Consider the following 288,358-nt stretch of genomic DNA (forward strand, 5'->3'; position numbering starts at 1 on the left):
TCAGCCCTGTCAGTCACCCATTCAGTATGTTGGCAAAGTATCATCTGATCTGTATGTGTAAGGAGTCATCATGAAAGTAAAAGTGTGTCAGAAAGATGCTTCCAAATGGTTAGAGGCATGTGATTTTTAGTACTGTGTGTTACAGAAATGTCAGGAACAGTATAGTTTATTTTTTTATTTCTAAAAATTTTATTATGTTTATTTATTTATTTTTGGCAACTGGACAGGGACTCAAACCCTAGATCCCCAGATTAAAAGTCTGATGCTCCACCAGCTGAGCTACCCAGGCAGGTATGGTATATTTTATCTATGTGCAAGATAATGTCAGTGTCCACAGAGGGTCTTTTTTTTTGAGTAGTGCTGCTGGTGTTAAAAGAATAAAAATGGTTGTTTTGCAGTTTAGATTCCAGGATAGGAAAAACTGATTTTTCAACCATGACTGACATGAGAGAAGCAACGTAGGAAGTGTTAGATCATACTTCTGAGGTCTTTTTAAAATTTATTTTTAATTGAAGGATAATGGCTTTACAATATTGTGTTGGTTTTTGCCATACTTCTGAGTTCTTAACTTTTACATGATTTTTTTTTATACTTTAAAATTTTTGTGAACTGGTAAAAATTGTTAATGCATATTAGCTTGGGTATTTTTGCAAATAGTTTGTGATTTACTTCTTGATCTGTATGAAAATATTTAGAGTCCTTTTCTTCAAAGCCTATTTGAAGCCAAGTTGTGGGTTTGAGGTTTGTTTGTTTTGGTTGGGGGTGGGGTGGAGAGAAAGGATTTTGTACTCTGATAATTCAGATGGTGATACCTTAAGTTTAAAGCAAATGTCCCACTGAAAGCAATTCAAATATCAACAAAATTATTAAAACAAGAAAATAAAATCTGAGTTCATTGAATGATATACCATATTTATGGACAGGAAGGTTTAATATTATTAAGATGGAAATTCTCTCCAAATTTATCTTTAGATCTAATTCAATCCCAGTCAAAATTCCACCAGGCCTTTTTGTAGAATTTGACAAGCTGTTGCTAAAATTTGTTTGGAAATGTAAAAGATCTTGAATAGGCAAAGCAATTTTGGCAAAAAAGAACAAAGTTTCAGACTTACACTACCTGATTTCAGCACAATATTTGGCTATAGAAATCAAAACAGTGTGGTATTGGTAGGAGGATAGTCACATAGATCAATAGATCAGAGTAGAAAATTCAGAATTAGGCCCCCATGTTAGTACCCTAACAACTCAAGAATCAGAAAACAAATAGCCCTATTTTTTTTAAAGGGACAAACATCAACAGATTCTTTAGAAACAAAGGTATATGAATGTTCAATAAACTCATGAAAATATACTCAACATCACTAATAATTAGGGAAATATAAATGAAATCATGAAGAACACCACTTTGTAAGCATCAGAATGGCTAAAATAAAAAAGTTTTATAATATCAAGTGCTGTTGAGAATGTGGAGTAACTGGAACCCCTGACTTTGTGGTTAGAGATGTACAATGGCACAACCACTATGAAAAGTAGTTTAGTAATTTCTTAAAAAATTAAACATACATTTGCCACAAAACCCAGAGAAGACATATCTACAAAAGAGCTGTATCTGAGTATTCATAGCTATTTTATTCACAATTCATAATTGCCACAAACTGAAAATTACCCAAGCTTCGTCTATAGGTAAATGCATAAACAAACTGTTGTATATTCATTCATGCAATGACTACCACTCAGTAATTAAAAGGAACAAATTGCTGATACTTGCAATAGCATAGTTCAATCTAAAATTATGTTGAGTGAAAAATAGGCTAGATTCATGCTATATGATTCCATTTACATTAAGGTATAGATCTATTTTATGATGATAGAAAAAAGATTAGTGATTGCTACACAAGGTGATGGTGAGGGGTGACTTACTGCAAAGAGACATGAACAAAATTTATATTTTGATGCAAGGTAGTTACATAGGAGTATACGTTTTTCAAAACTCATTCCATCATACACTTAAAATGCATGAATTTTTCGTATGTAAATTTTACCTTGATATAAACTAGGTTAAGAACACAATGAGGCACATAACACTGTGTGTGTCCTTAATGCCACTTAACTGTACAACTAAATATGGTTAAAGTAATCAGTTTTATGCTATGCATATTTTACCACAATAAAAACATGAAAGGAGGTACCTTTTAAAAAATTAGAAATTTTAAACACACAGTAAAAATGGAAGGGCTTCCCAGGTGGTGCTAGTGGTAAAGAATCTGCCTGCCAATGCAGGACATGCAAGAGAAGTGGGTTCAATCCATAGGCTGGGAAGATTGCTAGGAGTAGGGAATGACAAATCACTCCAGTATTTTTGCCTGGAAAATTCCATGAGCAAAAGAGCCTGAGAGCCTGGCAGGCTACAGCCTATGAGGCTGCAAAGAATTGGAGCACAAGAATGGAAAGAATAGTACAGTTACTCCCTCTATGTCCTCTATGCATTATATAGATATAACCACTCTTCAAGCAAATGGCAAAATTTTAGCCATGTTTGTGTTTATATAAGCACACTAGAATAAACTATTAAATTAGAAATCACACTATGATGATTAAATTTATTAATATTTATTATACTTAACAATAATTCATTAATATTGGTGTTTATCCAATGTTTAAAATTTCTCAATCATTCCCAAATTTCTCTTTTACATTCTTTTATTCCAACTAGGATTTAATCAAGATGTGTATCTTATTATATCCTTTAAGTTTCATTTAATCAAAAACAGTTATCTTCCTCCCCCCACCCCCATGACACTGACTTGCTAAGGCAAGAAGCCAATGTGGAGAGTCTCATATTCTGAATTTGTCTATTTCCTCATAGCATCATTTTCCAGTTACTCAGTCCCTGAATAACTGTTATTCAGCACAGAAATGCCATGCTGGAGAGGCCAGGTGTAGGCACTCTGGTAGACAGTGCCAGCTGCGTCCAGCTTTCCAGCCATCTCAGCCAAGAGGCCAGACACATGAGAAATCATCCTGCAAGTGAATTCTCCAGCCCAGCTTGTCACAGCCCTCAGCCATTTGAGTCATTCTTAGACATTCGAGTCATCCCAGCTAAGGCCCCAGACGTCACAGAGCAGAGCAGAGCTTTCTGGCTGTGCCCCCTTTTGAACTCATAGCTCACAGAATCTGAGAATAAAAAAATGTTTTATGCCCCTAAGTTTGGGGGTGATATATTATGCAGCATTAGCTAACTGAAACAACCATCAGGCTTATCAGGGACATGATACAACCTGCCAACAAATGACAGCCTCTGTTTCAGGGTGAGACTACATGCAATGTTAGTGGGGACTAGGTCCAATGAGAGAGGTGGGTAGCGAAAGCAAATAGAAGAGTCTGAAGAAACAGGTAAATCAAGCCCTAGCAGAGTTCATCTTTTGTTCCTTGCAAGTCAGAACTGACTTTTAGTCTCATTGAGGTGATTGACACTTTGAGAAGGGTTGTATATAAAATCTTGAGAATAAGAATGCTTGACAATCAGAATTCTGTAACCTAAGCATTCCTTCCTGAAGCTTTTATTTCTGAGAATACTCTATGGTTTTTATTAAAGGAGATCAGTCCTGGGTATTCATTGGAAGGATTGATGTTGAAGCTGAAACTCCAATACTTTGGCCACCTGATGCAAAGAGTTGACTCATTTGAAAACACCCTGATACTGGGAAAGATTGAGGGCAGGAGGAGAAGGGGACGACAGAGGATGAGATGGTTGGATGGCATCACCAACTCGATGGACATGGGTTTGGGTGGACTCTGGGAGTTGGTGATGGACAGGGAGGCCTGGCGTGCTGTGGTTCATGGGGTCGCAAAGAGTCAGACATGACTGAGTGGCTGAATTGAACTGATAGTTGGGAGTTCCCTGGTGGCAATAAAAACAAATTTATAAATGGAAAAAAAATATAAAGTGTGGTAGCATCAATATAAACATCCACCATCATGCTATCTCTCCCACAGGACTGTGCCAGTGCCTACAGAACCCCATCAGATCCTTATCTCTACCAGTTGGGCCCTGCCATTGCTAGGTTCCTCTGTGAAACTGTTCACATTTCTATTCACACCTGCACGGTAAGTGAATGTGAATTCTAGCCCCATCACACAGGGAATAGGGGGAGAGGCTGGAAATTGACAATTCAAATACCACCAGGGTGATCTGGGGACAGAGGGCTGAAGCAGTGTCTAGGGAAACTGAAACCTTGCAGATGTAACCAGAGACAGGATTCAGGGTAACATTTCATCTTTTTAAGCAGGTTTAGACCTACCTTCGCTTGCCACCTCTGACCTCTTCAATACCCACCTCCTCAGACCTTCAACTGAACTTACTGCAATAATCACTCAAGATATCCTTGGGACACTCCTCTCACTGTCATCCTGAGCTGTTACTGAGGTAACAGATTGTTGAACTCTTGGGCTTCCCTGGTAGTTCAGTTGGTGAAGTATCTGCTTGCAATGCAGGAGATCCCATTCAGTTCCTGGGTCAGGAAGATCCGCTGGAGAAGAGATAGGCTACCCACTCCAATATTCTTGGGCTTCCCTTGTGGTTCAGCTGGTAAAGAATCCACCTGCAATGTGGGAGACCTGGGTTTGATCCTTGGGTTCGATAGATCCCCTGGAGGAGGGAAAGGCTACCCACTCCAGTATTCTGGCCTAGAGAATTCCATGGACTGTATGGGGTCGCAAAGAGCTGGACACAATTGAGCAACTTCCACTTCACTTCACTTCACCAATTTACAGCTTGGATTCCAATCAAACCACACAAAGTTTGTCCTCAAGTAACATGCTCATTCATTCTTTTAGCTAAGTCCATTCATCATTACAGCCTTAAGTGTAGTAGGGACTTCAGAAATCTTCTGGTCCAAACTTTTTATCATACAAATGAGGAAACTGAGGCTCAGATTAGAAAAGTGATTGATAGTGACTTACAATAGGATCTACAGGGCTAGATCTTGGTATCCAGAAAAATGCCGATCAATTTCTGATGACATTGAATGAACTTGACACTTGTAGTGACTAGATAACACATTCAGTGTTGCCTTCTTCAATGACAAGAATCTGCAGTACAACATAGCAACCTCAATATATATTTGCAGTGGAGTAGATAAAAGAGACTATACCTTGACAGACATACGTATACAAAGTTATTCATTGTAGCAATGTTTGCATAATAGCCTAAGTACCCCTAATAGAGAATTAGTCCATGGTTTCTAGCAGCTCCGACAGAACTGAATACCACGTAGGCAATAACCAGTATGGGTGCGTGCATGCTGTCACTTCAGTCATGTGTGACTCTGCAACCCTACGGACTGTAGCCCACGAGGCTCCTCTGTCCATGGGATTCTCCAAGCAAGAATACTGGAGTGGTTTGCCATGTCCTCCTCCAGGGGATCTTCCCAACCCAGGGACTGAACCCATGTCTCTTATGTCTCCTGCTTTGGCAGGCAGGTTCGTTACCACTAGCACCACCTGGGAAACCCCAATAACCAGGATAATATGGTTCTATTTACATTGGCATGAAAAATTTCTGTATTTTTAGTTAAAAAATTATTTAAGCTACATGAACTATGTAGATATTACATATATTACATAGAGTATATGCATAGTTTCTCTCTCTGTATATACACATATATATGTAAAATCAGCATTATATATGTGTGTTTATGGAGACTTCTGTAAAGATCTCCAGCAAAATATTAGCAGTGGTTGCTTCTGGGGATTAGTATTAATATTTTGTTCTTTTTAATTTTTTCCTGGTATTCTGCACGCCTTGAATTTTCTCCATAATTTCCTACTATAGTCAGATAAATTAGTAAAGGTATTTAGAAGCCATTTTTGTTTAATTTTATCAGTCTTTATGAGAGCAACTTGCTCAGAGAGAGGAAAGTCAGGAGAGGAATTGGGGGCGGGTCATACCTGTGGGTGCCAGAGAGAAGTCTTAGCTTATAAACCAGAATTAGATATTATTATCCCCATTTACAGGCCTGAACAAGGAAGCTGAGACTTTCCAACCACATTTTTTTCCAACTTTCCTTAAGATGTCCTGCATGCATGCATGGTTAGCTGTGTCCAATTCTTTGGGACCCCATGGACTGTAGCCCACCAGGCTCCTCTGTCCATGGAATTTCCCAGGCAAGAATACTGGAGCAAGTTGCCATTTTCTTCTCCAGGATATCTTCCTGAGCCAGGGATTGAACCCATGTTTCCTGCATTGGCAGGCAGATTTTTTACCAGTTGAGCCACCAGGGAAGCCTTAAGATGTCCTACAGACTACTTGATGTTCAAGTTTGCAGTGTTTTAAATTTTGTGCCTTTTTACCTGTCTAGAATGGTTTACTTATCTGGCTAAATTCCGTAAGTACTTCAAATATCACTTCTTTGAAAAATTCCTGGGCTCCTCCAGGTAGATATGAAATTGCAAATGTGTTTATATGTCAGCTAACCAAGCTAGGTTGTGGATGCCAATGACAACCATGATGAGCATCCTCTGTGATCCTAACCATGGAGGAGTCAGAAAAAGTCCCCTGTGGTATAAAGAATAGAAACTGCTTTGGATGGTGGGAAGACAGGATATGAAATGCTGCAGGGTAACAAACATATGGGTTCAGATTAATGGTAATGCTGCTCAGACCACTGTGCAGGGTAGGAGAAGAAATATTAATCCTGAAGTTAAATAAAATATTTAGATATGGGAAAGTCACCCAATCTTGTTTATAATAAATGCAAGATACTATTGATTACCCATCACATTGGCAACAAATAGCTCTATTACATAACATATTGGTGATAGAATGGAGAAAGAGGAACTTTTGCTGATTGGTGTGTATGCTGGTACTTTGAAAAGACAGTTCAGCAGTATCTGTCAAAATTTTAAATTCATTTATTTTCAGCTGAACATTTATTTTCGGTTCTGCTTCTAAGAATCTATTCTTCTTACATTCATGCACATGTATGAAATGACATGTATACAAAGTTACTCACTGTAATCTTCTTTATAATAAAAAAGTTTTGAAACAATTTGAAGATACATTGCTTAAAGAATGGGTAAATCAATTATTAAACATCCATGCAGTGTAGACTGCTGTGTAGTCTTTAAAAAGAATGCAGCAGCTCCATGTGTAATGGCCTGGAATGACCTCTAAGATGCAATTTTAAAAGAGAAAAGCAAAGTTCATAGGAGTACATATGGAGATATATATATATATCTCCATATATACAGAATGTTGGTTGGTTTTTTTCTGAAGCCTGTCTTGGTGGGTTGTAGATGGCCATCTTCTCCCCATGTCTTCACCTAGTCTTTCCTCTGTGTTTGTGTCCTCATTTCCTTTTCTTAAAATGATCCCAGCCATATTGTATTAGAGCCCATCCTAATTATTTCATTTACCTTAATTACCTCTTAAAGATGCTATCTTCAAATGCAACCCCTTCTGCGACTAGAACTTCAACCTATGGATTTGGAGGTAGGGGATGACACAGGCCAGTTCACATCCCTAAGGTGCATATGTACTCTTGTATACGCTTCCAGGAGGCTACACAAGCCAAGGTGACTGCGTCTGCTTCTATGGGGGAAACTGTTGGACCAGGAAACAGGTAAGGAGAAAGATACTCTTTTCATCTTTTTGTACCTTTTGAGGTGTCCAATGCAGGTAATACCTATTTAAAAACTTAATTAGGTAAAAAAAAGGGGATAAACTTGTCTTCCAATTTTTTTTTTGTCAGCTTTTAAACATTCCTTCTTTTCTTTGCTGAAGAAGACTAGTTTATGCATTAAAATAAGCCAGAAAGGTCTGAATCTGCATCCCTGTAAGTTACCTAACGTTGGGAAACATTTGTTGTGTGCAATCTCCAGCAACAACCTGCTGAGATTGTCCCACATAAAACTAAGTGATCTATCTTGGAACAGATTCCATCAATGATATTGAATGATGACACCAATTCCTCTTATGGATCTCCCACTGTAGCCAGTATAACCTTTTTAGAGTCAGATCCCGTCACTCTGTTCAAAATCCTGCAAAGGCCCCTGTTTCACTCGGAACAAAAGCAAAGTCTTGAATAAATCCAGTGTGATTTCTCCTTGTCATTCAAAATGACTCCTCTGTTTCTCTGCCCTTAGCTCACTTGTCCAGTCACCCTGGCCTCCTGCCAACACTGCGGAGATTGCACCGGAAGGCTTCCATCTAAAGGGTCTGCTGTAGCTATGGGGTTGCTCCCCGCCTAGCTTTCCAGAGGTCTTCATCTCTCTTTCTCAAGGACATCTACCTACCTTGGCTTACACTCGTGAACTGCCTCCCTCCCTTTACCTCACTTGACTCACTCAGTTATGATCCCCCTTAATTTTTGTTGTTGTTGGTATTTTTCTGTAACACTCATCTCCTCACATACCGAATATTTCTTCTCATCTGTCTTCTTCAATAGAGTGCAAGCCCCGTAAGAGCAAGGATCTTTGCCTGTCTTGTTCACAGATGAACCCTCAGCACCTAGAATCCTACCTGGCCTATAGCTGGCACTCAGTAAATATTTTCAGGGAATGACTGAACACGTGAGTGACGAGCACCATGTGTCTCTCTCTGTGCCTGAGGAAAGGACCGTTGTGTCCTTTCTCTTGTGTTGTGTCATTGTCCCTTCTCTCCTGCCATTTCCCTCTGTTGCAAAACACAAGCCTCTGTTTATTATGATGAACAACTGCAGGAGAGGACAAAGAACAGAATGGTTTGCTTCAGTCGTGTCCAACTCTTTGTGACCCCATGGACTGTAGCCCTCCAGGCTCCTCTGTCCATGGGCTTCTCCAGGTAAGAATACTGGAATAGGTTACCATTTCCTACTTCAGGAGATCTTGACCCAGGGATCGAACCCACATCTCTCTTGGCTCCTGCATTGGCAGGCGGGCTCTTTACCACTTGCGCCACCTGGGAAGCCCCACAAGTGCCGTCACCTCACCTTAAGTGTCAGGCTTCCTGCTAGGCGACACTTAAGCTGTTATCTCATTAATGCATACAACACCTTGTAATTTAGGTATTAGGAATATGGTCATTTTACAAAGGCTTATAAATGATAAATTTCTGACTAAGGATTATCAACAATTAAGCAAGAGCCCTGGCCTTTTACACAACACTTTCTGTCATAAATTGAGATCAGAAACTCCTTTTCTGGAAGTCCATCTACCCTTCCCTCATCTTCTCTCTTTCATTAACTGCCTTTCCCCTTTAACAGAAACTTAATGAGTGAGGTTTTAACTGAATGCTGTGCTCATCTCAGAGAAATCTTACTAGATTCATGAAGAAGTTTCATTCAACAAACATTTAGGGAGTTTCATTTAACAAGCAAACCTGCTACATACCTGGCAAATGGTGGTCTCTGGATTCTTAAGATGACCCTTAAAGAAACTTGAAAATAAGCCTATAAACTATTTCTCAAACTCCAACTCTAATTTAATTCAAGTTTTCCTGGGCAAGGGCAAAGCTGGTCAGGGTCAGTCCAAAGTCTGGATGAGCAAGGGGATGTCCAGGGCTCAGGAAGCCGCCTATCCTCTTGATGGTCAGTGCTCTCAATTTTAGATTATTTCAGGTAGGGATGGGAGTCAGACAGAAAATCTCCAAAATATCTCTTACTGGGGAAGGTGTTATGCAATTTCTTGAGAACTAAATTCATCTTCCTAATTATGGTTGCCTGGAGCTACAATTACAGATAAATAGCATTTCCAAAGTCTAAAGTTCTTCCTGCTTCCTTCTCCAAAGCCCTGCTGGCAAACTTCCTGGGCTGTCAAAGTTCTGCAGAAGTGCAAGAGGCAGGCTGGCAGGAGCAAGCCTGATCACAAAGTCCCAGAGCGGAAATGAGGAGGGTGCTGGAGGGGAGTGCGGAACAGAAGTCATGGAGATGCATCGGCTAGATCCCCCTCCAAGAGAAGGTTTGCTGCCTGGCTGCAGGACTGCTCAGCAGACAGGCTGCAGTGTTCAGTGCTGTCAGCCTCAGTGGCAGCTGTAAAGCAGCCTCATGGATGGCCTTACCCTTCCCAGGGAAGCCTATGTCCAGGGATGGAGTAAAGCGGTGGTACAAAGCTCCGGACCTCTGTGTGCGACCTGAGACACCAACAGATGTCCTGAGTCCAGAGCTCCCCATTAGGCCTGAGTCACAGTTCATCTGCTCCCTGCGCCTGATCCTGCTTCTCCCCTCTTCCTTATATAGGTGTTGGTCCCTAATAAACATAGTGCATCGCCAAATTCCATTTCAGTGTCTACTTCTAGAGGCTTCCCTTGTAGTTCAGTTGGTAAAGGATCTGCCTGCAATGGCAGGAGACCCTGGAGAAGGTTCAATCCCTGGGTGGGGAAGATCCCCTGGAGAAGGAAGTGGCAACCCACTCCAGTGTTCTTGCCTGTAGAATCCATGGACAGAGGAGCCTGGAGGGCTACAGTCCATGGGGTCTCAAGAGTCGGACACAACTTAGCAACCAAACTACCTCCACTACCAAACATAGTACACTCCCAAATCCCATTTTAGTGTCTACTTCTAGAAAACCCAGCCTGTGATAACAGGTCAAGCGATGGGGAGCACCTTCAGATCTGGCTCCTTTGCCTGTCTAAAGCTCATCTCTTGCCACTCTGAGCTAGGCTAATACCTCCCTGACTTCTTACCAGCTACCTCACCAGCTGAGGGGAACATCTCCCATTGCTTCAGGCACAGAACCCACAACTGAAAACGACAGGCAGCAGTACTCCCCCACATCTAAAGAGAGCTGATAATCCAGGCACAGCTTTTTAAGAGGTGGAATACCAGCCCTGCGGCCCTAGGAACCATCACTGTCACAAATACCTCCTCCCCCAACCAAACCTGAGGAGGAGAGAGGGTGGGAGATGGGAATACCAGACCACCTGACCTGCCTCCTGAGAAATCTGTATGCAGGTCAAGAAACAACAATTAGAACTGGACATGGAACAACCGACTGGCTCCAAATTGGGAAAGGAGTACGTCAAGGCTGTATATTGTCACCCTGCTTATTTAACTTATATGCAGAGTACATCATGAGAAACGCTGGGCTGGAAGAAGCACAAGCTGGAATAAAGATTGCCGGCAGAAATATCAATAACCTCAGATATGCAGATGACACCACCCTTTTGGAAAAAAGTGAAGAGGAACTAAAAAGCGTCTTGATGAAAGTGAAAGAGGAGAGTGAAAAAGTTGGCTTAAAGCTCAACATTCAGAAAACGAAGATCATGGCATGTGGTCCCATTACTTCATGGCAAATAGATGGGGAAACAGTGGAAACAGTGGCAGACTTTATTTTTTTGGGCTCCAAAATCACTGCAGATGGTGATTGCAGCCATGAAATTAAAAGACACTTGCTCCTTGGAACAAAAGCTATGACGAACCTAGACAGCATATTCAAAAGCAGAGACATTACTTTACTGACAAGGGTCCATATAGTCAAAGCTATGGTTTTTCCAGCAGTCATGTATGGATGTGAGAGTTGGACTGTAAAGAAAGCTGAGCACCGAAGAATTGATGCTTTTGAACTGTGGTGTTGGAGAAGACTCTTGAGAGTCCCTTGGACTGCAAGGAGATCCAACTGGTCCATCCTGAAGGAAATCAGTCCTGAATGTTTATTGGAAAGACTGAGGCTGAAGCTGAAGCTCCAATACTTTGGCCACTTGATGTGAAGAGCTGACTCATTGGAAAAGACCCTCATGCTGGGCAAGAATGAAGGCAGGAGGAGAAGGGGATGATAGAAGATAAGATGGTTATATGGCATCACCAACTCAATGGACATGTGTTTGAGCAAGCTCCAGGAGTTGGTGACGGACAGACAGGGAAGCCTAGCGTGCTGCAGTCCATGGGGTTGCAAAGAGCCGGACATGACTGAGCGACTGAACTGAACTGAACTGATACCTCTCTTCTTGAAAATTCTACCTTGTTTCATTTCTCTGACATCCCTCCATGTGAGGTTTCTCTTCCCCCTGATACTTTTTCTGACTCGGCTTGGTTTATAGTCCAGCTTTCTCCATGTGCCTTAACTCTCCAGTGTAAACCTAGACTCCATCCTGAAGGAAAGTTACATGGCTCAAAATAACCTGGAGTTAAAACTCCCCTCCAGGTCCTCCCCACCATTCTATGCAAAACAAAGAACTCTCACCAGAAGAAAAAAAAAAGGACATTAAGGTTGATTACACCCAGCTCCCAGCCAGTCCCAGCCTCTGGCCAATCTCCAGAATTCCTTGCCCTAGCCTTTTAAGAAATAACTAACCCAAACAACCTTGGAGAAGAACAGGCCCCCTTAAGACAGTAGACTTCCACAGATATGCCTAGATATACTTACTCTTTTCTTGGGTTAGTGCAGCAGCTCACTAATCTGACTGCTGCCCCTTCTCGCTTCATTAAAGGTGATCTGTTCCTGTAAAGTGCCGGTCTCATTCTTTTTCAGAACCTCGCCTTCTCTAACTCCCTTACCCTACATTTTTTGGTGCCCAAACCCAGGAGGTTGAGGTTCCTTATTGTTCTTTACAGCCAGCTCTTCAGAGTGTGGAAGCCTGACAAGCTCATCTTTCCCCCCGGGTTATGGAGCTGATCAGTTCCATAACCAAGATAGGATTAATCCGGTGGCTGATGATGCAGTCCCTTTAACTGAGCCGCGGTGGACATATCAAGCAGGTGATGCCGGCATCCGGTACCTACATCATATGATTACCTGTTTATTAGAAGGAATGATAAAAAGCTCTCACATTCATGTTAACTACGATAAGATTAGGGAAGTGACTCAAGAAAAAGATGAAAATCCTGCCCTTTTTCTTGCATGGCTTACTGAGGCAGTCCAAAAATACACTAATCTAGATATCTCCACCCCCGCCAGACTTCTGTACCCACACATCCAGTTCATAAGCCAGTAAGCCCGTGATATTTGCCGAAAACTACACCAGTTAGAGAAGGGCCCCGAAACCCCTCAGCGAGATCTCCTAGAAATAGTCTTTAAAGTTTTCAGCAATAGGGAGGAAGAAGCAAAAAAGGAAAAAGAAAAGGAAAGAAAGGCCAAATATACTTTATTCGCTGCAGCTATCCAAGAAAAAAATTAAACCCCTTTGGCCCATCAACCTTGGCCCACCCGTACGGGACCTAACCCTCCAGGCCCCTGCTTCAGATGTAACCAAGTGAGACACTGGGCTAAGTCCTGCCCCGGCCACACTCCAAACCCTGCCCCACCTGCAAACAATGGGGCCACTGGAAAATGGATTGTCCTCAGACACTACCCACCAAATCTCGGAGTCCACCCCAGGCCCAACAGCAATGGGCCAGGAACCAGACTCAGGGGGACCCTGGCACCCCAGACCATGGTTCCTTGGATGAGGTGAGAGATGATCCAATTGTGCCTGAATTATTCCAGTGACAGAGCCCAAGCTCTACACCCCAAGTCCACCCCATACGGACAGACTCGGAGCTTCAGGTAATTGGCACAGTGGCTGGACACAAAGTCTCATTCCTGTTGACACAGGAGCGGCCTTTTCACTTTTAACTTCCTTTAAGGGCCCTCTCCAACCTTCAGAAGTGGCCATCAAAGGGGTCTCAGATATCCCTTTTCATCCCAAAATAACCCCTCATCTCCTTTGTTCCTTTGGTAAGGCAACACTAACACATTCTTTTATAGTAGTTTCTCAATGCCCAATGACATTGTTGGGATGTGATCTTCTGGCTAAGCTACAAACTTCTATAAACCTCCCATTCTTAGATCCCATATCAATTCTTTGCATCCAAATGGCACCCGAACCCTTGGCCAGCCCTCACTCCCAAAACCCGCCCCCTGACCTTCCCCTGATATTCAGGTCTGGGACACTGAAGCCCTGTCGGTAGCCTGACACCATTCCCTTATAGAGGTTTTTCTTAAAAATCTCTCTCAGGTAATAACCCAAACCCAGTATTCCCTGACCACAGAATCCTGACAAGGACTTAAACCGATAATCTCCCGACTGCTCAAAGCTGGCCTTTTGAGGCCTGTTTTCCTCATAGTACTCCTATACTGGCAGTCGAAAAGGGACCTCACTCCTGGCGTCTAGTTCAAGATCTTCGCAAGATCAGTGAGTCCATAATACCCGTACACCCCATGGTCACTGATCCCTACACCCTTCTCTCACATATTCCCCCTGACACGCTCTATTTCAAGGTATTGGACCTCAAAGATGCTTTCTTTACTAGACTTGTACACCACCCTTCACAGTCCCTATTTGCCTTCACCTGGATGGACCCAGACACATATCAATCTCAACAATTAACTTGGACTGTTTTACCACAAGGGTTTAGAGATAGCCCTCATTTTTTCTATCAAGCCCTCCAAAGAGACCTACAAACTTTATACTTAGGCTCTACTACCTCACTCCAATACGTAGACGATTTATTGCTATGTAGTTCCTCTCGTCACAACTGCCTAGTCCACACTGCGAGAGTATTAAATGTTCTAGGCACCTGGGGCAACAGAGTCTTGCTCTCCAAAGCACAAATTGCTTCAGCCACTGTCAATTACATGGGATAGCTTCTCACTTCCACATCCAAAATAATCCCAGCTCAGAGACTTCGAGCCTTGACACAGACCCCCAGGCCCCAAACCAAGAGGGAACTTCTTTCACTATTAGGTCTATTAAACCTCTTCTGAATACGGGTCCCAAATTTTGCCCTCCTAGCAAAATCTCTCTACCAAGCTATCCGAGGAAACTTAGATGAATCCTTATTGGCCCCCACCTCTCTCCACACCCCAGTACAGACTCTTATCAAACATTTACTACAGGCCCCTTCTCTATACTTAAATGATTATGCCAAGCTTTTTTTCCTTTTTGTACGTTCTTGACAAGGACATGCCTTAGGGATTCTGTGCCAAAAAAAGGGGGACATATGGGCACCTCTAGCCTACCTATCTAAACAACTTGATCTCGTCAAGCTTGGATAGCCACCTTGTCTTCAGGCCTTAGCTGCAACTACCCTCTTAATACCTGAAGCCCAAAAACTAACCCCAAATGCTCCTCTAAATGTATGCTCATTTCATTCCTTCAAAGATTTACTCTCTCTTTGGGCTTTCCTTTCTCTGCCCCCTGCTCGACTACAGATTCTCCACGCACAGCTCCTCAACCCATCCCTTTCTTTTATGCCTTGTAAACCTCTTAATCCTGCTAGCTTACTCCCTACACCAGATCCAGAAGCAGAATACCTATCTCATGACTATGTTCAGACCTTAGATATGACACTTAATCCCGTTGAACATATAACCGATCAGCCCCTTACTGACCCCAAAGTCTTAACCTGGTTCACAGATGGCAGTGCCCAGAAACAAGCCCCATTTGGGGCTGGATAAGCTGTAACCTATGGAGAGCCCGACAAAGTTATCCCGCCTCGCCTCATCGAGTCAGCCACACTCCTAGCTCACACATACTCACAACAGGCTGAACTGATAACTCTTACACAAGCTTTGACCCTAGCCAAAGACCAAAAGATAAACATTTACACTGACTCCGAATATGTCTATACCATATTACATTCTAACATAATCTGGAGGGAGAGGGGATTCCTGACTCAGAAGGGCACACCTATTCTCAATGCTTCTTTTATTTCTGAACTCCTCCATGAGGCTCAGCTCCCCAGACAAGCTACTGTAATACATTGCCGGGGACATCAGCGACATAGTTCTATCTCCTTTTATAACAATATAGCAGATCATGAAGCAAAGTGGCAGGCCGCCTCTGTTAGTCCTGTCTTTACTATGGCCCAAATTTATGAGCCTAACATCCACACATTACTTTCATATTTACATTCCCTTTTCCACCCCTCTGCAAAAGTACTTAAGGCTTTCCTTCAGAACTGTATTGAACTGACTAAGGATAATGTGACTTGTTTAAATAATCTGACCCAAATTTGTACTGTCAGTGGACACATTCTAATTCTAATATTCGCCCCCCCCTCTCCTTTCCCCACCCACCAAATTCACGGACATCTTCCCGCACAAGACTGGCAGGTAGATTTCACCCACATGCCACCGGTAAAAAGGGTTAAATTTCTCCTAGTCTTCATAGATATATTTTCTGGATGGATTGAAGCTTTCCCGACTACTAACAAACGAGCCCCTACTGTGGCTCAGCTTATTCTTACTGAAATCCTGCCCAGGTTTGGAATGCCTTCCTCCCTCTCTGATAATGGGCCTGAGTTCACATCCCAAATCACCAAAAATATTACACAAGCCCTTCAAGTTCCTTGGAGGTTTCACGTTCCTTATCATCCCAAGTCGTCCTGTAAGGTTGAGAGAGCCGACTCCTAAAAGAAACTCTGACCAAATTAACAATCGAACTTCATCAAGACTGGACTAAACTCCTCCCTTTAGCCCTCTTAAAGGTCCTCCTGCTAAGTCACTTCAGTCGTGTCCGAATCTGTGCGACCCCATAGACGGCAGCCCACCAGGCTCCCCCATCCCTGGGATTCTCCAGGCAAGAACACTGGAGTGGGTCGCCATTTCCTTCTCCAATGCATGAAAGTGAAAAGTGAAAGTGAAGTCGCTCAGTCGTGTCCGACTCCCAGCGACCCCATGGACTGCAGCCTACCAGGCTCCTCCGTCCATGGGATTTTCCAGGCAAGAGTACTGGAGTGGGTTGCCATTGCCTTCTCCACTTAAAGGTCCAGGCATTACCAAAAAACCCCTTAAATATCAGTCCATTCAAGGCCATGTATGGGACCTTTGGGTCTTCCCCCTCCCAGGACGGTCCCAAACTGCCATCCCACCTTCCTTTTCCTTTACTTGGCCAGATACAAGATGCCCTTTGGCAACATATGGATGACTTACTCCCTCGACCACATCACAATCTTCCATACCCATCCCTTCAAATAGGAGGCAAAGGTTATATGACAACTCAGTCCCACTCAGATCTAACCCCAAAATGGCAAGGTCCCTGCAAGGTAATTCTGCTGACCTCTACTGCTGCAAAATTAAAAGAAATCACCCCTTGGGTACACATCACTTGGTTGAAAAAGATTATGCAGCTCAATGATGAAAATGCTTGCCAGACTAATACTTATCAAGTTTCTCACAAACGCCCTACAACTCTAAAGTTCTCACGGCTTCCACTGGCCCCAAATGGCGAAGGATGAGCCGTGAGAGTTTCACGGCTGCAATTATTCCTGGAACAACTTCTGGTAGATATCTGGTAGATATTTCCAGTCCTCAAGAATCCACATTCGAACACGTTGAAGATTACATCTCCACCCTGTGGCTACAGGGAACCTTTTATAACTTTTACCCCTTTGAAATCCAATTCTTTTCCATAGTAATCTATCTTATACTCACTTCCCCAAATGTTGTTTAACATCTTCTTATCCTCCTTTCTTCCTCTGAGGCACTAACTCCTTCAAAATCCTAACCTCAACTATCTATTCCGGACCCTTAATTTAACCCATACCCTTCTCAATGCTTCTAACCCACAATTGGCTAAAGAGTGCTGGATATGTTTATCCATAACTCCTCTGGGAGATTCAGCCCTCCCCACATCCATCCTCGACTGGACCACAGGTAACATGTCCCTACACTATTCATACCGTGGAGAGCCTTTATTCATCTCATATCTTAAATATCTTCACACTAGTGACCAAATCGGAAATTCAGACATACTCTTAAGAATCTTTACTCACCAAACTTCCCTCCTTCAACGAAAAACCTCCAATAGAGGCCCTATTGTCTAGAGAGTAACACTGTTACAACCAGCTTCTTTTTGCATATACAGAAATTCCCAAAACAGTTCATATGACCAACCCATGGACACAGTCCCTAACTCCATGTGCAACCATACCTCCACCTTACTCTTTGCCACTGGAAAGGCTATATAGAATGTTTCTGGTCCTACAGGACACTCTTTAACCTTTACAGGGCAGTTTCCCTCAGCATACTCCTCCACTTCTCCCATCCTTGGGGCCATCTTAGTGGGGTCTCTGAGTGCCCTTGAGCGAACAATCAAACCCCCCCCTTGACTCCTCTTCACCATTGACTTCAGCTTTTGTATTACGACACCTGGCCTATTTTTCCTGTGTGGGACGTCTACATACCTCTGTCTACCTACTAATTGGACCAGAACCTGCACCCTGCTATACTCCAGTCCAAACATTTTAATAACCCCCAATGATCAACCCTTGCCTATTCCTCTCATCCACAAATGAATAAAACAAGCCATTCATTTCATTCCCCTCTTAGTAGGACTAGGAGTAGCAGCTGGAATTGGAATAGGAACCACCGGCTTAACCATCTCCATCCAAAACTACTGGACACTATCTAAAGACCTATCAGACAGTCTCCAGGAAATAGTTCAAGGCCTATTAACTATCTAAAATCAACTCGATTCCTTGGTGGCCGTAGTATTACGAAATAGAAGGGGATTAGATTACTCACTGCAGAGAAGGGAGGTCTGTGCCTTTTTCTAGACGAATCCTGCTGTCTCTATGCCACCTGGTCCAGTATTGCCCAAGGAGCTGCAAACAACCTTACAGATCGAGCCTCACGAATCTGCCAGTGATTAAGCAACTCCTGGCAGTCATGGTTAACAGATTGGAACTGGATGCCTTGTTTTACTCAGACCATTCATTTTTATCATCCTCCTACTCACCTTTGGGTCTTGTTTGTTTAATCTTTTCCAGGGATTCCTCCAAGACCAAATCCAAGCCATTTCCCAAGACCAAATCAAGACTGTTCTTTTGCTTGAGACCCTGATGGCTAGAATAGAAAATCAACACTACAGGTCTTAGACTTTCTTCCTCCCAGACCACAAACCCCTGACCCTCATTTATCAGCATGAACAAGCCCTGAACATTAAGGACGCCCATCTCTCTTTTTCTTTTTATATATATTCCTTAGGGTCTAGAATGAAGGAAACTTACAAGTCTCAAAATAGCCTGGAGTTAAAACTCCCTTCCAGGTCCTCCCCACCATTCTATGCAAAACAAAGAACTCTCTCACCCGAAGAAAAAAATGGACACTAAGGTTGATTATGCCCGGCTCCCAGCCAGTCCCAGCCTCTGGCTGATCTCCAGAATTCCTTGCCCCAGCCTTTTATGAGATAAGTAACCCAAACAACCTTGGAGAAGAACAGGCCCCCTTAAGACAGTAGACTTCCGCAGATATGCCTAGATATACTTACTCTTTCCTTGGGTTAGTGCAGCAGCTCACTAATCTGACTGCTGCCCCTTCTCGTTTCATTAAAGGTGATCTGTTCCTGTAAAGTGCCGGTCTCCTTCTTTTTCAGAACCTCACCTTCTCTAAATCCCTTATCCTACACATCCTGAGCACTCTTCTAGGGCAATTTTCTTCCCTCATAGTATTGTTCTTTCCTGGGCCTTCAATTACTGCAGCTACATGGACTCTGTATTCAGACAGCTGCACTCAAACCCATATCTTTGTCTAACGTCTATTACATCACAGCATCCCTCAGGCAATCTAAATTTAGTGTTTCCAAGTCTGAACCCATCATCTGTCCTTAAAAGCCTGTTCTTGACATACTCCCCATCAGAGAAAACCGTCCTCTCTCTCAACCCCATTAATCACTTCCCAAATCCTATTGTCTTCACCTCTCAAACTAGTGAAACTGTGGGGTCTCCAAATCCTTTTACCCTCTTAAAAATCATCGAGGAGCCCCAAAGCTTCTATATATATATGAGCTGTATTTAGAGATATTTACTGTGTTAAAAATGAAAATTAAGAAATTTCAAAATATTTATTCAAAATAATAGTAGACCCATAACATTTTAACATGAGTAAAATATTTTTATGAAAATAACTCCATTTTCTGAAACAATAAAACAATGAGAAGAGTTATATTGTTTTAAATTCTTGCAAAACTCTTTAACGTCTGGCTTAACAGAAGACAGCTGGAATCTCATATCTGTTTCTATTTTTGATCTGTTGCAATATGTTATTTTGGCTGAAGTATGTGGGGAAAATCTAGCTTCACACTGATAGGTAGTTGGAAAAACAAGGGGTGTTTTAACAGCTTTTTTCAGATAATTGTAAATAATTTTCTTTGATACTATGCCAAAGCATAAGTATTATTTCTTTTTTAAAAATTAAAAAGATTTAAAAAATTTGTTAATTTGACTGTACCACATGGCATGTGGGATCTTAGTTTCTCAACCAGGGATTGAACTCACAGTACCTGCATTGGAAGCTTGGAAATCAACTACTGGACCACCAGGCAAGTCCCAGTATTAGTTCCTTAAAGGTTAGCTGCAATGTGGATTCTGAAACCTTATAATGAACTTTTTGCTTTGTTTTATATGAAAATCTATTGGTTATTTTATACTTTGTGTGGATCTTCTGCCCATCCATGATTTTGTGACACTATACATCAGACTTCAGGAAATATTCCTTCACTGAGTTATGCACATCTTTCAAATGTTGATACTTTTCTTCCACAATATCAAATAATCACATGTGATGTTATCACCATTGTGTTAGTTTCCTAGGGCTGCTGTAACAAAGTATGGCAAACTGGCAGCGTAGCAGATTTCTCAGTTGGTTGTTGCATCATTTTAATCTCTACTTCCATCTTAACATATCCTGTTTTCATGTGTGTATCTGTCTATTTACCCAAATCTCTATTAACTTAAGGATGCGAGTCATTGGATTTAGGGCTCATCTTAATCCAGTATGACTTCTTAACTTGATGACATGTGCAAAGCCCCTCTTTCCAAATAAGCTCATGTTCACAGTTACCAGGAGTTAGAACTTTAACGTGTATTATTTGGGCAGAAACACAATTCAACCCAGAGCAACCACCTCATCAGAAAAATCTTTAAGGGCTTCTTTGGTGTCTCAGTGGTAAAGAGTCAGTCTGCCAGGGTAGAAGACATGGGTTTGATCCCTGATCTGGGAAGATTCTACCTGCTGCGGAGCAACTAAGTCTGTGTGCCACGTACTGAGCCTGTGCTCTAGAGCTCGGGAGCTGCAGCTGCTGAAACCCCCATGCCCTAGAGCCCATGCTTGGCAACAAGAGAAGCCACACAATGAGAAGCTACTCCGCAACTAGAGAGTAGCCCCTGCTTGCCACTACTAAAGGAAAAAAAAAAAAATGCAACAATGAAGACTCAGCACAGCCAAAAATAGATAAATAAATACATGTTTTTTAAAAAAAGAAAAAAATCTTTAAGAATTGGGAGCTGTGACTTTTGCAGATGTGGAAGCAAGTTTTCCAAAATTCTAATTTTTGTTCAAAAACTCAAATTTCACCATCAGTGACAAGTGCCCATAGTAATGAAAACCACAACAAAACAAGGAAAAGTTGTTTTCCCTGAAGTGGTAGGTTCATTTTGTTCATTTTTAAGAAAATGTCTCCCAAATTCTCAAGTCTGAATAACCTGAAGTTTGTCGGTCTTTTTTTTTTTTTTTTTCAGGTGAAACTGGCGTCCCAGGAAAAAAGTGATCAATTTGCCTCCCAACTCATTTGCCAGAGTATTTTTCTTTGAGAAAATTATTGTATTTCTCTCTGCAACTGAAGTGCTTTATGTGTCTTTCCTCTCGCATCATATGGAGTATTAGTTAAAAAGGGGTACACTGAAAGAGCAAGAGTTAATGAAACTGATCATTTTTATTGCTTCATCAAGGATACTGAAAAGAGAAATTGACTCGTTTTTCTCTGTGACTGCATGGTGGTGAAGAATGCAGGACTCTTACTGGACTTTAGTGCCCTCTTGATGGTGCGAAGACACCAGCAATTTTACCCATAATCGTTATATCAGTGCAAACGTAAACAGAGAGCAAGGCAAATATTGCCTTAATATTGTGAAAATAGTTTTGACCTTACAGCTCCCCATCTGAAAGGATTTCAGGGACTCCTACAGGTCTGCGGATCACATTCAAGAAGCACTGTCCTGGATAGCTCTCTTTGACTCTGCCTCTTCCTTAGGGCCCATTAGTTCTTATGGGGACTATTGCCATAACCACAACTATTTTCCATCTCCAGTGTTGTCTCTTGTCTCCACATGGAAGCCAGTAAACTCTTAGAAAGGTGTGTGTCATTGGGACATTCTTCTCTTTCGAGCTTTTCAGTGGGTTTCCGTGCATTTTAAGTTCAAATTCCTTAGCATAGCATGGCCTAGAAGGTCATCTCTGGTCTAACAATGACTTACCTTTCTCACGTCTTCTCCAGCTGCATTTCCACACGCTGTTCAACCTAGTCCCAATGGTTATTTTAAGCTATCATGCTGTTTCCCTGCCTGGAATGCCCTAGTCTCCTCACTTCTTACCTGGCTAAGTCTTACTCTTTAAAAGTCATCTTCTGGGGACTTCCCTGGTAGCCCAGTGATTAAGAATCTGCCTTGTAATGCAGAGGACGTGGGTTTGATCCCTGGATTGGGGAACTAAGATCCCACATGCCTCAGAACAACTAAGCCTGTGAGCTGCAACTACTTCAGGCTGTACACCATAGCTGGAGAGTCAGTGTACCACAACTAAAGATCCCACGTGCCACAGCTAAGACCCAATGTAGCAAATTTTAAAAAAGTCACCTTCTGTAACCTTTTCTAGGAAGCATTCCTTGACTACCTTTTTGGATTAGCAGGTTTTTCTCCTCTGTTTACATGCTATCACATACTCATTCGATTACAGCATTTGTAATAAAGTACTTGACTGAGTGACTTAGCATGTGCATCAGTGAATAATAATATGATAGTTTACATTATCATAACCATGAACACTTAATTACTACTTATTATTTGCTGGACATGTAATCAAGCACTTCAAAAACGTACCATCATTTCTAGCATATTTATCTGTTACTTGCATTAAGACTTCAAGTTCCACAGCAGAAAATAACACAACATTATAAAGCAATTAGGCGAGCGTGTGTATGTGTGCTCTGTCGCTTCAGCTGTGTCCAATTATGTGTGACCCTGTGCATTGTAGCCCACCAGGCTCCTCTGTCCTTGGGATTCTCCAGGCAAGAATACTGGAATATGTTGGCAAGCCTTCCTCTAGGGGATCTTCCCAACTGAGGGACCAAACCTACAACTCTTATGTATCCTGCATTGGCAGGCTGATTCTTTACCACTAGCGTCACCTGGGAAGCCCAAGGCAATTATACTCCCAGTTTAAAAAAAATTATGTAAAGGATTCAAAAAAGAAACACTTCAAGTTCCTTAACTCCAGGGTGCAGGAGGTAGGATAAAATGGTTAAGTGCATGGTTCTTAAAGTCTAGGAGATATGAGTCAATCACTGGACCACCAGTGATCTCGTAAACCATTGTATTTTAATTTTGGATATCACCAACTGATGGCCTACTAGAAAATATGAGACCATCACTATTATACATCTTACCACTTCTTCCTCCCCTCCTGCTGTGTTTCACTGGTCAGTATTATTTCTTTGTAAAAATCATGACAATTTTAATTCCTTCTGTCCCATGACTTCCCTGTTACTCAAATTTACTTTGATATGTACATGGATTTGATGCTTGCTGTTATGATTTTTGCCCCAGCGTTTCTATTTCTGGGTGTTTTATTCTGATTCAACTCTTGATCAGGTACAGCTTATGTTTTCAAGAAGGGTTCATGCATGCATGCTCTTTCTTACATATTTGAAAAGCTGTGCCTTTTGATTTATACTTGAATGACATTGTGATAGGATGTAATATTTTGGGGTCACTTTTTCTTACTCTTGGAACTTTGTGGACATTGCTCCACTGTCCTCTGCACTGAACATTGTAATAGAAAACCTGATTTTCTTCATCTTTACAGGTGACTGGACTTTTCTTCCTGAATACCTAAATAAATCTTTTTTAAAAAATCCCCTAATATAATGTCCCTTTTTTCCTACTAATGTTATTGGAAAACAGTATTTTTTTTGCATTAAAAATTTGAATTCCTACACTTTAGAGAAATTTTCCTCTATTACATTTCTACACAGTTTCTCAACTTAATTACTGTAGTGCTTCACTTCCAGAATATCAAAAATTCTTATGTTAGATAGTCTTTGTCATCTCTTCTTTATTGTTTTAAATTTCATGTCTTTTCCTCCAATATGCATCATGATTAACTCAAGTCTTAACTCCATGAAAGTCATCTGATGTTCAGCTGCATTTATTGTTACCTGTTTACTTTTCTAAGTTATTTGTCAAATCCAAAGTAAGATTTTGCTACACTTTGTCCCTTTGACATTTTAATCTCCCTCTTTATTGTGTGCTATTTGATTATTTTGTCTTTGAGATCTCATCTTATTGAAGTCATATTTCTTATTTGAATATGTATGTCCGAAGAATGATGTATTCATGATGAATATTCTTCTCTTCTCCTGGTTTGGGTATATTTTCTGCATTGATTTTTTTTTCCCTCTATACAGAGCACTTAGTTTTTACTCATAATTAACATGGATTACTTGGTTTGATATAGAATCTAGGTGACTTCTTGAAACTCATCCTGTCTTATCTAAAACTCAATTGTCTTCCCATCAGAACTATACCTTGAGAATGTGAGTAGCTTACTGTCCACTTTTCTGTAGTTTTAGGGCATGAGAAAGGCTAGGGCTGCATGCAATCTTCATTATATGACCTGGAACCTGTACTTTTCTGAGATCCTATTAAAATGCGTAGTTCTGGGCCGCATGCCACCCAGCTGGGTGTGTATACCACTCCTGTGGGCTTCCCCACCCACCACAGTGTAGAAACTGTCAAACCCTCCTTCACCATGGTCCTTGGTGTTCAATGCTGCTGCTTCCAGGAGATTTCTCTTAACTTCCTACAACTTGCCTTTTCACCTTCTCAGTCATATTCTTTCCCATTTGGAACAGTGAAAGTGAAAGTGAAGTTGTTCAGTCGTGTCCGACTCTTTGTGACCCTGTGGACTGTAGCCCACCAAGCTCCTCCGTCCATCGGATTCTGCAGGCAAGAATACTGGAGTGGGGTGCCATTTCCTTCTCGAATCCAGGTCTCCCGCATTGCAGGCAGATGCTTTAACCTCTGAGCTACCAGGAATTGGAACAGGGAGTGTTGCAATTCCTGAAAATTATCAAGCCTTTTCCATTTCACCTATTTTCTTCCACACTGCTTTTCAGAAAGGTAAGTACGAGATTATGAAGTATGGCTTTTCCACTGTGTGATATGTCATTTTCCCCATCTCTGGCTGCTTTCAAAACTTTTCCTTATTATAGTTTCTAACAGTTTTACTGTGATACATCAATGTGTGTCTTTATACTTATGCTGCTTTGGTTCACTAAACTTCTTGAATCTATAAATTTATGCCGTGCTGTGCTAAGTTGCTTCAGTTGTGTCCAGCTCTTTGTGACCTTATGGACTGTAGCCCTCCAGGCTCCTCTGTCCATAGGATTCTCTAGGCAAGAATACTGGAGTGGGTTATTGTGTCCTCCTCTAGGGGATCTTCCTGATCTAGAGATTGAATCCAGGTCTCTTAGGTCTCCTGTGTTGGCAGGTGGGTTCTTCACCACTAGCACCATCTGATAAGCCCCTATACATTTATATCTTGCAATAAATTGGGAAAAATTAAGCCATTATTTCTTCAAAAATAATTTTGGGCTTCATTTTCTTTTTTTCCACTGTTAGCATTCAAATTACATGCATGTAGGGACTGTGTGGATCACAATAAACTGTGGAAAATTCTGAAAGAGATGGGAATACCAGACCACCTGATCTGCCTCTTGAGAAATTTGTTTGCAGGTCAGGAAGCAACAGTTAGAACTGGACATGGAACAACAGACTGGTTCCAAATAGGAAAAGGAGTTTGTCAAGGCTGTATATTGTCACCCTGGTTTTTTAACTTATATGCAGAGTACATCATGAGAAACACTGGACTGGAAGAAACACAAGCTGGAATCAAGATTGCTGGGAGAAATATCAATAACCTCAGATATGCAGATGACACCACCCTTATGGCAGAAAGTGAAGAGGAACTCAAAAGCCTCTTGATGAAAGTGAAAGAGGAGAGTGAAAAAGTTGGCTTAAAGCTCAACATTCAGAAAACGAAGATCATGGCATCCGGTCCCATCACTTCATGGGAAATAGGTGGGGAAACAGTGGAAACAGTGTCAGACTTTATTTTTCTGGGCTCCAAAATCACCTCAGATGGTGACTGCAGCCATGAAATTAAAAGACGCTTACTCCTTGGAAGGAAAGTTATGACCAACCTAGATAGCATATTCAAAAGCTACTTTGCCAACAAAGGTTCATCTAGTCAAGGCTATGGTTTCTCCTGTGGTCATGTATGGATGTGAGAGTTGGACTGTGAAGAAGGCTGAGTGCTAAAGAATTGATGCTTTTGAACTGTGGTGTTGGAGAAGACTCTTGAGAGCCCCTTGGACTGCAAGGAGATCCAACCAGTCCATTCTGAAGGAGATCAGCCCTGGGATTTCTTTGGAAGGAATGATGTGAAAGCTGAAACTCCAGTACTTTGGCCACCTCATGCAAAGAGTTGACTCATTGGAAAAGACTCTGATGCTGGGAGGGATTGGGGGCAGTAGGAGAAGGGGACGACAGAGGATGAGATGGCTGGATGGCATCACTGACTCAATGGACGTGAGTCTGAGTGAACTCCGGGAGTTGATGATGGACAGGGAGGCCTGGCATGCTGCGATTCATGGGGTTGCAAAGGGTCAGACACGACTGAGCGACTGAACTGAACTGAACTGAGGCATTTTTATATTGTCCCACAGTTTCCTGAGATTCCATTCATAGTTTCAATGTGTCTTTTTCATTCTGTTTTTCAGGTAGAAAAATCTCTCTTCAGGTTGTTTGACATTTAAAAAATTTTTTTTTGGTCAGGTCCATCCAGATAATTTTAAATATCAGTTTATTTTCCTATTCTAGAATTTCCGGTTATTCTTTTAAAAAAATAATTTATAGTTCTTGTTTGAGATTTCCTGCCTTTCATTCATTTAAAGTATTTTTTCCTTTGTCTTCCTTGAACATAATTGTAACAGCCACTTGGCAGTCCTTGGATTAATTCCAACATCTGGATTATCTTGGGCTTGGTCTCCTGATAGTCTTTTCTCTTAAGCCTGGCTCATATCCTCTGATTGTTTGTAGGTTGAGTAGTTACGAATTACATTTTAGACCTTAAGCATTTGATGTTATGGAGATTTTCCATCCTATTACAGTCCTTTGCAGTGTTTGGCTTTAGCAAGTAAATGCACTTGGGCTGGCTTCAGACACAACACTGCCCTTTGGGGAGCAGCTCGGGTCCCTGGTCATTTCCTCTATCTTCAGCTCTGCTGTTTTGAGTCTGCCTAATGGTTCAGAATCCAAAAGAACCTCAGTCAGTTTATATGCAAAACTTGTGGGCTTTCTCTTTAATTATTTAAATTTACTTTTTTCTTTTTAAATTTTTGTTTCTTTTGCTTTTTTTTTTTTCTTTCAGTCATTCTTTCTTTTCCCCCTCTGTTTTTATTTTGGGCTTTCTCTTTAGATCATTCCTTTCCAATATCTTCCCTCTTCCCCTACTTTTCAGCATACTCTGTTCGAAGGACTACGAATCTTTTATCAGAGTTTTAGCTGCCACACATGGTGCTGACCTCAGCCAGTTTCTAGGCTAAAAACTACAAAAGTAGGTAAATCCCTACTTGTCATTACCTTCTTTCAAGATGTAACTGCCCTCCAGATTCTGTCTGCTTCTACTTACTCTCAGCAAGCCTGCAGGTTGCTGGTTTTTGGTTTTTGTCTAGAGTTTATAGCTATATTCTGCTGGCAGAGCAGGATCTGGTAGACGTTCATTTGTTCATGCCAAGAGTGGAAATTGATGGTAATGGTAAGTTTTTTTTTTTTTTTTTTACTGTTTGGTTGTTTTTTCTTTTGCCATTTATTGTGTAAAGTCTTGGGTGTTGAGTGAGACAGACTGTCTGATCTAGAGACACTTTGCCATTTTTACCCAGAAGCTGTCTTCTGAGAATGTCTTATCCCTCTTGAACCTGAGCTTTGTAATCTATAAAACGAAGGAGACAGTTCCTTCTTTGTAGAGTTTTGGGTTAAGTGAGACAGTGTAGAGAGAGCTTTTTAGCACAGTGCTGGCAGTTAACAGATTATTTCTATTATTTTTGGTATCTATATCACATTCCTAACATACTGCTTGGGGTATAAATGAAAGTCACTCAGTTGTGTCTGATTCTTTGCAACCCCATGGACTGTATAGTCCATGGAATTCTCCAGGCCAGAATACTGGAGTGGGTAGCCTTTCTCTTCTCCAGGGGATCTTCCCAACCCAGGGATCGAACCCAGGTCTTCTGCATTGCAGGTGGATTCTTTACCAGCCCAGCCACAAGGGAAGCCCAAGAATACTGGAGTGGGTAGCCTATCCCTTCTCCAGGGGATCTTCCTGACCCAGGAATAGAACCAGGATCTCCTGCATTGGAGGCGGATTCTTTACCAACTGAGCTATGAGGGAAGCCTGCCTGGGTATAGTAAGAGGTAAATAATGATTGTTAAATAAGTGAATCATAATGTAAAAATGGAGAAGGAAGAGAATGGATATAAGAAATGGTGGAATCACAGGAAAACTGAGGAGGCACTGCAAGGCTGGCATTTTCCCCTTGGATCTGGGCATGTAGCAGACACACAGGCCTGTGCTAGGTGGCTCTTCCCTCTGGCCAGCCTTCTGTTACACAAAGTGTTCTCTCAATCTTATGTGCTGATTCATTATGCAAGCTGCAGCACGAGGCCAAGCTGCCAGACTAGGTAAAGAGTTTCCACAGTCCTGCTTTTTACACTTTCAACAGGTACAAGGGAATTCTGGAGCCAGAGGGGGAGGCCCCCCAACCCCAGATTGGTGAGCATTGGAGGCAATACCTGAAAATCACATTTGTGTAGAGCATTATCAGAGACAAAATGAAAAAGCTTTAATGATGGGGGAGGCCCGGCATTGCCCAGACACGACAAGCCTGTTAACACCCTGACTTTAGGGAGGAATTATCCCCCACACTGGAAGGCTGAAGTGCCAACTCTAAGCAGGCAGTTACATGCTCCAAAATCATATGGTGTTCAGCCGGGCAGAGGGGTAGGGGCATTTGGGTACTAGCAGTGGCCATGCTTCCTTTCAGAGAGTAGCTTGGGCCACCCTGAAAGTATGGCATTGTCAACCCTGTTCTGACTCTAGGAACCTTTATCTGAGAAAAACACAAAAAAACTTTAAAGAATATTATTAATTGAACTGTATACCTGAAAAAAACAAAAAAATAGGGCTTCCGAAGTGGCTCAGTGGTAAACAGTCCATCTGCCAATGCAGGAGACAAAGGAGATGAAGGTTCGATCCCTGGGTTGGGAAGATCCCCTGAAGGAAGAAATGGCAACCCACTCCAGTATTCTAGACTGAAAAATTCTGTGGACAGAGAAGCCTGGCAGGCTACAGTCTATGGGATCCCAAACAGTTGGACATGACTGAGCAACTGAGCACAGCTAAAAATGGTCAAAATGGCAGATTTTATGTTATATATTACCACAATTAAAAACAAACAAAATTATTAAAATAATATATGCCCATTATAGATAATTTGAAAAATTAAGAAAGATTGAAAGAAACAAAATGATCCCTAGTCCTTCATTCTAACATTTTGGTAATTTCCTTTTCTTCTTTTTACATGCAAATTGTCTATAATGAGTGCATTTTTTGGGTAATTTATTATAATCTGAGCATATTTGTCATTAAGTATTGCTTGAAAATATCACTTTAATTGATTTAAAGTAATTCATTGTATAAATTCATCAAACTATTTGATTGTCTCAGTTCTATTTAGGCTATTAACAGTATTTGCAGAAAAAATAATAAACACTACAGTTGTCATCTTTCAACATAAGTCTGTAGTAGATCCTTTGAAAGTGTAAAAAATTTTCTTTTCTCCCTCTTTCACCTACTCACATTCTACAATTCCTTAAATGCCTAGCTCAGGTCTGGCCTCTATAAGCAAACTTTCCCTGAGCACTTCAGCCTACAAAACTTCCTTCCTTCTCTGACTCCAATTGCATTAATTAATTCCTCAAATATCATTTGATGGCATACAAATGTTCATCAAATACTTAATTTTTCCTCTAATAATGTGATAAGTTATGTAATAATTATGGCTAATGTCCATTGGGTTTTCCTTGTGGCTCAGACAGTGAAGAATCCACCTGCAATGCAGGAAACCCAGGTTTGATCCCTGGGTCAGGAAGATCCCCTAGAGGAGGGAATGACTGCCCACTCCAGTATTCTTGCCTGGAGAATCCCATGGACAGAGGAGCCTGGGGGGCTACAGTCCATGGGGTAGCAAAGAGTTGGATACGACTGAACACGCATGAACACTAATGTTCATTGAGTACTTACTTGGTGCAGATATTTAAAAAAATCACTTTCCATTGGATTATCTCATGTCATCTTTACAATACTATCTATGCTTTACCTATGGGAAAGTTGAGGCACAGAGAGACTAACTTGCCCAAGGTTGTTCAGCTCTTCCTTGGTGATGTGGAATTCAACTTCAGTCACTCTGGCACCAGAGTCCATAACTGCATTAATATTTACATGTGCTGCTGCAGCTGGACTGCTTTAGGGACCATCAGTGAACAAAGCAAGTATACCCCCTGCAGTGTGGACATGCTTAGAGCTTGGGTGACCCACTGAGCTCTTGGAGCTGTTCCTTCATGGCTGTCTGTGGGTAACTCTTGCTTCTGCAACCTGTGAAGTCTTGCGGGACTGGTGCTCTGTTTCCTCCTGCCTTCCACCTGCAAGAAGCCCACAGCTAGTGCCCAAGTGTGGCCTCAGTAATGTCTTTAGACCAATGGATGGGAGGCGGCAGACAGAGATCTAAGCACCTGTAGTCCAGGTTTTGCTTTGGGCTCCATCATTGTGCAGGCAGCATTTCTCTACCTCAGTTCAGTTCAGTTCAGTAGCTTAGTCATGTCCGACTCTTTGCAACCCCATGAATCGCAGCACGCCAGGCCTCCCTGTCCATCACCAACTCCCAGAGTTCACCCAGACTCACGTCCATCGAGTCAGTGATGCCATCCAGCCATCTCATCCTCTGTCGTTCCCTTCTCCTCCTGCCCCCAATCCCTCCCAGCATCAGAGTCTTTTCCAGTGAGTCAACTCTTTGCATGAGGTGGCCAAAGTACTGGAGTTTCAGCTTTCGCATCATTCCTTCCAAAGAAATCCCAGGGCTGATCTCCTTCAGAATGGACTGGTTGGATCTCCTTGCAGTCCAAGGGACTCTCAAGAGTCTTCTCCAACACCACAGTTCAAAAGCATCAATTCTTCAGCGCTCAGCCTTCTTCACAGTCCAACTCTCACATCCATACATGACCACAGGAAAAACCATAGCCTTGACTAGACGAACCTTTGTTGGTAAAGTAATGTCTCTGCTTTTGAATATGCTATCTAGGTTGGTCATAACTTTCCTTCCAAGGAGTAAGCGTCTAAAAGACGCTTTCATGGCTGCAGTCATCATCTGCAGTGATTTTGGAGCCCCCCAAAATAAAGTCTGACACTGTTTCCGCTGTTTCCCCATCTATTTCCCATGAAGTGATGGGACTAGATGCCATGATCTTCGTTTTCTGAATGTTGAGCTTTAAGCCAACTTTTTCACTCTCCACTTTCACTTTCATCAAGATATTTCCTCATGAGGGACATGAGATAATCTTTGACATCATATGAGTGTAGAAAAGTCTCCCAGGAATGCCTTGTGTTTTTTCTCACATGGTGATGAGCAACTACTAGCAAAAGACCTGCGTGTGGTCTCCAGCTCTCTGATTTAGTCCTAGGCTTATAATTTCAGAGTTAAACATGAGGAAGTTGTCTCCATGTTGCTTCTTTTTCAATATGCCTCAATATGAATAGGCATCTTTGGAAGCCAAAAAGCAGTGCTAATTTTTTCATGGACATTTGTTTATTTCATGAAGTAGACATCTTAGTCTGTTTGGGTTCCTTAACAAAATGCCATAGATTCGGCGACTTATTAAGAGCAAAAGCTTATTTTTCTAGTTCTGTGGGCTAAGTCCACAATGAAAACACTGGCAGATTTAGTGTCTGGTGGAGGGCCTGCTTCCTGCTCATTTTTTCTCTGTGTCCTCATGTAGTGGAAAGGGGTAAGGGGATTTTCTCAGGCAGTTTTTATAAGGGCACTAATCCCTTTCATGAGGTCTCTACCTTCATGACCTAATCACCTCCCAAAGACCCCACTTCCTAATACCATTGCCTTGGGTGTTAGTTTTATTTCTCCTTTTTTTTTTTTTTTGGCCACACTGTGCAACATGCAGGATCTTAGTTCCTCAGCCTAGGGATCGAAACTGTGCCCCCTGCCCTGAAAGAGTAGACTCTTAACCACTGGGCCACCAGGGGATTTCCTAGGTTTTTTCTCAACATAAGAATTTTAGGGGGGCATAAGCATTAAGTCTACAATAGTGGATGACCATAATTACAATGTTTACTTTTTAATGGGATTAAAAGAAGAAAGAAAAAAAAATGAAAAGGAGTAGAAGGCTTCTTACACAAGAGCATTTACATTTGTGTGTGTGTGTGTGTAATTGGCCAGTTAGTTTTTCACTTTTTTTTTTTTTTTTTAATTGGATTCACATCTGATAGTTATAATAACTTCCACTTCTGAGTACCTGTTAGATGCCTGGTACAGCACATAATAGCATTATTGTGGATACCTACTGTGGACCTTCAAGGACTATGGTACCCCTGTTTCATAGGCTCAGAGGGTTTAATGGCCTTTCTCAAAGGCACCTCCCTAGAAAAAACTGAGGCAGCAATCAAATTCTGTTTTGCTGGATCTTAAAGCCTATCAGTCAGCCGCTACAACAGAGTTAGCTCCCATCTCGTTAGTTATTTAGCTGTGTTATCAACATGATGGAGAGGCACACCGCAGAGGTATGATCTTTTTGGAATTTTATTGAAGACCTTGGAAGGCATCAGAGAGGAAACTGTCAGCTAAGAGGAACAAGTCTGTTCCCTGGCCATGGATAGAGTCATGAGGGACTCCCACTTTTTTGCCCCGGGGATCCAAGGTTGTGGAATGGCTGAATGAGGAGACAAAATCCTGAACTGATTTGAATCACCTCTCTGAATCTGTTACAGAAAAATCTGTTGCAATTTGTGGATTTATTCATATAAGACAAAGAGTGTGTCTGTGAAATATCTGATGCATTTTATTTGAAAGTACTAAGTTATACATTTAATGAATAAAAAAAAATGGCCTCAGGAAATTCTGCAGATGTTAATAAGACTTTGGAGAATGAATATTCCCTTTTGGATTCAAGGCTTCTGGGAGAAGCTGTAAGGTTGAACTAGACCTCAGAGGACAGGTTGTATTCATGCAGGCAGGGTGAGATGAAGGGGGGCATGTCAGAGGAATGAAAAGTAGAAGCAAGTCCTAGTGGAAAGATAATGGGGAGACGTGTCGGGTCATCCTCACAACACTTTGCCTCCAAGGAAAAACTGACGAGCAGAGTGCTTCAAGAGCGGCTTGAAGTCATACACATGTTGGCTCAGTCCCCAGCTCTGCCAATTACAAGATGGGGCCTCTAGCCAATTACTTAAACTCCTGAAGCCTCAGTGATCTTGTTTCCAAATGTAGTTAATGACACACCGTGCTCAGGGGCTTTGTGAGGCTTCACTACCCAGAGTTTAGTTCCTGGTTCAGTAATTGGAGGAAGCTATTATCTCTCAGATCATGCTGGAATATCCAGATCCTTATCTTAACATGCTCTATTTCACCTCAGTAATCAATAACTACGAATTACAATTTTGTCTGTCCCCTGAGGTCTAAGAAGCAGTAAAGCCGTCTCCCTCTCTGTGCCAAAATCCTGCATGAAGAAAATGTATTGTCAGAGGTTCAGCTTCATACAAAGCTAGCTTAGCCGAGGGACTTACTTCTTCCCAGCAACGACAACAGCATTCCACCAGGCTTCTGGTCATTTCCTACAATCTCTGCTTATCACTTTCTATGTTTTTCTTAGCCCTTTGAAGAGACAGGTTGAAAAGCTAGCCTGATGATCTCTGACCACTAAGAAAAGTCAGAAGAAAATGAGCAGGTTTTCAGTTCCTCTCAGGGGCCTCATTGAAGGAGGGTGGCCCACAGTGATTTCTGCTTTTTCTCAAGTCTTTGATTTTGTCTCTATTTCCTGGGCTGCCCAGTGACCCCTTATTAGCATCTACAAAGAGTCAGATATGACCCTAGTCCAGCCTCTGCCTTTTTTATTAGCTAGGTGTTCTTTGACAAGTGATCTGAGTCTTGTGACCTCAGTTAATTTATCTATAAAACAGAGATCAACTGAAAGGTGTACGGGAATGTTATTGCACATCAACTGTTTTGGGGGGAGAGACATGTAAAATACATACGGGTGAAGTGCAATAAACCATGGCATCATCCTTTGAATGTCGAAGTCACCAGAACCTAACATTGGCTATTAACTTACTGTAAGGAATCAAATACCTCGATTAAGAATACGGCTTCACCACTTATTGCTTAAGTGACTTGGTTAAGTCACTTAACCTCTTAGTTTTCTCATCTACAAATACGAATAATTAAGTCAATAGTATCTACTTAATTGGGTTGCCACGAGGGTTCAATGACAGAATGTCTGAAAAGTGCTTGATGTCAGGCACGTGGGAAGTGCTCAGTAGCTGTTAGCTTTATTTTTTAGAGCTTCCCTGATGGCACAGAGGGTAAAGCGTCTGCTTGCAATGCGGGAGACTTGGGTTCAATCCCTGGGTCGGGAAGATCCCCTGGAGAAGGAAATAGCAACCCACTCCAATACTCTTGCCTGGAAAATCCCATGGACAGAGAAGCCTGGTAGTCTACAGTCCATGGGGTCGCAAAGAGTCAGACACGACTGAGAGACTTCACTTTATTTTTTAGTGTTTACTATGTGCCAATACCCCTCATCCAAGTTAAGGAGCAATGGCTGTGCTTTGCTGGAGCAGCCGTGAAGAGATAGCCCACGCCCAAGGTAAGAGAAACCCAAGTAAGACGGTAGGTGTTGCAAGAGGGCATCAGAGGGCAAACACACTGAAACCATACTCACAGAAAACTAGTCAATCTAATCACACTAGGACCACAGCCTTGACTAACTCAATGAAACTAAGCCATGCCCGTGGGGCAACCCAAGATGGGCGGGTCATGGTGGAGACATCTGACAGAATGTGGTCCACTGGAGAAGGGAATGGCAAGCCACTTCAGTATTCTTGCCTTGAGAACCCCATGAACAGTATGAAAAGGCAAAATGATAGGATACTAAAAGAGAAACTCCCCAGGTCAGTAGGTGCCCAATATGCCACTGGAGATCAATGGAGAAATAACTCCAGAAAGAATGAAGGGATGGAGCCAAAGCAAAAAGAATACCCAGCTGTGGATGTAACCGGTGATAGAAGCAAGGTCCAATGCTGTAAAGAGCAATATTGCATAGGAACCTGGAATGTCAGGTCCATGAATCAAGGCAAATTGGAAGTGGTCAAACAAGAGATGGCGAGAGTGAATGTTGACATTCTAGGAATCAGCGAACTGAAATGGACTGGAATGGGTGAATTTAACTCAGATGACCATTATATCTACTACTGCGGGCAGGAATCCCTCAGAAGAAATGGAGTGGCCATCATGGTCAACAAAAGAGTCCGAAATGCAGTACTTGGATGCAATCTCAAAAACAACAGAATGATCTCTGTTTGTTTCCAAGGCAAACCACTCAGTATCACAGTAGTCCAAGTCTATGCCCCAACCAGTAACGCTGAAGAAGCTGAAGTTGAACGGTTCTATGAAGACCTACAAGACCTTTTAGAACTAACACCCAAAAAGATGTCCTTTTCATTATAGGGGACTGGGATGCAAAAGTAGGAAGTCAAGAAACACCTGGAGTAACAGGCAAATTTGGCCTTGGAATACAGAATGAAGCAGGGCAAAGACTAAGAGTTTTGCCAAGAAAATGCACTGGTCATAACAAACACCCTCTTCCAACAACACAAGAGAAGACTCTATACATGGACATCACCAGATGGTCAACACCAAAATCAGATTGATTATATTCTTTGCAGCCAAAGATGGAGAAGCTCTATACAGTCAGCAAAAGCAAGACCAGGAGCTGACTGTGGCTCAGACCATGAACTCCTTATTGCCAAATTCAGACTTAAATTGAAGAAAGTAGGGAAAACCACTAGACCATTCAGGTATGACCGAAATCAAATCCCTATGATTATACGGTGGAAGTGAGAAATAGATTTAAGGGCCTAGATCTGATAGACAGAGTGCCTGATGAACTATGGAATGAGGTTCGTGACATTGTACAGGAGACAGGGATCAAGACCATCCCCATGGAAAAGAAATGCAAAAAAGCAAAATGGCTGTCTGGGGAGGCCTTACAAATAGCTGTGAAAAGAAGAGAAGCGAAAAGCAAAGAAGAAAAGGAAAGATATAAACATCTGAATACAGAGTTCCAAAGAATAGCAAGAAGAGATAAGAAAGCCTTCTTCAGCAATCAATGCAAAGAAATAGAGGAAAACAACAGAATGGGAAAGACTAGGGATATCTTCAAGAAAATCAGAGATACCAAAGGAACATTTCATGCAAAGACGGGCTCAATAAAGGACAGAAATGGTATGGACCTAACAGAAGCAGAAGATATTAAGAAGAGATGGCAAGAATACACAGAAGAACTGTACAAAAAAGATCTTCACGACCCAGATAATCACGATGGTGTGATCACTGACCTAGAGCCAGACATCCTGGAATGTGAAGTCAAGTGGGCCTTAGAAAGCATCACTACAAACAAAGCTAGTGGAGGTGATGGAGTTCCAGTTGAGCTATTCCAAATCCTGAAAGATGATGCTGTGAAAGTGCTGCACTCAATATGCCAGCAAATTTGGAAAACTCAGCAGTGGCCACAGTTCTGGAAAAGGTCATTCCAATCCCAAAGAAAGGCAATGCCAAAGAATGCTCAAAGTACCGCACAATTGCACTCGTCTCACATGCTAGTAAAGTAATGCTCAAAATTCTCCAAGCCAGGCTTCAGCAATATGTGAACCGTGAACTTCCTGATGTTCAAGCTGGTTTTAGAAAAGGCAGAGAAACCAGAGATCAAATTGCCAACATCCGCTGGATCATGGAAAAAGCAAGAGAGTTCCAGAAAAACATCTATTTCTGCTTTATTGACTATGCCAAAGCCTTTGACTGTGTGGATCACAATAAACTGTGGACAAGTCTGAAAGAGATGGGAATACCAGACCACCTGATCTACCTCTTGAGAAATTTGTATGCAGGTCAGGAAGCAACAGTTAGAACTGGACATGAAACAACAGACTGGTTCCAAATAGGAAAAGGAGTTCGTCAAGGCTGTATATTGTCACCCTGTTTATTTAACTTATATGCAGAGTTTATTTAACTTATATGTTTATTTAACTTATATAACTTATTTAACTTACATGATGAGAAACGCTGGACTGGAAGAAACACAAGCTGGAATCAAGATTGCTGGGAGAAATATCAATGACCTCAGATATGTAGATGACACCACCCTTATGGCAGAAAGTGAAGAGGAACTCAAAAGCCTCTTGATGAAAGTGAAAGTGGAGAGTGAAAAAGTTGGCTTAAAGCTCAACATTCAGAAAACGAAGATCATGGCATCCGGTCCCATCACTTCATGGGAAATAGGTGGGGAAACAGTGGAAACAGTGTCAGACTTTATTTTTTGGGGCTCCAAAATCACCTCAGATGATGACTGCAGCCATGAAATTAAAAGACGCTTACTCCTTGGAAGGAAAGTTATGACCAACCTAGATAGCATATTCAAAAGCAGAGACATTACTTTGCCAACAAAGGTTCATCTAGTCAAGGCTATGGTTTTTCCTGTGGTCATGTATGGACATGAGAGTTGGACTGTGAAGAAGGCTGAGCACCGAAGAATTGATGCTTTTGACCTGTGGTGTTGGAGAAGACTCTTGAGAGTCCTTTGGACTGCAAGAAGATCCAACCAGTCCATTCTGAAGGAGATCAACCCTGGGATTTCTTTGGAAGGAATGATGCGAAAGCTGAAACTCCAGTACTTTGGCCACCTCATGCGAAGAGTTGATCATTGGAAAAGACTCTGATACTGGGAGGGATCGGGGGCAGGAGGAGAAGGGGACGACAGAGGATGAGATGGCTGGATGGCATCACTGACTCAATGGACGTGAGTCTGAGTGAACTCCCGGAGTTGGTGATGGACAGGGAGGCCTGGTGTGCTGCGATTCATGGGGTCACAAAGAGTCGGACACGACTGAGCGTCTGATCTGATCTGATCTGATCTGATGCACCACACTGGACTAAGAGCTTGATGGCTGCTGCCATTCCCAAGTTCCAACCCTTTTGTGAAACTGGCATTCTCCATCAAGCCTTTCTTTATCATCCGAGTCACCTGGGAAGCTCCCCAGCAAGTCTTCCTGGTGAGCAGATGGTGCAGTGGGGGACTGATTGAGCTTGTACCTTCAGCTGCATTGGTCATTTGAAATCTGGCATTCTTAATCTCTGCCCACGTAAGTGATACATAGAAATACGTCATGGTGAAAATATCCTCTTGGGGGTAACAGCTGTGAAATTTTTGTAACTCGGACTAAAGCTCCTTGAGGATGGAGCCTGTCCTTTGTTCACTTTGGTATCTTCTATTCCTCTTTTCTTTAAAAAATACTTTATTTATTTTTGGCTCTGCTGAGTCTTGGTTGGTGCACAAGTTTTGTCTAGTTGCAGTGAGTGGGGGCTACTCTCCAGTTGGAGTGTGCAGGCTTCTTATTGTGGTGGTTTCTCTTGTTAGGGAGCGTGGGCTCTTGAGCACCTGGGCTTCCGTAGTTGTGGCTCTTGGGCTCTAGAGCGCAGGCTCAGTAGTTGCGGTGCATGGGCTTGGTTGTTCTAGGGCATTTGGGATCCTCTGGGACCAGGGATCAAACCCACACCTCCTGCATTGACAGGTAGATTCTTCACCACTGAGCCACCAGGGAAATCCCTCTTCTATTCATCTTAATGTTCCCTGACCTAGTCTATACCCTTTGTTGGCCATAGTGCTCAATAAATATTTGTCAAGTAGAACTAAATATCATCTCTTCAAGTTAATCAGATGCCACCTCCCAAGAAGTATTCTTCTCCTGGGTCATTTATTCTGACTTTAATTCCCATGCCTTATCTTGGCATGCGTTCACAATGGACTTTCAATCCACTTTTCTTCCTGTCATGCATGCTGTAAATGGTTTGTTGCAGAACTATTTATAATAGTGGGAAAATTGAAAATGACCTAATGTCCAACTGCAGTAAAATGGCTGAATAATTTATGATGCACTCATAGATTGATAATAGCCATCACTTACCCGTGCTTATGATGCCATGTATTGTTCTAAGTGCTTTTCATATAATTAACTCTTTTAATCTTTAGAACCACTTTGTGAGGTAGATATTATTATTCTCATTTTAGAGATAAGGAAATAGAGCTAGAGAGGTTAATTAATTTGTCCAAAGTCACACAGTTAGGAAGTAGTAGTCAGGATTCAAACTCAGGCAGCCTGACTTCAGAGTCAGTATTCTCAGCCACTAAACTAAACTGTCCCTCATACAGACAACAAACAGAGCAATAAACCACTAATAACTTGCCTAAGAATATTTGCCTTTCATCTACTAAGGGCTGAAATGAATGAATACATTTATTGTTCAATATAAATGGGAAATATATTCTAAGTGGGGTAGAAAAGCAGCATATTCCTTATATGCATTATGATCTCAACTATGGAAAGAACACTGTACAGGAATTACCTGGGAGAAAATAGTCCTAAAGTTTCATTCATTCTGCTTGTGGTTGATGGGATTACGATTTTCCCCACTTGCTTCATATATATATATATACACGCACACATATATATATACATATGTGTATATATATATACATACATATACTTTTATTTATTTTTTTATGGCTGTGTTGGGTTGTCATTGCTGTGCATGGGCCTTCTCTAGCTGCAGTGAGCGGTGACTACTCTCCAGTTGCAGTACATGGGATTCTCATTTTGGGGGCTTCTCTTGTTGCTGAACATCAGTTCTAGGGTTCAGTAGTTGCATCTCCTGGGCTCTCGAGCACAGGCTCAATAGTTGTGGTGCATGGACTTAGTTGCTCCCGGCATGAGGGATCTTCCTGATCCAGGGATCGACCCATGTCTCCTGCATTGGCAGGCAGATTCTTTACCACTGAGCTGCCAGGGAAGCCCCCTTCCTGCTTGCTTCTTTACACTTGTCTCACTTTTCTAAATTTCCTAAAGCAAGCTTTATCTGTAAAATGAGGGGGAAAATACTACTAAAAATCAGTGTTTAAAAACGTGAGGCCATATAGAGGCAGCTTTGGGATGGATCACCAATAGGTATCAAACACTTGTTTTTTTCTCCAAAACCATTTGTTAATTTCAAAAAGTTTCATTAGCCCACAAACAAGCTCTCTTCTTCAAAACCTGCCCATTCCTGCAGGCTATTCTGACAGTCATCCTCGAGTCATAAATACACAGGAGGCAGCTTCCACTTTGGGTCTGGAAGAAGTCTCTCAGGAAAAGCCAATTTCCTGGATCTCTTTGAGGGAATTTATTACAAGCATCTGTGATTCTTTTACTGCTCCTTTGACCCTGTATTTCCTGCCGTTGCTGGTGCATCTAGTCTCCTGGGCATAGCTTTTGTATCTTGCCCCCAGGGCAGCAGTGCAACAGTGTGGGCTGCTGCAGCCAGTGACATGTCAGTAGTGGTTTGCTGGGTTTGTCTGGTCTTTGGTCTTTTGCAGCTCTGGGGACAGATGCAATATGAGGGACAGAGGCTTTAGTTTCAAGGCACAGCTCAGTACTCACTAGTGGGCTTTAAGCAACTCACTTTACCCCAGAGCCTCAGTGTTCTCATCTCTAAATGGGGTGATAAAGAGGCAAGTCTCTCTCACAGGTTACTGTGAATCTGAAGAGGGCTCAAGTGGGAGAATGTATATGAAAGCCATTTGCAAATATAGTGGTCCATAGTCATGTGAATTTTTCTTTTTTCCTTCCTTCCTTCCCTGCCTCCTAAGATCATGCAGCCACTAAGCCACTGCTGGCTCTACCAGCCATTTCCCTGTCTTGTGGCTGCAGTCTTCCCATGAGGCTTGTCTCTGGTGTTCAGCCTTTGCTCTCTAGTGTTCTTCTCCCCTGGCCCACTCCATGCTCCACTAATCCTTTCCTGTAGGGACAGTAGGAAGTCCCTGGGATATTAGAGTGCTGTTACTCTATTTCTGATTGGGTTTCAGAGACTTAGCTGTGTCTGGGTATTTTCATCTTTGAAGCTGGTAGCACCGAGACTCAAGGTAGGGGGTGCAGACAGACCACAGAGCAGTTCTTTGACCTTGAGCCTACCTTTATAATGGACAATAGGTGCTGAAAGCATTGAGGAGGGAGGGCTATTTAAGAGTCTTGATGAGCATCTACAGCGGGGCGAGGAAGAAGGGTTTAGAAGGGCATTTTGAGGTGCCCGTGTCTCCTCCCCTCACAAGTCTTTGTAATAACATCAACCTCCAGTTGAAGAATGCTATGAGAATACTTTGTGTGAGTGGATCATTGCAGATGAATGTTAAAAGCAGGGGACGCATTATTTGCATTAGCCAGTAAGTTGCCTAAACTAATGACTGAGAAAGGCATGACTTAAAATATTATTCATGGGCAAAGGCTGACATCAGTAGGGGGCAGGAAGCTGAGATGGTGTCCAAATGGAAAGTAGGTATCTATACTTCTAAGGAATACACTTTCAAGAAAAAAGAAGGCAGAATGCCAAAGAATTGATGCCATTGAACTGTGGTACTGGAGAAGACTCCTGAAAGTCCCTTGGACAGCAAGGAGATCAATCTTAAGAGAGATCAATCCTGAATATTCATTGGAAGGACTGATGCTGAAGCTGAAGTTCCAGTATTTTGGTCATCTGATGCACACAGATGACTCACTGGAAAAGTCCCTGATGCTGGGAAAGATTGAGGGCAGAAGGAGAAGACGGTGTCAGAGGATGAGATGGCTGGATGGCATCACCAATGCAATAAGCATGAACTTGGGCAAACTCTGGGAGATGGTGAGGGACAGGGAGGCCTGGCATGCTGCAGTCCCTGGAGTTGCAAAGAGTTGGACACGACTGGGTGACTGAACGACAACAACAAAGGAAAACACGCTGTCAAAGCAGGAGCCCCAGAGACAATGAGTAGGAAAGCCTCATAAATAGACTGGGGAGGATAGGATCACCTCCCATCCAATGGTCCAGCCTCTTGCCTCTCACTTCTTGATGAGAAGGCCCCAAGTGAAGACACAGCAACCTTGAGAGAGCAGTTCCCAAAGGAAATAACTGACTGCTCCCAGTCTAGAAATTCGTCAGAGTACTCCTTCTTGCCTGCTCATCTGCTCAGAGTCCCAGGATCTTCTTGGGCTTATGTCATCTGTGGTCATCCCAGTCCTGCAAACCAAGAAACCAGAGTGAGTCTGTCCCTTGATTTTTTGATAACTTGGCTAGAGTTCTGGTGAAGAGAACCTTCTGGAAAAGCCTCTCACCTGTTTCTTGTTCTTGGTTTCTAAATAGTACTGACAAAAAAGTGATGCCGAGGACAGAAATGGTGAAGGCTTTCAATGTGTTCAGAAGTGGGTTCAAATTCCGGCTCTGCCATTTTCTTTCTTTTCTTTTTTTTTTTGATATGTTGGAGTTTATTACCTTTTAAAATTGTACAAATAGTGCATGTGCATGAGTTAAAAAACATAAGGGAAATGTAGGGAGTTAAAAAAGAAATACAAAAGAAATTCAAAACATGAGACAAAAAAATTCCATTCTGCAAATCAAAATAAAAAGATATTTTACATACTAAAAAAGTGTTATTCCAATATATTCAGAAGTCTTTTTGATTAGGAACACAGCACAAGACTTTCTGCAACTATTCATTGACAGGTCAGATCCCGTCTCACTGAATATAGGGTGGACCACGACATTTCTTACCAGCCACAGGCAGGTGACATAAATGGATGCGGGTATGGTACCGTGTCTGTGAGGTATTACAATAAATAAATGCTTTACTAGCCGTTCAATAATGTCAGCAGTGGACGTCACCATTTCAACCTTCAATAGGGAGACCCCATCTCCAGTTCCTTTTTCTTTCTGGTGACTTTCAATGAAGGTTTTTCACACTTAGAAGAAGAGAGAACACAACAATATTTGAGATGCAGTGTAAAAAGGCAAAATGCTACACTTGAAAAACCATGGGTGGGGCGACACAAGATCTTAAAGCCTTTTCGAAAAGGATCTACTATTCACATGCCCACGATTTTGTCTTATGTCTGAACACTGTTGTAGGAAAAGGGCCCGAAGCACAGTGGATACCACTGATGCAGGGCCTTCAATACCAGGACTCCGGCTGCCTCTGCCAGCATATCTGACTCTATGCCAACTGCCCACCTTCTATGAATCAGTGCACTACTTTTCCCTGCTTTAAAATTTTATTTCATTATTTTTTATTGAGATATAATTGATAAATAACATTTTATTAGTTTAAGTTATATCACATAATGACTCTATATTTGTATGTATTTTGAAATGGTCACCACAATAAGTCTACATAAGTTAACATCCTTCACTATACATAGTTAACAGATTATTTTTTTATCAGATGAAGTTTTAAGGTCTATTCTTCTCCTTCTGTGGTTAAATAATTAAGCAGAAATACAGCTTTTACAATTGACTGTTTATTCGCTCATATTTGTGAGGTTGAAATGTTTCCTTTGATGATTTGAAGGGACTGAACAATGTGCCCTGACCTGGAGGCACGTGGAGCCCGACTGCTGTGACTGGACCACACCTGTCATCTCAGAAGCTCCAACACACTCCAGAGACGACCATCCTGTGCGGACCAGGGTGGATGCTGGTACAGACGGGGCGCCTGAGTCCTGGCTCTGCCCCTGCCAGCTGTGGGACTCTGGACCAGTCACTCACCCTCAGTCTTCCCTGCCAGTGGGGACAAGGGCAGTACCACCTCCCTGGACTGCTGCCCTTGCCGCCCTCAGAAGTTAGGGTTTGTCATTAAATCATGCCTGACATGGAGACACTCTGGCTACAATAAACAAAAATGAACTAAGTCACCCTTATTCAGAAATGTGGAACTCTTACGTAGTTTTCATCCTCTGCCAATTTATACCTAGAAAATGTTAACAGATTTTACATAATAAAATGTGCCTGACAAATTCACGTAATTAGGAGAAATAAAACTATAATCACTCTCATATTTTCTGAATTTAACTTTGTATCTACTTGAAGGAAGGCTCCATATTTAACTACTTCACTATTAACAGTTTCATTTTCAAAGACTTACTTTAACAAAAGTCTTACTCATAGTCCTAAAAGTGGTTTTTCACTGTCCTGCTTTTCTTCAGCTTCATTTTCAGATCCTGCTTCAGATTCAGGAGGAGAATAAAACTGACCATCAGAAAGACCCCCAGGTATCAGCACCGTCCTCTCCGAGGCATCCTGAACTATCAAGAGTCTGTTTTCTTCTTCTGCCTCTTGAGGTAACACTTTGAAGTTCAGGAACCATGTCTCGATCCAGGCAAGGATGAAGGAAATGATGGGCAGCACATAGCCAAAAGCCCCTTGTGAGAAAAGCTTTGAGAGGATCACTTTTGCTAATAAAAAGGCACTGGTCACTGCTGTTGTCAACGCTATGTCCCACCAATGGCGCAGTCTGCACACTGCATATGCAAGTATTAACACTTTAAATTGAAAAACTGCCAAAAGAAATATATCAAAATAAGAAGAGTAGTAATCATACTGCACCACCTCTTTCTCTAACCTCTCTAATGGAGGTGTTCTCAATACCTCCATTCACATTTAACTCTATTATCCACAGTAATGTTACAAATAAGAGGTCAAAGGTGACAAACAAACAGAAAGTCCTCCTGACATCAGATATGCCCTTCTTCTCCCTTCCTTCATAGGACTCGATCCTGGCCATGAGCTGCGTGGGGTTGATGGAGTGGACATCACGCACAGAAGTGTGTGCGCTCTGACTCCCTATGAGCGTATTCACCATGTCTTCTGGCAGGGGGTTCATCCTGCAGGAGGGTTAAAGGAGCCTCTCTTCAACTTCACCATCCCTCGAGGGGAGAGATCTGTGAGTGTCCTGGAGTCTCCAGCAGAGGCCGGGGTTGGCAGTGGCCTGCGGCAGGGTCTGGGGCACTCTGGCTCTGCCATTTTCAAGTGACTTCAATTTCCTCATCCATAAAATAGGGCTAAGGCCACCACATATCTTATGATGAGGAGAGATAATATAGTAAGCAAAGTGCTTTTGCTCCCCAAATGGTAGCTATTGTTTGCATGTCTTTTTCTCATTCTCTCTGTCATTGCCCTTATGGCAGAAAGCAAAGAGAACTAAAAAGCTTTTTGATGAAAGTGAAAGAGGAGAGTGAAAAAGCTGGCTTAAAACTCAGCATTCAAAAAACGATCATGGCATCTTGTCCTGTCACTTCACGGCAAATAGATGGGGAAACAATGGAAACAGTGAGAGACATTATTTCCGTGGGCTCCAAAATCACTGCAGATGGTGATTGCAGCCATGAAATTAACAGACACTTGCTCCTTGGAAGAAAAGCTATGACAAACCTAGTTGTTGTTGTTCAGTTGCCCAGTTGTGTCCAACTCTTTGCAATCCCATGAATTGTAGCACACCAGGTCTCTCTGTCCCTCACCATCTCTTGAAGTTTGCCCAAGTTCACATCCATTGTATCAGTGATGCCATCCAGCCATCTCATCCTGACTCCCTCTTCTCCTTCTGCCCTCAATCTTAGATAGCGTATTAAACCTAGACACCATATTAAATACCTACACAGTGTATTAAAGAGCAGAGACATTACCTTGCTGACAAAGGTCCATATAGTCAAAGCTATGGTTTTTCCAGTAGAGATTGATGGATGTGAGTTGGACCATAAAGAAGGCTGAGTGCTGAAGAATGCTCAAATGCTTTCGAACGTATTGGAGAAGACCCTTGGACTGCAGGGAGATCAACCAGTCAATCCTAAAGGAAATTAGTCCTGAATATTCATGGGAAGGAGTAATACTGAAGCTCTAATACTTTGGCCACCTGATTCGAAGAGCCGACTCCTTGGAAAAGACCCCGATGCTGGGAAAGATAGAAGGCAGGAGGAGAAGGGGACAATTAAGGACGAGATGATTGAATGGAATCACTGACTCAATGGAGATGAGTTTGAGCAAGCTTTGGGAATTGTGGAAGGACAGGGAAGCCTGGCACACTGCAGTCCATGCACTCTCAAAGAGTCGGACACAACTGAGCAACTGAACAACTGTCATTGCCACAGCTCCTATTATATCTCCAGCGTCCAAGCTGGTCTCCATGCTCCACACTTTAGTCTCTGATCCTGCCATCCATTTTCCAGGATGTTCACTGGGAGAGAAATAAGTGTAAAATACAAAGAGGTATGTCATCCTCCTGCACAAAAATTTTAGGTTTCCATTTTTTTCAGAATAAAGACAATTGTAGCAGCCTCCCAGATACAGGTTTAAGAGTTTCTCTGTTTCTACTCATTAACTCATATTATGATGAGTATCTTCTCAATGCCAGATGAAAACAGACTGAGGTGCTTACACAAGAGTGCTGGCTAGTTGGTCTGGAGATTTGAATTCACTCTGCTTGTCACCCCCTCCAACTGGAGCTCTTTGTACTGAGCAATAATGCATCCTTGGCAGATGGGAAGGGACGGCAGTGACAACAGAAGGGGTCCAGTGGGCTGGGGAAAGCAGTGTTTGGAAGGATGTTGGGGATGAGATGACCACCCCCTCTTTCCCAGGATGGTGGTGGGGAGAGGACCACCGATTTGGAGAGAAAGTTCTGGGCCTGGGCTTCAAGCACTCTAGTGTGTACCTGACTTCTTTTCCCCAGAGGACAAGGACTACCTTCCACACTCCTTCCCTCCCCATACAAAGTCTGGCGCCAAGTGGGACCTCCATAGACCCTGGGGAGATATTTAAAAAATATTATTTTATATTGGAGTAAGTGTCTGCACATAACTAAGCAACTAATACTTTCACTATAGCCGATTAACAATGTTGTGATAGTTTCAGGCAGACAGCAAGGGACAGCATCCATACACACCCATGTATCCATTCGATGGGGAGAAGATTATGGCCTCTGGTAGTCACATCTTTTCTACGGGGACTGCAGTGGTGGCCGCAGGCCGCTTATGCCCTCCTACAGGGCAGAGTTCTGTTTTAGGCAAGTGGGCCCCTGGGATGGTCAGGGTGGGGCGACGACGTTTGCTCAACAAGTGGTCTCCTCTCGCCTTCTCCCAGCAGCCCTAGCTCAGCTTCAGTGGAGGAAGGATCCTCACTCCCTTTTCCACTCTACTGGAGTCCTCCTGCCCACCAGCCTGCAGACGGCTTGAGGTGGATATGGCCATGGGCAGGGACTCACCGACCCTCCTGTTCTGTACCTGCAGTGAGTGGGAGGTTCTTGCCATACCCTGTGAAATAGATTTTGTTGTTTCATATTTTGCATAAGGCTTCAGAGCAGTTGAGGGACTTGCTCAGGGTAACACAACCGGTCAGTAGCAGAGGCGAGATTTATCGTCTCTGCCTGCTAGGACAGTGCTGGCTTCAACTCTGCAGGATCAGACGTTTAGGGACCTTGCCCCTCCGCGTTGCCCCTCCCCCTCGGCCCGCCCTCGCCGTGGGAGGGGGAGGGGAGCAGGATCCCAGCATCACTCCGGGGTTAGGTACACCACGTAACCAAGCACCCCTAATCCCGCAGCCCCCTCGCTAGCGACCTCTGAAGGGCTTGGCGGATTTGGGGCGCGGTGTGGCGAAGGGACCCACCCCGTCTTCCCGACTATTTGCATAACGGAGACTGCTCGTTTCCCCCGCCCCTTCGCCGCACTCTTCCCGCGTACCCGCCACCCCTCATCTCCCGGCCCCTCTACTCCTCCCCAACAGACCCTCCTTCAGGGACTCCCAGCTCCCGGGCTGTCAGGCCGCCGCCGGGGGCGGCGTCCGGAGGCATCCCAGGGAGGGGAGTCCTAGGCAAGGCCGGGCTGGGGAAGACGCCTGAGGCACTACCCGGTGCTAACAAAGGGAACCGGCAGCCTACCGGCTGGGGCGCAGAGCGGGCGGAGCAACCGCAGCTTCCGCGGCTGAGAGCGCAGCGAGTGAGTAAGACTGCTGCGGGGCGGTGGCGGGACCCAAGCCCCCAGGGAGGAGTGGAGCGAAGGGGCGCAGGAGGGCAGCGGAGCGGCGGGGCCCGTGGCGAGCCGAGGGCGCAGGGAATCGATGTTCAGCACTCCTCAGCACTCTTCACTGCGCGGACCCGCCGCCTTTTGCTGGGGTGTCTGTGGATTAATCAGGGCCGAGGGGGCATCCCTGGCTTCCCGCCGGCTCCGCGAGACTGCGGACCCACAACAAACCCACGTGCACGCGGCCCCAAGGAGCCCCGTTTTCTCCACTGCACGGGCAACATGGAAGGGAGACGTAAAGTCCAGGTTCCTTTGGATCTCGCCTGCCGGATGTACAGGAGGAGAAACCCGGGCTCTCTGCAGGGGTGGGGGCGCAGGTACCATAACAAACGCACGTGCGTCCTGCCCAGGGTGCGGGGTGCACCGCCAGTCCTCCGGAGCCGCCCTGCGGAACCCGGCCTTTGTCTCAGCTATCGGGAGGGAACGGCGCTGGGGGCGCCACTTGCTGGAGGAGAAAGACTGACACATTTAAAAGGTACCGCTTGGGTATCAGACCAAACCACCAAATTCAAAAATATTCGGAAACACGAAGGTAGAAAGTAGCAAAAAAAAGATTACTCCAGGCCGAGAGTCTGTTCCGGCGGTGGTGCAGACTTGAGATGACCCGGGCCACCCCTCACTGTCACCTCACGGTGGTTTCTTAGAGACAGGGGTTGAATTAAGGGTCTGCGAGTCCCCCATCCCCCAGAAAAGACTGTGCCTAGCGCACCATCGTCCTTGCACTGTCCCTGTAGGGGACGGCGAGCGCCTCCTCAGTCCGGTTTAAACTACGCCCAGCACTGTCTTGGCTTTCGCTTGCGCTTTGCCGTGTAGGTCCCTGCGTCTAGCCAGCCCCATTGTCATTGGCCCCTTTTGGCTTGTCGTGTCTCTTTATAAGGAAGGCTAGCCGAGGTCTCTTGTCTTAGCGGGGGACGCCCTTATTTTCAGTTCTATCGAGTTTATTTGCGAGAAATGCCGAGGTCCGGAAGGAGAGGCCTCTTGTTTTGCTTTTTCTTTGCCTACGAATGCTTTGAAGATTTTAGTTCAATAGTCCTGTTCTGGCAGCAGGGGGATGGTTTAGGGGATGCCCTGGCCCCTTAGGTAATGGTGTGGGTGCAGAAGGCAGCCAGACAGGTTGTGGAGTGGGTGGGGTGTGCGCCAGCCTTGTGCTTGCTGAGGGGTCGGGCAGCGGCTTCACCTGGGCCAGCAGAGCTGGAGATTAACCTGTCCCTCGGGGACCGGCGGGCCTCCAGCCCTGCGCCACGGTCTCGGGGAGTCTAGAGAGCATCCAGCGAACCCTCCTATTTTACAGGAGGGGAAACGGAGGCCGGGAGAGTTCAGTTCCTTGTACCAAGTTTCAACCCATGTGAAGTTGGCCACCTAGAGAGGGCAAGAGCCTGAGTCTCCGACTCCCCCATGGCGCATTGCCGAGCAGCGACTGAAGACAGAACCCGGAATCTGTGGTTGGCTGGAAAGGCAGTGGCCTTAGGCAGAACAGTTAAACAAATAATATAATTCAGATTGAAAGCTGCACCCTTCCATTATGCCTTTCAAGAGTTCTATCCATTTGAGAGAAGATAGATTTAGTAATTCCTCACTCTCCTTCTAGCCTTTCATAAGCCTAGTTAGTTTTCTCTTCTGGCTGCCCCTTCTCCTCAAGCTGGAGTCCAGCCAGCTGTGGAGACTTAGATGTTTTGCCTCTCATCCTTGTGCCAGGAGGCCTTTGTTTGGGCATAAGCACACAGGGTAGAAAGTGTCTCCTAGGGCAGTACTCCTGAGTCACTTGTGGGAGAACAAAGCATTGTTTTCACTGATTTTATTTAATTAAGTTTTTAGAGATGAGAGTCTCACGGAAGTAGCTTTTTAATTTTGTATTTGTCAGGGGAAACATTGGAAAACCAAAGACATCACTTTGAGTCTGGGTTTCCCCAAAGTGCTGTTTCACCCTGTTCCTCTTACCTCCTAACTACACTGGTTTCTCTTAAGGTTTCTAGGGTGTTTCATTTTTGTGGTAATTCCACTTAACACTTGAATATGGTTCTCATCAGAGCGCTCACCCTGTAAGGAACTTAGAAATCAGCTGGCCTGTTTTTCTAAATGAAAAAACTGAAGCTCAGTGAGAAATCACTTGCCCAGGGACACACAACAAGGTGTCTGCTGTTAGTGCCCTTTCTGCGCTTTAGCGAAACTTATGTCAAATGAGTTTTTTGTTGGTACCCCAGTGTACAGTCAAAGTTATGATGGTTGTTACAACAACACATTTTTAAGTCAGAGAGTGAATTCCTTAAGGACTTACACAGGTTTTGGTTATTAAACAAAACCATGGATCCCAGTGGTAGATTCAGTGAGGAGTATTATATTAATAGTTTTCATTGGGGATTGGTTTTCTTTAGTGTTTACTAAGTGGTTCTCTTTACTCTTGCCCTGGGTTTCCCCACATTCCTCTGCCTCCTGCTCCTCCAGTAGGGAAGTGCTTTAAAGTATGATCACAGAATGAAAGGCAGCGGGAAGTCAGAAGAGAGACCCTCCTTAGCTCTTCATGCTATTTAACTTCTTGGGTTCCAGTGTTCCTTGTGCAGTGAGAGTCCTTCCTGCCCAGTCTCTGCACAGGCTGTTTGGATGGAGTGGAAGTTGCTCAGCCTTTAGAGGTAGAGAGTCCGGTTGGGTCAACCCTCCTCTCCTGTGTTCCTTGTGGACTGCATCCACACAGTGTCAAGGGAAGAACATGTATGCATCTCCCAGGGGTGTGGTGGGTAGTAAATCATGTGATGCATGCTTATTCAGACCTCCCAGCAGGGTTGAGTGCTCATCAGCTTTTTAGTGGGAGAGAATGATGATGGGAAGATAACCCCATTGGGTGAGCCCTGTGCTCAAAGGAAGAGGCCCAGCCTGGTCACAAACAAGGCGGAATGTCTGCCAGACTGTTAAAAGGGCCTTTGGGTGGTTGTGCAGTGTGTGTGACTTTAAGGTAAATAAACCTAGTTTGAAAAAAAAAAATCCAGAAATTTCATGCCCAGGTGAGTGCAATCTAGTCTTTCCATCCATTTACTCCATACTTACTGACAAGCACGCAGGTAGGGGCAGGGGTGGTTCCTATGCTGGGCCTGGAGTTACAAAGAACCAGATCCACTTGTTGGCCCCCCACCATCCTTGCTTGGAATGCATTTGGAAAACTGCCCTCAGGAACCCACAGAAAATAGATCTAATTTATCTCAAAATTGACCTCTGCAGGAGTAGGATTGTCTCTTCGTCAAGTCAAATCAAGAGCAGGTGGTAAATGAGAGAGTGGAAAAGGGAAGGCTTCCAAGAGAAGGTGGATCTCCACAAGTATGGGGACGTGGTTGCATTACAGAGTGTCGGAAATAATTCATTAGTGAAATTTGCAGTAATCTTCTGGAACATAGACTCTTGAGAATTTGCTTAGATTTGGTGTCAGTGACTTACTCAGTAAGAACCAAACTGGGGAAAAACATATATTTTTCTTGCTTGTCTGCATTGTATACTGACTTGAATAGATGTGCTTTCTATAGTTGTACATGAAACAGTAACATAGTAAGCAACAAAGTGTCAGCACATTGAAATACTGGGGTGATTTTCTGAGTCATGACTAGAAGAATCAGGTTAGCCTTTAGAATCAGTTTAGTGATTAAATTTTGTTTATCATTCTGATTATAAAAATACAGCATGCCCATTGAGGACAATTTGGAAAGTACAAATAAGGATAGAGAAATAGAAAAAAAATCTATTATTCAAAGGCAACCACGGTTAATGTTTGCAACTTTCCTTCTTGTCTGTTTTTTTTTTTTTTTTTTTTTTAGTGGATTTGTTTTCTCTAAATGGTAGAGAACTTACTGCTTGTGCAGTTACTCTTGGCTTTTTTGCTTAGTCTTTTCATGTACCGATGTCACAGTTTATATTCACATTAAACCTGTACCTTTTCATTCATCAACATATCAGCATCTCCAAGGTCACATGGTCCCATGGGATCCAATCACTCCAGTGATCATTTCAGTGAAGGCCTGCAGAGGAAAGAGTCTCCAGCTTCTTCTCCTTTTCCTAGCTGTGCCTCAAGCATCCAGATACCAGCCGTTTAAAATATATATATATATATATTTCATGTAAGAAGACAGCTAAAGTCTAGTGGAGAGAGAAGGACCCTGGTATGGCCTTGAGTTCTAGTCCTGCCCTTGTGACAACTTACTTTAACAGCTTGGTTTTCTGTTTCTGTATGTATTAAAATAAGGAACCCCAGGGTCATTTGTTAGCTCATTTCTTGCATTTTCCAGTGCCCATTCTAAACCAAAGCTGTATAAGAAGAGCTCATGATCCAGCAGAGGAGTTGGAGTAGCAAGAGACCAGTGCAAGGTACCCTGGGAATGCAGAGGAGGGGCAGCCACCCCAGACTGGGACAGTGGGGAAGGCTTCCTGGATAAGGGCTGTCATGGGCTTGTTCAACTACTTCAGATCCTTTATTGAATTACCCCTGAGATTAGCATGTTTGTGATAAATCTCTTTCCACATTCCAGATAATTCCCATAGGATACAATCCTAAACTTGGAATTACTGGGTCATACTTCAAAGACTATCATCATTTTTAAAAAGTTTGTAGATTCAGTCCCGGTTGCCTATGAAGTTTTAAAGTACCTAAGTATTTTGTATTGTGGAAAAGGTAGAAATTGAGAGCAAGTAATTCAGGATTTGAATTACTTGTGTACCAGTTATCACCAATATAGACGTCTACAAGCTACTTAAGCTCATGAAGCTTCAATTTCCTTCTCTGTAAAATGGACATAACTGCCTCACCTCACTGGATCATTGTAAGGATTTTTAGAAAGAATTTTATTTTTAAAAAATATTTTAATTTTTCTTCGCTTATTTTTTAAATGTTTATTTATTTATTTGTGGCCGTGCTGAGTCTTTGTTGCTGCGTGGACTTTTTTCCAGTTGCGGCGGGTGTGGGCTGCTCTCTAGTTGCAGCGCACGGGCTTCTCACTGCGGTGGCTTCCTCTTGCTGAGCAGGCTTAGGCTTCTCACTGCGGTGGCTCCCTCTTGCTGAGCGGGCTTAGGTGTGTGGGCTGCAGTAGTTGTGGCTTCCAGGCTCAAGGGCACAGTAGTTGAGGTTCACAGCCTTAGTTATCCCAAAGCATGTGGGCTCTTCCTAGATCAGGGATCAAACCTATGTCCCTTGCATTGGCAGGTGGATTCGTTACCTCTGAGCCACTACGGAAGCCTCCATTATAAATCCTAGATAAAGGGTCCAGTATAGTGCCAGGTTTACAGGAAGCACTCCATAAGTGATGTCTATTGTTGTTATAATTGAAATTTTCACAAGCTGCAGAGACTGTGGTCCTAATATTTTTTCTTACCATGATAGCAGGTAGGAAATTAATTAAGGTGGCGTCTCCTACCAGCTGACAAATTGAGAGAAATGATCACTGGTGTGATGCATTACAAGTCTTCTTACGGAAAGTTTCAAACACACAAACGTAGAAAGAATGGTGTAATTACCCCCCTTTCCCCATTTATAATCACTTATCTTCAATAATTATCAAAACTCATAGGGTCTTCAACCTCACATTTGACCCTACATGACTTTGAAATAAGTCCCAGACATTTTTTTCAGCTCAGCCATAAATATTTCACTGAGTTAGTTGCATGAAGCATATTTGAGGCATTGGGTGAAATGCCATATTTGAGGCTCTTGGAGCCTGTGTCTGCTGTCAGTGTTACAGATGGAACCCTGTGTGTGTGTGTGTGTGTGAGAGAGAGAGTGACAGAGAGAGAGAAAGTTTTAGTGCTCAAGTGAATTTTCCTGCCATGACCTGTGTCTGTCTCAAAGTGAAAGTCGCTCAGCCGCTCAGTGTCTGACTCTTTGTGACCCCATGGACTATACAGTCCGTGGAATTCCCCAGATCAGAATACTGGCAGACTTTCTCTTCTCCAGGGGAACAAAGACACAGGGTAAAAGGAACGCTGAATTTAGTCAGGAGACCTGATTTGCAATAGGGCACCAACATTTACCAGTTGTATATTTTGTCAAGTGACTTCTGAGTTTCTTTGAATATATTTCTAAAAATTTGATGAGTAGCAAATGAGGTAATCCACGTACAGCTCTAGCAACTCAATATTAGTTGACTCTGCATCACACCTGAACCCAGCCTTACAGTTCCCGAGAGGCAGAGTTTTCATATGGAATGAAGGTCAGAGCCTGATGGCCTGAGAGTACTGGGGTTTCTTCAAGTAGAGTTGCTTCCTGTCTAATTCTGAAGATATGGTTGTCACTCAGATGAGCACGTGGCACACTATGCTTGTGAATCTCCTGTCTAGCACTCAACCCCTTCCCTCTGATTTGTGAATGAGGTCAGCAAGCCTAGGGGAGGTAGGGCCCTGCCACTGTGCCTGAGAAACAGGTCTTCTCTGATGCCTCCTTTTCTCCATGGGAAGACACTCGGCTCCCCTATTCCCTCCAATTTTGTTGAGAGTCTTGGTCTCTCCTAAGTCACTGTTGCTCCCAAGTAGGAATTTTTGACTCAGCTAAAAGGAGAAAATTGATTTGACGTCATCATTCAAGTCCTGTCTTTAATCCACTGGGACTCCCATTATGTTCGGGCCTGCCCTGTGACTTGTAGTCTCTGGCTGTCTTGAGCTTGCTGTGTGGCCTTGGGTGAGATAAATGCCACCTTTGGCATGCCACCACGGGATTCAACTCCCAGGTCTCTAGGCCCCTTCCAGCTCTGAGATCATCAATTGGGGAACAGGTATAAAAATGGGGAAACTACACATAGAGTTAGGGGCTTCTTCACACAAATAATAAATGTAATCTGTTTTCTTTTCAAATGGGGTAAGCAATTAACCCCCTTACCTTTGCTCACTTACCCCAATTCCACTTTTCTGCAAAGTGACTACTGTTTGCAGTTTGTTTTGGGTCCTTCAGCTCCCTTTGGATCTATATATGTATGTATTTATGGGTATATGCAGGTATATTTTAAAAGCTCTGTAAATAGATTACATTATAACTACAACTTTACAGGCTTGCCCTTTTGGCGGTCTTTCCGTATCAGCATATACAGATTATTTTTTCATGGCTGCATCACATCCTATATTATGGATGTGTTTATTTAACCAGTCTTCTGTTGATGGATATTTATTTCCATTAAAATATATTTCTAAGTGTATTTGGAGAATCCCCAGTGTCACAGTGATAGAGAATCCACCTGCCAGTGCAAGAGTTTCGGGTTCAATGTCGGGGATGATCCCCTTGAGGAGGAAATGGCAACCCACTCCAGTATCTTTGCCTGGGAAATCCAATGGACAGAGGAGCCTTGCAGGCTTTACAATTCTTGGGGTCAGTAACAACACAACAAAATATGGAATGTTGGTTGTAAATGTCTTGGTTAAATGAGGTCAGTCTATCGAGCTCTGGAAAGGGTGGCTAGAGAATGGGCACAGGGACACTGAGAACCACGCCCTAGAAAGCTGGAATGAAGGGCTCCCTGGAAGTTACAAGGAGCTGACTGTTTGGAGGGAAGGTTATTTTGGGAGATGGCCTGCCTGGTTGGGTGCTGTAGGCTGCAAGTGCAAGAAACTGAGCTGCGTCATCATCTTCTCTTCCTCATTCCACCATCACTGGCTCTTCCAAATTTACTTCTGTTTTCAGGGTCAGTGGCATCTGATGGGAGGACTGCAACTTGAGTGATGGGAGGGAGGAGAAAGAAGTGAAGAAGAGGAGGAATTGATATCAGTCTCTGGAGGAGGGAACGTGCCAGTTCTGTCTACTCTTCTTTGTTGTTCAGACCCATCGGAATGCTGTATTCCCCTGGGTTCTGTACAAATCAGGATAAAATGAAGCAAGCCCAGAGTTGCACTTACTTGGAAGATGGAGGTTTAGGACGCTGTCTTGGAGGGAGAATAAATGTGGAAACTGAGGTGTTCTAACCTGCAGAAGCTAAAGTAAAAAGCACTTTCTTCATGTGGAAGAATGATTAGAATTATACTGTGTGGATGCTGGGGAGAGGCAAACCAATACAGAGTTGCATAATGGGAGATAAGGAAGAACTTACTTAGCAGATCTTCCCAACCACGAGAGAGGCTGCTGGGTCACATGGTAAAGAACTGCCTGCCATGGGAGTCTCTAAGCAAAAGACCCAAGCGAACGTGCTTGCCATCAAAGGATTTCTGCTTGCCAGAGAGGTTGATTTAAGTGCCTGGTAAGGCCCTTTCCAACTCTAAAAGTCTGTGATTGTGGGGCAAGAAGCAGAAAGATGCAAAGTAGGACTCAGGGGATGGGGCAAGTTACAGACAACATGCCTGGAGCTGTTTTCACCTGCTCTCAAAAGATGGAGTAAAATGGAAGCCTTCAAGATGTGACTTAGACGGTTGTTTCCCCCTGGATCTTGGCAACCCTCCTCCTGTTCTGTCCTTGGCTCCAGCTCTGCTTGACTTTATATTCATAAATTATTTCTACAGGAATAAATATATCACATACACTTTAGATGACCAGGAAATCTGGCAACCAGAAAAGAACTACATGTCCCAGGAGGATGATTGTAATTTTTTTTTTTTATTACAGTCTTTCTAAACTTGCATCCATCTCCTGGTTTCCCTAGCACAGGACTGAAACACCATTCAGCTTTAATTTTAGAACATTCTACCCTTGGCAACCTCTCAAAGGTCCTCTGAGCTGGAGTTAACAGCACCCTCCAGGTTTCATGCTTGTTCCTTTCCTGCAGTTGAGGAAGAACCTCTTGAACTTAAGTCTTAGCCGAGTTCTTAGTGAGGGAAACATGGCAAGTTTACCATCATCTGGGCTCTTGCTCTGCTCCTGACCTTGATGCGGCACTATTTATTCTCTTATCTAGTCCCCATAGCCTTGGTGTCTTGGTGTCACAAGCTCCATTTTGCAGGGGAGAAAGCTGACCTCAGAGAGGGCTAGAGAACCACCCCAAGATTCACTGCTATTAAGTAGTGATGCTGGCGTTGGTTGTAGTTGTTTCCCTACATCACGTTACAGGTTTTTCCACTGCTAATCACTCCCAGTCCTTTGGGGCTGAGAAGTGCTTCGTCCTTGTGTTTCACTGGGAGCCTGGCTGAGTTTATCCCTATGGGGCTATTGAAAGCTTTCTGCCATTCCCCTAAGAACAGATGAATGAAAGAACTCACGGGACAGTTATGTGCGAATAGCTTGACATTTGGACTCAACATATGTTTGCTTTTTCTCCTTTTTGGTAAGAGTTGTTTTCATCAAGCCTGGTTTGCCTTCCCCTGCTTCTTGCCTGCCTTTTAAAGTACCTGTCCTCATTTTCTGGTTATAACTGGAATAAACACACTTATGGTGGAGCATGGCTATAGATTAATGGGTACTATTACTTGGGCAACTTTGATATCTTTAGGTGGTAAAAAGAACTCATTATTGGCATTGTTAAGGGCTGGTTTTGCAGCTGTGCTTGTAGGCTCTTGAATAATTTCTTCTCTTGTAAAGTTCATTCAATATTATTTTTGTTCACCAAATATTTGAGTGCCTATTGTGTGGTAGCCATTGTGGGAGGCATTGGGAGTTTCTACCTAAAGAACATGCATTGTAGATAGGCACACATAAATTTGGTATAACTAGTGGGGCCTTAGCAGAGAAGGCAATGGCACCCCACTCCAGTACTCTTGCCTGGAAAATCCCATGGACAGAGGAGCCTGGTGGGCTGCAGTCCATGGGGTCACTAAGAGTCGAACACGACTGAGCGACTTCACTTTCACTTTTCACTTTCATGCACTGAGGAAGGAAATGGCAACCCAATCCAGTGTTCTTGCCTGGAGAATCCCAGGGACTGGGGAGCCTGGTGGGCTGCCATCTACGGGGTCGCAGAGAGTCAGACACAACTGAAGCGACTTAGCAGCAGCAGCAGCAGCAGTGGGGCCTTAGAAGTTGGTGGCAGACAAACTTTCTGTATCACCCTCTTCCTCTTTTCTCAGAGTCTTTGCTTTGTCCATTCATTCATTAGGTGCCTGCTGTAGCCCATGCACAATGCTCATTTTGAGAACAGAGACCCAAATGGTCCCATAGTTCTCTTCCTTTAAAAGCTTAGTTGGAGGTGAACATGCAGATATTAATAACAATATAATGTGATATATGGCTTCCCTGGTGGCTCAGTGGTAAAAAAGCTGCCTGCATTGCAGGCAATGGAACAGATGGGTTGGGAAGATCTTTGGGTTGAGAAGATCCCCTGGAGGAGAGCACAGCAACCCATTCCAATATTCTTGCCTGGAGAATTCCATGGACAGAGAAGCCTGCAGGCTACAGTCCATAGGGTTGCAAAAGAATCAGACATGACTGAAGTGACTGGGCACACGTCATGTGATAAATATTATGATTTTCAAGTATATCAGTTCAGTTCAGTTCAGTTCAGTCACTCAGTTGTGTCTGACTCTTTGTAACCCCATGAACTGCAGCATGCCAGGCCTCCCTGTCCATCATCAACTCCTGGAGTTTACCCAAACTTATGTCCATTGAGTCGGTGATGCCATCCAATCATCTCATCCTGTGTCGTCCCCTTCTCCCCCTGCCCTCAATCTTTTACAGCATCAGGGTCTTTTCCAGTGAGTCAGTTCTTCGCATCAGGTGGCCGAAGTATTGGAGTTTCGGCTTCAACATCAGTCCTTCCAATGAATACTCAGGACTGATTTCCTTTAGGATGGACTGGTTAGATCTCCTTGCAATCCAAGGCACTCTCAAGAGTCTTCTCCAACACCACAGTTCAAAAGCATCAATTCTTCAGTTCTCAGCTTTCTTTATGGTCCAACTCTCACATCCATACATGACTACTGGAAAAACCATAGCTTTAACTAGACAGACCTTTGTTGGCAAAGTAATGTCTCTGCTTTTTAATATGCTGTCTAGGTTGGCCATAACTTTCCTTCCAAGGAGTAAACGTCTTTTAATTTCATGGCTGCAGTCACCATCTGAGGTGATTTTGGAGCCCCCCAAAATAAAGTCAGCCACTGTTTCCCCATCTATTTGCCATGAAGTGATGGGACCGGATGCCATGATCTTGGTTTTCTGAATGTTGAACTTTAAGCCAACTTTTTCACTCTCCTCTTTCACTTTCCTCAAGAGGCTTTTTAGTTCTTCTTTGCTTTCTACCATAACGGTGGTGTCGTCTGCATAGCTGAGGTTATTGATATTTCTCCTGGCAATCTTGATTCCAGCTTGTGCTTCATCCAGCCCACCATTTCTCATAATGTACTCTGGATATAAGTTAAATAAGCAGGGTGACAATATACAGCCTTGACGTATTCCTTTCCTGATTTGGAACCAGTCTGTTGTTCCGTGTCCAGTTTTAACTGTTGGTTCCTGACCTGCATACAGATTTCTCAAGAGGCAGGTCAGGTGGTCTGGTATTCCCATCTCTTTCAGAATTTTCCACAGTTTATTGTGATCCACACAGTCAAAGGCTTTGGTATAGTCAATAAAGCAGAAATAGATGTTTTTCTGGAACTCTCTTGCTTTTTCCATGATCCAGTGGATGTTGGCAATTTGGTCTCTGGTTCCTCTGCCTTTTCTAAAACCAGCTTGAACATCTGGAAGTTCATGGTTCATGTATTGTTGAAGCCTGGCTTGGAGAATTTTGAGCATTACTTTACTAGCGTGTGAGATGAGGGCAATTGTGTGGTAGTTTGAGCATTCTTTGGCATTGCCTTTCTTTGGGACTGGAATGAAAACTGACCTTTTTCAGTCCTTTGGCCACTGCTGAGTTTTCCGAATTTTCTGGCATATTGAATGCAGCACTTTTACAGCATCATCTTTTAGGATTTGAAATAGCTCAACTGGAGTTGAGTTGGTGATGCTAGTGGAGCATCACCTCCACTAGCTTTGTTTGTAGTGATGCTTCCTAAGGCCCACTTGACTTCACATTTCAGGATGTCTGGCTCTAGGTGAGTGATCACAGCATTATGATTATCTGGGTTGTGAAGATCTTTTTTGTACAGTTCTTCTGTGTATTCTTGCCACCTCTTTTTAATATCTTCTGTTTCTGTTAGGTCCATACCATTTCTGTCCTTTATTGAGCCCATCTTTGCATGAAATGTTCCCTTGGTATCTTGGTATCTTGAAGAGATCTCTAGTCTTTCCCATTATATTGTTTTCCTCTGTTTCTTTGCACTGATCACTGAGGAAGCCTTTCTTATCTCTCCTTGCTGTTCTCTGGAACTCTGCATTCAAATGGGTATATCTTATAGAGGTTGGAAAAATGGTATAGTGAGTTTGGGAAAGCTTTCTGGAGGACCTGTGACTTACCAATGCCGGACTGTAGAGGGGAGTAGCTCTGAGCCTCTGGGAAAAGAGCATTTGAAGAAGAAAAGGGAGTGCAGGAGCAAAGGTGTGGGGTGAAGGATGGTTTGTTGCTGGGTGTGGGGGAGCCGCTAGTAGGTTGATGTTCCCACAAGGGAACCTCTGAGGCAGGAAGTGTGGGTAGATGAAGCTTGAACCTTCACACCCATTATCAAACATAATTTTCATAACTTCCTTATTGTGACATATACTATTATCATCTCTACTTAATAGATGAGAAAACAAAGGCTGAAGGAGATTTGGTGACTTCTTCAAAGTCAGAAGTGAGTGAGTTGAAGTGCTTGAACTTGAATGAAGGCCTGCTCGGCCCTCATAGCATTGCCTGCACAGGCAGGCTGAGAAGATCTGCCTCGAAAACTAAGGTGCTTATTTCCTCTCTGTTAAGCTTTCAAAGGTCACACCCTTGGTGAATCCTCTTCCTCCACGTGCCTCATGACGTTCCCAACTTGTAATTAAGTGGGGACTAGTGAATCTGATGTTGAGGCCTCTTCTGAGTCTTGGTTATAATTTTGTCTTCCCTTTCATTCAGAGAATCAGTAGCCCAGAAATCTTCAAAGAAAATCTCTATTTGCCCAACCAGGTGTTACAAGAGAGAAGGAGAAGCTTTATCCCTTTTCTCAAAAGGTCCAAGTTCATTAAGTAGCCCAGGTATTACCTTTAATTCAGAGAAGCCCTCTGGGTCTGGAGAGGGAGCAATCTGTGTGGGCTGGAAAAGTCTGGAGCAGATGGGCTTTGAGCTGTCCCTTGAGGATGGGTAGGATCAGGAAGGTGGAAGATATGGTGTGTGAGTAATATTATTCTGTCTTACTCAGTGATAAATGGATTATTCCTCCCATCCACCAAGACAATTTCTGGGTTGGAGTTGGCTCTTGGGCTGAAAAGGCAGTTATTCATTCAAAATAAAGTTTATTGAAAACTAATCAATTGAGAGTTCAAAGACAAGATGATGAAACTACAGAATGAAATAAAAAAGCACAATTACAGAGCTAAGGAAAAAATTGATGCTACAAACAACATCATTAGAGGGAAGGTTAATAAAGGAGCAAAGTAGAATCCACTGAAAACTAAATTACTAACAGAGAGGGAAGGGTTAGGAAAACCACAGTATGTGCTTAGAAAAGAGAAACAAATCAGAGAAATTCAGAGATCTAAAGTTTGTAAAAAGATGATCTCTCAGAAGGGTAATTGGACTATCTGGAGTCACAGCTCACTTTTCATGCTGCATTGACCAAAACATAGTCACGTGGACATGCCTGGCTGCAAAGGAGCCCGGGAAAACATCTCCATCTGGGTGGCCGTGTACCCTCTGCAAACTCAGATTTGGGGGAAGGCCTTTTATTACCCAAAGTGGGATGAGGAAAATGGATATTGGGAGCAATTCATCTCTGCCTCAGGGAAGAAGTCATGTTAGTCTCAGACTTGATTTGCAGCAGAAGGAAAACTTGAGAACATGGAAAGGAAATATTTACAGAGTTCTGAGGGAAAGGTCATAAAACTGAAGACTTATACCCTCAAATCACTCCTGAAGGATAAGACAGGTAGGCATTATCTCCTGTGTGCAAGGACTCAGGGAATATGAGCCCTTCTTGGGAAAACCTGCTTATGATGAAAATGATTAGTTAAAAGCACCCTTTGTAAGAAGTGGTGAAAGGCCATTTGGTGAGCCCCTCATCCACTCAAATAGAGAAAACCTTGGCAAGGATGGGCTGTAAGGATAAGGAAGGAAGTGGGAGGAAGTAAAAAGAAAGAATGTAATGGAAATGGAGAGCTGGGGGAGAGGGTGAAGGACGTTAAGTGCTAACCTTCCCTCTCTTGCACTGTCTTTGGAGGGTATTAGTGTCATGGCTCCAACCTTTCAATTAATTTTTTTAACCCATTATTAAAAAAATTTTTTTTATTTTATTGGAGAAAAGAGTGTAAAATAGAATGACTATATGTACATGTATAACTGAATCACTTTGTTATATACCCGAAATTAATACAACATTATAAGTCAATTAATGTTTTTCTCTTAAACTTGGAGGGATTTTTAAGGAAATAATATCTATTTTGATGTAGAAACATTTGTTAAAATTTCATCTTTTTTTCTGTTTTACTTTCATGTAGAATTAAAATTAAATCTAAAAAGTTGAAAATAAGTATTTTATTAAGCAATCCTATCAATTATTCTTTCATGTATTCTTCCATCCTCCACACTCTGTCCAAATATAAATGTAGAGAAATGTGATGAAGGGTGTTAATTTATTAACTTATCTTTTTTTTCTTAGGTGGAGGGATCTTGGATGACTTTTAGCTCTATAAATTCATACATTGATTTAAAGAATAATGAGCTGGTATATTTTGTTTTTGTTTTCAGTTTTTTACTTCTTTAATTTTTTTCTTTTCTTAATACAAGTATAGTTGATTTACAATGTTTCAGGTATACAGCAAAGTGATTCAGTCATATAGATATATACATATATATATTTACATATATTCTTTTTCAGATTCTTTTCCACTGTAGGTTATTATAAGGTACTGAATATAGTTCCCTATTTTATACAGGCGGAGAAGGCAATGGCACCCCACTCCAGTACTCTTGCCTGGAAAATCCCATGGGCGGAGGAGACTGGTAGGCTGCAGTCCATGGGGTCACAAAGAGTCTGACACGATTGAGCGACTTCACTTTCACTTTGCACTTTCATGCATTGGAGAAGGAAATGGCAACCCACTCCAGTGTTCTTGCCTGGAGAATCCCAGGGACAGGGGAGCTTGGTGGGCTGCCGTCTATGGGGTCGCACAGAGTCGGACACGACTGAAGTGACTTAGCAGCAGCAGCATGTTATACAGGAGGACCTTGTTCATCTGTTTTCTGTATAGTAATGTGTATCTGTTAATCCCAAAGTTCTAATTTATCCCTCCCTCTGAGCTGGTCTTATTTGAATCAAACCACTAAAGCTAATTTAAGAGGCATCGTTAAATACTAATGCTTAAGGTGTGGGGAGTGGGATGGGAGATACAAAGAGATGAACAAGACCTTGTCTTTTCATGGAGAAGTTGGTGAATCAGTTATGTGAACACCAGGCTCTAGGCAGAACAAAACCCTTTGTAAATCAGGCAGACTATTGGGGTGTTGAGGCCCGAGGACAATGGGGAAGGTTTCATAAAGGAGATAGCATTTGAACTGGATGTTGAGGGATGAGCAGAGTCCTGATGGGTGGAGAATGGGAGGCAGGGCATTCCCAGCCTGGAGGCAGCAGGAGAACCAGGAGGAGTGAGAGTCCAAGGTGTGCCTGGATAACCCTGAGTAATCTGTTGTGGCTAGAGAACAAAGGATGAATGAACAATGCTGTTCATTAAGTGCCCAGGTGTGACACACAGATCTCTATAGGCTGCCCGACAGCCCATACAGAATGGCTTTAATTATCCCTACTGTGCAGATGGGGGCTTCCCTGGTGGCTCAGTGGTAAAGAATCTGCCCGCCAATGCAGGAGACATGAGTCTGATCCCTGGGTTGGGAAGATCCCCTGGAGAAGGAAACTTAGGCTTTTCAGTTCAGTTCAGTTCAGTTCAGTCACTCAGTCATGTCCGACTCTTTGCGACCCCATGAATTGCAGCACGCCAGGCCTCCCTGTCCATCACCAACTCCCGGAGTTCACTTAAACTCACGTCCATCGAGTCAGTGATGCCATCCAGCCATCTCATCCTCTGTTGTCCCCTTCTCCTCCTGCCCCCAATCCCTCCCAGCATCAGAGTCTTTTCCAGTGAGTCTACTCTTCGCATGAGGTGGCCAAAGTACTGGAGTTTCAACTTTAGCATCATTCCTTCCAAGGAAATCCCAGGGCTGATCTCCTTCAGAATGGACTGGTTGGATCTCCTTGCAGTCCAAGGGACTCTCAAGAGTCTTCTCCAATAACACAGTTCAAAAGCATCAATTCTTCGGCGCTCAGCCTTCTTCACAGTCCAACTCTCACGTCCATACATGACCACAGGAAAAACCATAGCCTTGACTAGACGAACCTTTGTTGGCAAAGTAATGTCTCTGCTTTTGAATATGCTATCTAGGTTGGTCATAACTTTCCTTCCAAGGAGTAAGCGTCTAAAAGACGCTTTCATGGCTGCAGTCACCATCTGCAGTGATTTTGGAGCCCAAAAAAATAAAGTCTGACACTGTTTCCACTGTTTCCCCATCTGTTTCCCATGAAGTGATGGGACCAGATGCCATGATCTTAGTTTTCTGAATGTAGAGCTTTAAGCCAACTTTTTCATTCTCCACTTTCACTTTCATCAGGAGGCTTTTTAGTTCCTCTTCACTTTCTGCATAAGGGGGGTATTATCTGCATATCTGAGATTATTGATATTTCTCCCAGCAGTCTTGATTCCAGCTTGTGTTTCTTCCAGTCCAGCATTTCTCATGATGTACTCTGCATATAAGTTAAATAAGCAGGGTGACAATATACAGCCTTGATGTACTCCTTTTCCTATTTGGAACCAGTCTGTTGTTCCATGTCCAGTTCTAACTGTTGCTTCCTGACCTGCATGCAAATTTCTCAAGAGGCAGGTCAGGTGGTCTGGTATTCCCATCTCTTTCAGAATTTTCCACAGTTTATTGTGATCCACACAGTCAAAGGCTTTGGCATAGTGAATAAAGCAGAAATAGATGTTTTTCTCGAACTCTCTTGCTTTTTCCATGATCCAGTGGATGTTGGCAATTTGATCTCTGGTTCCTCTGCCTTTTCTAATAGGCTTTTATACTTACCTAAAAACTTACATGCAAAATATATGAATGTGTCATTGGTCTATGTATATATAAATATATAAAATATATTTACCTGCACACATTTTTTGATATTTATTTATACCTGTATATTATGTTTCACAAACCTGGCTACTTCAGGCCTTCTGAGTGCTGCAGATCACAGCACAGGAGAGAGAGAGTGGGCTTTGAGGTACAGACACTCCAGTATTCTTGCCTGGGAAAGCCCATGGACAGAGGAACCTGGTGGGCTACAGTCCCTAGGGTCACAAAAGAGTCACACATGCCTTAGCGACTAAATAACTGTGCAGATGAAGAAACTGAAGCTGAGAGACACTTATCTGCCAAGTCGTTTAGTGGTGAAACTGGTTGAATCCCCTGGGCTGTCTGTACCTCAGCGCTCAATATCTCTCTCCTGTGCTGTGATCTGCAGTGCTCAGAAGGCCTGAATTAGCCACCTTTGTGAAACATAACATATACAGGTACAAATAAATATCAAAATATTTTTACAGGTAAATGTATTTTATATATTTATATACACACAGACTTTATATATTTATATACACACAGACTCATGACATATCCATATATTTTGCATGTAAATTTTTAGGTAAGTATAAAAGCCTCAATTATGCTTTGGACTGTGCTGTCCAGCGGCCGTGTGGCCCTGTGCAACTCAGTTTGAACTCTAATTTCCTTATCCATAAAAGGAGATGATTCTGATGCTGCCTGCCTGCAGATTTGTTTTTGTGTTCCAATTAGCTCATAGATGTGAAAAGATGAGAAAGTATAAAAGAGCTACACAGAAGGGCTTGTTATTGCTGACACACCCCTTACTCTTCTGAGAGCTTACAGACATCTGTTAGAGCACCTACAGGTGTCTATAAAAACTCCCACAATCACGGACACGGCCCCTCAGGCTTGCAACGACCGGTCAGAGGCTGTGCTCTCCTGGCTCAGATAACCAACTGGGGGCTGTGGTGGGAGATTTGGGGGTGTTGAGGGGGAGGGATGTCAGGGAGGGACGCACACAGTTAGTCTGGCTGTCCCACTGCAGGGCAGGGGAAGACTTTGGCATCCCTTCCTGTTTGCTGAGAAAGTCTGGGCCAGAGAGTGGAGTCGGGATGGCTGTTGACAGCTTGGTGATTTATACAGGGCAGAGGAGGGTGTTTCAGACATGCCAGGCTGCAGGAAGGCATATCGGAGCTGCCAGGTGAGCAGGCCTCTGCCATGTCTGTCTGGTAGAGGCTCGTGGTCTGGACAAGGGACTCTGGAGCAGTCTGTAGGAGTTGCAGGAGTACTGATGAGGATGAAGCAGGGCCCTGGCCCCAGAGAAATTGGGCCCTGATGCAGCACATCAGAGTGGACGGGCAGCTTCCCCTGACATGGGAGCGGAGGGGCCCAAGGCAGCTTACACCTGCTCCAGGAAGGATTGGGAGTGTTCCTGGGTCTACACTGGGGCCTGGCATGCCCCTAGGGGTCCAAAAGTCCTATTGTGTGTTATGTGTGGGACGGTGATCATGGTGGTTTCAGAGAGATAGCCAAGCTGTTCCTTACTGACGAAGAGATCGGTTCCTTGCTCACACCACTGGTCTCTGCTCTGCCCAGACAGGTGTTTTAGCTCAGCCTTAGCTCTGGGTGAGTCCTTCAAATTTAGGGCACCCAAAACAAAGAGAAGACCTTTCATTTCCTACATGTGAAGTTAGTTATGTTAGTCAGTGTCTTCCAGAGGGCAGGGACACTGAGGGGATTCTCTGCATAGCACCCTGCCCTCAGGAGGCCTGGTGGACTGAGCTCAGCCCTCCCAAAGCTCCCCGCCTCCACCCCCTTGCTGAAGCCAGGATGTGTCTGTCCCCAATGGGCATGCGCAGGTGCTCTCTAGGTAAGGCCAATGTATGAGAGCACATAGCAGCTGCAGGAGCCTGTGTTGGGGAGCATCCTGGGGCTCTGGAGGGCCCTCTTGCCCCACTGAACAACCCTTTTTCTGCCTGTCACCCCTGGTCATGGGAATGAGAGACAAGCAACAAGATAAAATGGGGAATGCTCTCTGGGCTGATCCTTGGAGCTGAGCCCTGATGGGGAATCAGGTGTGGGACCTTGCTTTTCTTTTTCTTATGCTGTTGGGAACCAGGGTCATAGGAGTGTATCCCCGGGGAGAGAGGGAGGAAGGCGGCAAGGGAGCTCCGACAAAGGCACCGAGGTGAATCTTCCTGTATTTGAGCAGCCAGCAGGATTGCCTTTGTCAGTTGTGTGCTGTTGGGAGGACGCTGGCCCAGGGCCGGAGCCGGGGGTGGTTAATGATGGTGTCAGGAATAAATCCTCAGAAGATGCTTCCTGCTGGAGGGCTTGTGGCGGTTCCTTTTTTTTTTTTCTCTACACAATGAACAGCTTATTCTGGCCTGGAGATTTGGAAAAGGGGAAATAACAGGTAGGAGAGAGACAGATGAAAGCTGCCTCCCAGGGAAATGTTCCTGGGCTTGGAGAGTCCCACCCTTGTCTCCCAGCCAGTCCAGGGGACTCATAGTGGGAGGGCTGGGAGGCCACTCCATCACCATCTGTAGGGTCATCTTTCCTGGAAAACCCTGATATTGGGAAAAAATCTTAGGCTCTGCAGCCACACAGACTTGGGTTTAACTCCAGATGTGCCACTTTCAGCTGTGTAAACTTGGGAATTTAACTTCTCCGACCCTCAGTTTCTCATCGTTATCTGTGTTCATCATTCCTGCTATATAGCATTGATGTGAGTACTGTGTAGTGCCTAACCTAGGGCAGCATGTGATTAGTGATAAATACATGGTGTGCTCAGCCGCTCAGTCATGACTGACTGTGCAGCCCCATGGACTGTAGACCACCAGGCTCCTCTCCCCATGGAACTTTCCAGGCAAGAATACTGGAGTTGGATGCCATTTCCTACTCCAGAGGATCTTCCTGACCAAGGGATTGAACCCACATCTCTTGCGTCTTCTGCACTGGGAGGCAGGTTTTTTTTTTTTTTTTTTTTACCACCAGTGCCACCTGGAAAGCCATGAATACACAGTAGCTCTTTTTAATATTGTGGCACTTGTTAATAGTTAGTCTCAGTTATTGATCACTTAATAGACAGTTAAATGATCAGGCACTCTGCTAGGCCCTGTGGATATGGGGATACATGAGACCCAGTCTCTCCCTGGAGGAGCCTCCAGGTAGGAGGAAAGAGCACATGGGATCAGGGATTAGATGAATGGGAATTGCATGATTCTATGTATGTATGAGCAGGAGGCAGGATGGGGAAAAGGAAGAAGAGGTGAGACCCCAGCACGAGGAGTTTGCTGGGCAATTAGAATGTTCTCCTCAGAACAGCAGCAGCAGACAGAGGGAGGTTTACAACTGGGATTTGGTGGTTGATCCACCCATAAGTGGGCTTCCCTGGTGGCTCAGACAGTAAAGAATCTGCCTGAAATTCAGGAGACCCAGGGATCGTTGAATTGGGAATATTCAATTGATCGTTGCGTTGGGAATATTCCCTGGAGAAAGGAATGGCAACTCACTCCAGTATTCTTGCCTGGAAAATCCCAAGGACAGAGGAGCCTGGCGGGCTACAGTGCATGGGGTCACAAAGAATCAGACACGACTGAGTGACTAACAATTTCACTTTCACTTTTTCACCAATATGTGGGGGACAGGAGCCCACAGTATGGTCTCCCTTAGCCCACAGTAGGGTCTCCTCACAGGGCTTCTGCCCTCGGTTGGCATTCAAGACCATGCAGTTTGACTCAGGATAGAGTCTGAAGTCTTTTTTTCAGGTGGTGGGGTGAACATGGACAGGGACCCAGCCAGGTTGGACTGGGACAGTGTTGAGTGACAGTTGTCATCACAGAGATCTCTCCAGGCTCAAAGCTAGGATCCCTGGAGGGAGCAGAGCAGCTTACCAGACGGAAAATTGCAAATGTGGACCCTCTAAAATATAGGCTCCAGGTGGTGTGGACTGGAGGGGTTTCATGAAATTGTTGTCATCAAGAGTGGGACATTGGAGTGTGGGGAGGAGGGGTGGCCTGGAATTTTTGTAGTTGTTGGAAAGCCTAGTGACCCCATGTGCAATGCTCAATGTCACATAGAAAGAACCAGAGGACACCTCCTTGAACTTCAATGGTGTACATTTGTGGTTTTAGTTATTTACAAATGACTTCAAAACCCTATGATGTACACCAGTTGGGTGAATCATTTGGATGAGATAAAAGCTAAATTATACTTGCTATGAGGATGGTTTATATCACTTGGCTGGTGATATAATAAACATAGCAGCTTTCATTTACTGAACTCATACCACCATCCCGACTGGTCCCACTCTAATTCACAACTATGACCCTTAAGTAGACTTCGGTGTTGTCAGGTCATCTCACTCTGTCCAGTGGTTCTCCACTCTGGCTGCCATTAGCACTACCTGGGGAAGGTTATAAAGAGTACTGCTGCCTGACTTCTACCCCAAACTAATAAAATCTAATTTTTTTATGGGGTGGATCTGGGCATGAATATCCCGTTTTAAAGCTCTGCATTTATTCCAGTGGGCACCCTTGGATGCAACCCACTGCCGTTCTCTCCAATCTCCATGACTCTTTTATGCTTTTCTCCCTCTCTTTAAACCTTTAACACCTCCTCTCCATTGCCTATTTTCAGTCGATAACCTTACTTCTCACTTACCTGAGAAAATAATGGCAAAGGAGCACTTTCACACTTTTCCATCACCAGATTGATGCCTGTATATTGTACTTTCTGCCTGTTGCTATGGATGATGAAGTGTTTCTCTTCCTTTTTAAGACCAGCCCCTACACTTGTGTATTGCACCCTGTTCCCTTCCTTAGGTACTGGACAGGACTTCAGCAGTTCTCCCTTCTCTCTCCATTGTTCCTCTATTGATAGACCACCCACACCTGCCCCATCTGTCTGTCTGTGGCTGTTTCTCCCATTGAAAACCACCTCCCCCACCAACCCCACCACCTAAGCACATACATGTCTTCTGACCACACCTACTCCTCTAGCTATTGCCTCATTTCTCTGCTCCTTGAAAGTCATCTGTACTCACTCCCTGAAGTTTCTCTTTTCTCATTTTCATTCAGACCCAGTCCAGCCAGTGTTTTGCCTCCATTAGTCCATAAAAACGACACCTGTCAGGTTCTCCAGTAACCTCTGGAGCCGTCAGTTCGGTCAATTCAGTATCGAATCCAATGGTCAAGTCTCAGTCCTTATCTGGATTTGTCAGTAGCATTTTGTATAGTTCACTCTGCCCCCTGGAGTTTCTTATCTTAGTTCTGGAACACCACTCTCAGGTTCTCCTTTTTTTTCACTGGCTTCTCCTTCTCAGTTCCTTGTGTTGGCTTATCTTTGCTTGTTCACTTTGGAGCACTTCAGGGAGCAGCCCTTGAACTTGGCCTCTTCTCTGTCCCCTCAATCCCTGGGAATCTCTTAGCATCCAAATGCAGACCACTCTCGATGTATAGCTTCATCCCAGACTTTCGCCTGAAATTCCACACTCACATTTAACTGTTTACTCAACAAGGCCTTCCTCTGATGTCGGCGATGACAAGTCCATAGCCCAACTGCTGCCATTCTCTTCCCCACTTCAGTAAATGACAGCTCCATCTTTGCAGTTGCTACTGCTTAAAACTTTGAAGTTACCCTTGACTCTGATACTCTCATGCTATACCCAGTCTGTCAGTAAACCATATAACCATACTTGCAAAATACATCAAGAAACTAACTGCTTATTTGAGCCACCAAATTCATGTTGGTTCAAGATAGATCAATCTCTACTTCTAAATTTTAGAATGGTTTCATAACTGGGCTGCAAGAGGCAGTGTCATTTTCCATTTAAAACCAGCAAAGGCTTCCCATTGCACTTTGCAAGCCAGAGTTCCTAGAAGGGCCTCCAGGGTTCTGCACGAGCCAGTGCTCAAGTCCTCCCAGACTTCATTTCCTGCTCTTTTCCACCTCTTCATTCCGCTTCAGTTCGCTGACCTGGCTCTTTAAACATAAAGCACATTTTTACCTCAGAGCCTATTCCCTCCAGTTGCAACACCATTCCTTCATATAGGGCTTCACTGGTGGCTTAGGCAAAGAATCCATCTGCAATCCAGGAGACCCAGGTTCGATCCCTGGTTTGGGAAGATCCTCTGAAGAAGGGAATGGCAACCCACTCCAGTATTCTTGCCTGGAGAATCCCATGGAGAGAGGAGCCTGGTGGGCTACAGTCATGGGGTTGCAGAGAGTCAGACACGACTAAGTGACTAACACTTTCACTTTTTCCCCCCCATTTATTCCCATTGTTTTCTCCATCTCTTTCTTTAGGTTCTCTTTAAATGTCATCTCACTAGAAAAGTCATTCTGATCACCTTACATAAGATAGTAATCTGGAGGGGAGGAGACATACCTGGTTCTCTTTTTCCCTTTTATCTTGCTTTGTGGTTCTTCTATGGTACAGATGGTCATCTGACTTATTTATTCTGTGTCTCTTCTCACTCAGTTCAGTTCAGTTCAGTCACTCAGTCGTGTCTGACTCTTTGTGACCCCATGAATTACAGCACACCAGGCCTCTCTGTCTATCACCAACTCCCGGAGTTCACTCAAACTCATGTCCATTGAGTCGGTGATGCCATCCAGCCATCTCATCCTCTATTGTCCCCTTCTCCTCCTTCCCCCAATCCCTCCCAGCATCAGAGTCTTTTCCAATGAGTCAACTCTTCACACGAGGTAGCCAAAGAATTGGAGTTTCAGCTTCAGCATCAGTCCCTCCAATGAACACCCAGGACTGATCTCCTTTAGGATGGACTGGTTGGATCTCCTTGCAGTCCAAGGGGCTCTCAAGAGTCTTCTCCAACACCACAGTTCAAAAGCATCAATTTTTTGGTGCTCAGCTTTCTTCACAGTCCAACTTTCACATCCATACATGACCACTGGAAAAACCATAGCCTTGACTAGATGGACCTTTGTTGGCAAAGTGATGTCTCTGCTTTTGAATATGCTATCTAGGTTGGTCATAACTTTCCTTCCAAGGAGTAAGCATCTTTTAATTTCATGGCTGCAGTCACCATCTGCAGTGATTTTGGAGCCCAAAAAAATAAAGTCTGACACTGTTTCCCCATCTATTTCCCATGAAGTGATGGGACCAGATGCCATGATCTTAGCTTTCTGAATGTTGAGCTTTAAGCCAACTTTTTCTCTTTTGTTCATGGTTATTCCCCTAGGACCCAGAGCAAATGCCTCAGAAATTATAGACACAATAGATAACTGTTGTCTGAATTTGACTAAATCCACACAACAGCACTTCAAAATTAGTTGGAATAACCCACAACTTATAAATGAGGGAAATTGAAGCTCAGACAGGTTAAGTAACTTTTTCAAAATAACACAGTTTGCTAACATGTTTTGAGTTAAGACTCAGAACCTTCCAAGTGTTTTTGTCATCAGACTGTGTCCCAGCATCCACATCTCAGCTTGCCTTATTTTTTCCACATCTCACTGCAAGCAGGCAGCCCTGCAGAGTGACAGAATCCCTGTGAAAATGCCCCTAATGTGTCTGGAGGTGTAGGAGGTGTATAGGAAATGCATACACAATCCCTTATTTGCAAATCCCAAATCCCCAAATCTGTGAAAAACCACAGTTGGTGGCAAAACCTGATCCAGAGTAATGTGAGGCTATTTATAAATTCTTATTTATCCTACTTGGTTAAAATATTTATTTGTTTTGTTGCAGAAATATTAATCCATATAATTATGGAGAGTTGCCCTGCCCCTACTGCTGGTGTTGTGTAATACATGGGTTAGGCAACATATTGCTTTTTTGAAATATGAAGAATTCTGAATTCTGATGCTTATTCAGTTCAGTGCAGTTCAGTCGCTCAGTCATGTCCGACTCTTTGCAACCCCATGAATTGCAGCACACCAGGCCTCCCTGTCCATCACCAACTCCCGGAGTTCACTCAAACTCACGTCCATCAAGTCAGTGATACCATCCAGCCATCTCATCCTCTGTCGTCCCCTTCTCCTCCTGCCCCCAATCCCTCCCAGCATCAGAGTCTTTTCCAATGAGTCAACTCTTCACATGAGGTGGCCAAAGTACTGGAGTTTCAGCTTTCGCATCATTCCTTCCAAAGAAATCCCAGGGCTGATCTCCTTCAGAATGGACTGGTTGGATCTCCGTGCAGTCCAAGGGACTCTCAAGAGTCTTCTCCAACATCACAGTTCAAAAGCATCAATTCTTCAGCACTCAGCCTTCTTCACAGTCCAACTTTCACATCCATACGTGATCACAGGAAAAACCATAGCCTTGAGTAGACAAACCTTTGTTGGCAAAGTAATGTCTCTGCTTTTGAACATGCTATCTAGGTTGGTCATAACTTTCCTTCCAAGGAGTAAGCGTCTTTTACTTTCATGGCTGCAGTCACCATCTGCAATGATTTTGGAGCCCAGAAAAATAAAATCTGACACTGTTTCCACTGTTTCCCCATCTATTTGCCATGAAGAGATGGGACCGGATGCCATGATCTTAGTTTTCTGAATGTTGAGCTTTAAGCCAACTTTTTCACTCTCCACTTTCACTTTCATCAAGAGGCTTTTGAGTTCCTCTTCACTTTCTGCCATAAGGGTGGTGTCATCTGCATATCTGAGGTTATTGATATTTCTCCTGGCAATCTTGATTCCAGCTTGTGTTTCTTCCAGTCCACCGTTTCTCATCATGTACTCTGCATATGAGTTAAATAAACAAGGTGACAATATACAGCCTTGATGTACTCCTTTTCCTATTTGGAACCAGTCTGTTGTTCCATGTCCAGTTCTAACTGTTGCTTCCTGACCTGCATACAAATTTCTCAAGAGGCAGGTCAGGTGGTCTGGTATTCCCATCTCTTTCAGAATTTTCTATAGTTTATTGTGATCCACACAGTCAAAGGCTTTGGCATAGTCAATAAGGCAGAAGTAGATGTTTTTCTGGAACTCTCTTGCTTTTTCCATGATCCAGCGGATGTTGGCAATTTGATCTCTGGTTCCTCTGCCTTTTCTAAAACCAGCTTGAACATCAGGAAGTTCATGGTTCACATATTGCTGAAGCCTGGCTTGGAGAATTTTGAGCGTTACTTTACTAGCATGTGAGATGAGTGCAATTGTGTGGTTATTATGCCCCCTGAATTCCTGATATGTTGTTGTGAACCTGTGTTCATGGTTTCCTAAATGTCTGGCATTTGAAATTATGTCTTAAAATTTTTCTTTTTTTCTTAATAACCACAGTTTCTTTTAAAGATTTTACCAAGAACAGACTCAATTTTATGATCTGATTAAGATCAAGCACAGCAGGCCAAGCTGAGTGAGGGCATGCATGGGATGCCATTCTAAAACTGGGTATAAATAAAAGTCTAAATACTGAATAGTGAGACCATCTCTTCCCCAGCCTTCTGTTTTTATTTTATTTTTTTTGTTTGTTTCCAGCAGTGCTGGCAATTTCCAGTTTAGTTGTGAGATTAGTTTCTCTGATTAAATTTAACAGCTTAAGATGAAATATTGATATTTATGTTTCTTTAGATAAGATGGACAGATTATTTTCAGTCTCCCTTTGGTAAGACCCACCAGTTTAGTAGCCTTGCCCACGTACACAGAGCTTCTCGACAACTTTTTAGTGTTTCACTTTTCTTTCTCTTTTGGCCACATGGCTTGTGGGATCTTAGTTCTCTGACCGGGGATCAAACCCAGTGCTCTTGGCCAGTGAAAGTGTGGAATCCTAATCACTGGACTGCCAGGGAGTTCCCAGTGTCTCACTGTTAAATTTAAGCTAAAAGATCACCCAGATATTTGAAAAAGTTTGACACATGAAAGAAACGAAAAGAGACAAATAAAAACAAGAAGAACATAAAAAGAGACTTACAAGAAACAGAGACAGTGTAGGAAGTAGAAGAAAACTTCACAAAAATAATTGAGTATCACAGAGGCAGGTGAAGCTATTGAGAGAGTCATTTCCTAGACAGGTTGATAAGAAGTCTAGGGGTCCCCAAGGAGAGAGGGGTCTGGAATTCTCAAGGAGGAAGAAAGGACAAACCTTTTTTTCCCCTCTACATTCCTTAAGATTATATAACAATAATATATCCTACCTGAGGACAGTCTCTGGATTAAACCTTCTGGCTAAATTATGGGAGTAGGTCTGGTCTTTACAAGGATCATATAACAGTAATGTATCCTGCCTGAGGACTGCTAAGTTGCTGCTAAGTTGCTTCAGTCGTGTCCGACTCTGTGCGACCCCATAGACGGCAGCCCACCAGGCTCCGCTGTCCCTGGGATTCTCCAGGCAAGAACACTGGAGTGGGTCGCCATTTCCTTCTCCAATGCATGAAAGTGAGAAGGGAAAGTGAAGTCGCTCAGTCGTGTCCGACTCTTCGGGATCCTATGGACTGCAGCCTATCAGGCTCCTCCGTCCATGGGATTTTCCAGGCAAGAGTACTGGAGTGGTCTCTGAATTAAACCTTTTGGCTAATTCTATTATCTTAAAATGTAAATTATGGGAGTAGGTCTGGTGAGGTCTTTACAACCTCCAGACATTCTTTGGATTCACTGGAGAGTATATAACTCCATTGCTAACACTAGCAAGCGGGTACTCTTTCTGCCCTCTTCTGATGCCTATGTAATGAAGCTTTCTCTATCTCCTTTATACTTTAATAAAACTTTATTACACAAAAGCTCTTAGCAATTAAGCCTCGTCTCTGGCCCCGGATTGAGTTCTCCTCCGGAGGCCAAGAATCCCAGCATTTTTGCGTGGTTCAGCAACAACCTTTCATCTTGGTGGCTTGTCCGGGATTCTTGAGGACAAGGTAAGGATGCCTGGAGCTCTAGTTCTTTGTTCTCCTAGTGAACACATTTTCTGCTATACTTTACTAACTTTACGGTGTACTTGCGTGAATGAATGAAATGTCCTGCATGAAGCAAGGGAGGAACCGTGCTCTGCGGTTCTGCAGTGACCTCATACAGCTTATGGCAGAAACCTGTCAGGGGTTTATACCGACCTGCCAATGCCAAGAGGCACCCAGTGTCCCAAGCATTTGGCCCGAGCAGAAGTGGGCAAAGCGTGTGGACCGAACTCTGCTTTCTCGGTCAAACTTTTTGGTCTTTTTGACCATTTCATAACTCCTTGGAAATTAGAAGTACTAACTTAATCTATCAGATCATAGACTTTCAAGGGACTTGTGATCTATGCTGTTACTGTGTCCTGTGACTTAGGTCCCAAACTTGGATTGGTAGTCAGGAAGCACCTAGCCTCGCTAGGAATCGAAAGTTCGGAAGTTAAATGGAGCTTTAGCTACAAGAGCATCTCTGAGGTTAAAAGGTACTCACATTGGAACTACAATGGGTTTTTTTCCCCCCTTTGGTAACGCTGGCTCTTAGTGGACCAGAGGAGGCTCTTGTACTGGTGTGGTGACGCTTGGAAGAAACATCTCAGTTTTATGTTCGTATTGATCTTACTGTGGTCAGGAATATACTCTGGGTCATGCACAGGCACTCAGGTGACGAATGTTTCCCCCAGCGGCTTACCCTAGGAGGCATTCAAGAAGGTTATTCTGATTGCACCCCGGGTGGCATCAGAGGCAAGCAAGGTTTTAATGGTGAGGAGCTGGACGTCAGTCAGGGATGCCATCAGGTCTACCCCTGGTGCATCTCCACCCCATCTCGGTGGTAGAACCGGGAGGGATGAGTAGGTCGCCTCCGTCGGTAAGGGACAGACTAAGTCCGACCAGGGAAGGGAAGCTTTGGTGTAAAGTCTGTCTACACCCCCGTGTAGAGCAGGGAGGGACGCCTCTGGTAGAAGGATGGCGCTGGTCGGTTTTTTTTCTCTTACAGATGGGGGCTAACAATTTCAGCCTCACTCCTTTGAACTGTATCCTGAAAAACTGGGATAGATTTGATCCCCAGGGTTTAAAGAAGACACACCTGGTCTTCCTATGTGATACTGCATGGCCATGGTATCCATTGGAGGATGGCGAACGGTGGCCTGTTGGAGGGTCTCTTAAGTATAATACTGTTTTACAATTAGACTGGTTCTGTAGAAAACAAGGGAAATGGGTAGAAGTAGCATACGTGTTGCCCTTTTTCTCTCTGTGAAATATGCCAGACTTATGTCCTATGGGTATAGATTTGGGTGTGACTCCTTCAGCTCCCTCCTGTCCTACTTTGCTAGATGAGATGGAGGACAGGAGACAAAGAGATAAAGAAAAGCAGGTTTCTCCAATCTATCCCTGGGATCATATGTGCAGAGCAGCCAGAGAGACTGAAGAACAGCCACACAAGCTGTTGCCTCTTTAAGAAGCACCCACCGGGAGAAATAATCAGTCTACGAGAGTTAATGAACCTTTTTCTTATGAAGAAATACAAAGAATCAAGGAGGATCTGGGAGGCTATTTAGAGGACCCAGAAAAATATATTAGAGCTTTTAAAGGTGTTACTCTGCTTTATGACCTTACTTGGAAGGATGTGATGTATATCTTGGGACAAACGCTGACTCCAGACTCAAAAACTTGAGTTTTGGGAAAAGCGGTTGCTTATGGAGATGAATGGTTTGGTAATGAATCAGTAGGGAAGAGGGAGGGTGAGATAATCACCCTCCCCACTGGGAATCAGGTGGTCCCAATTACAGAACCAGACTGGGACTACAACACAGCTAAAGGAAGATGGGATCAGAGTCATTTTGTCAGATGTATTCTTCTTTTTTTTTTTTTTCCCCATCCTGAACCCCCTTCCCTCTTCCCTCCCCATACCATCCCTCTGGGTCATCCCAGTGCACCAGCCCTGAGCATCCTGTATCATGCTTCGAACCTGGACTGGCGATTCGTTTCACATATGATAATATACATGTTTCAATGCCATTCTCCCAAATCATCCAACCCTTGCCCTCTCCCACAGAGTCCAAAAGACTGTTCTATACATCTGTGTCTCCTTTGCTGTCTCATGTACAGGGTTATCGTTACCATCTTTCTAAATTCCATATATATGTGTTAGTATACTGTATTAGTGTTTTTCTTTCTGGCTTACTTCACTCTGTATAATACGCTCCAGTTTCATCCACCTCATTAGAACTGATTCAAATGTATTCTTTTTAATGACTGAGTAATACTCCATTGTGTATATGTACCACAGCTTTCTTGTTCATTCGTCTGCTGATGGACATCTAGGTTGCTTTCATGTCAGATGTATTCTTGAAGGACTCAGGCAGGTGCGTTCTAAGCCTCTAAAATATAGCAAATTGGCAAACATAGAACAGGAGGAGAAGGAAGCTCCTGGTAAACTCCTACATAGACTGAGAGAAGCCCTTCGCAGATTCACTGAGATTGATCCCAAAAGTGAAGAGGGAAAAGTGATCTTAAAGGATAGATTTCTCACTCAGTGGGCTCCAGATATCCGCCGTAAGCCATTACAACAGGCGTATGGACCAAATCAGTCTTGAGATACTCTGTTACAACTGGCTCACACAGTCTATTATGGTAGGGAATATGAGGAAAAGAAAGAAAGGCAGAAAAAGACGAACAGGCGGAAGCCCTTGCAATGGCTATGAGAACAGCCTGAGAAAAATGCCCACAGGGACCCAGGTGAAAAGGGATGGGCTTGCTATTACCGTGGAAAGGAGGGGCATCTCAAGCGAAATTGCCCTCAGGCATCTAAGCCACCCCCGGCTCCATGTCCAGTCTGCAAAGGACCACACTGGAAGAGAGACTGCCCTCAGAGGTGTAGGTTTCAGAGGTCGGACTCTCAAGACCATCAGGACTGAAGGTGCCTGGGGGTCCCCACACAAGCTCCTGTCCTAATTTCACCTGAGGAACCCCAGGTATCAATAACTGTGGGGGGCCAATCTGTTGATTTCCTTTTAGATATTGGGGCAACTTACTCCATGCTTACTGAAGCCCCTGGCCCACTTTCTTCCCAATCCACTTCTGTAATGGGACTGTCTGGATGAGCCAAAAGATGGGCCTGATAATCTATGTGAGCCTACTTCTGCTGACTCCAAAAATCCTGAGTCTGCCATTTGATCCTCAAGACAATGCCCTCCTGTCCTGGACTCACTCCTACACTGAATTCCACAATCAGTCTAACTGCTGGGTCTGTGGAGTGCTCCCCTCTTCGTCAGTGGAAGGCTTCCCATGGTGGACATCACCACTTCAAGGAAAAGACTTTCTCCAAGTCTGCAAATACCTTCAACAACAATCACATGTGATGCCTCTTCTTAAACTGATGACATCTAACAATCTTAAGATGGACTGATGTAACTATGGACATAATGTGACTTTTCATTTTGATTTTAACTTGGTTTAATGACTATTTTGCCTTACGTCTGTAACTATAATGGGGTTTTCTAACCGTCTAAAAGCTTTTAAGTTACAAATGGTTGTCCAAGCTCCTATGAGTGCCACAGCCTCCTCCAACTATTACTTGGGGCCCCTGGATCAGAGACCCTCAAAATGAGGGTTAGGAGATATTTTGCCTCAACAATTTAGGGACTGTGCCCCTAAACAGCAGGAAGTAGTTATGGAATGAAAACGATGCCCCTTTCCCTTGGCAACGTAATTTTCCTAAAAGAAAAGGGGAATGAGAGAGTCATTTCCTAGGCAGGTTGATAAGAAGTCTAGGGGTCCCTAAGGAGAGAGGGGTCTGGAATTCTCAAGAAGGAAGGAAGGACAAACCATTTTTTCCCCCTCTACATTCCTTAGGATTATATAACAATAATACATCCTGCCTGAGGACAGTCTCTGGATTAAACCTTCTGGCTAATTCTGTTATCTTAAAATGTAAATTATGGGAGTTAAGTTCAGTTCAGTTCAGTCACTCAGTCGTGTCTGACTTTTTGTGACCCTATGAATCGCAGCACACCAGGCCTCCCTGTCCATCACCAACTCCTGGAGTTCATTCAGACTCATGTCCATCGAGTCAGTGATGCCATCCAGCCATCTCATCCTCTGTTGTCCCCTTCTCCTCCTGCCCCCAATCCCTCCCAGCATCAGAGTCTTTTCCAAAGAGTCAACTCTTCGCATGAGGTGGCCAAAGTACTGGAGTTTCAGCTTTCGCATCATTCCTTCCAAAGAAATCCCAGGGCTGATCTCCTTCAGAATGGACTGGTTGGATCTCCTTGCAGTCCAAGGGACTCTCAAGAGTCTTCTCCAACACAACAGTTCAAAAGCATCAATTTTTTGGTGCTCAGCCTTCTTCACAGTCCAACTCTTACATCCATACATGACCACTGGAAAAACCATAGCCTTGACTAGACGGACCTTTGTTGGCAAAGTAATGTCTGCTTTTCAGTATGCTATTGAGGTTGGACGTAACTTTCCTTCCAAGGAGTAAGCGTCTTTTAATTTCATGGCTGCAGTCACCATCTGCAGTGATTTTGGAGCCCAGAAAAATAAAGTCTGACACTGTTTCCACTGTTTCCCCATCTATTTCCCATGAAGTGATGGGACCAGATGCCATGATCTTCGTTTTCTGAACGTTGAACTTTAAGCCAACTTTTTCACTCTCCTCTTTCACCTTCATCAAGAGGCTTTTGAGTTCCTTTTCACTTTCGGCCATAAGGGTAGTGTCATCTGCATATCTGAGTTTATTGATATTTCTCCCAGCAATCTTGATTCCAGCTTGTGCTTCTTCCAGCCCAGCGTTTCTCATGATGTACTCTGCATATAAGTTAAATAAGCAGGGTGACAATATACAGCCTTGACGTACTCCTTTTCCTATTTGGAACCAGTCTGTTGTTCCATGTCCAGTTCTAACTGTTGCTTCCTGACCTGCATGCAAATTTCTCAAGAGGCAGGTCAGGTGGTCTGGTATTCCCATCTCTTTCAGAGTTTTCCACAGTTTATTGTGATCCACACAGTCAAAGGCTTTAGCATAGTCAATAAAGCAGAAATAGATGTTTTTCTGGAACTCTCTTGCTTTTTCCATGATCCAGCGGATGTTGGCAATTTGATCTCTGGTTCCTCTGCCTTTTCTAAAACCAGCTTGAACATCAGGAAGTTCATGGTTCACATATTGCTGAAGCCTGGCTTGGAGAATTTTGAGCATTACTTTATTAGCGTGTGAGACGAGTGCAGTTGTGTGGTAGTTTGAGCATTTTTTGGCATTGCCTTTCTTTGGGACTGGAATGAAAACTGACCTTTTCCAGTCCTGTGGCCACTGCTTAGTTTTCCAAATTTGCTGGCCTATTGAGTGCAGCACTTTTACAGCATCATCTTTCAGGATTTGAAATAGCTCAACTGGAATTCCATCACCTCCACTAGCTTTGTTTGTAGTGATGCTTTCTAAGGCCCACTTGACTTCACATTCCAGGATATCTGGCTTTAGGTGAGTGATAACACCATCGTGATTATCTGGGTCGTGAAGATCTTTTTTGTATAGTTCTTCTGTGTATTCTTGCTACGTCTTCTTAATATCTTCTGCTTCTGTTAGGTCCCTACCATTTCTGTCCTTTATTGAGCCCATCTTTGCATGAAATGTTCCCTTGGTATCTCTAATTTTCTTGAAGAGATCTCTAGTCTTTCCCATTCTGTTGTTTTCCTCTATTTCTTTGCATTGATCGCTGAGGAAGGCTTTCTTATCTCTTCTTGCTATTCTTTGGAACTCTGCATTCAGACGCTTATATCTTTCCTTTTCTCCTTTGCTTTTCGCTTCTCTTCTTTTCACAGCTATTTGTAAGGCCTCCCCAGACAGCCATTTTACTTTTTTGCATTTCTTTTCCATGGGGATGGTCTTGATCCCTGTCTCCTGTACAATGTCATGAACCTCCGTCTACAGTTCATCAGGCACTCTATCTATCAGATCTAGTCCCTTAAATCTATTTCTCACTTCCACTGTATAATCATAAGGGATTTGATTTAGGTCATACCTGAATGGTCTAGTGGTTTTTCCTACTTTCTTCAATTTAAGTCTGAATTTGGCAATAAGGAGATCATGATCTGAGCCACAGTCAGCTCCTGGTCTTGTTTTTGCTGACTGTATAGAGGTTCTCCATCTTTGGCTGCAAAGAATATAATCAATCTGAGTATAATATAATCAAACATAATATAATATAATCAAATTATGGGAGTAGGTCTGATCTTTACAAGGATTATGTAACAATAATTTATCCTGCCTGAGGACAGTCTCTGGATTAAACCTTTTGGCTAATTCTGTTATCTTAAAATGTAAATTATGGGAGTAGGTCTGGTGAGGTCATTACAACCTCCAGACATTCTTTGGATTCACTGGAGAGTATATAACTCCATTGCTAACACTAGCAAGTGGGTACTCTTTCTGCCCCCTTCTGATGCCTATGTCAGAAGCTTTCTCTATCTCCTTTATACTTTAATAAAACTTTATTACACAAAAGCTCTGAGTGATCAAGCCTTGTCTCTGGCCCCAGATTGAATTCTTCTCCTCCAGAGGCCAAGAATCCCAGCGTCTTTGTGTGGTTCAGCAATAACCGTTCACTATCCCATTAATAAAAATAAAGACTAAAAAAAAAAAACGAGTATTCAGGGAATAAGAAGGAACTCTTGGAAATTAAAAGTATGATAGCAGAAATAAATGAATTGAGAGAGGGTTTGGAATATAAAGTTGAAGAAACCTTGTAAGAAGTAAAAAAAAAAAGGCTGTGATGTGAAAAATAAGAAAGGATCATTCTAAGAAGTTCAACATCTGAATAGTAGGACTTATACAAAAAGAGAATAGAGCTAATAGAAGGGAAGAGTCATCAAAGAAACAATGGGAAAAAAAAATTCCCAGAACTGAAGGACATGGCTTCTTGATTAAAAAACTCATTTGAGTATCCAGAGTTAAGAATGAGAAAGGACAGATACCAAAGCATATCATTCTTGGGGGGATAGGGGAAAGAAGAAAAGCCTGTTGGCACAGGAAAACAAAAACAAAACCAACCTCAAACTGATTATATGTAAGATCTAAGATAAGAATTATATATAAGATTATATACAAGATCTAAGATAAGAATCTTAGTCTATGCTAGAAGCCAGAAGAGAATGAAGCCACACCTTTAAAATTCTGAGATAATTTGTTTCCAACTGAGGATTTATACTGAGAAAAATTATTAATCAAATGTAAGGGTGGGACAATGGCATTTTCATGTATGAGAAGTCTCAATTATTTTACTTCCCTTTCTGAAGGAAGCTATTATGGATATGTTCCTTCACATTTAGAGAGTAAATTAAGACGGAAATAAATGAATTCTTCCTTTCAGCTCCAAGAGTAACCAGCTCAGGTTGGAGTAGAACAGAAGTTTCCAGAGGGGAGAGCTCCAAGAAACTGAAAACAGCAAAAAAAGAATTGTTGAAAAGTTGAGGCCTAAATTAGTGATAGCTATCTAGAAAATTCAGCAAATTAACAGAAGAGACAATAGTGGCCTCCAGAAATGACAACTAAGAAATGTACACAAAGTGGATTAATCATAACATGGCTCCATGGCTCAGCTGTGAACAATCATTTATCTGGTCATAACGATGAAGCTTCTAGTGTTGACTTAATTAAAAAAAAATGGCATAAAGCTTTTAGGAGAATGTGGGAAGGAGAAGAGGTCTGTAGGATGTGGTTAAAAAAAGAGCTAAATCCTCATTTTCTGTAGTAGGAAGTCAGTGGAGAATATTTAACACTGGAAAAAAAAATACACCCATATAAGCAGGCTATTTAGATAGATGGATATAACCAAAAGTAAATAAAAGGGTTGAGAGTCATTGCATTTGAGCAGCAGAAATTAGGGGTGTGGAGGAGTGGGGCAAGGCCTGAAATCATGTATTTGGAGGGCTTAGCATCTCATCATGTATCCAGATTGGCACCTGAAATAAGCAGGGTAAAAATGGAGTGACCGCTGCAGAGAACATGGTAACAACACAGTCCAAGTTCTGAGCAGGAGCACCCTGCTTTGGATAGTGTGCATATGGCAGTGGCAAAAGAACTTCCCTTTTCTGGTTCTTGGAAAATCACTTTTTACTCCATTTTCTTTTTGTCGGAACCTGTATACGCTGTGCTCAACTCAATTTTAATTTCAGCTCTTTTACTGAAAGAGCTTGGCCTAGCTCTCCCCAAACGCTGGAGGGGAAGGCAGGCTAGTGTATGGAATTCTGGTTTAGTCACTCACCAGCTTTTGCCTGGGCTAGATCCTTAAGCTCTGATTCCTCATTTGAAAATAGAGAAATTCCTTGTCTCATAGGAGGGTGTGAGGAATAAATAAATAATTTACTACATAAAGTGTCTGGTACATAGTCATTACTGATATATTTAAACAAAAGAAGAGGTACACTGGATAACCCTTAGTCTAGGGCGGGCACCCCATAATGTAGGGGCCAGCCCCCACAGATGAACCATTCAGTAGGGGCAAGAGCTCTGGGAGGGGGGAATTTGGGGGGTGGTGGTGCAAATAATCCATGAAGTTTGCTGATTGTAGCAAAAGTTCTTACTGTATTTTTTTGAGTGTAGTGTCTTTTGATTAGACTGCAGGGTTCAGCAAACTTGTGGAGACCCAGATCCTGGAATGTTTTAGGCCTAAGGATCGATAAAGTGCTTAGCTTGCTGAGCTTCCAAGTCTAAACACAGAACAATTGCTCCCATCCCAGATAATGTGGAATAATGGATCCAGGGTTAATAGGATTATCTTTTACCCCAAGGCTCCTGTGTGCCTTGTGGTGATTGTTCATTTAAGCCAGGGACCTGGGATCAGGGCTCTAACTCTAGCTCTCTCATTCTCTGACTCAAAACTGAGCTCTTTACTAATGTCTTGCCAGGAGGAGGCTCACCTGCGGGTATGCTGGGCTGTGAATTTCTTAGGCTGTATTCTTGGCTCATTTTATGAACTTCTTTAGTTCTGGGTGGGATCTTTAAATCCTGGAGTTGGTCTGGAGTCAGGGCCTCACACAGTGAGGGTTACATTTGCCTCACACTTACTGGGAGCATGTGGGAGTTCATGAGGTCTAGGCAGACTCTCATTTGGTCTCTTTGTTAGAGTTTGGTTTGAGTGCTTCTGTGTCTGACTTCACACAGAGGAGGAGGGGGATTAGTTGCCAGAGGCTATAAGGTATAGGGCCGGGGCGGGCAGGAATGATGGCAGAAAGAGATCATGTGGAGAATAGACCCTGAGGAAGAGGAAGGAGGTGGGTTGGCTCTGGGAGAGAAGTGAAACTACGTCTTGATGTCAAGCCAATGATCCTTGTGGGGTGGGAGGGGGTTCCGGGAGCAGAAGATGCAGATCACAGGGGTGTCCTGCTTTAAATGGGCACTGTACTGAAACTACAAGGAAGTGCATAAGTATATAGGGGGCTCAGGGACAAGGGGGCTGCAAGGAGACCCTGGGACCAGCTGAATGTATGATCCCCATAGGGTGATAGGAAGAGTTGGTTTAAGCCACTTAATAGAAAATTCTTATAAAGAAAAACCCGAAGTCTCTATTGTTGGTTATAAATAACAAGCTCTGTTATTTATTTCTCATGTTTCTGCAAAGTACACTTGCAATCCAGAACTGTTCTTTCCCATTGCCTCATCTGTCAAAGGCCCAGTCACAGTGTTTGGAAGGAAGTGAAAAAAAGGAAGTGGAAAAAAAAAAAAACACAAACGCTTCTGAGCAGCCGCAGTGGATGGCTACAGCCCTATCACACAACTGAGGCCCTCCCGTCTCACAGCCTTGTAGGGCTGTAGTGGGTCAGAGGCAGCTGGGATCCCTAGGGCTGGTCTAAACCGAGCTTTTCAGGGGTCCATTGAAGGGATTACAGGAAGGAACATACAAAGTACAGACGAGCCTTGCAGCCACTAGAAAGTTTCCAAGCATCTACCTTCTCTGGGGATGCAGGGTTTCCTGTCTGTCTCTCTGCAGGCCTCTGCCCTGTTCTCTTTGTTGACCAGCTTCCTTTCCCTCTGCAGGGCCCCACCGGCCTGTCACCTGATCTCACGTGTGGCATTTGCTTCTCATCTTGTGCTCACTACCTTTCCTTTAAGCTCTGAGTCTACCGCCAACTGACTGTGGTCTTTTTTTTCATAGTTGCAATGTTGAAAGCATCTGACTGATCCAACTCCCTTATTTATGGGAGAGTTGCTTTTGTTTATTAATTAATTAATTTATATTGGCGTATAGTTGATTTACGATTTTGTGTTGTTTCTGGTGTATTGCAAAGTGATTCATATATATATATTTTTTTTCCTTTTTCATATTCTTTTCCATTATGGTTTCTTAGAGGATACTGAATATAGTCTTCTATGCTACACAGTAGGACCTTGTTATCTATCCATTTTATTTATAGTAATTTGTCTGCCAATCCCTAACTCCTAATTTATCCCTCCCTCCCTTACACCTTTTTCCTCTTTGTTAACAGTAAGTTTGCCTTTGTGTCTGTGAGTCTTTTTCTATTTTGTAAATAAGTTCATTTGTATCATGTTTTTAAATTCCACATATAAGTGATATTATGTGATATTTGTCTTTCTCTGACTTACTTTACTTGGTATGATAACCTCTGGGTCTATCCATGTCGCTACAGATGGCATTATTTCATTCTTTTTGATGGCTGACTAACATAGTGTTGTTTTGAACACTGGGGTGCATATATTTTTTCAAATTAGATATATGACTAGGAATGGGATTGCTGGATTATATGGTAAATCTACTTTTAGTTTTTCAAGGAACCTTCATACTGCTTTCCATAGTGGCTCCACCAGTTTACATTCCTGTAACAGGGAAGAACCTTTGTATTCTAATATAAGTTAGTTATTAAAGGGATGTTGCCTATAAGCTTAAATTATGCATAATGGCTCATCTCAGGGAAACTTGCCTCCCAGATAATGAGTCTTAGGCTAAAATACTTTTGTCTAGCTCATAGGAAATATTCTGACAAGGCCCATCTGTGAATGACTTCAGGAAGGAAGGAAAGAACACATTCTCTCTGGAGGCTGACTGGGATCCAGAAGTGACCAGGAAATGATTGACTTTACTCTCTCCCCTTTTAGTGTAAAAGAAGCCTAAATTCTAACTCAGGCAAGATGGTTCTTTGGGACATGAGTCTACCATCTTCTCTGTCTGCTGGCTTTCTGAATGAAGTTGTTATTCTTTGCCACAACAACTCATCTCTTGATTGATCGGCCTGTCCTGTGGTGAGCAGCATGAGCTTGGACTCAGTAACATTCCCACCCACCCACAGTGTAGGAGGGCTCCCTTTTCTCCACAGCCTCTCCAGCATTCATTATTTGCGGACTTTCTGATGATGGCCATTTTGACTGGTGTGAGGTGACACCTCATTGTAGTTTTGAGTTGCATTTCTCTAATAATTAGCAATGTTGAACATCTTTTCATGTGCCCATTGGCCACCTGTATGTCTTCTTTACAGAAATGTCTATTTAGGTCTTCTGCCTTTTCAACTGGGTTGTGTTTTTTTTTTTTATTTGTTTGTTTTGTTATTGAGTTGTATGAACTGTTAGTATATTTTGGAAATTAAGCCCTTGTTGGTTACATCATTAGCAAATATTTTCTCCCAGTCTGAAGGTGGTTTTTTCCTTTCATTTATGGTTTTCTTTGCTGTACAAAAGTATATAAGTTTGATTAGGTCCCATATGTTTATCTTTGCTTTTTTTTCCTATTGCTTAGGAAGACCGACCTCAGAAAACACTGGTACTATGTATATCAGAGACTGTTTTGCCTGTGTTCTCTTCTAGGAGTTTTATGGTGTCATGTCTTGCATTTAAGTCTTTAAGCCATTTTGAGTTTATTTTTATGTATGGTGTGAGGGTGTGTCTAACTTCATTGATTTATATCAATATGGCTGTCCAACATTCCCAGTGCCGCTTGTCGAAGAGACTTATCTTTGCTCCATAGTATAGTGAGTTGCTTTAAAATCAAAGTTCTACCCTTTGTCCATAAGCAGAGGCCCAAGTATTGTAAGTGGGTAGCAGTAGGGTAGGCAGATAGAATGACTTGCCTATTTGAGTAATATGGGAGGTCTGCAAGCCATCTTCCAAAGGATTTAGAAAACAATAAAGGGACCTCACATTTCCTCACTAGTCTGCAGAATACTGTGGCCAGAGTGCACGGTGCACGGGGAGGAAAGACAGCAGGGTTGGTCTTTGCCTGGGTCACGGGGACACAGAAATCCATTCAGTCTCTTCAGACAGATTACAAGGTGTATTAACCATTTATCACTGAAGGTTTGGTCTAGAGCAAAAGACAAGTTATGAGAGGCTGGCCAGAGAGAGATGGAGAGTAGGGGCCTCCTTCATGTAAATGAGGCAGGCAGGTAAGCAGTTTCATTGTTCTCTGGCCCTGGGGGCACTTTGCTCCTGTTTCCTGGAGGAGGTTCCTTATTGGCAGGCTCCCAGATAGCCACAAGCTCAGCTGTGTTTGCAGGCAGTAATTCTTCCTGGCCTGGTTCACTTTCCCCACAGTGACTCTGGCTCTTGGTTGTTTTGTTGGTATTAATTACAGACAGCAGCAAAGTGCACAGGTGCCACAAATGATTTTTTGTTTTTCTATCTCGCTTGATTCCTTTGTTGTTTGCTCTGTTCTGCCATGAATCTTTGTGAGATTTTGACATTTGCACCCCTCAAATGGCTCACTTCAACTTCAGTTTCATCTGATGTCAGTTCCCAGCATCTGTGCTTCCTCTTATTTCTCTTAGCATCTCCGGGTCTCTTTCTTCTGGACAATATCCTTGTGTAACACCATTCCTCTCTTCATTGGATTTTTCACTTTTTCCCTCTGTACCAATTCTTACTCATGCATCCCCCCTCCCCAAAGCTTGATTAGGGGAACTCATTTTCTCATCCTGGTTCTTGTTTAAGCCTTGGCCTAAGCTGAGTGTGCGGAGAAGGCAATGGCACCCCACTCCAGAACTCTTGCCTGGAGAATCCCATGGATGGAGGAGCCTGGTGGGCTGCAGTCCATGGGGTCGCTAGGAGTCAGACACGACTGAGGACTTCACTTTCACTTTTCACTTTCATGCATTGGAGAAGGAAATGGTAACCCACTCCAGTGTTCTTGCCTGAAGAGTCCCAGGGACGGGGGAGCCTGGTGGGCTGCCGTCTATGGGGTCGCACAGAGTCGGACACAACTGAAGCGACTTAGCAGCAGCAGCAGCAAGCTGAGTGTGAGTATGAAATATGAAAAACCTGGGTGCCCCAAACTCTACACTTGTTTCCACTAGAAATGTTACATGTGGTGAGCAAGGGTGTGGGTGAGGGAGGGGCTGGGGTAGGAGAGGAGTGTTAGAGGAATGGGCAGAGTTCTCCACTCCTGGGAGTTTGTGTGGTATGATAGTTCTGCAGAGAGCCTGCCAAGACTGTTCAAAAGCCCGAGAAATTTGGAAACTCTTTGACTCTGCAATTTGACTTCTTAAGACTGTGTCTTAAGGAAATAACTATGGATTTCCCCCATAGTTTTAAGGAGATGGGAATACCAGCCCACCTACGTGCCTCCTGAGAAATCTATATGCAGATCAAGAAGCAACAGTTAGAACTTGACATGGAACAACAGACTGGTTCAAAATTGGGAAAGGAGTATGTCAAAGCTGTATATTGTCACCCTGCTTATTTAACTTCTATGCCGAGTACATCATGTGAAATGCTGGACTGGATGAAGCACAAGCTGGAAACAAGATTGTAAGGAGAAATATCAATAACCTCAGATATGCAGATACCACCACCCTTATGGCTGAAAGGGAAGAGAACTAAAGAGCCTGTTGGTGAAGGTGAAAGAGGAGACTGAAAAAGGTGGCTTAAAAGTCAAAAAATTAAAAAAATGAGGATCATGGCATCTGGTCCCATCACTTCATGGCAAATAGATGGGAAACAATGGAAACAGTGACAGACTTTATTTTCCTGGGCTTCAAAATCACTGCAGATGGTGACTGCAGCCATGAAATTAAAAGACGCTTGCTCCTTGGAAGAAAAGCTATGACAAAACTAGACAGTGTATTAAAAAGCAGAGACATTACTTTGCTGACAAAGGTCCATATAGTCAAAGCTATGGTTTTTCCAGTGCTCATGTATGGATGTAAGAGTTGGACCATAAAGAAGGATGAATGCTGAAGAATTGATGCTTTTGAGTTGTGGTGTTGAAGAAGACTCTTGAGAGTCCCTTGGACTGCAAGGAGATCAAACCAGTTAATCCTAAAGGAAATCAACCCTGAATATTCATTGGCAGGACTGATGCTGAAACTCCAATACTTTGGCTACCTAATGTGAAGAGCTGACTCATTGGAAAAGACCCTGATGCTGGGAAAGATTGAAGGCAGGAGGAGAAGGGGACGATAGAGGATGAAGTGGTTGAATGGCATCACTGACTCAATAGATATGAGTTTGAGCATACTCTGGGAGTTGGTGAAGGACAGGAAAGCCTGGTGTGCTGCAGTCCGTGGTGTCGCAAAGAGTTGGACATGACTGAGCGACTGAACAGCAACAACAAATCTGTAATTTGAAAAAAAAAAAAAAGAGTTGAAGATGACTTAATTGTTCAGCTTTTGGGTTCAGAGGCATATACTTTTAATATGATTATTAAACCATGACTTTATTGGATCTTTGTAAGAAGTCCAGATAACAAAATAAAACCAGGAAGGGTGTGTTATCTATAGTTATCTTGGCTGGACAAGAGAGGGTAACTTTTTTCCCTCCTTTTGACAGCTACATTTTCTAAAATTTCAAGATTAAACATACATTTCTTTGGCACTAAGAAAAACAAAGTATGGGGAGGGAGGAGGGAGGAGGGTTCAGGATGGGGAACACATGTATACCTGTGGCGGATTCCTTTTGATATTTGGCAAAACTAATACAATTATGTAAAATTTAAAAATAAAATAAAATTAAAAAAAAATAAAACTATCACTCAATGAAAAAAAAAAAAAAAGAAAAACAACAATTACTTTAAAAACAAACACTAGCCACCCAGACACAATAATAACATACAGGTTGAAACTTTAGATTCAGTTAAAAATGTTCCCCAATAAGTTTAGGAATTGAATTCACATTTGTAACATTATAAAGAATTTACTATAGGTCAGAGGGAGACTGTGAGCCAGTTGGATGTATTTGTTGATGGAAATCGGTTGTCCACAAACCTTAGCTAAACATTAGACTCAGGGTCAGAACTAATGCTTTCTTACTCTTGCTTTTCTTACCAATAATAGCAAGTAGCATGAGGATTAAGTGATTGTAGAAGAGTTTGCTTTGCTTAATCTGCAGCTCACTCTGAAATTGCTCAGCTCCAGAAGGGGTAGGTCTGGGTGAACAGATGGCCAAGTTGAACCCTGGGAAGGAGGCTGGAGTTCTGGAAGGGGCTCTGAAGTGGCCGGAGTGACCACGGATGGGAGGAGCAAGGGTGTTTTTCCTCCAGTGTGTATTAACATGTGTGCCTCTGATGCTTAGCCGATAACTTGGCTTTGCTTTTTTTTTTTTCCCCTTCCTGCAGGCAGTGTAGAGTGAATTGTGCTGAGATCTGCAGAGAGCAGCCCAGGGAGAAGCAGTGAAGTTGTAGACTGCAGCTGAAATGAACTGGCCCACGTGAGCCTGCCCAAGCCCTGGGGCAAGGCCTGTGTCCTATCGCTGAGGTAAGAGCCCTCAAATCCTAGCCTGGGGACCAAGAAGGTAAAAAGCCTCCTGGGGTGCTGGATGGGGTGTTGGACACTTCATCCTCTCAAGAGCAGGAGATAAAGGCCACTTGTTTCTGGTTCAAACCATCAGCTTCTATTTCAGCCCAACCAGGGGCAAGGTCATTTGGTGGCCTAAGAGGTTTTGATTTTTTAGGGCAGGTCTTCTGGACTCTTAACAGAAAGTTGTGTTTTCTCAATTGCGGGTGAAATTTGAACTCCCAAGGGAATGAATTTATCCTTCAGATAAGACTGCACCAAGCTCAGGGAATGCTTAACATTGGTGCACCAGCTCTGTTCTGCTGGGGAAGTTGAGTTTTTAGGAAACACTACCTCACCCCCACCCCCCAAGGAATATAGTGACAGAAATTACCTGGAGAGGTTATTGCAAAATAGTCCACTAAGCTTCCTAAAAAATTACTTAAATTACTTAGATATGTTCTGATTATAAAAGTAAAATGGAGAAATAATGACGAGGAAGCAAAGAAGACACGGAAGAAAAGAAAACACGCCTGAAACCCTAACAGAGCTTCAGGTAGTTTCCATTAAAATTACTCTTTAGGCCTCCAGGGCATGTTGGCTCTTCCTGCGTGGAGGCAGAGGGGGGAGGCGGAGGGAATACTCAAAAGCTAGGAGAACTCACCTCCCCTCTGGAGGCTATCCTGAGCTGATTTTAAATATTCCGGAATTTTGCAAATTGGTTGTTAAAAATTGGCGACTTGAAATTGGCTACAGTGGGAAAACTGACACCACTGAAATTAGCCAAGGCTGCAAACGAGGGACGTTTTGCTTTGGAGATTCTGATGGACCTCCCCCGCCCCCACTCCTGCCCCCCACGCTGGGAGGCACAGGACAGGTCACTTCACTTGTGTATCCCTCCGCTTCCTCCCCTGTGAACTCTAAGTGCTTCATAATCATTAATTGAATAAATGACTGAGTTTCTGTTCTTACTATCCCATAAAGTGAGTCCCATAAGAGTGAAAATGAAATGTTTTGCATGTTGTAAATTTTCCTGCCCGTGGAGGGGAGGGGCTTTAATTGATTGGTAAGCCTTTGGTTTATTGATGGAGACAAACTGGCTGGAACTTCTCCTTTTGGCTCTTGCTTCTGGGGAAATCTGTGAATTACTAACACCCTTTCATCCGGGCTGATGAAAGCTCTCCATTTATGGACCGACATCTGGGGCAAATTTCCTTCCTGGAAAAATCAAGAAATCAAGAGAAGTGTGAAAAGGAAGCCCGGGCGCTGCTGGACCTGAGAGCCAGGGTTGAAATCAGAGCTTTAGACTCACAGGCTCTGATGCGGGGAGGAGGGGGCGTTGGGGTTAGAGAGGAGCAGGGGCACTTCCTGCCAAATGTGAAACTTAAACAAAGGCTCTTTCTTCCAGGCCCTGCTGTCAGCAGATTAGAACTAATTAAATTAGCATAATGGAACCCCAACCTCTGCCCTCTCCCTCGCTTTCTGAACCTTCTGGCTCCTTTTGGCCACCTCCTTTAAGTAGCCTGCAAGAGGGGATGGGGAGAAGGCAGGGCACCAGGGTACTGTGTAGAACTGTAGTTTGGAAAATTACAAAAGTAGAAAGGACTGTAGAGGCCATCTGGTCCCACACTTTCATTTTAAGAAGCCTGGTCCCACAGCTGTGGTTAGCAGTTGTAGTTGCTGAGGAGAAGGTGTGTGCTCCAGGGGAGGGAGGGATACCGGTTGTGAGAGGGTGCTGCTCCCGAGGCCATGTGCTCACTGAGCCTTGTCTGCACCTGGCAAGGGCACAGGTGGGTGTCCTCCAGGTGCCAGCCCTGCCTCCCCCCGCCCCCAGACCCTCATCTGTATCTGACAAGCCCTTCTGGTACGCTTAGAGTTAAGTCCTCTTCCTTCATCAGGAGCTTGGCTTTCTAGGTCAGTGAAACAAGCTGAGAAGATGTTATCTGAGGACCTTTTAAGGTATATATATATACACTTGGAAGGGTAGAGAAGGGCGTTGATTGAGCTCATCGTGGCGTCAGGTGCCCTGCTTCTGTTTTGGAGATACTTGATATAGGTTTGAGCCAGGCTTCACAGTAGCTGCATGATTACCTTGTCTTTCTGACTCAGTTTCCTCGTTTGTAAACTGGGCTGAATAACACCTACCTTGAGTGAAGGTTAATAATTATATTTTTTTTTTTTCCTTTTGCTTGCTTAGTCTCTATGTCACATCCTATTCCTCTGAGACCCCATTGACTGTAGCCCGCCAAGCTCCTCTGTCCATGGGTTTTCCCAGGCAAGAAGACTGGAGGGGGTTGCCATTTCCTTCTCCAGGGGATCTTCCCAACCCAGGGATTGAACCTGGGTCTCCTGTATTGCAATCAGATTCTTTACCACTGAGCCACCAGGGAAACCCAGATTAATGATTATTTTTATAATGTTCTGCCCACAAGGTAGCTGCTTATTAGATGACAACCATCACGTTTTTCCCATGCAACTTTATTGAGATATAATTGAGAGAAAAAAACCTGCATATATTTAAGTCGTGAAACTTAGTGAGTTTTGACATATGCATAAACTTATGAAATTTTCCACACAAATCAGTGAACATAACCATTATCCTCCCGTTTCTTCCTTCACCTAATCCTTCCCTTCTGCCCCCTCTGTGTCCTGCCTCCCATCCCTGCTGCTGCTGCTGCTAAGTCGCTTCAGTCGTGTCCGACTCTGTGCGACCCCATAGAAGGCAGCCCACCAGGCTCCACCGTCCCTGGGATTCTCCAGGCAAGAACACTGGAGTGGGCTGCCATTTCCTTCTCCAATGCATGAAAGTGCAAAGTGAAAGTGAAGTCGCTCAGTCATGTCTGACTCTTAGTGACCCCATTGACTGCAACCTACCACGCTTCTCCATCCATGAGATTTTCTAGGCAAGAGTATTGGAGTGGGGTGGCATTGCCTTCTCCAGCCTCCCATCCCTAGACAACCATTAATCTGCTTTATTGCTGTAAATTGGTTTGCATTTTTTAGAACTTTACATAAATTGCATAATACAGCATATTTTCATCTTACACTCACCATAAGTATTTTGATACTTATCTGTGCTTGTGCATCAGTAGTTCTTTCCTTAGGAGAAGGCAATGGCAACCCACTCCAGTACTCTTGCCTGGAAAATCCCATGGACGGAGGAGCTTGGTAGGCTGCAGTCCATGGGGTCGTGAAGAGTCGGACACGACTGAGCGACTTCACTTTCACTTTGCACTTTCATGTATTGGAGAAGGAAATGGCAACAGACTCCAGTGTTCTTGCCTGGAGAATCCCAGGGACGGGGGAGCCTGGTGGGCTACCGACTATGGGGTCGCACAGAGTTGGACACGACTGAAGCGACTTAGCAGCAGCAGCAGCTATTCAGATCTTTTGTTCATTAAATGAAATTGGACTGTCTTCTTGTGATTGGATCGTAAAAGTTCTTTATATATTCTACAGACCAGTGTTTTTAATTGGAGACTTTGCAAATATATTTTCTAATTCTGTGACTTGCTTTTGGTGGGAAGCAGTAACACATTAGCAATTACAATTCAGTTGAATAGTGCTGTGCTCAGGGAGTACAAAGGAAGATCAGTAATCTTAGGATGCGAAGTCAGGGAATCTTTCAGGAGGTAAAGGTATGTGAATTGGGGCTTAAAGGAAATTATACGTTAGCTGGGCAGGAGAAGGGCAGTGTAGGTAGGAATTTGTATGTGCAAAGGCACGGATATGTGCAACATCATGGTGCAGGCCCAATTGTAAGCCATTTGATTGGAGCCCTGGGATTTGGCGAGTGGAAGAATGTGGTGTGGGCTGGAATCCCAGATGCCCTCCTACTGGCTGTGCACCTCTTTTACTTATTTATAACTTTTAATTTTGAAACAATTATAGGTTCAGTTGTAGTTGCAAAGATAGTACAGAGAGGTCTAGTGTATCCTTCAGTTTCTTCCCCTGGTTTCATCTTACACAATTATAGTACAGTATCAAAACCAGGAATCTGAGTTTGGGTACAGCTGTGCGTGGAACAATGTCTCATTTTCTCACATGTTTAGATTAGTGGAGCCACCTCTGCTATCAAGGTACAGAACTATTCCACACAGAGGTCTCCCTCATGCCACCCATTCATTGTTATGCTGGGTTGGCCCTTTCTCGCTTTTCTCATCCCTATAATTTTGTCATTTTCAGAGTGTTCTGTAAATAGAGTCATGTAATATGCAATCTTCTGAGACTGGCTTGTTTTCATTCATCAGAATGTACTTCAGGTCCCTCCAGGTTGTTGAGAGTACCAATAGTTAGCTCTTTTTTTTTTAATGATGGGTGTTATTCCATTGTATGAATGTGTCAGTTTCACTATTGACCCATTGAAGGACATTTGGGTTGTTTCTAGTTTTTGACTATAACAGATTCAACTGCTGTAAGCAGTTTTGCACAAGTTTTTATATGAACATCAAATTTTATTTTTCCAAAAAAAAGAAACTCCCCAATTTGTGTGTGTGTGTATTTTTCCAGGATAAATGCTCAGGAGGGCAGTTGCTGAGTTGTATGGCAAGTGTGTTTTTAATTTTTTAAGGAACTGCCTAACTATTTTCTAGAGTGACTGTATGGTTTTCTGTCCCCACCGGCAATGTAGGAAAGATGTACTTTTCCACCTCATCAGCATTTGCAGCATCCTTTTTTATTTATTTTATTTTTCATTGGAAAAAAGCACTCTAGTTCATCAATTTCAACACAAACATTTCTTCAAAAATTAAGAAAAAAAAAGCTTTTTATTTTACATTGGAGTATAGCCAATTAACAATGTGACAGTTTCAGGTGAACAGCAAAGGGACTCAGTCATACATACACATGTATGCATTCTCTCTCCAAGTCCCCTCCCATCCAGGCTGCCATGTAATATTGAGCAGAGTTCCGTGTACTATACAGTAAGTCCTTGTTGATTATCTATTTTAAATATAGCAGTGTGTACTTGTCCATCCCGAACTCCCTACTGAATGAAGTAAATCAGACAGAGAAAGAGCAGTATTTTATGACAGCCCTTATATGTGGAATCTAAAAAGAAATGATACAAATGAACTTACAAAACAGAAAGAGACTCTCAGGCTTTGAGAATGAACTTATGATTGCCAAGGGAGGGAGTGGCAGGGCAGGATGGGAGAATAGTTAGGGGGTGTCTTCTTTTTAATATCAGTTGTTCTAATAGGTATGCAGTGGTAGCTCATTGTGGTCTTCATCTGTGTTTCTCTAGTGGCTGGTTGTGTAACTCTTTCCCTTTCTGCTCTCGGGTTGGCTGTGATAATCTCGACCCCAGCCTGTACTTTTTAAATGTGAGAAGCAAAAGGAAGCTGACAGCCCCCTCCCACCGTTTGTCTTGGAAGTCTGGCTTCCTTGGAAGCTGCCTTGGAAGTCTGGCTTCACTTGTTTTCTGATCCAGTTACCTGGCTATAGGATCTTTCTTCATTGTCCTGAGTGGCTCTAGGAAAGTGATAGTTTATAGACTTGTGTGTTTTTTTCAGGAGAGGGTTTTTTGTTTTTTTTTTTCTTTTCTATTGTTTTCCCACAGATGAGCAAACAACCTGTGCTGATATTTTACTAGCCTCTGGGGTAAGTTCTCCTCCATTCCTTCCTTCCTTGGTCCCCATGTGCCAAAATACGTACTTCTTGGCAGCTGAGATGAAGAAACGTCTGGATCTGACTCCGGATGAGTTTTCTCAGTGTTTGGAGGTCTGAGGTGCCAAGGGAGGCTGCCACGGCCTCAGGCCCTCTCTGTGCTTGGGATCGTCTCTTCTTTTTACTTATAGGTGGAGAGGCGGCTTCAGTGTGCTGGGAAAAATAATAATGGTAGCTAAGAATTACACAGCAATCATACTGGATAACAAGTGCTTTGTGCTTTTTCCGATTTAATTCCCATGACAAACTGACAGATGCAGAGCCTCAGATTCCTTACCTGTAAACAGGGCAGTAACCATACCTAGTGGGTAGATTGGGAAGGATAAGTAGGGGTGGTATAGTGACTTACCCTAGAGAATGCTGGTTCCTTCTCCTCTACAGAGGCCCTTAAGAATTATGAATACTCAGCTGCACGGCAGTACTGCACTGAAAGAAAACGAGGTGTCTGTATACCTTGTCCCACTTTAATCAAAGATGAGTGTCCATTCACTTAATCAGCATTCAGTCAACTTTAAGAATGTAAGGTGTGCTTGCTTCTGTACTAGGCACCGTGAGCCCTAGAGCTACAGTCCTTGACCTCATACAGCATGTGGTCTACAGAGAGAAATATGAATTGATTAATAACACAACCAAGTGTATACTCATGGACTGTGGATTTCTATAAAGGAAATTCTGTGGTGCTGGGTGAGTTAACCAGTCTGAGGTCGGAGGATGCCTCCTTGGGAAAGTGATTCTGTTTAAGGCTAATAATAAGGCTTAGGAGTCTTATTCCTTAGCCTTGATCTACTGCAGAGGACCTTGTGGAACATTCTACAGGATCATTTCACTTTCTGCTGTGTCCTGACTATAGACTGACCCAATGCACGGTCATCCTAGCGCTCTCCCCACCCCAACAACCCAGGCTGTTTTGTGAGGTTACTCATCCCTCATTTATAGCTGCTGCTGATCCCATGGGGATGGAGACTAAGCTCAGGGTCACACCTCACAGGGTTGGGTCATCATTTTTTGTTGTTTCTTTGTTTTTGAATGTTCTCATGACTCAGCCAACTTATTACTCAACCAAACACAGTGAGCCACCATGGTAGAGTTATTCATCACATAGAGTTAATAATAAAAACCATCTTTATTGAGATAGGATTTGTATTCCATGAAATTAACTTGCTTTAAGAATAAATTCAGTGATTTGTAGTAAATTTACTGGGTTGCACAACCATCACTAAAATCCACTTTTAGAACATTTCCATCATCGGTTGGGTCATCTTCAACTGGAAAAATCAAGAAATTATTTTTCATGGTAATAGATCCGTAATTATTTTTTATGGAATTAGTTCTGTGCTCCCTGTAGAAGGATCTCATTAATTAATTCAGTTAGTATTTACTGAGAGCCTGCTGGAGACCATAGCTGCGCTAGGTGCAAAAGGCAATAAAGAGAAACAAACAGAGATGGAGGCTGACAAGCTTCCTGTTGAAGATACATTGTTAGATGTGATCTACCTGCAGGTTGGGCTTCCTTGGCAACTGACAGTAAAGAATCTGCCTGCCAGTGCAGGAGATGTAGGTTTGATTCCTGGTTCAGGAAGACCCCCTGGAGAAGGAAATGGCAACCTACTCCAGTATTCTTGTCTGGGAAATCCTGTAGCCAGGGGAGCCTGGTGGGCTACAGTCCATGGGGTCGCACAGAGTTGGACAGGACTTAGCAACTAAATAACAGCCTGCAGGTTATAGGTTACCTGTGGCTGCTGCAGGGCAGGTGATAGTTTTCTATCTGTGGCTCCTAATTGATGAGGCAAGGGCCATGCTTTTGCAATACCTGCTGATTGCACTGAAATTACTGGCCAAGCTGGAGGGAAGCATACTCTCCAATATCCGCACACAGCTGTAAGCTTTGGCAAGAGTGGTTGCAGGATCTGGGAAGAGAGGAGATTGCGGGTGCTGTTTGCAGTGTGAAGATTCCACAGGTGGACTTGGGGTGAGTGGTGAGGTGTACTGAAGGAGGAAGAGTGCCAGGAAAGTCAGGGATGGTTGGCTGTTCAGGTGGCCTAGGGGTGCATCTGCATACAGTGGGGTGGTGATTGGGGCAAGGTGGGAGGTTTGGATACTAGACTGAGGAATTTGGACTGGCTGGAGCAAACAGGGAAGATGCTGTTTCAAGTCTCCAAGGAGGGGAGCGTGACTATTCAGAGCTGGGCTTGGGTGAGTAATCTCGTGTTATCAGAGGGATGAGAAGTGGGCATGGGTTAGGAGGTTCGTAAGTATCCTAATGTTAGGTGATGTGGACTTGGTGTGAACAGGGGAAGTGGGGCAAGGAAAGAAGAAGTGGATGGGAGAGAAGATTCTGCCAGGTAGGGGAGAAAACCTCTCTGTCCCAGCTTCTTCTCTTAAGGTCCATACCTGCTTTACCCATCTGCCTGTGGTACTTCAACCAGCCCCTCAGATTCAGCCTGTCCAAAGCCAGGCTCCACAGCCTCCTCCCTGTCATGCTTTACCCTTGCCTGGTGTGCTTTTCTCTCCCCTCCATGCCTCTCCTTGTTCTACTCCTCTTGCCCAGGAGGAAGGAGAGGAACCAGAAAGAAGTGGAACACTTATCCTGGTGGAAGGTAGCGCCATTGAAGGTAGTAGTGAGAGATTTCCAGGGAGGGAAGTGCCAGAAGTCAACAAGGTGCGTGAGTGCAGACACTGAAGAAGGGCTGGGGACTCAGGGCTGGTACTCAAGGTGAGTGAGGTCCCTTGGCCGCAAAGTTTAAGGAGGCCCTGGCTGTGAACCCTGTGTTGCATAACCCTGAAACGAGAGTCCTAGACCAGGTTCCTGCAGAAAACTGGTGGTTGGGAGGATGCCGGCAACTTTGGAGAAACCATTAGCTTTCAGAAAGTTAAGGACCGAGGGTGGAACTGTTTCTTCAGAAGATCGCCTTCAGTAGGAAGCTTCCTGAAGCTGCCTGGGGGCCTACCTGTCTACTTCTTCCTTACTGCAGGATGGCTCCTTAGGGTCTCTACAGATTCCCTAGGCTTCCTGGACCACAACGTGAAGACCACTGCTTAGATCTAGCTCCACTTCTTATCAGAGAATTCTGAGACCCAGAGAAATATGTGACTTGTCTAGGGCCACACATGGAGAGGTGACCATAGGAGTCTTCTTTATCTTCCTTTGATGTGTGACCTTTAGTTACTTTATCTTCTCTTTTCACTGTTCCTCGCAATCTCCTTCTCCCTCCTCTACCAATGAGAATTGCCAACAGCTGATACTCAAGGACTTTGTTGGAAGACTGAGGGCTAATTCTGAGAAGTTTATTTCTAAAGTGCCTGCTATTTAGCATTCTTTTAGGGGCTATTCCATTTATTATTCCTATAAGAACCGTTCTAAGTAGTTGTCATTGTCCCATTTTCTTGATGAGAAGACTGAGGTTCAGGAGGATAAGGGGCTGGCTTAGATTTGCATAGTTACTAACTCATGCTGCCTGATACCCACTACGTATTTCTTTATTCATACAACTGAGTGCCTGGAAGCCAGGCACTGGTTTGGTGCTGATATGGTACAACCAAGGGCTTCCCTGGTGGCTCAGTGGTAAAGAATCTCCCTGTGATGTGGGAGACAAAGGTTTGATCCCTGAGTCAGAAAGATCTCCTGGAGAAGGAAATGGCATGCTGCTTCAGTATTCTTGCCTGGAAATTTCCATGGACAAAGGAGCCTGGTGGGCTACAGTCCATGGGGTCACAAAAGAGTCAGACGCAACTTAATGACTGAACTATAACAACAGCAAAACAATGGTACAAACAAGGAGACAAAAATCCTACTGAAACCTACTCTATTTGTCTTCCTGCTCCTGCAGGGGATCAGCCTGTGCTTCCTCAGGTCCCCTACCTCAGGGTCTCTGGGCCGCCTGTGGTAGCTGCTGTGTTTTGGGCTGTTGCTGAGATGCTGTCCACAGCTAAATTCGTTCCTCAACCAGTATGTCTTACGGCCTCCTTTCTCTGTGCCTCTGGATTGAGGAAACTTTCCACTTGAATCATTCAGAGGCTATACGGGCAGTTTATTCCTCAAGGAACATGGTTTTGCTTCAGTTCTTAGCTTTATCATCAGCCATTTCATTTGGCCACAACCCCTGAGCAGAACTGTGACTCAGCCCCATGATTTAGCCCTGATAGGCAAGTTATTTTGGCCTCCTCAGCCCCAGTGAGAATTTGGACTCAATGTTTTCACTTGTCACTTTAGACTGTTTGCCAGAGTTTGTGGAAAAAGGAGTGTATTATTAATGCCTTTGCTGGGAATGGCTGTGCCTTGCCAGGTTGTCATGTGAGCCCTCTGAAAAGTCCTGGGCTGCAAGGCCCCCAGCGCTCCTAGGCCCAGGGGCTTAGGTGGGAAATGTGATCCTGTCCTACAGAAACTGCAAACAGCCACGGAGGGCAGAGAGAAACTTGGAAGGGGTGGATCAGGGTCTCACCTAGGAGTTCACAACTGCTTAGTGAGTGTCTCATGGGGCTGACTCCATCCTGGTGCTTCAGGGGCACCCGCCTTTCTTTGAACGTCCTTTAGTCTGGTGGCCTCCTCCCCTCTAAGACAAAATGAACATATTAAAATCAGTTTAGTAATATTTAGAGAACCATTTTACATTGGACGCTATGCTGGCCACTTGAAATAAGTGATGTAGTTTTAATCTTTAGAACAAATCTTTGAGGTAAAGCTTGTTAGCTCTGTGTAAAGGATGAGAAAACAGCCTCTGAGAGGTGGAATGAATTACACAAGGTCGTGTAAGTAGTAAAGAATGGAGATGGGATTCTAATCCAGAGTCATCTGGCTTTGAGGATGCCTTTGAGGACACCATGAGCCACCAGACATAAAATAATTCCTCCTCTTTCCTTTGGTTTGTTCCTGCAGTTGGTCTCAGCTCCTCCGTCTCTCATTTTGTGGTTCTCATCACCCTGTAAGTGGGGACTTGACTAGAGTTCAGTGTCAGTTGGGTCAAGGTTTGGTGGAGTAGATGGTGGGGTTCCAGGCCAGCATAAGGGTGAGGATAAATGGCTCTGGCTCCTTCCCCTCTGTCAGCCGAAATGACTCCTCTTCATGCTCTACCAAAGCTCCTTTTTAGTGCCAGGAGCTCAACTCTGAGTTTAGGGAAGATTATATAGCAACATCACTTGCTTGCTTGGAAAACCTCCTTAATGTCTGAGCAGATAATCCTGTTGAACCCCGTTTCTCATCTCTGCAGCTCTCATACCTTTACCCTTCACAGCTTAATATTTCTTAAGTAAAACAGGCCCACTTTCATGACTCAGTCTTTGCACTGTTTTTTCCCCCTGCTGTTGGGCATACCTTTTTCTGCCTGGTAAACTCCTATTCATCCTTCAAAACTCAGAGTGAACATTACCTTTTCTGACTTCTGAGTTGGCACCACCCCCAGCCCTTAGTTCTTGATACCTTGCATGATCTTTCCGCCTTTCAGTTTATGGATCTTCCCCTTTCTCTAAGGCCTCAGGAATAGGGACTGGACCCTATTTATTTCTATATCACCTGTACTTGGGTGATATATTTGTGTGAATAAATGAATGAAGGCTTATCAATTAAACTATTAAATATGAGTTACAGGTGGCCGCACTAACTGAAAATCCCAGGGACTTTAGAGAAAGAGAAGTGATAGGCTAAAGCTGTGGGGCTCTTGATTCATTGACAGGTGAACCAGATTGTGTGCTAGGAGCATTCCTGAAAATGAGCCCCACTGCAGAAAGAGAGGGTCCCAGAGGAAAGAAGTGAAGCCTCACAGTTGGGGAGCGAAGCACCCAGCCTGCAGTCTCAAACTCTCCCCAGCCTGCCTCCCAGGAAACCTGGGTGCTCACCGGGAGAAAAATTGGGCATTCTGAATATTCCCAAAAGGAAGGGGAGGTGGGTGGCATGTAGGGGAAGAACAGAAGCAGAGGCAGGAGGAAATCCAGGGTAACCTTTCTTTCCTTAACTGTGGTACTGGGGGCATCTTGTTGGCCAGGGCTTCTGCCCCATGGTGGCTCCTGAGGATGCAATATGAGCTGAGTCTGAGTGAATTTGGAGCTAGGACCTGGATATGTAGGCCATTCTGTGCCACTGGGCCTCATGCCCATTTAATTCTGCCTTCTCTAATTGCTGCGTGTAGGCACTTAGACTTTAGACATGGTCAGATCTGAGTTTAAATAAATCCTTGTCTTCAGTTCAGTCATTCAGTCGTGTCCGATTCTTTGTGACCTCATGAACCGCAGCACGCCAGGCCTCCCTGTCCATCACCAACTCCCAGAGTCCACCCAAACCCATGTCCATCGAGTAGATGATGCCATTCAACCATCTCATCCTCTGTTGTCCCCTTCTCATCCTGCCCTCAATCTTTCCCAGCATCAGGGTCTTTTCCAATGAGTCAGCTCTTCGCATCAGGTGGCCAAAGTATTGTAGTTTCAGCTTCAACATCAGTCCTTCCAGTGAACACCCAGGACCAGTCTCCTTTAGGATGGACTGGTTGGATCTCCTTGCAGTTCAAGGGACTCTCAGGAGTCTTCTCCAATACCACAGTTGAAAAGCATCAATTCTTCAGCACTCAGCCTTCTTCACAGTCCAACTCTCACATCCATACATGACCACTGGGAAAACCATAGCTTTGACTAGACAGACCTTTGTTGGCAAAGTAATGTCTCTGCTTTTGAATATGCTGTCTAGGTTGGTGATAACTTTCCTTCCAAGGAGTAAGCGTCTTTTAATTTCATGGCTACAGTCACCATCTGCAGTGATTTTGGAGCCCAAAAAATAAAGTCTGACACTATTTCCACTGTTTCCCCATTTTTATGCCATGAAGTGATGGGACCAGATGCCATGATCTTAGTTTTCTGAATGTTGAGCTTTAAGCCAACTTTTTCACTCTCCTCTTTCACTTTCATCAAGAGGCTTTTTAGTTCCTCTTCACTTTCTGCCGTAAGGGTGGTGTCATCTGCATGTCTGAGGTTATTGATATTTCTCCCGGCAATCTTGATTCCAGTTTGTGCTTCTTCCAGCCCAGCGTTTCTCATGATGTACTCTGCATATAAGTTAAATAAGCAAGGTGACAATATACAGCCTTGACGTATTCCTTTTCCTATTTGGAACCAGTCTGTTGTTCCATGTCCAGTTCTAACTGTTGCTTCCTGACCTGCATACAGGTTTCTCAAGAGGCAGGTCAGTTGGTCTGGTATCTCCATCTCTTTCAGAATTTCCCACAGTTTATTGTGACCCACACAGTCAAAGACTTTGGCATAGTCAATAAAGCAGAAATGGATGTTTTTCTGGAAACTCTGTTGCTTTTTCGATGATCCAGAGGATGTTGGCAATTTGATTTCTGGTTCCTCTGCCTTTTCTAAAACCGGCTTGAACATCTGGAAGTTCACAGTTCACGTATTGTTGAAGCCTGGCTTGGAGAATTTTGAGCATTACTTTATTAGCGTGTGAGATGAGTGCAATTGTGTGGTAGTCTGAGCATTCTTTGGTATTGCCTTTCTTTGGGACTGGAATGAAAACTGACCTTTTCCAGTCCTGTGGCCACTGCTGAGTTTTCCAAATTTGCTGGCATATTGAGTGAAGCACTTTCACAGCATCATATTTCAAGATTTGAAATAGCTCAACTGGAATTCCATCACCTCCACTGGCTTTATTCACAGTGATGCTTTCTAAGGCCCACTTGACTTCACATTCCAGGATGTCTGGCTCTAGGTCAGTGATCACACCATCGTGATTATCTGCGCCGTGAAGATTTTTTTGTACAGTTCTTCTGTGTATTCTTGCCACCTTTTCTTAATAACTTCTGCTTCTGTTAGGTCCATATCATTTCTGTCCTTTATTGAGCCCATCTTTGCATGAAATGTTCCCTTGTCTTGGGCACTTTAATTTTGAATTGTGTAGCACTGAGCAAAAATAAGAGAGTTGTTATGGATCAATGAGCCATATCAGGATCAGTGATCACTATCTACAGGCTTTCTGCTAAGTGGTTTATGGCATACCCTAAAGATAGGTGTCATCGTTCTGAAGTCACAGATACATGACTAAGGTTCAGATAGGCTAAATACATTGCCTAAAGTCACACAGTGAGTAAATGATACAATCGTGTAGTGGACCCAGGTTTGCACACTTGATCCACTAGGCCTCCAGCCTCCAGGTTGTGTGATCTTAGTCGCCTGGGGCTCACTGATTCAGTCTGGTTGGGGTGGGGTCTGGGGAGCAATGTATATAGCAGGTACTCGAGATGGTATTAAGGTCTAGCAAGTTCAGGAAATACTATGTGGTACTTTCCTGCCTGTAAGGTGTGGGTCATGGCTGGCCTGCAATAACTATTAGCTGTGACTATTGTGACATGAATTAACTGAGATGATATTTTATCATAGGAGCTTCCTGGGTGGCTCAGTGGTAAAGAATCTGTCTGCCATGCAGGAGATGCAGGTTCGATCCCTGAGTTGGGAAGATGCCCTGGAGGAGGGCATGGCAACACACTCCAGTATTCTTGCCTGGAGAATTCCATGGATAGAGGAGTCTGACAGGCTATTGTCCATAGGGTCTCAAAGAGTTGGGCACAACTGAAGCAACTTAGCATGCAGTGTATTTTATCGTGCAAAGACTTTCATCTTTTAAAAATTCATTAGTCTTAGAACTAAAACTTAGAAGTTAAGAGAAGTAGATTCTGAATTGTGAATCTACAATCTAAAACTGTATACTCAGAACTATCTGTACATGAAATGAGCTGCCTTCAGAGATACCTGTTCCTCCCGTTAAAGAAATAGGCTATACCACAAAGCCGGTGTGCTTTAAGGACCTAGGGCCAGGTTAGTGACTGCCCTCTGCACGCACATGCTGCAGAGGATTTGGGTGTGTGAAGGTTCAACAGAGGTGAAGTTGAGGAGCTATGCAAAGTCAGAACGGATTCTAACCCTGGAAGGGAAAGCAGGAAGGAGGAGTGGCAGAAGCCAAAGCGAGTAGATATTCAGGGGCCATTGCTTCCAGCAATGTGTCCTGGGCAACCTGCACTCTCTTCCATAGCTTCTGAGTCACCAGAACCCCAGTCCTGCCATCAGGGCTCTGAGAACTTTATGTTTCGCAGGGAATGCTGGTGGGCACATGTCTTTCTATCTCTTCCCAGGATTCCCAGGTCTTCCTGTCTTTAAGTTCTCAAAGCCTATCCTGTGAGCACATACATTACAGATCATAGTCTGGAAATCTTGTCTCATCAGAGACTGGAGGAAGGCTCAACCCCTTACCTTGGGCCATTGACCTTTTGTTTCCAACCTCAACCTTTGATGATAAAACTCAGCATAGGGATTCCTCTGGTAGACCAGTGGTTAAGACTTCACCTTCCAATGCAGGGGGTGCAGGTTCGATCCTGCTAAGGATCCCTTAGCATCCAGGGAGCTAAGATCCCACATGCCTCGTGGCCAGGAAACCAAAATATAAAGCAGAAGCAGTTAAAAAAAAAAAACACAAAACACCTCAGCATAAGCTTTCTTACAGACTAAGAGCAGTCATTAAGACCCTGCTAGAAGGAAACCAGCTGAATGATTGCCTACGCTAGATTCTAAGATCCATGACGTTATTAATAGCTGCCACCTTGAACACTGATTGTGTGCTGGGTGTTTCTTTTGTCATTTAATTCTCCCCACAACCCAGTGATAGAGGTAGCGCTATCCCTGTTGTATCAATGAATAAACTGAGGCCCCAAAATTCAGCTAAGTTGCCCTAGGTAACAGAGCTAGGAAACAATGGACTTGGACTTCAAACCTATCTCTCTGTGAATCACAAGTTAGAACTCATTAGGCATATACAATTTTGCCTTATTGGAGTAATAGGAAGTTTTGCTTCTCTTGATGAGGAAGCTTAAGGATTGGTTACCCTGACAACTGATGAGAGCAAAGCTGTGTAAAGAGTGTATCACAGGGATGGCAGATCCTTGTACTCACATTTGAACTCCTCTCTAACCTTTATTAATATGGATAGCCATGACCTTCCCAAAGACATCTTTTGATGACTTTGGCAGAGAGAGATTTCTGGTTGCTAGTGACTCTCAGTGAGGTACCATTAATGCTAAGGATGGTGGCTGACTATGTTGGGGACTGTTGGGCTCTGAGGCAACTATGTTGAGGGCCAGGAATTTGTTCATGAGGAATGAAAACAGGTGGGAAGATTCAGTGAGAGGAACGGAGTGTGAGATGTGCATCATTTCATCAACCTTGAGATAAAAGGGCACCTGTGTGTATTAACTTTGAAAAGGAGACCATCTGGCCCCATCTTGGTTGGCCAACACAAAGAGATTGTCTTCTGATACATAGGTCTGTTCTGTTAGAAGAACAAAAATCATCCAAGAGAGGTAAAGAAATTTGAGGGCTTTCTCCAACTCAAGCTTTATCTTCTGTAACTGTGAACAGATCTTGTTTGGGGTTTAACATCATTTGAGTACTCAAGATGGCAGGTCCTCACCATCCCCTCCTTTCTGATTGCCTGTCTGCCATCTTCTAGAAGCTCCTTTGGGCTGCAGTTTGAGCTGGGTGCTCTTACACACTACCATTTCTCCTTTCCAGGGGAAAGGAGAGAAGCAGGGAAAGGAAAGAAGTGGGTAGCAGCACCTTTCTTCATTTCTAACTCTAGCCACAGTATCTTTTCTTGGGACTCTTTGTGTAAATATGGCCAATATTATAAACTTTACTCTGTCGTTAATTTCATTACATTTGTTCAGCTATTTTGTTTTCTGCCTTAGGTGCTAAGTTTGTCTCAAGACTCTTTGAGGGCAGGAAATGTAGTTTATGTGGAGGTGGTGATGACTGTATTTTAATTTCAGTGTCTAGCAGGTAGCCAATAAAAACTTTTTTTAAATTTGTTTAACTGATGTTTATTGGATGCTTTTCTTGGTCTGGGCACTGGACACAAAGGCACTAGGGTTACGGAGCTAATTGTTACTTGATCGAGATGCTTAATTTTAAGGGAAGACAGACATGTAAGCAAATTAAAATTTTAATTTTATTTGAGCTATAATTGAGGTTTGAGTAAAATTTATTGGGTGCTCAGATGAGAAATGATGAGACAAGAGAGATGGAGACAGGTGTAAGAATGTTTTGAGAGCAGTAATAATAGAACTTTGTTTCCTGTTGCGTTTGATTCAATACCTTTATGGGCTTGTGTTAGGGACAGTGAGGTACCAGGATGAATATGCAATCCAGGAGCACCCTGAGTGAAGGGAGAGTTGAATATGGGATAAGAAAGAAGGAAAAATGCTTAACAAGATATTAAGTGATGGAGAGACTGAGGGAGAGGATTATAATTCCTAACACATATTGAATGCTTATTACCATGTGCAAGGTAATTAACATGAATTGCCTCCTTTCCCCCTCATTATAATCTTATGAGGTAGATACTGTTTTCTCCATTTTTACAGATGAGGACACATCTTGAGAGTGGTCAAGTAGCCTGTTAAGATCACATAGTTGAGAAATGGTAAAGTCAGGTTTAAATCCAGGAACTCTTGTTCCAAAGTAAACACCCATGTGATTGGGTAGAGAAAAACTCAACCAGCTGATCAGGAATCCCCAAAGGGCCCTCAGTGCTGATACATGCTGTGTGCTATACCTAGTTGCTCAGTGGTGTCTGACTTTTTGTGATCCCATAGACTATAACCCACTAGGCTCCTCTGTCTGTGGAGATTCTCCAGGCAAGAATACTGGAGTGCTGATAACCCCCACATTTATACCTCTGGCCCAGACCTTCCTACCGTCCTCTGTAATCTTCTATCAGACTGCCAGGTCACACTCCACTTGAGAGTCTAATCTCAAACTCAGGATACCCAGAGCTGAACTGATGTGCTCTTCCCCAAGCTTCTCTTCCCTCATCTTCTTCTTTTCTGTTGAAAGCAGCACCATCCCCAGATACTAAGTTATTCACTCATTACACTTATGGTTTTCTATGTCTTTCTCTGCTAGAATGTAAAGCTCCAAGGGCAGTGATCTTCATCTGGTTAAGCATCTTAAGCCCTCAGAATTATGCTGAGCACATAGTTAGTGGTTAATACATTTAAAAATGAGTAAATGTAGGTGTCAATTTTCTGTACAGGTGTCTGGTTTAAATTTTGTTCTTAAATGTGGTCTGGAGTCTAGGGGAGGTGCCCATGGGTGTGTGTAAGGGGGTACAGAGGGGAGCCCATGAGGTTGAGGCTGGACTTCTAGGGATGTGGACACTTCAGTGCCAGCAGGAATCTGGTCACCAGAGGAAGTTGGCATGGGGAGGGAAGAGGAAAGCTGGGAGGATGCCTGTTAGAGGGAGGGAGTTTGAAGAAAAGGAACCAGAGAGGCCTCACTGAGGTAGGTGCTGAGAGGAGATTTTGCAATTAGAGACGCAATTTCAGTGGAATGATGTGGGCTGACTCCAGTTACTTGGGAAACAAGTGGAAAGTGGAGAAGTGTAAGCATCTCAAGAGGCTCTGCTGTGAGGAAGGAGAGGTTAGGTTGTTCTTTGAGGAAGTGTTTTGTTTGAGGATTTAAAAAAATTATTTATTTTTAAATTGAAGAATAATTGCTTTACAGAATTTTGTTTTCTGTTAAACATCAACAAAAATCAGCTGTAGGTATACATATGTCCCCTCTGAGGGTTTTTTTTTTTTTTTAATCTGTTAAAAAAGAAACCCCAACCTTTTGGGTATGGGCGGGTGAAGAGTGAGGAAGTGACACAAGAGGGGGTTGGGAGGTGACAAATAAGCTAATTTCATCCAGATTGGCAAGGAGACATTGAGCAAATTCTGTCTGGTCCTTGCCCAAGAATTGCTGCTGAGTTCAAGCCCATAGCTCAATGCCTGGCACATAGTGGGTCCACAGTATTTATTGAGTATACTGTTAAATACTATGGGATTGAGTGACAGGTCACTATCAACTACAATGCAGTAAAAGATGTCTGATACAGGGAGTTGGCTTTTCAAGCCACTGACTGTAGGCGAGTGGCATTTATCTCCCCTTAGCAGCATATTCGTGAGTGTTATGAGCAGTTGTATGTGGTTATATTTTGGTTTCCTCTTTTCTGCACCATGGTTATGCTTTTAGAAGATAAATTTGCAGGTGACTCACTTGGGTGACTAGAATGACTTGTTACCCAAGAGTTCTGTGTGCATATAATGGTGACTTAGTCAGTCTGGGCTGCTTATAAACAACAGACATTTATTTCTCACTGTTTAGGAGGCTGGAAAGTCTTAGATCAAGAAGCCAGTGTGCTGGCATTCTGGTGACGGTCCACTTCCTAGTTCATACCTGGCACCTTTTGCTGTGTCCTCACACAGTGGAAGCAGTGATGGGGCTTTCTTTTTTATAAGAGTGCTAATCCCATTCATGAGGACTCCATCCTCATGACCTAATCATGTCCCAAAGGTTCCACCTCATACCTTCACGTCTGGGGATTAGGATGTCAATACATGAATTTGCAGGGGACACAAACATTCAGCCCATAGCAAATGCTAAGTCCAAGGAAACAAAAGAGTTGGCCAAGGGTGGCAGAAAGACCATTTGACTCTCAGTTAGAGCCTGGCACCGAACCAGTTCCATTTCACACCAAGTGGTACCACCTCTGGGAGTTGGATTTAAATTATCTAAGTTTGTTTCCTTTGGATTTTATAAATAGAATAGTGTCAGGAAAGGAAGAAATAAAAGGAACTATGATTTATGAAATGTATTAAGAACTACAGTCTGTTTCCTTCTTTAAAAAATGACACGCGAAGAATGCAGGTTTAATTCCCTGATGGTGGCAAATGACAAAGTTTATAGATGTCCAGGGAGAAGGCTAAAGATTAGACTCCTATTTTAATCCCACCCTCTCTGGGAAGACATTGGCAGACTGCATAGGAAAGAATGAAAGAAAAAAACCCTTACTATTTATTAAATATCTTGTGTGCCTGAAATAATGCAAATGCACATGACACTCATCCACACTAGGGAAAGGGCAGTTCATCAGTGTAACCTACCCAAGGCCACACAGCCAGCAAAGGGGAGGGGGCTTGACCCTCTTGGCTAAAGAGGGATGCATCTAGGAAATGCAGCTGCTTGAAGTCAGCCAGAGTCCCGAGCACTAGCGCAGTGCCTTATAATCAGGAAAATCTTGAGAAATATTTATCAAAGGGATAGTGTGTTAATTGAATGAATTACCAGAGCCCTGGGAAAACTTGCAAATAGGTTTGCTAAAGTGCTGTTAGAGGTCTTCAGCACTTTCTAGAGAGTGAGAGAAACCCAGGGAGAGAAACATTTAAATTTTCAAAAGGAGTAATTACAAAGCATCAGCATCAGGTCATCACTAAGATGACTTGTGTAAAATGCCTGCATATGGTAGCTCTCAGTAAGTAATAATTAATGCATAAGGTAATTATTAAATCAATACATCCCCATTGTTTCACCTCACTCTGGGACACAAGATACAGGGTTCCCTGACCTGACACTTTTGGGGTTCATGTTAGAAAGCACTGTAGCTTTTCTTTATCCCTGATGTCTTATTATATAATATATCTTTCCCTGTTGGCAGTCCTAGCCTCTTGCCCCTCAGTTTAGCAACTCTTTGTGGTTTCTGCACAAGGAAACTTGTGTGTTATCTCAGACCCTATATTTAAAGACCATCCCAAGTATTCCCTCAATGGCCAGACATTTTTGTGTGATACCAAAGCATAAAGACACTTTATGTTGATTATGATAATAGTGAATTTAGAACGCTTCTATCAGTCAATGAACATATTTGTATCCTTAATAACTGAGGCCTCAGTTGGTAAAGAATCTGCCTGCTGTGTGGGAGACCTGGGTTCGATCCCTGGGTCAGGAAGATCCCCTGGAGAAGGGAATGGCAACCTGTTCCAGTATTCTTGCCTGGAAAAGTCCATGGACAGAGGAGCCTGGCAGGCTACAGTCTGTGGGATCACAAAGAGTCGGACACAACTGAGTGCTTAACACTTTCACTTTCAAATAAGTTGGAAAATGTGGACTAGATGGTGGTTGGTTCACTACTTCAACGTAGTGCTTTTATAACTGTCACTAAAGGATACTAATTTGTGTGTGTGGGGAAGATAGCACTTATTTAACCCGTGATTTTGAGCAGTACATAGACAGGGCTTGCTGATCTCATTTATGGATGATTTAAAGATAGGAAGGATAGTGAGTGTTGTGTGTGCCAGGGTCAAAATTCTCTGTAAGCTTCACAGGCTAGAAGAGGAACAGAGTGTAGAAAGATAAAGTGTAGCACCAGGATAAATAGAGGATAAAAGGTGAGCTCCAAATACCAATGGCACACTCAGACAGCCCAGCCGGAGGTGTAGTTAGGGACAAAGGCTTATAAGAAAGGCTGGTAAACTTGAGTTCAGTTAACGCTTGACTGAGGGTCATTAGCATGAGGCTGCTAAAAACTAACCAGAAACTGTCCACATTTGCATGGTAGGAGTATAGTTGGTCTCCTGTTCCCTACTAGTGAGGCCACACCTAAACACTGTGGAGTTCAGAAAACGTGTTACTTAAGGAATGGCTCAAACAATGAGAATGTTTAGCTTGAAAAAGAGAAGGGTTGAGGCGGGATGTGTGTGTAATAGTTTTGGGCTTCCCAGGGGGTGCTTCCCAGTGATAAAGAACACACCTGCAAACACAGGAGACATAAGAGACATGGGTTTGATTCCTGGGTTGGAAAGATCCCCTGGAGGAGAGCATGGCAACCCACTCCAGTATTCTTGCCTGGAGAATCCCATGGACAGAGGAGCCTGGTGGGCTACAGTCCATGGGGTTGACTGAAACAACTTAGCATGCCCATAATAGTTTTAAAGGATTGTTTCATGGAAAAAAGAACAGATGTTTGTTTTTCCTCTAGAGGATGGTCTTAGAACCAGCAGGTACAAGCTAAAGAGTTTGGGAGGAGATGAGTCCAATGTTTTGGGTTGACCTAAAAGTTCATTTGGGTTTTTCTATAACATCTTGCAGAAAAACCGGAATGAACTTTTTGGCCTACCCAATAAATAAAAGGCTTTTCAGAACTAATATTTAGCTGTCTGCAGATGGGGTGCCTTGGAAGGAGAGTTATCATTATTACAGGTATGAAAGCAGATGCTGGCAGGGTGGCCATTTTTTTGTTGCTGTTGAATGGGAAGTTCATTCATCAGGTGGTAGGTTGACCACCTGACTGTCCCCTGAAGTCATTTCTAACTGTGATGGGGCTCCTAGGCCTCAGAGAGCACCCAGGCCCCCGACTTGACGTACAAGGGGACCCAGTAGCCAGATACCTGATGAAGAGGCCAATGTGGAAGGCTTGGGCTTTGGACAAAGAGCTAATGATGGAAATCTTCCTCTGTTTGACTTTTTCTGCAATTAATGAACAATTTGAATTCTAAAGAACCCATAGGTAGCGTTTGTTATTTAAAAAACAGTGGTATAACAATAGAGCACTGGGATTTGAGTCTCCCGTAGGATTCCATAGGACCTCAGGGACCTTTAGGACCTCAGGGACCTCATGTTCTTCCAGCCCTGTTCAGCTTCCCGCATCCTACACAGCCTCCTTGGTCTAGGACCTGGCCCAGGTCAAATCCTCTTTCTTCACGGGAAGCCTCCCTTACCCACCCTTATCTGTAAGGCTGGTCTTGTCTCTGGGTGTAGACATGGTAGACATGGGCCTTGGAGAGTTAGTTAAACTGCGTTTGAATCCTGGCACTGTCCTAACTGTGACCTTGAACAAGGGACTTCACTCTCCATGTAAAGCATCCTCATCGTTATCTATAAAATGCAGGTGAGTTGTATCTACCTTGCAATGTTATTAAGATAACTGAGGAGAGGTAAAATGCTTAGCATAGCACCTGTCCCGTGTTTCATGTTCAGCCAATAGGATTCATCTTTATGATGCTAACTGATAGGCATTATTCTTGACATCTGTATTCAACCTACCCCAAGGATGGTTACCTGCCAAGAAGAATTCCCTGGCTGGAAACTGCTGCCTCTCGGGTGAGGTTTTCCAGTATCACTCTCTCTAGTCCCTCTCTCATAGACCATTGCAGTCCTTTTCTACAGCTTGGTCTTTTTTGATTTCCTCTGAAAAATTTCAGTAGATAATATAAACCAGATGCTGGTTTTATCCAGATTCAGTTAACTCAGATACTAGTTTCAGTCAGTTCCTCCGTCATTGGTTGTCATGGTTGCCTGCCTCCCACCTCCTCCATCCATTTCCAGGTCACCTGGAAATAGTTACACAGAGTTTCTAGTAGAGGCATCATCTTGCTAAATTCCTACCCTGTGTGCCCAGCAGTGACTAACGAACTGGTTCTTTTTTATTTTTTATTGAAGTATGGGTTGACTTGCAGTGTGGTATTAGTTTCAGACGTATAGCAAAGTAGTACATATGCATATATCTACTCTTTTTGATTATTCTCCCATATAGGTCATTGCAGAGTATTGAGTAGAGTTCCCTGCGTTATACAGGATGTTCTTATTAGTTTCCTATTTTATATACAGTGGTGTGTGTGTGAGTCCCAGTCTTCCAGTTTATCCCTCCCCTCCCCTTATACTCTGGTAACCATAAGCTTGTTTTCTAAATCTGTAGCCCTATTTCTGTTTTGTGGATAAGTTCATTTGTACCCTTTTTTAGATTCCACATATAACAATATATGATGTTTGTTTTTATCTGACTTACTTCACTCAGCTGACTGATTCTCGTTTTTCCTTTTGTGGGAAGGATCTTTCCACTGAAGCTTTTAGTTTATACTATGGGGGAGGCAGGTAGGACTTAGCCAGTTGCTTTCTTGTGGACTTTTGATGACTCTAAAGTCAGGCCAGGCGTTTCTTTTCTCTTGGGTGGAGTGTGATTCTCCTACAGGCATCTCATTCTTGACTCTTTCATTCAGGGCATGCAGAAGTCTTTGCTGAGGACCCAGTTGAGACAGACCTAGCAGGCCTCAGAGAGACTGGAATGCTTTCTGCAGTCTGGAAGGTCACACCCTCACAGAGATACAGACATAGGCACTGTGAGAGGGTGCTGTGGGAGCACAGCTGAGGGGCTCCTAGCTCAGACTGGGGCAGCAGAGAGACTTTGGCTCTGATACTGAATTACCTCTAAGTCAACACACTGTTAAGACCAGCCAGATGCACTGGTTCCCTCCACATGTTCAGTCAAAGGATGCCTGTGGCCCCTCCCTGGATGGCCCCATGTAGACCTTTCACAGTCGTCCCAAGTGAGGACTCTCTCCTCCAGCCTCCCCGGGCTTCCCTAGTGAAGCCTGTGCTCTTATGACCTGAGTTCATTGGAAGCCTGGGTTAGTCGCCTGTTGGTCTCATTCCAAACTGGGGGTGGGAGGAGGTATGAGCTGCCGTGGTGCCCTCTGTGATCATCCTTATTCATTTTGCTTTCTTTGTTCTTATAAATCCACTGTTGAGGGTGAGGAGGGCCTTAAGCACATGGGCAGAGGTGGGTTCCACTGAGTACAGAGGTTGGCCTCTGCTCACCTTCCCACAGGAGTCAGCATGGGCTTTTGTTCCCCAGCCACCTCCCTCCCTTCTGAGGACAAAGGGTCATCTGCCTAAAATCTTTTGGGCTATCAATGGATCTCACCATTTGAGAGGCTTCTCTGTACCATTGTACCATCTCTTTCCTCTCCATCTGACCTCCCATTTGGCCAAATGGGGTCTGAGGATAGGAATCCAGTTCCTGAAACTGAGCCACTCCTGTGGCACCTGAGAGTGGTTTCGGTATTCAACCATAAATATCTTTTAAAAGTGTAAACTTAGTACATGACCACAACCAAAAATACCCACAACAAATATCTCAGGCCTACTGTTCTGGGAATAGAAAAACAAATTAGATATGGTCTTTGCTCTCAAGGCATTCACAGCCCACTGTCCTATCCAGATCAGATGGGTCCCATTGCTGGTCAGCACTGAGGAGGAGAACTGTTTAATAACCCCGCCACCACCACCTTTGTCCTCCAATCCTTCTGGGGATAGTATGATTTGAGGAAATGGGCTCGTGTGACAGAAGGTGGCTGTTTTCCCCCATACCCCTCCTGTGATGCCTGGAGCTACCTATGGACTGGGATTCTGACTTGAGTGTCCTTGTCCCGACAGCACCCAGCTTAGAATGCGGGCTTCTTCTGCAGGCACTTGATAAACACTTGAGTGAAGAGTTGAAGCATCAAGTTCATAAAGGAATCTTTTTCAAGATCATTCTCCCTGTGGGGTCCCTGTGGTTACTGCTTGGCTGGCTCTTACCTGAACACATCCTTTGTCCGTTCTCTTTCATGAATGACCAGTTTGAGTCAGTTATTAAGTTGCCATAAATAATTCAGTGCACTTGAGATTTAAAGGAAAAAAAATGTCTTACAGGACCTGTTTTATTTTTTGAGGGGTGTTATGAGGTCACCACGACTTCTGTCATTCCAAACAAAAAAAAGGTCATTTCCTGTTCTGTTCTTTCAAATATGTCAGATGGAGCCAAGAGGTGCTGAAATAGCAAAAGGAATGCCAGGGGAACTGGAAGTAAAGCTCAACAAGCTGCAGACTTGCAGAAGTCACCCTGTGGAATCATAGAGTGGGGTTTTTGTCTGCTTTTCAGTTAGGCAACTCATCATTTTTTTTTTCTTTCATTTTTTAGATTTATTATTAAAAAAAATTTTTTTTAAGAAAATCAAGGGGACTTATTAAATAACTGTGCCTTAAAGACCTCATTTGTAGGCAGGGATAGCTGTGTGCTAGACTTGGGGAGTGAGATCTGAATCTTGGTTTTGTCCCTTTCTAGCTGGGTGGCCTTTGGAAAATCACTCAGTTACTCTGAACTTCAGCTTTCTCACCTGTAAAATAACCCACTGAATTATTCAGAAGACTTAAAAATAGAGAGTGCCTAAGAACAGGGACTCAGGAAGTGAACCTTATAATAATGGTAATGTGTATAGGCAGACATAGCGATGCTTCCTCATCAAAGACGGTCTCTGTGACCTAAACCACTCTGCAGGCTTATCACCCATATATTCCTATGTGTTAAGATGCGATTATCTTCTTCTCCTAAATATCAACTCTAATACTAGAAGCTTGGTATAGCTTCCTCTAAGGCAGCAAATGAGCACACAATGGCATGTTAGTTCTACTTGTCACATTTTTAAAAAAGGAGGCCTTGGGAAAGAAAGAGTAATGGAAATAGTGCACACAGTTCTGACAGCCAGTCAGCTTAATTTAAGGCTTGCACGAGTACAGATGGGGGACATGAACCAGGGGTCCCCCAGTCTCTGTAGGCTGAGCATCTTGTGCCGGATATGATCCCAGTGTCAAAATAGTTGTTTTTTTCATGCTGCTGCTGCTAAGTCACTGAAGTCGTGTCCGACTCTGTGAGCCCCCAAAGATGGTAGCCCACCAGGCTCCCCCATCCCTGGGATTCTCCAGGCAAGAACACTGGAGTGGGTTGCCATTTCCTTCTCCAATGCATAAAAGTGAAAGTAAAGTCACTCAGTCATCTCCGACTCTTAGCGACCCCATGGACTGCAACCTACCAGGCTCCTCCGCCCATGGGATTTTCCAGGCAAAAGTACTGGAGTGGGTTGGCATTGCCTTCTCCTCAAGATAATTATTTCTTCAGGTCCGCAGAAGAAGAAATCATAATCTCCTCTTGGTTTGGAGGATAGCCCATCCACGCTGGATTTACTGAGTGAACTTATTTATTTGAGTGTTCCAGGATTGTATAAACAGACTATGTATTCTGTATTTTATGGATGATTTAAGGTAGGACTTTTTTGTGTGTTTCTTTACTGCACATGAACATCCTTACGAAATAAGGATTTATTTTAATTGACTTCAGATTTATTCAAATTTATTTTTTCATTTTATCTATAACTATTTCAATATGTACTCTTAAAAGATAAAGCTACTTAATAGGCTCTTATTGCATTTAAATAATGAACAAATTCCTTTGTATGATCAGATATGGAGTCAATGTTCAAATTTCTCCAACTGTTGTTATGTATGTGGATGTGTGTGTACTCATACAGATGTATGTATCAGTATGTTTGTATGTGTGTATATGTACGTATATGTAATTTTAAAAACTGTGTTAATTCAAATCAGGATCCTAATAAATTTATGACATTGCAATAGGTTAATATGAATTTTAAAATTCCTAAAATGCTTTTAATCAGAAGTTTCCCGGGAGAGAGGAATTTTCGAACCCAGCACTGATTTTGCAGCTAACTGTTGGGTGAGGTGTGGCTCCATGTCTGTGGGACAAGGGCCCACAGACGATCTCTCTGCTTAGCTGCCTATTTACTTGTACTGTTCAACTGTCCCTTTCAGAGACACCTACTTCCTGATCTTTTATTCATACTCAAAAGATCTTCCTGATCTTTTATTCATACTTAAAAGAGAATCTTCTTCTCTAAATATTTGAATACTAATCCAAAGGACAAGTTTAGCTGCCAAAATCGCAGCTTCCAGATCTTCACCCAGAAAGCTTTGTGTATTTGCTTTTCCTGGCCATGCAGGTAGAACACTGAGTTTTTGATGAAATGAAATTTTGCAACTTAACTAGAAATAATCTGGATCTCACCTTGGAATTGGGAAGAAGCATGTTATGACGTAGGGAAGCCAGCCTGACCTCCCAAACAATGGTGTATCTTTGTGCTTTTGACACTTGACCTTGGGAGGAGGTATAGACAGTAAGGAGGTATTTTCTGGGTTAAAAATAAGAACAAAATGTTTTGAAATAGGGCTCCTGTGCAAGTAGCTGAGGTTTATGCAGTTGCCACGGGTGGAACTTAAGTTCCTAAGATCATGGCACACCTTCCTGAGTGGCCTGTGGGGTGAGCTGGGTGAGCCTGAAGTAGCTGAGTCAGGAGGGCAATCGTGTTTCCGCCGTAGGCAGGACCTCTCAGCCTCATGTGGTTAGGAGGCCCATTGTACACTCTGTGCTGACCTTTCCTTTGGATTAAATGCTGTAGCATTCCATGCTCATTCATATCTTTATGCCCTTCTGTTTTGCGAAATGCCTCTAAGAGTCCTTCCTATTGGCCATTTCATACAACTTTCCCACCCCCACTCTTCTCTGCTTCTCTCCAGTAAGGTGCGCCCCACTCTTGGTACCTGGTGCGCTTACTCTTACTCGATTCCCCCGTTTCATGCACGTCCCATGTTGTGTTGCCAGTTTCTTTTTCTGCCAGGCCATCTGCACTGTTGTGCTCTGAGTGCCCTAAGCTTATTGCCTGGTACACAGGATGTGCTCAGCTTTCGTGGGGTTTTGAGGTGGGAGGGGGGTTGTCTGCCTGTAGCACTCGCTTGTGTTGTGTTGGGGGCGTGTAAGAAGGAGTTGTGTTCTTAGGGAAATTGGTTTGCAGAGATATGAGACAAAAGAAGTTAAATAATTGTACAGAATGAAAGGCAGAGAATATGAGTGGCCAGACAGGACTGCCCAACTTCCTTCCTGTGTGAATTATCCTACTTATTCCTGGAGATTGTTGCCATTTGTTTTGTGATTACAAAACCTGTGGCTCAGAGGAGTGAGATGATGTGCTGAGGGCCACCCAGTTAGTAAAGGTAGAACCAGAACTGGGGCCCAGTCTTCTGATTCTAAATCAGGTATCCTTTCTACTCCTGGTCTCTGGTAACCTGGAGCCTAGAAAGGAGAAGGGACTCACCTGGTACTGCAGTTGTGACGCAAGACTTTAGACAGTGAGATGCCAAGCACTGTATGTGGTCAATGAATGGGGAGGGAGAAGGAGAGAAGGAACATTGAGCAGTTGCCGTGTTCAGTGAAAATCAAGTCACGGATGTGGGCCACATAGGTAGTTTTAACTTTTATAATAATCACAACAAAAATACACAGATGAAATTAATTTTAATAGTGCATTATATGTAACCCAGTATACACCCAAAATATGTACTTTATCATGTAATCTATATAAAAATGATTAATCCAACATTTGCATTCTTTTTTCCCCATGTGAGGCCTTCAGATTACATTTATCGCTCGTCTCCACTGGGATTAGCCATACTTCCAGGGCTCAGTAGACACATGAGGCTTGTGACTACTATGTTGGGCAGGTCGGTATTTTTTACGTATTTCAAGCATTTCAGGAATCACATGAAGAGTTTATTGTAGTCCTGTGTAAGAACTGAGGAAATGAAAACAGGAGAGATTAGGGAGCTTTCCTGGAGTAACAAAGCTGCAGAGTGATAAAGCTGACCCAGGTCTGTCCCTTGGCTTTCAGCTGTGGCTGGTGGCCTGCCAGTCCTCAGGCAAGGAGGAAAGGAGGGATTCTTGACCCCTGGTCTGGAAGGATGCTGGAATTGAATAGGTGGAAGTGAGCAGTGTTTTCCATGTCCTGAAGTTACCCCCAAGTGTCTGAGCTGCTGCTGGTGTGGATGGTTGAGTGTGGGGGGAAGGGGCGTCAGGTGCAGAGGCAGAAGTAGCCCATTTCCAAACCATTGTTAAATAAGCTGCCATGGAGCTGGCTGAGAGAGCCCAGGGAAGTGAAGGGAACCATTGTCTTCAAGCGCATTTGCTGGAGTTAAGGGAGTCCTTTCAGTAGGTGGAGTGTCTCTCTCCCAGGACAAGGACACTTACCTTTCAGAAGTTATGTGAAGAGTCTGTTATAACACACAGAGAGAGCTCAGCTAGCCAGGGCTGGGTCATCAGGTGCTAAGTGAATGTATTTGCCCTGCTCTGTGCTAAGGCAGGTGTTTCTGTAAAATCCCAGTTTTATCTTTTTTTCACGAAGACTGTGATATCCCAATGTGGGAGAAACTGAATTGGGAGGGTCATGTGCCTCTCCTGTGGGCAACCAAGTTGGTTCTAAGCTTTTCTTGTTTTATTCACAAAGATTACAACAGCAGTGAAGATACACTTTGAAAACCCTGGCATCCTGATGTATTACTATTCATTTTGCACTATTCCCTTGCAATCATCGTCCTTTGGTGGAAAAATGTTTTTAATATAATTTTAATGTCGACAAAGTTTATTTCTCCTGTTATCATAAACATTTTCCCTATCTTTATAATGCATGTAGTATGTTAATGGCTTCAAAGAATATCACTCAATTCTACATCACAGTGTGCTTGTTCCTTTGGTTAGATATTTGGGTTGTTTCAAAATTTCTTGACATTGTATTTGATGCTACTGCCTGCAGCCTCATGCTTATTTTCTTTTATATCTTTTATAATTAATTATAAAATTATAAATTTATAGTTGTCATTATATCTTATTTGTAAATATAATTATAAATTTACAACTATTTGTAAGAAATTAATCAGCTTTTGAATTCCAAGCCAGAAGAGTTATAAACATCTTAAAATGTATTGGTTGTTCTGGCACAACACTTCTGTTTTCTTGAAGTGTTGCTTCTGTCCCCACCTCCATTTTATTGAAGTGTAATTGACATATAGCACTGGGTAAGTTTTAATATGTACATCATAAGCTTTGTTTTCTCAGCAGTGGGTGACATGTGAGCTCACCAGTTTTGCCACAAAACAACCAAGACTGGATGCTAAAAACCAAAGTTTTGCTAAATTTCACAAAGGTCAAAATGCGTCAAGTGTTTGTGTGTCCTTCCCCACGTGCCTCTTAGAACACCTCTGATGTAACTGACCAGAGGAACAGGTGACCACTGTTTCCGGGGTGCTTCCCTGGGGAAGCTGTTTGCAGACAGATGGTGAAGGCTAAGCCGAAACACCCACAGCCTTTAAGTCTGACACTTCCCCAGAGCTCGGCCTCAGCCTCTCACAGGAGCACAGATGAATGGAGTACAGAGCCTGCAGTAAAGGGATGACCTTCCAGTTTCCTTCCACATCCTAATTGCACTTGGATCTGTCACAGGCTTTGGAGCAGGAAGATGTGTACAGCTGGGAATGTTATTTAATCCCTCTTTCATCTAAAGGGGATGACAGTGATAGTTCCCTATAAGTTTTCTGGGAGGATCAAGTACCAAGAACATAATTAGTACTCAATAAAATGTTGTAAATGTGGGTTTGAGTCTTAGTTTCAATATATTCTACATGCCTTCTTCAGGCAAATTACTTAACTTTTCTGGCCTTGTGCATTCTCATCTGTAAAATGGGATTATAGCATCAGCCTCACAAAGACATGAAGGGATTTTAATGAGATAAAGTATAGAGAACATTTAGCTGAGTCCTGCACATAAACACTCTCCATAAGTGTAATGAAAAGAAAAACTGCTTTTTAGTTTTATTTTCTGCTCTTATATTGATCTGATTCCCTGGTGGCTCAGATGATAAAGCGTCTGACCGCAACACGGGAGACCCGGGTTCGATCCCTAGGTTGGGAAGATCCCCTGGAGAAGGAAATGGCAACCCACTCAGGTATGCTTGCCTAGAAAATTCCATGGATGGAGGAGCCTGGTGGGCTATAGTCCATGGGGTCGCAAAGAGTCGGACGCGACTGAGCAACTTCACTTTCTTTCTTTCACTATATTGATCTAAGCAGCAGTTCTATTGTAATTAGCTCAGATTTTGATATATATGCCCTCACTGTGTGTTTTTACTGTCCACATTTGCATCCTGAAACAAATGGGAGGCAAATCGACGTTGTCATGTCCCTGAAGCTTTTAACAGGTTTTAATGAAATCGTGTTTTTACGGTTAGAGCATAGTTTCACAGAGAAAGGATGATACTTCATATACTTATTAATTTTGTGGCTTTACCCTATGGTTGGCATCAAAGCAAACTGTCAGGTTTGTGGAAGGTATCCAGTGCTTCTTTATGCTCAGCAACACAAATCAAGTCTGTCTGAATGATAAGGTAAAAACCAAGTCTTAGGGAATGCAAAAAATGGCCATTGAAGTGCTTGAACATAGCTCATCTCACACCCCCTCCTCTCATCTGTTCTGACTCCTCTTCCTCTTCGTGTTTCAGTTCAGTCAGTTCAGTTGCTCAGTCATGTCCGACTCTTTGTGACCCCGTGGACTGCAGCACACCAGGCTTCTCTGTCTGGCACCAGCTCCCGGAGCTTGCTCAAACTCATGTCCCTCATCTCATCCTCTGTCGTTCCCTTCTCCTCCTGCCTTCAATCTTTCCCAGCATCAGAGTCAGCTCTTCACATTAAGTGGCCAAAGTATTGGAGCTTCAGTGTCAGTCCTTTCAGTGAATATTCAGGACTGATTTCCTTTATGATTGACTGGTTTGATCTCCTTGCAGTCCACCTGCAGTGATTTTGGAGCCCAAGAAAATAAAGTCTTTCACTTTCCCACCTATTTGCCATGAAGTGATGAAACCAGATGCCATGACCTTAGTTTTTTGAACGTTGAGTTTTAAGCCAGCTTTTTCATTCTCCTCTTTGTCTTTCATCAGGAATCTCTTTAGTTCATGTCTGAGTTACTCAAATGTGAAGTTGATCCTCAGGCTCCTCAAAGCACACACACTGTGTGGTGACTTCTCCACATGGCACATGCTCTGTGGCTGTTATTCTTACTTACCCGTTTCTCTCCCTCCGGAGTCAGAGTCCTCCACAGTCACCCTCATGTTCTCATTGCCTAGCTCTGGTCCTGAGCAACATTAGCACTCCATCAGTATATATTGGCTGAATGGAGAAACTTGCAAAAACCTGCATGTGAAGTTAGAAGGTGTGTGTCAAGTAGTGAGAGGTGCATCTGCAAAGTGAAGCAAGTGGGCTGAGGAAAAGAAAAACAATAATATTTACATTTGGAAAACGCAAAGATTTCCCTTTGTGTGTACTTCCTTGTGCCCTGTGAGGCATCGGTATTCCCTCATCCCAGCTGTTTCTTGCCTCTAAGCCGTGTTTCTCTATCAACATCTTGCCAGCTCCCGTCTGTTCCATTCACCCTTGCTGAGGGTTTGAAGTGAGGATAGTTCTGTTGTGTGTTCATGTCCAATTTGTAGCCTTCTGATTTTGGGGGTAAAACCTGGAACCTGGGCATATCAGCAGAAAGGAGAAGTGTTTTCTTCTTTAATCCTCATGCCCTATAGGTTTGAGAAGGACCAGGGTCTCTCTGGCTTTCCTTGGATGGTAGTCACTGGTGGCATGGGGTGCCTGGCAGGTGGAGGAATAATCTTGGTATGAAATGAGTCTTTGCTATTCAAATGTTGGCTTCGGGGCCTTCTGCATTATCACTGCTCATCTGGGAAGTTGAATCCAACTCAGTAATAGAATTCTTTACTGAGCACCTCCTGTATGTTGGACAATATACTGAGAGCTTCACAAATGCTGGCTTAGGTACTTACATCTGTAGGACGATTGTGAGACATCTTCTGAGAAACCTGGCCAGACCCTGAAGCCGGGAGCATAATAACAACTTGGTGATAGAAGGAGAATTTGTCAGGGAGCCAAGAAATCTGAGTTCCACTTTGGCTCTGTCATAAAGTGATCATGTAGCTCTCTCGGTGGCAGTGGACGTCAGTTTTTCCGTCTATGAAAATGGGATGAGGACAGTTTGCCCAGATGCTTTTAGATTTTCTTCTGTTTCATGCCATCATGGTGTTGAATACGGTCCAGCCTGCTCTCTTCTTTGCCTGCGTGACTTTTTGGATTGCAGGTTGGAACTGTGTATTATGAGTAGACTGAGTGAATCTATCTCCTAGTGATACTCTGACCTCCTGGTGACAAAAAACTTGTTTTCTTAGATGTTTCCTAACCGTGGGCCTACCACATTGGCGAGATATGAGGCAACATTGTGTAAAAGGTCCTGAAACATCTTGGCTGTATGTGTTTATTCTGGGACAGTGGCTTCCAAGCCTGAATGTAGTGTTTCTCACACTAAAAACTGAAACTAATCATTAGGACTGCTTTTAAATAACTTGGCCTTTAAATGTGTTGAAGTTCTTGTCATTTTCTCTTTTATTATTAGTGCCTTTTGTGTCTGGTCTAAGAATCTTCTCCTACCCCAAGATCATGAAGATACTCTAATATGTTTTCTCCTAGAAAGTCTGTATCTTGATTTTTCACATATAGGTCTAGGATCTGCTTCACATTAATTATTTAGATAGATTGTGAAGAACAATTCAAGATTCATTTTTTCCCTATATAGATGTCCAGATACTCCAGAGCAATTTATTAAGAAGACCTTTCTTTCTCTACTGAATTTCACTGATAGCACTGTAAAAAAAAGAAAAATGTTACTGTTAAAAAAAAAAAATTAAGTTACTGTTACTTTTGGATTCTGTTCTTTTTCATTGATCTATTTGTCCTTACTTAATCACTGTCTTGATTACTGTGGTTTTATAACAAGTCTGGTAATTTTCCTTTTTAAAAACCTTTTTATTTTGTATTGGGGTGAAGCCTATTAACAGTGTTGTGATAGTTTCAGGTGAACAGTGAAGGGACTCAGCCACATATAGTAATTTATGTGTTTTTTTTTTTTTTAATTCTGTTTTTTAAGTTCTCTGTATTTTTTTTTAAATAAATTTTTAGTTATCTTGTTAATTTCTACAAATTGCCTGTTGGGATTTTGATTGAGAATGCACTGAAGCTATAGATCAATGCAATAGTCGAGCCTTCAGAGAAACAAAACTAATAGAACTTTTGCGTGTTTATCTTATCAATACTCTTACAGACTTACCTGGAGTAACGTTTGACCAAATATCTGGGCACCTGCGGTCCAACTGACACATTAAATTTATCATCACGGTCTATTTGGGGGAAAACAAACATTTAAACAAAACTAAACCTTTCAATTCATAAACATGATATATGTTCCCGTTTCTTTAAGTCTTCCTTAACTTCTCTCAGTAAGAACAATTTTATAGTTTTTCAGTGAGAAGTCTTGGCTATCTTTAATTTGCTTCTTGGCATTTGATGTTTTGTTATTATAAATTGTGTATAAGATATATTTTCCAATTATTTGTGTATTCATACTTTTAAAGAATGCATAGTGTTTTGCAAGAAATGTAATTCCCGATTTGTCAGACAGCAGTGATGTTTAGGAACTGTTGTTCTGGAGGTAACCATAAATCATCACTAAAACATCCTTTTCATCTGTGTGCTGCTTTACCATTGCTAAAGCATTTCCTTCCTTTGGACCCGACAAGGGCTCTCAGAGACAGCAGAGCTATTATTATTCCTAATATCATATAAGGAAATTTGGCCTCAGGGATATTATCTGAGAGTCCTGTGACTGGCAGGTGACCATGGCAGTCCCAGGCTGTCAGAACTCAGGGCTTTCCTAAGAGAGAGGGTCTGCTCCTGATACCACAGTCTATGTTTATCAACGTGGACTTTTATTGAGAACGCACGGCAAAGGCGTCTGGCTTTATGGTGAGTCTTCGGCCTCTGGCCTCTGTGGACAGCGTAGAAGGCAGGGGAGAACGCAGCAGAGGGGGAAAGGTGGACCAAGGTAACTGTAAGTCGCCGGAGCGCAGAGGAAGGACAGGCTCGCCATCGGCCCATTAAGCGCGTTGTCTTTTGTGAAAGATCCCGGTGCCCCACCACAGCTAGAATGTGAGCACTGTACGCAGTGCATACCTTGCCCAATCATGTGCTGCACCCCAGAGGGAAACAGCAAGCACAGAAGCCTTAATTACCCAAGAATCATTTAAAGTCGAGGAACTTAATCTACTGAATGTTTTGTTTCTTTTTCTTTTGAGAACTTCAGTAGAAGTTGATTCAAATCTAAAAGACTTGACTCTCTTCCTTTAAGTTTCCTTTTCCAGCCTTTTCAGTTTCTGTCCTTTCTCTCTTCTCCTCCTCTTCCCTCCGTTACTGAGTGCCAGGTCCTGCAAATGTAGAGATAAATGAGGGAGCTTCTCCCCTGGGGAACTTAAAGTTGTACAAACTTTTTGGACTGTCACCAACAAGAAGGAATGTAGTTTATGGTATTATAGTTGTGTTTTAAAAAAGTTTTTATTTTTTAGAAATACATACTGAAATATTTACAAATGAATGTCATGCTATTTGGGATTTGTTTAAAAATTAGCTAGGGGGTACAGGAGTAGGTAGAAATATAAACAAAATAAGATTGGACATCGTTAATAATTATTGAATCTGAGTCATGGGTCCATGAGAGTTCATTATTTGTCATCCATCTATAGCCACGTTGCTAATGATCTATTTCAGATAAAAGTTTCATGAAGCACGGTTATTACATGCAGTGAATTTTGATACTTTCAAATCTAGTTTGCTCTATTTTATAAGCCGAGTGATGTTTTAAATTGTTTTTGACTCATTAATGTAAAATAATATGTATTTTGAAAAACACTGGTATAGTGTGGGAGAGAAGGACCTGTAAAATAAGTGATTACCAGCCATCCCAAAGTGCTGCTAGAGTGTGAGCTGAGGGACACAAAGGAGAGAGAGGGACTGAGCAAACAGAGTCCCAGAGAGTCTGGGAGACCCTCACAGATGTCTTTGAGCAGTTTGGATGAAAGAAGAAACATTTACATGTTGACAAGATGGTAAGGAGGGATGTTTGAGCTCAAACATCAGGAGGGCCCTGGTATAGCTGGGAATCAGTAAGGTGGACTAGGTGAGCCTTAGTTAGGTTAGTGCAGCTAGAATCTCAGAGATGAGATTATAGATAGCAGCAAAAAAAAACACAAAAGGTCTACAAGACAGCTTAAGAAATTGGGAAATTTTTCTCTGTGTTTCAGGAACGCATTTTGATGGTAAACCTAGAAATGACCCTATAACATTTGCTTTTTCTCAAGATTGCTATCAGCTACAAGGAGGTAGACCAGCTTATTCTATGCAGCGATGGTTTACAACAGAAAACACAGACCCAGAGGAGACCTGATCTTGGAACCCAGATCTCCCAACCCATCTCATGCATCTCATCTCCCACCCTGTCACATGCTTCTCTGAAGATCCACATAAATACACAAATTGAGCTCCTACAGTTTTTACTAAAGCAAAAATTATAGTCATTTCAGGACATAGTAAGAGCAGGGAATAGAGTAAGCCCTGTCCTTTCTTATTCCCACTGCAGTGTTCTCTCATCTGCAGAGTGAAGATATGGTAACTGTGAGAAATTGATAATAATCACTTACACTTACAACATGGTATTTTTTTAGGTGCTTTACAACTATTATCTCACTTAATGTTCACAACAATTCTATGCGGTAATTATTTTTTCCATTTCACAGATGAGAAAACTGATGTATATACATAAAAGTAAGTGATGTGCCTAAGGTCCCATAGCTAGCAGTTAGCAGAGCTTGAATTTAAGTGAAGTCCAATCTCTTAACCACTATGATGCTTCTTAGTTAGGTTTGATTTCATTGAATCCAGATGTTTGAACAAAGATAGTCAGTGAAAAGATTTGGCTTTCAGCTTGATTCTCAATATTGCTGAATCTGAATCTTCCCTAATTCAGAGGAAGGAGAATGTTTTTCCAGGTAAGAGAAGAAGGATGACTTCTTGCATGGGAGTGATATTTTAATGGAGCTTTGAGAGATGGGTGAAATTTTGAGAAATAAAAAATTCTGAGAACAAAGGGCAGAATACCAGCCAAGATGAAATAATCCAGCTATAACTTCTCCTCACCACTATTTATAACAAAAAATTGGATAGAATGCAAGAACCAACTACATGAAAACTTGGAAAAGGCAGATAGGATACTGTAATCAAAACCTAAATAATGACCCTTGCTATGTGGAATTGTGTAGTTTGGGAGGCTAGAACTCTGAGATAACCCCATCTTTCCAGCCAGAGGAACCAGGAAAATGAGCCAATGAAAGCCAGAGACTCCAGGGAAATTCCTGAGAAGAAAGAGCTGAAAGGGGGACCCACTCTGTGTATGGTTTGGCACAAGTCCTGGGCATTCTACAAGGTGCACTACAAGATGTGGGATGGATCGTATGAAGCGTAGCAAAAGTTTTGAGAACTTAATCTGTGGTATTAACCACTATCTGAGTCCCAGATAAACCCTTGAGTTGCCTATGTGACTGGCATACTCATTTGGCACAGGAAAGGCTTTGAAAATTAAATTGACGTCAGAGATACCGGTCATTAAAGATGAGGGAGAATGTTCTATTTGAACCAAAGTGGGCTAAACGCCTGCTAAAACAAATAAACGGAAATATCAACGTTTTTTTCAGAAGAATTTAACAGAGTTTAGAGTCTCATGACCTAACATTCAAAAGTCCAGGATACAATCCAAATTTACTCACTATGAAAAGGACCAGGAAAAGCTGAACAAAGAGGGAAAGATTTTCAACAGGTGTTGACCCTATGATATCTCAGATGGTAGAATTCTCAAAGATTTAAAGTAGCTGTTAAAACCATACTCCACTCTTGAAAGACATGAAAGGAGAGGTTTTCAGCAGAAAAATGGAAACTATGCAAAATAACCAGATGGAAATTGTAGAACTGTTGAAGAGACAACATCTGAGGGAATGAATCCACTAGATGGGCTCAGTGACAAAATAGAGATGACAGAGAAAGAAGTCAGTGATCTTGAATATAGAGCAATAGAAATTATACAACACTTAAAATATATTTGTAAATATATTTTTTATTGGAAACAAATGGATAGAGTGTTATGGTACTGTGTGTGTGTGTGTATGTGCTCAGTTGCTCAGTCATGTCTGACTCTTTGCAATCAATCCCATGAATTGTAGCTCATCAGATTCCTCTGTCCATAGGATTCTCCAGGCCAGAATACTGGAGTGGGTTGCCATTTCCTCCTCCAGCAGATATTCCTGACCCAGGGATTGAACCTGTGTCTCCTGCATAGGCAAATGGATTCTTTACCACTGAGCCACCAGGGAATTATCTAGCCACGAATGTCAGTGGTGCCAAGTTTGAGAAACCCTGCTCCAGACTAATCTAAGTTTTCTCTCTAATGATATTTCCAGCATTTTCTTTATGTTCTAATTCTGGACATATACTTATCTTGCATCTGGTTTTGTATTGTTCTCTTTTTTGTATCCATCGTTGAGTGAATGTGAATTTTGATACCAGCTTTTTCATTTATCCAGTTGTGTAATTTTGGTCAGGTCACTAAACTATGCCATGCTTCAACATCTGTATCTGTAACATGAGATCAAAGTCAATATGCATAGATAATGCACTGATTGACATTTTCTCAGTATTTGCCGTGGGCCAAGGACTGTGCTAAATGCTGTAGGTTTGTTACGTTTCACTTCTTCAAAACAGCTCTGTATGGTTAGCATAGGGGCTTCCCTGGTGGCTCAGTGGTAAGGACTCTGCCTGCAAAAACCTGCAGGAGACACAGGTGTGATTCCTGGGTGGGGAAGATCCCCTGGAGAAGGAAATGGCAACACACAAGTATTCTTGCCTAGAAAATCCTATGGACAGAGGAGCCTGGCTGACTACAGTTCATGGGGTTGCAAAGAGTCGGATGTAACAGAGCACACAGCACACACAGAATCACAGTGAGTCCCAAACAGAGTAAACGCAAATGATAACTACTCAGTCACATCATAATTAAACTGCTGAAAACAAAATTAAAAAAAAAATATTGAGAGCAGCCAGAGAAAGATGATACATCATATGAAAGGGAAACCTATTCAAGTACTGCAGAGTTCTCATCTAAATCCATGTAGATCAAAGACAGTGGAACAACATCTTTGAAGCAGTGGAAAAACAAAGCTGTCAACTCAGAATTTTATATGTAGAAAAAAATCCTTCATGTTTGAAGACAAAATATTCTCAGATGTAGGAGATCTAGGAAACTCATTTTAAATCATATTGGAGAGAAAATTTGAATGTGAGCAATAAAAGAAGAGCAGGAGAAATAATAAATATCCAACATGGTAGACTCTCCAGCAGTGAAAATACACTCAAAAATATGAAATAAAAAATTGAGCAAAAATAATCTACTCCCATGACACAAGGGTAATTATAGATTACTGGCAATATTTTGAATTTATTTCCTGCAAGTCATTTTCCTTTGTGAATAATTTCTCCCTTTCCTTTTCTTCTTCTCCCGCTTTTTCTCTCTTTCAACTAAGATTTTAGAGTTTTATAATATTCTTTATCAGTTTGCATTATATTATGAATCCATTACTATTTTGTTGAGAGAACTAATCTAAATTTTTTTGTTTGATAATGATGATTTGGTTATATTTATAAAAAGAGTGCTTTTTAGAGATCCATAGTGACATAATGGATGCAATGATACAATGTCTGAGATTTTCTTAAAATAGTCAAGATGGAGGATTGGCTTCTTATGTCAAAGAAATGAAACTTGCATTAAATCAGTAATTGTTGATGTTGGGTAAGGAGTACATGGTGGCTCATTATATTACATTCTCAGCCGTGTCTGACTCTTTGTGACCCCATGGATTGTAGACCACCATCCTCCTCTGCCCATAGGGTTTTCCAGGCAAGAATACTGGAGTGGGTAGCCATTCCCTCCTCCAGGGAATCTTCTCCACCCAGGGGTTGAACCACAGGTCTTTTGCATTGTTGGATTCTTTACTATCTGAGCCACCAGGGAAGCCCATGCTACTTTCTAGTTTTCTAAATGTGTTTTGTAAATTAGAAAGCTTTAAGAAGTCTTCATAAATGTGATTTTAATTGTTTAATCACTCCCTGTCCTGCAGACATTCCATAAAAGTAGATTCTCCTATTATTGTTGTGAATTGAGGCTGTTTCAGGTTGTGTGTGGGCTGAGATTGGATCAGACAGCTTTTCTGATTATTTCCTTTTCAGAGATGTAATTACTGAGTTAAAAGAGAATGGGCATTTTTAATGCTTTGATACATTTTGCCAAATTGCCCTTCAGAAGAGATGTTCCATGTTATTTTTGTTCAAGAGACACATGAGAGTGCTCTTTCAGCTCTATATTATATATATTTTTAACTGCTAGTAATTTTTTTTTACAACAACTGGACTTTATTTGGACCTTAATTCAAACAAACTCTTAAAAAAAATCAGCTTTGTAAACAAACACACGTATTTGAACTTCTGGCTAGATATTTGATGGTATTAAAGTTTTATCATTTATTTATGTTTGTGTTTATTTGTTTATATTTACTGGGTTTGGGGGTTATTTTTTGTGTTTCTGTGGTTACTTTTTTTTTTAATTAATTTTTATTGCAGGATAATTGTTTTAAAACTGCTATTAATTTGATAGGGAGAAGGTGGCATCTTGTTATTTTAATGTATATTTCTTTGAATTTTCAATAACACTGAACCCTCAACCTGCCACTGGATTGGTCCCCATCCTTGTAGGGAGAAAGCAAGGGAGACAAGTAGAAGGAAAAAGATTTACAGCCCCTCCTCATTCCTCCCTTTGGGGATGAGAAGCAAATGCAGACAAAGAGCCCTGGGTTCAAATCCTTTCTGCAACTTCTAGCTACAGACTTTGTACAGCCTTCAGCTCTCGAAGCCTCAGATTTTTCCACTGAAGAAATAGAGCAGTGTCACTGGCCTCTGTAAGGGTGAGGTGATAGAGATTTAAAGGGAAATAACCTGGTGTGCAGCGGTCAGTCTGAAGCTTTATGAGGCTGCAGTTCAGGATACAAAAGCACTACCTGGTGTGCAGAGGCAGCAGGAATCCAGAGCCAGCTCTCCTGCCTGGGACGGCCCTGTGGGGACTGCTGCTCGTGTTTGCTGTTTACCATTCGTTCTTTACAACTTCCTCACACAGCACTCTTCCAGTCATTGCTCAGTGACAGAGGCAGCTATCCCGAGCCAGGAAATTAATCCTGGGGAGTGAATGCCAACACCTGATGTATTTATCTGATTCTGTGGGAATGCACCTTTCAAACCTCAGCTCCGGATCATGTTGAACTTCAGGTGGGTTTCTTTGGCAGTGTCTCCCCTTCTTCTTTGGAGCCAAACTCAGAGTAGGACTCTGCTCTTTTCAGGGCAGCCCAGCCAAGCCGGGGTCTCAGACTAAATTCACTGTCCCTCCCTGACCGCTCACCTTCCTACTGCTCCCTCTCTGCCCAGGCCCAGAATTTCCAAATTGGACATATTCTTGCTCCACACCTAGAGGTTAAGAGCGGCTGAGACAGAGTTGGGGCCTGGGACTCTGAATAACCTGTCTCACAGCTCAAGAGACAACCTGACATATTCTTCTATTTACTGCTTTGGAATGGTGGCGGAGGGTGGGGGTTACTCTTTAGGTCTTTTGAATACCAAATGAGAAATGTGTGTGCATGCATGCTAAGCTGCTTCAGTTGTGTCTGACTCTGTGCGACCTTATGGACTGTAGCTTGCTGGGCTTCTCTGTCCCTGGATTCTCCAGGCAAGAATACTGGAGTGGATTGTCATGCTGTCCTTCAGGGGAATCTTCCTAACCTAAGGATTGAACCTGTGTCTCTTATGTCTCCTGCATTAACAGGTGGGTTCTTTACCACTGGTGCCACCTGGAAAGCCCCCAAATGAGAAATACTTCTCCTGAAATCAAAGCTGGGTGCCCAGGCCCTGGTGCTATCAGCCTAGCCCAGTTTTGCTCTGGAATCACCTCATTGATTTCCCATTTTCTTCCCTGGACACAGTCTACTTGCAAAAGACCAAAGGGTGGAGCTGGGAGATGGAGTAAGTTTGGCTTATTTTCTAAGTTGAAGGAAAATTCAGAGGCAAAGTCAGCAGGCTTTCTTGTGAGAATTTGGGTCTACTGACTTCTCCTGTCTTGGGCAGTGAGCCAGCCAACTCCTGTGGGGCTGTTTGGGCAGAGCTTCTCTAGTTGTTTGTCTGCAGAAGACTCTCAGGTATGTCCATGCTCTGAGATAATTGAGTGATTTTGTGTTTGCATTTTGATGATCATTGAAAAATGATTCTTATACCAGTTATTCACCCCAATTCATAGCTAGACGATCCTTTAGTAGAATAAACTATTGGTGTCTTCAGTAAACATTTGTCAAATAGCAAGCATTTCTTTTTCCTCTTTCAAATGGAAGGGTGCTTGATGAAGCAAAAACTTTATTTCCTATTGCTTTATAGAGGTGGAGAACTCATGCCATTGTCTTGGAGCCTTAAGGTTCCTTCTCCTCTATTATTTCCCTAGTGTTTCCACCACAACCCTGTGAAGTAAGGATTATTAAGCCCCTTTGAGCATAAGGAAACAGAGGGTCAGAGAGGATGAGTGACTTTCAAGGATACACAGAGATTTGATCTGAGGACTGGGGGTCCTCATATGTATACCATGATATCAGGCTTTTTCATGAGTTTGGCCCTCCCAGTAACAGCTCCTTGTCTCTAACTCCTTTGAGAGTTCCAGATTCTGGTTCTCATTGCTTTGGATCAGTGTTTGAAATGGTTAACACTGAAAGTGGCTATGTTGATTTTGTTGAGATGGTCATCTAGGTCCCAGATTTAACCAGGCAAATATTGAGTCATGTACTCCTGGAACATTCATCTCTTCTCAGAAATGAAGACTTGCTCCATCCTCAGTAGATAAGCCTTCTGCTCCTGGCAGGCTCAGGTTCACAAGGTGCCATTTATTAAGCACCTGCCATGTTCCAAGGCATGGTAGGATCCTTTCTTCTAACCTTATAGCAACTCTGTGAGGTAGGTGGTTTTGTACACATTTTACAGATAAGGAAGCTGACACCCAGCACATTCATGTAATTTGCCAGGGTCATGCTGATAGCCGATGAAGCTAGGATCCAGATTCGTCTGACTCCAAGGCTGGATTTGCAGGAAATTTGGCTCTACTCTTCCAAGTGGCGCCTTGTGTGTGGGCCTTCACCATCTTAGTCCTGATCCTCATCTCATGAGTGTGGGGGTGGGTAGGGAGTGGGGTGCACCTGGGTTGGCTTGACCTCTGGACCCTGAATCAAACCTGAGTTGGGATTCTGGCTCTGTCTCTTTATAGCAGAGTGATTGTGGAGAAATCCACAGCCTCATTTGTAAAATAAATTAGACAATTATAGTATTGTTTTGATCGTTAATCAAGTACTTGTCACAGTGCCTGGCCTGTAATAGTTGCCCAAGAAGCAGTGACTACTATTTGTTTATTGGTCACGTACTCTCAGGGAGTGGAGAAGAGGGTTTTAGGGATGGGCAGGTCTGCCCCCGCCACCTGCTCCCCCACACGGCTGAACTGGCACAGCACCATGTCAGCTCGGTAGCTCCCTTCCCTGCTCTGAAGCTCTTGATCTGCTGTCCACTGCACCTCTGGTGAAAGCCAGACTCTCCTACCTGTTGCTGTGCCTCACTGTGAGGCTTGAAGCTCCCTTTCAGCTTCACCTCCCGACGCTCAGCTTTGTCTCCCTGCCTAGGCAGACTTGAGCCTCTCTGTGCCCAGCACCCTGCCCTTGCCCACCTCCAGGCCATTTCCCTCCCATCCCACGGGTCTTTCCCATCCGCCTAGGCTTCTTTGATCCCAGGCTGGATTTGAATCCCTCCTCCCGGGCTAAGATCCTTGAACACCTTCTTTTCCAGAAGAAAACACTCACTTATTTGGTAAAGGAAGATGACCCACAGGCCCTGACCCAGAGGTAACTGGGCCACAGGCTTTGGCAACACAGAGGTAACTAGATGGTTCAGGTGCTCACTCTCTAGTGAGAGGAGCAAAGTAGACAGTGCATTAAATATTTTGTCTTTGACTTCTCATGGCATTTAGGATGATTAGCATCTTGAGGGCAAAAAGAGTAAGTACCAGTTACCTCTGGGCTACTGTTCTGAGCTCACAGTTACCAGTGTTTTGGTTGAATTGATTGATCTGAACAGATGTGATCAAAGGTAAACTCACAGTTCTGGCACCCCCAGGCAAGCACTGGTGGGGGGCGGGGTTAGAGGGAGAGTGGGAAGCCCAAGAGCACCCCTCTCCCTTCTGTGACCTTCTCTTCTACCCCTCCATCTTCCTAAGTCACATTCTATGACCGAGTCAGCATGCAGGGTTTGGCACTTTTTTGATGACTTGCTATTGGCTTCTAGGGAGGGAAGCACCCTGGGCTTAGAGCCAGACATTCTTGGGCCAATCATATGATCTCCTCCAGCCTTGGTTTCCTCTTGTATAAAATGTTCAAACAGTAGACTTGACATTCATATGAGAGTTCTCTGGAGATCTTTGGAAATGCTCCACATCATCTTCATCTTTCTTACCAAGTTCTCATTTATTGATAGTAGTCCTAAGGTGAGGTGTTCTGCTCTCATTTGATGGATAAGGACGTCAGGCACCAGAGCTACCAGAGCACAGAGTTCCCCCAATTTATGCAGTCAGGCTTAAGCGATCTGTGTCCTGAGCAACTTAAGTGATCTGTGTGCTCTGTTGATCTCATGAATATGGAGCTGTAGGCATTTGTAAGTCTATTAAAAGAAATTCATCATTGGGTATAAATTTTCCTTAACACAGACTAGCAGTCTGGTTTCTTTGGGAGCCATAGCTCACAAAGTGAAAGTCACTCAGTTGTGTCAGACTCTTTGTGACCCCATGGACTATACAGTCCATGGAATTCTCCAGGCCAGAATACTGGAGTGGGTAGCCTTTCCCTTCTCCAGGGGATCTTCCCAACCCAGGGATCAAACCCAGGTCTCCCACATTGCAGGCGGATTCTTTACCAGCTGAGCCACAAGGGAAGCCCAACAATACTGGAGGGGGTAGCCTATCCCTTCTCCAGCAGATCTTCCCAACCCAGGAATTGAACTGGGGTCTCCTGCATCACAGGCAGATTCTTTACAAACTGAGCTATCAGGGAAGCACTACAAACAAGCAGTTATTTCTATCATGACCTGAGGAGTATGGAACCCCTCTGCACCGAGTTGTGGTCTGGAGGCGACTTCTCTTGCAGACTAAGGGACTCAGATAGTCAAAATCCCAAATGTTGACTCTGTAAATGCCAAAGGTCAAGTGTCAGGACAAGAACCATCTGGGGCTGCTGATGGATTCAGTGAGATGATAAGTGTCCAGCCCCTGAGTGTGCCCTGGGCTCAGAACTATGGCACAGTTACTTTCCTTTTTCACTAAGATCATTTGCTTCTGGGGTTAGTGGGCTCTGCTGTGGCTGAGAGAGTGTAAGTCAAACAAGATGAACATCTGAGTACAGGAATTAGGAGCATGGTCAGACAATTCTGGATTTACATCTTGGCACTGCCACTCGCTACCAGAAGCCCTCTAACTTCTTTAAGATTCAGCTTCCTTATCTGTGAAATGCAAATGATAGCAGTGCCAGCCCCAGAGTACAGTGAAAGGAGGAAGATCTGGGGGTGGGATTAAGCAGTGAGTGCTGATATCTGATCTCTAAAGTAAAAGATCCAAACCTTCCATCTGCCAACACAGGCGCAGATAATCAAGTGATCTGTGTGTACGTGAGGTGGGCAGGGAGGCAGATGTGAAAACCCCCAGAAAACCAGCTCTTGCCATCTAGAAGGGACTGACCATGAGCCAACAGCAGAGTGGAGTGTGAGTCTTCCTCTGGGACCACTCTTTGTCCAGGAGATGACTTTTCACACCACTGCTGCCTGTGTCATCTGGCGATCACGCTCAAGGTCACAGATGGGAGGAGAGAAAGTTGAAAGGTCCACTTTGATGTAAGGGTTAGTAACAGATAAGAGTTGTTCACATCTTCACTTTGGTCAGGGAGCCCAGAGTTAATGACATTTGACCTGAAAGTCTTGGAGATTTGGATCGAAGCTGAGGCCCTGTCACCCCACCTCCTCAGTAACTCAGGCCCATCACAGGCAGTGAGTTCCCTGGACTATGGAAAAGCCTGTGTAAGTAGGGACCTAAAATGTCTGAGCTCCTGTGTTGATCCATCAACCATGTCCACCTTCACTGAACTGGCATTACCCCTGCCCCATCCCAAAAGCCTGGAGCTTGTCCTGTCCACCTAAGGACCCACCCCTGTGAATGTCACATTCTTCAAGGCCTAAGTCAATGTTTATTGGTTCAGGCCAGTTAAATCAGAATCTATCTAGGAGAATTTTAAGCATCTAGCTGTATTTTTACTGAAGTATAGTTAATTTACAATATTGTGTTACTTTAAGGTGTATAGTAAAGCAATTTGGTTAGACATATATATCTATATATGTATATACATTTTTTCCATTATAGGTTATTATAAGATATTGAATATAGTTTCCTATGTTATGTAGTAAGTTCTTATGGCTTATCTGTTTTATAAACAGTAGTGTACATCGGTTAATCACATCCTCTCAATTTATCTCTCTCCACATCTTCCCCTTTGGTAACCATTAGTTTGTTTTCTATGTCTGTGAGCCTGTTTTGTAAATAAGTTCATTTGTACTATTTTTTAGGTTCCACATATAAGTGGTATTATATATTTGTCTTTCTCTGACTTTCTTCACTTAACATGACAATCTCTAGGTCCATGCGATGCATGTTGCTACAAATGGTAATATTTTATTCTTTTTTATGGCTGAGTAATCTTCCTTTGTGTGTGTGTACACACATACACACCATATCTTTATCGATTCATCTGTTGATGGATACTTAGGTTATTTCCATGTCTTGGCTATTGTAAATAGTGCCACTCTGAACATTAGAGTACATATATCTTTTTGAATTATAGTTTTCTTTGGATATATGCCCAAGAATGGGATTGTTGGTTCATATGATAACTATTTTTATTGTAGTTTTTACCATTTTCAATAGTGGCTGCATCAAGTTACATTCCTACCAACAGTGTTACCTTCTTTCCACAACCTTTTCAACATTTATTATATGTAGGCTTCATGGTGATGGCCATTCTGACTGGTATGAGGTAACATCTCATTTTAGTTTTAAGTTGCATTTCTCTAATAATTAGCTATGTTGAACAGTTTTTCATGTGCCTTTTGGCCATCTGTATGTCTTCTTTGGAGAAATGCTTATCTTCTGCCCATTTTTTTTTTTTTTTTTTGGATTGGATCATTTGTTACTGAGTTGTATGAGTTATTTGTATATTTTTGAAATTAAACCTTTGTTGGTTGCATTGTTTGCAAATATTCTCTCCTATAAGTTGTCTTTTTTTCTTTTTTTTTTTTTTATGGTTTCCTTTCTATTTAGTCCTCCTTTGCTCTGTAGTATGTGAGAATTCTGGGCAGCTAATTACCCTGCCCATGTTTCACAGCACTGGTGTTCTGTCCCCAGGGTGCAAATCTTATCAGTTTGATTAGGTCCCATTTGTTTATTTTTGCTTTTATTTATATTTGTCTTAGGATACTGACCTGGGAAAACATTGCTATGATTTATGTCAGAGACTATTTTGCCTATGTTCTCTTCTAAAAGTTTTATGGTATCATGTCTTATATTTAGGTCTTTAAGCCATTTTAAGTATGGCATAGAGGTGTGTTCTAACTTCATTGATTTACATGAGGCCATCCAACTTTCCCAATATTACTTTCTGAAGAGATTGTCTTTTCCCCATTATATATTTTTGTCTTCTTTGTTGAAGATTACTTGACCGTAGGTGTGTGAGTTTTTTTCTGAACTCTCTATTCTGTTCCGTTGATCCATATGTCTGTTTTTGTGCCAGTACCATACTATTTTGATTACTATAGCTTTGTAGTATTGTCTGAAGTCTGGAAAGGTTATGCCTCCACTTCAGTTCTTTTTCCTCAGTATTGCTTTGGCAATTCTGGATCTTTGGTGTTCCCATATAAATTTTATTTGTTCTAGTAGTTCTGTGAAAAATGTCATGGGTAAGGCATCTGTACTTTTAAAATGCTTCCTAAGTGCTGTTAATGCTCAGGCAAGAGCAGCAGTCTTCTAAGGAGTTCCCTTCACCCATTTTGAACTTCATGGCTATGGGATTTAGAAGTGGGGAGCACTTCTGAGGACAGACTTGATCAAACTCTTTCTCTTCTATATTCTCTTTGCTTTTCTCTTTGCATGGTGCCCCATTTGGCCTTGAGATCAATTTGCTAAGATGAGAGGGGTAAACAGCCATCACCTTGGTGATGTTAAAGAGAGGCCGATCACTTCACTGATTCTGGTATTTAGGAAGTGCTAAAGAACTCTAGGCCTGAATTCCTCCTGTCCAACAGGTAAAACTACATGGGGGGAAATTGGAAATGGCCCCTGACACAATCCCCAGCGGTGGGGTTTCTGGAGGAAATTATGTTTAAGACAACTATCAGACATCATTGTTCTCACTAAAGATAAACTTAAACTGGGGTTTGAAGAGTGAGATGTAGGTCATCACACCTTGTTACCAAGATTTAAGACGATATTCTTAAACTTTGTAATGTAGGTCATCACACCTTGTTTCCAAGATTTAAGACAAAATTCTTAAGCTTTGTTTTTTCAGTAGCACTCTTTCCCTCCTGTGTTGTTGCCATTTAGTCCTCCTTTGCTCTTTAGTATGCGAGAATTCTGGGCAGCTAATTACCCTGCCCATCTTTCACAGCACTGGTGTTCTGTCCCCAGGGTGCATCTTTCTGATATAACTGCTGCTCAACTGCTGAGAGCTGAGGTGATGAGGAGGGAGGCTTGTGTCTGTTTGATCTGTGAGTAAGTGAAGTCACTCAGTTGTGTCCAACTCTTTGTGACCCCATGGACTGTACCCTGCCAGGCTCCTCCGTCCGTGGGATTTTCCAGGCAAGAATACTGGAGTGGGTTGCCATTTTCTTCTCCAGGGGATCTTCCCCACCCAGGGATTGAACCCTGGTCTCCCGCATTGCAGGCAGACCCTTTACCGTCTGAGCCACCAGGGAAGAACAAAGTGAAAGTCGCTCAGTTGTGTCCGACTCTTTGCGACCCCAGGGACTATACAGTCCATGGAATTCTCCAGGCCAGAGTTCTGGGGTGGGGTAGCCTTTCCCTTCTCCAGCAGATCTTCCTAACCCAGGAATCAAACTGCGGTCTCCTGTATTACAGGTGGATTCTTTACCAACTGAGCTATCAGGGAAGCCCTGTTTGATCTGGCAGTCACTAAAATTCTGGTTTTACATTGCTATTTTCCTTATTTTTAAGCACTTAGGAGCCAGATTCTTCCAGATAAACTTGGAGTGCCTAAATTTTGCCCAGTTGGGTACAGATGGGGGTAGTTTTTTAAAAAGCACTCTTCCATAAATAGTCAACAGGCAGAACCTGTTTTTTTAGGAGGCCAGCTGAGATCAGAAAGTTATGATTTTATTGGGGTCAGTTTCAGGTCATGGACAAACCAGAATTCCTTGCCCAGGGTTTCCTGAGACCCATCAGACACTTCAGGGTTTCAAAAAGTCAAATGGGAGAAGCACATTTGTCCCAAAAAACCTGCTCAGACCAAGGAAATCATCAAGTTTCTTTGTTTCAAGCTCAGCTTGTGTCATCTGATTGTGATAACAATGACAGTCTTATGCTGGTCAGAACCTCTTTTTTAAAAAAAATATTTATTTTTAATTGAAGGATAATTGGTTTACAATATTGCTTTGGCTTTTCCCATACATCAATATGAATTAGCCATAGGTATATTCCTCTCCCTCTTGAATATCCCTCCCACCTTGTCCCACCCCTCTAGGTTGGAACATCCTTGTCCATTTGATGAATGTTTCGTGAAAGTGAAAGTCACTCAGTTGTGTCTGACTCTTTACAACCCCATGAACTATACAGTCCATGGAATTCTCCAGGCCAGGATACTGGAGTGGGTAGCCTTTCCCTTCTCCAGGGATTCTTTCCAACCCAGGGATTGAACCCACGTCTTCTGCATTACAGGCAGATTCTTTACCAACTGAGCCATAAGGGAAGCCCTGTCCATTTGATAACAAACAAGAACACAAATTATTAGCTAAATTTGGCTGTCAACAGTTTTCAAAATTTGGGGGTCATGGCAGGGGTAAACAAATAAAAAGGCACTGGATGTAAAAGAATTTAGAAACTGGTGGCTTTGGCTAAACTAAGAACTGTTATTTTACTGTGCTAATGAAATGCTGGGATGAAGAGAGAATTGTGTGGACAATGAAAAATCTATAGGTAAGAATTCTAATGAATTCTCAGAAGTCTACTTAGACCAGTAGAAATAAATATATGAAGTCTGGTGTGTTACAGTCTATGGGGTCACAAAGAGTCGGAAACTACTACACAACTAAGCAGGCACGCATGCACACACACTCTACTCAGTAGCTCATTTAGTTACAGTAAACGAATAGAACAAATAGATTCAATTCTTACTCACCTTGCCCAGAAGTGACACGTGTTATTTTTGGTCACATTTTATTGCTGATAACTAGTCAAACAGTCTCAGTTCCACCTAGATGCAGGATGTGTATGTATGTGCACGCATACACACTTCCTGAAAAATATCAATATAATCCCTGGTTGGGCCACCACTTTAAGCAGCAACTCTATATGGCAGAAAAAGCACGTCTTTGGTAGGGTGGCAGCTATCACTGACATGAAGAAACAAGAAAATGAGTCATTGCAGAGTTGAGTTGTAACTCAAGTGACTCAAGAGTTTGAGGAGACTTCCCTGGTGGTTCAGTGGTTAAGACTTCATGCTTCCAATGCAGAGGCTGTGGGTTCCATCCCTGGTCTGGGAAGTTAGATCCCACGTGCTGTGTGGCACAACCAAAAAGTGGAAAAAAAAAAAAAAAGGAGTTCCTGATCTGAAAGAAATGGAAGCCCATTACAGGGAGGTTTCTGGAGTCCAGGACATAGAGACTACTTCTTGAAGGTGGTTAGCTGAAGGCAATATGATATCAAGGAGTCTAGTCTGGGGACAGAAAGTTTGGGTCCTGAAGTACAGACGAGGGTGAAGTTTGCACACTGAGAAATTAAAGAGGTGGAGATCAGCACAGAGCATAAAGAAGTGTCAACAGAAGTTTCCAAAATGGTCACTGGCAACTCTAGTTGACCTGGTAAAGCAGAGGCGCGACAGTAAACAAACAGACTGAGTAGAGGGATATATATTGGATGGCAGAACCAGGCTTACAAGTTAGAACAGTCTGGCTTACACCCCATTTACAATATCTTGAGCTTGACCATTTACAGTATCTTAAGCAAATGGCTTAAACTCTTTGAGCCTCAGTTTCTTCACTCATAAAAGAGAATTGTTAATACCCGCCCCACTGGATGGTTACAAGAATTAAATTTGGTAACGCAAAATGCAAGTGCCTGGGAAGAACTCTAGTTAACAGGATCCTGGGTTTTCCTCCCTTGGCTTGTTGCAGTAGCCTCTTAAAAGGTCTTTCTTTTTTTTAACTTTTCCCAACCTGCCACCCACACAGTTGATTCTCAATGTAGCAGCCAGAATGATCCCTTTCAAACCTAAGTCAACCAAGACTTACGTAGAGTGAGTTCGAGTTCTTAGCTAGAGTTCTTACACCAGTGGAAACCCCTCTGTGATCTGTAGCCACCACTTCCCTGCCCCGTCCTGCGCTGTTCTCCTCCTCACCCTCTCTCCCCAGGCCCCATGCTGGTCTTCAAGCAGGTCAAGCGTGTCTCTGCTTAATCATTTGTTGGTCCTTCATCTGGAACCCTTCTCTCTCAAAAGTCTGCCTGAGCCCTCCTTCGCTCCCTCCAATATTTGCTCAAATGCTTTTCAGTGAGGCTATCTCTGAATATCTAATTTACAAGGGATCCTCTGCCCCCTAGCCCCTACTGTCCCTCTCCATCTTCCCTGCTTTAATTTTCTATCTACTTACAAAGCACACTGTATGTTCTTATTTTGTCTTACTCTCTACATACCCTCTCACTGTGAGGCATATTCTGGGGCGTGAGATTTCTGGCTGGTTTCTGCACTGTCATATCTCCACTTTGGCTCACAGTAGAAAATGAGTACTTGCTGAATGAATGAACCTATTATGAGTATTGGAGTATGTTGTTCTTTAAGCTCTGGGACCACTGCAACGTGGAGACCTCCCTGTTCATTTCCCCACCCCAAACTCCCTTAGATTATCAGGATTTAGCCCCCCTTAGAATATCAAATAGAATGATCCACAGTGGGAGGATCATTGGACTTGAAACCACTGCATCTTAAGAAGCCTTGGGATCTAACTCTAAGTTTACAGGAAACACAGAGCAAAGGGGAGTAAGTTGATACCACAAGGAAGTCTCAACCAGATTCAGTATGTGGCATATTCCACAGGACAAATGACAGTTTTTTCAACAAATGTATATCATGAAAAAGAAAAAAAAAAAAATAAAACAGTAGGGAACTGTTATAGATTAGAAGAGAGTTCATCCAAACAAAATGTGCCCACCTTGATGGGATCCTCATTCAAGGAATTTAGTGTAAAAGACATTTTTGGGAGAATTGGCAAAAATTTGAAAGTGAAATGGCTATTGGATGATAATGACATCATGGTCATGTATGTACATACACAGAACCTAACACATAGGGGGTGGGTAATATTATACAGAATTCAGCTCCACAGAAAATGATGTTGAGGGCCTATGTTCTCAGTTCTCCTGAGGAGGGTAATAGCAAATACTATTCTAGATGCCAAAGTGTGCTGTGCTAAGTTGCTTCAGTCATGTCCAGCTCTTTGAGGCCCTATGGACTATAACCCACCAGGCTTCTCTGTCCTAGGGATTTTCCAGGCAAAAATACTGGAGTGGGTTGCCATTTCTTTCTCCAGAGATGCCAAGGAGGTAAGTTAATTCATTACATAAATGGATATCTTAGGCTATTAAGACTTAGTTTTCTCATGGCACCCCAGTTAAGAAGACCTGGTATGGGGAACTGACACGAAGCCTGGCATTTGCTTTAAATTACTGGAGTGTGAGATGGATAAAACAAGGTTGGCAAAATACTAATAATCTTTGGATCTGGGTTATGAAAACATGGAGGTTCTTTATGGTGTTTTCTGTCCATTTTTGTATGTGTAAAAGCTTCCGTAATAGTCACTACAAACTTGGTTTTTCAAGATGAGGAGGAGGTGAAACAGTTCTTTCTCAGGAGGAAAGAGGCCTATTTTTTATTTTTTTTCCTCTCTGTGTCTCTGTGGGGTGTGAGTTGGGGTGTAAAGGAAGAGAGGCGGGTCTCTTGCTTGGGAGGAGCGTTGTGTCTGTTCAGCCCTCCTTGCAGGCTCTTTTGTTCCTTCCTCCTCGGCTCACCCCTGACTGATGGAGGGGAGCAGACTTGTCTTAGCTGGTAAGAGTGGGCAGATGGCTTTTGGGGCTGGGGCTTCTACTGCTGGTACTGGGAGGTGGGCGTCATACAGAAGGAGAGCTGATGGGCTGTGAAGTGCTTACTTTCCACCAGGCACCTATTGAATTGGAAGGCAAAAATTTCTACAAATATGTGTCCACTAAAGACACAAGACTGAAGACAAATCACAAGCAAATGGCCTGTGATTTTTGTCCCCTTTGTCCTCTCTCTTAGTCCTGAGTTCAGAGCTCCCCTCACCTGTTCTGAGAGGCGGGCTCTGGCCTGGCACCATGGAGTAGCTACCCTCTCTGTGGTGGGGACTCAACACCTCTCATAGATAAAGTTCTGATCTCCATGTTTTAGGAAACCTCAGGGAAATGTACTCAGCCATTTCACAGCTTCTCCATTAGTGCCTGCCTGGCTGGGAAAAGATCTAATCTCCGGTAAGAGATCATTTTGTTTGTTTGTTTGTTTGTAGTCTGGGTCTGGAACAGGCAGGAACAAAGGCCCATTTGTCTCTAGGGCTCTGATCTGGCAAGATTCCCCCCTCCCCACCAGGCAAACACTTGTCAGTGCAGCCACTCAGTTACTTGGTGAGTCTCTCATGGTTTCCTCTCACTCCCCACTCAGAGTCACCAGCTACAGGTTGGTTTCCATTGCTTATCACGTTTCTGATTTTTTTCTGTCCTTTTGAGTAAAACTGGACTTGTCAGAAGTGTTTTGACACGACGACTAAGGTTCTGACCTCTGCTGGCTCCATACAGTGGAGCTCAGTTGTTGGGACCTGAACGCTGTGTCTGACAGCAGCCTGGACCAGCTCTGCTGGGGACCCTGGGAGGTGAACCAGCTGCACACACCTCGAGCACTATTGGTGCTGCTGGGGTTAAATGACCTTCACTCAATTGCAGGAATTTTACCTTTTGTATTGATGAAGTATTTAGCACATGGTAAAAGTACAGTAATTGTTAGCCAGAACAGAGTGATGAAGTCTATCAGTAGAATGTCCGCACAGCCCTGGGGAGGCAAATTTTAAAGTATTATTATCCATACTTCACAGATGAAGACACAAGGCTTACAGATGATGGCAAAACTTGTCTAACATCCGGCAACATCTGACAGATAGAAAAGCCAGGATTTGAATCTGGGATTTTGAGATGCCAGAGCCTGAGCTCTTTCTCCAAAGTTGGGGCTTCTCAAACTAGTGGTGGTGAAGGACAGGATTTCTGCCCTAACCTCTCCCACATCCATAGTTTTTAAAATACAATAAAATGGAGTTACTAGAATAATGAAAAGACATTTACAATAACAAGCTGTATTTTTAAAGTTACTATTAGACTCAACAGGCATAAAATTATTCTTTCAATTACACTCAGTTTCTATGCTTTTCCCATCCTGGATCTTGATAAAGCTTTCTCAGATTAGCACTTTTGTTGGCATCAGAATCACTTGGGGTGCTTGCTAAATGCAGTTTTCCTAGCTCCATCTCTACTTGGATCAGAATGACTGAGGGTAGAATTCAGGAATCTACATTTTAACAACTCATTTCAATAATGTGCTCTAAATCTGATCATCATTGTTCTCTGCAGTGCTGCCTCCTCTCTGCAGATTATAGAGAGTACACTAACAAGTGAAGTGAATATTATGTTTTTTTAGTCTCCCAACCTGAGCCCTACTCTTCTTTTTAGTTTGTTTTTAAGTATTAGAGACTCCTTTCTGCAGAAGCTCACCAACAGAACCTGTTTCTGAACTCATTTAGTGCATGTCAGTGTCAACAAAAAAGTATAGTCACAGCCTGAAAGTAGAGAGTTATTTTATGTAGTGGGAATGTTTAAGACTCTGAGTCTGGGAGACAGCATCTCAGTAGCTTTGAGAAAACTGCTCCAAGGAGGCAGGAGTGACATCAGGCTATATAAGTTTGCAACAAAGGGAGCAGGCAGTCTGAACATCAAAGATGAGGAATCAAGTTAAGGAATTTAGCCTTCTCCCTACAGGGAGATGTAAGCCTCTGGGCTCACTGAGTTCATTCCTTTCGTGTACACCTCAGCTATCTGGGGCCAATCCTGTCTCCTTGCTCACCTTGCTGCTTGAACTCCCCCAGCTGCTCAGCAGTCACTATGAGGGGTGGCAGCATCCCCTGGATGGTGGTTTGGGGACCCCTCATTCACATTTGGAGGCCAGAAATCGCTGATGGCTGTGACATTTCTTGTTGATTAATATGGCAGGAAATATAATCATTTCACATCAGCAAAGGTGTTTTGGGTGCAAACTACAGACTGAGTAGACGGGGACCAGGTCACAAGGTGCCCACATCCAGGAGAGAGGGAGTATCACTAGAACAAAGTCCAGAAGTTGGGGCACTTCTGTGTGTAGAGGTGGGGGAGAGGAGCGGAAACCAGTGTCAGAGACAACTGAGGAGTGAACAGTAAGGGGAGAAAAAAAATGTGGGTTTTGGGAGCCAGAAAGGGGATGTGACCAACTGTGTGAAGTACGGCTGATGGGCTGAATAAGACAAAGACAGCCCTGAGCATCCGATTGGTAGCATGGAGTCATGGAGGTTTTTGGGATGTGGCAAGAGCAGTCTTACAGAGATGAGGGAGGCTTCATGGAGGGGCTTCAGGTGAGAAGGGGAAGAGGGAAATTGGAAACAATGACTCCAGAGAGTTCTTTCAAGCAGTTTTACTGTAAAGGGAAGGAAAGGTGTAGAGCTTTCATTGGGGGGACAGGGAAAAGGAGCTGATTTAGACCTCACGTAGTGGCTAAAGAGGCAACTTCTGTAATGTCCTGTATCTTTTTTCAGTTAATTCCTCCAGTAAAACAGAAACACTATTGACCATAACTTTTTTGTTTTCAAGCTCTTTGAAACTCTCCTTAATCTCAAATGATGTTGTCTAAGAAGAGTCTGCAAATCACCCTTATTCCTTACATAGCTTAATTTGAATATATTTGAACAAAACAACATTGCATTTTTTTTATATTTGCTTTATTTTTGGCTGAATTACTTTAAATTTCATTTCTACTTCAAATACATAGTTCTTTTCTAACATAATCACATATATAATCATGATAATCCTATTATTATACCTAGCAAAATTAACAGTGATATCTTAATATTGATACCTAATCTATATTCAGATAACCCAGTTTGTCGCCGGTGTTGCTCTGTTCAAACCAAAGGCCTACAGACTGCATGTGATTGTTGTCTTTTTTTAAGCTATTTGTTTGTTTGTTTTTTTTTTTTTGTGCCCATTGACTTGATGAAACTAGTTCAGTTGTTCTATGGAGTGTCCCACTTTCTGGATATATCTGATAAATTAGGGTGTCTTTTGACTTGTTCTTCTTTCTCTTGTATTTCCTAAAAAACTAGAATTGCATATACAGATTAAACATCTTGGATAAGAATTTTCCATAGGTGGTGCTGTGTGCTTCACATGTCTCACTTCAGAAAGCACAAACTATTGAGGTGTCCCATTGTTAGTGATGCTAAGACTGATCTGGGTCAGGCGGTGGTTGCTTCAATTAGAGTTTGTTTTTTTTAGATAGGAGAAATAATAGCATGCCTATATGCTGATGATCTTTGACAGAAGGCTATCTATTGATGCAGAAGAAAAAAAGAGGGATTTTTAAGAACGTCCTTAAGTAGACAAGAGTGTGTAGAATCTATGGAAAAAGTTGGATGTTGCAAGTATTGAATGCAGCCAATTTATTCGTAGTAATGAGATCATTTGGGCATAAGTGTAGGTAAGGTGAATAGCTGTTGTACAAAGGCATGTGTGTGACAGTTCTGTTCTGTTAGCTTCCTTTTTTTTTGTTCTGTGAATAAGTAGCAAGTTCATCAGGTGAGGGTAAGATGAATTTCTAGGGGGAGGAAGTCATACAGTCCTCTAGGAGAGTGGCAGATGAATTGACTGGACACGTACCATATCATTGCTATGAAACATTAAGGAACTACTTGCAGTTAGTAGTCATGAACGTGAAGTGAAATTGGTAAGCGTCATTGTGTGATTTTCTTTAACCATGTTCAGCTGCATACTTGCAGGTTGCAGTAGCACAGAGAGTTGAATTTAACCAGACTTGGGGGTTATGCAGCCATGCATGATGAGAGAGGTCAGTTGAATGACTGACCAGGGAATCTGAGGTGGATAGAAAGGAAAGGGAGGGCAGGGAGGAAGTGAGAGGCAGTGAGAAGGTGGTAGGATCAAACACAGAAGACTGTTGGAGTTGGGTACTGGTTGGACTAAGCTGCAGAGATGAGAGTGATGATGAGAGAGGGGATACCTGAAATCGAGACTATGAAGGGAGTATATTTTTTGGAAATGACAAGATCAAAGATATAACCTTGGAGTGCGTTGCTGCAGTCACAGTCTTTGGAATTGAAGAGATCAAAAAACTGAGAGCCCAGTTGTTGTTGTTCAGTCATGCACTTGTGTCCAGCTCTTGCAACCCCATGGACTGCAGCATGGCAGGCTTCCCTGTCCTTCACTGTCTCCCAGAGTTTGCTCAAACCCATGTCCGTTGAGTTTATGAAGCCATCCAACCATCTCATCATTTGTTGTCCCCTTCTTCTGCCCTCAATCTTCTCAGCATCAGGGTCTTTTTCAATGAGTTGGCTTTTCACATCAGGTGGCCAAAGTACTGGAGCTTCAGCTTCAGCACCAGTCCTTCCAATGATTTCCAACCCAAATCAATTCAGGGTTGATTTCCTTTAGGATTGACTGGTTTAATCTCCTTGCTGTCCAAGGGACTCTCAAGAGTCTTCTCCAGCACTGCAGTTCAAAAGCATCAATTCTTTGGTGCTCAGCCTTCTTTATGGTCCAACTCTCACATCCGTACATGACTCCTGGAAAGACCATAGCTTTGACTGTATGGACCTTTGTTGGCAAAGTAATGTCTCTGCTGTTTAATACACTGCATAGATTTTCATTGCTTTTTTTCCAAGGATCAAGTATCTTTTAATTTCATGACTGTAGTCACTCTCCACGGTGATTTTGAAGCCCAAGAAAATAAAGAGACCAGAGGACTAGAATAATTCTGTAAGTGGATATTAATGCTATGAACAGTTATGATGGAAATAGTGTTGGAAAGAATTATAGTAAGCCAGGAGCTAGCATATTCAGGGAATGAGGAAGAGTGTCCTGGGTGGAGGAGAAGGTGGGCAGCAAGGTGGGCGGTAGGCAGTGTGGCCTTCACAAGGTTGTCATGAGGATGAAATGAGTGGGTGCATGTGGTGGAGTTCCCAGCACTGAGCATAGGCTCAGCAAGCATTACTGGTTTTCATTTTGAGTCTGTATGAATCTAGAGATCAAAGCTTAAAACACTGAGTTTATTTTTGCAAGTAGGTTGATTGCTCTTCATTTTAAGACCTTTATAACAGGCAGAGCTGCTCACACAGCCACATTTGACCTGGGGAAGTGGTGAATTTCCTGTCACTCAGCACGTTCAGCAGGCAGAATGAACATCTTTCAGTAACAGTGCTGTAAAGGGGACTCCAGCAATTGAAGGTGATGGGTAGGGAGATGGTGGGGGTGATTCTAAAAATTGAAGGGCATGGGGACAGGGGAGGAGAGGTGTCAGAGCTAGATTCTTTCTTTCATTCAAACATGACTGAGCACTTCTCAGTTATGGTGCAGAGCCTGGCTAGGTGCAGGGGGCCAGAGATGGATCTTACAGGCTGGGACAGACCTGCAAACATGTGATCTGGTGAGAGCCAGCACAGGCACAGCAGAGCTGTGACGATCTCTGTGGTGTCAAGAAAGGCTTCAAAGTCCAGGGGCACTTGAGCTAGTAGAGGAGGTTCAGGGGGGAGGTTGTGGTCCCATGAGAACAGGGTAGGAAAGGACATTTCAAGCAGAAGGAGCTCTCTGGGCAGGACTGCAAACGCATGGAAGAGCATGAGGCATTTGGAGTGCTACAACTGAGTTACTCTGGGCAAATCACTCTTCTTTCTTGTCTCAGTCTCCCTGTTTGTAAAATGGGGATAGCAGTGGTATCCTCTCAACCATGGGATGGTGAGGAGGGCAGGATGGTGAGGACTAAATGAAGTGATGTGGATAATTTTTGTCACAGTTCCTATTGCAATCCCTTTGGGTGTTTTATCTAACTCGATTCTTTAAATAATCCCATGAGATGGGCTCTGTTATTATTATTACCATTTTACAGATTAAAAAAACTGATTCCTAGGGGGTTGAACAGCTTGTCCAAGGTCATGTAAACTGGTGAGAGGCAGTTTGAACTCTTTCCCAGCTCAGTCTAATTCGAGTCCTTACTCTTAACTCTTAAGCTATGGTCAGTGCTTCACATGTAACTAGTATTACACACTTGGTAACTATTATTGTCATGAGTGCTAAAGTGTCTCTCCCAGAGAGTTGAGGATTCTATTACTGTTTCTGTAGCTGGTTGAAGATCACCACTGCTGGTATCTCATGACCAGCAGTGACTATTTTTGGAAGGCCCTCACCACCTACAGTACATATAGATCAATGATTATACCACTTGTTTCAATTGGTTGATTTTTAGAAATCAAGAGTGATTTTTAATCTCCTTAGAGGGCAAGTTGTTCTGAGTAAATGTGGTGTGAGGGAGGAAGAACTGGGTTTGCTGCACTCCTCTGATGTCTGTGCAATGAACCCAAACACAGGTCTCATGGGCCAGCATTGAGGGGGTGGCAGTGAAGTGGCAAATACAGGTGAGAGTGGCATCCTAAGTGCCATGACTGCCCAGAGTGTTGTCTGTGAGGCCGCTGAGCAGGAACCCTGTCCATCAGTGGTGCCTGAGGTAAGCATAGACCTCTAAAGGATGGGCAACACTTCCCTCACTCACTCATTCAACAGATAATCCTTGTTTGTTGTCTCTTTGCGATCCCATGGACCACAGCCTGCCAGGTTCCTCTATTCATGGTGTCGGGAGAGTTTGAAGTTTCCTTGGTTCTGTCTTGTCCAACAAAAATTTGAAGCCACAAACGGCCCAGTGTTACAGCCCCTTGTAATTTCCTCGGACGGACCAGTGTTACAGTTCCGTGTTACAGCTCAGTTTTATTTCTAAAGCAAAGGAAAAGGCGTGAGGGCAGGTCGACCCAAAACACACAAAGAGAAGCCCCCAGCCCAATTTTGGCTCCTCTTTTTGTATGTTTTTTCTTCTCCCCCTGGGCCTGCCCTATGTAAATTGGGCTAGCCAGGAATGCTGTTTGTTTTACCTGAGGTCCTCATTTGGTCCTGGACCTTCCTTTGTTCTATTTTTGCGGGCTTTCCCCTTGTCTTTTAGCCACTGCCATTCTGGACTCCTTTTTCCTATTCTAACTACCTAAACAATAGGATTTCCCAGGCAAGAATATTGGAGTGTGTTGCCATTTCCTCCTCCAGGGGATCTTCCAGACCCAGGGATCAAAACCATGTCTCATTGAGTATCTCCCATATGCCAGACATGCATCTGGGCACTGAGGGTAGTAGTGAAGAACCAGCACTTACAGGGTTCACATTTTTAGTAGGAGGAGACAAATGGTAATCCAATAATAATATGAATGCTTGCATAATCACAAACCCCCCTCCCTCACCTCAGAGGAAACTTGTATGACATGAAAAGAAGGCTAGCTATCAGAGGCAATTTTTGGACTGTACCAGGAGGCTGCTAGGGAGCCAGTGCTTCTCTAAATGGATAAGGGGAGCCCTGACTGTTTTTTGACAAAGAGCAGAATGGCACCTCTCACTTCTGTCCTGTCCATCATGCCCAGGATCTGCCTGCCTGCCTCCTGGTCATGAAAAGCTCAGACACCCCAGCCTAGATATTTAGATACGTAGAACTTTTAGTCACAGTGATGTATGTACAGGTAACATTTTGTTTCACTTTCTTTGTTATAATATTTTAAGCATTTTATTTCGTGTTGCTACTTAAAATTCATATACCATTATATATATATTCTATCTGAATGTAAGTACCATAGTTTAATTATTTCACTATTGTTGTAAGCTTAATTATTAATTTTAGATTTTTTTCACCATAATAAATCTCTTTGAAACTGAAAGCTGTTTTTTCTTTTTGCACATGCAAATTGCTTCATAAAACTCATTCTTTGTCTCATGAATCTTCTTCCAATTCTCACCAAAGCTGTGTAAGGTAGGGAATTGTCTTATATGTGAGGAAATAGAAATATACAACTTTTTCCCCTTGGAATTATTTATTCAATCTTATTTCCTGGAAGTATAATAACTTGGTTCATAGTCATAAGCTCTTAATTCTTTGGTGTGATTACTTTCTAAAAAAGTTAAGTTAATTTCTACTGCTCTCTTGAAATATACCAATTTCATTATAATCTGCCTGTCAATGAGTATTATCATTTTGAAAACTACTGGTTAAAGTTAATTTTATAAACTAGTATCTTAATATTCCAGTTACCTCTTTTGGGTTTCTCTCAAGAGTAATCATAATTTCATATGTTTATTAATGGTATTTTCTGTTTTGTGATTTGTTTGCTCATGTTGATTGCCTGTTCATTTTTAAAGGCTTTTACTGTGAAACTTTTGCACACCTTGAGTCTTATTTTCCTTTTTATTACAATATTTTTATTGTATAGAAGTTGGAATTTTCATGCAACTATTAAATTTCCTTTGTTATTTTTCTACATTCCATCAGACGAAAGAAAGCTTACAAGTATAGAGTTCTATTTTTAGCTTCTAAAACACATTTTTATAATTTCTTGTAACTCTAAGAGTAATGCATGTACACTTAAAATTTTTTTCAATATACAAAAATTTATAAAAAAATGAAAATGCTCATTACTCCTTATTCTACCTTCCAGGTATGTGTGTGTGTGTATATATATATTGGTATAGTCTTTCCTCTTTCTCACATTTGAATTTAAAATTTTTTTTCTGAATTTCAGTTAACATTATACTCATAAAACTTTCATATATCATTAAATATTCTTTGATAATAAATAACTTTTAAAAGATCTGTTTAGAGTTCATTTCGGATGAACTGAATCCTGTCTTCTTAAAATTGCTATTTATGTATGCCCAAACCAGAGACTAAACAATTCTTTCTTCCCAGGTTGGTGTATGGTGCTTGCTTCATCTTTCTGTCATGTTCTTATTAGTATTGGACTATTTTTAGGATTTCTGTGCTGTTTATGAGCCCAGAACATTGCACCTGTAATTGACTTTTGTCTCTTTTTTTTTTCTGAGCCCCTGGGGCTTCCTGGATTGAGCCATACCAGGGCCCACATTGGAGTTTGGCAGAGGTCCCCGTCTATCTTTTTAATCTTTAACCTTTCTCCTCTTGGAAACTGGTGCTTCACTCTGTTTTACTGTCCTCTTTGTAGATGGTTTTTGATCATCCTGAGAAGAATGAGCCTTGGCCTCCAGACCCAGTAAAACAGACATCCATGGAGAACAGTGTTCGTTCCTGAGGACCTGGAGGGCTTGCAGCCCAGGAGGATTAGCTAGAAGCAGGTAAGGAACACCTGGAGGAGTGGGATGTGGAAGCAGCATGGGGGTCCATACTCTGTTTAGGAGAGGCACAGTGGAGTGCGCTGGTAAGAAGCCATAGGGGCTCAATGTATGGCTACAGCTTTGCTGTTTTCTTTGTGTTTTTTATTTATTTATTTTTCAGTCCCTAGTGTTGATAGGTGATTTGCCTATTTCTATAAACTATAAGATTTAAATTTATTCTGTAATTCAATCTACCTTTTTAAAGCACCTATTCTGGCCAAACCCTGCATTTGATACCCAGCAGGTAGTGATATAGTGATATAGATGGGGAGCCCTCCTTTGGGATTTTCTTTCTGTTGGTTCAGTGTTGGCTTATTCTCTGTAAGTGATAATGTGAGTTGTTACTTATTCCTCTAGAAGCCAGGAGGGGGTTGTTAGCATTCATTGATAAGTCCAATCAATTCAAGAATCCTTTATTGAATACCCACTGTGTTCCAGGTGTGAGGGGGCACTGGAATTTCAGAAATGAGCCAGGAGGAGTCTCCCTCTAGCAGGGGGTCAGTATGAAAAGCAAACATTACTGGGACTTCTCTGGTGGTCCAGTGGCTAAGACTTCATGCTCCCAGTGCAGGGGGCAGGGGTTTAATTCCTGGTCTGGGAAGTAAGATCCCACGTTGTAGAGCATGGCCTAAAGACGAAAATCAAAAGCAAGCATTACTAAACACTAGAGATGAATAGCAGGGAGCAAGAACAGTAGGGAAGGGGAGATGGCCTCCACAGGAGCCCAGAAACGGAAAGGCTGTTTGGTTGCCAGGCAAATGGACAAGAGGAGAGATTCCAGCAGTGCAAAATTGTAGAGAAGTAAGAAGGCAATCAGAGAAATGATTGAGAAATTAAAAACTTGGACTATTTTCCCAAAGAATTTGGGGAAAAATATTGACTATTCCTTTCCTTCAGTCTGGGCTGTTTAGATGAAACTTATTCAGTCTGTGTCTTTCTGTAGCAGCTTGAGAGATGAGATTGACTCTCTAAGTCCCTCTGACTAGAGGGTCTAGCCAGTGGTGGACTTGGAGCCTCAACAGAGGATGGTGTTCAGAGAACTGGGAGCCCTGACACGAGGTTTCAGATGAGTGCCCATGGCACTCATGACAGTTCAGTTCAGTTCAGTCACTCAGTCGTGTCTGACTCTTTGTGACCCCATGAATCGCAGCACGCCAGGCCTCCCTGTCCATCACCAACTCCCGGAGTTAACTCAAACTCACGTCCATCGAGTCAGTGATGCCACCCAGCCATCTCATCCTCTGTCGTCCCCTTTTCCTCCTGCCTCCAGTCCCTCCCAGCATCAGGGTCTTTTCCAATGAGTCAACTCTTCGCATGAGTACTGGAGTTTCAGCTTTAGCATCATTCCTTCCAAAGAAATCCCAGGGCTGATCTCCTTCAGAATGGACTGGTTGGATCTCCTTGAAGTCCAAGGGACTCTCAAGAGTCTTCTCCAGAGCACTGACCTTAAAGGCTGAGGTGCTCTTGAAGTTGTAAGACTGTGTATGGTTGAAGGTTTGGAGAACTCTTCTTTCCCGGGAAACCTGACCTTTGAGGGCAGGGTTTGGCAGGAAGCTGAACACAAGCCCTTCTGAGCCTTGGCCCAGTGAGATAGTGAACCAGGTTCCACATCCCTACCTCCTGTCTTATTTCACTTATACACATAAAAGTTAAGTCCAAACTCCATCATTACCAAATCACTCACGCAACTTTGAAAATTATTTATGTTTACAAAATCATAGTTTCTTTAGTTATAAATGAAACTAATAAAATTTCCTCTGCTTATCTCACAGGGTTGTACTGGGTCTCATAAATCCAATTGCTGGGTCACCTAAATGGTAAAATAGTGCACAGTAGCAGTGTCAGCACAGATAGTGAGGGTGTTTATTTTGTGATTGTCCAGCAGTTATCTCATTAGAGACCCTGAATTCTGAGTCTTAAGTCAACACTGACTTTTCACTGTACTTTTTCACAATGCCTGTCCATTAATGCAAAAACCATGGACTTTTAGTCAGACAAATCTGGGTTGGAATTCTGGATTATAAGTATGCTCACCAAACTCAGGAGAAGAATAGAGGAAATAAGTACTGGCAAGGGTGTGGAGAAAAGGAACCCTCATACACTGTTGGTGGGGGTGTAAATTTGTGTATCCACTGTGGAAAACAGTATGGAGTTAGCTTAAAAAATTAAATATAGGACTACTGTATAATCAAGGCAGTTCCACTCCTGGGTATTTATCCTGGAAAACAAAAAGCTAATTCAAAAGATTTATGCATGCCAATGTTCATTGCAGAATTACCTATAATTTATAATTGCCAAGATATGGAAGCATCCTAAGTATCCATCAACAGATGACTGAATAAAGAGTATGTGATATATACATGTATATTCACAAACACAATGGAATATCACTCGGCCATTAAAAAGAATAAAGCCATACCATAAAACCTTGCATTTTGTGATATGGATGGACCCAAGGAATATTATGCTAAGTGAAATAAGTCAGAGAGAGAGAGACCCACAAATACTGTACATTTTCACTTACATGTGGAATCTACAAAAACAAAAAACAGAAACAGACTTAGAGTTACAGAGAACAAACTAATGGTTGCCAGAGGGAACGGTGATAGGGGGAAGTGTGAGAGAGGTAAAGGGGGTTTGAGGTATAAACTACTAGTTATACTTAAGTGTGCTGGTGTGGCTGGCTGGCTAGAGTATCAGTTATAAATAAGTCAGAGGGATGTAATGTACCGCATAGAGACTATAGTAAAAAATGTTATAATGGTACATAAGAAACACAAGCTGGAATCAAGATTGCCGGGAGAAATATCAATCACCTCAGATATGCAGATGACACTGCCCTTATGGCAGAAAGTGAAGTGGAACTAAAAAGCCTCTTGATGAAAGTGAAAGAGGAGAGTGAAAAAGTTGGCTTAAAGCTCAACATTCAGAAAGCGAAGATCATGGCATCCAGTCCCATCACTTCATGGGAAATAGATGGGGAAACAGTGTCAGACATTTTTTTTTCTGGGCTCCAAAATCACTACAGATGGTGACTGCAGCCATGAAATTAAAAGACACTTATTCCTTGGAAGGAAAGTTATGACCAACCTAGATAGCATATTCAAAAGCAGAGACATTACTTTGCCAACAAAGGTTCGTCTAGTCAAGGCTATGGTTTTTCCTGTGGTCATGTATGGATGTGAGAGTTGGACTGTGAAGAAGGCTGAGCGCTGAAGAATTGATGCTTTTGAACTGTGGTGTTGGAGAAGACTCTTGAGAGTCCCTTGGACTGCAAGGAGATCCAATCAGTCCATTCTGAAGGAGATCAGCCCTAAAATTTCTTTGGAAGGAATGATGCTAAAGCTGAAACTCCAGTACTTTGGCCACCTCATGCGAAGAGTTGACTCATTGGAAAAGACTCTGATGCTGGGAGGGATTGGGGGCAGGAGGAGAAAGGGACGACAGAGGATGAGATGGCTGGATGGCATCACTGACTCGATGGACGTGAGTCTGAGTGAACTCCGGGAGTTGGCGATGGTCAGGGAGGCCTGGCGTGCTGTGATTCATGGGGTCGCGAAGAGTCGGACACGACTGAGCGACTGAACTGAACTGAATCTATAAAAATATCAAATCACTGTTTTAGACCTGTAACTAACATTATAAGTGACCTGTACTTCAGTTATACTTGATGAAGGACCTGAAGTTCAGGTTGATGAGTCATGGCCAGTGCTCCACTCTGCCACTGTTTGCCATTCCTCATTGCCTCCATGTGGCTCTCATGCCCGTGGGCGCTGGCGGGGGTGGGCTCTAACCTTCTGTGCCTTATATTTACCTAGTTCAAAGTCCATGAATGTCATTCTCCTTTGGTGTTCCCAGGACCAGTGAATGAGACATGGCAGAGATGATTACTCCACAGAAACAGGTGCAGAGAGGTTAAGAGACTTGCCTAAGGCCACCAAGAGTGGGGACAAGAAGCCAGGTTCTGTGATACCCATTTCAGTACTCCTACCGCCTTATCTCTGATAACCTTAGGAGCAGGCTTCCTGGAAGTCGACTATAGATCTGTTTCTTTTTTTTTTTTTTTGAATTTTTAAAAATTATGGTTGATTACAATGTTGTGTTAATTACCACTGTATAGATTCTTAATCAGTTAGCAAAATCCTAGGGGTAGTTGCTTTAACTCATTATGGTAAATAAACCTAGTTACTTAGGGAATAAGTTAATGTTTTCCAGAAGATTACAGACATTATTTGAATTCAAAGTTCTTCCATTTTCCGTTCAGTTTGACAATAAATTCTGGGAAAGCAAAGTAGGTCTTTACTCAGATATAAAGGAGCCTATTCAGGCTCTATTTAATTTGTGAAGTCCATTTTCTAGAACTTTCAGCATCCTGGACATGATGCAGTGAAAGGGTCACGGGTTAGGAAAGCAAGTGCGCTTGGATTTGAATCTCAATCTACTATTCACGCAGTTCTGTGATCCTAGGCATTTCTCTTAATTTCTCAGCACCTCAGGTGGTTAATCTATAAAAATGGAGATTATGGCACCATCATGGTTGGTGATGGTTAGGGCTTTTCTGCACAGCTCTGGAGATGCCCTTCATGTTAGGTTATTATTAACATGGTGCTCACTGATATTGTTTATCATGATGCCCCCTGGTTTATGATGAAATTAAATGAAATAACCTCCTATGTGCTTAATGCATTTTTGTTTTCATTTCCTTAACTGGTCACATATCTGCTATCTTATTAGGAGATCCCATCTTCTGCTATGAGGAGAGTCAGTTTCCTGCCACATGTAGAACTCCATAAACCTGAATGTTCTATTGTGAAGCTAACCCTTGGCTTTCTTCTCGCACAGGAATCTAGCACCAGAGCCTTTAGAGAAATGCACTGTGCACCTACCACACCGTCTATGGTGAGAGGTCTCTTCCTGGCAATTTTAAAAGGAGGCCAGGCCTTTTTATGGAGTTTGGCTTCCTGTGACATAGACACGTCAGCCTGCTCTGCTGTTCTCTTTTAGTTTTTCAAGCATGTATGCCTTCCTTGAACAAATAGTGTGAGGCCCTACGAACTGAGTGTGTAAGTTGTGGTTCTTGACCTCAGGGAGCTCAGAGAGTACTCAGGAAGCCAGACTGAGACAACAGGAAACTAAGATTCAGGGAGTACAAAGGTGTGGTGGGCAAGTCCATAGAGTGCTCATGGTTCAGAGAGGAAGATGAGAGTGTCTGAGGATGACTTTCTACATTTCAAGCCCAAACTGAGGGTGATTTTTTTTTATTTTGGAGACTTGCTGAAAATGGGAGATAGGCATGGGCTGGAATTCAGTTCTCGTCACTCTAAAGCCATTGCTTAGCTCGTCATTACTTTTGGCTGTTCTTTACATCACTTTCTGCCTTGTCTCACTTTTTTTTAGGCATATTTTCCTGCTCAGAACAGCGTGGTTTCCTTGAACACGTCCTTCATTATGACTCGCACCAGCTTGAAGAAAAAAGTCTTCAGCTGCTGTGTGCTCATCTTTCTCCTGTTTGCCATCATCTGTGTGTGGAAAGAAAAGAAGAAAGGGAATTACTATGAGTTCCTTAAACTGCAAAACAAGGAATACCAGGTGTTGCAGGGCCTGGAGAAACTGGCCGTGAGCTCTAGTTCCCAACCTGTGTCCTCCAGCAGCACCCACAACCCCCAGAGGAACATCCAGGCACTCGGTGGTCCCAAGGCCAAGTTGAAGGCTACCTTCCAGGTGTGGGACAAGGACAGCTCCTCCAAAAACCTTGCCCCCAGGCTGCAAACTATCCGGAAGAATTATCTGAACATGAACAAGTACAAAGTGACGTACAAGGGGCCAGGGCCCGGGGTCAAGTTCAGCGCAGAGGCCCTGCTTTGCCACCTCCGGGACCATGTCAACATTTCAATGATAGAGGCCACAGATTTTCCCTTCAACACCTCTGACTGGGAGGGCTACCTGCCTCAGGAGGACATTAGGACCAAGGCTGGGCCGTGGGGCAGGTGTGCTGTGGTCTCTTCAGCAGGATCTCTGAAGTCCTCCCGGCTGGGCCGAGAAATAGGTGGGTTCTGCCGTGTAGAGACTGTTATCTGAGTGGCCAGTGCTCATTTGGACCATCTGGGCACGTGGACAGGGGTGGGGACTAGTAGTCCCAGTATGGCTCGTGGACTGGTGGAGCAGCCCAGTCGGTGTTTCTCAGATGTGCTTCACGAGTCAGAGGTGGCAAGGGGGCAGTGGAGAGAATGGGGATCCAGTCTTCCAGCAGCTTTATTAATTTGAATAGCTCTATTTTGATCCATTTTAAATACTGGTGTCCTACAGAAAATTTTGTTTGAAAAGAAAGTTCCTTTGCTACCAAGAAGGAAAACACTGCATTAACATTTAAAAATATTTAAAGCATAGATCTCTACTTTATCTTCAGGTCCTGAAATTCTATAATTTACTGATTAATTAGCAACTAATTATCTCTTTTGGCCTCAATGACCTAACTAATTTTTAGTTTTGCTCTTTGAAAGGAGTTAATTGGGGATTCTGGACCAATTCAGGAGGTTCACAAATCCCTACAATCATATGAAAACTATGTGCTGTTTATGTGTGTTTAACATGCGTATCTGTATAATTCAGCCTGCGTTGTTCCAAAGAGAGAGTCCATAGCTTTCTGTTGTATCTCAAAGGGGTCTGTGACCCCCAAAATCGTTAAAAATCACTGATGAGAATATATAAATTTGCTTTCCCCAAAATTTGTCATAGTTCATTAAGATAGACAAACTAGGGTTAACATATACACTATATGAAAGAGATAAACCAACAAGAACCTGCTGTATAACATAGGGAACTAGTCTCAATATTTTATAATAACCTATGAGGGAAAAGAATCTGAAAAAAATTATATATATGTATTTCATGGGCTTCCCAGGAGGGGAAAGAACTGGCCTGCCAGTACAGGAGGAATAAGAGACTGGGGTTTCATCCCTGGGTTGGGAAGATCACCTGGAGGAGGAAATGGCAACCTACTTCAGTATTCTTGCCTAGACAATCCCTTGGACAGAGGAGCCTGGTGGGCTACGGTCCATAGGGTCACACAGAGTTGGACACAGCTGAAGTGATGTAGCATGCATATATATGTATATGGGGTGTGTGTGTATGTATATGATTCACTGTGCAATACCCATGAAGCTGATGCAACATCGTAAATCAGCTATATTTCAGAGGCTCAAGAGGGAGGGGAGATATATAGATATATATAGATATCTATGTATCTATAGATATATAGTCATAATGTAAAATTACGACTGATTTGTGCTGTTGCACGGCAGAGATCAACACAACATTGTAAAGCAATTATCTTCTAATAAAAAAATAAAAAAACTATACTTCAATAGAAATAAACTTAAAAAAGTAGAAAGTTGATCCAGATTTGTAAACATAGATATAGCACAGTGCTATGGATTTGCTTAATGTGCCTTAGTTCGATTGTTCTGAGAGAATGTGTTTTCCATGATTGTGAAATGAATTAGGCTAAAGAAAGCAAAGCACAGGAAGCCTAGCTCTTCTGTCAGGCCCTGGAAGGTACTGGAGCAGGTGAGGTCATATGTCTCCTTTTTTATTTCCTTCATATGACTGCCAGGAAAAATGGTCTGAAACCGAGCATAGGCTCTCAAAAGAAGTAAAGTAGACCCAAATTAGATTCTCTAGAGCAGAAAGAAGTGATGAGATCATATTTTATACTTCCCCAAATGGGCAGCACTTAGGAATAAAAGCTGCCAAGATAACCAACCCCACCCCAACTTTTGCTTTTGCTTTTTTGGTTTCTTTTGGACTTCGTTTTCTAGAAGCTAAATGTAATTGGTTTTTATTTCATCTATAATGGAACTAGATTTCTTTCTTCCTTCCCCAATTTTTCTTTTAATGGTAATGTTTAGAATATTCCAGGTGTTAGCTGATCCTCTTCTTCAAGTCACCATTGCCTGCCTGGCTGGAATTGTGTTGAAGTTTCAGGTAGAACCTAATACTTCCATGAATTGGAACTATAATCTTTATTTTTATGTACTTCATAAAACATTGGAGGGGTTTAACTAAACTTTAAAATAACCTTTTTCTATAGACTGCAGTTATCATTTCAAATATGTGATTTCATGGAAGGACTTTGATCCTGAGATCTAACAAAAATCATTAGAGTCAATCGAAGAGTTGACTCGTTGGAAAAAGACTCTGATGCTGGGAGGGATTGGGGGCAGGAGGAGAAGGGGATGACAGAGGATGAGATGGCTGGGTGGCATCACTGACTCGATGGACGTGAGTCTGAGTGAACTCCGGGAGTTGGTGATGGACAGGGAGGCCTGGCGTGCTGTGATTCATGGGGTCGCAAAGAGTCGGACACAACTGAGCGACTGAACTGAACTGAACAAAAATCGTGTGCTAGACTTCAAATGTTCTGCCTTTTATTGGGTATTTCCCTTGGGCATTTAGTCTTACAAATACGTTAAGAAATTAATTCATGTATTCTTTTATTCCCTCATGGATTCATCAACAGTATCAAGTAGGAACTTAGAATACAAAGAGGAAAGAGAGAGGAAAGGCCTTCTGTTAAAGGCCTCTGAGCTTGCCAGGCCCACAGCCTTCCCATCACATCTGGAATTTGTCCAGCTTATTCCCAACTGTTGAATATATCAAATAGTTTCAAATTGTTTGCTCTTAAACGTAGTACTGCTAATGAGTTTTGTGAAGATAACTTAAGTGACTGCTGCTGCTGCTGCTGCTAAGTCGCTTCAGTCGTGTCTGACTCTGTGTGACCCCATAGATGGCAGCCCACCAGGCTCCCCCGTCCCTGGGATTCTCCAGGCAAGAACACTGGAGGGGGTTGCCATTTCCTTCTCCAATGCATGAAAGTGAAAAGTGAAAGTGAAGTCGCTTAGTTGTGTCCGACTCCTAGTGACCCCATGGACTGCAGCCCACCAGGCTCCTCCATCCATGGGATTTGCCAGGCAAGAGTACTGGAGTGGGGTGCCATTGCCTTCTCCGTAAGTGACTACTACTGCCCTCCAAAGGGGAAATACCCTCAGGAGCAGGGCTAGAAGACCAAGTAACATATGTTTTAGGGCTCTTTTTCTGGGGCATTACAAAACTGTTTATCAGAGGAACTGTAACAATGTGTTGTGTCTCTGGCAGTCCCACAAACCAGCCAACAGTGGGCATAGTAATTTTTAATTGTTTTTGATACATACACATGTAAAGTATCTTAGATTTTTTTGAATATTCATTTCAAGCAGTAGCACACTTAACAAATATTATAACTAATAGGAGTAACACGTATGGTGCAACTGCTGTGTGAGTAACAAGCCTTGCTCTTTTAATCCTCCCAGTAATCCCACGAGGTAGGTACAATTATTGTCCCCGTTTTACTGATGAGCCAAGTATTAACACCCAGAAAGCTTACACAGCTGGTTGATAGTAGACTGGGACTTGAAACTGGGGTGTTTGACTCCAAGGCCCCCACACTTAGCCTAAACTCTTCTTTTGTGCCCCATGGTGATTGTAGTTTTATAATAATGAATGAATCCCTTGTCAGGTTAAAATAATAACTTCATATTCTTCCTGATTTTCTCTCCTAGAAGAGAGGAGAAGAGCATTCTGAGACAAAAGTAAGAAGCGAAGGCTGCATGGAAAAAAAAAAGTGCAGAGCATGTTTAAGCATCACAAATAACCCTGTTTGGCTGGGAGGTAGGGTCTCACAGGGTGAAGAGGGCTGAGAAATGAGATCGGAAGGGTAGTCAGGGTTCAGTTCTTAGAGGGAGTTGACCATCATAATAAGGACTTTGAATTTGGTTCTTTAAGCCATGGAGAGGCCTAGAAGATTTTGAGCAAGCAAGTGTTGGGATCATGTGTGTTTCAGAGAGGTTTCATATGTCTCTGGGTCTCCTTGTCTCAGGGGATTGCAATCTAATCTCTCTGCTGTTAGGGAATATTGCCACATCCAATGGGAAGTGCCAGGTCTGTTGAGCAGTGGTGGTGGTGGTGGGAAGAAAAGGTTTGACTTGAGAGGCTTCGTGAGGTGGAAGAGACAGAACTTGGTTCTAATTAGACATGATCTTGAGTCTAATTGGTAGGGGTAGAAGCCAGGGTCTCTGGCCAGGGAGCAGGCTATATTATATCAGCAGGGAGCATTCTTCTGGAGGAAGACAGGTTCCATTTTGGATGTTCTAAGTCTGAAGTGTTTGTGGGTAGATACCCACTATGCAGTTGGGTATTTGCTTTCAGGGAAGTGTAAGGGTGGGAGATTAAGAGTCATTTGTTTCAAGGTGATAGTTGTAATCCAGAAAAGAAGATTGATGAGAAAATCTAAAGCAAAGTTTACATTTGAAGGGCAAGGAAATAACAGGGACAAACAAAAAAAAGAAAAAAAGAAAAAATCAGAAGGACCAGTAGGAAAGGCTGAAGTGAAGCAGGTGTACCACATGATGGAAAGCAAAAGTGGGTAGAGTTTGGGCATATTTTTGGGCAGATGGAGTTCCTGGGCAGAGTGATGACTGGGAAGACACCCTTGGATATTGAGTAGCTCAGACAGCATGATTGTTTATATCAGGGTTCTGCAAACTTTCCCTATAAAGGGCCAGATGGCAAATATTTTTGGTTTTGAAGACATACAGTGTCTCTTAAAATGACTGCTATTTTAGTGCAAAATCAACCACCTGCGTGCATGCATGCTCATTTGCTCAGTCATGATTGATTCTTTGTGACCCCATGGACTGTAGATGGCCAGGCTCCTCTATCCATGGGATTCTCCAGGCAAGAATACTGGAGTGTGTTGCCATTCCCTTCTCCAGGGAATCTTCCTGACTCAGGGATCGAACCCGTGTCTCCTACATTGCAGGCAGATTCTTTACCATCTGAAAATCAACCACAGACAGTAATAAATGAATGTATCTGGTTATGTTCCAATAAAACTTTATTTACAAAGATGAGGCAGGTCAGATTTGCTCTGTGGGCCATAGTTTGCCCACCCCAATCTGTGTCATATCTAGTTTTCCTAGTCAGAATCAGAATATGGTCTTCCATACATGGTTATATGATTCATTAAGCTCATTGGAAAATATAAAAAAATATTTGGTCCAAGTAGTGATAAAATTTCTTTCACCATAATTTCTAGCTATTTGGAGTTATTATACCCGGACCCAGTAGCTGTGGATTTCTCCTGGTGATTTCCTCAAGACCTATTCAAGCCTGAAAGTTTTTTAGTCTTCAATAGCAATAGCAAAGGACAGTTTGACAAATAAGAATCTAATCCCTTTTTTTATAAGCTTAAATTTAGTGGTCTGTTTTAAAGTTTTCTTCTTTGATTTTTTTTTTTAAATCTTAGAATAAAATTCAAACTTCATACCTTCATAGCACAGCCTGCATGGTTTGCTTTTTTCCAGTCTCTTCCACTGCATCCTTTATTTTTTCTTTCCCTCATTCACTTGTTCGCAGTTAAGTCCTTACCCTCCTTAGGGTCTTGACACTGCTGTGTCCTCTGGCTGGAATTTACTTTCCTGGACCCTTCCCATATATATGTATATTTTTTTCAGATTCTTTTCCATTATAGGTTACTTTTGTGCCACAGTACTGATCACAATCTGTAGTTATCTTGAATATAGGTTGTTGTGCTTATTTATTGCCTTTCTCTTTACTGTGGATTTCAAGGTCTCTAAGGGCAAGGACCTTGATTTCTTGCTCACAACCATTGTCTCTAGTGCCAGGCAGAGAGTAGGTGTTTAATCAGTATTTATTTATTTATTCATTTTATTTTATTTTTTAAAAATTTTATTTTATTTTTAAACTTTACAAATTGTATTAGTTTTGCCAAATATGAAAATGAATCCGCCACAGGTATACATGTGTTCCCCATCCTGAACCCTCCTCCCTCCTCCCTCCCCATACCATCCCTCTGGGTCGTCCCAGTGCACTAGTCCCAAGCATCCAGTATCGTGCATCGAACCTGGACTGGCAACTTGTTTCATACATGATATTATACATGTTTCAATGCCATTCTCCCACATCTTCCCACCCTCTCCCTCTGCAACAGAGTCCATAAGACTGTTCTATACATCAGTGTCTCTTTTGCTGTCTCGTACACAGAGTTATTACTATCTTTCTAAATTCCATATATATGCGTTAGTATACTGTGTTGGTGTTTTTCCTTCTGGCTTACTTCACTCTGTATAATAGGCTCCAGTTTCATCCACCTCATTAGAACTGATTCAAATGTATTCTTTTTAATGGCTGAGTAATACTCCATTGTGTATATGTACCACTGCTTTCTTATCCATTCATCTGCTGATGGACATCTAGATTGCTTCCATGTCCTGGCTATTATAAACGGTGCTGTGATGAACATTGGGGTACATGTGTCTCTTTCCCTTCTGGTTTCCTCAGTGTGTATGCCCAGCAGTGGGATTGCTGGATCATAAGGCAGCTCTATTTCCAGTTTTTTAAGGAATCTCCACACTGTTCTCCATAGTGGCTATACTAGTTTGCATTCCCACCAACAGTGTAAGAGGGTTCCCTTTTCTCCACACCCTCTCCAGCATTTATTGCTTGTAGACTTTTGGATCGCAGCCATTCTGACTGGTGTGAAATGGTACCTCATTGTGGTTTTGATTTGCATTTCTCTGATAATGAGTGATGTTGAGCATCTTTTCATGTGTTTGTTAGCCCTCTGTATGTCTTCTTTGGAGAAATGTCTATTTAGTTCTTCGGCCCATTTTTTGATTGGGTCATTTATTTTTCTGGAATTGAGCTGTAGGAGTTGCTTGTATATTTTTGAGATTAGTTGTTTGTCAGTTGCTTCATTTGCTATTATTTTCTCCCATTCTGAAGGCTGTCTTTTCACCTTGCTAATAGTTTCCTTTGGTGTGCAGAAGCTTTTAAGTTTAATTAGGTCCCATTTGTTTATTTTTGCTTTTATTTCCAGTATTCTGGGAGGTGGGTCATAGAGGATCCTGCTGTGATGTATGTCGGAGAGTGTTTTGCCTATGTTCTCCTCTAGGAGTTTTATAGTTTCTGGTCTTACATTTAGATCTTTAATCCATTTTGAGTTTATTTTTGTGTATGGTGTTAGAAAGTGCTCTAGTTTCATTCTTTTACAAGTGGTTGACCAGATTTCCCAGCACCACTTGTTAAAGAGATTGTCTTTAATCCATTGTATATTCTTGCCTCCTTTGTCAAAGATAAGGTGTCCATATGTGCGTGGATTTATCTCTGGGCTTTCTATTTTGTTCCATTGATCTATATTTCTGTCTTTGTGCCAGTACCATACTGTCTTGATAACTGTGGCTTTGTAGTAGAGCCTGAGGTCAGGTAGGTCAATTCCTCCAGTTCCATTCTTCTTTCTCAAGATCGCTTTGGCTATTCGAGGTTTTTTGTATTTCCATACAAATTGTGAAATTATTTGTTCTAGCTCTGTGAAGAATACCGTTGGTAGCTTGATAGGGATTGCATTGAATCTATAAATTGCTTTGGGTAGTATACTCATTTTCACTATATTGATTCTTCCAATCCATGAACATGGTATATTTCTCCATCTATTAGTGTCCTCTTTGATTTCTTTCACCAGTGTTTTATAGTTTTCTATGTATAGGTCTTTAGTTTCTCTAGGTAGATATATTCCTAAGTATTTTATTCTTTCCGTTGCAATGGTGAATGGAATTGTTTCCTTAATTTCTCTTTCTGTTTTCTCATTATTAGTGTATAGGAATGCAAGGGATTTCTGTGTGTTGATTTTATATCCTGCAACTTTACTATAATTATTGATTAGTTCTAGTAATTTTCTGGTAGAGTCTTTAGGGTTTTCTATGTAGAGGATCATGTCATCTGCAAATAGTGAGAGTTTTACTTCTTCTTTTCTAGTAAGTATTTATTGAAGGAACAAAAACATTCTCCTTTTTCATGGTCAGCCAGGGGCCTATCCCAAGCCTCCTGTGCTGGGTGTTCTCTATCTGCCTCTCCAAACCCACGCTCCACCCTTTCCTGGGAAGTAGAAATGTAGACTGTGTCACCTGGGCATTCTTGCCCTTTTGGCTTTCATTGGGAACTAGACAGAGGAAGTGGGCTTCCCAGGTGGTGCTAGTGGTAAAGAATCTGCCTGCAATGCAGGAGATACAAGAGATGTGGGTTCAGTCCCTGGGTTGGGAAGATCCCCTGGAGAAGAGCATGACAACATACTCCAGTATTCTTGACTGGGAAATCCCATGGACAGAGGAGCCTCATGGGCTATAATAGTCCAAGGGGCTGCAGAGACTTGGACACGACTGAATGACTGAGCATACAGATAGTGGAAGCACTGGCACAAATCTGAGACTAAGAAGGAGGAGAGTGAGGCGGAGTATCTGTCTTCTCCCCCAACCCCTTCCCCGTCCCATCTCACCTTTTAGAATGAGTACAGACTGCTTCTCTTCCTTGACTAAAAGTTTCAGTCCCTTTCGGGTTCTCTGAGTCCTGCTTGCTTCCTTTTCCTTCCAGGCTTGGAGGTCAGAGGAGAGAAAGAAAAAGAGATTGTGTAATGATTCCCTCTGAGGTTCCTGCCAGGTGGCCTCCTGCTACCTGCAGTGTAGCAGTGGGGTTCCCTGCCATATCCAACCCCAGGGCATGGTCCCATTCCTTGTTTGACTTTTACCTCATTAAACTCCACCCACAGCTCTGTAAATAGTCCTTTTATTTGATTCTCAATGACTGCATTTGAGCTTGCCATTCTTATCTACTGGGACTCTCAGATTAATAACTTATTCACCTGCGAGATGGGAAAGTTGACTGAGGGAAGTTTCTAATGCATCAGCATTTCTAGCATGGCTACTGCTGGTCACTTTTGAAACCAGTGGTTAATTTCAGCAAAACTGATTGCAATCTGAGTTATCTAAAGATAAACTTGCTGCTCCATTTGTGGTTCTCTGTGCCTGTCTTGTTATCTGATAATGTCTAGACTATGAACATCTTATGTAACTTTTTAAAGAATTTTATTTTTAATTGGAGGATAATTGCTTTACAATGCTGTATTGGTTTCTGCTGTAAAAGAACGTGAATCAGCTTTTTTTTATACATATATCTCCTTCATCTTGTGCTTCCATCCTATCCCCAACCCCCATCCCACTCATCTAGATTGTTATAGAGCACTGGGCTGAATTCCCTGTGTTACACAGCTAGCTATCTATTTTATACATAGTTGTGTGTGTGTGTGTGTGTGTATAACAATGTAACTTTTAAACCCTTTTGATAAAAATTTTTTCCCTAGGATTGAGGATAAGGTTGTTTTTGTGAATGAGGTATCTAGATTGCTGGGGTGTAGGGATACAAAAAGAGGGAGGCTTTCATCCCTTAATTCTGTGGATATTCTCCTTTAGACCCACTTATATTGAGCCAAAATCCACTCCTACCCTTCTTCTCCTGATGCCACCTTTTTGCATGAACCATCCAAAATCAATCCCTCATGGAAAGAAATTGAACAGAGATCTGGACTGACCTCTAAATCCTGTGCAGATTTCAGTGGTGAACTGAAGCTTGTTTGATCACGTAAACTTGAAAGGAGCTCTCATAGGATCAGAGGCTCCAGGTTAAAATGGATCTTAGAAGTCATCAGTTCCTTCCCCCCTCAGATTGATCATTGTAGATAGAGGATCTTCTCCTAGTCTTCCAAACACTGCTTGAACAGCTACAAGGACAGAGAATGAGAGCTGGGGAGTGAGTAGATTTTTTAAAAGATGGTCTACTTGATCTTGGCTGGATTGAAGATTTTGTTCCTTACAAAGAGCCTTTTTTTTTTTTTTTTTAAATAGAAAATACGGGGTTTAGTTTAGCTCTGTGACTTCTTATTCCATCTCGTCCAGCACCCAGGTCTGTGACCCCTCCAGGGGCTTGGATTCCTAAAGGGAACACTTAGGGAGCTGTCGTGTGCTATGCCCAGCCAGCTTTTCAGAGTGCCATGGGGATACTCTGCACTTGTGGATTAAGCCAAGCTTATGGTAGGATCTTTGATTTTCTGATAAGGATAGAAGTATGACCTACTGGTAATACCAAGAGAATGTCTGGTTTGCTCCTTTGGTAACTGGAATAGTGATTCACTGGGAGTAATGCATTGGCCCTGTCCACATTGCCCCTGTGCGACACTGAATGGGTTTCAGGGACACCAACGTACGGACCTCTTTAGCCTTCGCAGTGATTGGGCAGACAGCTGGTGGTCTCTGCCTGTGAACCTGACCTGACTGTGCCATACAAATATGGTCACTGTCCCCTGAGTACCATGAGGACATAAAGATTGGGAAGTATTATTCCCTTGCCCTCCTCTTCCTTCTGCCCTCTCTCCCTCCAGACCTTCTCTCTCTCCTCATATCGCTGATGTTCACACCGTCATCACTGCTGATGTGTTGTTTCCTTGTGGTTTCTAGATGATCACGATGCAGTCCTGAGGTTTAATGGGGCACCCACAGTCAAATTCCAACAAGACGTGGGCACGAAAACCACCATTCGTCTGGTAAACTCTCAGGTAAAACTTCTTCTGTGCAGAAATACATCCTTCCACAAACATGGGTGGTGCTGAGTAGGGTGCAGCCATCAGTACAGAGACTCTGCAGGTAGCCTGTCTGCCATCGAAACCAGCTCTGCCTTTTGTGAGCTAAAGAGTCGTGCATATGTTACTCCTGCCTCTCTGAAGAGGGGACAATGATAGTGTCTATCTTCGTCACAGGGTTGTGACGAAGGAGTAAGAAGATCCACACAAAGCACGCAGTGGCTGGCATTTATGTGTCAATGTTATCTACTCTGATATTTATGTGTGCAGAACTGAGGTGGCTATGGAGGGTACACTGGTGAGTGAATCAGACTCAGCCCTGCTCTCATGTAACTTACAGATACAGTCCAGTAGTTATACAAACAAATGTAAAGTTACAACAGATAACTACAAAGAAAAGGGTCAAGGTGCCACCAGAACCCAGAAAGGGGAGGTGTCCCTAGACAGGGAAGTCAGGAATAGCAAGGAGGTGTCTTTGCTGTGCAGGAGGAGTAAGGGGTCATGGTGAGAAGTGTGGGAAGAGGCAATGGCCTGGGGAAGGTCCTGTGTGGAAGGAGACAGGGGGGCACCAGGACCCAGAAAGAGGTGAGAGTCTCGGGGGGTGGGGTGGGGGCATGTAAAGGGGGACGAGGCTGAGGATAAGAAGGAGCTTGGCCACGGTGCTTGTCTTCTTCTTTGATGCACGCCCACACTTGCATTTTGTAAACATCCCTGGCTTCCAGTGATCACTGCAGTAGATGCAGTGGGTCCAGTGGATGGCGAAACACGTTTAAGAGGCTCTTACAATCGTGTGGACTAGAAATGCTGGCAGTTGTACCAGAGTGGACATGCAAGTGACTGTGAGAAATGATGGATTTGAGAGCTATTCCATGTGTGCAGATGACAGGCTCTATGTGGGGTTGAGTGTGAGAGGTGAAGGGAGGAGGCCACAGATGCACCTGGGCTTCTGGCTTGTGTAACTGGCCAGCTAGAGTCACTGAGACTGCAAAGAGTATTGGAGATGTTTTGGGTTGTGAGGGGCTTGGTCAGAAAGGCGGGCAGAGATAAAGAAATATATATATCTTCTGGATATGCTTGATCTGAGCTGCTTTTTATGTATCTGTGAAGAGAGGTCAAGTTGTGCAAATGAGATTGGAGGTCAGTGGAAAGGTTTGGACTGCAGATGAGGATTTGTAAATCTTCTCTTTCTATGTGGCAACAAACAGTGGGACCAAATGAGAGCACTGGAGAGGTGTAAAGAGAAGAAAAGTCCATGCAGGAGCTTTGGGCAATGAGAGCAGTAAGAAAGACGTCAGCGCCACTAGATTCTGCTTAAAGGCCAATTTAGATGAAGATTGAAAAGCATCATTCTCTCCTTAGCAAAATGGAGGTCACTGTTGGCCTCAGCAATAGCTAGGTGATGAAGGGAGAGTGATAAAGCCAGAAGCCAGACTGGAGTATGAGGAGAAGTGAGATAGGTGGAGGATGGCAAATACGGAGAGTTCCTTCAAGAATTCTGGTTCTGAAGGGCAGAGAGAAATAGAGCAATAGTTGGAGAGAGAGTTGAGTGTTCCAGGGCTCGTTTTTGTTCATGTTTTAGATTAGAGAGAATTGAGAATGTTTAAAAATCAGTGGAAAGACAGTCACAAAAGGACAAATACTGTATGTTTCCACATACCTGTGGTCCCTGGAGTAGTCAAACTCATAGAGATAGGTGGTTGCCAGGGCCTGGCAGGAAAGAGGAATTGTTGTTTAATGGATATAGAGTTCTAGTTTGGGAAGATGAAAAAATTCTAGAGATGGATGGTGGTACAAACCCAGGTTGTACAATAGTGTGAATGTACTTAATGCCACTGAGCTGTACACTCAAAAATGCTCAAAAGAGTATATCTTCAGTCAGTTCAGTTATTCAGTCATGTCCAACTTTCTGTGACTCCATGGACTGCAGCACACCATGCTTCCCTGTCCATCACCAGCTCCCAGAGCTTGCTCAAACACATGTCCATCAAGTCAGTGATACCACCCAATCATCCTTTGTTATCCCCGTCTCCTCCTGTCTTCAATCTTTCCTAGCATCAGGGTCTTTTCCAATGAATCAGTTCTTTGCATCAGGTGGCCTAAGTACTGGAACCTCAGCTTCAGCATCAGTTCTTCCAATGAATATTCAGGGTTGATTTCCTTTAGGATTGACTGGTTTGATCTTGCAGTCCAAGTTTCTCTCAAGAGTCTTCTTCAACACCAGAGTTCAAGAGCATCAATTCTTTGGCACTCAGTATTTTTTATGGTCCAATTCTCACATCCATACATGACTACTAGAAAAACCATAGCTTTAACTATATGGACCTTTGTTGGCAAAGTAATATCTCTTCTTTTTAATATGCTGTCTAGGTTGGTCACAGCTTTTCTTCTTATGTTACATATATTTTATCACATACACACAAATTTAAGTCAATGAGAAAAAAAAAAGTTGATCCAGAAATTGAATATACTAAAAAGAGGTGACACTGAAGTCAATGGTAGGAGTGGTTGGTCCAAAACCTAGCGGAAGATTAACCCCAGCAGGAGCAGGTCAGAAAGGAAGGAGGACTGGGGAGGGGGAGTAGCTGGAGGCAGTCTGTAGTGGTAGACTGAAGGGGCTTCTGTTTTCTCTGCAAAGTTAGGATACAGAGAAAATGAGACATTTTGTAGGGAGGTGAGGGGAAGAGAGGTTTTAGTAGAGGACGTTTGAGCCAAGAAGGTTTGAAATTGTCAATGAGGATGGAGTAAACCAGAGGAATGGAGCAGGATCTCTAGGCATGCTGACCACGTTGAGGTTGGGACCAGGGATTCAGAGAGAAATTCAGTTGTGTTTGCTCATAGGTGGTATGACCCACAGGTCAGCAGGCAGCTGAATGTGAGGAAGCATGGAGGAGGCCTGAAAATTCTCTTGGATTTGGAAGGCTACCCCGTTCTTGGGCATCTCTTCTAGGTGTTGGAAAGTTGCTCAGTCGTGTCCCACTCTTTGTAACCTCATGGACTATACAGTCAATGGAGTTCTCCAGGCCAGAATACTGGAGTGGGTAGCCATTCCCTTCTCCAGGGAATCTTCCTAACCCGGGTATCAAACCCAAGTCTCCCGCATTGCAGGTGGATTCTCTACCAGCTGAGCCACCAGGGAAGTCCTCTGGGTGTTTAGTGATGAATTAAACCTCAATCCTCAAAGATTCTGAAATTTTAATTTCTAGCAATTGCTCTCCTGGGTATACATGCAAAGGAAACCAAAACAATGCTGTGAGAAGATCCATGCACCCCAGTGTTCACTGCAGCACGGTTTACAATAGCCAAGACATGGAAGCAACCTAGATGTCCAGATAGATAAATGAATTAAGAAGATGTGGTATATACACAATTGAATATTACACAGCCATAAAAAAAGAATGAAATTTTCCCATTTGCAATAACATGGATGGACTTGGAGGAAATTATGCTAAGTGAAATAAGGGGATTAAGAGGTAGAAACTACTAGGTACAAAATAAAAAGCCACAAGGATATATTGTATAGTGCAGGGAATACAGCCACCATTTTATAGTAACTTGAAACATAGTTGCTATGCTGCGATTGAAACAGTATATAATATTGTTTATCAACTGTACCTCAATAAAAGAAAATAAATAAAGCCAAGGTAAGTTTGCCTGAGAATTACCAGATAGACCTTGATCCGATTTCTCCCTCAGCACTTCCTGCGTGAGTGACTTGAGCAAGTTGCTTTATCTTTCTGAGCCTCAGTTCCCTTATTTGTAACAGGGAAATAGTTACCATTCAGGGTCTTTGTAGGATCCAGTGAGACTGCTTAGTGTGGAGCAGGTCACTCGGAGGCCCGCGTGCTGCAGTGAGGACTCAAAAAAGGGTGGCTGTGGTCACTAATGCAGAATGAAGCCCTGCCCGTGTCTGCGCAGTCTCCATGTCCTCTTATTTCCTAGGCAAGTGGGTTTCTTGGCTCCTAGTAGGGATGCCAGCCAGCTTGGGGTTACTTCAGAGGTGCCTAGCAGAAGGAGAAAGTTAAAGGATAATTTTCAGGAAAAAGTAAGCTCATGACTCTCATAGAGATAGTGTCTATTTTATTCATATGAGGAGGGAACCAGGCACATGTTATAACCGCTTCAGAGAAAAAGTCAAAACAGTATCAAAATTTGAATAAAGGACAAAAAAAACCCCAAACCACCTCATTTTTTTTTTTCATCTTTTTTTCCCATGAGGTAGGCAGGAAGAGGAGGGAATCTACTGAAATTCTACTGGGCAAGGTTGAATAAGCATGTCTGTAGTTTGCTACAACTAAGAGCTGTAAGACAGCTCCTCTGTGGTCAGAATCTGATAAAGAAAAAGGGTGTGCTGCAGACCATGCATAGTTTTCCTCTGAGGGACAGCATTTGTCCTGCACTTCTGGATGGCTGTGCTCCCTCTGCCAGGGCTGAGAAGAGGGTAGCTGACTTCCCAGGGTGCCGTGTCCACTCATAACAAAAGCATTTCCTGTCCTCCTCAGACACACTGACCCTACTTCCTGTCCTACTGTAAGTGGCACTGAACATCCAGGCTGTTCAGTGCTTTGGCACTGGTCACGGGAAGCTGCATGACCGCGCTCCTTGTGATACTGACGTGTGACTGATGCCCTTCTGTTATCGTCCTTTCTCATCTTGCTTTTCGAGGAAGCTGGCAGCCAGTCTCCTTTGCCTTTTGCCCAGGTTGGTTATCTCAGCTGTTTTGTGTCTGCTTCTGAGCAAACTGAGTCCCCACATCACACACAGACTGCACCTGGCACTCCACAGTTCCTGGGGGCATAGCTGTGATCTGTGGGCTTGGTAAATTATGCCTTTGAGCAGCTCATTCTCTTCCCAGAGGGAGAGCTCCTCTGGACGGCAGCTGGGCCCAGGTTTGTTTGCTCAGCACCCAGCCTCCTCACCTGCAGAGATGTGCATCTGGCCTGTGACAAGGCCATGGAAAACAAAGAGGTGGTTCCTTACTGAGAAGATGGCTTTTTATAAGAGAATGGTGTCACACTGTGAAATTTCAGTAGATCTATTTGGGCAAGTATATGCCAGGTATTGTTATGAGATTCAGCTGGAAAGCTATAGTTAGCTAAATGTGAGTCTTTAAATAAATTCAATTGTGACTCTAAGTGTAAAGGTTTTGTGAGACTGAGCTGAGCCCCTGCTGGGCCCAGTGCTTCCTTAGAGACACTTGTACAGGTTGGGAAAGAGAAAACCATGCACAGTGGGACATATGCTGACTGGACTTCACCCAGGGCATTTCCAGATCACAGGACTTCCCTGGTGGCTCAGACGGTAAAGCGTCTGTCTACAATGCGGGAGACCCGGGTTCAATCCCTGGGTCGGGAAGATCCCCTGCAGAAGGAAATGGCAATCCACTCCAGTACTATTGCCTGGAAAATCCCATGGACAGAGGAGCCTGGTAGGCTACAGTCCATGGGGTCGCAAAGAGCCAGACACAACTGAGCGACTTCACTTCACTTCACTTTATCTTGAGATATGAGGTAGTGCCACTTACAAATACCTCCATCATCTAAGGGCCATATTTGTCTTATCATATTTAATCTTCATGATAACCCTATGAGGTGTGGTCACCGAACATTATTTTATATGAGGACAAAGGTCCGTCTAGTCAAGGCTATGGTTTTTCCAGTGGTCATGTATGGATGTGAGAGTTGGACTGGGAAGAAGGCTGAGCACTGAAGAATTGATGCTTTTGAACTGTGGTGTTGGAGAAGACTCTTGAGAGTCCCTTGGACTGCAAGGAGATCCAACCAGTCTATCCTAAAGGAGATCAGTCCTGGGTGTTCTTTGGAAGGAATGATGCGAAAGCTGAAACTCCAGTACTTTGGCCACCTCATGCAAAGAGTTGACTCATTGGAAAAGACTCTGATGCTGGGAGGGATTGAGGGCAGGAGGAGAAGGGGACGACAGAGGATGAGATGGCTGGATGACATCACCAACTCAATGGACGTGAGTTTGAGTGAACTCCGGGAGTTGGTGATGGACAGGGAGGCCTGGCGTGCTGCAGTTCATGGGGTTGCAAAGAGTCGGACACGACTGAGTGACTGAACTGAACTGAACTGAACTAGCTTCAAAGAGTCGAAGGGAGTCGCTCAGGTTGGGTAGGAGATAAGCAGTAGAGGTGGATTGAATCTAGGTTTGTTTGCTGGTGGTATTTTAACTCCCCTGAACTTTCTTTTAAGCTTTTCTAGGTCGTTGCTTGGAGAAGGAAATGGCAACCCACTCCAGTGTTCTTGCCTGGAGAGTCCCAGGGATGGGGGAGCCTGGTGGGCTGTTGTCTCTGGGGTCGCACAGAGTCAGACACGACTGAAGCAACTTAGCAGCAGCAGCAGCAGCAGCAGGTCATTGCTATTTTTCAGAGCCAGAGAAGGAGATTGACTTGATGATATTGGACTCAGGGTACCTTCTTACTCCAAACCTCTAGGTCATAAGTGGTTTTCAACATGTCAGAGCTGCCCTTGGTCTTCTTTTCCTTGTGTAGCCCATCTGTTGTGGTGTGGGGCCAGCTACCCTGATTCCGTTCAGTCAATCAAATAAGTTCCCACAAGATCCTGCCTAGTGTGAGGGAAGAGCAGAAGGAAACAGTGCTCATAAGGACTTCCCTTTGGATGAAGAGAAAAAGACACCCCACCCCCAACATGTTGTTATTGTTGGTCAGTTGCTAAGTCATGTCCAACTCTTTGTGATCCCATGGACTGCAGTGTGCCAGGCTTTCCTGTCCTTCACTATCTGTCAGAATTTGCTCAAACTCATCATTGAGTCAGTGATGCCATCCAACTATCTCGTCCTCTGTCGTCCCCTTCTCTTCCTGCCCTCAATCTTTCCCAGCATCAGCGTCTTTTCCAGTGAGTCAGCTCTTCACATCAAGGTGGCCAAAACATTAGAGATTCAGCTTCAGCATCAGTCCTTCTAGTGAATATTCAGGGTTGATTTCCTTTAGGATTGATTTGTTTGATCCATGCCATCCAAGGGACTCTCGAGAGTCTTCTCCAACAAGGCCAGTAAAGGTGAAGTGCAAAAACAGAGTATATTCTTTTTCTATGAGTCTGACTGTTTTAAGATAACTCATATAAATGGAATCATGCAGTTGTATTTCCCTCAGTATAATGTCCTCCAGGTTCATCCTTATTGTCATATTTGGTACAATTTCCTTTTTTTTCCTTTTTTTTGAAGTTAATATTCCATAGAAACAGACTGTTAAGTGGTGGTTTCCAGGGGCTGAGGTGAGGGGCAGATGGGGAATTGCTATTCAATGGGTATAAAGTTTCAATTGTGCAAGATTAAAAAGTTTCAGAGATCTGCTGTACATTGTGTCTATAGTTAATAATACTGTATTTTGCACTTAACAATTTGTTAAGAGGGTAGATCTCATTTTGTTTTCTTACTGCAATGAAAAACAGAAGGGCGTATACTCCAGTGTGGGGCTGCTAGTTTAGATAAGGCATATCTTTGGCATGGAATTCTTTCTGTGCGGGCATTACTGAATTGAGAAGGGGACATTCAAAACCTGTATTTAATTTGTGGAAAATAGCTGTGTTTATTTATTTATTTATTTTTTCAGACACCTCTGTATTTTATTTTATTTTATTTTTTTTTTATTCTTCCAATTTTATTTTATTTTTAAACTTTACATAATTGTATTAGTTTTGCCAAATATCAAAATGAATCCGCCACAGGTATACATGTGTTCCCCATCCCGAACCCTCCTCCCTCCTCCCTCCCCATACCATCCCTCTGGGCTGTCCCAGTGCACCAGCCCCAAGCATCCAGCATCATGCATCGAACCTGGACTGGCAACTCGTTTCCTACATGATATTTTACATGTTTCATTGCCATTCTCCCAAATCTTCCCACCCTCTCCCTCTCCCACAGAGTCCATAAGACTGTTCTATACATCAGTGTAATAGCTGTGTTTAAAATAACCTCTCTCTGACCTCACACCCCATTTCAGCTCAGTTCCCTGCTGCGACTAGTGCTTACACCTCACTCAACCTTAAAAATTTTTTGTCTACACTTTGAGGTCATTTGCTAGGAATTTTTGCATCTATGTTCATGAGGGATGTAAGTTTGTAATTTTGTAATTTTCCCTTCTTATAACATCTGTCAGTGTTTTTGATATCAGAGTAATGCTGCCATTGTAGAGTGAGTTGGGAATTGTTCCTCCAAAATTTTTCTGGAAGGGTTTGTGTAGAATTAGTATTACTGTTTTCTTGACTGTTTGGTAGAATTCACCCAGTAAAGTCATCTGGGCCTAGAATTTACCTTGTGGGAAAATTTTTAGCTACAAATTCAGTTTCTTTAATAGACACATAATAGATAGTTATTCATGTTACTTGTTTCTTCTTGACTTCTTGAGTTTTGGTAGTCTATATCTTTCAAGAAATTTGTTCATTTCTTCTAAGTTATTGACTTTGTTATCATAAAGTTGTTCATAATTCCCTCATTATCCTTCTAATATCTGTGGAATGAGATGTGATGTCTGAGGTGATATGACATCCTTCAAGGTGAGTCATAGTATTGGAAATCCTAGAGCTAAAAATGACTTTGGAGATCAAGTAGCCATTCATTCATTCCAGAATGAGTTCTATTGATCACCTGCTCAATGTGAACAGAGCTAGAACTCATCCACTAACAACAGCAGAACAGAAACAGACATGCTCCCTGCCCTTGTGAAGCCCAGTGTCTTGCTTGATCATTTCATTTTACAAATGAGATAACCGAGGCCTGAGAAGAGAAGGTGACTGGTACAGGTGCATGCAGGGCAATGGCAGGCCATGTAGACTGAACCTTCCTGACACTTGGCCCACGACTCTTTCCTGGTTCTCTGATGACACCTTCTAAGTCCATGTTTTCTCACTCCCATCATCTTATTTATCCACCTCATTTATTACCTAGCTCTCTCATTAGGAGAGGAGGCATTGTGGTCTGTTTTGTTCACATATGCCCAATGCCCAGCTGCCAGAATAGTGCCTATTACATATCTACATTACACAGTAGACATGCAAGAAATATTTGTCTAGTGAAATATAGTCCAGGGAACCTTCTCATTCAATGGATTGCCTCCAAAGTTCCTCCAATTTATTTTTTTTTTGAGCTTTTTATTTGGAAAAACTTGAAAACCTCTAGAAAAGTTGCAATAATATGATGAATACAAAGAATGCCTATATACCATTTACCTAGATTCACTTATTATTTTTTCATTTTACCCCGTTGCTGTATCATATGCCCTATCTATCTTTCATAATATCTTTTATTTTTTTCATTTGAGAGTGCTAGTGGTAAAGAATTCACCTGCCAATGCAGGAGACATGAGATGCAGGTTTGATCCCTGGGTTGGGAAGATCCCCTGGAGAATGTAATGACAACCCACTCCAGTATGCTTGTTTGGAAAATCCCATGGACACAGGAGCCTGGCTGCCTACAGTCCATGGGTTGCAAAGAGTCAGACATGACTAAAGCAACTTACCATGCGTACATCACAGACATTAATCCCTAAAAACTTATTACAGACAGAGAGTTTACAGCTGCCTCCCCAAATTTGTATGTTGAAACCCTAACTTCCAATATGATAGTATTTGGAGGTGAGGCCTTTGGGAGAGAAATATGTTTAGATGAGGTCCTGAGGTTGGGGTCCCCATGATGAAGGGATTAGGATCCTTATAAGAAGAGGGAGACCAGAGCTTGCTTGCTCTCTGCCACGTGAGGACACATTGAGAAGGTGGCCCTCATCAGTAACCAAATCTGCTGGCACCTTGACCTTGGACTTCTCAGCCTCCAGAACTATGAGAGATCAATGTCTTTTGATTTCTACCATACCTAGTCTATGGTATTTTGTTATAGTAGCTGGAGCAGACTTTGTTGTTGTTGTTGTTACTGAGAAGTAGAGTGCTGCTGTAACAAATACCTATGTGTGAGTTGCTTTGGAACTGTGTACAGGATTGCCGGGAGAAATATCAATAACCTCAGATACGCAGATGACACCATCCTTTTGGCAGAAAGTGAAGAAGAACTAAAGAGCCTCTTGATGAAAGTGAAAGAGGAGAGTAAAAAAGTTGGCTTAAAGCTCAACATTCAGAAAATGAAGATCATGGCATCCAGTCCCATCACTTCATGGCAAATAGATGGGGAAACAGTGGAAACGGTGTCAGACTTTATTTTGGGGGGCTCCAAAATCACTGCAGATGGTGATTGCAGCCATGAAATTGAAAGACGCTTACTCCTTGGAAGGAAAGTTATGACCAACCTAGACAGCATATTCAAAAGCAGAGACATTACTTTGTCAACAAAGGTCTGTCTAGTCAAGGCTATGGTTTTTCCAGTGGTCATGTATGGATGTGAGAGTCGGACTATAAAGAAAGCTGAGCGCCAAAAAATTGATGCTTTTGAACTGTGGTGTTGGAGAAGACTCCTGAGAGTCCCTTGGACTGCAAGGAGATCCAACCAGTCCATTCTGAAGGAGATCAGTCCTGGGTGTTGATTGGAAGGACTGATGCTGAAGCTGAAACTCCAATACTTTGGCCACCTGATGTGAAGAGCTGACTCGTTGGAAAAGACCCTGATGCTGGGAAAGATTGAGGGCAGGAGGAGAAGGGGATGACAGAGAATGAGATGGTTGGATGGCATCATCGAGTCGAGGGACATGGGTTTGAGTGGACTCCAGGAGTTGGTGATGGACAGGGAGGCCTGGCGTGCTGCGGTTCATGGGGTCGCAAAGAATCCAACACGACTGAGTGACTGAACTGACTGACTGACTGACTAATGTTTGTGGAAGGTAGAACTTGTGAGTGAAGAAACTGGATATCTAATTGAGGCAAGATTTAGAAATTGTTTTAGGGAATGTGTTGGAGGAGTGGCTTGATTCCTCATGAATGCTTTTATTATAGTAAAATATGAGAGGGGAGAAACAAATTGCAGAAGGAATTATTTAGCAAAAAGGAAACAGAACTTAAGATTTGTAAAATTCCCAGCCTATCTGTATATTGCAAAAAATAAGAAAGCTTGTTTTGACAAAAACACTAAGGGGATGGCCCAAGAAGCATTTGATTTAAAAGGTCAGTTTGGGAGTGAACCACAGACCTAATCAGCCACCCTAGCAGAAACACTGCTAGTTTGAACTAAAGAAGACAAGATGAAGGCAGGCTGTCAGATTTAGATTCTATGGGACCAAACTATAGAGTTCTTTGCCTGCAAATAGATACCATTCTTCAAGACAAGGGATACCAGTGGTGATTCAGAGACCATCAGGGCTGCTTCCTTGGTTCCAAAGGGGAGAGAGGATTGTCTTGATTTCAATAGGCCAGATGGCAGCTGCCCAGGGCCTTGGTGGAGTGACCCCTACCCAGCAGAGCCACGCAGGTAGGACTCATGCCCTACCACATCCATAATGCAAGCATCAAACCAAAGAGGATTATTCTCCAGCCTTAAGCTATAGTGATATTTACTTTGCTAGGCTTGGACCTTTTTGGAACCTGTCATTTCTTTATTTATTCCAATTTCTCCCTTTTGGACTGAGACTCTATCCTATGCCTGTTCCACCACTGTATTTCAGAAGCACATAATTTATCCAGTTTCACAGGTTCACAGCAGGAGAAGGTTTTACTTCAGGTTGAATCGTTTGGTTCTTTTCTGGTTTAGATAATATTTAGATAAGACTTTGGATGTCAGCCTTTAGAATAGATGCTGGAATGAGTTAAAACTGTGGAAGATGTTGAAGTGGAATTAAATGTACTTGCATGTGAGAAGGACATGATTTTAGGAGATACAAGGGTAGAACGTTATGGACTGAATGTTTCTCCCCCAAATTCATACCTTGAAGTCCTCAAAATATAAAGAAGTTCTTGAGGGCGAGGCTTCCATGATGGGATTGGTGTCATAAACAGAGATACCAGAACTTGCTCTCTTTCTGCTATGGGAGGACACAGGAAGAAGGCAACCGTCTGCAAGCCAGGAAGTGGGCCCTCACATGGAAAGTGAATTTGCTGGTACCTTGATCTTGGACTTCCCAGCCTTCAGAGCTGTGAGAAATAAATGTCTGTTGTTTAAGGCATTCAGTCTGTGGTATATTTGTTGTAGTGCCCTGAACTAAGATAATAGTTTAATGTGTACTTCCTAGGAATAAGAATATTGTCTCAAGTAAGCAAAACATAGTTATCAACTTCATACATTTACATTGATACCATGTATCTGGTATCAATGTAAATTAATCTGGCTGCATTGCAGTTTTGTTAATTTCTCCATTAATGTCTTTTATAATTTTTCTTCTAGTACAGAATCCAGTTCAGGATCAGGTGCTACATCTAGTTGTCATGCTTCTTCAGTCTCCTTTAACCTGGAATAGTTCCATGGCCTTTGTCTTTAAGACATTTAAGCATTTAAAAAAAATTAAGTCCTTTAATTTTTTTTTTTTTTTTTTAGCGTTTATCTGATGCTTTCTCAAGAGGAAATTCAGTTTCTGCACTCTTCGCTGGAAAACTGCACAAATGACATTGTGTCCCTCTTAGAACATCACATCAGGAGGCATCCATATCCATCTGCCCTTCAGCTGATGTTTATTTTGAGCACCTAAATGTGGTGGTGTCTGATGAGACCACTGTATAATTACATTTTCCCTTGAAATCTATGAGTGAACACTTTTAATACTATGCCATTACTCTGCTCTGCATCAAAATTTCCTGCTACATTTAATATGTAGCGATCAGTTTTGCCTGAACCAATCTTTACTATGATGGTTGCAAAATGACGGTCTTTTAATTCCAGCTCCCCCTCCTCCATGTCATCTAGTTAGCACTTAGAATTTTACTATAAGCAAGAAGCCTCCCTTCTCATCCTCCATTTATTTCCTTCCTCCCACTTTTCCTCCCTCCCTCCCTTCTTTCTTTCATTTCTGTATTTGTTATTGGTAAAAACTTATAGATTGCTATATTTTCAATGGTTTATAATTCATTTTATAGTTACAAACTACCTAAGCATTCAATTTTTCCCAGATTTGACAAAGGAACTCCTAGTGGGAGTTCCTTTAAACTGGCTCTTGTTGTTCTGTGACATGCATGCCCTCATCATTTCTTTAAAATACTCCTATACTTTCTGGCATAACAAGATGTTCTAGTTCATTAGTACCTATCTGTTGGGTTTTTAATATTTCATATTTATTAATTTTATCCTGAACATACACACAAAGTGTTCTAGATCAGTGATGGATTTCTTATTTAAATGTGTGTTCAGTTGCATCTGACTCCTCTGAGACGCTATGGACTGTAGCCTGCCAGGCTTCTCTGTCCGTGGGGTTTTCCAGGCAAGAATACTGGAGTGGGTTGCCATTTCCAACTCCAGGGGATCTTCCCAACCTAGGAATTGAACCCACGTCTCTTACATCTCCTGCATTGGCAGGCAGATTCTTTACCACTTGGGGCACCTGGGAAGCCCTTTATTTAAATCCCTTACCTTAAATAATAAATGCATTAATCTCTCTCTGCCTTAGTTTTTATTGTTAGGGCAATGCAGTAAGAGCCAGGCCAATTATCCTACATGAGTAGCCAGTACCCTATAAGAAAGGAACAAAAAAGAAGTGATTTTTTTCCCTTGCTTATAAAAGGCAGGATGTAGCTGTCCTCTTTTCCTCCTAAAGAGAGTCCCCTTCTTACTCCAGCCCTTTGGAATATAAATAAATATATCTAGAGCTCTCTCTGGGTTCCTAGGTCTCTTTCTTCCTACTCCAGAATATCTCTTAGAATATCTCTGTATTAATCTTGAGTTATAGTCGGAGTTATAACCATTTAGCTTCTCGGGGAGATAAGCAAAGTTTCATTATGTTTGGAGTCAGAGAAGAGCAGTTAACTAGACAAATTAGCTGTAGATTTTATTATCATGATTTATAAAGTCTCAGGAGTCTAGGGCTTTTTGCAAGAGTGCTGAGACATCATGGTAAGTTTTACTTCCCCATACTATTCTACCCTAGTTCTGGGATATGCCATTTCTTCCCAAGGAGCTCTGATTCCTTTAAGTGAAAAATGACATTAGAAACTAAGATTTAGGTACTAGGTATGTTCATGCCTAATGAAGTAATCTTTGCTTCTTGGCCCTTTCAGTAGGTAGAGGAAATATATACTGGTACACACACAATACACATACTTGTGTATTTGTTCATTTATATATATATATGCATGTGAAAGTCGCTCGTCTGACTCTGTGACCCTATGGACTATACAGTCCATGGAATTCTCCAGGCCAGAGTACTGGAGTGGGTAGCTGTTCTCTTCTCCACCAGATCTTCTGAACCCAGGGATCGAACCCAAGTCTCCCGAGTTGCAGGAGGATTCCTTACTGTCTGAGTCACCAGGGAAGCCCATATATATGCATACTGCTGCTGCTGCTAAGTCACTTCAGTCATGTCTGACTCTGTGTGACCCCATAGACGGCAGCCCACCAGGCTCCTCTGTCCCTGGAATTCTCCAGGCAAGAATACTGGAGTGAGTTGCCATTTCCTTCTCCAATGCATGCATGCATGCTAAGTCGCTTCAGTCATGTCCCACTCTGTGCAACCCTATGGACAGCAGCCCACCAGGCTTCTCTGTCCACAGGACTCTCCAGGCAAGAACACTGGAGTGGGTTGCCATTTCCTTCTCCATATATATGCATACTTGTAGGTATATGTACACATCCATATCAGATCAGATCAGTCGCTCAGTCGTGTCCGACTCTTTGCGACCCATGAATCGCAGCACGCCAGGCCTCCCTGTCCATCACCAATTCCTGGAGTTCACTCAGACTCACGTCCATTGAGTCAGTGATGCCATCCAGCCATCTCATCCTGTCGTCCCCTTCTCCTCCTGCCCCCAATCCCTCCCAGCATGCACATAAGTCTGTTTTAGAAATGATAGACTCTACTTGATACCTCAGTCTATTCAGGTAAAGGTACTTGCCTTTCCATTGTGTATTTGCATCCCCTCTTCTTCCACAGTGAGAATCCTCCTCCTAACAACATCAGCACACTGATTTATTTGGTTATATCTGTAATACATCTAGAGTAATTTGAAAATTATTTTGTGTATCTCTACATAAAGCAAACCTATTTAAAGTTCAGGATTTGTTTGCAGTTCTCTTTCACACCCTGCCCAAAATTAAGGGTTTATGGCCAACTAATGTGTACCTAAGTTACCTTGATTAGCTATTCTGTTTCTCTTCACTTTGATTATGAATTCATTTGAAATTCAATTGTACTCATTTTGTTTCGATTCTAGGTTTTTCTTTTTCTTCTTCTAAAAAAATATGCAGAATGTTAACATGCTTCTAGAATTCAAAACTACCCAAAAAGGCATACTCAGAAAAGCATTACTTCCTACTGAATTCCTTCCACCTATCTCACTACCACGCTTTGTATATAACTGACTACTGTTTTGTGATTTCTTCTATCTATAAAGACAGACAGATGTATATATGTGTTCTTTTTTTTTAATTCCCATATTCTGTACAAAAATACAGTGGACTGTATATACTCTTCTATACTCTCCTTTTCCCCAGTGCTTTCTGGAAATCACTCCATATCAGTTCACAGAAATCTTCCTCATTCTTTGTTGCATCTGCATAGTACTCCTTTGTGGGTAAATTTCACAGCTTATTCTATCAATCTCCTTTGCTCAAACATTTAAGTACTTTCCAACCTTTATTTCCCCTACTACTTTACGGTTCTTTGAATGACTTTTCCTGTGATTACAGGTTGAATGATAGGACCCTTGGATTTTGGGTTTGTGGTAGGTTTCAATTTGTGCTGCCCTTAAGTTTAGCACTTCCCTGTCTAGATTCAGTTTGCAAAGGTCAGGTCTTCCCTTAAGACCCACAGACTCCATATTTTTACATCTCCTCAAGACCCTGAAGATCCTTTTGTCTTCCTAGAGCATTAACTAGCTTTGCAACTGTGGCAGATTTGCAAATCTAACAGCCAGAATACAAACTTTATCATCCCTTAACATTTTTGAAAGAAGATTGCTTAGTATAATGAGACGTTGGGCAGACCTTGCTTTGTACTGTAGGTCCATCCCTTCCGAGCTCTGTGATTGTGGGCCAGGTATATAATCTCTTAGAGCTTCCTCTTCAAGCCCTGTTTGGGGCTTGGAAATAATGTGAGGAGTAAATGAAAAGACATCAAACTGGACTGTTGTGTGAGTTTAACAAAACTGTTAAGTCTAGACTCTATAGTTAAGATGTATCAGTATCTACACCCACACCACACCCACACAGAAAGTGTATTAATTTCCTAGGCCCACCATGACAAAACACCACAGATAGTGTGGCTGAAACAACAGTGATTTATTTTCTCACAGTTCTCCGGGGCAGAAGTACTAGATCAAGGTGATGTCAAGGTTCATTTCTGACAAGGGCTCTTTCTGGCTTGAGGATGGCCACCTTCTATGCCATTACGTGTGCATGTGAGTTGAAGGTAGAGAGAGATCTCTGCTATCTCTTCCCTGTCTTATAATGACCTCAGTTTTATTAGATAAGGGCCCCATCTTTAGGACCTTATTTAATCTTATCTCCCCAAAGCCTTATCTCCAACATAATTACATAGGGGATTAGGGCTTCAATATATGAATTTGAGAGGGATACAATTCAGTTTGTAACAGAGGGAAAGAAAGATTTGGTAAGAAAAAAGACCAACATACTCACAGTGAGAATATCTGAAGAATGCAATTATATATGATTACTTTCTTCTATATGTATATAGATAGATGGATGTGTGTGTATGTGTGCGTGTGCATTCTTGTATTCTCTTTTAACTTTCTGCAGTGACTATTTCTAACTTTGACTAGAAAGCCTACTTTAAACGGGTTTCTAAATAGCAACAACCCATCTCCCCAGTGTAGTCTTTTCCTGGCACAGACCTCCTTGGGGGTCTGTTGCTCTGGAAATGATTTACTTTCCTCATCATGAGGCCCTGGGGATCCCCGAACTCAGGTCAGACTGCATGAGGGTGAGTACAGGAGCATTTGAGAAGAGCTTTATTTTTAAGTCCCTTGTGCTGCAGTTGGACAAAGGACTGAGATGTTGTCCAGACATGTCTAGTCACCCAGGCAGGGCCTTACAGGATGGTCATGTCTTATAAATAAGGCACCTGGGCCCCAGATAGGGCAATGGTCCTCCTAAGACCACAAGCGAGTTAGACACAAAGTCGTCTCCCAATTCCCCAAGCACTTTTAAGCCTTTTTTTGTTGTTTTGAGGAAATCCTTGACTCTTTTATAAAGGGGTACCAAAATTAATACGTAAGTCCAGAGCTATGTTCTTCTAAGGCTGAGGGGTGCTTGCTGGTTTCTCCTCTTTCCTTCCACCAGATCCCAGCCCTGGTCACTTTCTTTTCCTTCTCCAGATAAAACAAGAATTTACCTTCACCTCTTCTTAATTTTCTAGATTACTTTCTCACTTGTCTCAAGTGGCTCAAGTAAATGACCATTTCCCCACTGTGTACAGTGAGAACTGAGATCGGTCTGATCCTCAGAGTGTGCTGGTTTATTTGAATATCTTGTGGTTTATGAATACAGCCCTGTGGGAACAGAAACAAGCCTGCTAAGAGCTAGGCTCTGAAATCTGGTCCTGATTCTTCCTTATACTTATCTGGAAGTCTCAGACCTCAGTTTACCTTCTGAAAATCATGGGTTTGGATTCAGTCTTTTGAGGATTTTCCTGTATGACACAGGAAAACTTAGGAAGCAAAATTCTTGTGACACATTTTCTTTTTTTAAAAATAATATTTATTTAGCTGTGTCGGGTCTTAGTTGTGATATGCAAGCTTAGTTCCCCTACAGTGTGTGGAATCTTAGTTCCTTGACCAGGGATGGAACGCAGGTCCCCTGCATTGCAAGGTGGATTCTTAACCACTGACCACCAGGGAACTCCCTCATGACACTTCCATACCCTCATCAAGTGCTTTCTTTGACGTTTTCTGCCACAGGTGTTCCACCCTATCTTCTTAGCAGTGAAGTAGGTAGATTAGAAGTTTAGAATCTGGAACCAGACAAAAGGGATCCCATTCAGACTCCCTGAGTTACTAGCCATATGGTTTGGGTAAACTACTAATACTTAGCATCTCTGAGTCTGCTCCCTTATTTATAAAATGGGTATATTAAGAATTGCTACCTAAGATTGTTGTAAAAATGAGCTAACATATAAAAGAGTCTGGCTTAGAATAAACATCATTTAAGCAGCATCTGTGATCATCATAGTTATCCTTTATCATAAAGGAGAAAACTTTCTGCATCTCTCTTGGATTTGCGAGGACAGTAACACCACAGACCCTGGGAGAGTATCAAGGTGCAGGAAGTACTGCTCCTGGCCTCCAGCTTTGTGTACTAAAAAGACAGCTTGAGAGAAACATTTTTAAAAATCCCAGTTATCTCTAATCCTGAGTCAGGGATAAATCACCTGGTGTCAGTCCTCTACATAGAAAGCAGCATAGCTTAAGAAAGGACACTTTCAGTATACCAGCAGTTTCTGGTGGTGGGGTGGGGGCCTGTGGAGTGGGATGGGGACAGGGAGTGAAATTGTAGAGTTCAGTCTTAAAAGTCCTATATAAGATAGTTTGAGGGTGTCCCTCTGCCCACCCCTTATGTCTATCTTGCAAAGCCCTGTCTGCCAGGATGCCCACTCTGCCTTTGGACTATAGCACTGAATTCCTGTGCTGTGAGTTACCATGTTTCCCACAGAAAGAGGAAAGTGCTTGATGTTGGAAGATCTGGGTCCCACTTCTGGTTCCTGTGGCCTCTCGCCTGTGGCACTCCAGGCCAGTTGTCTCATCCTTGAACTTCAAAACTCTATTCTATCCCCACATACCGGCTGCTGTTCTTTCCATGTTCTCGTTTTAGGAAAGTGGCCTGAGGGCCAGGACTCACCTTGACCTCTTTTTCCTTCACTTTCAACATCCAGTTAGTCTGCAAGTCTACAGACTTGGTTCAATTGTCCAAGGTTCAATTGTCATTGAACTCTTGCAGCAACTCTATTAGGTAGATACTATTGACTTGATTATTCATATTTGTACATGAATTATTCATATAGCTGACGGTTGTAACTTTTTCATTTCTCCATCATTTTTACTTATGCTATAGTAGCATCTTCTATCTGAGCTTCCTTTTCTGCAAAAATTCTAGTCCAGAACACTGGTCTGTTTGGATCCTTCTCACGAGCCTTCACTGGTCCTGTAATCTACTGAGGAAACCCTGAGCTCCCCCGAGTGGCACTTACCTACATTTCTCTGACCGCTTCAGGGTCTCCCTTTGTGTCTAAGCCACACTGGACAATCTTCAATTCCTAAACAAGCTCTTCACTTTACTTACTAGAATTAGGTTTGTCGGCAAGTGACAAGAATACTCTGCCCACCTCTCAATACTAGTTTAACAAGATAAAACTATATTTCTCATGTAAAAGAAGTCTAGAGCTGGTATAGTGTTCCAGAGAGCCAGGAACCCAGACTTCTACTACCTCATGCATCTGCCATTCTACCACGTGACTTCCACTTCATGGTCCAAGGTGGCTGCTCAAGTTACAGCTATTATACCCACCGTTTGCAGCAGGAAGGAGGAAGGAACAAGGAAGGTCATAACCCTGCCTCTAAGAACAGTTTCTGGGAGTCACACTTGCTTACACACCATTGGTCAACATTTTGTCACACAGCCACACCTAGCTGTTAGGCTAGGAAATTTTTATTTTGGCTAGTGTTTATTTTAGATAGCCATGTGCTGAGGTAAACATTGCTTCCAAGGAAGGAGAGGATGGGTACGGGGTGACACCTAGGAGTCTGCCATGTAGTCTCACATCTGGGGGGTGTGCACGTTGTTCCTTCTGTCCAGGTCCTCTTCCCTCTCCCTTCTCAGTCCCTTGGCTTGGCCTAGCCTTATCTGTCCCTTAACACTGATACCTCATGCCCATCCTCACTCTGGCACCCTGTGACTGCCTGGGGCTTCTTAGCACCCAGTACAACTGCACAGTCTCTGGCCAAGGTGGGCCCACCACCAATATTTCTTCTTTCAAAGATACACTGAAGAAATGGGATTATGTTCTTCAGGCTCCCAGGACCTTCCTACATCTGGGGGAAAGTATAGCGATGGGGTAGCTGAATGATCTTAAAGGCTCATGGCAGACTGCCGCTCTTGGTTGTAGAGACAACCCATCTTCCCACAGTGAGACACTGTTTAGGTCTCAGCCTTCGTGATGGTGAGCAATCAATGTGGGGTTACTGTTGTGATTCTTGCTTTCAATTCCAGTCAGTTCTTGATTTGATTTTTGCCATTTGTTTCTCTCATTTTAAACCTGGGCAGTATCTCCCACATGCCTTTTAAGGTGACTGACCGCTGGTCTCGCGTATCAGCTTTGTCCCTTAAGAGGGACACAACTTCTTTCATTGCTAAGCCTTCAGGCCCTTCCTTGGTCTTTCTCACTCCCTGCAGTGCCCCCACTGGATCCTCAGGACAGCTCCTGAGATAGGAGGGCAGTGTTACCTGCACTCACAGATGAGCATGAGGACCTTAGTGACTGCCGGACTTGCTCGCAGTCATTGGACATGTGGCAAAGCCAAGAACTGAGCCGGGTCTTTCTGTAATAAGTGTAGTAGCTTTCACCTTCTGCTGCCACACTTCTATTTTAATAAGTACTTTAACATTTCTGTGCATAATTTCTTCCCAAATTTAGGAGTCTCCTAGGATAAAAGGCAAAATGTGAAATTACTGAGTCAAGGTGTATAAATATAGTTTTTAAGAAGGCTGTTAATGTGTTTTGCAAAATTGATCCAGCAGGGATGTCCTGTGGAGCCTTATCACAGTCACATTTTGCCCAGGCTAGTCCAAGAGTTGGGGAGCCTGAGAGTGTGGGGAGGAGAGAGGCTGGCTGGTTCCTCAGCAAGGTGCATGTGAGCCTCCCCCCAGCCTGGGGGGATTCTCATGTTTAAGTGTATGCCATGGCCCCTCCAGTGCTTTGGCCACCTCATGCGAAGAGTTGACTCATTGGAAAAGACTCTGATGCTGGAAGGGATTGGAGGCAGGAGGAAAAGGGGATGACAGAGGATGAGATGTCTGGATGGCATCGGTGGACTTGATGGACGTGAGTTTGAGTGAACTCCAGGAGTTGGTGATGGACAGGGAGGCCTGGTGTGCTGCGATTCATGGAGTCACAAAGAGTCAGACATGACTGAGAGACTGAACTGAACTGAACTGATGGCCCCTCCACATGGGCCAACTACTTTGGTGCTCAAGCACAGATTCTGCCATCCGGTCCAATGTGGCAGAAACCAGCACCTGTATCGGACTCTCAGATGTCCCGTGTCTGTCTCCAGCATGCTTTGTAATAGTAACTACTACATGCCGGGCTTGATAGGTGATTGAAGGGCTTTTCAGAGATCATTTTGGTTATATGTGATTCTGACTTTAAACCTTAGCCCCCTGACCTCCATACGAGGCATGACCACAGAGGACTCTCTACCCCAAGCCATGTTCACTGTACCCTTTCTCCAATAATCTCAAAAGTCTGAGTGGAACCCTTTCTGCTATGTGGCTGATGGGTTATGACAAAATGTCCTTTAAGGTCCACACAGTTCCAGCTGTCATCTTTGCCTTCTTCTCACAAGTTCTGCCCCAAAACTTAAGACACTTCACTGGGCTCTAGGGCCTCACTCAGGTGGCACTTACGATGTGACAGATAGTACTACAAGCCAACACTCACATGTAAATGTCCAGGTGACAGCCTGTCTGTTTCTTCCTGCAGTTGGTCACCACAGAAGCAGGCTTCCTCAAAGACAGTTTGTACAATGAAGGAATCCTAATTGTGTGGGACCCATCTGTTTACCATTCAGATATCCCAAAGGTAAGTGGATGTCCATGGGAAATTGGGATTGGGTCACCTGTTTTCTATACATTTCCCTGATGTACTGGGTTTTTAAAGTTGTGGTTGACCTAGCCACCCTGAGGGCTGACTGGTTCCATTTCAGGGCACCTCACTTTTGGATTAGTTGTTCAGGAGAATTCCTGTCCTATACCAGTGCTTTCCATGCCCGCCCTGCATTGCCATGTATTTGTCTCCCAACTATGGTCTGTATCAGGAGTAGTAGTGGCTGGATTTCCCACCATCTGGGGTGGACTGTGTTCATGTAATAATTATTTCTGATGAGCAGTAGCAGGCATACACAGTTGTTATTATCTCTCCTATACACAATATTACCATAATATTACTTGCCCCACACTTCAGTTTCCAGACACTTTTCATTTCACTCTTATAGCAACAGAAATAAGTAGGCAGAAGCATGGTTATTCCCATTTTACAGATGAGGAAAACAATGTGGTGGTGGTGGTAGGGTTATCTGCCTGGGACTTGATTTGCTAAGCAGAAGGCCCAGATCTGCAACATCAGCTTTTCCAGGGCAGGAGACAGTCTCAGTCCTGCTGGGCTCTAGCTTCTCTGGCCTCTCACTGTTTGTCACACAAGTCAGCTGGCCTCTCCCTGGCATGGGCTGCAGTGGCCACAGGAGAAAGGCTTTGAGGAGGAGGGACAGAGAGCACTCTCCTTGGTTGACTCAATTCTCATGCTGGACACACTGGTAGCTGACAGGCTCTGGTGATCCCTGGCACCCTCCTCGACCTACCTCAGTTTACAGTTTTGCACTGATCTCACTTAGAACTGAAATTTGCCTGGGTCAGGTCAAGGACTGTGAGTCCACAGCTGTGGCAATCTGGGTCCCAGTTTTCACCCCTTTAAAAAAGAGAGGTGGGATTAGATAGGGCCAAGAGCCCCTCTCAGCTCTGATCTCTTTCCCAGTCTGTGATCCTGAGGTCTGAAGCTGTTCCATGGTCACCAAGAGCAAATGTCCCTGTGAGCATAGGCTATGTGCTGGGTGCCCTGCTATCAGGTGAGAGCTGTGATATGGAGAAGCATGGAGTCTATCTCGATGAAGCGATGTCTCTCAGGAGTCTGCCACGAGTGGTCCCTCCCCACCTCCCCTAGTCCTCAGAGGATGATGAACGCCGGGGTGGCAGCAGACCAGCCCATTGCTCTCCTTGAGGAGACCTCTTCCTTCTTTTTCAGTGGTACAGGAATCCCGACTACAGTTTCTTCAATAACTTCAAGAGTTATCGTAAGCTGCATCCTGATCAGCCCTTTTACATCCTCAAGCCCCAGATGCCTTGGGAGCTGTGGGACATCATTCAAGAAGTCTCCTCGGAGCTGATCCAGCCAAACCCCCCATCCTCTGGGATGCTTGGTGAGTCCATGTCTGAGAAAGACCTTCTGGTGCTTGTCTCTACAATAGAGTAGCTTTCTTCTGGGGTCTCATTCATTTGTTCATTTACCAAACAGTTGCTAGTTTTTGCTATATTTTTATGCTGAGGCAAATTCCAACTAAGACACAGAGATCAATATGATAGAATCTTCTTCTTTAACTTCAGGGTGTCCAGTGGGAGCATTTGGTCAGGTGTCTGAGGCAACATTCAGTTTGTGCCAGGAAAGCGTGACCAGCTTGGTGCCATAGGAGAGAGGACCCCTTCTAGGGAGACAGCCTGAGAACTTTGTGGAGAAGAGGACCAGACCTGGGAAATGGGAGAGTTGGCAAGTGGATGTGGAGTAAAAAGGGAAGCACAGAAAAGATGAGGCAGGAGGAGTAGGGCTGGGACTTGGGTGAGGCCAGCCAGGCACCTACTTCAGATGTACAATTTAAGGAGCTGCCATGAAATTCAGAAACAAATGATATCTTAATAGTGTCTTTAAAAAAATCACAGTGAAAAATTTCATGATAGACAAAATATTAAAATTTTAGATAAAGGATCAGTAATAATGCCATTATTGTCGTGAGCCATATTAGAATCTGAAGAAAAAGGAAGAATCAATAATATTCAGAATTTCACCTAGTGACCACCCTGTCTGTGGCCCTGAGAGAAGACTGAGTGGTGAAGCTGCACTTAGTTTGGGGGTCACAAATGGAGTTGTGGGTGCCGATGTGGGGGCGGGCCGGGGTCAGAGTGCTGAGGGCCCTTAGTGCTGGCTGCAGACTTCTTCTTGGACTTACTCCACAGCTCTCTGCCCTCATGGCCTGTCTGCCCCTCGCTCGCTGCCTCTCACTGAGTTCAGCTGGACCACAGGCACTTTCTGCCAGATGCCCCCTGGCACTGTCATCTGCCCACCTGCCTTCCCTATTAGACTGCAGCTCCCTCAGGGCGGAACTGTGTTTGCCTCTTCCTTGTAGGGGCACAGGGCAGGCCTGAAGTAAATGTTCTTTGAGTAAATGAACAAATGCTTTATTATCAGAGGCATTTCCTGATAGAGATGAAGGTGCTTTCAGTATCCCATCTGCTTTATGCCTTTCTCTTCAGCTTTTGGATAGGTGCCTTGGGGGTACTTCCTGGACCCCTTTTGAGCAGGAGTAGATGGAGAGCATCCTAGGGACACTCTCCTGTTGCCCCACTGCCTGCCTTTGCTTGTGCTGTCCCCTCCACCAGCAGTCCTTCCCCCTTGCCCATCCCTCATGGCCAGAGCCCTTGCCAGCCCCGACACCAGTGCTCCGGGGGGCTCATGAGAGCCCGCTCTCATAGAAGCCTCCCTCCCCTCATCTGGAAGCACAACTGCTGGGCCATCGTCACTTAGTTGCATATGTCTTTTCTCACCCATCATACCAGGGTGGGGGACAGCCAGAGGGGGTTAACAGGGCTTTCCCCATGTCTAATTCTTCTGGAACAGAGCTGCTGCTAGCAGTTTACAATTTTGCTGTTAGTAAGAACTGTTCATCATAAAGGTTCCCTATATTGATGGTTGACAAGAGCAGTCTTAGAGCCATGATCTTATTGCATCTGAACAGTAGCCTATGTGGTAGGGAGAGTGGGTAGATCGCCCCCTTGGGACAGGTGGAGAACCTGAGACCCCTAGAGGGACGTGTCCTGCAGGAGATGACTGAGCCAGGTGGGGACGAGCATGGGGGATGGGAGGCATCCCCCGTCTCTTGTTGGGTCTGCACCTCTGTGTTCTGTACCCCTCCCTGAGCGCACCACCCACCACACACTCTCAGCTCCTCTCTTCTGTCTGACTGAGCCCATCAATACAGACCAGCACATGCTCCTGTAACAGCTGTCCCCCTCTCATATGAGGCACGAAGCCTTCCTTCCCCACACTGTTTCATCAGGTACTACTGTAAGAAACACCTTCCAAATAACCAGCTACGAGGCTCATCCAAGATACAGACATGAGAGAAAGTAATATCTGCATGGAATGGTTCTGTCTCCTCAGTCACCTTACCCTCTCTCTTCATAGAGCTTCTTGACAGTGATTAGTTCATTGACTGATGGTGGAGCCCTTCAATTCATTAATGTTTAGGGAGGACCTGCTGGGCACTGGGCTCTGACCTGGGTGCTGAGCATACGAAGGTTCGTGAGCCCTGCACCCTGAGGAGCAGCCTGTTGGATGGGCTTACTAGAGCAACTCAGACTAGGAATCACACTCATGAACAGACATTCCAGACATACCTCTCCAGCTTTCAGGGCATGAGCTGTGGGGCTCCTGGGCAGAACTCCGGGGAGCCAGGGTGGGTTGTTGCACAGGACTCAGCTCTGCTCTCCTTTCCAGGCATTGCCATTATGATGTCACTGTGTGACCAGGTGGATATTTACGAGTTCCTCCCATCCAAGCGCAAGACTGACGTGTGCTACTACTATCAGAGGTATTTCGACAGTGCCTGCACAATGGGCGCCTACCACCCACTCCTCTTTGAGAAGAACATGGTGAAGTACCTCAACCTCGGCACGGACGAGGACATCTACCTGCTTGGAAAAGCCACGCTGCCTGGCTTCCGGACAATTCGCTGCGGAGCATAAGCTCCCCAGCCAGGCCCCCTCACCCTTCCCCACTGGCATTTTACAGCTGGTCTTCTGGCCACCCCAGGCCTGGGAAGGAAGACTGTGTTCCTGAATAATCACAGCCCACACTTCAGGCAGCAAGAGCCCTGGGGCTTCAGAAACTCAAGGGTAGGGCTCCCAGCCCAGCCTGCCCTGTTGTCACGGGAGTGTGTGAACCCAGAGCCTCCTGTCTCACTCATATATACCCATTTAGCATTCCCTCCAGAAAGGGTCCTCCCACCCCCAACCTAGGTAAACGCAAAATCCACCTTTCCCACCAGGGCTGCCAAAACTGGTCTGCTTTCCCCACCAGAATGATGTTGTTATTGCGAACCAGGGAAACAGAAAAAAAGGTACAGTCTCTATCCTCACGGAGAAGGTGATGGCACCCACTCCAGTACTCTTGCCTAGAAAATCCCATGGACGGAGGAGCCTGATAGGCTGCAGTCCATGGGGTCGCGAAGAGTCGGACACGATTGAGCAACTTCACTTTCACTTTTCACTTTCATGCATTGGAGAAGGAAATGGCAACCCACTCCAGTGTTCTTGCCTGGAGAATCCCAGGGACGGGGGAGCCTGGTGGGCTGCCGTCTATGGGGTCGCACAGAGTTGGACACGACTGAAGCGACTTAGCAGCAGCAGCAGCAGCAGCAGCTCCATCCTCAAGTTGCCTATAGATCAGTGCGAGAGACCAGATAGATTCAGTGTGCTTAATGCACTGGGGCTTGTGGGTTGGGCTTGCTGTGTGGCTTTTTTTGCACCCAGGAGGGACCACACCCTTCCCGTGTCAGTGGGTGATAGAGGGCTTCACGGAGCTGGGGGCTGTGAAGTGTAAAATTCACTTTTTCCTTTAGAAAAGGAGAAACATGTCAAGCAGACTTTGTCTAAGTCATCTGAGATGTGTTTTCCTATCTGCCTTTATTACCTGTATTTAAGAACTGCCTGAGTTTACAGGCTCAAGGTACTTTTTGAGGAACCCCCCTCATGTCTGAGGCATCAACTGAAGCCCCATACAGATGCCAGGCAAGCCAGATGCCAAAACCCTGATTTCCCCAGGCTTGCCTGGCCTGAGCCTAGCCTAGCCTACCAGCTGGGTGTGCACAGCCTATCCAAGTCTTCCTTTTTGATGCCCACCCCCAAACCTCCTCCTGCCATCCTGTTTTTCCCTTTAATCTTCCCACTCCCAAATTACTTTCAAGCATTTTACACTTTAAAATTTCCTGACTTTTTTTTTTAACCTTCATGGGCCTTTTGTGAAAGGCCTCTCAGGGAGTGGGAACGTGGTTTCCTAGGACTTAAGAGTCGCTCTCAGAGGTCAGAACCTTGGAGATCATGACTATTTCTCACCAGGTGTATCAGAGCACTGTGCCCCCACCCCCGCCTGCAAGGGAGCAACATCAAAGCCTCTGGACAGAGGTCTGTCTGCTGTGGTCTGTCCACACACACTCTGGACCATTGTGCTAAGTCCCCTCCCCTGATGGGGAGCCACACTAGACTGGACCAGGCTTCTGGACTCCTGAGCTAGCCCTATGTGCTCATGGGTCTTGAATGTCTGAGGTCCAGACCAGCTGCTGTGGAGCTGGAGTACTCATTCATGGTCAAACCGCTGGCTTGTGCAGGCAGTAGAAAGAGCTCTGGAGTGAGAAGCCCTGGGTTTTCAAAGTGATGCTCCCCTATTACTCGCCATGCCACCATGGGCAAATTCTCCTCTCTGAGCCTATTTCCACATTTGTAAAATGGGTGGTGAGCCTGCCTCACAGGTGCTCTGAGGGTTACCTGGGAGAAGGCAGGTGCTCAGTGCATGCTGGATTTCTCCCTTCCTTTACTAAGATCCTGCCCTGTGCCCACACCTGGCAGCATCCTGCTGTGAAGCAGGCCAGAGAGTGGGCTTTGTCCTCAGGGAATGTAATGTCCTATTGGGAGACAATAATACCTACCCTGCTTGGAATACCCTGGCAACCATCCGAGGGAGTGGAGGGTGCAGAATGTGTCCCTGCTCAGGCCTGATCCACTCTGGGATGGGCAGAGCACTTGGGCCACTGGCCACTGTGACCCCAGGCTTTTCCACGTCTGTGGGCCCAAGAATTCCTGGGAGTCCCTGAATCATGAGCATGGAGTGCAGAGGGAGGTGACATTCCATCGCCAGGAGAGATATATTGGTATGGACACTGAGACTACACTGGGTAGATTCTAGCTTTTATATGTTATATTAAGAGATCAAGTTAATTTAATTGTGCTTTCTCAACCTGGAAACGGGTAGAATGCAAATAAGATGTGGATATTCTCGTTAGTCTGATTAAATGTTTTATATTTGTGACAGGCAATTTAAAAATTATGACTGTGTCTTGTAGGAAATCCACTGTCTCTAAGCTGTTCTGTTTTATTCAGTAGCCATCTGTTCATTCTCTATCATGAAGTCCTCAAATCTTTCCATCTCAATCAAATAAGCTATTGATATTGGCCTGGAGTTGAGACGTCAGTCTCAGAAACTTCTGAATCATGTCCTAAGCTATTTCTGAATTATCCAAAGATTATGTAAAATTTTAAAATAAATGATTGTTCAAAACTTGTATCCGTCTTTTCTTGTTAAGGGGACAACTGCTCATTGTCAATTCTTGTCTCCGAAGAAGACACAACAGGAATCCTGAACCCCCAAACCCTCCCCCATGAGCTCCTCTGCCTTAGCCTCTTGTCACTTCTACAAGAAAAGAACTACTTACACAGCAGGATATCATCTATGAGATAGTGACTGGTTTGTTTTCTTCCTTTTGCTCTTGCTTGGATTCAAATGACAAAGCTGTTGTTCATCCAACACCTCAAGGAAGGGCTGCAGGAGGACAGAAAGCAGAATGAAAGGAAGTTCTCACCTTGGTTTTCAAAAGTCTAAAACCCTTAAAGGATTTAAGGCTAACCCAAGGGGATAGCCAAGTTGTTTAGATACAGAAATTTCTGCCCAAACCTCGGGAGAATGGGAGTTCAAAAGAGGAGCGACAGAAAAAGAGATTTCAATTAGTTTGGAAACTGAGATCTGTGCTTGCCAGATTTACAATAGCCTTAAGTCTCTTTTAGGTCCTTTCAACTGGTGAGCTGGGTTTTAGGGTGGCACCAGGCTTCTCTGTTTGAACCTTGTGGGGAGCTTCTGCCACCTCCACAGGTTGCCTTTTCCCTTGGATCCTACTCTGGTATCTGCTGCTTATTTTAAGGTGTGTATGTTAGGGATGCGGGAGGAAGAATGAGAACCTGGCTTCTTCTTTACCTTATCAGCCATTTAAGCAGAAGAAAGACACAAATCACAAAGAGAAAGACCAATAAAGAGAGAGTGGTACTCACCTACAACCTCCATGCCCACCCCACCAATAGCACCCTTTAAGCCCAACTCCAGGCTGTCTGTTCTTATAGAATGCTTCACACCCTGGCAGTATGCTTTACTCATACCAGTAATGGCTCCACAGCTAGAAGCAAGAGGCGGAGAAGGGGGTACTCTGGGACTGCCGCCTCACCTATTTCCAGCTCCTCACCCCCTGTGTGGCTTTGGTTTCTACTTCCCATGTGACCCTCGGGGCAGCCTTTGTTCTGTGACGTATGGGGAGTGCATTATGACCCCAGGGACACTTACCACTCTAACTGGGGCAGAAACACCCTAACCCAGAAAATTCATCCCTATGGGCTGGCGTAATGGCATCAGTTTCAGGAGAGAATAAAAGGCCTTACTGCACTCATGGCATCCCATCACCTGGTGCATTTATGCTGCCATCCAGTCCTTCTCAGGTCAGGATTGACTGGAAACAAGTTTATCATGGGAAGAGGAATTCTAATTTTTTAATTAATTAATTTATTTTACTTTACAATATTGTATTGGTTTTGCCATACATTGACTTGAATCCACCATATGTGTTCCCCATCCTGAACCCCCCTCCCACCTCCCTCCCCATCCCATCCCTCTGGGTCATCCCAGTGCACCAGCCCCAAGCACCCTGTATCATGCATCAAACCTGGACTGGCGATTTGTGTCACATATGATATTTTACATGTTTCAATGCCATTCTCCCATATCATCCTGCCCTCACCCTCTCCCACAGAGTCTAAAAGACTGTTCAATATATCTGCATCTCTTTTGCTGTCTCGTATACAGGGTTATCATTACCTTCTTTCTAAATTCCATATATATGTGTTAGTATACTGTATTGGTGTTTTTCTTTCTGGCTTACATCACTCTGTATAATAGGCTCCAGTTTCATCCACCTCATTAGAACTGATTCAAATGTATTCTTTTTAATGGCTGAGTAATATTCCATTGTGTATATGTACCACTGCTTTCTTATCCATTCATCTGCTGATGGGCATCTAGGTTGCTTCCATGTCCTGGCTATTATAAACGGTGCTGTGATGAACATTGGGGTACATGTGTGTCTTTCGATTCTGGTTTCCTCAGTGTGTATGCCCAGCAGTGGGATTGCTGGGTCATATGGCAGTTCTATTTCCAGTTTTTTAAGGAATCTCCACACTGTTCTCCATAGTGGCTGTACTAGTTTGCATTCCCACCAACAGTGTAAGAGGGTTCCCTTTTCTCCACACCCTCTCCAGCGTTTATTGCTTGTAGACTTTTGGATCACAGCCATTCTGACTGCTGTGAAATGGTACCTCATAGTGGTTTTGATTTGCATTTCTCTGATAATGAGTGATGTTGAGCATCTTTTCATGTGTTTGTTAGCCATCTGTATCTCTTGTTTGGAGAAATGTCTGTTTAGTTCTTTGGCCCACTTTTTGATTGGGTCATTTATTTTTCTGGAATTGAGCTGCAGGAGTTGCTTGTATATTTTTGAGATGAATTCTTTGTCCATTGCTTCGTTTGCTATTATTTTCTCCCATTCTGAAGGCTGTCTTTTCACTTTGCTTATAGTTTCCTTTGTTGTGCAGAAGCTTTTAATTTTGATTAGGTCCCATTTGTTTATTTTTGCTTTTATTTCCAATATTCTGGGAGGTGGGTCATAGAGGATCCTGCTGTGATTTATGTTGGAGAGTGTTTTGCCTATGTTTTCCTCTAGGAGTTTTATAGTTTCTGGTCTTACATTTAGATCTTTAATCCATTTTTAGTTTATTTTTGTGTATGGTGTTAGAAAGTGTTCTGTTTCATTCTTTTACAACAGGTTGACCAGTTTTCCCAGCAGCACTTGTTAAAGAGATTGTCTTTTCTCCATTGTATATTCTTGCCTCCTTTGTCAAAGATAAGGTGACCATATGTGCATGGATTTATCTCTGGGCTTTCTATTTTGTTCCATTGATCTGTATTTCTGTCTTTGTGCCAGTACCATACTGTCTTGATGACTGTGGCTTTGTAGTAGAGCCTGAAGTCAGGCAGGTTGATTCCTCCAGTTCCATTCTTCTTTCTCAAGATTGCTTTGGCTATTCAAGGTTTTTTGTATTTCCATACAAATTGTGAAATTATTTGTTGTAGTTCTCTGAATAATACCATTGGTAGCTTGATAGGGATTGCATTGAATCTATAGATTGCTTTGGGTAGTATACTACCCAAAGCAATTTTCACTATATTGATTCTTCTGATCCATGAACACGGTATATTTCTCCATCTATTTATGTCCTCTTTGATTTCTTTCACCAGTGTTTTATAGTTTTCTATATATAGGTCTTTTGTTTCTTCAGGTAGATATATTCCTAAGTATTTTATTCTTTTCATTGCAATGGTGAATGAAATTGTTTCCTTAATTTCTCTGTTTTCTCATTGTTAGTGTATAGTAATGCAAGGGATTTCTGTGTGTTAATTTTATATCCTGCAACTTTACTATATTCATTGATTAGTTCTAGTAATTTTCTGGTGGAGTCTTTAGGGTTTTCTGTGTAGAGGATCATGTCATCTGCAAACAGTGAGAGTTTAATTTCTTCTTTTCCAATCTGGATTCCTTTTATTTCCTTTTCTTCTCTGATTTCTGTGGCCAAAACTTCCAAAACTATGTTGAATAGTAATGGTGAGAGTGGGCACCCTTGTCTTGTTCCTGACTTTAGGGGAAAGGCTTTCAATTTTTCACCATTGAGGATAATGTTTGCTGAGGGTTTGTCATATATAGCTTTTATTATGTTGAGGTATGCTCCTTCTATTCCTGCTTTCTGGAGGGTCTTTATCATAAATGGATGTTGAATTTTGTCAAAGGCTTTCTCTGCATCTATTGAGATAATCATATGGTTTTTATTTTTCAATTTGTTAATGTGGTGTATTACATTGATTGATTTGTGGATATTGAAGAATCCTTGCATCCCTGGGATAAAGCCCACTTGGTCATGATGTATGATCTTTTTAATATGTTGTTGGATTCTGCTTGCTAGAATTTTGTTAGGGATTTTTGCATCCATGTTCATCAGTGATATTGGCCTGTAGTTTTCTTTTTTTGTGGCATCTTTGTCAGGTTTTGGTATTAGGGTGATGGTGGCCTCATAGAATGAGTTTGGAAGTTTACCTTCCTCTGCAATTTTCTGGAGGAGTTTGAGTAGGATAGGTATTAGTTCTTCTCTAAATTTTTGGTAGAATTCAGCTGTGAAGCCATCTGGTCCTGGGCTTTTGTTGGAAGATTTCTGATTACAGTTTCAATTTCCGTGCTTGTGATGAGTCTGTTAAGATTTTCTATTTCTTCCTGGTTCAATTTTGGAAAGCTCTACTTTTCTAAGAATTTTTCCATTTCTTCTAAGTTGTCCATTTTATTTGCATATAGTTGCTGATAATAGTCTCTTATGATCCTTTGTATTTCTGTGTTGTCTGTTGTGATCTCTCCATTTTCATTTCTAATTTTGATTTTTCTCCCTTTGTTTCTTGATGAGTCTGGCTAATGGTTTGTCAATTTTATTTATCTTCTCAAAGAACCAGCTTTTGGTTTTGTGGATTTTTGCTATGGTCTCTTTTGTTTCTTTTGCATTTATTTCTGCCCTAATTTTAAAGATTTCTTTCCTTCTAACTAACCCTGGAGTTCATAATTTCTTCCTTTTCAAGTTGCTTTAGGTGTAGAGTTAGGTTATTTATTTGACTTTTTTCTTGTTTCTTGCAGTAATCCTGTATGGCTATGAACTTTCCCCTTAGTACTGCTTTTACAGTGTCCCATATGTTTTGGGTTGTTGTGTTTTCATTTTCATTCGTGTATGCATATTTTGATTTCTTTTTTGATTTCTTCTGTGATTTGTTGGGTATTCAGCAGCGTGTTGTTCAGCCTCCATATGTTGGAATTTTTAATAGTTTTTCTCCTGTAATTGAGATCTAATCTTACTGCATTGTGGTCAGAAAAGATGCTTGGAATGATTTCAATTTTTTTGGATTTACCAAGGCTAGATTTATGGCCCAGGATGTGATCTATTTTGGAGAAGGTTCCATGTGCACTTGAGAAAAAGGTGAAATTCATTGTTTTGGGGTGAAATGTCCTATAGATATCAATTAGATCTAACTGGTCTATTGTATCATTTAAAGTTTGTGTTTCCTTGTTAATTTTCTGCTTAGTTGATCTATCCATAGGTGTGAGTGGGGTATTAAAGTCTCCCACTATTCTTGTGTTATTGTTAATTTCCCCTTTCATACTTGTTAGCATTTGTCTTACATATTGTGGTGCTGCTATGTTCGGTGCATATATATTTATGATTGTTATATCTTCTTCTTGGATTGATCCTTTGATCATTATGTAGTGTTGCTGTCTCTTTTCACAGCCTTTGTTTTAAAGTCTATTTTATCTGATATGAGTATTGCTACTCCTTCTTTCTTTTGGTCTCTATTTGCATGGAATATCTTTTTCCAGCCCTTCACTTTCAGTCTGTATGTGTCCCTTGTTTCGAGGTGGGTATCTTGTAGACAACATATATAGGGGTCTTGTTTTTGTATCCATTCAGCCAGTTTTTGTCTTTTGGTTGGGGCATTCAACCCATTTACATTTAAGGTAATTATTGATAAGTATGATCCCGTTGCCATTTATTTTATTGTTTTGGGTTCGAGTTTATACACCCTTTCTGTGTTTCCTGTCTAGAGAAGATCCTTTAGCATTTGTTGGAGAGCTGGTTTGGTGGTGCTGAATTCTCTCAGCTTTTGCTTGTCTGTAAAGCTTTTGATTTCTCCTTCATATTGGAATGAGATCCTTGCTGGGTACAGTAATCTGGGCGGTAGGTTTTTTTCTTTCATCACTTTAAGATGTCTGGCCATTCCCTTCTGGCCTGAAGAGTTTCTATTGAAAGATCAGCTGTTATCCTTATGGGAATCCCCTTGTATGTTTTTTTTTGTGTGTGTGTAATAAAGTTTTATTAAAGTATAAAGGAGAGAAAGCTTCTTTTTTTTTTTTTTTTGCTTTCACACATACAATTTTATTTTATTTTTTTCTAATGTTTGACATTTCATAGAAAGAGGAATCATAATTTCTATTTACTGCTATTTCATTGAAATGCTTTTTTTTTTTTTTCAAGTAAGCTTTTTTTTTTTTTTTCCATGTGCGCTTGAGAAAAAGGTGAAATTCATTGTTTTGAGATGAAATGTCCTATAGCTATCAATTAGGTCTAACTGGTCTATTGTATCGTTTAAAGTTTGTGTTTCCTTGTTAATTTTCTGTTTAGTTGATCTATCCATAGGTGTGAGTGGGGTATTAAAGTCTCCCACTTTTATTGTGTTATTGTTAATTTCTCCTTTCATACTTATTAGCATTTGTCTTACATACTGCGGTGCTCCCATGTTGGGTGCATATATATTTATAATTGTTATATCTTCTTCTTGGATTGATCCTTTGATCATTATGTAGTGACCTTCTTTGTCTCTTTTCACAGCCTTTGTTTTAAAGTCTAATTTATCTGATACGAGTATTGTGACTCCTGCTTTCTTTTGGTCCCTATTTGCATGGAAAATCTTTTTCCAGCCCTTCACTTTCAGTCTGTATGTGTCCCCTGTTTTGAGGTGGGTCTCTTGTAGACAACATATATAGGGGTCTTGTTTTTGTATCCATTCAGCCAGTCTTTGTCTTTTGGTTGGGGCATTCAACCCATTTACGTTTAAGGTAATTACTGATAAGTATGATCCCGTTGCCATTTACTTTATTGTTTTGGGTTCGAGTTTATACACCATTTTTGTGTTTCCTGTCTAGAGAATATCCTTTAGTATTTGTTGGAGGGCTGGTTTGGTGGTGCAGAATTCTCTCAGCTTTTGCTTGTCTGAAAAGCTTTTGATTTCTCCTTCATACTTGAATGAGATCCTTGCTGGATACAATAATCTGGGCTGTAGGTTATTTTCTTTCATCATTTTAAGTATGTCTTGCCATTCCCTCCTGGCTTGAAGAGTTTCTATTGAAAGATCAGCTGTTATCCTTATGGGAATTCCCCTGTGTGTTATTTGTTTTTCCCTTACTGCTTTTAATATTTGTTCTTTGTGTTTGATCTTTGTTAATTTGATTAATATGTGTCTTGGGGTGTTTCTCCTTGGGTTTATCCTGTTTGGGACTCTCTGGGTTTCTTGGACTTGGGTGATTATTTCCTTCCCCATTTTAGGGAAGTTTTCAACTATTATCTCCTCAAGTATTTTCTCATGGTCTTTCTTTTTGTCTTCTTCTTCTGGAACCCCTATGATTCGAATGTTGTAGCGTTTAATATTGTCCTGGAGGTCTCTGAGATTGTCCTCATTTCTTTTAATTCGTTTTTCTTTTATCCTCTCTGATTCATTTATTTCTACCATTCTATCTTCTAATTCACTAATCCTATCTTCTGCCTCTGTTATTCTACTATTTGTTGCCTCCAGAGTGTTTTTAATTTCATTTATTGCATTATTCATTATATATTGACTCTTTTTTATTTCTTCTAGGTCCTTGTTAAACCTTTCTTGCATCTTCTCAATCCTTGTCTCCAGGCTATTTATCTGTGATTCCATTTTAACTTCAAGATTTTGGATCAATTTCACTATCATTATTTGGAATTCTTTATCAGGTAGATTCCCTATCTCTTCCTCTTTTGTTTGGTTTGGTGGGCATTTATCCTGTTCCTTTATCTGCTGGGTATTCCTCTGTCTCTTCATCTTGTTTAAATTGCTGAGTTTGGGAGTCCTTTCTGTATTCTGGCAGTTTGTGGAGTTCTCTTTATTGTGGAGTTTCCTCGCTGTGTGTGGGTTTGTACAGGTGGCTTGTCAAGGTTTCCTGGTTAGGGAAGCTTGTGTCGGTGTTCTGGTGGGTGGAGCTGTATTTCTTCTCTTTGTTCAGTCGCGCTGTGGGGAGGGAGGGAGGGATGCTGCAAACAAATGACACTGGCGTGCGCTCGCAGTGCCTCAGCCACACTGGGTCTGCCCCCACTCACGGCACGTGTAGCCTCCCTGCCCACACTGCTCGGGCTCTAGGTTGTTCCGCCGGGAACAATCCGAGGCTGGGCCTGGGTTGCATGCACCTCCCAGGTCCAAGCCGCTCAGGTTCAGGCACTCAGGTAGTCCTCAGAGGCGCAGACTCAGTTGGGCCTGCGTTTTGTGCTCTTCCCAGGTCCGAGCAGCTCAGGTGATGAGGTGTTTGGCGAGCGCCAATGCTGCGACTTATCGCCTCCCCGCCACTCGGTTATCTGGGTGTAAAACCGGCGCACCTTCTCAGGCAGATGTTGACCGTCCAGACCCCCAATAAGTTTTAGTTAGCAAAGAAGCCAGTTTTATAGATAATGTCTCTCTGGGGCTGCGATTGCCCCCTTCCGGCTCTGGCTGCCTGTCACCGGAGGGGGAAGGTCTGCAGCCGGCTATCTCTGTTTAGTCCTTTGTTCCGTGCGCGGGCTGGCGGTGTCTTAGGTTAGGGCTGGCTTTTCGCATGGTAGATATCCCATAGTCTGGTTTGCTAGCCCAAATTATTTCGTTCAGATAGTGCTCAGGGTATTCAGGCCAGATTCTTACTCTCAGCGATGCAGTCCGCGCCGCGCCTCCCTGCCCAGCCCCTGCTTGCTAATGGCGGATGCAGGCATCTGCGCTGTTTCTCCGCTGGGGGAGTTACCGTAGGGCTCGCAATCTGTGAGTTTTAATTGTTTATTTATTTTTTCTCCCTGTTATGTTACCCTCTGTGCTTCCAAAGCTCGGCACGGATTCGGCAGTGAGAAGGTTTCCTGGTGTTTGGAAACTTCTCTCTTTTTAAGACTCCCTTCCCGGGACGGAACTCCGTCCCTCCCTCTTTTGTCTCTTTTATTGTCTTTGATATTTTTTCCTACCTCCTTTCGAAGAGTTGGGTTGCTTTTCTGGGTGCCTGATGTCCTCTGCCGGCATTCAGAAGTTGTTTTATGGAATTTACTCGACGTTTAAATGCTCTTTTGATGAATTTGTGGGGGAGAAAGTGTTTTCCCCGTCCTACTCCTCCGCCATCTTGGCGCCTCCCCCCTTGTATGTTATTTGCTGTTTTTCCCTTGCTGCTTTTAATATTTGTTCTTTGTGTTTGATCTTTGTTAATTTGATTAATATGTGTCTTGGGGTGTTTCTCTCTGGGTTGATCCTGTTTGGGACTCTCTGGGTTTCTTGGACTTGGGTGATTATTTTCTTCCCCATTTTAGGTAAGTTTTCAACTATTATCTCCTCAAGTATTTTCTCATGGTCTTTATATTTGTCTTCTTCTTCTGGGATTCCTATGATTTGAATGTTGGGTGGTTAACATTGTCCCAGAGGTCTCTGAGGTTGTCCTCATTTTTTTAATTCTTTTTTCCTCTGTTTCATTTATTTCTACCTTTCTGTCTTCTACCTCACTTATCCTATCTTCTGCCTCCGTTATTCTACTGTTGGTTCCCTCCAGAGTGTTTTTGATCTCATTTATTGCATTATTCATTATATATTGACTTTTTTATTTCTTCTAGGTCCTTGTTAAAGCTTTCTTGCATCTTCTCGATCCTTGTCTCAGGCTATGCATCTGTAACTCCAATTTGTTTTCAAGATTTTACATCATTTTCACTATCATTTTTCAGAATTCTTTATCAGGTAGATTCCCTATCTCTTCCTCTTTTGTTTGGTTTGGTGGGCATTTATCCAATTCCTTTACCTGCTGGGTATTTCTCTGCCTTTTCATCTTGTTTATATTGCTGTGTTTGGGGTGGTCTTTCTGTATTCTGGCAGTTGGTGGTTCCTCTTTATTGTGGAGGTTCCTTGCTGTGGGTGGGGTTGGATGGGTGGCTTGTCAAGGTTTTCTGGTTAGGGAAGCTTGTGTCGGTGTTCTGGTGGGTGGAGCTGGTTTTCTTCTTTCTGGAGTGCAATGAAGCGTCCATTAATAACTTTTGAGATGTCAGTGGGTTTGGTGTGACTTTGGTCAGCCTGTATATTGAGGCTCAAGGTTATGTTCCTGTGTTACTGGAGAATTTGCATGGTATGTCTTGCTCTGGAGCTTGTTGGCCCTTGGGTGGTGCTTGGTTTCAGCATAGGTATAGAGGCGTTTGATGAGCTCCTATCGATTAATGTTCCCTGGATTCAGGAGTTCTTTGGTGTTCTCAGGATTTGGACTTAAGCCTCCTGCCTCTGGTTTTCAGTCTTATTCTTGCAGTAGCCTCAAGACTTCTCCATCTATACAGCACCAATGATAAAACATCTAGGTTAATGATGAAAAGTTTCTCCACAGTGAGGGACATCCAGAGAGGTACATAGAGTTACATGGAAAAGAGAAGAAGGAGGAGCGAGATAGAGGTGACCAGGAGAAGAGGGGGAATCAAAAGGGAAGAGAGCAAGCTAGCCAGTAATCACTTCCCTATGTGCGTGCCACAGTCTGGATCCCTCAGAGATGTTCACAGAGTTACAGAGAGAAGAGAAGAGGGAGAAAGGAGACAGAGGTGGCCAGGAGGATAAAAGGGGGAATCAAAAGGAGCGAGACAGATTCATCCAGTAATCAGTTCCCTAAGTGTTATCCACAGCCCAGAACACACAAAGAGATTCACTGAGTTGGGCAGAGAAAAAAAAGAGGGAGGGGGGAGATAGAGGCGACCTGGTGGAGAAAAAGGAGAGTCAAAAGGGGGAGAGAGCAATCAGGCCAGTGATCTCTCTCCCAAGTAAAAATGGGTACTGAAGATTGGGTTCTTAAAGGTACAAAGTTGATAACAAATACCAAAAAGCAAAGATTAAAAATCTTGAGTAGAGGTAAGAGTCTCAAAATATAATATTAAAAAAAAAAAAACCCAAAAAAACAAAACAAAAAAACACAAAGTCACAGAAATTATAAATGTGTGTATGTATATGTATATGTATATGTGTGTGTATATATATATATATATATATATATGTATGAAGTTTGCTTTAAAAATAGGGTCTTTTTTTTTTGCAAGGTAATAGTAGGTTATAAAAATGAAAATTAAAGGAGTAATGGGAACTTAAAAATAACAAAAAAATAAAAAAATTTTTAATTAAAAAAATTATAATAGTAAAAATATATCTAAGACTTTCTCTAGAGCTGTTGTGGACAGTGTGGGGTCAGTTCATTTTCAGATAGTTCCTTGGTCTGGCTTGTAGTTCTCATGGTCTATAGGCCCCTTCCTGTGTAGTCGGTGCTAACTACAGGGTTTTAATCTATTGCACCTGTCACTTCCAAAGCGGTTCCCTCTGTTTATTTTAGCTTTTTCTGTTTGCTGGTCTCTTCAGTATCTAATTTCCATCCTGACACAAGGGGCGCGGTGGTGGTCACTTTATTTTAGGCTTGCTTGTTCAGTCGTGCTTTGGGGAGGGAGGAACACTGCAAACAAATATCACTGGCGTGTGTTCACAGTGATTCAGCCACACTGGGTTTGCCCCCGCCCACGGCGTGTGTGCTTTCCCAGTCTACACTGCTCAGACTCTAGGTTGCTCTGCTGGGAACTGTCTGATGTGGGCCCTGGTTTGCATGCACTTCCCAGGTCTAAGACGCTCAGGTTCAGGTTCTCAGGTACTCCACAAAGGCACAGACTTGGTTGGGCCTGCATTTTGCGCCCATCTCAGGTCCAAGCAGCTCAGATGACGAGGTCCTTGGCGCGTGTAGTTGCCCCCAGTTGAAGTCTGTGACTTATCCCCTCCCCCGTCCCAGCTGCTCGGTTTTCTGGGTGTACAATGGGCGCACCTTCTCAGGTGTGCTGTGTATCTCTTCTGGAAAGCTGATCTCTGACTGCGACCCTCCCGGCAGATGTCGACCATTCAGAATCCCAAGAAGTCTTGGTTAGCCATGAAGTCTGCTTGCAGTTTGGTATAGGATGCCTCTCTGGGGTGGCAATTGCCCCCTTCCGGCTCTAGCTGCCCTTGCCTGCCTGTCTCTGGTGAGGGATGGGCCGGTCTGTAGCCAGCTAGCTCTGCTCAGTCCTTTGCTTTGTGAGCGTGCCTGGCAGTGGTTAGGGCTTTTCGCGGGATCTGGGATGCTATCCCATAGTCTGAGTTGCTATCTCAAGCTAGTTCCCTCAGATTGCCCTCAGGGCATTCAGGTCAGGTCCTTATCCTAAGTAATGCTGCCTGCTCCTCCCTGTCCCTCCCTCACTTGCTAGTGGGGGATGCGAACGTCTGGGCTGTTGCATCTCTGGGAGTTGCTGTTAGGCATGTAATCTGTGGGTTTCAATTATTTATTTATTTTTCCTCCCAGTTATTTTGCCCTCTGAAATTCCAAGGCTCACCACAAACCCACCAGAGAGAGTGTTTCCTGGTGTTTGGAAACTTCTCTCTTTTTCCAGACTCCCTTCCTGAGACTGATCTACTCTTTTGTCTCTCTTTTTATCTCTTATATTTTGTTTTACCTCCTTTTGAAGACAATGGGCTGCTTTTCTGGGTGCCTGATGTCCTCTGCCAGCATTCAGAAGTTGTTCTGTGGAATTTGCTCGGCGCGCAAATGTTCTTTTGATGAATCTGTGGGGGAGAAAGTGGTCTCCCCGTCCTATTCCTGTGCCATCTTAGGACTTCCCAGGAAGAGGAATTCTATCCAGCCCAGCAAGTGCACAATGAGCACCCACTGTGAGAGGCACTGGGAGACAGTGACGAAGACTCCCAACCCCCGCCCTCCAAGAAATCAGAGCCCGAGAGACTGGATCTGCGCTGTCTGTGTATACTATTATCAGGTTCAAGTGAGATAAGAGAGCTGCCATTTTCTGAAAATGAAAGTATGGTTATTGTTGTTAGGCTTGCATTTATAACTGCATAGAAGAAAAATACTATACAAATGCCAAATATGAAAGAATATGATCATATAAGGTAAAAGCACAATAATGAAGTTGTAAAAGAAAGATTCATTTTGGCTGGAATTTGTGGAATCTTAGTGGGTGACAGTCTTGAGACTGTCTTGACAGGCAGGATCCTCCTTATTTCTTTAAGGAAAATGCTTTTCTGATTATAAAAGTTACAAATACTTACTGTCAAAACACAAAATCATGAAGGGGAAAAAGTTCATCTTTTCCAAATATAATCCCTATTAGCAGTTCCCAAAGCTGCAGTAATCAAAACAGTATAGTACCAGCACAGAAACAGAAAAATAGATCAATGGAACATCACAAGAGACGACGCTACACATGAACATCACCAGATGCTCAACACTGAATTAGACTGATTATATTCTTTGCAGCCAAAGATGGAGAAGCTCTATACAGTCAGCAAAATAAGACCAGGAGCTGACTGCGGCTCAGATCATGAACTCCTTACTGCCGAATTCAGACTTAAATAGAAGAAAGTAGGGAAAAACACTAGACTATTCAGGTATGACCTAAATCGAATCCCTTACAATTATATAATGGAAGTGATAAACAGATTCAAGGGATTAGATCTGATAGAGTGCCTGAAGAACTATGGACAAAAGTTTGTGACATTGTACAGGAGGCAGTGATCAAGACCATTCCCAATAAAAAGAAATACAAAAAGGCAAAAATGGTTGTCTGAGGAGGTCTTACAAATAGCTGTGAAAAGAAGTGAAAGGCAAAGGAGAAAAGGAAAGATATACCCACCTGAATTCAGAGTTCCAAAGAATAGCAAGGAGAGATAAGAATGCCTTCCTCAGTGATCAATGCAAAGAAACAGAGGAAAACAACAGAATGGGAAAGACTAGAGATCTCTTCAAGAAAATCAGAGATACCAAGGGAACATTTCATGCAAAGATGGGCACAATAAAGGACAGAAATGGTGTGGACCTAACAGAAGCAGAAGATATTAAGAGGTGGCAAGAATACATAGAAGAACTATACAAAGAAGATCTCATGACCCAGATAACCATGATAGTGTGATCACTCACCTAGAGCCAGACATCCTAGAGTCCGAAGACAAGTGGGCTTTAGGAAGCGTCAGTATGAACAAAGCTAGTGGAAGTGATGGAATTCCAGCTGAGATATTTCAAGTCCTAAAAGATGATTCTGTTAAAGTACACTCAATATGCCAGCAAATTTGGAAAACTCAGCAGTGGCCACAGGACTGGAAAAGGTCAATTTTCATTCCAATCCCAAAGAAAGGCAATACCAAGGAATGCTCAAATTACCACACAGTTGTACTTATCTCACATGCTAGCAAAGTAATGCTCAAAATTCTCCAAGCCAGGCTTCAACAGTACATGAACTGAGAACTTCCAGATGTTCAAACTGGATTTAGAAAAGGCAGAGGAACCAGAGATCAAATTTCCAATATCCATTAGATCATAGAAAAATCAGGAGAGTTCCAGAAAACCATCTACTTCTGCTTTATTGACTATGCCAAAGCCTTTGTGTGGATCACAACAAACTGTGGAAATTTTTTAAAGAAATAGGAATACCAGACCACCTGAACTGTCTCCTGAGAAATCTGTATGTAGGTCAAGAGGCAACAGTTAGAACCAGGAATGGAATAACAGACTGGTTTCAAATTGGGAAAGGAGTACGTCAAGGCTGTATATTGTTACCCTGCTTATTTAACTTCTATGCAGAGTACATCATGCAAAATGCCGGGCTGGATGAAGCACAATCTGGAATCAAGATTGCTGGGAGAAATATAAATAACCTCAGATATGCAGATGACACCACCCTTATGGCAGAAAGTGAAGAGGAACTAAAAAGCCTCTTGATGAAAGTGAAAGAGGAGACTAAAAAGCTGGCTTGAAACTCAACATTCAAAAAACTAAGATCATGGCATCTGGTCCCACTTCATGGCAAATAGATGGAAAAACAATGGAAATAGTGACAGACTTTACTTTCCTGGGCTCCAAAATCACTGTAGATGATGACTGCAGTCATGAAGTTAAAAGATGCCTGTTCCTTGGAAGAAAAGCTATGATCAACCTAGATAGCATATTAAAAAGCAGAGACATTACTTTGCCAACAAAAATCCGTCTAGTCAAAGCTATGGTTTTTCCAGTAGTCATGTATGGATGTAAAAGTTGGACTATAAAGAAAGCTCAGCACTGAAGAACTGATGGTTTGAAACTGTGGTGTTGGAGAAGACTCTTGAGAGTCCCTTGGACTTCAAGGAGATCCAACCTGTCCATCCTATAGGAAGTCAATCCTGAATATTCATTGGAAGGACTGATGCTGAAGCTGAAGCTCCAATACTTTGGCCACCTGATGCGAAGAGCTGACTCATTGGAAAAGACCCTGATGCTGGGAAAGAATGAAGGTGAGAGGAGAAGGGGACAACAGAGGATGAGATGGTTGGATGGCATCACTGACTCAATGGACATGAGTTTGAGTAAACTCCAGGAGTTGGTGGTGGACAGGGAGGCCTGGCGTGCTTTGCTTTGCAGTCCATGAGGTCATAAAGAGTCAGACATGACTGAGTGACTGAACTGAACTGTAACACTATATAAAGTCCAGAGATAAACACACACACCTATGTTTAATTAGGTGTACAACAAAGGAAGTAAGAATATACAATGGAGAAAAGACAGTCTCTTCAATAAATAGTGCTGGGAAAACTGAACAGCTTCAGGTTAAAGAAGGAAATTAGAAGAACATTCTCTAATACTGTACACAAAAATAAACTCAAAATGGATCAAACACCTAAAGATAAGACTGGACACTATAAAACTCTTAGAAGAAAGCATAGGGAGAATGCTCTTTGACATAAATCGCAGCAAGATCTTTTTTGATCCACCTCCTAGAGTAATGAAAATAAAAACAAAAATAAATGGGACCTAATTAAACTTAAAAGCTCCTGCATAGCAAAGGAAACCATAAGCAAAATGAAAAGACATCCCACAGAATGGGAAAAAACATTTGCAAATGAAGTGACCAACAAGGGATTATTCTCCCAGATATACAAACAGCTTTTGCAGCTCTAAGTCAAAAGGCAAATAAACAATCCAATCAAAAAAGGAGCAGAAGATCTAAATAGACATTTCTCCAAAGGACACATGTACACATGAAATGATGCTCAACATTACTAATTATCAGAGAAATGCAAATCAAAACTACAATGAAGTATTCCCTTATACCAGTTAGAATGGCCATCATCATAAAGTCCACAAACAATAAATGCTGAAAAGGATGTGGATAAAAAGTAATTCTCCTCCACTGTTGGTGGAAATGTAAATTGATTAGCCACTATGAAGAACAGTATGGAGGTTCCTTGAAAAACTGAAAATAGAGCTACCATATGATCTAGGAATTCCACTCCTAGGCATATATCCACAGAAAACCATAATCCCAAAAGACACGTGCATCACAGTGTTAATTGCAGCACTTGACAATAGTCAAGACATGGAAGCAACCTAAATGTCCATTGGCAGAGGAATGCATAAAGAAGATGTGGTACATTATACAATGGAATATTACTCAGCCCCCTAAAATAATGAAATAATGCCATTTGCAGCAACATGGATGAACCTAGAGTTCATCCTAATCTTCACTTATCATACTAAGTGAAGTATGTCAGACAGAAAAAGACAAATATCATATGATCTCTCATGTGGGATTTAATTAAAAATGATACAAATGCACTTATTTACAAAACAGAAACAGACTTACAGATATCAAAAACAAACTTATGGTTACAAAAACGGAAACATGGTTGGGAGGGATAAATCGGAAGCTAAAGATGAACATATGCACACTACAATATATAAGATGATCACCAAAAGGACATACTATATAGCACAGGGAATTCTACTCAATATTCTGTGATAACCTATATGAGAAGAGAATCTAAAGGAGAATCAATATATGTATAACTGAATCACTTTGCTGTACACCTGAAACTAACACAACATTGTAAATCAACTATAACTGAAATATATAACACATACATATATTGTGCACACACACACACACACACACATATATAGCATGCAAAAAAGAACATATCCTGCTTTTTTAAAATTAAAAATATATTATAAAAATGTCTCCAAATCATTAAGGCAGCCAGCTATGTCAGGAACCAGCCCCCTCCACCAGCAAACAGCAGCTCCAGGAACCCCAAGCTCTGCAACCACCCACCCCAGAACCCGGCTCTGCCCACTACTGGGCCACAACTAGCCCTGGAACCCCCTGGGGTCCTGCAAACAGTCAGCTCAGGACCTGGTCCCATCCACCAGTAGCCAGCAGCCATGGCACGAGGCAGGGCCTGGCAACCAACTGAAACAGAAGCCAGACACACCTACCAGATTACCCACAGTAGTCAGCTTTCATTATGTTTCCTATGCTTGGGATTATTTGAGCTTCTTGGATAAGTACGTGCCTTGTTGTGTTGTTGTTGGTTAGTCACTCAGTCATGTCTGACTCTGTGACCTCATGGACTGCAGCCCACCAGGCTCCTCTGTCCATGGGATTCTTCAGGCAAGAATACTGGAGTGGACTGCCATTCCCTTCTCCAGGGGATCTTCCCAACCCAGGGACTGAACCCTGGTCTCCTGCATTGCAGGTGGATTCTTGACCATCTGAGTCACTAGGAAAGCCCAAGTATGTGTATAGTTTTAATCAAATTTGGAAAAGTTTTGGCTATTATTTCCTCAAGCATTTTTTCTCTTTTCTCCTTTGGAAACTTTAACAACATGAATGGTAGGTTGCTTAATGCTGTCCCATACTCACTGATGCTCTTTCCATTTTTCACAATTCTTATATTTTTTTCTGTTTGATTTTATATAGTGCCTGGTGTTACATCTTCAGGTTCGCTAATCTTTTCTTCTGCAATGTCAAATGTGCCATTAATCCTATCCAGAGTATTTTTCATCTGAGATAATTGAAATTTCATCTGTCTTCTACTTTCTTGAAAACATAAAAAGTAGCAAAGATCAACTGGAGAAGGCAATGGCACCCCACTCCAGTACTCTTGCCTAGAAAATCCCATGGATGGAGGAGCCTGGTAGGCTGTAGTCCATGGGGTCGCTAGAGTCGGACACGACTGAGCGACTTCACTTTCACTTTTCACTTTCATGCATTGGAGAAGGAAATGGCAACCAACTCCAATGTTCTTGCCTGGAGAATCCCAGGGATGGGGAAGCCTGGTGGGCTGCCGTTTATGGGGCCACACAGAGTCGGACACGACTGAAGCGACTTAGCAGCTGCAGCAGCAGCAGCAAAGATCAACAACCTCAGATATGTAGCTGATACCACTCTAATGGCAGAAAGCAAAGAGAAACTAAAGAGCCTCTTGATGGGGCGAAGGAGGAGAGTGAAAGAGCCAGCTTAAGATTAAATATTAAAAAAACTAAGATCATGACATCTGCCCCCATTACTGCATGGCAAGTAGAAGTAGTGACAGATTTCCTCTTCTTGGGCTTCAAAATCACTGCCGATGGTGACTGAAGCCATGAACTCAGCAGATGATTGCTTCTTGGCAGGAAAGTGATGACAAACTTAGTGTGTTGAAAGCAGAGACAGTACTCTGCTGACAAAAGTCCATATAGTCAGGACTTCCCAGCGATCATGTACGGTTGTGAGAACTGGACCTTAAAGAAGGCAGAACACCAAAGAACTGATCCCTTCAAACTGTAGTGCTGGAGAAGAGCCCTGAAAGTCCCTTGGATATCAAGGAGATCAAACCAGTCAATCTTAAGGGAGATCAACCTTGAATATTCACTGGAAGGCCGGACAGTGAAGCTGAAGCTCTAGTATTTTGGTCATCTGATGCAAACAGATGATTCATTGGAAAAGTCCCTGATGCTGGGAAAGATTGAGAGCAGAAGGATAAGAGGGCATCAGATGAGATGGCTGGATGCATCACCAATGCAATGAACATCCAAGTTCATGTTGGACAAACTCCAGGAGATGGTGAGGGACAGGGAGGCCTTGTATGCTGTAGTCTGTGGGGTCGCAAAGAGTCAGAGCTGACTGGGTGACTGAACAAAACAAAACAAACAAAGAAAACTCTACCATTATTTCTGGGTCAGTTTTGATAGATTTTGCTCCTCATTATGGATAGCTTTTTTCTGCCTTTTTTGCATATCCTGGTGATTTTAGATTGGTGCCTATATAAATATTTTCTTTTTGGATGCTAGATACTTTTTTAGTCCAATAAATATTCTTGAGTTTTGTTCTGGGATGCAAGTAAGTTTCCTGGAAACCATTGGTTCTTTTTAAGTACTTCTCCTAAGCTCTTTTATTTCTCATTTCTCAAGGGATCACTGCTGTTACTTGATCCATTACCTGTTGTTACATTTCCAACATCTTCAAAACTACATTTTACATTTTGTTGTTGTTGTTGTTCTTTAGGTGTTTAATGCAGGAGGATGAAGTATTTAATCATTAAACGCTGAAGTGAATAAGTGTTATAAGAGTTTTACTGAAACTGAATCTGGCTCATTCAATCATCTGGCTCTGTCTCAGAGACCAGGGGCAGGTAGGTTGTTGGCTAAAGATGGTAAAGGATCTGCCTGCACTGTGGGAGATCTTCAATCAAGATCCCCTGGAGAAGGAAAATGGCAATCCACGCCAGTATTCTTGCCTGGAGAATCCCATGGACAGAGGAGCATGGTGGGATATAGTCCATGCATAGGGTCACAAAGAGTTGAACACAAGTGAGCTACTAACATTTTCACTTTCTGAGACTGGAGAAGGGATCCTATGAGCCTTTATTTTCCTAATTGGTAAAGAGCCTCCAGAAAAGAGCCTCATCCAAAGGGGAGGGGACAAAGCTGAGGTGAACCTGCCTGGCTTAAGGTCAAGGGGCCACAGGAGGAGGGATGGATGCTGATTGTTCTGTAGCCCTGTTCCATGGAATAGGAAGAGAGGACTCTAGTGAAAGTATGAGAAGACCTTCTGAGTTCACAGTCCCCTAAAAATACATTGGATATCGAAAACACAATGTGCCACGAGAAATCTGCAGCTCCAGCAACAGTGAATTTGGCAGTAAGGAGAGTCAGCAAGAAAGGCTGGTACCAGGCATTGGTGTTGGTGTTCACAGAAGACAAAGAGGAGGAAAGTGATGGCTGTTATGAAGACAGATTCACTTATACCAATGCCTCTCAGCGCTATTTCAGTAGACTTGTGGGTGCTGGAGCTTTAATTAAAGGGCCAAGGTCAAAGCTTGAAGTGAGATTTGGGGAAGCAAAAATGGCCCTTGACAGAAGAATTCCTTGAGTCCGTATATATACACACACACAGAGGTCAACCAGGAGGGGGCGGCAAGGGCAACATGATAGTGGGGGCCACAAAGCTCTGAGTAACTGAATTTTCAGACTGTGGCTACAAAAGTGACCCAGTCTTTTTCAGACATGAGATCTGGTCTGTCTGTCTGTGGTAATGAGATCCCTTTGTCTCTAATGACTACATCTTCCTCCTGGGCAGCCTACAGGTGGGCCTGACCAGCTGAATAAACAGGGTCAGGCCTGAAAGCCCAGAGCTCTCACTGTGCTTCCTCAGATGTTTGCTTTTACCACTTGCCAAAGAAAGATTGAGGGAGTCTTAAAATAGGTGGAAAAAAGTTACATAAAGTTCTTTATTGGGAAGCTCTGAAGGAGGCCTGGTGTGCTGCGATTCATGGGGTCGCAAAGAGTCGGACATGACTGAGAGACTGAACTGAACTGAACTGAACCGAAACCCACTTGTCAAAGGTCTACCCCAAAGCATGAACAAATAAATGGAGAAGAACCAGTCTTAGGCACAGCATGAAAATAGCTGAAACTCTGTTAAAATCTGCAGCTTACATTGAGACAAAGGCTATGAACATTCTTGAATCTCTGTGGAAGTACACTGAAAGAAAAACGTCTGCTAGATCTTTATATGAACACCTTTTTTCCAAATAGAAAATATCCCATTCTTGAAACGTACTGCACAGAGAAAGTGGGTGGCCCTGGGAAGTGTTGAGTCATAAAGTACTATTCAACTAGGAGTTCTAGGTGAAAGTAAAAACTTAGAGAAAGTCTGAGTAGCCACTTTTACAATAAAATAATCCAACTGGAGGAGACTCTAATGCTCCAGGCAGTGCTAACCAAGAGGAGGGAGTTAGTGGTTTGGCCTGTGATGGTGCTGATCTCACTGTCTGCTATACTTGGCTAGCAGTGAGTAATCTCAGTTTTTTCCCTTCAGTTTCACTCATGTGAGTTATTTCTCATCAGACATGGTAAATTCCATCAGAAGCCAGACAGCATTATTTCATGTTTACTAGCTGGAAGAATACCAAGAGTGCCAGCCCACTACTCAAGAGTGGTAACACTTTCTAAAGTCATCCTTGCACTGACGTTTTTATGATGGCCTAACCTAGAAACCTTCTTTTAAGACACTCAGTTTTAAGTTCATTTAAAACTCTGAATCTAGTGCCACCAATCCTTCCAGCTATCTCATTGCATCCTCTTTTAGAACTTAAAAAAGTATTAAGTTTGTTCCTTCATCCATCTATCCATCCACCCATTCACTCTTCCATTCAACTGATATACACTGGTGTACACACTGTATGATGGAGTTACAAAGATAACACTGATGATAGCAGTGACAAGGAGAGTGATGGCATCAAAATGGCAACATAGGAGGCCCTAAGCTCTCTCTGTGCACAAAGACCAACAATTAGACAGCTAGTTGTAAAACCAAATAGCTCTGGGAGAGCTCTGGATTCCACCTAAGAAATTTTAACACACAGTGGAACAAAAACTCTGAGAATAAATGCACAAGAAGAGAAGACAATTAGTTTCATTTTGCCTGCATTGTTCCATCCCTCAAGCTGGCACTTCTTAGTGCCAAGAAAGAACTTCCCAGCTAGAAAGAAGTCTCCTTTCTAGGAAAGAAACAGTGGGTCAAGCAGCTTCTCCACCCTTCCTGGGTACCATACAAAGGATCTGCTTAGGTTTTGCTCCACAGACAGAAAAAACTGAGATGTACAGAGATGGCGAGGAACGAAAAGAAACCAGTCATATAGTGGGAGCAATTGCAATTCACACTGACCTGCTCTATAGACAAACCCTTTGCCACCGAAGAAGAATTAGTGGCCAACACAGCTGCCACAGACTCCCTGCAGATTTCCCTGGCTCTTGCCGTATAGGTATTTGTGTTCACTGATGCCAATTGCCTGAGTTCCTCCCTGCTCCATCACCTTCCCCACCCCCACCCCCTATATCCCCTTGCCAGAGCCTGGGAACAGTACTGGTAGCTAGCTCAAGCCCCTGAGGCTGCACCAATGCAAAACAGCAGCTTAGACCCTGTGGATGACCCCTACTGCTGTACATGCACCCAGAGCTAGGCCCTTCAGCTCACTTTTATGCTGCTAGCCTGACATCTATCACTAGCCTTCACCCAGCTGCACACCTAGGGGGAGACTGAACAGCCACTGGGAGATCATGCTAACCGCCAGGGCTCCCATAGCCAATTGTGGGTCCAGACCAGGCCCTGCCCTATGTAACTGGCCTGAACAACTGTGATTACCTTAGGTGGAATTGTTCCAGCTGTACATCTGTACGCCCCCAGCCCAATCCCCTTTACTGGCCTCTACTGAAGTTCACACACCCAGGGGAGGATTGTGCAGCCATGGGAGAGCATGCTGGTAGTCAGGGCTCCAGAAGCTGCCAGCTTACAGCTTGTAGCTGTCCCTGGCCCCTGCTGCCTGCACTGGCCCTCACCGAGTTCTGTATACCTACACCTGGCTCCTGCCATGACATAGGCACCTGCAGCTGGCCCCCACAGTCGAGTGTGTTCCCACTGTCAGCAATTCCTGCCCTGGTCACTAGCTGCTGGACTTGCAGGCACCACCCAGGACCCCAGCAGCTCTTGCAACCACTGCAGATTCCCTGCAGTCCTCACCAAGGACATGCAGCTGTTGATTCTGGGCACTCCAGTGGCCAGAGCTGAAGAGACATTATGCCTCTGATGGACTTTGTGCTGCCACATGCTGCCATACTTGGCACCGGCAACACCAGACCTGACATCACAGCAAGCTCCAGTGTACACCCACCCACGTGGTAAAGGTCTTCTCTTACTAAAGTCAGTCCCCAAGGGTTGGAAGAAGCAACTGCTTCTTTAAATGCACAGATACTTAAACAAGGCTACCAGAATCATGAAGAAAGCAGAGAAACATGACTCCATCAAAGTAATACAATAAACCTACAGTAACTGGCCCCAAAGAAATGGAGATCCAGGAAAGTGGTCTGATGAAGAATTCAAAGAAATTTTTCTAAAGATGCTCAGTGAGCCAAAAGAGAATACAAATTAAAAATTTAATGATAACAGGAAAACAATACAAGAAAAAATAAGTTCAACAAAAAGAAAACATAAAAAAGATCCAAACAAATTTTGGAGCTGAAGAATACCATAGCTTAACTGAAGAATCCAACGAGAGCTTCAACAGCAGCTTGACAAAGCAGAAGACAGAATCAGTGAGTTAAAAACAGACTAACTGAAATTATCCAATCGTGTGAGCAAAAATAGAAAAGAATTAAAAGAGCCTGTGGGACTTATGGGACATGATCAAGAGAAATAATGTACAATGATTGGAGTCCCAGAAGGAGAAGAGAAGGGGAAAAGGAATAGAAAGCTCCAAGACCCATTGTAACAAAACTGTTTAAAATCAAAGAGAGAATTTTAAAAGAAACAAGAGAAAAAAACTCTCAGTAGAGGTCTTGCAGGCCAGGAGAGAATGGGATAATGTATTCAAGGTGCTGAAAGAAAGAAACTGCCAACCAAGAATACCTAGCAAAGCTGTTTCAGAAATCAAGGTAAAATAATGACTTTTTAAAATAAAAGCTGAAAAAATTCATCACCACTAAAAATACTTTATAAGAAATGCTGAAAGAAGTTCTTCAAGATGAAATGAAAGGAAGTTAATTAGTAATTTTAAAACATGAAAGCATACAACACACTGGGATAAAGATAAACTTACGGCCAGATTCAAGATACTTGAATACTGAGATATGGTGGTGTGTTAACTACTTAACTCTAGTATAACAGATAAAAGACAAAAGTATTAAAAATAGATGTAACTACAACAATTAGTTAATGGATACACAATATGAAAATATGTAAAATTGTGCCATCAAAAACATAAAAGTGAGAGTAAAAAGGTAGTTTCTGTATGAGATTGAAGTTATCCTTATGGATAAAAAATTGTTACACATATAAAATGTTTTGTATAAGCCTCACAGAAACCATAAAGGAAAAACCTACACAAAGGAAAATCACAAAGATAAAGAGAAGAGAATCAAAGCCTACCACTAAGGAAAAGCATCAATTCACAAAGGGAGGCAGCAAGAGAGGAAGAAGGGAATGAGAGAATGACAGAACAGTCAGAAAACAATAAATAAGGTGGCACTGTTAAGTCCTTACCTATCAGTGCTTACTCTAAACATAAATGGTGAATTCTTCAATCAAAAGACATCAAGTGGCTGGGTGAGTAAAACAAAATAAAACAAGAACCAGCTACATGCTGCCTAAAAGATACTTAACGGGGAAAAGGTCATCTCTTCAAAAGATCTTGGGAAAACTATTCTTTTCACATGCAGAAGAGACAAAATTGGACCTCTATCTTACACCACTCACAAAAATTAACTCAAAATGGATTACAGATTTAAATGTAAGAACTGATGCTATAAAACTCATAGAAGAAAACACACAGTTTCTTGACAATAGTCTTGGCAACAAATTTTTGGATATGACACTGAAAGCACAAGCGACAAAAACAACACTTAGTAAGAAGGACAACGTAAAACTAGAAAGCTCTTACAGAGCAAAAGAAAAAATGAACAAAATGTAAAGGCAACCCAGGGAATGGTGGAAAACATTTGCAAATCATATATCTGGTAATGGGTTAATATTCTAAAATATAGTAAGAACTCATACAACTCAATAGCAAAAGTCAATCTGACTAAAAAATGGGCAGAAGAGGAAAAAACTGAATAGAGATTTTCTCAAAGAAAATGTACGAATTGTTAATGGAATCATGCAAAGGTGCCCAGTAACACTAATCATCAATGAGATATTAGTGATATCTCACTGTGGCAAATCAAAGCCACAATGAGACATCAACTCACACCTGTTAGAATGACTTTTCATCAAAAAATAAGACATAATTTGGATTGGTAAGGATGTAGAGAAAGGGAACTTTGGTTCACTGTTGGTAAGAATATAAATTGATGCAGTCATTGTGGGAAACAGTATGGAGATTTCTCAAAAACTGAAAATAGAACTACCATTGATACAACAATTTCACTTCTGAGACTGGAAAAAAATGAAAACAGTATTTTGAAAAGATATCTGCACGCCCATGATCATTGCAACATTAATTATAAAAGCCAAAATATGGAAACAACCCAAGTGTCTGTCAATAGATGAATTATTAAAGGTGTAAACATATATAAAATGGGATATCATTCAGCCATAGGAAAGAAAAAATTCTTGCCATTTGTGACAACATGGATGAATCTTAAGGGCATTATTCTAAGTGAAATAAGTCCATCAGCAGATGAATGGATAAGAAAGCTATGGTACATATATACAATGGAGTATTACTCAGCCATTAAAAAGAAAACATTTGAATCAGTTCTAATGAGGTGGATGAAACTGGAGCCTATTATACAGAGTGAAGTAAGCCAGAAGGAAAAACACCAATACAGTATAATAACGCATATATGTGGAATTTAGAAAGATGGTAACAATAACCCTGTGTACGAGACAGCAAAAGAGACACTGATGTATAGAACAGTCTTATGGATTCTATGGGAGAGGGAGAGGGTGGGAAGATTTGGGAGAATGGCATTGAAACATGTAAAATATCATGTATGAAACGAGATGCCAGTCCAGGTTCGATGCACGATACTGGATGCTTGGGGCTAGTGCACTGGGACGACCCAGAGGGATGGTATGGGGAGGGAGGAGGGAGGAGGGTTCAGGATGGGGAACACATGTATACCTGTGGCGGATTCATTTTGATATTTGGCAAAACTAATACAATTATGTAAAGTTTAAAAATAAAATGAAATTAAAAAATAAAATTAAATTTAAAAAGACAGATAAAGGTAGATACTATATGATATATGGGATCTGAAAAAGCTGAACTCGTAGAAACAGAGAGGAGAGTGGTAGTTACCAGGGGCTGGGGAGCGGGAGAGGGTCTTCCCTGGTGGCTCAGTGGTAAAGAATCCTCCTGGAATGCAGGAGCCTCAGGAGACGTGGGTTCGAACCCTGGGTCAAGAAGATCCCCTGGAGGAGGGCATGGCAACCCACTCAAGTATTCTTGCTTGGAGAATCCCCTGGACAGAGGAGTCTGGCAGGCTACAGTCTATAGCGTCACAAAGAGTTGGACACGACTGAAACGACTTAGCATGCATGGGGAGCAGGAGAAATGAGGAGGTGTTAGTCAAAGGGTTAAAAACTTCCAGTTATAAGTTCTGGGATCTAATGCACAGAGTGGTGATTATAGTTAACAACAATGTACTTAATTCTTGAAAGTTGCTAAGACAGTACATCTTAAATGTTCTTACCACAAAGAAGAAATAATTATGTGATACAATGGAAGTCTTAGCTGAGGATGTGGTGCTAATCATCTTGCATCATATAAGTATATTAAATCAACATGTGTACACCTTAAATTTACACAATGTCACACATCAGTTATATCTCAGTAAAGCTGAGGGAAAAATCGACGACGACAAACTCTTGTATATCTGTTAAATGCCAGGAACACTCCTATGTACTTAATATTTTTAATATTAATCCCAACAATAACTTTAGGAGAAGGTGCTGTTATTATGCCCATTGTACAGTTAAGGAAATAAGATTAATAAAACAAGATCCCTGCTTTCAAAGGCATTTGTTTAGTAGTTAAGGAGCTGAATTATATGTTCACAAAAGAGTGAAGTTAACATTGCTAGGCCTAAATATCAATACAAGCTCACAAAAATGATGACATAGTTTCATATATGACAAGGGAGTGTGTCTTATGTCACTTAGGTTCTCCTTAAGTCACCGAACTAAGGTGGGTGGTAGTGACTGACTAAGGAAGTACCCTCAAGAGCCCACTTTTTTCTCTACACAAGGTAGATGACCAGATACAACATCCAAACAGTCCACTTGGAGAATTTCCCTTCAACACTATCTTCAGAACCACTGCCGAGTGTAGACGTGGTTGATTTTTGGCTTAAATGAACATATTCAACAACCCATGAATCAGGTTTGATTATTTTTGTCCTCTGTCAGTTGATCAAAGTCAGGTCCTCTATGAGCCACAGTTGTTAGCAGAGAAGTACTGGTGATGAATGATGAGTGAGAACTGGGCCACCTATTCATGCAGATTACTTGTGCCCTCTGGACCAGCTCCAGCTGCATCTGGAACATACTACTTCTGTTATATGATGGCCTGCTGCTGGCCTGCCTGACATTATGAGTTGGCAGTTCTCACAGCTCTCAGCTTAAGAGGGGCAGCACTTGTCCCAGAATTACTTGATTTACAAAGGTCAGATGCTCATTTTTGTCAGGGTTCAGATGCCAGGAACTATTCTTTTTTTTTTTTTTTTTTTAATGGTAAAGTAAGTAGCCCCACTGCCTAGGAGAGAAAACAGCTGATGGTCACAAGTGTTGACGGTTAGCTGCAAAGCTTGGAGAAGCTGGGGGATGAAGACACACACTGGTTATGGGCATCTGAGGAGGGCACCCTTATGCTTGCCCCACAGTGAGACAGGAAGAAATGCTCTGACTTCAGAGATTCAAGAGATCAGGAGAGAGATGGAGTGGTCAGAGAAAGCTCCCTGTACAAAGTCAGACTTCAGACAGATTCATTGAGAGGCAGTGAATGTATGACTTCAATTGTCTTAACAAGGGCATCATAGTTATCCTTAGTGGGGCTGTCAGTAGTGACTGGGCACAAGAGGGAATTACCACAGGAGGTGACAATGAGATTCTTTAATGCTTTCTCTATATTATCCATTGTTGTTGTTTTGTCGGTATGTCTGACTGTTTGTGATCCCATGGACTATAGCCCACTAGGTTCCTCTGTCCGTGGGATTTCCCAGGCAAGAATACTGGAGTGAGTTGCCATTTCCTTCTCCAGGGAATCTTCTGGACCCAGAGACTGAACTCATGTTTCCTGCTTTGGCATGAGGATTCTTTACTGCTGAGCCACTAGGCTCAAAAAAAAACAAACTACAAAGCAAAACCCCAAATATCTCAGCATCTACCTCGGCTCAATAATCTCTCCTTCATATTTGTTGCAAGGTCCTCTAGGAAATATCTTTTGAAAAAGTAAGTTCTGAGCACATTGGCCCAATTCCCCTGCTCCCCATTCCATTCCCAGCCTTTTTCCTTTTCCACCTCTTACTCTCCACTATGTATTGGGTGCGGTCACCCAGCAAGGACTTTGAAGTAAGGCACTGCATCCTCTCTTGGGACATATCTGTATCAGTTTAACATTTACAATTTTCCTGCCTTTACTGCAAGTTGCGAATCACTGCTATTTAATAATACAAAACAAAATATGATGAGACACAAACAAAAAAGAATACTAGATAATGAATACGAGAGCTCAGTGACCAAATTTTTGAAATGATAAGAGACAATACAAGTTACATTTATGGTAAATTTAAGACATCAGAATGTGGAAAGCTATCATTGTTGAGAATTCACTGTGTATCTGACCCTATGCTTAGGGCTTTATATGTATTATCTGAGTTTTAATCTAATGAAATAAAATGATGTCCCAGTCCATCCTTCCAAAGGGAGAACTCAGGCCCAGAGAGACTGAATTGCAAGTCCAGGGTCTCATTAGTGGGAAGTAGATGAGCTACAGCCCCAGTGCAGGAATCAGAGACAATTTTGTTCAAGCAAACATGGAAGACTTTCAGAAGACAGTAGGACTTGAGTATTAGAATATGATAAGCTGTAGAGAAGGTGGAGGGGAATTGCCTCCACAGTAGCTGAAGTGTCTGTGCAGTGTGGAGACATCTAGTACAGAGAAGAGAGACAGGAGAATGCTATTTATCAGTGCTTATCAACTTCGATCCTCAGATCACCACATCAGTAGCATAACAACGCACTCATTCTCCTTTTGTTCTCTCCCACCCCATCTCTCTATTCTTGTTCCCCAGAGGCAACAACTTTCAAAATTTTCAGGTATTTATCATGGTATTTACTTCCATCTTTCTTAAAAATATGATTATAAATTTTCAGTTTTAGAAATTATTTACTGAATATGATAATTTAGCTATTATACAATTCACCCCTCACCAATACATAATTACCCTATACCCTGCTCCTAAGGTGATTCCTGGTAGTTCAGCTGGTAAAGTATCCGCCTGCAATGCAGGAGACCCCGGGTTGATTCCTGGGTTGGGAAGATCCCCTGGAGAAGGGATAGGCTACCCACTCCAGAATTCCATGGACCGTACAGTCCATGGGGTCACAAAGAGTCAGACATGACTGAGCAACTTTCACTTTGGATCTTTTGGCTACTCCTAAGGTGGTCTTAATAATATCCTACTTGGTTAAATCAATATTTAATGATTACATTCTTGGCTATGTAAGTGTTACCTGTTATTTGTGGCTGATCTATAGTTCATGGTGACATTTCCTTTGTTTAAAATCTATTCCTCTCCCAAGAGTTAATGATTACATTTTTGCTGGCTTATGTTTCTTTTTTGGTAATATAACCATCAGGAGATGGTGGGGGATAGGGAGGCCTGGCGTTCTTCAGTCCATGGAGTCACAAACAGTCGGACATGACTGGGCGACTAAACAACAACAACCAGTTTATCCCGGAATTCTGACAGAACTATATAACATTTCTCAGTATATTTATAAATATTAGATGTTCTATTACCTTAAACTTTTTTTTCTATTTTTCTTATTTTTAACTTTACAACATTGTATTGGTTTTGCCATATATCAACATGAATCCGCCACAGGTATACACGTGTTCCCCATCCTGAACCCTTCTCCCTCTTCCCTCCCCATACCATCGCTCTGAGTCGTCCCAGTGCACCAGCCCCAAGCATCCAGTATCATACATTGAACCTGGACTGGCGACTCGTTTCATATATGATATTATACATGTTTCAATGCCATTCTCCCAAATCATCCCACCCTCTCCCTCTCCCACAGAGTCCAAAAGACTGTTCTATACCTTAAACTTTTGAGGAGTGGCTGTGAGGGAGTCATCTCTTCTGAGTTGGTGGTCTCTATCCTACATTAAACAGGTTTTCATTTCACAGAATTTCATTTCATTGTCATCTCAGGAATTCCCTTTGCCTTTCTTCTCTGTTGATTCTGTCCCTTTTCTGTTACAACTGCTTTATTGTTGGCTTAAACCTCCATTCTTTTGTGAGATATACCTCAACAGTGGTTTCAGAGAAAGGATACATGGATGGAGAGAGGGAAGCAGGGAGTAAAGCTGGGGATGGCTCAGAGAAAGCACCTTCATAAAGAAATGTAAAGATATCCTTCTGGGGGTAATGCAAGAATACTGTGAACTTCTGCTTTTCCTGAGGCAGCAATAAGCTTCAGTCATACTGAACTAGAAAGGTAAGGGTCATAAGATAAATCTTTATATTCTTCCATGCATGTAACAGGCTTAAAACTCAAATATAGAACATACAGAAAACAACCATTAAAGAAGCTGTACTTTGCCATATTGACAGAAGAGGGCACCATTAAACTAAGAATATTGTAAACCATCACAAATCCACAAAAAGAACTGAAGGGAATAATCTATGAGAAATAAACATTTCAAGTGATAGAACTCCAGCATTCCAAGGGAGATTTAAAACACACACACACACACACACACACACACACACACACAAACCCAAGCAAACATGAAGTGAAAGAAAACTGCAACACCACGTTTCAAGGCTGAATTAAATAACCTCAAATAAGTATTTGGAAATATGAAAAGTTATCTTCAATCAGAAATTAAAAACATAAGTGGATTTGGGGGAAAAAAAGGCAGTATTTTTAAAAGAGCTGGTTGAACTCAAGGAATAACTAGAACAAAAAGAAAAATTATCTCAGAATTGAAAAGTAAATTTTAAGTATTTGTTTCCTAGGGCTGCCTTAAGAAGTCACCACAAACTGAGTCACTTAAAACAATAGATATTGGTTCCCTCAGGGTTTTGGAGGCCAGAAGCCTGTAATCAAGGTGTCAGCAGGGCTGGTTTCTTCTGGTGGAGCTCTCCCAGTCTTCAGGCCTTGCTCTTAGCTGCTGGGGACATCCAGCAATCCTTGATCTTCTTTGCTTATATATGCAGTGTTCTAATCTCCACCTCCATCTTCACACTGCCCTCTTTTCTAAATGTCTTCTTCTGCTTCTCATCTAAGCACACTTGCCATTGCAATTCAGCCACACCCAGCTAATATAGACTGATCTCATCTCAAGATCCTAAACTTAATTAGGTCTGCAAAACCTCATTTTCTAAATATAGGCACATTAACAGGTTGGAAGTGGACTTATCTTTTGGGAGGCCAACATTCAACTCTATACAGCACCTAAGGAAGAATGAACTCACGTGGAAATTTAATAAGCAGCACCAAAGAAGGACAAGCAATCAGCCAAGAAAATGAAATAAGATAGAGTAATAAGAGCCAGGAAGGAAATGATTGACACAGAAGACAGGCAATGCAGCTTAGACATAATTGGAGCCTTTGAAGAAGAATTATAAAATAATGAACTTTAAAAATTATAGTTGAAGAAAATGTCCCAGAAATAAAACATGTATCTACACATTGAAAGGATTTGCTAAATAGATGAAAAAAATTAATCTGAAATGGTCAGCTCCAAGATAATCTAATAAAACGATTTGATTCCTTCATTGTACCTGTCTATTCTTTCAACAAGTCCACTCTGACTTGAGTACTGTAGCTTTATAATAAGAATCAAAATGAGGTAGGATTGAGTCCTTCAACATTGCTGTCCTTTTCCATTGCAGTTGTTTTCATTATTCTAGGTCCTTTGTATTTCCATATAAATTTTAGAATCAACTTGTCTATTTCTATCAGAAAGTCTACTATGTTTCTGATTGGAATTGTATTGAAATTATAGATCAATTTGGAAATGACAATTTAACAATTTGAATTTTTATTGAATTTTCTAATCTATGAACATGGTGTATCTATTTATTTAGGGCTTTGCTTTCTTTCATTGGTGTTTTGTAACTTTCAGCACACAATCCTACACATATTTTGTTAAGGGTTATACTTAAGTTTTTCATGTTTTGGTATTTTGTAATTGGTTCTATTTTAATTTCTAATCATTAATTTCTATAAATGTTTATCCAATTGATTTTTGTATACTATGTATCTTGTGGCTTTACAACTTCTCTTATTAGTTCTACCTGTTTTGTAGGATATTTTATAGAATCTTTGGGATTTTCTATATGAAAAATCACTTCATTCATGAATAGAAACATTTTATGAGTAGACTGCCTATCTTTACTTCAGTTAGTTCTTTTTCTGGGGTTTTACTTGTATGGAAAAAGTATAGAAAAAGCAAGGGAATTCCAGAAAAACATCTACTTCTGCTTTGTTGATTATGCTAAGGCCTTTGACTGTGTGGATCACAACAAATTGTGGAAAATTCTTAAAGAGATGGGAATACCAGAACATCTGACCTGCCTCCTGAGAAAGCTGTATGCAGGTCCAGAAGCTGCAGTTAGAACTGGACATGGAACAACAAACTGGTTCCAAATTGGGAAAGGCTGTATATTGTCACCCTGCTCATTGAACTTACATGCAGAGTGAAGTGAAGTGAGTGAAGTCGCTCAGTCGTGCCCGACTCTTTGTGACCCCATGGATAGTAGCCTGCACCAAGCTTCTCTGTCTGTGGAATTTTCAAGGCAAGAGTACTGGAGTGGGGTTGCCATTTCCTTCTCCAGGGAATCTTCCTAACCCAGGGATCGAACCCAGGTCTCTCACATTGTAGACAGACGCTTTACCATCTGAGCCACCAGGGAAGTCTGATGTGAAATGCCAGGCTGGATGAAGCACAAGCTGGAATCAATATTGTCAGGAGAAATATCAATAACCTCAGATATGCAGATGACACCACCCGTATGGCAGAAAGCAAAGAGGAACTAAAGAGCCTCCTGATGAAAGTGAAAGAGGAGAGTGAAAAAAGTTGGCTTAAAACTCAACATTCAGAAACCTAAGATCATGGCATCCTGTTCCATCACTTCATGGCAAATAGATGGGGAAACAATGGAAACTGTGACAGACTATTTTCTTGGACTCCAAAATCACTGCAGATGGTGACTGTAGCCATGAAATTAAAAGACACTTGCTCCTTGGGAAAAAAAGCTATGACAAACCTAGACAGTGTATTAGAAAGCAGAGACATCATTTTGCTGACAAAGGTCCATATAGTCAAAGCAATGGTTTTTCCAGTAGTTATGGATGGATGTGAGAGTTGGACTAGAAAGAAGGTTGAGCAATGAAGAACTGATGTTTTCGAACTGTGGTGTTGGAGTATACTCTTGAGAGTCCCTTGGACAGCAAGGAGATCCAACCAGTCCATCCTAAAGGAAATCAGTCCTGAATATTCATTGGAAGGACTGATGCTGAAGCTGTAACTCCAATACTTTGGCCACCAGATGTGAAGAACTGGCTCATTGGAAAAGACCCTGATGCTGGGAAAGATTGAGGGCAAGAGGAGAAGTGGGTGACAAAGGATAAGATGGTTGGATGGCATCACTGACTCAATGGACATGAGTTTGAGCAAACTCCAGGAGATAGTGAAGGACAGGGAAGTTTGGCATGCTGCAGTCCATGGGGTCGCAAAGAGTCCAACATGACTAAACGAATGAATGACAACTGGTTTGGAACATATTCCTCTATCTAATTTTGCCTAATTCTCTGTGTTTATTTCTATGTATTAGGTATGTCAGTTATATTTCCTGATCTTGCTGAAGTAGCCTTATGTAGAAGACATCCTATGGTGCCCAGCAGCACACTCCCGTCTGGTCACCAGAGCTAAATGTTTTAGGGGTACCATCCAATTTCCTCAATACAATAAATGAGAAATAGTAATTCATTGTAATTTTAATTTACATTTCTCTAAGACTAGATATCTTTTTATATGTTTTAAGAGCCATTTTTATATCTTTCTTGTGTGTATATGTGGTCTGTTAAAACCTTTTGCCCATTTTTCTGTCACATGTGTGTTCTGGGCACAGGACAATCCATCAAAATGAGGAACTTAGGATCTGATACAGGATCAGGTCTCCAAAAAATGGAGAAATCTGCCATTCATGTGAAGCAAAACTATTTTTAATGAGGACACAAGGAAATCTCCCCATGGGTCTTCATAAAAACATATTAGACATATTTATGAATATATAAACAAAGCTAGTAAAGTAACGCTCAAAATTCTCCAAGCCAGGCTTCAGCAATACGTGAACCGTGAACTTCCAGATGTTCAAGCTGGTTTTAGAAAAGGCAGAGGAACCAGAGATCAAATTGCCAACATCTGCTGGATCATCAAAAAAGCAAGAGAGTTCCAGAAAAACATCTATTTCTGCTTTATTGACTATGCCGAAGCCTTTGACTGTGTGAATCACAATAAACTGTGGACAATTCTGAAAGAGACGGGAATACCAGACTACCTGACCTGCCTCTTGAGAAACCTATATGCAGGTCAGGAAGCAACAGTTAGAACTGGACATGGAACAACAGACTGGTTCCAATTAGGAAAAGGAGTATGTCAAGGCTGTATATTGTCACCCTGCTTATTTAACTTCTATGCAGAGTACATCATGAGAAATGCTGGGCTGGAAGAAGCACAAGTTGGAATCAAGATTGCTGGGAGAAATATCAATAACCTCAGATATGCAGATGACACCACCCTTATGGCAGAAAATGAAGAGGAACTAAAAAGCCTCTTGATGAAGGTGAAAGAGGAGAGTGAAAAAGTTGGCTTAAAACTCAACATTCAGGAGTCAACCAGGGCAGAAGCCGAGCTGTTCCACAGTGAACAGGCCTTCAGTCTCCACCCTGCACTTCCTGTCCATGTGGAGGCTGTGAAATATCCTGCTCTGAGCCTCTGGACCAGCATTTTCTGTGATATGAAAAACTGCTCATAGGCAGGTTTCCCTGGCAAGATTGAAGAAGGTTTTTCTGTTCACTATTTGGCCATGGCGAGCTCAGAAATGTTTTATCAATGGTGCTGTGTAGAAGGAGAAGTTGTGAGACTACTGTAAAAATAAGACTGAAAACCGGAAGCAGGAGGCTTAAGTACAAACCCTGACTCCAGGAAACATTGACTGACAGGAGCTCATCAAACGCCTCCATACCTACACTGAAACCAAGCACCACACAAGGGCCAACAAGTGCCAGAGCAAGACATACCACGCAAATTCTCCAGCAACACAGGAGCACAGCCCTGAGCTCCTATATACAGGCTGCCCAAAATTACTATAAAACCATAGACATCTCATAACTCATTACTGGACACTTCAATGCATTCCAGAGAGAAGAAATCCAGCTCCACCCACCAGAACACCGACACAAGCTTCCCTAACCAAGAAACCTTGACAAGCCACCTGTACAAACCCACCCGCAGCGAGGAAACTCCACAATAAAGAGAACTCCACAAACTGCCAGAATACAGAAAGGACACCCCAAACTCAGCAATATAAACAAGATGAAGAGACAGAGGAATACCCAGCAGGTAAAGGAACAGGAAAAATGCCCACCAAACCAAACAAAAGAGGAAGAGATAGGGAATCTACCTGATAATGAATTCCGAATAATGATAGTGAAAATGATCCAAAATCTTGAAATCAAAATGGAATCACAGATAAATAGCCTGGAGACAAGGATTGAGAAGATCCAAGAAAGGTTTAACAAGGACCTAGAAGAAATAAAAAAGTCAATATATAATGAATAATGTAATAAATGAGATCTAAAACACTCTGGAGGCAACAAATAGTAGAACAGAGGCAGAAGATAGGATTAGTGAATTAGAAGATAGAATGGTAGAAATAAATGAATCAGAGAGGAAAAAAGAAAAATGAATTAAAATAAATGAGGACAATCTCAGAGACCTCCAGGACAATATTACGCTACAACATTCGAATCATAGGAGTCCCAGAAGAAGAAGACAAAAAGAAAGACCACGAGAAAATACTTGAGGAGATAATAGTTGAAAACTTCCTTAAAATGGGGAAGGAAATAATCACCCAAGCCCAAGAAACCCAGAGAGTCCCAAACAGGATAAACCCAAGGCAAAACACCCCAAGACACATACTAATCAAATTAACAAAGATCAAACACAAAGAACAAATATTAAAAGCAGCAAGGGAAAAACAACAAATAACATACAAGGGGATTCCCATAAGGATAACAGCTGATCTTTCAATAGAAACTCTTCAAGCCAGGGGGGAATGGCAAGACATACTTAAAGTGATGAAAGAAAATAACCTACCGCCCAGATTACTGTACCCAGCAAGGATCTCATTCCAATATGAAGGAGAAATCAAAAGCTTTACAGACAAGCAAAAGCTGAGAGAATTCAGCACCACCAAACCAGCCCTCCAACAAATACTAAAGGATCTTCTCTAGACAGGAAACACAAAAAGGGTGTATAAACTCGTACCCAAAACAATAAAGTAAATGGCAACGGGATCATACTTATCAATAATTACCTTAAATGTAAATGGGTTGAATGCCCCAACCAAAAGATAAAGACTGGCTGAATGGATACAAAAACAAGACCCCTATATATGTTGTCTACAAGAGACCCACCTCAAAACAGGGGACACATACAGACTGAAAGTGAAGAGCTGGAAAAAGATTTTCCATGCAAATAGAGACCAAAAGAAAGCAGGAGTAGCAATACTCATATCAGATAAAATAGACTTTAAAACAAAGGCTGTGAAAAGAGACAAACAAGGTTACTACATAATGATCAAAGGATCAATCCAAGAAGAAGATATAACAATTATAAATACATATGCACCCAACATAGGAGCACCGCAATATGTAAGACAAATGCTAACAAGTATGAAAGGGGAAATTAACAATAACACAATAGTGGGGGACTTTAATACCCCACTCACACCTATGGATAGATCAACTAAACAGAAAATTAACAAGGAAACACAAACTTTAAATGATACAATAGACCAGTTAGACCTAATTGATATCTATAGGACATTTCACCCCCAAACAATGAATTTCACCTTTTTCTCAAGTGTACATGGAACTTTCTCCAGGATAGATCACATCCTGGGCCATAAATCTAGCCTTGGTAAATTCAAAAAAATTGAGATCATTCCAAGCATCTTTTCTGACCACAATGCAGTAAGATTAGATCTCAATTACAGAAGAAAAACTATTAAAAATTCCAACAGATGGAGGCTGAACAACACGCTGCTGAATACCCAACAAATCACAGAAGAAATCAAAAAAGAAATCAAAATTTGCATAGAAATGAATGAAAATGAAAACACAACAACCCAAATCCTATGGGACACTGTAAAAGCAGTCCTAAGGGGAAAGTTCATAGCAATACAGGCATACCTCAAGAAACAAGAAAAAAGTCAAATAAATAACCTAACTCTACACCTAAAGCAACTAGAAAAGGAAGAAATGAAGAACCCCAGGGTTAGTTAGAAGGAAAGAAATCTTAAAAATTAGGGCAGAAATAAATGCAAAAGAAACAAAAGAGATCATAGCAAAAATCAACAAAGCCAAAAGCTGGTTCTTTGAAAGGATAAATAAAATTGACAAACCATTAGCCAGACTCATCAATAAAACTCATCAATAAAACTCAAATCAATAAAATTAGAAATGAAAATGGAGAGATCACAACAGACAACACAGAAATACAAAGGATCATCTGATCAGATCAGATCAGTCGCTCAGTCGTGTCCGACTCTTTGCGACCCCATGAATTGCAGCACGCCAGGCCTCCCTGTCCATCACCAACTCCCAGTATTCACTCAGACTCACGTCCATTGAGTCAGTGATGCCATCCAGCCATCTCATGCTCTGTCGTCCCCTTCTCCTCCTGCCCCCAATCCCTCCCAGCATCAGAGTCTTTTCCAATGAGTCAACTCTTCGCATGAGGTGGCCAAAGTACTGGAGTTTCAGCTTTAGCATCATTGCTTCCAAAGAAATCCCAGGGCTGATCTCCTTCAGAATGGACTGGTTGGATCTCCTTGCAGTCCAAGGGACTCTCAAGAGTCTTCTCCAACACCACAGTTCAAAAGCATCAATTCTTTGGCACTCAGCCTTCTTCACAGTCCAACTCTCACATCCATACATGACCACAGGAAAAACCATAGCCTTGACTACACGAACCTTTGTTGGAAAAGTAATGTCTCTGCTTTTGAATATGCTATCTAGGTTGGTCATAACTTTTCTTCCAAGGAGTAAGCGTCTTTTACTTTCATGGCTGCAGTCACCATCTGTAGTGATTTTGGAGCCCAGAAAAATAAAGTCTGACACTGTTTCTACTGTATCCCCATCTATTTCCCATGAAGTGGTGGGACTGGATGCCATGATCTTCGTTTTCTGAATGTTGAGCTTTAAGCCAACTTTTTCACTTTCCTCTTTCACTTTCATCAAGAGGCTTTTGAGTTCCTCTTCACTTTCTGCCATAAGGGTGGTGTCATCTGCATATCTGAGGTTATTGATATTTCTCCTGGCAATCTTGATTCCAGCTTGTGTTTCTTCCAGTCCAGCATTTCTCATGATGTACTCTGCATATAAGTTAAATAAACAGGGTGACAATATACAGCCTTGACGAACTCCTTTTCCTATTTGGAACCAGTCTGTTGTTCCATGTCCACTTCTAACTGTTGCTTCCTGACCTGCATGCAAATTTCTCAAGAGGCAGATCAGGTGTTCTGGTATTTCCATCTCTTTCAGAATTGTCCACAGTTTATTGTGATCCACACAGTCAAAGGCTTTGGCATAGTCAATAAGGCAGAAATAGATTTTTTTCTGGAACTCTCTTGCTTTTTCCATGATCCAGCGGATGCTGGAAATTTGATCTCTGGTTCCTCTGCCTTTTCTAAAACCAGCTTGAATATCAGGAAGTTCATGGTTCACATATTGCTGAAGCCCGGCTTGGAGAATTTTGAGCATTACTTTACTAGCATGTGAGATGAGTGCAATTGTGTGGTAGTTTGAGCATTCTTTGGCATTGCCTTTCTTTGGGATTGGAATGAAAACTGACCTTTTCCAGTCCTGTGGCCACTGCAGAGTTTTCCAAATTTGCTGGCATATAGAGTGAAGCACTTTCACAGCATCATCTTATAGGATTTGGAATAGCTCAACTGGAATTCCATCACCTCCACTAGCTTTGTTCGTAGTGATGCTTTCTAAGGCCCACTTGACTTCACATTCCAGGATGTCTGGCTCTAGGTGAGTTATCACACCATCGTGATTATCTGGGTCATGAAGATCTTTTTTGTACAGTTCTTCTGTGTATTCTTGCCATCTCTTCTTAATATCTTCTGCTTCTGTTAGGTCCATACCATTTCTGTCCTTTATCGAGCTCATCTTTGTATGAAATATTCCTTTGGTATCTCTGATTTTCTTGAAGAGATCCCTAGTCTTTCCCATTCTGTTGTTTTCCTCTATTTCTTTGCATTGATCGCTGAAGAAGGCTTTCTTATCTCTTCTTGCTATTCTTTGGAACTCTGCATTCAGATGCTTATATCTTTCCTTTTCTCCTTTGCTTTTCTCTTCTCTTCTTTTCACAGCTATTTGTAAGGCCTCCTCAGACAGCCATTTTGCTTTTTTGCATTTCTTTTCCATGGGAATGGTCTTGATCCCTGTCTCCTGTACAATGTCACGAACCTCAGTCCATAGTTCATCAGGCACTCTATCTATCAGATCTAGTCCCTTAAATCTATTTCTCACTTCCACTGTATAATCATAAGGGATTTGATTTAGGTCATACCTGAATGGTCTAGTGGTTTTCCCTACTTTCTTCAATTTAAGTCTGAATTTGGCAATAAGGAATTCATGGTCTTAGCCACAGTCAGCTCCCAGTCTTGTTTTTGCTGACTGTATAGAGCTTCTCCATCTTTGGCTGCAAAGAATATAATCAATCTGATTTCGGTGTTGACCATCTAGTGATGTCCATGTATAGAGTCTTCTCTTGTGTTGTTGGAAGAGGGTGTTTGTTATGACCAGTGCATTTTCTTGGCAAAACTCTATTAGTCTTTGCCCTGCTTCATTCTGTATTCCAAGGCCAAATTTGCCTGTTACTCCAGGTGTTTCTTGACTTCCTACTTTTGCATTCCAGTCCCCTATAATGAAAAGGACACCTTTTTTGGGTGTTAGTTCTAGAAGGTCTTGTAGGTCTTCATAGAACCGTTCAACTTCAGTTTCTTCAGCATTACTGGTTGGGGCATAGACTTGGATTACTGTGATATTGAGTGGTTTGCCTTGGAAACGAACAGAGATCATTCTGTCGTTTTTGAGATTGCATCCAAGTACTGCATTTCGGACTCTTTTGTTGACCATGATGGCCACTCCATTTCTTCTGAGGGATTCCTACCCTCAGTAGTAGATATAATGGTCAGAGACTACTATCAGCAATTATATGCCAATAAAATGGACAACGTGGAAAAAATGGAAAAATTCTTAGAAAAGTACAACTTTCCAAAACTGGACCAGGAAGAAATAGAAAATCTTAACAGACCCATCACAAGGACGGAAATTGAAACTGTAATCAGAAATCTTCCAGCAAACAAAAGCCCACGTCCAGAAGGCTTCACAGCTGAATTCTACCAAAAATTTAGAGAAGAGCTAACACCTATCCTACTCAAACTCTTCCAGAAAATTGCAGAGGAAGGTAAACTTCCAAACTCATTCTATGAGGCCACCATCACCCTAATACCAAAACCTGACAAAGATGCCACAAAAAAAGAAAACTACAGGCCAATATCACTGATGAACATAGATGCAAAAATCCTTAACAAAATTCTAGTAATCAGAATCCAACAACACATTAAAAAGATCATACACCATGACCAAGTGGGCTTTATCCCAGAGATGCAAGGATTCTTCAATATCCACAAATCAATCAATGTAATACACCACATTAACAAATTGAAAAATAAAAACCATATGATTATCTCAATAGATGCAGAGAAAGCCTTTGACAAAATTCAACATCCATTTATGATAAAAACTCTCCAGAAAGCAGGAATAGAAGGATGATAAAAGCTATATATGACAAACCCATAGCAAACATTATCCTCAGTGGTGAAAAATTGAAAGCATTTCCCCTAAAGTCAGGAACAAGACAAGGGTGCTCACTTTCACCATTACTATTCAACATAGTTTTAGAAGTTTTGGCCACAGCAATCAGAGCAGAAAAAGAAATAAAAGGAATCCAGATTGGAAAAGAAGAAGTAAAACACTCACTGTTTGCAGATGACATGATCTTCTACATAGAAAACCCTAAAGACTCCACCAGAAAATTACTAGAACTAATCAATGAATATAGTAAAGTTGCAGGATATAAAATCAATACATAGAAATCCCTTGCATTCCTATACACTAATAATGAGAAAACAGAAAGAGAAATTAAGGAAACAATTCCATTCACCATTGCAACGAAAAGAATAAAATACTTAGGAATATATCTACCTAAAGAAACTAAAGACCTATATATAGAAAACTATAAAACACTGGTGAAAGAAATCAAAGAGGACATAAATAGATGGAAAAATATACCATGTTCATGGATTGGAAGAATCAATATAGTGAAAATGAGTATACTACCCAAAGCAATTTATAGATTCAATGCAATCCCTATCAAGCTACCAACGGTATTCTTCACAGAACTAGAACAAATAATTGCACAATTTGTATGGAAATACAAAAAACCTTGAATAGCCAAAGCAATCTTGAGAAAGAATGGAACTGGAGGAATCAACCTGCCTGACTTCAGGCTCTACTCCAAAGCCACAGTCATCAAGACAGTATGGTACTGGCACAAAGAAATATAGATCAATGGAACAAAATAGAAAGCCCAGAGATAAGTCCACATACCTATGGTCACCTTATCTTTGACAAAAGAGGCAAGATATACAATGGAGAAAAGACAATCTCTTTAACAAGTGGTGCTGGGAAAACTGGTCAACCACTTGTAAAAGAATGAAACAGAACACTTTCTAACACCATACACAAAAATAAACTCAAAATGGATTAAAGATCTAAATGTAAGACCAGAAACTATAAAACTGCTAGAGGAAAACATAGGCAAAACACTCTCCGACATACATCACAGCAGGATCCTCTATGACCCACCTCCCAGAATATTGGAAATAAAAGCAAAAATAAACAAATGGGACCTAATTAAACTTAAAAGCTTCTGCACAACAAAGGAAACTATAAGCAAGGTGAAAAGACAGCCTTCAGAATGGGAGAAAATAATAGGAAATGAAGCAACTGACAAACAACTAATCTCAAAAATATACAAGCAACTCCTGCAGCTCAATTCCAGAAAAATAAAAGACCCAATCAAAAAGTGGGCCAAAGAACTAAATAGACATTTCTCCAAAGAAGACATACAGATGGCTAACAAACACATGAAAAGATGCTCACCATCACTCATTATCAGAGAAATGCAAATCAAAACCACTATGAGGTACCATTCACACCAGTCAGAATGGCTGCGATCCAAAAGTCTACAAGCAATAAATGCTGGAGAGGGTGTGGAGAAAAGGGAACCCTCTTACACTGTTGGTGGGAATGCAAACTAGTACAGCCACTATGGAGAACAGTGTGGAGATTCCTTAAAAAACTGGACATAGAACTGCCTTATGACCCAGCAATCCCACTGCTGGGCATACACACTGAGGAAACCAGAATTGAAAGAGACACGTGTACCCCAATGTTCATCACAGCACTGTTTATAATAGCCAGAACATGGAAGCAATCTAGATGTCCATCAGCAGATGAATGGATAAGAAAGCAGTGGTACATACACACAATAGAGTATTACTCAGCCATTAAAAAGAATACATTTGAATCAGTTCTAATGAGGTGGATGAAACTGGAGCCGATTATACAGAGTGAAGTAAGCCAGAAAGAAAAACACCAATAGTATACTAACACATATATATGGAATTTAGAAAGATGGTAACAATAACCCTGTATACGAGACAGCAAGAGAGACACTGATGTATAGAACAGTCTTTTGGACTGTGTGGGAGAGGGAGAGGGCGGGATGATTTGGGAGAAATTTTGAATTTTTAATTATTTAAAAAAAAACTCAACATTCAGAAAACGAAGATCATGGCATCTGGTCCCATCACTTCATGGGAAATAGATGGGGATACAGTGGAAACAGTGTCAGACTTTATTTTTTTGGGCTCCAAAATCACTACAGATGGTGACTGCAGCCATGAAATTAAAAGATGCTTACTCCTTGGAAGAAAAGTTATGACCAACCTAGATAGCATATTCAAAAGCAGAGACATTACTTTTCCAACAAAGGCCCGTCTAGTCAAGGCTATAGTTTTTCCAGTGGTCATGTATGGATGTGAGAGTTGGACTGTGAAGAAAGCTGAGTGCCAAAGAATTGATGCTTTTGAACTGTGGTGTTGGAGAAGACTCTTGAGAGTCCCTTGGACTGCACAGAGGTCCAACCAGTCCATTCTAAAGGAGATCAGCCCTGGGATTTCTTTGGAAGCAATGATGCTAAAGCTGAAACTCCAGTACTTTGGCCACCTCATGCGAAGAGTTGACTCATTGGAAAAGACTCTGATGCTGGGAGGGATTAGGGGCAGGAGGAGAAGGGGACGACAGAGGATGAGATGGCTGGATGGCATCACTGACTCGATGGACGTGAGTCTGAGTGAATTCTGGGAGTTGGTGATGAACAGGGAGGCCTGGAGTGCTGCGATTCATGGGGTCACAAACAGTCAGACATGACTGAGCGACTGAACTGAACTGAACTGAACACAGAGATTAAACTTCATTTTGAGAAGGGGTGGGGAAGCTAATAGATGCTTTTACTTTTCTTGCCACCCTATCCTCTTCATTAGCTGAAAATATCTATCAAGAGAAAGAAGGCAAGTGAGGGACTGAGCCTGAGGAGCAGTGGACCAGTCCTGTGCAGGCTGCAGATGCCGAACAAACCAGCAGCCAAGGAGAAGGGAGCTCTCTAGGGCTTCTGTTAAGGTTGGCCGTGGTGCATGAATTACCTGGTTTTATGGGCCTGTTCAAAAGGAGAGAAGAACTGAATCGACCACAGATGCCATTGGAAGGCATATGGCCTATGCTCAAAACATAACCTGAGTCAAGAAACTTATTGTCTTGAATCTGTATGACTAAAATTGTTTTTCAGTTGTCAATCCCAGAATGTAGTCAAAGCCTCTGGTGCAGGCAGCAATCAGCCCAGACCTCCACTCAGAAACAGACCGTCATTCCAAAGTTGAGATTCTGCCCACTCAGCCAACTAAACCCTGCTCAGAGCCAGGCCACTGAAACTCAGCATTTAATGAAAAACTTATCCTCCTTACTGCCCCAGTTTCAGAGTACCTTAATACCTTTCAAGATTCACAACCCACCAAGAAAAGTAGCCTCTAATTTTCAGATGAATACTAAGCGTCTGAGAGGGCTGCTCCAGTTGTCCAATACGATACAACTGTTGGGAAAAACCATGACTTCAAGGTAACAGTCTCCTTGTTCTTCGCTTTTTGTTTCTGGATTTATTCTGGCAAGATTATTCCCAGAAGCAGGACCATTCCCACAAACTGAGTCCATGATTGCAGAATGGAGTCTAACATTTTAAAATTTGGGAGCGAAGATCTGTTCAATTAGCCAGGCTCAGGATACAGAAATACCTAATGTTTCCCTTTTTCCAACACCACAGCTTTTCCCAATGTGATGCCTATAAGTTCATTCAACCCAGTAACAGTCACTGCTGTGATGCACAGTCCAGCTCTTTTCTCCACTGTCCCACCACTGGGTTGTCTTTACCTACTTTGTGTTAGGTCTTTGATATTGCTCTAAGTCTTGCAGATGTAGGATCCATTTTTCAAAAAACTTGTCTTAAAAATTGGGAACACGTGTACACCCGTGGTGGATTCATGTTGATGTATGGCAAAACCAATACAATATTTTAAAGTAATTAGCCTCTAATTAAAATAAATAAATTTAAATTAAAAAAATATCAATGTCTTAGGCCTTTTTATTTTCCATTTTTTCTGTCTATCCACTCACACCTTTTACATTCACCTCAGAAACATTTCTGTGTTCGAGGCAGGCACACACTTACAAGGTAGAGTCTCTCATTCAATTTTGAGAAGCGGGAATTCCCTCCTAATATTAAAGAGATGTTACTGACACCTTAGTAGAAAGAAAAACATATCCTCCCTTTGGAGAAGATGTAGCCCTGCAGAGGGGATGGCATGACAAAGGAAATCGTGAGAGCTTTTGTCCCCACTAACTTCCTTGGCCAGGCATCTTTGTGTGACACTCCAATTGCACAATCATATCAGGTAGCCCTCAGTGTGGGATCCAAGAACAGTATTACTTTAAGATTTTGTTTAGCGGTTGACAAGGCAAGTAGACGTGGTCATCTCAGTCTGTAATTACATCTGCAAGAATATTCTCCCCATTCTGTTTAGTTAGTTCCATGAGTTTGCGCGTGTGCGTTCTAAGTCACTTCAGTCATGACGGACTCTTTGTGATGCTATGGACTGTGGCCCACCAGACTCCTCTGTCCATGGGATTCTCCAGGCAAGAACACTGGAGTGGGTAGCCATGCCCTCCTCCAGGGGATCATCTTGACCCAGGGATCACACCGGCAATTTTCACATCTCCTGCATTGGCAGACAGGTTCTTTACCACTAGCACCTCCTGGGAAGCCCACTAGGAACTCTGTTTTTACACATTCCATTATGTCAGTGCCCACTATAGTGTCTGGTACCTAGTAAGCGCTCATTATTTCTTTGATCCTTTTTATAACTGTGGGTTTAGTTCTTTGGACAAAGCAAAAAGTTTCCAACTCAGACATGACCATTGTCCAAAAGTTTAAAAGTTTATCTATGGCAAGCATGGGGACCCTTACAGAGAAGAGTGAGATGGGCAGCCAATTGCAAAGCAGAGACTGCTAATGCTAATAGTTAGCCAAGAATACAAATTTTGGGTCAGCACCTACAATTGCTTCTGAATACTGTCTCATTTAACTGGAATAGCAATATAAATGACCAAATCTGTGGCTGGGCCTTAACAGACTGCTGTGATATTTACACATTATCAGTCACCTGTTTTTTTTTTTTTTAATCCCATTCTTGTCTCTTCATCCAATCTATCTGCTGTACCACAGCCACTATGAAAACTAACCTAATTAAGCTATTCTTCACTTCAAAACCTACCAGTGGTTTTACTGCTTAGGAAAAAATGGTGAAATTTTATCATAATTTACAATGCCCTGTGTGAGTTTGCATCTACTTAGCTCTGCAAGCTCCTCTTGAGTCCCTCTCTTTACTTTCTATGCTCTGGCCACCAACCCTCCACTTCCTTAGGTTTCTGAGGTTCACTGCTGCTCAGGCATTCATACATGCTGTTTCCTCTGTCTGAAACACTTCCTCCCCCAACCAGAATAGCCACTTACCTGACCTTTGCCCTTGCTACAGTTCTCAGCTTAAACTGAGTTCTGACTGGCATATTGACTGCATAGTGTGAGTCTCCCCTCTTGCCCAATAACTCTACATCCTTGCAAGCCTGCTCTTTTCTTCCATAGTCCTTGTCCCATTCTATCCCAATCTATACACTTGCATGTTCTGATTAGCAGCTCTCTCTCCCACTATCAACATTACTTCCATGAAGCCCTGTTTGGCTCACTGGTATATCCTCAGCATTATTTAGGGGTTTGACATATAACCTAGATTCTAGTGTTTATTGAATAAATGAAAGTACAGTTTTTAAGGATCAGAGAGACATGTTAACATGCGATGGGAGAAGGTAACATGAAGAAGTAAAAACAGACAAGAAAGAGCATCCCTGGCATTACAGCCAGGGCTCATCTCCTTGCATGCAGATCCCATGGCAACTCAGGAGCAGTTCTTGAGCCTCAGTAGTCTGAGTCATTCGCAGCTCTTATGGTGTCTCAGCAACAGAAGTAAATGCCCCTCGGTTCCTGCAGTTTCTGATTTCTTTCTGCTATTCATTTCTCAGCAACATTCTTCTGCTTCTCTTAACTATCTATCATGAGGAAGTTTTCCTTATCTTAAAAAAAATTGTTCTTATGAAAAAAGTAAACTTATTACAGAAAAATTGGATAACATTAAAAAGCTATCATCTTATTTATCTAGAAAGAAACTAACAATTTGATACAATATCTTCCTAGAGAACATACATGTACACAGAAATTATCTTTCTACAAACTGAAACATTTGTAGATATAATTTTGTAACTACAATTCTTAATACACAAATTCGGGGGAACTTTATAAGTTGTCACAATAACTTTTTATATTTGGAGATCTTAAATCTGTTCTAATGTTCCACTATTAAAAATACAAAACACAAATAGCTGGTTGAAAACACATAGGAATCTAAAAGGAAAGTAATTTACCTCCATAAAACTTAAAACACAAATATATACATTTAAAACTGGTAATGTGTTGTAGGACCACCTCATGTTATGTTTACATTACTATTTTAAGACCCAGTGCCTGTGGATATTAATCTTCTTTTGAAAATCTAACTGTCAAAATCGACTAACTTTCTATCTATTGAACTTCTTTCAAACTGTGTGCTACCGTTCCACTGGAGGATCTTAGACCTCCCACTAATAAATTTTATCTTCTGAACTTGGGTTTAAGAGGCCAAATAATTACTTTTAATGGATTTAGGTGCAAAAGAAGTCTAGGTCTCAGAAGGTGGGAGTAAATTATGGCAGCACAGTCTTACTGTAAATGATATGTGAGCCTTAATGATATGCTGTGACACAGGGACTTTTCTCCCCAACCCTAAGGTGGCAAGGGTGTGGCAGGCCACAGAAATTATGAAGTCTGTACAAATTCACACGTAAGACCTGTCTGCTTGTTAATCCAGCCTTTTCAGATGTGACCCCAAGTTATTCGCTTGGTTTTCCTCCCATGGTCATCTTGTTGCTAAATGTCTATTCTATGTCCAGCATCTTCTCTAAGATGCAGGCAGAAAGAAGGGGAAGAAATTATGGCAATAGGGTGAATGTCTAAGGCCATGCCTTAAAGCTCTCTTTTAATGAGCTTTACTAGAAACCTTGCCCTATCTTTAGTTATACCTCATGACAAGAACTGTGTCACCCTTTCATCCTTATCAGTAGTGGAGAGCTGAGCACATTGTCACCACCATGCAAATCAGGATTCTATTAATAAAGAAGAAAAAATAAATAAAGGAGTAGTTAACTAGCACAGTTAACTACACACAGTTTTAGAAAAGATGGCTTAGGAAGACTTCTGGAAATCTCAGTTCCCAAAATAACTAAAGGAAAATGGAGGGAAATGTAAAAAAGAGAAAGAAGTAGTTTCAGTAGAAAGACGTATTGGTCTGGCTATTAAAAGGTAGGGTACAAAAAGCCCAAATTGATGGGCAATCTATGAATGCCATGGTAAGGAAATACCAAGAAAAGGAATAGACATTGCCAACCTTAATGTCTGCTCTTCAACCCTAATACCCAAACTTCAGATAGGTCTGAGAAAAATGCCTTAGTGGGGAGGCTAACACCCTCAGACCAGAATACTTTCCACACTGAGAACAGGAACTGTTCCGCACTGAGAACTTGGGAACAGGAGCTTTTATGTGCAGGTAACAGACCTGCAGGTACATACGGTAGGGTGTAGAGTGGGATTGGCTGAAACACAGATGTTTCATGGAAAACAAGCCACAGGGACCCCCTCCAGGAGTCTACAAGCTAATAGACTTAACAACAAACAGGCCTGGAAACTCTGTCGTGTTCAGTTGCTCAGTCATGTCTGATTCCTTCAACCCCGTGGACTGTAGCACGCCAGGCTTCCCTGTCCTTCACCATCTGCTGAAGCTTGCTCAAACTCTTGTCCATTGAGTTGGTGATGCCATCCGACTATCTTGTCCTCTGTCGTCTGCTTCTCTTCCTGCTTTCTATCTTTCTCAGCATCAGGGTCTTTTCCAATAAGTCAGCTCTTTACATCAGGTGGCCAAAGTATTAGAGCTTCAACACCAGTCATTCCAATGAATATTCAGGGTTGATTTCCTTTAGGATTGACTGGTTTGATTTCCCTGCCATCCAAGGGACTCTCAAGTCTTCTCCAAAACCATGATTCAAAAGCATCAATTCTTTGGTGCTCAGCCCTCTTTATAGTAGGACTCTCCCATCCATACATGATTATTGGAAAAACCGTAGCTTTAACTAGATGGACCTTTGTTGGCAAAGTAATATCTTTGCTTTTTAATACTCTGTCTAGGTTTGTCATGGCTTTTCTTTCAAGGAGCAAGCATCTTTTAATGTCATGACTGCAGTCACCATCTGCTGTGATTTTGGAGTCCAAGAAAATAGTCTGTTATTGTTTCCATTGTTTCCCCATCTATAGGCCATGAAGTGATGGGACTGAATGTTATGATCTTTGTTTTTTTAATGTTGAATTTCAAGCCAGCTTTTTCACTCTGTTTCACCTTCATTAAGAGTCTCTTTAGTAGACACTGATGTATAGAACAGTCTTATGGACTCTGTGGGAGAGGGAGAGGGTGGGAAGATTTGGGAGAATGACATTTAAACATGTAAAATATCATGTAGGAAATGAGTTGCCAGTCCAGGTTCGATGCGTGATGCTGGATGCTTGGGGCTGGTGCACTGGGACGACCCAGAGGGGTGGTGTGGGGAGGGAGGGGGGAGGAGGGTTCAGGATGGGGAGCACATGTGTGCCTGTGGCAGATTAATTTTGATGTTTGGCAAAACTAATGCAATTATGTAAAGTTATAAAATAAAATAAAATTAAAAAAAAAAAGAATAATTGCACACACACACACACACGAGTCTCTTTAGTTCCTTTTCACTTTCCGCCATTGGGTGGTGTCCTCTGCATATCTGAGGTTATTGATATTTCTCTTGGCAATCTTGATTCCAGCTTGTGCTTCATCCAGTCCAGCATTTCACATGATATACTCTGCATATAAGTTAAATAAACAGGGTGACAATATACAGCCTTGATGCACTCCTTTTGCAATTTTGAACCAGTCTGTTGTTTTATGTTCAGTTCTAACTGTTGCTTCTTGACCTGCATACAGGTTTCTCAGAAGGCAGGTCAGGTGGTCTGGTATTCCCATCTCTTTCAGAATTTTCCATAGTTTGTTGTGATCCACACAGTCAAAGGTTAATAAAGTAGATGTTTTTCTGGCATTCTCTTGCTTTTTCTATGATCCAACGGATGTTGGCAATTTGATCTCTGGTTCCTCTGCCTTTTCTAAATCCAGCTTGTACATCTGGAATTTCTCAGTTCACATACTGTTAAAGCCTAGCTTGGAGGATTTTGAGCATGATCTTGTTAGGATGTGTAACTGTATGGTAGTTGGAACATTCTTTGGCATTGCCCTTCTTTGGGATTGAAATGAAAATTGACCTTTTCCAGTCCTGTGGCCACTGCTGAGTTTTACAAATTTGCTGGCATGTTGAGTGCAGCACTTTAACAGCATCATCTTTTAGGATTTGAAATAGCTCAGCTGGAATTCCATCACCTCCACTAGCTTTGTTTGTAGTGATGCAAACAAAGACCCATTTGATTTCACACTCCAAGATGTCTGGCTCTAGGCGAGTGATCACACCATCATGGTTATCCAGGTCATTAAGATCTTTTTTGTATAGTTCTCCTGTGTATTCTTGCCACCTTTTCTTCATATCTTCAGCTTCTGTTAGCTCCATTCTGTCCTTTATTGTGCCCATCTTTGCATGAAATGTTCCCTTGGTATCTCTAATTTTCTTGACAAGATCTCTAGTCTTTTCCATTCTATTGTTTTCCTCTATTTCTCTGCATTGTTTGCTTAGGAAGGCTTTCTTATCTCTCCTTGCTATTCTTTGGAACTCTGCATTCAGATGGGTATATCTTTTCTTTTCTCTGCTTTTTGTTTCTCTTCTTTCCTCAGCTATTTGTAAGGCCTCCTCAGACCTTTTGTCTTTTTGCATTTCTTTTTCTTGGGGATGGTTTTGATCATTGCCTCTTGTACAATGTTATGAACTTCCATGCATAGTTCTTCAGGCACTCTATCAGATCTAATCCCTTCAATCTATTTCTCACTTCCACTGTATAATCGTAAGGAATTTGATTTAGGTCATAACTGAATGGCCTAGTGGCTTTCCCTACCTTCTTCAACTTAAGTTTGAATTTTGCATTAAGGAGTTCATTATCTGAGCTACAGTGTTCAGCTCCCAGTCTTGTTTTTGCTGACCACATAGAGCGTCTCCATCTTTGGCTGCAAAGAATATAATCATCTGATTTTGGTATTGACCATTTGGTGATATCCATGTGTAGAGTCATTTCTTGTGTTGTTGGAAGTGGGTGTTTGCTATGACCAGTGTATTTTCTTGGCAAAACTCACTTGCTCTGCACTTCATTTTGCACTCCAAGGCCAAACTTGCCTGTTACTCCAGGTATCTCTTGACTTCCTCCTTTTGCATTCCAGTCCCCTATGATGAAAAGGACATCTTTTTTTGGGTGTTGGGTCTAGAGTATTTTGTCAGACTTCATAGAACCACTCAACTTCAGCTTCTTTAGCATTACTGGTTGGGGTATATACTTGGATTACTGTTATATTGAATGGTTTGCCTTGGAAATGAACCAAGATCCTTTGGTCGTTTTTGAGACTGAACCCCAGTACTGCATTTTGGATTCCTACTGACTATGAGAGCTACTCCATTTCCTCTTAGGGGATCCTTGCCTAGAGTAGTAGATATAGAGGTCATCTGAATTAAATTCACCCATTCCAGTCCATTTTAGTTCACTGATTCCTAAAATGTTGATGTTCTCTCTTGCCATCTCCTGTTTGATCACTTCCAATTAACCTTGATTCATGGACCTAAAATTTTAGGTCCATGCAATATTGTTCTTTGCAGAATTGGACTTTACTCTCACCACCAGACACATCCACAGGCGGGCACTGTTTCTGCTTTGCCTTAGCTTTTTCATTCTTTCTGGAGCTATTTCTCCAGTAGCATATTGCCACCTACTGACTTGGGGAGTTCATCTTTCAGTGTCATTATCTTTTTGACTTTTCATACTGTTTATGGGGTTCTCAAGGTAAGAATGCTGAAGTGGTTTGCCATTCCCTTTTACAGTGGACCACATTTTGTCAGAACTCTCCACCATGACCCGTATGTCTACTGAATGGGTAGTAAAGAAAGAAGAGACTTACTACTATATTTGCTTCATCCTCTCCTTTTCTCCCTATACAAAAGAGAATCTTTAGCTATCTATCATGGTTCTCTCTGGGTTACCAAATGATGACTTTGGACAGCTATAGAAAGCATCTGACTCAGATATACTCTTTGGATGATTTTACCATTCCTTCCATAACAGTTTGTACCATTGGTTAATCCTCTCCAGCCATTCAGATAAAGCCTGGAAGGATGTGAGAGAAGAAATTGGCTGGGTGGCTGCCAAAACCAATGAGAGGACCACTCCCTTCCTTGAGAACACTGGTTGTGCTTCCTAGGGTTCTTGAGATCATCCTCATTTGAAAGTCTTCTCAATGAAAACTTCACTGTAGTTACACAAAGATGTGCAGTAGGACAAATGTATTTACTGTATTATTTCACATAGTAGTTCCTAGTAAAGTGGATGAGCACCAAGAGTCGGGGGACTCTTGAACTAGGAGCCCTGACCCAGTGTTGCCGAAAGTTCAATACCAATAACACACAGCTGTTAGCTGGAGCTAACTCTTTATGGAAAAAATTCAAAGAGATTATCTGTAACCCACATTAAGATAGGAGATAGTGAAGATAAATTCTAGAAGGTCTGGCTATAATACCAATTTAAATAAGGTTATAGCCATAAGCTAGAGGTCCTTATTCTAATACAACAGCACTGGTTATGACAGCAGCTCTGTCTTGAAGGAATGATCACACTAGACATCTTATGTAATTCAGAACACCTGTGATAACTGACTTTCCTCAAAAGACTAAATTGCATATTATTTGTCAATATGCCGAGTTATCTAATTAGTATAGAGGTTGCATATATAGAATAATACAGAGCTCAACTGTGAAGATCCATACTTCATATCAGAACAAACGAAGGATGGGAAATCATATCATGCCAAGTAAAAACCCAGGCAAATTCCAGAACCTGTATGGCTTATGCAAAGGGTAAATTTAAAAGTGATCATGAAGGTCCTACTCTAGTTATAAGAGAAGACACAAGTGAGGATGGGGGCACACTAAACTTAAGAAATCTCTATCAGCTGGAACATGGTTAATTGTAGTTGGTCATTCAACTGGAGCTGTTACAGAAATGATCCATTGCCCAAACCCTGAGGACACTTCCCAGTCCCTGCTGTCCCTGTCCTAACCATAGTCCCCAACCCTAACTATATATGTTTGAGTCTGAGCTGAAGGGAATAGGCACTAGCACTTGTAAAATCAAGGATGCTTATAAAGATCTTATACTATAACACCCATATTAAGTACCAAAAACTGGACCCTGGGTTTTGGCAAAAAGTGTAGCCCACTCTTAATTCTCCTACCTGTTGGATATGAGGACCAATCCAATGGCTGCCTGTGAAATATAGTAGGAGCTGCTATTTTGGGGCTCACTAGATCAGCATTGGGAGCCACTAAATGGCTCCTCCAAATCCTTATTAGGATCCAAAACAGAATTTATAATTTCCAAAGTTTAGATTAACAAAGCACTATAGAGATTTGTGATAAAGCTTATATATATATATACACACACACACATATACACACACACACACATATATCTCTCTCTCTATATATATACACACATACATACATACACATACACATATATAACCCTAATGCTGAAGAGTTGCATCAAGGCATCACCTACTCAATGGACATGAGTTTGAGCAAGCTTCAGGAGTTGGTGATGGACAGGCAGGCCTGGTGTGCTGCAGTACATGGGATCTCAAAGAGTCAGACATGACTGAGGAACTGAACTGAACTGAATGCTGAAGAAATGGTAGCCATAAGATATATAGTGGTATAAAACCACATCTTCTTAATATTATATTCTAGTTAGGAAGGAAGAAGGACCATGTGCTATTAAACAGGGAAAATACCTAAATCCCAGACAATTCCCAAAACACATGGGATTCAATAAGATATATCCATAAGGAAGTGGCTAAACTAAGTGAATTTCATGTGGTCATGGCTCCTTGCCTTGTAATAAACTGGGGATTTATATTAAGGAAATTTATTATTTGTGAAATAAATATTTCTATTTTTAAGTGATGAGTTCTATGAAAGCAACGGCAGCATGTTGATCTGGAGTCATTATATTGGTCTAGACAAAAGCTATCAACTAAGGGGTGGATCATGACTTGTAATTTAAGAAGTCCATGGCTGCAAAAGCCCTCTGGAAAGGGCCCTTGTTATGTGTAGCTCTGAACTGGAGAGTTTCTATATTCTTTTTTCAGTTTGAGGGTCTGTATTCAAAACATGAACTTTAGGTACCGTAACAAGGTAGCTAGAGTACAGATTTACTGGTTTATCTATCAATGACATCACCCTCTAAACTGATAAAGAAACAAATTGAAGAGACTCAGTGCCCCTGTAATCTGGTGGGATTCCCATCCTGCATTAGTCCCATAAACCCACAGATTCAGGCACATCTCAGAGAGAGAAAAGAAAGGCACTGGGGAGCAGCACCTGTCCTACCACCTTAAGGCATTCTCTGTTCTAGCTAGTTGAATTATAGCCTTCATCTGAGATAAGCTAATTCTTGCTACTGTCAGGTTTAAGTTCTGACATTTATCCTGACTCACAATCTTCTAGGGGTCACGGGCTCTTACCACAGTCAACCATTACTCCTTTCAGGGAATCCTGGAATTCATCAAGTGACTGTCAAGCATCCTTGAAGGACTCTAGACATAACTGTCAGAATTTGTTCATTCCTGCCCCAAGCCTAGCCTACAGGGATGACTATAAATCCTAACTATTATGCACTAATTAGAGTACTCAAGTATCTCATCAAATTATAACAACCTCTGACCTCTGAAAAGCCTACCAGCTTAACTTCCAAAGGTCAAGAAACAGGATTAACTATAGTTGGGTCATTTACCTGGAGCTGTTACAGAAATGATCCATTCCCTAAACCCTGGTCCCTGGTCCCTGCTGTCCCTGTCCTAACCATAGTCCCCAGTCCTATCTATATATGCTTCTCTTGAGTCTGAGCTGAAGGGAACAGGCACTAGCACTTGGTCAAATGCAGGAGTAGTGCATTTTTATTTCCAGTCCCCTTCAAAAGATATCTAAAGATAAATATAACAGATTCATCCTTGCCCAGAAAGCAGGTGTTCTGAGTCATCAGGAACAGGTTGGGAAGAGGTATTTTCTCACTGAGAATCTTGCCTACCTCAAGAGATCAACCTGACATAGGAAAAAGAGATGATGTGACATATTTTTGGAGGGGGGAGGGAGGTGGTTAAAATATTATCCATCAAATGATTAGAACTTGACAGTAAATAAAGTTTGGGACACTCCATGTGCTATCACAAACAGAAACTTTCCTAGGGATAAGAGTGTAAACCATTTATGCTTCCCAAATTTCATGTCTCCAGACTTGTTAAAGCTATGGAAAAATCAAACCTCAAAGAAAGTGCCACCAACTGTGAAATAGATCCTGTACTAGGCACATCTCTGCATTTTGTGAGGCTTTCTGAATGGTGGGAAGCATTCCTTGGAACCCACTAGTAAAAACAAGAGCAGTTTGGAGTGGTTAATGGTCATAAAAATGAAATCCTGGGAATCTTTTCACAAGGAGAGTTTCTGTATCAAAATCATCTTGTGTGTCCCATGTCTGGATAAAGGTATAAGCTAAAAACAGAAGTTTTTTCTTAAGGGCCTCAACATCCATATATTTTTAATGTTTTGAAAAGCCACAGTATTTTGATAAACTGCTGTGCATTACGAATGTATTTTCCAGATTTCCCGTTTCTGCTAATGGTGGTTCAGGCTGTTTGAATCAGGCTTACAGCTGAAAACAACTAAAAAGCTGGATAAAATATATTTGAAATAATCTTTTTAAAAACATCAAAGAGATTATAAAATAGTAAGGAATTATCAGGCAAAAGTAAAGAGAAGTCAACAATCTAGAGAAGTAAACACTCCTGAAGATAATCCCAGAAAACTAGAACCTCCATTCTGACAGCCTTTCAGGATGTAGAAGGGGATAGAAAACTAAATTCTGGGTCCATGCAAGTCAGAGAGTCTGACAGGAGACCTTCCCCTACAACAATCTGGGTTCCAGGATCTGAGAGTGAAGGTGAACAAAAATGGAATTAACTTGAAGAGAATGAAAACAGAGTAACAATCCCTTGAGTTATCCAGGAAATAGCAAACTTTGAACAGGTGGTCCCAGACAGGTAGTGCCCCTAGGTGCCTGGTAGAAGTAAACACAAATACTCTTTGGAGCAAAGTATTTTCATTACAAGTCTCACAGTTCTTCCTACAAAATAACCTTTCAAGTGCAATGACTAGTGCAGAGCCAAATATATCCAGCACATAGGAAAATTAAAATTAGTGAATAAAACAGAGAGAGATCATCAGAAACTGCAAGTGAAGGACCCAGGATCTGTGTCTTAATAGGCCACCCAGGAAATGGCAATGCACTCGTGTTCTTGCCTGGTGAATCCCAGGGATGGGGGAGCCTGTTGGGCTGCCATCTATGGGGTCGCACAGAGTTGGACACGACTGAAGCGACTTAGCAGCAGCAGGTTATTCTGATATATGCTCAAGTTTGAGAATCAATGCTTCATACTTTAATCATATTAAATATACATCCTACAAAAATGTGTAAGTGTATTACATCTGGGAAAGAGCCCAAGAATTTGCACTTCTAACAAATTCCCAGATGATGTAGATGCCAGACCATACTATGAGAACCACTGGTATTAAAAAGTGAATTATTACACAGGTTAGCAGAGTGGTCATCTATGGGGAGGAGAATGGCTGTAATTTGGAAGCAACATGCAGAAATTTCCTACAATTTCCTGGCAATTCTCTATTTCTTGATATCAGTGGGGATTACATGGTGTTATCACTATACATTTATATTCAAATGCAGTGATATCACTGTCTGTCCTTCCACTGAGTCACATACATCAAATGCCACTAAGCTTACCCACCATGATCATGCCACTATCATTTAAAGTCAATCCCCAAAGTAGAAAGTGCAAAAAGTTATAAAGCTATACAATATAACTTCTTCAACTTTAGTTCTTAATGTAATTAGCTCACAAAATGAAATAGCTTTCAGAGTTAAGAAAAACTGCTTAAGTTTCTGAAAATCCTAGAGATATGCCAGACACAGCCCAATGTAAAAATACCTGCAAAGCTGAAAAACCACCATCTTAAATTTTAACAAGAAAAAGTGTACAATATAAAAAGTTACTGCTTTTTTCCTGAAGTTAAAAGAAAGGGGGAAACTTCCTACTTTAACAAGGAAAAGATGCAAATACAACCCATTTTTGCCCTTGTGAGGATACCAGGTTCATATAAGTGTCACTTAAGAGCTGTATAAAATCATCTAGGTCACCCTGTAGGTATAAGGAGGATAATAGTGATTACTCTCAAGCTAGGTTAAGACTTCATCCCATCCACAGTTATAAACTATACTTTGTTATAATAATCACTTGGCTTGAAAACCAATCACAAGTCCTCAAAGCGTCCTACTCTTGTAAGAAAGTCAGAGTCCCTGCTATAGACTCATAAAAAGTTGTAGATATACCTGTTGACTGTCCAACTCGCCTTTGTGTCCTCTGGATTACCAGAACTGGTTTGGAAGGTTGTGAGATTTTCTAGTCTTTTGCAAATCTTACTGCGCTTCATGTGAGTTGATAATGTCCTCTGTCACTCTCAGACCAAAGTTCTTTATACATACCATCCATTGGTTTTATTCTCACTTTATCATAAATAGGACTGGTAAAACTTTTCCCCATTATTTTTTTTCCTGTATGGCAAGAAGCTTCTTAGTAATCTTCAATTTTGAAACTGAAAATATTCAAGTATTTTGTGCAGAAAATATTTGACACAGAAGTAGTAATCTTCCTGCAAGTTGTTTTTTCCACATTACCATCATTACCAGGTTATCTGCATCAGGAAGTTTCCATCAAATATTTGATCACTCTTGTCTGTGTAATTCATACTCCACTGACTCGTACAAAGTTCAAGGCATCACTGTACAATTTTCTGAATCCTTTTCCTTAGCATGTCCTCTTTCCATTTTTGCACATCTTTGTTTGGTACATAACCTAAAATCAAAGTGTTTTTTAAAATCCTTTTTTCACATACACATACACATACATCCCATTCCCATACACCTTGCTGCAGATTGAAATGTTTACCTCTTCTGTGTCTTTTTAAAAAATAATTATAAACATTATTGAGGTAACATAGTTTATAATACTGAATACAATGTAGGCTTCATGCATACAAAATTATATTTCAACTTCTGTACACACACCAGCTTGCTGCTGCTGCTAAGTCACTTCAGTCGTGTCCGACTCTGTGCAACCCCATAGACGGCAGCCCACCAGGCTCCCCCGTCCCTGGGATTCTCCAGGCAAGAACACTGGAGTGGGTTGCCATTTCCTTCTCCAATGCATGAAAGTGAAAAGTGAAAGTGAAATCGCTCAGTCGTGTCCGACTCTTAGCGACCCCATGGACTGCAGCCTACCAGGCTCCTCCAGGCAAGAGGACTGGAGTGGGGTGCCAGTGCCTTCTCTGCTTGCTCACCATCAAAAGTTCAGTTTCTATTTGTCACCATACAGTTGACCCCTTTAACCCATTTCACCCTTTCCCTTCCTTTTGTGTAAATACTACTGTTTTCTGTATCTGTGTGCTTGTTTTTCTTCAGTTTGGTTTATTTTATGGTTCTTTTGTTTTTTATGTGTCTTTGATAGTGGTTATCACCATGATAGTGGAAATGGATTGCACAGGTTCAAGTCCCAATACCACCACTTGTTATCAGTGTGACCTTGAATACACTATAAATCTCCTTGTTGTTCATTTTATTAATCTGTAATATGTGGATAATAATAGCTGGCATCATACTTGTGAAGTCATTATTATGGATTTTGTCTGTGTATGGATTCAACGTGTTAATGAATGTAAAACTCTCAGAATAATGCCTGACATATGATAAACATTACACAATCTTAGCTATTATTATTAAAATAATTCTATCTATAGCCATATAAACCTCATAGCTGTTGAGATTATATATGCTCCTGGTCTTATGATTTCTGTGCTGTTTTTTACTATATAAACAAACTATCTTGACCATTTAATAGGAAGATAACACATATACAGCTTTTAAGTTCATCAAGAGGTCATAAGTATCTCTTCTGGATACTCAAGAATATGTAAAAGAGTGAGAAAATGATAGAGCCTTCCTTATCTCACAAAATAACAGAGCATTGCCTTGATGCTGTGTGCCTCACAACCATTAATGCAGGCTGTAGGGGTCATAAACACTCCTGGCTTCCATACCTGAAACAAAACAACAACAAAAAAATGCCCAGACCAGATGTATGACCCATAGCAATATAAATCAAATGTCTCCAGACATTTGACAGCAAAGTTTTACATGCATGTACATGAATACTTACACATCTACCCAGAGATGGTCAGTATTCTTGTTGTAGATAGCTTATAGCTACACTCCGTCTTCTTCCTCATCCACAAAAGACCATAAACTTTTAAGTTTCACTCAGAAATCTATAGGAAGATGCTTGCCTGCAGGGGAGTAAAGTCCAAACCTGGCACCAGCTAAATGAACCAAGAGTTTTGGAAAGAACAGGTATGAATCCAGCTCTTCAACTAGAATTCGTTTAAGTAATGAGATAAATCTGCTCCTGACAAGCAAAAAAATAGTGAGACAACTCACTTTTCATATTCTCTATTTTAGGAAAGATTTCACAAGAACCCCTTTGCCTTAGTAAGAAACAGATGTTTCCCCATATGGCTTCTTACTACCTCAAGAACCATCTTTGTTCAGATTCAGTATGTATAAATATTTCAGTAATTTGGCTTCTGCTGAAGATGCAAAAATCTAGAAAGAGCATTGCTCTCACCTTAACAACTAGAAAAATTACAAAATAACTTTTATTGAACCTATCAGAGATCTGAGCTTAGGCTGACCAAGTGAACTTTGTTGGGTTCAGTACTGAAAATCTCCCATCCTGGGAAACGTCTCAGTCCCAGGCAATCGGGGATGGTTGGTCTCCCTATCTATAGCTGCAGACTAGTTAAGTAGACTGAAATTCATGGAAAGACTGTACCCATCAAGGACAGATAGGATGTGGGCACAAAAGAGACATCAAATACAACACAAAATGATAAGAATTCAGCTAAATAATTGCTAAAGGCCAAGTGTGGGCTAGCGTGAGAGTACCAAACCCTTGGGAGCCTCAGACACAAAAGAATTTGCCCTCAATTTCAGTCTCTTCTCCATGCTCTACTGGGTACTGATGAGAAAGATTTAGGAAAAACCAATAGACCAGAGAGAGACTCTCTTGGTGGTGAAGGCCTGTTGGAAGGGAGTAGCTCCCACTGTAGGGAAGGGTCCTGTACAGACCCTCTTCACCTATAATATATAGCTTCAAGTCTCTGGGGCTGCTACTGCTGCTGCTGCTAAGTCGCTTCAGTCATGTCCAACCTTGTGCGACCCCATAGATGGCAGCCCACCAGGCTCCCCCGTCCCTGGGATTCTCCAGGCAAGAACACTGGAGTGGGTTGCCATTTCCTTCTCCAATGCATGCAAGTGAAAAGTGAAAGTGAAGTCGCTCAGTCGTGTCCGACTCTTAGCGACCCCATGGACTGTAGCCTACCAGGCTCCTCTGTCCATGGGATTTTCCAGGCAAGAGTACTGGAGTGGGTTGCCATTGCCTTCCCTGAGTCTCTGGGGAAGGGACAGCAAACTCTATTGCCTCCAGGGGCCTTTGATACTGAGTAAAGACAGAAGTAGGGGAGGACAGACAATTTCGACACTTCTGGGTAAGGAAGGGCAGGAAACTGTCTCGGCCCAGGATCCCATGCTATTACAATTAGTGGGCTCCTACACTGGAAGAGGGGCTTCCCCGGTGGCACTAGTGGTAAAAAATCTGCCTGCCAATGCAGGAAACGTTAAGACATGTGGGTTCAATTGCTGGGTCAGGAAGATACCCTGGAGGAGGAAATGGCAACCTACTCCAGTATTCTTGCCTAGAGAAAATCCCATGGACAGAGGAGCGTGGCAGGCTACAGTCCATAGGGTCACAGAGAGTTGGACACAACTGAAGTGACTTAGCACACATGCACGAACATTGGAAGAGGGTCAGAAGACTCTCATCTTCTCAAGACATACCAAGGACACGAGGCAGAAATTTTGTCTGCCACAGCGAGGCTGAAGGTCTAAGAAAGCCTCACTCTCCAGGCCTAAGAATACAAGGCTTGCCTAAGACAGGCTGGGCCAGAATGACTAAGAACCCTCCAGTCCCTACTCCCAAGCTAGTGAGCACCAGATAACAAGCAAAAGGAAAGGCAAAAGCATGGAGAGAGATCCCTTTGAGATGTAGTTTCAGAGGAAGGTTGGAAACTATGAGAGAAACAGGAATATTGAGAATATTGTGGGCTACTTTTCCAGCCCACACTCTAAGCATAAGGTAACACTAGAGAAAATAAAAACTAGTATATTGAAGGTGGAACAATAAAACCCAAGCCCGCCGTAACTAGTGGTTAGATTAACTCAATACATCACATTGCTGACCTTGCAGGGAAAAAAACACTCATTTTGAGGTATACATTCTCTTTATCATAAACTGTTTTTCTATACAAGATGCCTGACATATGAGACATGTATTAATAAAATGGAAGAAAAAACAAAACACCCAGATTCAGAGAGAACGTTAAGTGTTGGAACTATGAGAGAGGAAATTTAAAGTAACTTTGACTAATATATCAATAACCATAATACTAAAGGCTCCAGTGGAAAACATGACTTAACAGATAGAAAATTTCAGCAGGGATTTGGAATTCCAGAAGAAGAGAGAGAACAGCAGAAAAAATATTTGAAGAAAGAATGGCTGAATCTTCAAAAAAGAAAAAAAATCTACACCAAACCACAGATCCAAGAAACTCAAAGATTTTTCAAGCAGGATTAATATTAAAAAATATACACCCTGACACATCATATTCAAACTGTTGGAAAGTTAAAATTATAAAGAAAATACTGAAGTTGGCTACAGAAAAAAGATACAATACAGAGAAATAAAATTAAAAATTACAGTGGGGGACTTAGAAACCATACAACCCAGAATACAATGGATACATATCTAAAACACTGAAGGAAAAATACTGTTAATTCAGAATACTACACCAGGGAAAATGTCTTTCAGATATGAAGGGAAATTTTACCTTTTAAGACAGATCAAAAAAAAAAAAAAAGAGAGAGAGAAATTATTATCAGCAGATCTGCACTAAAATAAAGGTTTAAAAACTTCCTCAACAGAAAGACTATGATACCAACCATATTTGCATGTACACACACACACAAAATGAAGATTTACAGATATAATTAAAATTAAAGCAAAAAATTGATGCTTCTGAACTGTGGTGCTGGAGAAGACTCTTGAGAGTCCCTTGGACTGCAAGGAGATCCAACCAGTCCATTCTAAAGGAGATCAGCCCTGGGTGTTCATTGGAAGGACTGATGCTGAAGCTGAAACTCCAATACTTTGGCCACCTCATGCGAAGAGTTGACTCATTGGAAAAGATCCTGATGCTGGGAGGGATTGGGGGCAGGAGGAGAAGGGGACAACAGAGGATGAGATGGCTGGATGGTGTCACTGACTTGATGGACGTGAGTCTGAGTGAATTCTGGGAGTTGGTGATGGACAGGGAGGCCTGGTGTGCTGTGATTCATGGGATCGCAAGGAATCGGACACGACTGAGTGACTGAACTTAACTGAAAGCAAAATATAAAAGATATATTTTCATCTTCTTTTTAATTGCTCTAAAAGACAATTGGTCATCTAAAGCAGTGGTTCTCAACCAGAAGCAATTTTGGAAGTATTTGGCAATGTCAAGACATTTTTGGTTGTCACAATGGGGGCACAGTGCTATTGGCATCAGCAAGTAGTGGCCAGGAATGCTGTTAAACATACTGCATCCTAAAAAGGCAAGCCCCATATTGCAAAGAATTATTCAACCTGAGATGTCAAACATGTCAGACTGCTTCAGCCTGACTAATAAAAAAAAAAAGACACTATTTACCAATGTGTGGAATGAAAAGGGTGACATCACTACAGGTCCCAAGACACTAAAAGAGTAAGACAATATCACAAACAATGCATGCCTATACATTCAAAAACTTGGATGAAATAAATTCTTTATAAGGTGGAAACTACCAAAGCTTACTTAAGCACATAACCTATATAGTCCTACATCTATTGAAAACATTGTTAGAAATTCTTAACTACAAATTCAAAGCAACCTGTAGGCCAAGATCCCTTCACCGCCAAAAGGAAAAGATTAGGACAAGACTAGCTCTTCTTACTACACATCTATTTGACAGACGTTTATCTTAGTGCTATCTGTCTTAATGCTCAGGCTTCAACCTCCTGCAAATTACAAAAACTCCAGAATTTCAAGTTATTTTCTTTCTCTAAGGCACCATTTCAGGGACCTAAATATTTCACATTCTTTGATGAAGACACCTTAGTGCTATCTTGCGGTGCTGACTTGATGATGGGTGAAAGGTGCCCTTGGCTTTTGCAAGTTGAATGAAATCATGGAAGCCTCTGAAATTCAGCCTCTGAAATTGAGTCTCTCCAACTCAACTTGCTAAGACTTCTCTGTTTAAAGCTTTCTTTATCTCTTGTCTGGATACATCCATGTGCTGGTAGGTCTTCCCATACTTCATGGAGCAGTCTCACTTCAGTAAAACACAGGTGTGGATTACTGAAGGGTATGGAGATCTAAGGATCTAAGATCTAAGAGTCTAAGGGTATGGAGATCCAGGTTGTCAACTACAAATTGTCTCTTGCCATGGGCATTTGCCATCTACCTGTATCCCGGGCTGCAGTCCTCATGGTGCTCCAAATAAAACTTGACTCGCAACTCTCATGTTGTTGTTGTTTTAGTTGACAAGGTTCTGGGCTTTGGTCAGATAGTGTAGCTCATGAGGCAAAGCCCTTTAAGAGCACAGCTGAGAGTGAGCCTCATGGTTGAAGGGGTAAACAGTGGGTGGGCAAAGCAAACTCTTGGGTCAAGTAGCTCACAAACAAAGCCAAATCATTCTAGTGGGAGACACAAACATAAAACTGAATCACTCTGGAAAATGTGGGCAATAAGAAAACAAACTGAACCATGCCACAGAAGGCAGCCCAAAGGCTGGGAGAATGGCAGCAAATGCCCTGGCTGCAGCCACAGCAGCTGGGCGGATCCCTTTCACAGTAGGGTGAGGTAATCCAGTGACATGGAAAAATCTCAATACTGGCTGACACTGGGCCTCAGCTCTCTTACATACACTTCTAGAGCTATTTTCCAGTGAACAAGAGGCTCTAGGAGGACTGGGTTAAGACCAGCATCTAATGCACATTGGTTTAGAGCTAACATCTTTACTCACCATACTGCTTTTAAGAACCATTCAAAACACTGGAGGTTAAGATATTCAAGTCCACCCATTGTGCATTTCCTAATTAAAGGAAGTTTAATTAAGCTCAAGTGAGAGCTTAAATTTACAGATAACCCTCCATTCTTATCTCTACTTCAGACCAGGGCACCAAGCAATTTCTTCACCAAAGCCAGTTGCTTTTTGAGGTGGTATGACAAACAAAAAGAAGTCAGACCAAGGCTGCTGAATCCCATAATTTGTAACAACATAATGATTTGCAGTAAAAGTTGGTGAGATGACCACCTTCCCCCTCTTACTTCTTCCTTTTGCTGCTGCTGCTGCTGCTAAGTCACTTCAGTCGTGTCCAACTCTGCAATCCCATAGACGGCAGCCCATCAGGCTCCCCCGTCCCTGGGATTCTCCAGGCAAGAACACTGGAGTGGGTTGCCATTTCCTTCTCCAATGCATGAAAGTGAAAAAATAAAGTGAAGTCGCTCAGTCGTGTCTGACTCCTAGCGACCCCATGGACTGCAGCCCACCAGGCCCCTCCATCCATGGGATTTTCCAGGCAAGAGTGGGTTGCCATTGCCTTCTCCGTTCTTTTCGCTAGTTTTTCAATAATTTGCTTCTGCCAATCTGAACAATTAAAGAGCCAAAGTAGCACAAACAGCTTTACAAGCACCTGAATTGATTCTAGTGGCAACAGCTGACAGAAGTTTGAGCCTTCTCTGTACACGCAACTATAATTTTGAAATTCTAGAGCATGGTTAGGCTGCAGTTCTTTAAGTGCTGAGGCCTTTAGTTTGAAGTTACTGGGTTAGTAAGGTTGCGGGTGATGTGGGTGGTAGGACAATGATAGGTAGGGTACTTTCTGGGAAATGTGAGTTTTTTGAGGAGAGGCAGAATTTCCTGAACTTTTAAAGTAAGCCATTTCCAATACTCCAAAATCTTTAGAATAGAGCTCTCCAAAAGAAATGTGAGCACACATATAAAATTTCCAGTAGTCATATTAAAAAGTAAAAGTGAACTGAAATTAATTTTAACATTTAATATATCCAAAATATAATTTCAACAAGCAATTCATTTTTTTTTTATTTTTAAAAATAGAATATTTTACTTTAAAAAGTGAGACTTTGAAATCTGGAGGGCTTTGTACATGTAGCTGCTACTGCTGCTGCTAAGTTGTGTCAGTCGTGTCCAACTCTGTGCGACCCCACAGATGGCAGCCCACAAGGCTCCCCCGTCCCTGGGATTCTCCAGGCAAGAACACTGGAGTGGGTTGCCATTTCCTTCTCCAATGCATGCAAGTGAAAAGTGAAAGTGAAGTCGCTCAGTAGTGTCCGACTCCTAGCGACCCCATGGACTGCAGCCCACCAGGCCCCTCCATCCATGGGATTTTCCAGGCAAGAGGACTGGAGTGGGGTGCCATTGCCTTCTCCTTGTACATGTAGAGCACACCATATTTTAGACAGCCCCACTTCAAGTGCTCAGGAACCACCTGTAGTTTGTGGCTACAGAATTGGAGGGCATAGCTTTAGAACCTCCTTCTCCAAGTGTCTCTCTTCTTCTGAAGGATATCAAACAAGGCAGCCTCTGTTCTCTGAATCCCCCATACCCACCTGCACCAGCCCTTCCAAAGCACCTGTAAAAACATTCCCAGGACACCCATTTGTACATGATTAGCCAATTCCTTACCTGCTTCTCTCCTTAGGCAAGCAGCCAAGCATTGTTGCCTTCAGTGATGTGGCATTTCCACATTTTGTACATTCTTCAAAGGCCCTAAAATATGAGGCAGTGGGGAATGAACACTGGATCACAAAGGTCTCAAGATCTCAACAACTCTCAGTGTAGTCAGTAAAATCACCCCTCCTCTGTCTTGAGGTGTCAGTAGCTCAGAAGTCTAGAGTAGAAACCTTGTAATTATATTTTTTGATGCTGGGAGGGATTGGGGGCAGGAAGAGAAGGGGACGACAGAGGATGAGATGGCTGGATGGCATCACTGACTCAATGGACGTGAGTCTGAGTGAACTCCGGGAGTTGGTGATGGACAGGGAGGCCTGGCGTGCTGCGATTCATGGGGTCGCAAAGAGTCGGGCACGACTGAGCGACTGATCTGATCTGATAATTAAATGTCATCAATGAAGGCCTCTGGAAAAAGAGGAGAGTTGGCACATAATTTGCTGGGCCCAGTGAAAAATGAAAATATGGGTCCTTTGTTCAAAAATGAAGAACTTAAAGATTTTGACTACAGAGCATTAAAGCAAGCACAGGGCCCTCTGAGAACAGTGTCCTTCTGAGCCTGGAGTCCTGGAACTGCACAGGCTGACCCTCTACAAAACTGGTCCCCGTTGGGCTTGTGTCTTTGGATGAAGCAGGCAAGTGGTAAGATTCCCTAGACTATCCTTGAGGATCTAGACCTTAAAGAAGACTCCAAAATCGTATCTACTGGAATTCACTGGGGAAGAGAAGTTTTTGAGCCAATGAAAAACCTTGGAAAGAGGAAGTGAGGAGATGAAGGAGGCAGGTAAGACATGTGCCTTCGTTGATTAAACCACTGATTAGTCAGAGTCATTCACACGTCGGATGTTCATAAGGTCAAGGTTGGGCAACAACAGACTTACATCTACAAAGGTGACTTGCGAGCCTGAGCAGGAATCCCTTTAAAGCTACTTCTACTCAACGTCTCACCGCTCCTAGCCAGAAACAGGTGGCGATGATGAGTGACCTCCAGAAGGTCTGTGAAGCCCTGTAGGAGTCTAAGCTGTGGCGTGGTTTGTAGCCACCGACCGTGCTTGGGCGGGCTGAGAGTGAGGAGGGAAATTTCTTACCCATGGCCAGCATCGGCTCTTTCTGGCGTCTTCACTTCTGCTTCTCCAGGATGAGGGGAACACAGACCTCGAGACTAGGAGATTAGGGCCGGGCCTGTCAGCCCCTCGACTAGAGGCACTGCCAGGTCTGGGAACAACTAACCCGAACCACCTCTACTGTTCCTGAAGCCCGTGATGGCGCTGCAAAAGGCAGCTGGGGCCACTGTGGACCTGAGCCTCAGAGAGCCTTCTTCCACTGGTGTCCTGGGGTCTCAACCGCTCAGGGCGTCCACCTGCAGCCGTTCAACGGAAATTGGTGTCTGGAAGCAGGCAGGGCCAGCCAGGGGTTTCCTGGGCAACAGGCCCCCCTCCCGCCACCGCCCGCGCGCCTGGCCACGCCCCTCTGAGGAGTAGCCCAAGGCCAGGAGGGATTCTGGGGTGTGCTGCCGTTTGGGATGCTGTGGGGTTCCTACTGTTTATTTGTTCTGTGTCTGCCACCCAACAAGGACGCTTGGCACACTACATGGACTAATAATTCTCATGTGTCAGATAAACTAGTGAAAGATTTTCACACCTTGGCAGGTGAGGAGACGCCAAGGCCTCAAGGATGCGCCCCCCGTCCACCGAGCAACCTCCAGCCTCTCAGACATCAGCACCACCACTCTCAGCTCCAAGTCTTCCTCCATCCCTATCGGCTTCTCTCCCTACTGGAAGTCTTCGCAGGTGGCACTAGTGGTAAAGAACCCACCTGCCATTGCAGGTTAGATGTAAAAGATATAGGTTCAGTCTCTTGGTGGGGAAGATTCCCTGGAGAAGGAAACAGCAACCCACTCCAGTATTCTTGCCTGGAGAATCCCATGGACAAAGGAGCCTGGCGAGCTACAGTCCATAGGGTTGCATAGAGTTGGACACGACTGAAGCAACTTAGCATGGAGTCACTACTGGCAGTCAAGATGATATGCTCACATCACAGGCAACTAAAATTTAAACTGCTTTATTTAAAAATAATAGTGACAAAATTAGTAAGATTCCTACTAATGCAATATCTATGCTAATTTAGTTCTAAATTTAAAGGAATGCAAAATCTGTTACATGCTAGCAGTTTATCACTTATTCATCTTTGCAGTAAGTGCAATGGTACATCAAAACCTTTCTCAGACAAATTTGCAGCTGGAGATGCTATTATAAGAAGTGTATCTTATTTCCAAACAACTGGATATAAAAGTTTGAACTGAAGATATAAAACCCTTCCTAATTACACAGATTAAATCATATAACAGTAGAATAGGTGTCCTGCAAATAGTCTGATATTGTTTTTATATAATTACACGTGGATTAATCACATAGATCTTTTTTACCATACTCAGAAGTCAGTACATTTTCAAATCTGGGAAAAAAAGATGGAGCCAGGATAAACACCAGCCATCCCAGGCACCAACCAAAGTGCTTAGTCGAATAAGTCCTGCTGCCACCTGTGTTCAGATACTTCTGCAGAGAATTTACAGTCATTATGCTGTTAATTTCTATAGGACATCTTTCAAGAGGAAGTACCAGGCAAGCTTGTTCAAGTGAGAGTATGTGTGTGGCTTGGTTCTCAGCATCAGCCCACCCACTGGCAGCCTTGGACATGTCAGTTCAGTCACTTTCCAATACTGGCTCATCAATTGTAGCAAATGTACAATGCTAATACATCATGTTAATGATAGAGGAAACTGGATATGGGGACATTTTACCCTCAGTTTTTTTTCTGTAAAGCTAGAATTTCTTTATAGTCTTTAAATTTTTAAAAAGTAAATTTCGTATTGATTAAGAAGATACGGTTAATAACGACCTTTCCAACTTGACTCATAAAAGAATTGTGAGCCCAATCCAATACATAAGGGTTGAATTTTACTGAACTATATTTCTTTAAAAAGCTTACACCACTTTATAAAAATCCTCTAGGATAGTTATTAAAAAAGAAAACCAAACCAAAAAACCCATGACTCTGAATCTCAGGGATGAACTGGGTGCCTAAGAATCTGCATTTTAGTAATCACCCAATTACCCAATTCTGAGCTTGAGGATATCACTTTAGGTTGTCACAATTCATCAGACTGAAAAAAAAAAAAAAAGCATATCCTTACTTAACTCATGCAAAGGTGGAAATTTTGAAAGATGTTGGTAAATGAAATTAACATGACTTAAATTTGTTGATAAATCTTACCTTAATTTCTTTCATTTAATGATAACTTATTTTCTTACAGTTTGAGTTTTAACTTTGAAAAATATTTAAAACATATGTCAGTCTTCTACTTTTTACTTTCTTTGATTGAAACAAAGCATCCTAGTCATTTCAAATAGTGAACAAAATATTTAAAAAAATTTTTTTATAGACAAGATTTCCTTATGTAGGCTACGACATTCAAACTCTTATCTGTTGTTAATGTGAGATTTAAAAATACCATTGAAAGTTGTTCTCTTAGTTTTGGTAATTAATTCTATAATGCTTCTGGGTTATGATGTTTTTCTAAGAGTACTATTGATAAATGATGTGACCAGCTGATCCTACTAACCAACTGCAGCTGATATTCAAAAAATGCTATCAAAATGTGTTTTTAAAAATTGTTCTGAAACAATTTGTGTATCAAATGTTAACAATTCCATTTTATCTATTTTCAATAATTTTACAAAAAAAAATTACCCTCTATTTTTTGAAATATCAAAAAATTTCATATTTTGAGGTAATTGTACATACATTCATGTGCAGTTGTAAGAAATAATTACACAGAGATCCTCTGTGCCCTTTACCCAGTTTTTCCCAAAGGTAACATCTTACAAAAGTGTACTACAATATCACAACCAGGATGTTGAGATTGATGTAGTCAAGATACAGAACATTTCATCACCAGAAGAATCCCTTCTGTTGCTCCTTAATGGTCACGCCCACTTTCTACCTGTTCCCACTCCCACCTTATATCCATGAAAACTACTATAACTAATTTGTTCTCTAATTCTATAATCACGTAATTTCAGGATTGTAATATAAATGGAAACAGTTTATAACCTTTGGGGATTGGCATTTTTTAAGCAGTATAATTATCTGGAGATTCATCTCCATTGTTTCCTGTATCAATAGTTTGTGCCTTTTTGTTGCTGAGTAGTATTCCATGTTGGATATACCACAATGTAGCCAACTGAAGGACATTTGGGCTGATTCCAGTTTTTGGTCTTTACAAATGAAGTTGCTATGTACATTTGTATACAGGTTACTGTGCGATAAATGCCCAGAAATGCAATTGCTGAATTGTATAGTAAATGCATGTTCAGTTTTTCAGAAACTGCCAAACTGCTTTCCAGGATGGCCATACCATTTTATAGTCCCGTCGGCAAACTATGAGTCATCCAATTTCTCTGCATTCTCACCAGCAGTTGGTGTTGTCAACATTTTGAATATCTCATTGTGATATCTCATTGTGGTCTAAATTTGCATTTCTCAGTAATGTTGAACACCTTTCCTGTACTGATTTGCAATCTGTGTGTCCTATTCAGTGAACTGTCTCTCCTTTGGATTTTTTTGGTTTTTTTCATTGTTGGGTTTTTCCCTCCAGCTTTATTAAAGTGAAAAATTGACAAATGAAATTATAAGATATTTAAAGTATACCACAAAATGGCATAATATTTCATCATGAAAGCTTTCCTCCCATTGAATTAATTAACACATCCATCACATATGTACCTTTTTTGGGGGTAAGGGTGTGGTAATATTTAAGTTCTACTCTCTGAGCAAATTTCAATGATACAACACAGTGTTATCAACTGTAGACACCATGCTATACCTCAGATCCTCTGACCTTATTCATCTTATAACTGAAAGTTTGTTTCCTTTTACCAACCTGTCCCTATTTTACTGTTGCATTTTGAGAGCTTTTAAAATACATTCTAAGTAGTAGCTCTTTGTCAGATATGTGTCTTGCAAATATTTTTCTCCCATTCTGTAGCTGTTTTTTCATCCTCTTACAAAGTCTTTCACAGAGCGAACATTTTAGCTTAGTTCTGTCACATTATTTAATTTTATGTTTTAGTATTTTAATATCTACCATGCAATGTGTTTTGTTATTTTTTGAATGTATATGTTTATTCTAATACTTTGAACATTATTTATTTTTGATCTAACAATTATTGTTATAACTGTAACTTAAAATAAAACCTTTAATCCTATGTCTGTTTAGACAGAATCTAACTCCACACTGTGAGTAATCACAAATTATATATCCTTTTGCTTCAGTTTTACCCCTCCATTCAATATTAGTTACCATTTTTCTTAGCATTTACCTTTGTACTGCTAAATAAACTTCCTTTAATTTCACTTGATTTATTAGTTTCCAATGATGTCTTTTGAAGGCTTGCTATAAAGTGTGAATGAACGCAGCAAATATTAATACCTACTTATTCTCCAAAATCTCTTCTCAAATCGGTTATATATGTTGTTCCCATGCAGTCAGGATTATTGCTTTTACATTCTGCACTATTACCATAATCCCCGCCTTTGCTTTCATCTTTGTCCTACAGTAAAGTAGGTCAATCTCAGTGCCAGTCCTTTTGTCTTTCTCACTTATCTCCTGGCTGACTGAAGTTCATCTAGTATTTTCTACAAGAAGGGCTCATCAGATGTTCCAGATGTTTATTTCTTGCCTTTGCCCTCAGTGACATTTTACTAGTGTGTTAGTCTTTGCTTACACTTTCTCTTGAGGATTGATAAGCATTGCTCCACTATTTTCTGGTATGGAAATTTGCTCTTGGGAAATCTGAGACCAGCCTTATTTTTCTCCTTTGAAAATGACTTAGTATTTTTGCATAACTCCCCAAAGAATTCTTTGTCTTTGAAGCTCAGTAGCTTAGCTTTGCAGTATGTCTCTCTGTTACTTTTCCTGGGACATTGTGTGTCCTTGCAATTTTGCAATCAAATTTTTTTTTTTTTTTTAATTTCATGGTGAAATAGTCATAGTTTTCAAGTTGTCTAAAACAGATTTTTTTTTTCTCCTGGTAAATGTCCTTCAGATCCTGTTTGTTTTCTTTTCCCTCTTATTTTTAATAAGATATTTGCAGTTTTGGTGATCTCTTGGTGGCCTCATTTTTGACAGAGATGAGTTTTTTCTGCATCATATATTTACAGTATTTCCAGGAGATTCCACATGGAGGTGCAGCCAGGCCTACATTTTAAGTTACCAGAAGTTTTCTTTTGGTTCTGGATTTTAAGAGGGTTTTAATGAGTTTTTACAGCCTTTAGTTCTTACTGATGATGGGAAAAGGCAGCTACAGAGGTTTTCACTTAAGTCTCTGTTCTCCCTGCACCACACAAGGTAGACTGTTATCTGAAATTATGTCTTGTTGTTGTAACTCAGTTTTACCTTTTCCACTTTTTACCTCAAAACCAAGTCCAGAGACCCTGCCATTGTATACTATATCCCTTCAGTTCCAAAAAAAAAAAGTTAGATTTTTGCAATTCAGAGCATGCACCTGTCCTTAGAAGGTATGCTTTATGTACTTCATGATCTATTTCTGATCATGTAGGCATTCTCTCCTTCACTCTTTCACATACTCCTCATGTAATTCCAATTCACTGGAATTCTCCCCAATCCTTCCTGTTTCCTCTAGTTTTGTGAATAGAGGTTTCAGCAATCTCCTACTTTCTTTGAAGGAAGAGTTTACATTTCTGCCTCTCTTCCTACTGGTTGCTTTTAGATTTCTTTCCAAGGAAAGGAAGAAATGGAAACTTGATGCCCCATCTTCAAACCAGAGGTCCTTAAATTAAATTCTTCCCTGGCTGAAGTTTAGTCAGTTGTAGCTTCCAGCCATAATAACTTGCTGGAGACATTCTGGATGCACAGAGAAACAGGAGTATGCAAGGGAAACGTGGCCGGTGAGAAATTTCCAGTGGTGGATATTTCTCTTATTGCATGTGTCCTTTTCAGTATCTATACAGTGACTCTTCCCTGATCTTTGTCCTTTTCTGATGAGATAAAGGGTCCTGTTCATAACGTACATAGATGAAGGATGGTTTTTTTAAGGTCCCCTATTACCTGTGTGATATGTGGCATCTCAGCCTTTGTTGTCTCTTCAGTTCCCATTTCATTTGTGAACCACCTGAAAATACCCTGCCGTCAGCCATGAGTCTGCTGTACCTCATATCTTCTTCCAACAGTGTACTTAATGTTTCCTACCTCCTAGAAACACGTCAAAGGAAACAAAGACACTTCAGTTTATGACACTGGAGGCAAAGCCTTACAATCTGCTCATTATGAAGGGAGTTTTCCTCTTTGGAATCCTTCCTTGGCTGCTTTTGTAGGTCAACAGATTTCCCCCAAATCATCAAACTAAAAATTCCCCTACCCCTACTACCTTGCATGAGAGAAAAATAATTTTTCGAGACATCGTATGTCTGAAAACATCTTTATTCCTCCCTCATTTTAATTAAGAAATTGGTTGGGTATAAGCTTCTAGGTTGAATACAATTTTATCTCAGAATGTTGGAGGTGTTACGTCATTTGCTAGCTTCGAAGACTGTGGAGAAATCCAATGCCTGATTCTTGAACTTGTGAACTTCCCCATCTCTGGGAAATTTTAGGATATTTTCTTTATTACTACTATTCCGAAATTTCATCATAATGTCTTACTGTGGTTCCTTTTATTGTTAAAGTGCCACACTTCTGTTGGTTCCCTTAAATCAACAAATCTGTGGTTTTCAGCTTTGGAAAATTATTCCTTTCCGTAATTTTGTTTTTCTGGGAATTTTACTGTTCAAATGTTGAATCTTAGATATAAAAAAATTATTTTACTATGGTTAGGACACAACATGAGAGCTATCCTCTTAACAAATTGTTAAGGATACAAGTCGTTGCTGTTGACTGTAGGTACAGTGCTGTACAGCAATCTCTTGCTTAATTGAAACTTTATGCCCATTGATTAGTAACTCCCCATATCCCCCTCCTCTTAGCCCCCCACAATTCTTCTCTTTGATTTTGTGAATTTGATTATTTCAGATACCTCAAATGAGTAGAACTGATCTCAGAGAGTCAACGGTGAGCACTGGCGTAAACAGAGATCTTAATTCCCTGTTCAGGAAGTGAACCTGGGTAGCCTGGATGAAACCCTGAAAGCCTAGCCAATAGACTAGCAAGAGCTAGAGGCTAGAAGCTATTTTTCCCTGGATCTTTGCCCCCAGTGAAAAATGCATTTCTTATGGAGGCAAAATGGAGAAGGAAATGGCAACCCACTCCAGTATTCTTGCCTAGAGAACCCTGTGGGCAGAGGAGCCTGGTGGGCTGATGTCCATAGGGTGGCACAGAGTTGGACACGACTGAAGCGACTTAGCATGCATGTATGCATTGGAGAGGGAAATGGCAACCCACTCCAGTATTCCTGCCTGGAGAATCCCAGCAATGGGGGAGCCTGGTGGGCTGCTGTCTATGGGGTCACACAGAGTCGGACACAATTGAAGTGATTTAGCAGCAGCAGCAGCAGCAGCATGGAGGCAAAAACTATGAATGCAGGTACAAAGTTTATTATTAGAGACACAGCACAACAATAAGTGGGAGAGCACACAGAAAACAGTTAAGATAGAAGAAGACAGAGATGCACACCTGGAGAGAAAGGGTGTGGGCATCCCCCTAAATGAGGAGGAGCATGGGAAAGAGGCAGTTAAATCATTTATAAAGGGCAGTTCTTCCAGGTCTATGTTTACCTTTGGCCAGTTATCTAGTTTCTTTCTCCACACCCGATCTGCCCTAGGACTTCCCCACTCCCGCCACACGTATGCACAGCTTTTGTCCAGGATAGATTCTAGCCCAGAGACCTATGGGGTCACATATTAGCATCACATATTATGGGGTGGTGCCTCCTGCTTTTGACTCTGAAGGAGGCTTTCTGAGCATGTGAAATGTCTCTTTTACTCCAAGGATGGGAAATATATGACCTCCTGATGCATTACTGAAACAAGGTTCTTGCCTCTCTGTTCTTGCCATGATTGCTATCTTAAGGTGTCCACAGGAGACAAAGCCTGGCTAGTTACCTTATTTCAGTCATTACTTCCGTTTCAGAGAGCAAACAGGAGGCTGGTTGTAAATATATAACCTGGAGCCCACCTATGCCCTGTTTCATGAAATGTAAACAGGAGGCTAGTTGTAAGTGTCTGGCCTGAGGCCCATCTTTTTCTTGCTCCAATGTAAACAGGTGGCCAGTTGCAAATGTCTAGCCTGGGGCCCATCTATCTCCTGCTTCAGAATCACACATCATTTCTGTGACTGGCTTATTTCTGTGACTGGCTTATTTCTGTGACTGGCTTATTTACATTAGCATTACTGTTCTCAATGTCTCTCCGTCTGACCATAAAAAAGGCTGAGCACCGAAGAACTGCTGCTTTCGAACTGTGGTGCTGGAGAAAACTCTTGAGAGTCCCTTCAACTTCAAGGAGATCAAACCAGTCAATTCTAAAGGAAATCAACGCTAAATATTCATCAGAAGGACTGATGCTGAAGCTGACGCTCTAATACTTTGGCCACCTGATGCAAAGAGCTGACTCACTGGAAAAGGCTCTGATGCTGGGAAAGATTGAGGGCAGGAGTAAAAGGGGTGAATAGAGGATGCGATGTTTGGATGGCATCATCGACTTAACAGACATGAGTTTGAGCAAACTCTGGGAGATAGTAAAGGACAGGGAAGCATGGAGTGCTATAGTCCATGGGGTCACAAAGAGTTGGACATGACTGAATGACTGAACGACAACAATTCTTGCTTGGGCCGCAGTCCTGCCTTTCATAGCTCTGTCTATGAAAGCCCACAGGTAAAAACCTCTCTCCTGACACCAAATGTCTCTTGACTTCTTTCTTTTCCACTGTCATATTCTAGCTGCAGCCCACTGTAAGGCTGAGCCCCCCACCCCCCGCCAAAGTCTCAGGGCTGACTGCCCAACCCTTCAGTTCCCCTGGCCAAAGGCAATTCCTCTTATTCTTCTAGATTTGCTATTTCATATTTCTTCCTAGGAACTCTGGTTTCCTTTTACACTCTGTCTTCAACCCTCTTCACCTCTTTCTGTTACTCCCTTCATCTTTTCTCCCTTCTTTCTTTTTTTCTCTCTTGACTACTGACCTTAGGAGGTCAGTACTTATTCTAACACTACTTCTTTTAAACATTTCTTTCTGGACTTTCCTGGTTCTTTCTCTTTTTATTCCCTCTTTCAGTCTCTCTTCCTTTCTTCTATAAGTTCAAACTTCTCTTTGCTACTTTATTTCTTAGTCTCTATTTCTTTCTGCCTCTCTCTGTGTGTTTCTCTTTCTTGCTCACATTCTTAACCTCTTTTCTTTTCCTTTTGCTGAAAAAAAACCTTAATGTGAAACATAAACATATGTAAAAGAAGGGTATAAATCATTAACCACTTGTGGTTAATGGGGCATAAACCTTTAAAGTTTAGCAAGTAATTATAAATTGGGCACCTATGTAACTTCTGCAAAGGTGGCAAATAGATTAATGCTAGGATTCACAGCCTTCAGTATGTACCATCCTGACCACAAATACTTCAATCTTCACAAGCCTCGGTTTTGTATATCAGTTTCTTGCTTTTCTTTAGAGTGTGAGCACTTCTGTGTGTCTCCCAAACGTGTAGTTTAGTTTTGCTTATTTTTGAATGTTATCGCCATGGAATCATACCGTATATATTCTTTCATGTCTTTCTTCTTTCACGTTAGGTTTGTAAGGTTTATCAGTATTGCTGCCTGTAGCTGTAATTCATTCATTTACATTGATTCTTATTATTCATTGGATGGACATGCTGAGATTTATTTAACTATCTAACATCAAATTGTAATTTTCAGATGACGTGGTTTGCCTTTAAAAATAAGGGCCGGATTTGCTGCCCCCTTGTGTCTTTCAACAACTATAACCACATCACTGTATAGATCTTACTCCTCACTGGCAAAGCTCCCCAAATCAGAGTTTCACCAGGCCAGCTCGCTCAAATTACACCTGGGGGCTGAGGAGACCACACCTTTCAGCTGCAAAGAGCTCTGAGGGAGAGGCCTTTATGACCAGCACAAAGCTCAGTGCTAACTCTTGAGGTTTGAGTTACCAGGTCTGAAAGTGGGGAGGTGCCCAGGTGCCTAAAAGAAAGTTTTTCAAAAAGATATCTTTTACAATGTTATTAACTCAGATACCAAGTCTTACTCTGAAAGCAGGCTGGGGAAATTCACTTCAATAGGCATTTTATTCTTTTATTCACCTGATGTTTATTGAGTACCATACATTGTTCTAGGTATTAGAATACAAAACTAAACAAATACAGTAAACAGGCACATAACTTTATACGTTATTTTTTTGTCACAAGTTAGTGATAAGTATTAAAAAGAAAGCAAATTAAATGTAACGAAATAAAGGATAACCGGCTGGTTCTTCAAATGCCATTCAGAGAAGGCGACATGCAGAAAGGTGAATGGTGTAACAGAGCAAGCCACGTGAGGGTCCAGGGGAGGAGCACAGGTGAAGGGAACTACAAAGCCAAAAGCGTTGAGGAGGAAAGAACTAATTATGCTTGCAGAATACTGAGGAGTTTAGTTTGATGAAAACAGAGGAGGGACGCTGAGATTAGCAGGAGACGAGGTGGAGAGATAGGTAGAACATTGCAGCTATGGGAAGAAAATTGGATTTTACTCTGACAGTGATGGAAATCCACTGGAGAGTTGAAGTGGGGAGTGATGTGGATTAATTTATGCTTTGAAATTACCCCTATGGCTCCTGGGTATAAAAGTGATTCAAAGGGTACAAAAGTGTAAACAGGGCAGTAAAAGGGAAAACGGTTGCAAAAAATCCTAGCCAGAAATGAGATAACTTTGGACTAGGTGAAATGGTGGAGGTTGTGAGAAGTGGTCATATGAAGGGTGTATCTTGAAGATTGAGCCCACAGGACATGCTGATGAACTGGTTGTAGTGAATGAGGAAAACAGGAGTTCAAGATTATTTCTGGTTTGGGCTTAGCAGGTAATAGAGAGGTGGAGATCAGAGTGGTCAGGGGAAGAGACGCATCTCAAGTTCTAGTGGGAGTGCATTAACTTTGAGATACTTATTTTGTTGTAACCACGTGTTCCGGGAAACAAACTCACTCAGAAGGACAATGCAGATAGTGGAGTGCAGTTTATTACACCGGCGGGCCCAAGGCAGAGTCTCCTCTTAGCCAAGGACCCCGACCAGTTTTTGTGAAAACCTTATATACCCTAAGTGTATAAGGTTCCCTGAAACTAGTCTGAACAAAGGAAAAAGAAAGATACAATCAAGTTAACCCATGATCATATGCCTTAAGCCTAGGTAGTTAACACTGGACAATTATCAATAGGCCTATGGTCATACCACAATAAGCGTAATAGAATGTATGATTCTATTCGGTTACACAGATAATTAGGGTATTCTTTTAGGCGAGGGAGAGCCCTGGGGCTCTTCCTTTGGGGGCCTGGTTTTCCAGTTGGTATGTCGTTACCATAGGTACTGGGCATATAGCTCAAAGTCCACAGTCCGGCCCAAGATGGAGTCCTGCTTTCAAGATAGAGCCTGTTCTGTTTCCTCCTTCAATTACACATCCAGGGGGACATGTCCAGTAGATGGGTGGTACATAAGTCTTGGATAGAGACTAGGACTAGAGGTATACATGAAGGAGTCTTTTGGGCCTAGAAAAGAAAACAACAGTTTCAAAGGCCCTTGCTGAATCATCTAACTTCGGAGAAAACAAAACAGAACTTAGGTCCTGCCCTGATGCTCTAGGCCGGTTGCATCTGTCTGGGACTTACCACCCCCTGTCCAGAAACCTTCCACCCCCTACACCTGCCCAGAAGACTTATCACCCCCTGTCCGGAAACCTTCCACCCACCCCCCACACCTGCCCAGAAGACTTATCACCCCCTGCCCAATTACAAATGCCATCTCAACTAAAGAATACCCAAAACATCCTGCCTGATTAATGTTTCCCTTATCGCGTCCACAAACCTCACTATAAATATGGAGCCTCCCTGATCCCTCTCCATGCTCAGCCTGGTCGTTAGGCCGACTGTCGCCCCCCCCCCCCCCCCTTGCCTGAATAAAGGTAACCTACTTCTGTTGAAGTCATCTTTCCCCTTTCTGCCTCGGCCCGAGCTATACCTTACAATACTTGTGGGAACCATTGTGGAACTGAATGAGATTACCAAGGAGTGAGAGTAGAAGAAAGCATGGCTGAGGACTAAACTCTGGGACACTCAACATTTAGACAGCTCGAAGAAAGGTAGGGCCAGCAAAGGAAACTGCGCAGGAATGGCAGTGAGGAAGAAGGAAAAGCAAGAGAGTTTAGTACCCCAGAAGCCAATTTCTAAAAGTGGTTAAAAAAAGGAAAGTATAAACTGCCCTCCCCTTCACCCCTGAAAATGCTGAAAGGTCAAGTAAAATGAGAATTGAGAATTGACAACTGATTTTCTGGGAGGAAGTCACTGGTAACTCTGGCAAGGAATGACCTTAGTAGGGCTGATGGGATGGAAGCTTGATTGGAAAGAATTGAGTTAAGACTAGAGGGAAAAAAAAAAAAGACTAGAGGGAGAGATGAGATATTGTGTGAAGACATTCAAGAAGTTTTTAAGAAATGGAATCCATGCTCATATGAAGTTGAATTTATAAAGATTAATGAATATTTCAGAGGGCTTCTGTGTATTGTGAGTTTATATCTGTTATACCATAGGTAGGCAAAGAAAAAAAAAGAAAAAAAAAAAAGCTTTCATGGTTTGGTGACAGGAAAACAACAGAAACATTTTGAAGAAATCCCTTTTGCATTTAAATGGTGTAAAAGTGAAGTAGAAACACAAAGTCACCCTAGATTAGGCATTAGCAGAAGACAGCGCACCAACTAGATATGTGACATCATCATGGTGATGGTGTGGATCAGGAGGGCGTACCAATCAATGGCTGAGATTTTGTTCATGATCTCCTTTAAAATGCAAATTTAATAACCTTATATATTTGTTTCCTCTTACTTTTTCATTCTTAATTTTCTCTTTAACCGCCTATTTCTAACCTATTTAATGTAACTTTTAAAAAACTGTTTAACTATTGAATTCTTTATTTTTAAAAGCTGTTCTAACATTTTTTTTTTTTTTTAAATCAGGGAAGTGATCATTTTTTAGCTGACCCATGTAGTTACTGATGTGTTTGTAATTCTGGAACATAAGGTGAGAGGAAGGCATAACAACCCCACCCCCACCCCTCCCCCCCCTCCTCCCCCCGCCCCCCCCCCCACCCCGCCGCCACCCTTACTGGCAGCACCACTGAACTACAAACCTCAGCCCTAGGAATAAATAGCCTGGAGAATTCTGGTCTTGCAGCCAGATAATACAAAGGCCCATAGTGGGAAAGACTTGACTGTGGCCCAACCAGCTATGAAGACTGTTGTATGTATTGTATAAGAATCTGCCTGCAATGCAGGAGACACGGGTTCAATTCCTGGATCAGAAAGATCCCCTGGAGAAGGAAATGGCTATCCACTCTAGTATTCTTCCTGGAGAATTCCATGGACAGAGAACCCTAGAGAGACTGTAGTCCATGGGGTCACAAAGAGTCGGACATGATTGAGCCACTATTTTTTAATATATTGTGTATGTGTGTGTGTGTGTATATATATATATATATATATATATATATATATATATATAAGCATCCCTCCATTCCCTTTTTGATTGCAGTCATGCTGTTCAAGCCGGTTGACATCTCTTACCTTTCATAGCTCCAGTGTGGGCCATGATTGGGCCAGACAAGTGATGCAATTTCAGCCCCTTTGCACAGTGGTTGGACCAATAAGTGATTGCCTTGGCTGGTCTAATCAAAGGTGAGGGGCAGGATACCATTATTTCAAGATTAGGAGAAATAAGCTTTTCTTCTTCCACTGGACGTGAAAAGAGAAAACATATATTGTCTGGCTCATGTTGACAGCCATCTTGCAACTACCAGGGAAGCCAGACATAGTTTAAATTCCTGTCTTAAAAAGTGAGAATAGAAAGATGAAAGGGGGAAATGGAATTAAATGGATTTCAATGATTCTGTTGAGCCACTTGGTCAAGGCTTCTTGAAACTCAACCTATCCCTGATTGAGGGTATCTAAAAGGTTGACTTTTAAACAGATTCCTTTAATTGTTTATACTATTTGACTTAGAATTTCTTTTACTTGAAGTAATATAGCTGCTACTGCTGCTGCTAAGTCGCTTCAGTCGTGTCTGACTCTTCGTGACCCCATGGACTGCAGCCCACCAGGCTCCTCCATCCATGGGATTTTCCAGGCAAGGGTGCTGGAGTGGGGTGCCATTGCCTTCTCCAGAAGTAATATAGAAGCCTCTATAAATCTACTGCCCAAACTTTCCCTGCTTCCAAAAGGGCAAAAGATTGATTCTACAAGCAGAGGCAGGACTGAATGTCCAGTTGGTAAGCGAAGGGGCCCAGCTACAGGACAGATTGCAAGTTGCTGAGCAAGACACTAAAGAGCTAAAGAGCAGAGGGGCCATGTCTGGAAACCATGAAAGAGGGAGTCCCCAGTGTTTGGAGGGGGCAGGAAGGAGTTCTCAGAAAACCTGACTGACACCAGAGAAGACCTGGCTGTAGTCTTTGGAAAGCAGACAAATGGAGGTTGTCCAGGCTTCCCTCTCTATCCTCCAGAGCCCCCAGCCCACTATAGAGACTAGGAAAACTCTGAGTCAATTTTATGGGGGCAGATATATCAAAGCTCCAACTCGTCAACTCCATCCTGTCCATGCTAGCAGAATGCCAAATGACAGGTAAACTCAAGAATTGATATGCGGAAAAGGTGGACAAGGGAGGTGACATCACTGGGTCGCCTTAGGGAGTGGGATTAACCTTGTGATACTCTTCTCTTCAACCCTTGTTGCTACCCCCTCAGGAAGCATCCTTGATCCTGACTCATGAGGAATGCTGCTGAGGCTTTCTCATAATGTGGGACTCGGCAAAATAGTGGATGCCCTTCAACTCTCTCTTCAGTCTCTTCTACCTTGTACGGTATTTCTCACCCTGTCTCCATTCTGCTTCAAGCCCTCTGCTTCCAGAATCACCTTGATTTTGTGCAAAGAGTGATGTTCTCAGGGTCAGGTGATCTAGGGTCTGAATCCTAGTTCTGCCCTGTAGTAGGTCTGTGACCTTGGTTAGTCACTTGACCTCTCAGGATGGCAACTTCCTCATTGAAAGAAAAACTCCTGGGGCGGTGGGTGGGAAGAAGAGCACAATCAAAGGCATGTTGTGGGCTTGCATATTCCGGAAGTGAAGAGTTTGGATCTGACTGACCTGCCCAGCTTTTCCTGGAAACATCATCAATCTGAAGTAAATACATCTTTGCTTCCAAATTACTGATGTATTTCTGAGTGACGAGAATGTTTTCTCTGTGCAAAGTCTTTGTGTGCACAGCGTGCTTCTCCAGATTAGTGTTCATCATGACTTTTTATCATATTTCTGTTTCAGCCATCCTGAAAGATAATTGTTTCTTCCTGCTGTCACTCAGCGACTTTCATAACTGTTATACATACCACATAGTCTCTAATTTAGATCAAATTATGGGAAGATCCTGTGGAGAAGGAAACCTACTCCAATACTCTTGCCTGGAAAATTCCATGGACTGAGGAGCCTGATAAGTTACAGTCCATGGGATCGCAAAGAGTCGGACATGACTGAGCGACTTCACATTCACATTCATTTCAAATATAGCATTCAAGTTTGGTGAAAATTTGTCCACTTAGATTTGAATTTTGTAGTTTCTCTTAAGAGACAGAACCTTAATTGCAATTTTAAAGATAGAAAATATGGCTGGACACGTTATTGCAGGTAAAAGAGCATGTTCAGAGTATTTCAAACAGGGCTCAGTTTGGAAACCATTGAAAAATCAATAGCTTGGAGCCCTTGAGGAGGCTTCTTAATAACCCAGTTCTCATTTTCTCATTCCAAGAGTGTTACTGATACAAAGGGCTAACTCCCACCTCCACAGAAACTACCCAAAGGGGAAGAGCAGAGAGCCATCCTCAGTCCAGAACATTTTAGAGAAAACAGTGTGAGTGGGCGATAATGTCTACACTGCTTCCTTGGCCTGAGCTCTAGGCATTTCTGAGGGTCACCCTCTCACGGAACTAAGACAGCTCAGTGGTGAAGTGCAGTGCAGCCGGGGAGGTCAGTCACAGCCCCAGGGAAGCTTTCCTGGTTTGTTTTGAACATGTTGTTGAGGATGGTGCTCTTCACGCAGCTCTCAGTGGCTCCTTAATGAAGACCCATAGGAGAGGATTTGCTTAGGACTCAGCATCAGGGAGGGTGCTCTGCCTGAACACCTGGTTTGTTTCTGCTATGTAGGTGGGGAGAATTGTCTTACTCTGTTGCCTTTTTCACATTGTTGGCTACAAACATTGAGCCAGGATTATATGCAGTGTGTAGAAGTACATGGAATTCATTTGTGCACCAACTCCAGTTCTGTATCCATCTTTCAGTTTGCTCTCTTTTACCCTCTCTTTTGTATTTACTAATTTAAAAACTGTTTCAGTATGAAATTTCCAAATGTACTCTAGAGTAGAGAGAATAGTATAATAAGCTTCCACATATCTATCCCCCAGACTAAAGTGATCAACAGCAACAATATCCACCCCCCAGACTAAAGTTATCAAGATTTTGCCACATTTGCATTATTGGTTCCTTTTTCTTTTGGTTCATGCTTGGAGAATTTTGAAGCAAGTCCAAGGACCTTGTCATTTTGAGCTTAAATACTTCAGTATGTACCTCTAAAAATTTTGGACAGGTTCTTAAAAATCCACAATGATATATGAAGTGAAGTGAAAGTCGTTCAGTCATGTCTGACTCTTTGTGACCCCATAGACTATACAGTCCATGGCATTCTCCCAGGCCAGAATACTGTAGTGGGTAGCTTTTCCCTTCTTCAGGGGATCTTCCCAACCCAGAGATTGAACTTAGGTCTCCCACATTGCAGGTGGATTCTTTACCAGCTGAGCCACCAGGGAAGCCCACAATGACCTATGATACCCAACAAAATTAAGAATTCTGATTAGACTAGAGGCCTGATTAGATTCAGATTTAGTTTTCTGACATGAATATTTCATGATTAGTATTGTACAATTCCTCCAGCATTATATCAAGAGGCACATAACACCTGGTTGTATTTCTTTTCATGATTGATTCACCCTGTCCTGTTTTTTTTTCCCGAGAAGAATTTTATTTGGTTATTTATTATTCCATTTATTTTTATTGTATGCAAATATTTATCTCTCATCTTTAAATCAAAAGTGTGCATGCTCAGTTGCTCAGTCGTGTTCAACTCTCTGCAACCCCATGGACAGGCTCCTCTGTCCATGGAATTTTCCAGATAAGAATACTGGAGCAAGTTGCCATTTCCTACTCCAGGGGATCTTCCCAACCCAGGGATTGAATCTGGTGTCCTGCATTTCCTGCATTGGCAAGTGGATTCTTTACCACTGCACCACCAGATCAAAGGTAGCAATCTCTATGTATAGTTCTTCTGCCCCTTGATTTTTTTCTTTTCTCTCTTTTTAAGTCAAGAATATATCCTGGAGACTATAATAGTCTATAGAGACAATCCTTGTTCTTTTGTTCAGCTCCATAGTTCTCCATTTTGTGGGTGTTGCATATTTACTCATCTAGTGCCCTACTGGTAAGCATTTAGGTTGTTTTTAATCTTTAGATACTAAAAATAACATTGCAACCAATAACTTTTGGTGTATATCATTTTATATTTTTGCCAGTATGTATTAGGCCAAGATTTCTAAACTTGGGATTGCTGAGTTGAAGGGAAATGCATGTATTATTCTGTTATATATTTTGGGTGTCTTAAGATATAGAAACTATTGTCATATTTTGTGCATATTTGAATGCTGTTTTAAACTTTTTTCTAAGAAACTTGGGGCATGAATTAATTTTTATTTTCATTATTATAATAATACTTTTTGATGCAATAAATAGATTTATGATTGTATGTATATCTATTATCTATGGGCATAATTTTCTGTTGTGAATACTAGTATTAACCAGGGATTATCCATATACTTCCCTCTCCCCCCAGTCCACCAAAGCCAGCGCCATCACTGCCAGGTCAACCTTTTCCATTTCCACAGGCTTTTCCCATCCTTTGTACTCTAAACTTGTCATTGCCAGTCCAGTTTCCAGATTTTATGACAGAGGGAAATGACCTAAGGAGAAAAATGGAGGACTGGGAGATGAGAAAACTGAGGCTACAGAGGCTGGAGGCAGGCAGTGTGGTGGCAGGATGGGGGCAGTAAATGAGAGGTGCTAGGGGACACAGGAGGTGAAGATGGGGAGGGGAATATGTGAAATGGTGCTAAGTTGGTGCATTTGATCACTTTGTCTCATTTTGGCAAAGCAAGTAAATAAAAGTCTTCTGTAATTGTTTGGTTTTTATAATATGTATCTTGAACACAGTGCCATGTAGATATGAAACTTTATGGACTATAACTTCGTGTTCATAATGTAAGCACCTAATGTGTTTGCAGATAATACCAGATTGAGATTTAAGTTGGCTGTGAGCATGCAATCAGTTATGTGTGAATTAATATGTATGTACCGACTATGTACTAACTGAAACCCGTCCATGTGCTTGGGTGTACCGCATGCAATGTAGGTATGTCTCCTTCTAGCTATGAGCAGACCTAGAAAGCAAGGCTGGGTCCTACCAGATACCACACGTCCACTTACATCCTAGTGCTTGAATCCAGGTCTTCTGGAATGAAACTGTGTGAATCCCTGGCAAAGTTTCTAAAAAAGAAGAAAAAATATATCAATAGAAAATAAAGCCTGACTCTAAGCACAGCCAACATATTAACTAAACAGGATAGGCCAAGTTGTCAAGACGTTGGCAAGTGTGGCTGTCACATAAGAAACTCCTGCAGTCACGTTTTCCATGATCAGTGCCCGAGGAGCTGCCACATCTGTCCTGCACAGGATTCTTTCATGGGAAATGAGCCTTCTGGGCCTGTTCCTGGTGACCTTGAGGGCTGATTGGGACCCATTCCCCAAGGGTAGCGTTCTTATAATCCTCTACTTAGTTTATCTCCATCTGTGGAAGACCTGGGGCCTGAATTCTTTTTCCAGAGAGTTTAGTTTTTAAACTTCTCTTTGCAGCAACCTGGGGAAGTCACAGACCTGTGACTGCTTTAGCCTCTTTCCTTGTCCCAGGCTTCATCTGGGAACCTTGGGTTGATTCTGCTTTCCTTCTGCTCAGAGTTTCTCTCTGGATTATTGTACTGATACACATTGGTAAATTGCCAAAGAGCCTCTCTCTTTTTCTGCCCACCACTAGTTTAAGCTTGACGTTTTAAAAGGAAATGCAAACTTTCCATATACTTAACTAATTTATGCTCACAAACATTCTGTGAGGTTATTATCCTGGCCCCTACCATGACCCCCAAATCAGCCAAATGAGGCTACAGGCTTTAGAGGATATACATTCTTTCAAACTCATACTCATAGTAAGTGGCAGAGCTGTGGGTTTCAGTCCTGTTTGTTTGACTACAAAGTGCATGCTCGAAACCACCATGCTTCCTGCCAACTCCTCCCAGGGATAGACTATGACCTTGGCCTTCAAATGGCCACTCTGCTGTTTTTCTTCATGTCAATCCACCTTTTGTGCTGCTAACCAACTGTCCCTTTTCGAACATGGCTGTCTAAGACAGCACCAGTCTAACCATCCTTAATATGCCATCTCCCTCCTTCCCACCAAAATGTGCAAAAATACACAAAGGACACAATTGTAAAAGCATTGCAAATTAAGGATAGTAATGGACTATTTGCTAGTGTCTGAGAAGATTTCCCCACTAAGTGAGATGTGGAGGGGCTTACAATGACAAACTTTCCCTTTGACCTGTGACACAGAACAGCAGGACTAGCCATGATGATGCTACAAAGCAGATCTGACACTCCCCTCCCGGAGGTCCTCTCTCCAGGCCATAGCAACCCTTCATCTCTAAGTTGTCACATCTACTGGACAGCAATTCCCTGGGTGGAGGGAGAATGGAGAAAGTGTATGTGTTAGATTCTTCCTGGCACAAAATCTAGAGCCTTGGGGCAGCGCCTTCAGGGGCTTTGTTTCCTGAGACAGCACTGCCCTGCCTCTCCCTCCCTTTCTTGTGCCAAGAGAAGTAATAGATGGGCATAAGGTTGCTTGGGAAGGAGGCCAAGAGATCTCAGTGGGGTGGGGGGAGGGGGATTTAACAGGTTTTGTTGAGGGAGGCACTCAGGAGAGCCAGTAAGGGTTAGGTTTCTATGTTACTTCGAAGAAAGGAAAAGAAAAAGATTTTAGAGGAATATGCTATGGTAAACAAGAGGTGGATAAGTGAAAAGAACATTTAGGACATGTTGCTTTGTGTTACACAATATAATTCACTACCTGGCAACCCTCTGAGTAATGTCAGTAAAAATATAAATTATTTTTCATTGCCTCTTTTGGACTGTGCTTCTTTTGGTTGTAGCGCTGTGTAATGAATGATTGTATGGTAGTCCAAAGTTACCTTCCCTTCACAGTCAGACAAATGGACAGTGGAAGAATCAAAATATTCCTTCTTAGTCAGAGTGGGTCACTCCTGAAGCCTAATTTTCTACAGGACAATCACCTCCCTCATGCGTGTGACCTGAATGAGGAGAACTCAGGCAAGCAGTCGGTAAAGAGGGTATCCATACCAACAATTTTCTGGAAAACACGGAGCCTTCATGGATCTCCTTTCAAATTTGAGCAAAGAGAAAAACAAACAAGCCTCAAATAAAGCCAAATAAAAATAAAAACACAATCCAAGTGGAATCTACAAAACAAGCCACAAAAAAGCATAGTAATACTCTACAGTTGCAAACGAAATACAAATTTAAAAGAAGTTACTATAGGAAACAAAAGCTTGCTTTAGAGTAATCTGCTTTCCCTTATTGGAGAAGGCAATGGCACTCCACTCCAGTACTCTTGCCTAGAAAATCCCACGGACAGAGGAGCCTGGTAGGCTTAGTCCATGGGGTTGCTAAGAGTCAGACACAACTGAGCTATTTCCCTTTCATTTTTCACTTCTATTCACTGGAGAAGGAAATGGCAACCCACTCCAGTGTTCTTGCCTGGAGAATCCCAAGGACGGGGGAGCCTGTTGGGCTGCTGTCTGTGGGGTTGCACAGAGTTGAACACGACTGACGCGACTTAGCAGCAGCAGCAGCAGCAGCAGCAGCTTTCCCTTATTTCCTCTCCAACTTCCTTTTCTTTCTTCCTGTGACTCCCTTGTTTCTCATAATCTTTCACTGTTCCATATTCTTTTT

The 288,358-nt window shown here is 42.4% G+C and overlaps 1 protein-coding gene, 2 long non-coding RNA genes and 1 pseudogene across 30 annotated transcripts; 2 read left to right on the forward strand and 2 right to left on the reverse strand.

Moving 5' to 3' along the window:
- Nucleotides 1-7,556: 7,556 nt before the first annotated feature.
- LOC147379712 (uncharacterized) lies at nucleotides 7,557-10,249 on the forward strand. The gene is made up of 2 exons (XR_015163206.1): nucleotides 7,557-7,622; nucleotides 8,146-10,249. It is a non-coding gene; the product is annotated as an uncharacterized LOC147379712 (long non-coding RNA).
- Nucleotides 10,250-42,634: 32,385 nt separating this feature from the next.
- LOC147379713 (STARD3 N-terminal-like protein pseudogene) lies at nucleotides 42,635-45,089 on the reverse strand (annotated as a pseudogene). Its single transcript, XR_015163285.1, has 2 exons — nucleotides 44,325-45,089; nucleotides 42,635-43,146 (listed from the first exon to the last, which is right to left on the reverse strand). The product of XR_015163285.1 is annotated as an STARD3 N-terminal-like protein pseudogene (transcript).
- Nucleotides 45,090-47,668: 2,579 nt separating this feature from the next.
- On the forward strand, nucleotides 47,669-199,770 carry ST6GAL1 (ST6 beta-galactoside alpha-2,6-sialyltransferase 1). 25 transcript variants are annotated; one of them, XM_086398493.1, is made up of 9 exons: nucleotides 47,697-48,165; nucleotides 91,705-91,843; nucleotides 133,021-133,169; nucleotides 154,644-154,773; nucleotides 160,210-160,858; nucleotides 171,210-171,307; nucleotides 193,095-193,193; nucleotides 194,409-194,583; nucleotides 196,932-199,770. In XM_086398493.1, the coding sequence occupies exons 5-9, from the start codon at nucleotides 160,261-160,263 to the stop codon at nucleotides 197,177-197,179; spliced, it is 1,218 nt and encodes a 405-aa protein (XP_086254619.1). In that variant the 5' UTR covers nucleotides 47,697-48,165; nucleotides 91,705-91,843; nucleotides 133,021-133,169; nucleotides 154,644-154,773; nucleotides 160,210-160,260; the 3' UTR covers nucleotides 197,180-199,770. The 25 variants fall into 25 exon arrangements, 24 of the variants coding, with proteins under 24 accessions (XP_086254585.1, XP_086254741.1, XP_086254619.1 ...); XM_086398469.1 differs by lacking the exon at nucleotides 133,021-133,169 and adding an exon at nucleotides 52,515-52,593 and having other exon boundaries at nucleotides 47,743-48,165; XM_086398459.1 differs by lacking the exon at nucleotides 133,021-133,169 and having other exon boundaries at nucleotides 47,669-48,165.
- A 46,527-nt stretch (nucleotides 199,771-246,297) lies between these two features.
- On the reverse strand, nucleotides 246,298-267,329 carry LOC147379715 (uncharacterized). 3 transcript variants are annotated; one of them, XR_015163292.1, is made up of 4 exons: nucleotides 267,029-267,329; nucleotides 265,896-265,979; nucleotides 257,334-257,856; nucleotides 246,298-246,616 (listed from the first exon to the last, which is right to left on the reverse strand). It is a non-coding gene; the product is annotated as an uncharacterized LOC147379715 (long non-coding RNA). The 3 variants fall into 3 exon arrangements; XR_015163286.1 differs by having other exon boundaries at nucleotides 246,298-246,640; XR_015163287.1 differs by lacking the exon at nucleotides 257,334-257,856 and having other exon boundaries at nucleotides 246,298-246,640.
- Nucleotides 267,330-288,358: the final 21,029 nt, after the last annotated feature.

The sequence above is a fragment of the Bos grunniens genome, chromosome 1 (assembly GCF_055505025.1).
Source record: "Bos grunniens cultivar Pamir isolate PY7600 chromosome 1, Bosgru_T2T1.0, whole genome shotgun sequence".
Lineage (NCBI taxonomy): Eukaryota > Metazoa > Chordata > Mammalia > Artiodactyla > Bovidae > Bos > Bos grunniens.

Bases quoted from the DNA above. Each gene is read 5' to 3' on its own strand.
- ST6GAL1 (XM_086398459.1), top strand. From the start codon at position 160,261: ATGACTCGCACCAGCTTGAAGAAAAAAGTCTTCAGCTGCTGTGTGCTC. The intron at 171,308-193,094 runs GTAAAACTTCTT...TTCTTCCTGCAG, and splicing joins TTCGTCTGGTAAACTCTCAG to TTGGTCACCACAGAAGCAGG. The intron at 194,584-196,931 runs GTGAGTCCATGT...TCTCCTTTCCAG, and splicing joins CCCATCCTCTGGGATGCTTG to GCATTGCCATTATGATGTCA.